Source organism: Brachycentrus maculatus, unplaced genomic scaffold, assembly GCF_059751285.1.
Source record: "Brachycentrus maculatus isolate JH-2025_06_01 unplaced genomic scaffold, ASM5975128v1 h1tg000065l, whole genome shotgun sequence".
NCBI classification, from domain to species: domain Eukaryota; kingdom Metazoa; phylum Arthropoda; class Insecta; order Trichoptera; family Brachycentridae; genus Brachycentrus; species Brachycentrus maculatus.
Window position 1 is genome coordinate 591,903 of NW_028280819.1, and position 203,788 is coordinate 795,690.

The following is a 203,788-nucleotide window of genomic DNA, read 5'->3' on the forward strand; positions in this document are numbered from 1 at the left end:
CCACATTCATGCATCTCCTCATACATGCCCGCCAATTATTCTGACTCCTGACTTGACTACTTTCAAGTATTCGAAATACTGGATCATACCAAGTTTTCCTCGGGTTATATCGATATATTCCGAATTTAACTTTTACTTGGTAATTACCACTGTTTAAAAAAAAATTTTCACACGTGTTTTGATGCATTCAACATCATTTTCAAACACTTTTCCAGTTTTAAATAAAGTAGTGTTATTTACTAAACGAAAGTTCAATGTTCTTTAATAGCTTTCTCAATAGGTTTATGAAACACGTGGCAAATTGTTACATGTGTCACGTACACCTGATGAATAAATTCAACATCAGGAAAACAATAAATGTCTGAAAAATGATAGAGCCGAGATAACAATATTAGTTTTTGGTATAAAATGTATATCTAATAAGTCATAAGTCCACACAACTAGTGGTAAAATCACATACATAATACAGCAATATACGGTCTTCTGACTAGCAAGAATTCACCATTCTTATCTTTGAAAAGTTTCCGGGTATTCAGTGACTACTGCGTTTACATCCAAACCGCAAATCATAATGAAGAATATCCTATCAAGTATTAGGAATGTATTTATTGAAGATCACAATGTAAATAAGCGTAAGTAGATCTGTTTCCCTTAGAAGTTTTATATTTATGTTCAACATTATGAACCCACATACTGGAATAATAACAAATATAATGTTTTTATGTTTTATTTTATTTATTTAATTAAATTTTTGGTGAATAGAATAATAAAAAAAAGTAATAATTTGAGATGTACATCTGCTGGACAATTATTTACGACTTTTCTTGAAAAGACAGAAACTTAAAAGAAATAATTTTTTAGAAATATTTTTTTTTAAAAGAGAAATATTTGTGTTTTTATTATTTACGCAAATATTTAAATTTCATACTATTTCTGTGAGCCTAAGCGGCTCATTATTAGAAAAAGGTATCATATTGTGGTAGAGTGGATTCGAACCGAGAAACTCTGACTTAAGAGTCCGCGACACTAACCACAGGATCACAACCCGACACATATGGAAAAGTTAACTTTATTTTATATCTTATTCTGCCATTTAATAAAAATATTAATATTAAAATTGAAAATCATATGAAGTGTTCACCGAAAATGTGAATTGTGTTATCACATGAAAATAATACGTCAATAATATTTTCATAATGTACTATTCAAAAATTTATTCATGTGGTAATCAATCATGGGTAGAATGGTGAATAAAATGTATAAAGTGACTACTTAAACCAGCGAAAGACAGACCGTAAGCCAATATTCCCAGACTTTCAAATACCCATCTTAATAAAAAACATAATTTAGAATGAGATATCAATAAAATATTGATTAAAAAATAAATATATAGTGAATACTATATCCAAATAGTGTACAAATATACTGAATACATATTTGTAATTTTACAATTATGTATTTTAAATCTTTTTTCAACACAGCTTTACCAGAAGGTCCAGTCGGTTTTGAAGATGCGATATCAGCAACAAAATTTGGTAAATTCAACATGATGTTGATAGGGTTTTCATCTCTTACGGGCATAGCATTCATATTTGACACAACAGTGATACCTTTTGTCATACCGAGTGCCGAGTGTGATCTGGAAATAAGTCTACTTAACAAAGGAGTTCTCAATGCCATGGCTCATGCAGGTAATATTTTTATATTATTAATTTTTATGTTTCATTAATTTTAAATTAATTCTCTAACTAACCATCACGCCGCTTATCCGCAGGGGTAGGCAGAGAGAATCGAACGCCACACCACTCTGTCTTTGCAAAAATTCTTTGCCTCTTCTACATTCGTGCATCTCCTCATACATACCCGACGATTATTACGACTCCTGACCTGACTAATTCTCAGTGTAATGAAATTAATTTGCTTTGAGTGATGTACAATAAGTTAATAAAAGGGACTTTGAGAAATTGTCTGTAAAAAAGACATTATTTTGATATAAGTGCTGGGAACCCCACATAACATAATTAATTATTTCTTACATGGATCATTAAATATTCTCTTTGTATTATGTAAAAACAGCGTCGGTTTTCAGTCGTATGCAGAGATATTCAGAGAGCTGAATATATGGTTGCCAATCAGGCAAAATTGGGTGCAAAATGTGTGCATATTACGTGTTTTTAAATCACAACATGACACAACACCGATGATGACTCTTCTTAACCTAACAAGAAAAGAAATACATAATGATATAACTATTGAAATCTTCGAAAGATTTTGGAATTGTTTTGACAAAGTCACAACAACCTTTAGTCAAACTGCAGATACGGAGAAGACTGGTGTGGCAAATGAGCTAGATTTTTATTAAAAAATTATTTGTCAAAATTGAAAAGCTGTCTAAACCATAGTAGTCAATCAACCCAAAAAAATTGTTAGGTAATGTATCCAAAATTAAACACGGTTATTGGATTGAATTCTACTTTTATTCACATATATATATTTGATAATATGTGACTCGTTTCGTCTTATTAAGACATTATCAAACACTCGATATTTGAAACTGTCGAGTGTTTGATAATGTCTTAATAAGACGAAACGCGTCACATGTAAATATCTCATGTAAATATGTAAATAAAAGTAGAATTCAATCCAATAACCGTGTTTAATTTTAGATATATTACCCAACAATTCAATATGGAATTCTACCAACTGTCTGCAGTTACAATAAACAAAAAAAATTGTTAAGATTTGTCTTTGGTTTTTTTGTAGCAGCATGCAGTGCTTTTCTCTGAAGTAGGTGTTGTATTTGATGTTTCCCGAAAAATGCTGACAAACTAGTTTTTATTCATTATAATTACCTAAAATCATCATAAACTATTTGATTTGTATGGGATTCTTACAAAAAATGTGACTAAAACGACATTTGGATAGTTAAATATCCTTACAAATATCCTTACAAAAAGGTTTTGATACGCCAGGTACTGGATAATAATTGAATATCTGTTTTGTCTTATATATAAAGTTTATTATTCAGTTTATGTTTATATTATCCGTCTGCTTAACATACCCATTGATTAGGGATAATTTTAAAATTACTACCATTATTTTTTCCAGTGTAATGTAGACACGTAATGTGCACTTGCAAATACTGTGTTTTTCATTATCTTTTGAATAAACAATTCTACGTGAGGAAGATAACAAATAATAAAAAGAGAAGTTTATTTTCATGTAATGATCTGCATTCTTATTTTTTTATTTTATTTATTAGTATCATTTAATATGATTTTATTTATCTTGTTATTATTATTTTTTCATAACTAAAGTAATGTGTATAATGCCATAATAACTTCCTTTCAGAATACCATAATTATTTTACAATTGAAATAATATTAACTAGAAATATTACTGCCATCTCTATTTGAGTAGTTTTACTAAAATTTATCAATGATTCAAACCGAATTGCGTACATATCATTGAATTACCATCAATATTTTAATCATACTCGAGATTTTTTGAGTTTCTTTTTGTTTTTCTTGTGTTTTACGAAACAAAAAATTACAAAAATTTTCATTATATGTGCTACTGCATGTATGTAGTGTGTTGTATTATCATATTTTTCAAATTATTTTTCATTGCAGGAATGATATGCAGCGCTATTCTTGTGGGATACCTTGCGGATACAATTGGTAGAAAGAACGTTATTTTTTGGGGACTCTTTGTCGATATGATTTGTAATATTTTGGCAACTTTCAGTCATGAATTCATTTACACCGCTATTTTAAAATTCATATCCGGATTTTTGTAAGTGCTTTGTTTTAAAAAAAAGTATTCAGGTTATATATTAGAAAAGTTTTGTAAATAATGATGTATTTTGTGTTCTCTGTTTTTAGTATGGGTGGGACGAACACTGTTCTTATTTCAATACTGGCGGAATACCATTCAGAAAAAATACGGCCGAAAGTTATAATGTTTTTGGGATTTTCTTTCTCTGTTGCCATGTTGGCAGTGCCAGCCCTCGCCATTCTGTTTCTCACAAATCCATACGACGTTTCCTTTGGAGGAGGCTACGGTGAGTTATAGCGTTATAAATTTTTTATTCATCTTTAAATGCACTCATAAATGCACTGCACTAATAACTCAACTGTTAATTATAACATCTGCATGCAGGCCTTAGGTTCCAGTCCCTTGGAATATATGTGAAGGTATACAGACGATGTATGTAACGGTACTTAATTCTATATGCGAAAAGAAATAAAGGAGGAACAGTTGATTAATTATTAAAATGAAAAAGGTTATAGCAGCATGCCTAGAGTACTCGGGGTTGCACAGCTGTACTTTCCATAAGCTTGTGTAAGGTAGACAACCTCCTCTTAATCTGTCCGAATTACTTGATATTTATATATTCTCATTCTTCTATTCCTTATCTGCACCCAATTTTACATAGGGCAATGCATTGTATGGATGCAGTGTCATCTTGATAATTGATTACATGAAAGCAAGATGATAAAGCCTTTAGGCTTCAGGTTCTAGTCCGGGATGATATCAAATAAATATTTCTGTAAACTGTCTAAAGATAACCCTGCATTGATGCAATGTAGTGCCCTATGTATCATTGGGTATGGATGAAGGTAAGAAAAAGATCCAATTTTTTAGAGACAGACTGATCATCATTATTTCTTATAAATAATAAAGTCAACATACTTTCCGATGTACCTTGTGTGAAGAAACAAATTTATCATTTTATACTACTGTTGCTTCATGCACTATTATTTTGATTTTTTTAAATAAAATACACTCGGGCTTCATATAACACCGTTATATGGTTCCACAAAAACCTCGTGTAATACAAATCCGTGTAATACAAGGTTTGAAGTTCATACAAAATTAGATTAGATTAGATGCATATTTCAATACTGTATCAATCTGTCAAAAATAATGATGGAATGTAGTCAGCAGTAGGTAACATGAAGGGTCAAACAAGAAGGGGTTACAGAAAGTGGAGATGGCATTAGAATCGTCCTCGGTGGAAGCTCCCAGGACTGCAGGCGGCAATAAATATTTTGTATTATTTTGTAGAATTCCACTCCTGGCAGACATTCATGGGAGTGTGCAGCATCCCGGCTACTCTGGCTACCGTGATGGCCTTCTTCTTACCCGAGAGTCCCAGGTTCCTCATTTCGCAAGAGCGCTTTCCCGAAGCACTCGCAGTCCTTCAGAAGGTGTATTCTGTCAATACGGGACGCCCGGCCGACACTTATCCGGTATTTCAAGCTAAATTCATTTAAATATTACTATTATATTAATATTACATTAATATCTATCCTTGTAACCCTAACTGTTCATATCATATCATATCTTTCTTGGTTCCTCTACCCCTCTCCCCTCAACTCCTTACCTAACTGTACTTCCTTTGTCCCTTTTATTTTCATCAATTTTCATCAATTTTACAGATTCATAATCATACAATATTGTTAGGAAAAGAACAGCTCTCTCTCTCTCTCTCTCTCTCTCTCTGTCTTTTCCTCATTCTTTTTCTTCTTCCTTATTTCCCCCTCCCTGGTTATGACATTCCTACTGCAATTCATTCTAATTTATTTATATTTTAAAGCTATTATTTATATTATTATATACAAGCTCTATCTGCCCACTAATTTCAAAACATATGTATATTGGACGTTGGAAGATATTGCTTCTTGCATTCTTATTAATGTAATTTTATTACAAGAGTTTATTATTAAATAAAATGAAAAATATCTTGCAAGCTAATCAAGTGTACTGAGAAATAAATACAAAATATCAACGCAACGCATGTCTGTATTGAAAACTATAGTGCATGTTGGTCTTCGGGTCGACCAAAAATCGCATGTGTTAGACAATTTGTGTAGTTTTGAGTGTGTAAATGGTGCTATGGTGGTGAAGGGTAGTATTGTTTGCATGCTGTGTTAGTGATTGTCCTGACGAAGAGACGGGTACGTCTCGAAACCGGTAGACGTAAAAATCTCGGTGAGTGGTTATATACTAATTTTATTAACATTTTTGTAAAAAAATAAATAAGTAAAAATGACTAACCACAAAGTAAATGCTTTAAATATTAATAATATTGAGAATACAAAATATCACTTAAAAGTAATAAGTAAAGGGTGGTTCTAAAAAACCCTTATTTGTTTTTAGGTCAAAGAGCTCAAACATATTCGTATTCATGAATCGGAACCAAAAATTGGATCCGAAGAACCAGCTGGGAATACAGATACACAAGAAGGGAAAACAGAAATAAAGAAAAGTACTCTTGCAGCCGTGAAGGGAGGCTTAAAGCAACTGCGTCCCCTGTTACTTCCTCCATACATCAAAATTATATTAATAATGTTCTTAGTTCACTTTTCTGTTGTATCTGGGTAATATCTTTAATTGATTTTCAATAATTATTGATTTTCTTTTAATATTGTTTAAAAGAAAATCAATGATTTAAATCAAAAACACAAATATTATATTTTAAAATTTTTCTTAAGTAATCTTGTTTGATGGTTGGAAGTTATTAAAAATACTTGCATTACTGCCATCTATATTTGAGTAGATTTAACAACGGTTATTGAAAGATCAAAATGAAAAAAATGAAATCATCATCATTTGTATTATTTTTTTACACATACTGATGTGTAAAAAAATACAAACTTCATGGTTGTATGTAATCTGGTTCTATATATATATATATATATAGACAATTTGCTACTAAATCTACTTAACAAGAGATGGCAGTACTTTAAAATTCCATAAATGAGCAGTACTACTCATCTAACGAGAAGAGATTCAAGGTTAAAAGAGATTCAAGGATTTAATTTTTTTATATCATATTTTTTAAATGTTATTAACTAATCTTGTTCGATGATTTGAAGTTATTAAAAAAATACTTGCATTACTGCCATCTATATTTGAGTAGATTTGACAATGGTTATTGAAAACTCAAATTGAAATTATCATGACATCTTTGGATGAGTAGTATACTACTCATTTATGGAATTTCATAGTGCTGCCATCTCTGGTTGAGTAGATTTAGTACCAAAGCAAATTGTCTATAAATAAAACCGGAATGCATACAACCATGAAGTTTGTGTTTTTACTTTTTTTTCTTTCATTCCCATCCACATCTGATGGTACATAGGGCACCCGCATCGGATTGACTTAGTGTTAATTTCATTACTAAATATATGTTAGGCAAGGTGATTTTAGATTCTTGAACCTAGGACTAGAATAAAATTGATGAGATGCAGGTGAGGTAAGAGAAGGAGCTTGGATATGTATTTTTCTGCTCTATATGGGGTATAAAATAAATGAAACCACCTTTAGTTTAGTAGATTTATCATTTTCAGTATTTTATGAAATATATTTAATGGGTGAATATGTAATGACATATTCACTGATTTCATTAACAAGTTTACAAGTTTTACTTAAAGAATTGTATGATGTATTTTTCCTTTTTTCACTTTTAAAGTTGCAACTCCCTGAGACTTTGGTTGCCGCAGCTCTTCAAGATGATGTCCGAGTACCCGGAAGGAGGAACTCTGTGTGAGATGATCTCTCTGGGAAATACTACTATTATACAAACACCTTCTCCAGAGAATGGAGTATGCGAACCGGTAATATATAGAAACAGTGCAAGTTCAGAAATACAACCTTGCTTACTTCAGTTATTCCTAGTAGAAAGAAAAATGTATCCAATTTTATAAAATTTCAGATCAGAGTTAACTCTCAGACATATACCAATTCTATAATAGTGGCTGCCGTTCAAGTGTCTTTCTGCGCTTTAGCGGGAGTCTTGATCAATACTATCGGGAAAAGGAGGTTACTGGGTTAGTATACCAACGATTAAGGATTGATTAAGTATTATGTTTAAGGTGTAAATTTAATTTTAAAAGATATATATTTATCCCACGCATCAAATTTTGCTTAACTGATAAAACAATCTTTGTTCTTTACAGTAACGGCTCTAATTTGTGGTGGGCTTGGGACCTTAGGGCTCTATTGGTGTGAGAATACAGTTCAAGCAACCGCACTTGCCTCAATAGCTATAGCTTTCAATGCTATTGGTATGAACACAGTTGTGAGTATAGCTGTGGACCTGTTTCCTACATCATTCAGGTATTTATAAATTCAAAATATCAAAAGCTCTAGTAATTAATTTATGAAACTTCTTATTAAATGTAAATTGACGGGTTTATTAATATGAAATAATATCTTCCCACCAAACGAAAACACGCTAGTAATATTCGTCACGGTTTGTAACTCATACAACGGTTTTGGGCCGATAATGGTTGTATACGAAGGGAATTTTGTTTTAAGTAAATTGTAAGCTGTATCAAATAATTATGATATGCAAAAAATAAACATGTCGGGAGTAGGCAGTTGAGGAGAAGAGGAACATATCTTTTGAGACTGGAGATATAATTAGCTTCCAAATTAGAAAGATATGATCAGAGGTCTCTTGAAGGTGTACAGAGAATGTGCATTTTTTACATGGTTAGGTAACTTATTCTCAGTCTACAGTTTGAACAGAGCAGGAATCACTGAGGGTTATGTGGAGGATCGGAAAGTGTTCTGTCTAGAGAAGTGGATAGACCATGATCAGAAAATTCTCAATAAGATATTTTGGCGAGGTGGATTGGAGTTGTGAGGAATATTATAAAGTAGTGGGAGAAATTGTCCCAATTTTCTTGTTTTAAAAGTTACATGACTCATCCATAAAATTGTTTATTTATTAACATTCTAGGGCGATGGCAGTATCATTAATCCTCACAGTTGGTAGAACAGGATCTATTATTGGAAGCATCACCTTTCCAGCTCTTCTGGCTGCGGGGTGTCTCCCTCCATTTCTCACGCTCTGCTGTGTTCTTGTTGGCAAGTTGACATGTTTTTTTTTTAAATAATTAATTTGCTATCGTCTAAAAGTTTTCTTTTTACTTCAACCTCTTAAAACGATGAAAAGAAACAACAATCCAGGGTAGTCAGTAGCCTGTCGGTTTTAATTTTCTCCAATTTTTATTTTGGCAGCCATGCAGTTTAAATTATTGACATCTTTTCATGTTTTGCAGGTGGTGCGATAATGGCCTTACTAATACCAACTCCAAAAAACGCAACTTGAAAGCTGATCACAAAATAAAAAATATTTTTTTATGTTCTGATTTTATTTGTTTTATTTTTAACTTCTGCTTCACTGAGACTGTGTCATAATTTATTTTATATAAATGGGTACAGCTTAACACTGAACAGGGTTTAAATAGACACAGTAATGATTTTTTAATGAAAGCAGGGACCAATTTTCTACATATTAATCTGCAAATTAAAGAGAATATATTTATTAACTTTTATAACAAGCTCGGGTAAATACTGAGCAAAAATATCATTTAAAAATTAAAACTGTTAATGCGTCATTTGTTACTTAATTTATGTTTTTATCAATTATTATAATACTTAGTCCAGTTGAACGAGTAGACATTGTCTAACCTTATAATAGAAATGTACCTATATTAAATCTGGTGAATTTCAAAATGTGTACCTACTGAAAATTTAAGAAAACTAAATTCTATACAAAATTGAAATATAGTTAAAAAAAATTCTTTAGTAACTTTGCGCATTCTGTGTCTTCAACAAGATCGGATCATCGTACTGGCCCACTTCTGGTCTGCATTTTTCTGGAACTTCTCTGCGCTGGTTTTCGAAGCAAAGACGCTGTCTTGGCTGCTTTTCTCGCTGGTGTTTCTGCTCTTCTTGTTAGGGTTCCTTCCTCACATTGTGAACTAGAGTCTACAACTTCTAACGTATGCAAATTACTTGAAGTCATTAAATACACAAACGGTAATGTTTTCGGGTACCTATACCAACTAGTGTGTTCTCATAAATCACAACTAGATAACAATGTTAACTTTACCACTATATTTTGCATATCTGACTCTAATAAGCCTCGAGTCCACAAATGTTTAGGTAAAAATACACAGATGTTTATATACTCCACAATAACAATGTGTCCCCGCCGTGCTAGTAAAAACTCATATTGCTAATTTTTTCAAAGTTCTCGGGTATTTTGTAATAACCGCATTTTATGTTTGGACCAAATCAAAATGAAACTTAATATCAAGAATTGGTTCAATTTGTCAAGTACAAAAGATGAAAATAATCAGAAATGTAAGTTGATTTAATAATTATCTGAAACGAGTATCTTCACATGCCTTTCATAAATCTATTAACAATATTTTTTACTCAACCTGCTATCTTTTTTGAAAAATTCTTTCTGCCAAGAAATAACCAAGATATAAAGGATAAAACTAATGGCTTTGTGTCATCAGGTATGATATCATAGTTGTTGCTATTACGATAATAAAAATAGCAAAACTTTCAATCCCTATTACCGCAGAGTTTACGAACCCTGTTAAAAAATTTCATACGGCACGAGGAAAACTGACACTGAAAACTAGATGGCATTGCTACTAACTTTCAAATACTGAATATGTGTGTAATGTTGGAATATGCAATATGTTGCCGACCTTCTAAAATGGTTTATTTAAGTAAGCAAATTTTGCAAATGAAGATGATAAATTAATTATTCATATTTTGGATAAATACAAAGAGAATGTAAATATGTAATCCTTTATATGTGTTAAATCCAATTCTTTTTTTTATTTAACCATTTTAGAGTAAATACTATTGATGTATTTTTTCTTTATGGCAATAAAATTGTAGATAAGACGTCCAAGAAAAATTACAGGTAGTGATGGGATTAATATGTGGAATGAATAAAAAAATAAGAATTGAGATATCAATATCGATATTAAAAAATAGATAAATTTAGTCCGCCTCCGTAGTGTAATGGTCAGCACGCTTGGCTATCGTACTGGGGGTCCTGGGTTCGATTCTCATGGGGGTTAAAAATAAAAATAAGTAATTTTTCACCCTAATATTTATTTATTATAACCACGGACTGGTTGATACCTGAGGCACGGGACAGATCACCTTTATTTAGAGTATTGACAATCAATATAACACTGCTTATATATGTTACAGTGCCCTATGCACTATTGGTTGTGAATAAGGTCAAAAGAATTTGAAACATAATACTTTTTTATGTTTTTTTATACTATTATTTAAAAAAAATTATCGGAATGGCATTTTTTCTTCTAATTTAATAATAAATAAATCATTCATCAAAGGAATGAAATAACCGAACATTTCAATTATTTATATTTTCATTTGATTCATCCCATCTCTAAAAATCAATTTATTTATTATAATCAATATTATCATCACTGAAATTAAGCTACTGCCTTAGTTATAAATGTTATCTTCATTTATAAACATGACATTTAGTTAAAACGTGGATTTTATCACATTTTAACTGTAAATGCTATTACATATTAGAGTGAATTGATATTTTGGGTCTCGTTGTTTTATATATTACATTACAAAAGAATAGCTGAATAATATTATGCATTCCTATGATATAGGTAGAGATTTTTAATTACTTATAAAATATTATTTTTTATTATTTTTTTTTACATAATTACAAATTACAGTCACTTTTAAATAATTATAAAACTTTATCTCAGATTGAATTGTATTTTAAAATTTAGCAGTATGGGGATTTTATATGATTTTTAAAATTGCTGTGTGAATAATATTTTGTGTACCGTGAGATATCAACAAAATTTCAGTAAAAAAATACAGTTAATGTGATCCTACATAGTTAAAGCATTATCTTCTCACTGTGTTTCCAGGACAGAGGTGGGAGGGATTCTATACGGACTTCATAGTGTAGATGATTTCAATTTTACTTCTGGACTTTTTTATTTCTAATTGTCATTTTGAAATCGATCAGTATTGTCAGGAATTGATGATACCGATAGTGTCGAGTTGCAGTCCCATGGTTAGTGTCGTGGACTCTTAACTCAGAGTTTCTCGGTTTGAATCCATTCTACCACAATTTGATCCCTATTTCTAATAATCTGCCAAGCGGCTCACAGCTTGAGCTTGAGCTTAAGTAAGGTCACAGAAATACATAGTATGAAATTGAAATATATTTGTGTAAATAATTCAAACACAAATGTTATTATTTTTTTATTTTTAAAAGTACCGTAGAATGGGCTACTTGAACTTTGATGTGTTACTTGAGCCCAGTACTAAAAAGAGATTTAAATTTGTATTTGGTCTACAATAATGAACGTATCGTGACAATAAGTGTCATCTGTCAGGGAAACAATGAATCATGTCGATACGTTCAATATTGTATTGTTGTTTATAAAAAAAATTGTACTGGGCTCAAGTAACACATCAAAGTTCAAGTAGCCCGGTTCTGCGGTAATGAAAATTTGCTTTCTACTAAATAAAGTAATAATAAAGCTATCAATACCATGTAGAGTTACCTCATTATCTTTACACTGTAATTACAACCCAGGTCATTCTCATAACTGTTTTATGTTTCCCTGCTTCATCTCTGTACCGTTGTATACATCAGCAGAAAAAAGCCAGTTAATACTATTTTAGGGAGAAAACATAAGTGATGAGTCGGTTAACTGACCAATTTGCTTTACAACCGATAAGCTCATAAACCTGGTTATTAGTAGGAACTGGTTGTAATATAATGCTTTTAACACAGCATTACCAGAAGGTCCGGTTAGTTTTGAAGATGCGATAGCGGCGACCAAATATGGCAAATTCAATATTATGTTGATGGGGTTCTCCTTCCTGATGTGCGTGACACAAATATTTGACTCAACAGTGATACCATATGTCATACCGAGTGCCGAGTGTGATCTGGAAATAAGTCTGCTTAACAAAGGAGTTCTCAATGCCATGGCTCATGCAGGTAACATACATTATTTTTTATAACTCTTCCCCGCACCCAAAGGTGTATAGGATATTGCATTTTTAATACACAATGTTATCTGATTTCCCCGCTATTATATAATTAATTATCAAGATAACACACCATCAATCCAATGTCGTGTCCTGTGCACTATTTGGGTACGAATAAGGATAAGTGCCTCCAAGCGAATAAGATTTTGTAAGTAAAATATGTATATATGTAGGAATGAGTATTTGTTTTGAAATTTATTTCCCTTAGTAACATGACATATCTTACAGATGTAAGTTTTCCTCTCTAAGCACAAGGGCTTAGCTTATTTTTTGAAGAGGCATATCGTAACTAGAATAAGATATTTTATAAAGAAGCAATGTATAGTTAATATATTAAAGTGTAATCATTTTTGTAACAATATTAAGATAATATTTATGTATTCAGGAATAAAGAAACAGATGAATCTTGTATGTCTATACTTTTACAGGTCAAAATTCATTCTTCATTCGTTGTAAGTTTTTTTTTCTATTTATTTTTAATGTTTCTTATTTATTCTTGCAGGGTCAATTTGCAGTGCCATTTTTGTAGGATTTCTCGCTGACACAATCGGTAGAAGAAAAGTTCTTTTTTGGGGACTCTTTATCGATACAATTTGCAATATTCTGGCCACATTTAGTCATGAATTCATCTACACGGTCGTTTTAAAGTTTATCGCTGGCTTTTTGTAAGTATCAAAATCTCCTTAGCTTATCTTTGCAATTGAAGGTTGACATAATTAACCTTTGTTTTCCATAGCAAATACGGTTGTATTATCCCTGCCTTGCCTTTACAAAACTTTCCTTTGTACCAGTTCAAGAGAGAAATGTATATAAATTTAAATATTTAAAATTACGTAAATAAATTTTATAATAATAAATATATGTTTCTTTTGCATAGTATGGGAGGGACAAACACTGTACTTATTTCGATATTGGCGGAATACCATTCAGAAAAATTGCGACCTAAAGTCATAATGTTCATGGGATTTTTTTTCTCTATCGCTATGCTGGCTGTACCGGCTCTAGCCATTCTGTTTCTCACAAACCCATACAATGTTTCATTTGGAGAAGGATACGGTGAGTTCATTATTTCGCCTGAATACTGTATAATATTTTATAAGGTTGGCAATCCGGTTTAACATTCAGTGCCCTTCGAGCCATCCTTTGGCTAAAATTGTTAATAGTAGAGACATCTGTTGGATTCTTCTCAAACATGTATCGTACTTTAGGCATCTGTCAAAAATAATGATGGACTGCAGTCAGCAGTAGGTAACATGAAAAATCAGGCAAGCTAGGGCACAGAAAGTCGAGAGGCCATTAGAATCGTCCTTGGTGGAAGCTCCCAGGACTGCAGACAGCGATAAATATTTTGTTTTGTAGAATTCCACTCCTGGCAGACATTCATGGGAGTGTGCAGTATCCCGGCTACTCTGGCTACCTTGATGGCCTTCTTCTTACCCGAGAGTCCCAGGTTCCTTATTTCGCAAGAACGCTTTCCTGAAGCACTTGCAGTCCTTCAGAAAGTGTATTCTGTCAATACGGGACGCCCGGCTGATACTTATCCGGTATTTGATTCCCTGAAATAACTTGAATAATCTACATGTTTAGTGAATGATGACTCCAAAGGGGTATATAAAGAAATTACTATTTATGTGAACTTACACCACATAACCTAACTTTTTTTTAAATATTAATGAAACATGTTTTTGAGATTATTAGACACTATAATTTTTTGTATTTCTTCTATAAACAGTACATTTTCTTTCACTGATGGAGATATCAAAATAGGCCATTTTCAGAACATCAGATATAACACACTCCGCAAATTAAATGTTCTTTTAAATTCCCTTTCCATCCGAAAAAATCCAAAACATCATCAAATTTGTTAAATGTCATCAAAATAAAGGATTTAAATAAGTTGGCAACTATTATATCATTACCGATATGCATGGTTTGGTAAGGTTGTGTACGCTTCCGTTAAAACCTGTGCATACAATTTTGCTCAGAAATTGAAACGATTAGCAAGGAAAATTCTACCCCAACACTGATGCAGTAAAACAGTTGTTATAATACTTTCTGAATCTTTTCAATTTTTAAACAATAGCAGTTCCAATTGTTTTTAAAATAACCATCAAGTTCAACTCTGATGCATAGCCGTAAGGCGATTTAACTCATATCCATATTTGGGTTTAAGAATTATAATTATCAATTCTTTATTTTCTTTCTTTAAGGTTAAAGAGCTCGAGCGTATTCAGTTTAACAAACCTGAACCAAAAGCCCAAGAAAATAAAGTTCTAGACGGAGGGAATATGGAGATCCAAGATGTGGAAACAGAGAAGAAGGGTACTCTTGCAGCTGTAAAAGGGGGGTTTAAACAGCTGCGTCCTCTGTTGCTTCCTCCATACATTAAAACCATATTAATTATGTTCTCTGTTCACTTTTCTGTAGTTTCTGGGTAATGTATTTTCAATTTCTCAATTCAATATCAATAAAGACATCATTCTATTCATAGCACTTCCACAACACCCACAACTTATGGCATAGACATTATTAGAAACAGTTGTGGCTTTCCAAGCTTTAAGGAAGTACTGAGACTTCTTAAATTTGTCAATTTGTTTTAGATCTAACTCCCTGAGACTTTGGTTGCCGCAGCTCTTCAAGATGATGTCCGAGTACCCGGAAGGAGGAACTCTGTGCGAGATGATCTCTCTGGGAAACACTACAATAATACAAACACCTTCTCCAGAGAACGGAATATGCGAACCGGTAATAAGCAAAATATTTTTATTATCTATATTTGAAGCACTGTGATTTTAAAACAAAGTTACATTTTAATAACAAAATATTTTTGTTGTATGCTAGTTTTGTTCCATTGTAATTGGATTAGATCACTTATGGGGTATCTACCCTGTCGCAGAGACTATCATTTTCTACTTCATCATATGTTATTTTTAAATTAAGTAATATTCGGGTTTGGAAATTAGCTATTTGCATAATAAAGTCCTGTCAGACTTTTTATTAGCTGTAAAGTTGGTAGTTTTCACGATGCCACTTAATTTTTTGTTGCCCAAACTGATGAAGAAGAAATATGAAGCGAAATTTGTATAATTTCAGATCAAAGTTAACTCACAAACATACATTAATTCTATGATCGTCGCGGCAGTTCAAGTCTGCTTCTGCGGTGTGGCAGGGCTCTTCATCAACACTATCGGGAAGCGGAGATTGCTGGGTAAGTTCTACATATCACTCGTGGTATTCCTTAATTTTCTTTCATTATTGATCCTTAACCGGTTAACTGCCAAGAACGCCTTAAGACGCATAATTTTCTGTGATCGGAGCGCCGCTCATACAAAAATTACATCTTAAGACACGCCGTTTTAAATGGGCTTTTAGTAAAGAAAATCAATTATTTAAAAAGTACAAATATATTGAACGCATAGTGACATCTATTGAGAATATCTTTGCATACTTTGAAACAGAATTTGTTTTTACCACTTTAAAAGTAAATTAAAGAGAGCTTTGTCATCGGAACAACTAATGGCGCTCAGGGTTGTCCAATAATCCCCGAGTTGCCGTCACTGCCGAATCTGATGACAGTGATTTTAGTGTCGATTCTGATGATTTTTAATTTTTAATTTTCTTAAATCAAAGTGTGTGTGTGTGTGTATACTTTTAATATTAAACTAATATAAACAATTACTTTTGACATATAATTTAGTTTTCATATTTTCTATGACAAATTTTGTGACAACCCTGCACCATGAACAATTAATTTTTTGATTATGGATAAATGACTGAACGACTGGCGCGCTCTTCATTTATTTGGCAAGTTTTATAAATAAACGTTAATACACTTTTCATAACAATATGTTTAGAAGGTTTTATTTTTGTGGTAAAATTCGCGGCGTGCTGGGTACCGCCATACATGTACCTGCCGGCAGTTAACCGGTTAAGGGGCCTCATAAATGTACTCTCGCAGGGTGGGTCTATGTGTATGGATTGTAATGGACTTTGTCACTCATATTATTTTGTATATTTCGAACATATCTTAATATCATATATATGAAATTAAAAAAAACCTACCCTTTTCCCAAATAAAATCTTCACTGAAACTCATCAGTCAAGGAGTTAATATTATTATGTATATTATTCTCCTCTTATGTTTTAATATTTATCTTGTCCATTCCGTTTCCTTTCCCATATAGAAGTAACATCCTCCTCACTCAAAAGTGGTTCAATAATAGGACGAAGACAAACAACAGTTTTATTATTTATGAAATATGTATGTATATGCAATTGTAGGATTCGTACTTGTTTTATGACATTGCCGACATGAAACATTTTTTTCCTTTGTAGTGTTGGCTCTACTTAGTGCTGGGCTTTGCACCTTAGGACTGTATTGGTGTATGGATGCAGTACAAGGCACCGCACTCGTTTCGATGACTATAGCATTCGGTGAAGTCTGTATGAATGCGGTCTCCAGTATAGCAGTGGATCTTTTCCCTACATCATTCAGGTATTTTATTATTCCTTTTTTCATCTGACTTCGATCCGCACCAAGTGATGCATAAGGCACCTCATCATAATGAATTAGATCTAGGAGTGGAATATTAAGTCATTAAATAACTGTATGCTATTTTAACACACATCGGATGGGAAAGGTATTTCTACCCGTTTGGTCGATTGATGCGCCGGCCTCGTTTCAAAGTCAGAAAAGAAGGAATTACCCAATGTTTCGATATAAATATTAAATAACAATCTCATTTTTAAGGTCTCAACTACGGGCCTTAACTATATGTACATAAATATAAAATACCATTGCCAGCGGTCCGCAGACGTGAAAAATATCCGTATGTGCTAAGATTAATTTGCAAACAAAAAAGGGAAGTCAATGAACTAGAGATATTAGTAAATAATGGAATATTATTACTTGAAAGATCTGATAGGAAGCTCGGATAGCTGTCGTTTAACTGGAACCTAAAGAACATGTAACCCAGGTCCTTCAATCAAGAAGACACTCAGATACGGCAGTATGCCAAAGATGTATTCTAAACAAGTGGGAGCCGCAACAGCAGTGATATAATCGCATTCTACAGATTGATGTTATGAATGTTATACAGTTTGGGATTTTAGTTTCTTTTGAACATTCTAGAGCGATGGCGGTGTCATTGATCTTGACTGTTGGAAGAGCGGGCTCCATTATTGGAAGCATCACTTTCCCGGCCCTTCTAGCTGCCGGCTGTCTCCCCCCATTCCTCACCATCTGCTGTATTCTTATTGGTGAGTTTATTTCAATTTTTTTCTCAATCAACTTCCTTTGGTGAACGTACCGTAGAATGGGGCTACTTGAGCTTTGATGTGTTACTTGAGCCCAGTACAAAAAAGAGATATAAATCTGTATTTGGTCTACAATAATGAATGTATCGTGACAATAAGTGTGACCTGTCAGGGAAACAATGAATCATGTCGATACATTCATTATTGTAGACCAAATACAGATCTAAATAATTTTTTTGTACTGGGCTCAAATAACACATCAAAGTTCAAGTTCTACGGTACTCATAAGATATCTATATGTACAAAAATCAGTGTCTTAAACAAGCCAGTTTTATTATTATTATTATTGACTTTTGACCAACTCAAATAGTCAGTTTTATTATTATTTGGTCTTTCATTATTATCTTTTGGACAACCGAAATAATCAGTTTCATTTTTAATCATATACGTAATTCAAAACTTGATTAACGACGCTACTGATTTTTCATTAATTTTGTGATGGCTGCGATTACTATTGGGAATATGAAACTGTATTGAAAAAATAGTTTCAAAAATTAAAGTTCTAATCTAAAATATGTATGTCTAAAGAATGGATTCTTATATTATGTAGAGAATGCATTTTTTAAAAATATAGATTAGAATTTTACATTTGTTCCAAATAAATTCACTTTGTAATAAAATAATGCAATTTTTTTGACTGCTTTAAACAAACTTTGCACTTAAATTTGTGTAACTGATTTTCTTTTACACAGTTTGAAAATGCCCTCACAAGGCGATACAGCTGTCATAAAAATAAATAAGATAGTCAGGATAGTCACTTTTATTTACGGTTTACACAGTTATGTTCTCCAAGTTAGCAATATGTATGTTTGAATTTTACAATGTATATTAAGACTTGAAGGCAGATGTTTTAATTTATTTTTCCATGTTGCAGGTGGCGCAATGATGGCTTTATTAATACCAGCACCAAAACAAGCATTTGATATCTAATCATTAAAATATATATATGTAATTGTATTTTCCTATTTTTATCTTGTATTTTGTTAACACACTAAGGATGGGTATTTTTTACAACTGGCGCTGGCGACGGGATTTGATAATTGTGTACATATCGCTCACTCCTTTCAACAACGTCATATATCAAAAATCAACAATTTTCAGTTGTGCATGTTTTCGGAATGCCCAGAAATTCTACTATATCCCAGCAAAAGCGGCATATTTTTAACTCAATATTTACACTCGCTACAGAGCAGAAAGTGTTGTTTTTGCATTTTGAAGAAAAGGAATTGTTTAATTATTTTTTCAGAATACTAAATATTTTTCAAATAGAGAAAAAACATTCAGATTTTACCTAAAAAGATCTGTTGCACAGTAAAAAGTTCAATTAGTAATTGCTTGTAAGTGTAATAAGCTTGATATTTATTTTTAATACAAGTTATTATATTTTTAAACTTAAAAAACATTCTCCTGAAAAATCAAGTTTTTTTTATTTATGACGTTGTTGAAAGGAGTGAGCGATATAGTTAAGACCTTAATAAAGAGATTTGTACATAATATTCCTATAAAAACATTTAAGAATTCCTTCTTTTCTGCATTTAAAACGGGGCCGGCGCAGGAGGTAAAAAAAATACCCTTCCCGTTAAGCATCAATCGACCAAACGGGTACAAATACCTTTTCCGTCTTTAGTGTGTTAAGATGCATAGTTAAAAATGTATATGTACCTAAATTATAAAAAATACAGCTAAGAATCTACAGGTTTCTACATGATTATCTCAAATTAAAAAAATGAATGAATGGAAAAATCAAATAATAGGTAAGTTAGAAACTACAAATAAATAAATAAAAATAAAAGAATTCAAGCATTACACGACCATCGAATGTTAAAAAAATAACACATATAAGAATGTTTTTAAAATTTATTTGCATCTGTTGAGATATCTAATACATTTTGAAAATTATAATGTAATAAAAACATTTAAATAATTATTTTTACCTGCAATTACTGTATTTACCATTCCACACACAAAATATATAAACACATCAAATGTACAAAAATGTATGTATGTAGGCCTTTGACTATTTCATTTCATTCAAACCTTTATCCGCATCCCAATAATGCATATGTACTATTATCTTGATCGTTAACACATAAAGGAAAGGTGATCAGCCCTCCGCTTCAGGTACCAGTCCAAGGTAATTGAATAAATATTAGAGTGAAAAAACCACTTATATTTATTTAACCCCCCTGGGAATCGAACCCGGGACCTCCAGAAGGAATGCCGAGCGTACTGACCATTACACTACGGAGGCGGATTACTATAGTATGTCTTTGACCATACTATACCTAAAGGTATGTTCCACAAGATGTTTCTTCCATAATACTGTTTAAACACTTATCTTGTAACATCACTTATAAACGTGAAGCCAACTTATCTTGTTGACTTGGAAAATATGAATGATTAATGTTATTTATTATCCATAATTACTGAATTACGGTACAGGTGTTGAGAACAATGAACAACACAACTAAATACAGTGGAACCTCTCAAAATGAGCATAATTCATTCTTGAATTTTACTTGTTACGTGGAACATTTTTTGTTTTGTCCCGGCGAATGTCGTGAAAAGGGGACTTGTATTTTTTCTGTAACTTGTTATACGAAATGTCACTCATTAAGGGAGGAACTTTTAAACATTTTTTTGCTTGTTATGGGTATTTCTCGCTATGAGAGGTTCCACTGTACAATATTTTAAGTGTGTCCGAATACTTGTTCACAAATCAGAGTTTCTCTGCTTAGGAGTTATTTTTACATTTTGACATCTCAACACCGGTGAAGAAGAATATGGAAGTCTGGGTATCTAGAAGACTTAGGACATCATAGGCTGGTTCAAGTGATCGCTTTATATACGTCTAACATTGACCATTCTATCCATGATTCACATAAAAATATTTCTTCTAGAATCTACCAAATTTCAGATAAAAATAAATTTGGACACATAAACATGAATAATGTGCAGTGTGCGGTAGAACATGAAATAATGTGCACTGTCCGCCTCCGTGGTATAATGGTTAGCGTGTTTGGCTACCGTGCTGGAGGTCCCAGGTTCGATTCCTAGGGGAAGGGGTGGGATAATAAATATTAGTGATAGTAAAAAACTAGTCCCTGAAACGCAGGAGTGATGGCCTTCATGTAAGTAATGATCAAGATAACACTGTGTCAATACGATGCAGTGCTCTATAGGTGAAGATAAGGGTTAGAAGTGCGATGGAAAGTCAGTATTTCCTTGAGGTATATGAACAGTGAATTAACTGTTCATATACCTCTGCGCATTGAAAGGAATCACATTTTTACATCATCTCATAAATATAATTGATAACATTGTTAGTTGTACTTAACCACGGTGTTATACAGATGTGCTGAAAGTTTTGTTTAATTTAATTTAATATAATTAATACTATGTTTCTTATTAAGGATAAGATCTTGGTACAGACCGTCATTTAGGAAACACGCTTTAAACCCTGCTAAATGTATGCTAATGGACAGTTGGATTTCCATACAACAAAGTTTACGCTTGATATGAAGCATTATCTTTCGGTTGAAAGATATTGTTTTATATTATATAATGCTTTGTATTTGTATTGTCCGCCTCCGTAGTGTAATGGTCAGCACGCTCGGCTACCGTTCTGGAGGACCCGAGTTCGATTCCCAGGGGGGGTAAGAATAAATATGAGTGATTTTTTCACTGTAATATTTATTCAATATTACCCTGGACTGGTACTTGAAGCGGAGGGCTGATCACCTTTCCTTCATGTGTAAACGATCAAGATAACACTGCGTTTATATGACGCAGTGCCCTATGCACCATTGGGGTGCGGATAAGGGTTTTATTATTATTATTATTTGTATTTATATAAAGGTTGTATTACGACTAACGGTACTGGAACACATGATGAGAAAGACGGAAACGCGCAAATGAAGACAATTATTTATTTATCGAAAATTACAAAAGTTATAAGGGCGAGAAGAACAAAGCGACGCCAATAAACAAAGAGCGAGCGCGACGTATAGGTATGCGTTTGAATTTTATTCTTATCTAAGCACACAAATATTGGTCCTCCACCCTTTATATACGATTTCAAAGGAGTTACATGTGGTGGGGACAATATTGTAAACAAAATAAGATGAACTGCGTCTCTTTGTTCTTCTTGCATATATTTATGAATACAATTTTAATACACAAATTCTTATAAAAAATACACAAATTTGGAAGGAACAGGTTGTGTGGTTACACAAGAGAGGAAATAAAATGCCGAACTCTTTGGAAGTGGAACGGAATGTTGGGCATTGTGTTCTGAAGCTCCATTCGTCTTCTCCTGTCGAAGTCTGTGGTTTTTACATCCCATGAATAGGCCACAGACAAAGCTCACACAAAGTATTTGGTAAAAAATTAAAAATAATAATTCTTGTACTGAAAATTATAAGCTTTGTATATGATAAGCAACAATATTTAATAAAACACTTAAACAATCGAGTGGTGCATAGGACACTAAATCGCATCAATACAGTGTTATCTTTGATTACCTGAAAGCTAGGTGATCAGTCCTGCGCTTTAGGTACTAGTCCACGGTGATTTTAAATAAATATTATAATGAAAAATCACTCATATTTATTTTGACCCCTTAGGAATCTAACCTGAGACCTCCAGTGTAGAATCAGCATTTGATGGAAGTAATTTGACTAAAAGCATGGAAGACACACGAGAATTTTTTTTTGTATTTATTAAATATAGTTTTAAGAGTTTTTTTAATAATTTGATACATTTTCGAGACATTTCTTTACAATCTTAAAATTAATTACGCTGACCTCTGCAATGGATACAATAAGCTATATAATTTGTATTTGAAGCACTAACTTTGTGATTTTTTATTTTATAATTAAAATGTTTATTTGTGTTAAAATCACAATAAATATTTTACTATTTAATTAATTATAATGTCTACCGGTTTCGAAGCTAACCGCTTCTTTATCAATCATTAGTATTAATCAAGTAATTATCAGGCTTGATAAAGAAGCGATTAGCTTCGAAACCGGTAGACATTATAATAAAATAATATAATTAAGTTATAATCAAATATTTATAGTGATTTTAAAACAAAGTTACATTTTAATTATACAATAAGCTCTTGTGCTTGGAGAGGGATTTATTATTTATTGTTTACATTTGTGGGTGATATAATTTGTGATATAATAATAAATAAATCTGTGTTTCCCAACAAACAAACAAAAAGTGTTTTCTCATTTTATTCATTTGATATGTTGGTTGTCATGGTCCACTTAAGACTGATCACCTCACTTGCTGTACATCAATATCGATATAACGCCTGCATCAGTGTAATGCGGTGCCCTATTAAAGGTATTATTTTTTAACACATTTATGAGAGCAATGTCTAGATTCTAGATAAAACTTTTTGTAAGGCCTGTAGTTATGTTAGCTGATACATACTTATTGCAGCAAATTTAAACTGTTGTATATATGTATTTATATATCATAACTGTGACCATGACTGTTGATTCATTTATCATTAGTTTATCTTCAGAGGTTTCTAGATCTTTATTTTGCTTTTAACTTTCAAATTCATCTTTGCCACAAAATGAAAAATATTTTAGCAGAGGTTAGAAATTATTTCAAAAACGATGATAACAGTGACAAGGGTAAAGTTAAACTGTTTATTAATATATTTTACGGCTCCGTGGTATGTTAAAATGCTTTTCTACCATACTGGAAGTCCCGTATTCGATTTCCAGGGGGGTCAAATTAAACTTATATGTTTTTTCACTCTAATATATATTTAATTTCACTCCGGACTACTACCTGAAGTGCGGGACTGATCGCCTTGCCTTTATTTATTATAATTAATTGTGTTGAGCAGTGCTATTGAGTGCAGATAAGGGTCAGATGAAAGAAAAAATATATTTTACAGCATATCTTGGATAATATATCATTATAAGGAAAATACACACATTTTTAATTTAAGTTTTACTTGGTAAATACCACTTTTTCTTAAAATCGATGCTTTCCGCATCATTTTCAAACGGTTCTTGAATAGGTACATCGAAACACTTGTTACAATAGATTTTAACAAAAAGTGGTATTTACCAAGTAAAACGTAAATTAAAAATGGTAAAAAATCTTGTTAAAAAGTCTACAATTGTATGTGATAATGTACGTTTCTGTGGTTTGGAGCGTTTGGGAACTTTCGAATGTAAAGGTCCACAAATTTACTGCCAAATCATTTAACAAAAAAAAAGCAACTAAAACACAATCCCAAAAATAAATGCAGTACAGTTTAAAATGCTGGCAAGATGTAAAAATTATTTATTTTTGGTATAATATCCCAGCAAAACATATTTATTACACTTTATTACACGTAATATTGTACCATTTTTTACTCATTTTAACTGACCAGTAGTTTAAAACAAAGTATTATGCAGTATAACTTCAAAAACAAATTTCAATTTAACCCTTGACCACGGGACTTGTTTTATTTTACCAAAACCTCAAATTTTACCAAAAGTGCTCCCCACAGATTGGATGCCCATCGTAAACTTTAAGAATGTCCTGTAATGATTACAAAATGGGTTAAGGAAATAATTTCAAAATATTAAATAAGTATATCTCAGAAAAAAGTAATGGGCTTCCTGGGACTCGAGCCTTAGATCTTTGGGTGTTGCGTCCGCCGATCTAACCATTTGAGCTAACCAGTTGGTCACCTTAATTAAGAAATTTATCGTTCTCTCATCAAATTTAATGACACCACAATTTATATTGTAATTTTGACCAAACTATACAAAACATCTTTATTTGGAATTAACTGGGCACATGAACCCTTCACCATGCCCATAAATGGCGGTTGAAATTTTTACTTATTCAATTTTATTACATAGTAGGTATTGTGAAACACTGCAATAGTATCAATATTCATATTTTTTTTAACATATTCATTTATTAATAATAAGTCTCAAAGGATGGAGTAACTTTTTTGTAAGGGAAATTTTTTTTTTTTTTTAAATTCTCAGATAAATAGGTAAAGAACATGAATGCTGAATTTTAGTCTTATTTTTAGTTCAGGCGGAAGGTCCGGTTGGATTTGAAGATGCCATTGCTGCAACGAAATTTGGAAAATTCAATGCAATGCTGTTGCTGTTTTCTTTATGTTCATGTTTTGGAATTATATTTAATACCACTTGGATGGCATACGTAGTGCCGAGTGCCGAGTGTGATCTTCATATGAGTCTGCTAGATAAAGGAGTTCTCAACGGCATCACTCATGCAGGTGAGCATTTATGAGTTTGATCATAATATGTAATAATAATTTTGCATAATTTATATGGCGCCATTTTTGTAAAATACTCAAGGGTGCTAATAAACTACTACTACTACGATGGAACGCCACACTGTTCTGTCCTGACATACACTCCTCGCCTCCTTCACATCCATACATCTAGTCATACATGCCCTCCGATTACGCAGACTTTTGAGACCACTAGATTTTAGATTCTGATTGATCTGATTGTGCCAAGTCTTTTTCAACCGTCCTCGTTCTGTTCTTTTGCTCACATTTGCCACATACACCGCAGGACAAAAAAACTTATGAGTCCTCAAAAAAAGAACTCTTTTTAATCTTTTCAATTATCCCTTGTTCAGCCTTACATTCCTTTCTTATATCTTTGTTTTTAACTCTGTCATACAATGATTTTCCACACATTCATCTGGGGGAGATTTCAACAGCATACACTCTGCTTTCATCCTTCCTTCATGCTTCCTAATAAAGACTTACAAAAATACAATAAAACATCGTCAAAAGCATGTTGCCCTGTTATCCGGACATGGATAATACCATCATGTACATCAGTGTTCCGCAATTTTTTTCTATTCAAGGTACACCTACCAAATTAAGAAATTTCAGAGGTACATATTTACCATATTGTGGTAGCATATTACGTTTAATGCGAAATGTGAGCCTACTTAACTGAGCACAGGCAATCAAAATTTGGAGCAATTGTTTTATTTTCATAAACTAGACTTTTTTCCGAGGCACACCAACTAATCAATAATGTACATAATTAACGTAGGATATTATGTATCCTTGTAGGAATGATGTGCAGCTCCCTCCTGGCTGGATATCTCGCAGACACGATTGGCAGGAAGAAAGTTCTCATCTGGGTACTTCTCATGGACACTATTTCTAACATTTTGGCATCATTCAGTCACAAATTTGTATATACAACCTTGTTGAGATTCAGCGCTGGCTTTTTGTAAGTTATAATATAAATACTCATTTAGACAATAATCACTAACCACTATCGCAACCTTTCTCAGCTCATTACACAAAAGTATTAATTAAACAAAAGAGATCATATCTTTTCTGCTTCTAGAATTTTCCAAGATTTGAATGAGTTGTTAATTTTACCAGAACATGGATGATATCATTTACTACATATGTTAAAAAGACATTCTTTATAATTTTTTGTAAAGGGCAGTAATGCCGTAAATAAATAAATAAATATAATCTTCTCAATTCCACACTCGTATATAAAAATTTTAACATCCCAGGAAAAACATTTTTTTTCAATTTCAACTTGGTTTACGGGGAAGATATTCTGCTCTTTAAAAAAATCTGAAATCACCTAAATTCTCTTCTTCGACCGTCCGCTTCTCTGGTGTAGTGGTTAATGCTTTTGACAACCGTGCTAAAAATCCCAGGTTAGAGCAATCTGCTTACAGTGGAGTTGAAATAAATATAATTTAAAATAAGTGATTTTTTATTCTAATAAAAAATATATTTCACATTACCCTGGACTGAGGTAGAAGACCAATCACCTTGCCTTCATATAAATAACAATGAAGATAGCAGCACTGTATGGATGCAATGCAGTACTCTATGCAAATATGGATTTGAAGTACACAAATTGAAAAAGAATTTACAGATCTGCAATGATAATATTTGATTGAATGTAAATTTTAAATTGTAGATTTATTTTTTTTTTAAATAATCTTATTTTTTTGTAGTACTGGTGGATCCAATACCATAATTGTGTCATTAATGGCTGAATACCATTCCGCTAAGATTCGTCCCACAGTTATGATGTTTATGGGTTTTGAATATTCTATAGGCATGTTGGTAATACCTCTGATGGCACTTTTGATTCTTACTGATTCATACAATATTAACTTCGGAGCAGGCTATGGTAAGTTCCAATAATAATATTTTATTATACAAAGGTGACATTCATCATTCTGCCCGTCATTGAACATCATATTGCATTATTTTTTTAAACTTGTATATGTGCAATGCTGGTGGATTCTTTATATGCTAGTTATTCTTTCATTGATTTGGAAGTATGGCTTATCATTGATTTGGATATGGATGTGTGGCGCCATCAGTAGAACATTTTGTGAAGTATATATTTATACAAAAAGCTTACTGCATTTTATTTTGTTTTGTAGATAAATAAGTGGTATGGTTATATTGATCTATTTTACTCTTTATTTCTAGAATTCCATTCGTGGCAGATGTTTATGATTGTGTGTAGTTTGCCATCTTTGTTTGCAACCATGATGGCTTACTTCATACCAGAAAGTCCTCGGTTTCTCATATCGAAGAATCGGATGCCAGAGGCACTCGCCATTCTTCAGAAAGTTTACTCTTTAAATACAGGATGTCCACCAGATACCTATCCAGTAAGAATATTTCACTAAACAACCTACAACCTTCTTATAAATACAGGATGTCCACAGATACCTATCCAGTAAGAATATTTCATTAAACAACCTACAACCTTCTTATAAATACAGGATGTCCACAGATACCTATCCAGTAAGAATATTTCATTAAACAACCTACAACCTTCTTATAAATACAGGATGTCCACAGATACCTATCCAGTAAGAATATTTCATTAAACAACCTACAACCTTCTTATAAATACAGGATGTCCACAGATACCTATCCAGTAAGAATATTTCATTAAACAACCTACAACCTTCTTATAAATACATTGTTGTCGGTTGGTTTTTTCATCAGCCCCAACCCTAATTAGTATACTTATTAGGATCGTATACTCAAGTATACGTATCACAAGTATCCGCAAACCGAACTCCGATCTGTACAATGTTTTTAAGCTTCTTGCGCTGTACCAAAAGTAAGCAAATATAACGCTTATAAGCATCTCCCGCTCTCTACCAACAGTATGGTAAAAGATGTTTTTAAGGGTTTTCCGCAAACAGTGTGTTAATTTTCACTCTAGCTGGAATGGTTTTCACATTTTTATTTTACCGGTTTTCTTCAATATACTTTCATTTCTCATTCTTCATATTCACATTTAAAGGACCGATATGGTCAGTAACGTCAATGTGCTACAAAGAGCAAGAGTAGAAAGACAGTTATGACTGACAGTCCAAAAAGTGTCTTATCTGCATTAGGCATGTGCTTAGAGGATAGAAGTACGTACTAATAGTAAAATAAAAGAAGTTACATAATCAATGCCTAATCATAAAAGTCAAAATAGAAGGTTGACGAGGTGTGGGCAAAAGACAGATCTCCTGGCTCCGGAATATACGAGATTGGACGGGAATTAGATCTGTTGAGGCACTTTTTAGAGCTGCCCAAGACAAGGACAATTACTCTAAAGTTATAGTCGATGTCGGGGGAACCTATCATGACACATAAAGTAAAACTCTATATCTTGTTTTTTTCCAGGTAAAGGCGCTCAAAAGGATTCCTGTTGATGAAACTGAGTCAAATAATAAGGGAACAGCGAGCAATGACCAAAACATACAAGAAGAGGATGAAGAGAAGAAGAAAAGTACTCTTTCTGAGATAAAGGGTGGACTTAAGCAGCTGAGACCTCTTCTACATGCTCCACATATTAAAAATTTGTTCATCATGTTTGTGGTCAATATTTGTGGAGTTGCCGGGTAAAAATTATTCAAAAATCTTTCAAATTAGTCCGAATGATAATGAATGTCACATTTCAGACACATCAGGTTTTGTTTTTCAAGTACGAGCTATTGCACCTAATCATAAAAGGCAAAATGGAAAGAAGACAGATCTCCTGTCTCCGGAATGTATGAGATTGGACGGGGATCAGGACCGTCGAGGCGCTGTTTAGAGATGCCCAAGAGAAGAACATTAACTCTTAAGTGATATTCAACGCGCGGAAGACCCTGACATGGCACATAAAAAAAAAGTGTTGTTTGGGAAAATATAATTCTGGCCAAATGAATTTATTTTCCAATCGAACTTAATTTTTAGATTTTATTGATATCTCAATAAAATCTCAAAAGTTGTCTCAAAAGTCTATATAACCGGAATGAATGTATGAGTAGATGTATGGATGTACAGGAAGCTAGGAGTGTATATCAGGACAGACAGTTTGTGAATTAAAATTTATCTGTATTTTATACGAGTGACTGTGTTAATTGTAGTAGATAAGTATATTGAAACTACTTGTTAATGTAATGATGGTTGTAGATGCAACTCCCTGAGACTTTGGTTGCCGCAGCTCTTCAAGATGATGTCCGAGTACCCGGAAGGAGGAACTCTGTGTGAGATGATCTCTCTGGGAAACACTACCATTGTACAAGTACCTTCTCCGGAAAGCGGAGTATGCGAACCGGTAATATATTAATAATTCATCATTCATTTTATATTGAATTTGTAAATACCACAATATATATAAATAAAAATGTAAATGTTACTTTGTTCAAAGTCTTAAATAATATACAAATACAAAGGCATATTTTTATCTCATTATATTAATAAAATGTAAGGTTTGTTGTTTGTTAAAAATCTTAAATCTTCTGCGTCTTTTTTTTATAAAAAAAATACATTTTTGACTGCAATGGAAGCGCCATCTGTGGATCATAAGAGCAATAGACGCAATACTAAACATTACTCATTGTGAACAGTGTGCTTCTCGACAGTTCTTATTATTCTTCAGTGGGAACATGGATAGTAGAGAGGAAGAAAAGTATTTAAATTTGGATGGATTTCTTAAGTTTAAATATAAATTTTGCTTATTTATACCAGTACGGCATTTGGTTTTGCATAGTATATTATGTTTTTAGTAATTTTCAGATCCAAGTGAATCCAGAAACCTACATCAATTCTATAATAGTGGCAGCTGTCCAAGTTAGTTTCTGTGCTTTGGCTAGCATCTTCATTAAAATTATTGGAAAACGAAGATTGTTTGGTGAGTTTAACACCAGATAGTAGATTTTTTTTTCAGTAAAACTATTCCAAATTTTGATTTATGCTTTTCAACACTAGAAAAATCTATGTCAGTATGTGTAAATTGGAAATACTATTAGTAAAATGCTTCATACATTTATTGGCCTAAGGAAAATGGAAGTAAAAAAACTATCTTCCTAAAGATTGTGCGACTTTCTACAGCGATAGGTAGAGAGAATAAAACGCCACACCACCCTATTTTTGCAAACATTCTTGGCCTCTTCCACATTCATGCATCTCGTCATACCTATCTGCCGATTATTCCGACACGTGACTTGCCCACACCCTACTATTTCAAATACATCACGGCAAATTTTCTTAAGTCGTCCACTGCTTCTATTTCTAACCTCATTTGCCTTATATATAATATTTATTAAGTCACTTAACCATTCATTCTACTTGTCCAAGTCATCCCAACGCGTCTTTCTTTAATTTTATTGATAACACTTATCTCAGCCTTAATTCTTTCCTTATTTCACCATTCCAATATGTATTATACATTGTTTCGATGCAAATTCTTCAGAATCATCTCAATAGTATAACTGGATTCGGTCTATTTTCATTCTTCTTTTACCAGTTCATTCTTTACTTCCATACATTAGAGTTGGTACCAGGACCCCATTGTGCATTAGTATACTTTTGTTTGCTTATTCTCCTCTTTGCGCTCCCGCGGGAAGAGCGGCCTGCTGGGTAGCGAGCCTCAGCGTGGTCATTGATAGGCATCTTCTGGTTACTAAAACGGTGGTAAGCTCACAGGAATAGAGAATATCTATGCATTAATTGATTTGGCAGTCACTTTGTGGTAAAATTTATCCATTTTTAATTTTAGTGTTACTTAGTAAATACCTCTATTTCAAAATCTACTGTGACACATGTTTTGATGCATTCAGCACTTTTCTTAATTTACTTTTATTTATTTATTATTTTTTTAATCCTTTTTTTCATTTTATTATCAGTGGGAACATGGACAATAGGGGGCAGGCTTTAGTCATTGCCATATTGTTAATTATGGATTTATTATTATTTATGAATATCTATTGTTTCAAAATGTTGCAGTTTATGAATTTTCATATTAATAATTTCTAAGATTTCAATGTTATTATTGTTATATTTGTTGTATCACAATAAATTTTAAGAAAAAGTGGTATTTACTAAAGTAAAACATAAATTAAAAATGGATATTTATACAATTCACATTTATTTAGTTTTGTTGTGGTACAAACTGGTGTTGTTCTCGTTCCAGTGACATCCCTGGTTTGTGGTGCATTATGTTCCCTCGGCCTGTACTGGTGCATGGATACGGTGCAGGCCACGGCGCTGGCATCAGTCGCCATTGGCTTTATGACTATCTGCATGAATTCAGTGGGGATAATTTCAGTGGATCTTTTCCCTACATCCCTCAGGTAAGGAATAGAATTTTTTATTTATCAAAACTACATGCTTTATAGTAAATATTTTGGATTACTTCTAGGTCTATTCGAAGATATTTTAAAAGAAATCTCATAAATCTACCTTGTATATAAGATGCCAAAGAATGTTTGTGTAAAGCATTTTAAATGAACCCTACTGTCTTGTTTTTCTCATTTCCTATATAAGATGTTTTTTGATTATGCAACACTGCAGAACATATGAAATAATTTCACTCTCTCTTTATGTAGTTGTATTGTATTAGCACGCATATTTACTTGGAGCCAATGAATGTTAGTTTAAAGCGGTTGAAATGCACTTTTCTGTTATAATTAATATATAATAACTTCTTGTACATACGTTTATTTTACCTTGTACGAGTGAGTATATATGGAGCCAAAGTATGGTAGATATGGCAGCCAAAATATGTATGTTCCCGATAGTTACCTAAGACAGCGTCGACATAGATTGTTTCACATTCCTATACACAGGACCAACTTGCCGATGGCTATGCCTGTAGGAAGAGCTACCGCTATGTTTACAATATCACGCCGGATAATCCGAAGCGGGATTCTTCTCTACACCTTTAGCAATAGTTCTTGCATATTTTAGATTTTTGTATGTATTTAATGTATACGCTTGAAATATTTTGTAGTTTGTAATGTATATGTTAAATGAAAATAAATAAATTGAATTGAATTGAAATTGATAGAGCGCCTGCACTGCTTTACCTCTTTTTCCATACAACATGTCTTTGAAAAGGCTGTAGTAAATATGTAAAAATCTCTTATCTGTATATTTACCTTATTTACACCTATCTATTTATAAGCAGGGTACAAACACTAAAGGAAATTTAAAAAAAACTAAAAAATTAGAGTTGATGATTATCTCTTCAGCATATATTATGTTTTCAGATTAAATACTACCCAGTTTTCATTCTAATTTGCACTGACTTTACAAAAATGATGTAACATGTGATTAGCGCATTTATCTACCGCGATGGAAGTCTCGGGTTTGATTTTCAGGGGGATAAGCTATATATTGATGAAATGTTTATTTAACATCACCTTTGGATTTCTCTAAGGTGGTATGACATGTGGAGCGAATAGATAATGAGAGAATGAACAGAATGAGGATGGCCAAAAAAGACATGATCAGATGAATCAGAACTTGAAATCTGATGGTGTCAAAAGTCTGTGTAATCAGAGGGCATGTATGACTAGATGTATTGATTTGAAGGAAGCAAGAAGTGTATATCAGGACAGAAGAATGTGACGTTCCATCCTCTCTGCCTACCCCTATGGAGAAACGTTTTGATGGTAGTAGTAATAACAGTAGTGGTAGGATTTCTACCAGAAGTGCAGGACTGATCATCTTGCCTTCATGTAATTAACAATTCACGTAATAATGCATCATTACTATGCAGTGACCCGTGTACTATTGGGTGCATATGAGGTGAGAAGAAGAAGATAGTTTATACCTTAATTACTGCTCCAGTTAGTACTTGCAATTACTGCTTAATTTCTGCTTAGTTTATGTCATAGTTAATATCTAATTAATGCTTAGGTTGTGCCATATTTACTGTCTAATTAGTGCTCAATTTGTGCCGTATTTACTGTCTAATATATGCTTAGTTTGTACCATAGATATTGCCTAATTAATGCTCAGTTTTTACTGTAGTTACTGCATAATTTATGCTCTTTTTGTAACCCAGTTACTGCCTAATAAGTGCTTAGTTTCTACCCTAGTTACTGCCTAATTATTGCTCAGTTTGTACCCTAGATATTACTTAATTAGTGCTTACTTTCCACTCTAATTGTGACCCGAATCGTAATCAATTTTCATCCTGTAAGCTGTCCAAGATGTGGTATTCTCACCTATTACAGCACTGTACAACTTGTTGATCAGATGTAAGAGCAGTCTGTATTTGGAAGATATTGTTGTTGAGTTTAATATGTATTCCAGAGCGATGGCGATATCACTGATCTTCATGGTGGGGATAACTGGATCGGTGGTGGGCAGCATCGCCTTCCCGGCCCTCCTGGCGGCGGGTTGCCTGCCCCCCTTCCTGACTATCTGCTGCATTCTTCTAGGTAACTCACTCGCTAAACGGATTCAATCATTTACCAACTAATTTCCACAGAAAAAATAATTGACAATATACAATAAGTAAATCACAGAACAAATATCTAGAACTGGAATAGAAGTTATTTTTATGATTTAATTATTTCAAATAGCGCTGATTTTCTGAATTAAAACTTCTCTATCTATTTCATTTGTCTGCCTCCATGGTGTAATGGTTATCGTGTTTGGCTACCGTGCTAGAGGTCTCGGGTTTGATTTCCAGGGGAGATGAAAATAAATATTAGTGATTTCACACTCTAATGGTGGGGACTGACCGGAGCCATTTTGTCATAACATTCGTATAGTCAGTTTCAGATGCTCGCTGATGCTCGCCGCGAGCGATGTTATGATGAAATGGTTCGGTCAGTCTCCACCATTGTATTTATTTAATATTACCCTGGACTGGTCACTGAAGAAGGAGTGATCACCTTGTCTTTATCTGTTAACGATCAAGATAACACTATGCAATACGATGCAGTGTCCTATGCACCATTAGGTGCGGATAAGGGTCAGATGAAGAATATTTTAATACGTGAATTCTAAAGGTTTTCTTTTTTTCTTCTTAATTATGAGGGAGAAAAGGTGTAAAAAAAATAATACTGTAATAGCATTCTACTACGTACAAAAAAATCCTGAATTGAATTGAACCAAAGATTGAAATTGACCAAAATAAGGAACTTATTTTGGTTTATATTAAATTATTTTTAAAAATGTAACACGGGCAGGAATCCAACTCCCCACCCAAGTATCTACCCTTCTTTCTGAACCTAATTCTAGACTTGCGGGCATAATTTCTAAAATGATAAAGCTAAACGCATTTAAATTAAAATTTTAGTATGAATTGTTATTATTATTTTCTATTATTTTTTTGTTTATAATAAAAATAATACTTGACACTGGCAGAAACATCCTTTCACTGGGTGACTGCCAAATAAATAATAAAATAAAAAAATATTATGTTGAACTATTGTCCGATATTTGCTGTTTGTTAATTGTAAATTTTCTTTTCAGGTGGAGCCATGGTTGCCTTGTTAATTCCAGCAGCAAAAATAGATTGATAAAAAAATATATGAATAAAAAAATTGGAAATTATTATATACACTTTTACATATCGCTCACTCCTTTCAAGAACGTCATAAATCAAAAAACTTGATTTTTCAGGAGAACATTTTTAAAGTTTAAAAATATAATACAATGTATTAAAAATAAATATCAAGCCATTTATTGAAGTTTTTATTGTGTAACAGATCTTTTTAGGTAAAACCTGAAGCCTTTTTCTCCATTTGAAAAATATTTAGTATATTTAAAAAAAATAATTAAACAATACCTTTTCTTCAAAATGCAAAAACAACATTTTCTGCCCTGTAGCGGGTAAATATTAAGTTAAAAATATGCCTCTTATGCTGGGATATAGTACATTTTCTGGGCATTCCGAAAACGTGCACAACAGAAAATTGTCAATTTTTTTGTTTATGACGTTCTTGAAAGGAGTGAGCGATATGGCAAAAAAGTACTCCAGGCAATATATCGAGGAAATAATTAGCAATAGTTTTTCTTTGTCCTTTCTTCAATTCAATATATCAGTACAAATGGTCAAATAAAATATAATTTGAAGGGGAAAAAAGAGCTACTAGAATTTTTTAATAAATCAGTATGAAAATATAATAAATTAATTTGAGACACTACAGATGATAGATCAATGAATATATATATATATTAATGTTTACTCAACATTTATCAGAATTTGAATAAATAAATAAAAAGAATAACACTAAATTAATATATTAAATGTGAAAATCAAACACTGATTTTGAGTCTACAAAGTTGTAGTTTATTGTTAAAAAACACAAAAAACAATTTTAGTGTCAATTTTTGACGTGTTTTTTTACCAATAAAATACACTACACAATAGTAGACTAAAATAATCAGTATTTGATTTTAACATTTAATATATAAATTAAAATAAAGTTCTACAAATTAAATGCCAAATCTATAAACAAAAACACTAAATATGAATGAGAATGCTGAGAAATCTGAGAACGGCTGCCACATTGTTTATTCTTTGGTTGGGCAATGATATAATGATATGACTAGACGATATTGTTCAACTGAGGGGTGTAAAAATAAAAGTCACAGATTTTAAAAATAATATTTCATATTAATGTTCATTATATAATAATTATTACAGTAATAATATATAATAATTAACAATGACTTGCTTGTTTTTCATTTCCTCCAACTTCACAATGTTTAGTCCCGAATCCACTTTACACGGGATGTTATTTCAATTTTATAAAATACTTCCTTTTAGTTATCCAATGTTCGACAATTTTGATATTTCCTCAAAAAATAAAAATACCCAAAACAAGAAGACTGTGTTTCGTATCACTTGTACGCACGGAAAGACTGACAATAAACCACGCAACTTTGTATGTTGAGGCTATAAAAATCAGTTTAACACGCGACAACTTTAGACAATGGCAGACAAATTAATATTTCAACACTGTCTGAAATACTGACTGTTTTCAAAATAAACCGATGACCAATGTTCCTTCTAACTTAACTGTTTACCACCGCGTGCAGAGCCATGGACCAATAAACAAACAAAAAAAAATTTAAATAAATAATAATTACACAAATTATTTTAAAAGTATTTTTTTTTAAATGTAAGTGAATAGTATTTTAAGGCATTATCTAATCTAATGTTTTAATCACACAAACACTGGAATTTGGCCTCTGAGATATTGTGATCAAGATATGTTATTAATATCTATGATATAACTTGATAGCAATCGCTCAGGGGTAAACCTAGTATTTGTGTACTTACAACAATTTGAACATACTCCATATAAAATATATGCACCTATTGCGTCATTGCATAGGCATAGGCATAGGCATACTGCCTTAGAGCAAACATTGGCAACGATTGGGCATTAATATTGTAAATAATTCGAGTATATTAAATTAAGAGTATCATATAAATTAGTCGAACATTGGATAAGACCATTTTACTGATAAACATAGCGAAAAATAGCGTATAATATAGTTCTCTATGCGAGATTAAAAGGCACTGAGTTTTAGAATAATTGTCCAAAATCATATAAAGGGACTATTGCATTTATGTACATACATATCAAATTAATGTTTGCCTTTAACAAAATATAAAAAAATTAACAAAGATTTAATGCGATAAAACTTAGTTTAGTATGAAGCTGAAGTGATTATTGCAATACACGTTTGAAAACTTGAAAGATCCATTCAAATATACAAAATAATATGTAAAAAAATATATTTATCTCGTACTAACAATATAAACCACTTTTATCAATATTACAGTTAGTTATAAAACAATCGATAATTAATATAGTAACTGTTTCAACAAAGAACTTTAACAAATTTTCTATTATAATGAAAATACGCTAATTGAATAGAAAATTCTACATTTTCCATGATCGAGCGACATATCGGTAGTCAACAGACTGCAGATCAGATCCTACCAATTTGCCCGCATTGAAAATAATAAAAAATAATAAAACAGTATCATTGCGTATCATGTAAAAATTATAGGGGAAAAAAACATACGGTCACTAATTCAATATGCATAACTCAAATAAACGTTCTTTTAAAATTTAATTTTCATAGTAAAAAAAAGATTTATTCAAGAAATAGGATTTTACTATAGTAACAAAAAAAGCTCTCATTAATTATGCATATTTTTCAACTGCAATTCAATTTTTATTTTTGCATTATTTGTCAAAATATACAAAATTAAAATCACTTTGTCTGACATACATAATATGCATAACTCAAATAAATGTTCTTTTTAAATGTAATTTCCATAGTAAAAAAAGAGTTATTCAAGAAATAGGATTTTACTATAGTAACAAAAAAAGCTCTCATCAATAACATAATTTTTTAAGCATTATTTGTCAAAATATATAAAATTAAAATCACTTTCACATGCACTTTTTCTGACACAATATACACAATGTGCATTTGAAACATTCAATAGGCTATTTTCAGTCGGGAGAAATATAGGATTTAAAATACTTTACGTATAAAAGAATTTTCAAGATTCTTTCTGCATTCGTACAAATCCAAAATATCAATGATATCATTTATCATTTTCAATTGCGAAAAATTGCTTATCAAAACACAGCAAAATTTAGTAAGTTGCATCATTTTGCACGTGCGTGGTTTTAAAAAAATTAGTAAAAATACCACTAAAACCAGTGTGCAAAACTTCCCCCGGTAGTCAGTCCCCCACTCCGGCAGGAAATAAATCAACAGGCTATAACTCCACAGTAACAAGAATCATAACTCGATGACGTCACAAACTACTAGTTTGTTTTTTGCAATCAAATAAAGATAGTAGAATTCTTTATATTTCCCTTTATTTCTTTATAGATTTCAACAAGAATAGTACTGATCATATAACGAATTTTCGTATGAATTAATTTGTCAATAAAAAAATAATGTGATAATAGCCCATTGTTTTGAGAAAGTAATCTTATATATTTTTTTAATCATTCAGTAATGGGTTTTATGGAACAAAAAAAAAAACAATAATCATTTAGAATTATATTTATAGGCAAATAAATGTCCAAATTTGGGCAGTTTTACTATAACAAAGTGTTAAAAAGAGCTATAACAAAATTGCGCAAAAGGCCTGTAAACTAGCTACCATATCTTAGAGGCTTCGTTATTGATATTCCATTTCTCTCAGCTGTCCTTTTGCGGGACTATTTGAGTGAGGAAATAAAATTACAAAACACTCGGCGAGAATAGAAAATAGGTTATTATTAAAATATAAGAAGCTTCGGATTCTGCTAGAAATTCAGGAATGTGGTTTACCGTGTTATGTGGTCGCTTTCCCGAACATGTAACGAGTACATTCTAACATACATATACATTATACACCTACACATTAGAAGGGACGTGTAAAGGTGGATACGAGGGGATGGAACACTAAACATATCCTAAGCAAGTCAAAACATTTCCAACAAAAAGGCACATGTGACAACCCGACGGACTATATTAAATATTCATTTACAGATATGTGTACATATGAACCGAGTACGTGAGTCTTCTTCTTATTTACAAGTAACGTAAAGAGTACCAAAAATAATTACAAAGGCAAGTTCAATAAATAGTTACAATTTAGAGAAACAGGAATCGGATTATAATAATACACTTCTCAGTCCGGACACTTCCTATGACTTAGGTTAAACCCAAATATACATTCATCCGCTGCTACTGTCGAGGTAAACCTTCATTCTCAAATACACAACTTAATCAAGATCATTTCTTCAATATATCAGGTATACGTTTGTTTACATCTTCACACTCCGCACTCCGCACGGCACAATGTCCTTGTTACTTCGCGGGAGTGACTATACCAAATTATACCGGCAAACTTTACTTCTGCGTCCTTTGGACTGTCCGCACGCAGACAATTCCCAATTGTTACTATTCACATCTAGCGTAATAACACGGAGGAACAACTGGGAATCACAGCGACGGCTGTCGACTTCGGTTCATGGAATTTAACATAGAGAACGCACGCAACAGTGGCTCTGCGACAACCTTTGGCTGAACATTTATGGGCCGTGAGCACGGGCAAATACCTCCACAAAATATCTGCCTGTCACTAAATTATTTCAATAAATGGCAAAGGTTGAAAGTGTTGCGTTTCGGTATCATCTATTGTATATTAAATGCAATATTTCCAAAATCTAAATTTCAATACAATCAATCTAATATTTTGGTGATGAAAACGGAATATCGAACAGCGGTACGATAGTACGACAGTCCAAAGGACGCAAAATTTGGCAAGATCCGAGAAAAAAAAAATACGGGATGACAATAATAAAATATAAAACAATACGATGGCTGCCGATAATCATTTCCGCTATTAAATTAAAAGTACGTGTCGGAAAATCTTATCTTCCGGAAATGACGAGTTCCGAAAGAGCGTCATCCCGTATTTTTTTTCCATTAAATTCGGTAATTTTAACAAAATTTCCTACATAATTTTGAAAATAAAAGAAATCTACGAATAAATACGTCGCTCGTCCGACTGTCCGAGGATCTGGCCTCGATCTAGCGATTAATCTCGAAGGTATTAAAAACTAGAATACTAAGAGAAGAGTCCGGGCTATCTGCACGGGGAGAGCAGCACCTCGAGCCAGCAGGGGCAGGCGGTGACCTCCTGGCGCGAGTACTTGGGCCCCCAGCCCTTGGCGAAGGAGATGCGCACGGAGTTGGGGTCCACGGGGCCCGCGGGGGGCGCGGGCGCGCGGGGGGCGCGGGGCGGGGCGCCGCGCGGCCGGAACACGCACAGGCAGTGGCCAGGCGGCACGCGGTACACCAGCAGCGAGCGCGTCTCCGAGTCGTCCAGCGAGGGCGAGTTCACGAACACCGGGTACTCACTGCGGTTGTACACCCACACGCCGTCCGCCTCCGTGCTCAGTGTCACGCCTGCAACACCACATCACGCCGCATTAATACCTCACCAGGTTAACTCTACCATAGCCAAACAATATACATCTTGAAGAGCGATTTTATAAAGGTGCAGTTAAGTTTACCGACACAAAGCTTGTGTATTTTAAAAAAATTAAACATTTATTTGTGAAATAGATACATGTGTACATTCATTTGAAAATTCATAAACATATTTAACATGTTATTACTTTTTGCAGAGACCCACCAAGCCACCTTACGTGTCTTGGTCAGTGGAGATCTACATACGTATGTATGTACGTAAAAAGTATTTTTTATTATTATTTTTTCTTTCTATCTAATCTATTTTAACATAAACATAAAACATAACACACAAAAAATTCAAGAAAAATATATAAAATAAAAACTATTTCACAATTTTCATAGTATTAACTCTTAATCATTTACCCATTCCTTTATTTTGCCTTTGGTCCATATTTTAGTTTAATGTGATTTCAACCTTGATATTGTTTCAGCAACATGGCCAACTTTTGGATAGAGTATGGAATCAAATTTATTCAATCATACACATATTAAAACACACTTAGGATGGGAAAGGTATTTTTACCCATTGGGTCGATTGATGCTTAAGGACGAGAAGGGTATTTTTAGCCTTCTCATTTGAAATTTAGAAAAGAAAGAATTATTTAATATTTTTATATAAATACCAATCTCTTTGTTAAGGTCAAAACTATATGTACACAATTATCAAATCCCGGTGATGATGAATAAAACACGGTGAATGTTTGATTATGTCAATGAGTTTCTGCATTTTTGATTGAAAAAAATGGAATGTGCCTTTTGCTTATAAATAAATAACAAATATGATAACACCAACTGAACTGAATGCCAAACAAGACAGCAAAATGTAATGTGTAAAGCGGAAGATACCAACCTACCTGTAATGTAGGAAATATATGGTGGTACCAAACTACTTGTCACATTGGAAAAGAGTGCTGGTACCAACCCACCTGTTACATTACAATAGAGTGAGTGGTACCGACCTATCCGTCAAATTGAAATAGAGTTGGTGGCACCAATCTACCCATCAGAATCGAATGGAGTGGATAGGCACTATCCTACTTGTCACAATAGAATAGAGTGGGTAGATGGCACTAACCTACCCGACAGAATACAATAGAGTGCGTAGATGGCACTAACCTACCAGTCACAATAGATTAGAGTGGGTGATGGCACTAACCTACCCGACAGAATATAATAAAGTGCATAGATGGCACTAACCTACCCGTCACAATAGAATAGAGTGGGTAGATGGCGCTAACCTACCCGTCACAATAGACCTATAAAATAATGGGATGGGTGGTTACCTAGGCCTATCTTGGCGCGGGTGCGCAGCACGGGTTCCGGGCAGGCGGCGGCGGCGGCCGAGTCGGCCAGCAGGCGGAGCGACAGGCCGTCGGCGGGGGCCGCCGCGCCGGGGGGCGGAGTCGCGGCGCCGTGCACGTGCAGCGCGGGCAGCTGCACGGGCTGCAGGCGCCCCACGCGCGCGCCCAGCTCCCAGTACGCGAGCCGGCACCACACCACGCCGTCCAGCTTGTCTGCAACAACACAAAAACACAATTTCCGTTAATTTGTCCATAAAGTCGTTAAATATTGAAACTAAATATAAAAGTCCTATTCATGGTCAATGGAAGTAGGCAGTTCTGAATTAGATCGCATTATTCAGCCATGACGTATTTGATTGCAAAATCAATCTTTTTTATTTTTTAAATAATTTAAATACATACATAGATATATACATTCATTTAAAAATTTATAAACATATTTAACCTTTTTTTGCAGAGACCCACCCACCAAGCCACTAAGCCACCTTGTGTGTCTCGTCGGTGGAGTTCTTTTTACATACGTTTTTTTTATTGTTAAATAGGAAGACTGAATACAGCCATATGTAAACTTAGTTATTCTCGGGGTTTCTACCCCCATTGCAGCATATACATATATGTAGCGTGCGATGTTACCCAAAATATATTCCTCTTCTTCTTCTCTTCTAACCCTTATTCGCACCCAATGGTGCATAGGGCACTGCATCGTATTGACGCAGTGTTATCTTGATCGTTACTTACATGAAGGCAAGGTGATCACTCCTGCGCTTCAGTGACCAGTCCAGGGTAATATTAAATAAGTATTAGAGTGTAAAATCATGAATATATATTTTTACCCCCCCCCCTCGGGAATCGAACCCGGGACCTCCAGCACGGTAGCTAAACACGCTAACCATTACACAAAATAGAGAAATATGGAAGAGAAATATAAAATAAAATAATATTTTTTTAAAGTAGAAAGTGAGCAAAAAGGCAATGATGTAAGGCAGGGCCTGCCAAAAACAGTGTCGTTTTTCCTATTACTAGTTGTCCCTCGAGATAAGGTCGGCAGAGATAAGAGATAAGCGCGAGATAGGGGCTCCAACGCCGCACACTGAAGGCCGTCGCTTGAGGTCGCCAGCGGGCCCAATTCTAAGAAATATCGTATTCTTTTTAAATCATTTTCACAATTCGATGAAAGCCAGATATCCCCAATAGTAGTGCATAGTATTAGATTACGCGGCGTATTACGATAACCGAAGGCGGGAGGCGACGCTAATCGCGGACAGGTGAAGTCACCGGTTGATAAGTGCGCGAGTACCTGCTCAGCGAAATGGGCGGATAGTTACAGCACATATTTAATAGCCACACAATTTAAAAAAAGAATGTTTTTAAAAAATAAAAATAAAGAACAATAAGTACCTACCTACATACCGAAACGGGCGGATACTTAGTTACAGCACATATTTAATAGCCACGAAACGTCGAAGAAAAGTAGAATGTTTTTTTTTTAATTTTTGAACAATAAGTACCTACCTACATAATGAAATTCGCAATACTGTGGCGCCAAGCTTTGAAAAGCAATGGGCTTTTTTCGCATTGTTAATATCGGATTTACAAATGAACACTACAAATTGAATGATTTTCCAAGATCTCGTCACATTTATGTTACAAAAATACGAAATATCGACGATTTCATTTGGCATTTAAATTTTAAAAGTTGGTAGCAATGTCGTTATGGGGGACGTCACGTTCGTTTTTAATGCAATCAATAGAGACAATCAATCAATGCTAGGGATATACTGGAGAGATATCTAAGAAAGAAGGCACCTACTCGCGACTATCTCGAAGAGACGCGCCAAATGGATCGGTCACGTGTTCAGACAGGAGGGTTTCCTGCACCTGAAAATGGAGGGAACAAACGCCAGAGGACTTATATACTTAAATATCTTTGCGACTTGAACGAGGATATGGGCTGTCCAACGTATGAGGAGCTGAAGAGCTGATAGACCGGAATGGCGAAAGATGTGTCATTTGAACACTCTCCCTGTGAATAAAAGTGGTATTACACAAAATAAACGATGGGAGAGGGATATATATTATATATAGGGATAAGAAGAGTGTTATATTACCATACCACAATGTTAACAATGCTTTTAATATACGAAATATACAACTTTAAATCTCCCTTATTTTTTACGCACTTTCAAGAAAAGTAATGGTTTCTAGTATTTTTTTTCTGTTCAAAAAGTGGTTCTATGATATTTTACAGATATGTAATAATTTTGCCTTTTCACACGATAAAGATATCGCAAATCAATCATATGATCAAAGTACGATATTACGCCGACAGATTTATTAAGTTCAGTATTTTGTCATTATTGAATCATGAAATTCTATGAAAATTAATAACAAAACTGACGACATGACATGACATTGATACTGTATATATTTTTTATCTTCACTTTTAACACTAGTCGTTGAATTTGCAGTTGGAGCCATGTAAAGTTGCCTCGAAAACAACATGTTGTAGCATTTTATCTTATAAGAATCTATATTTTATATTGATTCCAATATTCAGAATTACTAAAAAATAATCAATGTACTTAAATAAAACCATTCACGACACTTTTGTAGCAACATTTACACGTGACAATTTGAATGCATAGTGCATATGTAGCGATTTTTTTGTTGTTGATTTCATGTGTGTTTTTTTTTAATATTGATATGAATATATCGCTCACTTTTTTCAAGAACGTCATAAATCAAAAATCGTCAATTTTCAGTTGTGCATGTTTTCGGAATGCTCAGAAAATGTACTATATCCCAGCAAAAGAGACATATTTTAAACTTAATATTTACCCGCTACAGGGCAGAAAGTGTTGTTTTTGTATTTTGAAGAAAAGGTATTGTTAAATTATTATTTTAAATAAACTAAATATTTTTCAAATGGAGAAAAAACCTTCAGGTTTTACCTAAAAAGATCTGTTGCACAGTAAAAAGCTCATTCAGTGGCTTTATATTTATTTTTAATGCATTGTGTTATATTTTTAAACTTTAAAAACGTTCTCCTGAAAAATCAAGTTTTTTGATTTATGACGTTCTTGAAAGGAGTGAGCGATATGTATTTCAATTTTATCTCTAGCAGTACATGCGCCGAATCAAAGGTTTTTTTGGAAAATGTTTTGAAGATAAAATTGATAAAAATAACCAGTGTACTCGCATAATTCAACTGATTACGCGAATGAACCTTATAACAATGCCTCAATTTGTTTTAATATATCGAGAAAATGTGTTTATCACAGTTGGGAAGAACGTAAATAAAATCTGTAATATTAATAAATAAATCAATAAAATTTGTGATATGACTATCGTACGGATGTCATTTGACATCCAAAAAATGTACACTTGTGGTGAAGAGTTTGAGTGTTTTCACGCTCTCAAAATCGCAAATTCAAAACCGCTCGCAGCCAGATGTGGTGCGCGTAAAAAAGGATAGATATCTTTATGATACATTTAAGCTTATAATTGACGTAAGCTTTTATTTTCATTCCATGAGAATCGAACCCGGGGCCTGCACGGTAGCTAAACGAGCTAACCATTACACTACGGAGGCGGATCAATACATTATAGTCCTAGACCCAAGAATCTAGAGCAGAGGACTGATCACCTTGGCTTCATATAATTGGTGATCAAGTTAACGTCGTGTCGATTCAATGCGGTGCCCTATGCACAGTTGATTGCGAACGGGGATTAAAAGTACAATAACTACCAAAAAAATAGATTTTGTTTATTTTTTTTGTTTATTTCTGCACCCAAATACGATTTTCTTCATTTTCAACTTTATTCGACCAAAATTTGATTAGGATACCTTCTCACACTCGGGACCATAATGACGTAACGTCCGTATCAATGGTTTAAGAAATTATCGCGTTTGATAACGTAAAGCGGTGTCGTAAAAATGTTTGCCAAATTGGGTCATAAGTTCATTGGTGGCGCCATCGCTGGATGTGTGATATTGGAACATTCAGTATCTGCTAGTGTTGGGATAATGGCATTTTAATTTGTTATTACCGGACATTTCAATACGGTCAATTTAAAGCACGACCACCCTAAACTTACATCTCTTATAAATTATTACGCGAAGGATAACTACATATTTACATGATCCCGCCATCAAATTATAATAGTTATTTCAAATAAATTTATTTTTACTATTTTAAAATATCATTTTTACAGGTAAAATTCTTAGGGTCGCCATTCGATCATATCTATTAATTAAGAATAATTAATAATCTATTAATACACCTATATTCTATGATTTTTTTAAATATTGAAAAATAAATTAACCCTTAACACTTCTCGATTTCTAATAGATTATTTAACTAACTAAGTTTTTTTCTTTTCAATTATTACAATTATTTTCTTTTCTTTAATTCGGCAGTCATGTTGTGGTAACATCTATCCATTTTTAAGTTAAGTTTTACTTGTAAATTTAAAAAGTGAGTGCGAACGCGGGGTCTCTTCAATCGAATGTACGAACGAAATTTCAAATAGAAAAAGTAGTATTTACCATGTAAAATTTTAATTGAAAATTAACAATTATTTTCTACCTCCAGCATTAATTCCTTAATTGTTTTACAAAATAGTTTTTCATCCAACAATGACAGACACCAAAAGGAAGATGGAAAATGACAACCCTACAGCCGTTGTTATCAGCTGACTATAGACTGACGTTAGATGGACCCGTTCGAAAGAATTTCGTTCTTAAAAATTAGTAGTCAATAACACGTGCATATTTATTACACAAAATGAATAGGGAAAATATTCGCTAATCAAACATCATAACACCCCATTCCCATTGGATATTATGACGTTTGAAGCAGTAAGATTTGCAGTAGGCAGCTTGAATTACGTAGTTGTGACGTCAACGCATTTTAATATTACTGTTTCGAATGATGAGCGGAGCATTTCCGAGAACAACATCAAAGCGAATCCTAATGAATGGAGGAGGGATGGTTTATTCTTGTCACATTCTAAATGTCTTTGACCCTATCTTTAAAGAAAGAAAAAAAACTTATCGATTTAGCTGATTTCGTTTAAAAGCGAACTAAAAAAGTTCAAAGTATCACTCGTCCTCGAAGAAACCCGACATTGACCTTTATCAAAGGTTCTCCCGCGTATATTTTAATAGAGTTGACATCATACCATCGTTACATCAAAACATCGCGAGCTTAGCAGAACAGAATTAGCGGATGCAACGGGAAAATAACAAAACGAAATGTCTCGAGAAAGTTGGGGATTATTTTAGTAGGGAAATTACATCGTTACATTATGGTAACATTATTTATAGGCGCTGGTTGCCAATTTATCACGACACAATCGGTGATGGCAAGGAACACGAGAGATGATTGCGTTATGGCGAGATATCCGGAGGCGGCAAAAGAAGATGCAATTTACAATTTGATCGGCACGCATAAGACACTCGGCATAATAAATGTGTACGTTTTAATGATGGAAATAATCGAACGAGTATAAAATTGTGTAAGCTACCGCGATATAAATAATAACAAATTTGGCAACATTTTCATAAAATACTAAAAATCTAAAGGGCGCAACGATTTGATTTCCCAATAAATGGGGAAATGAAAATTATTAGAATAATTTGGTAAACAAATCCGTTTGATTTTTTTTCTTTTTCTACAGATCACTCACCATTTTTTTTCTAACTGGCATCGGAAGAGCATTCAATGCCTTCGGGCATGCGATAACAAATTTAGTGCACCGATAAAATCTAATACAAATGCCTAAGGTTTTTACGAGAACTCGGCCAATAAGTTGAAAAATGTGACGCAATAAAACTGGAATCAAAGAATCAATTAATCAATTTTATATTTTATCTATTTACTAAACTTTTTACGCGGGCACTTACTTAGCAGAATCAGTAAGCAAACAAATAAGAAAAGTCGCCAAGCAATATTTTCTATCGAATACGCAAGAAAAGATTTTTTGTTTCGATTATGTTTTCCGATTCGAATGCCATTAGAATGGCTACTACGAACCGTATTTACCAAAACACAACAAAATTGATGGGGTGGTGTCAATGGCGCCAATATGCCAGACGACAGTCGGGAAGAAGCGAGACGCGTTATCGCAAATCATGGGCGAAGAGGGAGACGGAACGAGAGACTTTTATCAGAACTAGAGTGTGGGAACGAGATAAACCGATCGTTTCATTCTCGATTAACGAGACGACCCGTCGAAACGCCGCAGCCAGAGTAAGCGGTCGGGACTAATTACCGGCGAGAGGGAGAGGGAAAGAAGATCGCCTAGAGATTGAAAGAGGACTATTTTACGAGGCAGAAGCGAGACAGATTCATACAACGGCATTCCATAACCGTCGGGATGCGCGTCGCGAGGAGCCAAGTAATGGAAAGGGCGGCAGTTGTCGGGTGGCGGACAGCCACGAGTCGGGGGAGTTTCGGCTCGGTGGCGCGACTGGCCGAACGCGGCGATATCGGGCGAGTGGAGTTGGCGCCATTCACTCGCGACCCGCGCTCCCGGAGACGTCGCGACCGGCGAACATTATGATGACATTTCTAAATCAGATGGACCGCCTCGGCCGGGAGGGAAATAAGATGTCAAACGAACAGACCCCGTTGACAGAAGACAATCATTTAAAAGTTATAATTAATCATGTCCAGCCGATGTCTCGGCGGCCGTAGTACGCACTGGGCACTGGGGCGTTTATCCCTAGACCACGGGACTTGTTTCAATGTACCTCAATACGGGACTACCGTAAAATGTACGATGATACGAAAAACTCACATTTTACTAAGAACATCTAAAAAAAACAGGTGTAACATGTTTTTCAAGAACTTTATATAAAATACGAACATAAAATATCGGTAAAAAAATTAAGATACATGCATTCCCCACAGATTGGATGTCCTTCGTAAATATTACGAATGTCCCGTGATCTAGAGTTAAATAAGACATATCCCTACATGGATTACACGACGATTTTCTTCCTCTATTGCATCGTCCTTTCCCTTTTACAGTAATGGAACTTAAGATTATAGGTGTCATAGCTTGAGACGAAACATCTATCTTTTTTTTATATATGAAAGAAGATGGAAGTCTAAGAAGACAACCAAATGCCACATAATAAGCTCTGGGATGCTGAGACTTCCATCTTCATTTAAATAAATAAAAAAAACATCTCAAATTGAGACACCTGTAATTGTAAGGGTGAATAATCCAGTATCTGATAAATTGCAATAAATTGTTAACCATATTAAATTTTAGTTAATTTCAGTTCAACAGGTTAACCATTAATCTTTCCGGTAGTGATTTGACTACATTCGGTCTACTTTCATCCTTTCTTTTGCCAACTCCACGCTTCACTTCCTCGTTCGTTTGCGTATTTCTAATAATTAATAATAATATTACCTACATACTAGAAAACGTCTATCGAATGCAGTGCCCACAGTTTACACGCGTAGAGCGGCGTGGGCAGGGACGTTAATTATTATTTATTCACTAAAATCTATTTCTAGTGGAATAATGCGTATGTAGGTATGCCGAGTGATTATGGCGGCGCCGTTCTTGACACGCGGTGATCAAATATGGCAACTCCTGCCGAGAGCAACACCAGTCGATGCTGGATGCTGCTCCACCCACCGGTGTGTGCCGGTAAATGTACCATTAGTGATTAACAACCCAATGTAAAGAAATTTAATTAAATGAGAAGACTTAATGCACAATCAAACAAGAAATAAGTCAGCTTTGATCAGGAAATACGTATTGTCGATTCGGATTTAACGTCACGATTTGCTAATATTAATGCGTAATTTGTATACAACATTTTTAGTGTGTCCAAATAAAAAGCTTCTTTTCATCTCACCAATAGATGTCTCAAGTGAAGTTCTAGAGATTCAAGAATAATGTTTCAAAATTGGTTCATATATATATAGCTTCCAAGAATTTGAGTAGTGTGGTTGTAAATAATGGGTAGAATTGGTGAATGTTACACTGTGTAAAGTGATCACTTAAACCAGCCTATGACGGTAAATGCCCAGACTTCCATATTCTTCTTCGTCTTTGATGAGATGTAAAAAATAATATGAGTAATTTGTAACTCGCGGGTAGGTAGATTCTCGCTCAAACGATTTCAAAGCGATGGGTTTTAAAGGGGCCGAAAGAAAGGATAGAGATGTCATAAATTGATTCGGCAGTCACTTTTTGATAATATCTATTCATTTTCAATTTTAAAGTTTTACTTGGTAAATACCATTATTTCTTAAAATATGTTGTGACACGTGTTTCTATGCATTCCGCATCATTTTCAAACACCGTATGTGAAGCTAAGTCAAAATTTTAGAGTTGTGTCCTTGGTACGTTGAAGGATATGAAGAGGGGAGTAGGAACTGTTTCTTATGTTTATTTTTATCGATGGGAATATAGACAATAGGGGGGAGGCTGTAGTCATTGTCATATTGTTAATTTTGGGTTTATTATTATTTATATATTTATGAATTTCTATAATTTCTATTCATTCAAAATGTTGCAGTTTACGACTTTTCGTATGGATAATTTTTAGGATTTCTACGTTAGAATAGAAATAGCGGTAGATACAAAGTAAAACTTTGATTAAAAATAGTAAGAGAGCCTACGTACTATATACTGCGCGTACAGGTATGGTTGTCTCGCAGAAACAGGTGTGTGGGGAGTAGAGTCACAAAACACACTCGCGTGACATTTCGCGTGGATTCTGCAATATTCCGCGAGTGTGATGTTTGCCGCCAGCGAACGGTTAGGAAATTCACAAAAATGGGTTAATGGGCACGGTGGGCAGCGGCTGATAAATCAATACCGCCATACCGCCATACCGACACGTACTGGGCTCGTATCGGCAGTCAGTCGATACCTTTTATTGCAATGGTAAATAATTTCTCGGCTCCGAAATGGGCCTAAGTGGCCCGGCTAATGGCGGGGCTCCCACGCGACACACAGACGCAGACGCTTCTCTCGAGCCGGGCGACCGCAGCGAGCCGACAAAGCCGGCAAATTGCGAGGACTGATGGTCATCGTTGCGGCGATGTGGACAAAATGCAACGCGGGTGTGAGCATTCCGAGAAATTAATTACACACAGTGACAACTCGTAGACAAACTTTCTACGGATCAACGAGTGTACCCCATGAACTGAAAATTGATAAATTTTTGAGGTAACTTAGACAATATGACATTTTCACATAAATTTTGTTATATTTCATATTCTATATCCACAACCATAAAAATATATTTTGTATTTGAAAGCATTGCGTTCTTAAGAGCAATTTGCCTTAGCTGATAAAAAAAACATGTATTTGAGTCTCAAAGAAGAGATCAGAATCAAAGAACATGCCAAGCGATTTAACAGCCGGTGAAGTGGTACTCCTTGAATTGGAAGGTGTCGTGTTTATCGTTTAGCGAATGTTTCGAGATGTTTACGGAGAGAGATGCTTACGATTCTCCAATTGAGGAATTCGTTAAAAATCGTTATCATAATCATATTACCTAGCTTTGTGAATCACGAAATAAATACAAAAAGAAGAAAAAAAAACAACGGTTGTATGTAGCACGTATATGTAGTTACTTTGTCGGACGTTTCATATCGATACTATGTAGATATCGCGGCTGCTTTTGAAGGTGCAACATTCACACGTAGACGCCGCTGTAATAACTGGACTCCGGGCAGTGGACACGTACAGGCCGTTCGGAGTACCTACACAGTACAGCACAAAGCCAGGGGCGAATAATGAATAATTCGTTTCTCCTTCACCGACGCATGACGGCGAGGCGCCAGGAGCACTTGTTCCGAAACGGATGTGCCGCATGACAACACAGGCGCTTTCCGAAAGCGGACCAGCCACCTGAGCCGCCCGGCCGCCCAGCCGCCCGGCCGCCCAGCCACCCATCGCGAAGGGAAACCCGCCGATTGAAGATCGCCGCCGCGTTATTAATAATTCATACTGCAACTTGACAATGTCGCGTTTCCAACCCTTTTTTGTATGCAGAAACGGGTTTATAAATGGCTGCGAATAAACATTAGCGAGACCTTGCGGACGCCATGATGCATTAAAGCCGTGAAAGTCTAAATTTTAGCGCGGGATGAAATACTGCGTGTTGTCCTCAAGGGACACATTATCAATGTCCAAGTAATTTAGTATGAGTACCGTTGACCATTACTGCTAATGCTTCTCCATTTCCATTCACTTCGCTACCCTTGGCGTACATCATATGTATCCCTTCAAATATATTCCACTTCTCTCTCACATCTAGCCTGCAGGACGGATCGCCTCGCCTTCTTGTAAGTAATGATCGAATTTGAAACACGGTGGTGCCCTATGCCCTATGCACCATCTGGGTGCCATCATGTGTCAGAAAAAAGAAAACTTAAGGTAATCAAAACGTGAGCTCAAATTTCGCCGATGGCCAAGTTTAAAATCAATAATGACCGGTTTCTTCAAGAGCCGTCTTCGAAAAATGGGTTAGTCCTATGTTGAACCAATATGAAATTTATGTATTAAATGTTAAATCAAACACTGATTTTTTTAAGTCTAATAAGTTGTATTTTATTGTTAAAAAAACACATCAAAAACCAATTTTGTGACAATTGTTTCGCCTGTTATGGCATTTTCAAACGAATGTACAAATTAAACGCCAAATCTATAAATAAAATAAAAATAAATGAAATCATTAAATCGCACCATAACGTAAAAAATACAAGCTAGAATTCCTGATAACTTAAAATCATTTATAATGCAAATGTAACGTTTTGGTGAGGACCTCTACAATTGTATATTATAAGTGATTTCCTAATTCATCTGTACTTGATGAAGAGACCTCTCGCCGGGCGCGCCGTCTGCGCGAGGACCTTGGGGCGGGACGGACTATACGAGATAATCATAATTATTATTATGTGCTCGCTATTATTTATCGCGGTATTATTCCTTGCAGAAGTGCAGTCTCACAAGCTAGAGCCGGCGACGTAATGGCGATCACGCCTAATAAATCACCAATAGCAATGAAAATAAATTTGTACTATAAATAACGCGAATATATCGTAATGATTCCACGTCATTTTTTTATCGTTGTTTCATACATCATAAAATCAACGATTAACATGGGAATTTTGATATGTTCTACTCGACATTGTCAGCACTGAGATCGCGTACATAGTGGCGATATGCATATCGTGGTGAGTCCCAATTTTCACATTTGTCTCGGACTTGAGCTTTGATATATCCCTTTTCGCCTTATCCTCTCTCCCGTCCGTCCCTCTTCCAGGTATTTATATTAAATTACATATGTAACATTTTGTACCTAGAGTGTTACAATACCTGTTTTTTGTTACTCATGAATGTAAATGTATTTATGTAACTGTTCTGTAGAAATTATCGTCAGGGTTAAACATGTACAGTATCTACTCAATGAATTAGGGCCACCCATTATTTTTTTGAATACTCTGAAATCTTTTGGATTATTATATTTATTTTGCATAAATACTTTAAGTTTTCTATTGACATCTAATATCATGTATATTACCTTCAATAATATGTAAAATATACCTGGATTATTTAAGCCTTTACAAAATTTCAAACCCTTTTTCTGAGAAAGGTCCCTAATTAGCACAGGTAGACAGATAGTTGAAAGTTCAAAAAATAGTCCTATCTCATTTATTAGTGAAGTTTCTTGAGTTCTGGTTGTTGTTTTGTTCAGAGAGGTTATATAGTTATCGTGTCTTGTGAAAAAAACTTAATTTTTAATTTTAGTTCATAAAGTATAATTTTTTTTTGTAAACACAAGTGTTTTTTTTGAAAAGGACAAAATGGGAAAAATTAAAGACATTTCTGAGGAAAAAAAGTCTAGTGTTATAATGCTACTGAAATTAGGAATACTATCTAATAGAGAAATTTCAAAAAAGGAAAACGTTTCTCGTCAAACAGTGGACAGAATTTCAAAATCAATAAAAAATCAGTCACCCGCCACCAGCAATCGGTGAAAGAACTGTCGTAGGATTAGAAAAACAACACCGAGGACTGATCGAAAAATCGTTCAAAGTGCCTTAGAAAACCGTAGTGCATCAGCAAAAACATTAAAAATAAAATTGGAAGAAGAGGGTATAAATATATCGGTATCAACACTGAGGCGACGTCTTTACGAAGTAAATCTGAAATGCAGGCGCCCTATAAAAGTACCAAAATTGACACCACGAATGAAAGCGGATCGATTAAAATGGGCCAGGCTATATCGAAATTACTCGGTAGATGATTGGAAAAAGGTATTTATTTAAATTGAATTTTCAACATATCATTTTAGTAAATAAACTTATATATTTGAATTAAACTTAAATTTTCATTATTTTTCAGGTCATCTTTAGTGATGAGTGCCGGTTAGAAGCCGTGACAGAGAGCCGTCGATGCGTCAGGAGAACACCAATGGAACGTTACAATGAGGCCTGTGTGGTAAAAGTTATCAAACACCCCCCTGCAACAATGATATGGTCATGTATTATTAATAATTTACCTGGGCCGTTGTTTTTCGTGGAAGGAACAATGAACCAAAATTCCTATAAGCAGGTCCTCGAACGAATTTTAATGCCCTTCTACCATACACTCGACCCAACAGAAAGTCCATACACCTTCATGCAGGATGGGGCACCTTGCCACCGGGCTAAATCAATAATAAAATTTTTGTCTAACAAAAATCTGCCTTTGCTTCCCTGGCCTGGAAATTCTCCGGATTTTAATCCTATAGAAAACGTATGGATCATGTTAAAAAATAAGGTATACTCATTTCCAAATCCGACAGTAGACTGTCTAAAAAAAATATTAAATAAATTTGGTCAGAAGACGAAGAAATAAAAAACATGATAAAACAGTGCATTTTAAGTATGCCAAAAAGAATTGAGGCAGTTATTTCTGCCAAAGGTGGAAATACTAAATACGAACTATATTTATGTGAAAATATATACATAATTTAAGCGTAATAAAGTGTTCATGTGTAAATAAAATTCAATGTTGTTTTATTCAAGGTTTTCTCTGAGTTATTCCTGTTTGAATTGAGAAATTGCGCGAAATTCTGCGTGGCCCTAATTCATTGAGTAGATACTGTACTTATTTAACACAGATGATGACAAAGTTCTTGTCGAAACCGGTTGGAGATAAAGTACTAATAAAAGGTGGTTAAAAACTAAGTAGTTTTACTTTATTAAGTTTATAAAATGTGCCAAAAAGTGTGTGCGAAGAACATTCAAGAAAAAATAATGTGTTTTTTTTCCGCTGGAGTGTTATTAGAATTGAAAAGTATGCATCTTAAATATGATAGAATAATAAACAAACGACGTCTCAAAGTAGACGGCGCCAGCGCAGATAGATGTACGGGGGCTGGTCCATCCCACCCGCCGATGATTGCAGCCAAACAAATAACGAGACGCTTCTCGTCTTCGTCTCTCTGGCGGGACGGCGCGGCGCCCTCGGGGCCTCGCGCCGGCCCTCCGGCCCTCGCGCCGCCTGGCGAGCGGCCAAGCGGGCATATCGGCCATCAAACGGTGGACCCGCGAGGGCTGTTTCCGGAACAAGACAGGAAATGGCGGACAGTCGCGTCGCCGAATTTGCAAAATCTCAAATTCAGACGATTTTTTTTGACATATATTTTCTTGATTCTTATTTTGATTACATTGAGGCACGGTGATCAGTCCTGCGTTATTAAATCGCGGATTTAGGAGTGAAATATATTCGATGTGACTATCACAAAAAAATTGTCCGACTCCGTAGTGTAATGGTCAGCACGCTCGGCTACCGTACTGGAGGTCCCGGGTTCGATTCTCAGGGAGGGTCAAATAAATACAAGTGATTTTTTCACTCTAATATTTATTCAATATTACCCTAGACTGGTATCTGAAGCGGAGGGCTGATCACCTTTCCTTCATGTTGATGATCAACATAACACTGCGTTTATATGATGCAGCGCCCTATGCACCATTGAGGTGCGGATAAGGGTTTGAATGAATATCACAAAATAGACCGGAGTGGCGAAGGAGGTGTCGTTCGTTGCTGCAGACCGATCCACAGGATTGAGACAAGATATTTAATGAGATTTCGATGACGTAAGCGAAGGAGTCAAGATGAAGGACGTTATAAAAGAAAAGAAATAGGGTTGAAATAGTAAATTCTATTTAAGTATTTATGTTTTCACTAATTGATTAGGCAGTCGCTTTGCGGTAATATCTATCCATTTTTAATTTCAGTTTCACTTGGTAAATACCACTATTGCAGTAGTGCAATTTACCAAGTAAAAATTTAATTTAAAAAATCTTAAACACTGATTTAGACTACATACAACGTTGCGCTTAAAAAATTAGAGACATCATTCTAATGTGCATGAAGCCATTTAAAAAGTATTAATGATCGTATCGCAATCCAATATTTTCTCCGTGACAGAAATAGAAATGACTGAAAGGCGTTTGAAAAGTGTAATGGAAAGTTCCATTATTCCATGGTCCGTAGTTAGAAGTTATTATTACAGACCATACTAAGTATCGAGTAAATGTCAGTCAGCAGGTAATAGCGATGACGTCTCGCTCGCTCCGCTGTACTCGGATCTAGGGAGCAGATAAAAAGCGCAATTACCGCTTTGATGGTGGCGCCAAGCAATTACTAATCGCCCATTGTTTCCTCACAAAGTCACCTTAATAGTAAAACGCATTATTTACGGCAGACATGGGCAGATGCACACTGCGCGGGTATCGTGACCGGTGACCGCCGTCCGGCGGCCGTCACCGATAAACTCAGACGGAAAAGTCACTCAATTCAACCCTAGAATAATGAACTATCGTAAAAATTACGACGGCAAAAACGACAACTCCCGGAATAAAATATGTTCGCCTCGTAAGATGTATGTTATAAAACTCACAGAGATTTTAGTCTCTTCGTCAGGACAATCACTACAACAGCATGCAAACAATACTACACGTTACTACCATAGCACTGTTCACACAAGTGTAAATATATATAAAAATAAAAATAAAACACATGTCTAAAGTTTCGATTCGTCAATAATGTTCGAAAAAAAAACAAATTGAACTAATTTTTAATGGAAAATAGAAACCCATTTTTTTGTAAAAATCAATTGTTTTCGTCCTTACAATGTCCACTAAATTTGAAATGGATCATTTTTATAAAAAAAAAACAGTCTTCAGCAATTTTAGCATACATCTAAGAAAAAATATTAGCACTAAAACAGTTCAAAATTCCAATTTACCTTTTAAGTGGAACATTTTATGGTTTTTTGTTTTTGTTTTTTTTTTCTTCTCTTTCCTACTGTTTGTTATATTGATACACGTGGACTGAATTTAAATACAACGTTTATGTAGATTTAGGATATCTAGGTGAAAATCTGAAAATAATTTGTTTAGAGATTGCGCGTTTGATCTCAACACCAATGCTAAGATTTGCATATATTTAAAAGAAAAGTTCACTTCTTACATAAATGCGTACGTGCTTAAACGTTGTCGTGTATTACTGCGGCATTGAAAAAACATTTAGATTGATTATTTTTTAATTAGACCCGGTGGTTGGATTTATTAATTACATCTGATCATTGCTAATCTACAAAGACTGAACGGACAGGCATTGAGCGAAGGCCATGCTTGAATTTTAGCCTAGGAAATGAAATCATCAGAAAAAATACACGAGCCTGCGGCGCACTGCCTACCGCAATACTTCCTTATTATTATTATTATTTGAGATTTGAATATTTTTGGGAGTGGCTGAATTCTGGAACCCGTTCTGTGAATCACCGCGATGAAGTCCGATCGAAGCGATATCTACAGAATCGCGTTAAACTAACGCTAAACTGGCGTGATACGCGATACAACGTAGGTATACGCAAAAAATTAACTTTTGAATTTTTTTCCACGTATATTTTATTTGACTAGTGACCGGGTTTCGTCGTAACCGAAATCATCGGACGGTTACTGGTCAAATAAAATATACGTGAAAAAAAATATGTACGAGTTATTTTATTATATAAAATGCAATTCCACCAAGAAATCTCAGTACAAATCCTAATTCTAATAATATATATATATATATATATATATATATATATATATATATATATATATATATATATATATATATATATATATATATATATATATATATATATATATATATATATATATATATATATATATATATATATATATATATATATATATATATATATATATATATATATATATATATATATATATATATATATATATATATATATATATATAATTATATATATATATATATATATATAATATATATATATATATATATATATATATATATATATATATATATATATATATATATATATATATATATATATATATATATATATATTGTATTTATATCTGACTATCCCTACGGGGAAGCGGCGTTTTTTAAATAAGCAATAATTTACGTATTTTAAATGGTTGTTTCAAATTAGCATCCGAATTTCAAAATCATATTACAATAATAAAAATAAATAATAAAAATAAAAAATAAAGTAAAAAAGGACGGATTATAGGAAATAAAATAAAGTTTGTTTATAGTTTGGTAATAATATACAAAGAGTTATTATCATAACAATAATAATAATAAAAAAGCACCGATTTCGGGGACACAAAAAATGACATTCGTCATTCGGCATTAATTCGACATTTGCGGGGCATAAAAAGGTCGCCGCCAAAGGATTTATACGGCGCCTACGTTTTTATTGGCGCCGTACATTGTTAACACAAATAACGATGCGACAAATAATATGTAATTGGCCAATCATTTTGGAGATGATAAATTTGACGACTAGCTTTGGGTGTAATGATAGAAAACGTGGATATCTCGATTTATGGTACAACTGACTAACTAGCCGCCACTCGGGGTAGGCAGAGGGGACAGAACGCCATCACACTAATAATACTAAGAACAATAAACATGGCCAATTTATATAGCGCTGTTTTTGTGAGAAATCACCACAAGGGGGCACTTAACAATTTACAGTAATTACTATGGATATGAGATCCGGAAAAGGTGTGTCTTGAGTTTAGATCGAAATTCGTCAGAATTCTGGATAGATCTCAGATTCGAGGGTTGTTCCCTGTTTAAAAGAAAAACAATATTTTATCATAAATGTATTTATTTTTTTAATATGTGAATGTTTTTTTTGTAATATTACGTATATTATTAAACAATATTTTTTTTTTTTTAACACACGTTTTTTTTAATTTTATTTTAGGACAGGTCAGAAGTCGGAATAATCGGCGGTTATGTAAGAGGAGATGGATGAATGTGGAAAAGGTGAAACATTTTTTTAAAGTCAGAGCGGCGTTCTATTCTCGCTGTCTACCCCTGCGGGAAAGCGGCACAATGGTTAGAAATTACGTCTACAGAAACTGAAATTCATGAAATTATGTAAAATAGTTTGAACTGTGTAATTTGCACGACCATTTCTAATGAAAAACCTCGTCAGTGTGACACACACGGATTCCGATAAAAGCCGTCATATATTCAGAATTAAAAACGATCGAGAACTTTAACGATATTACTAAAAAGGTACGATATCATACGGATTGATATATCCACGCAAATACAAAGCGATATTCAGCCTTGCGTCAACACAAACGGCGGATCGGGCATCAGAGGTAAAAGTTACAAATCATCAAAATGCATTATTTTTCACGTTCTAATCGATCGGGTATCCCTTTCGATTAAGTGCAAGGTAAATGGTTCCAGGTCGGGTCGCGTGACACCAACACAGCCGTCGGCCCGCGTCTGGCGCCAGGCTACAACTAAACGCCGGAGACACGATCCACGCGATCGGCACGCGATAGTGAACCTTGCGCGACGGCGGAATAGATACGCTTTTTCGGCGGCGGGCCGGTGGGCGTGTGCGCCGTTCCGCCGGCGGCGGGGGCGGACATAACCTTAACACAATGACTGGCGCCAAAATCAACCGGAGGTGGCTGGATAATGGATGCGGGATGATGCATCAGCCATCAGCCATCGGCCATCAGCCAGCAGCCACCGAGATAAACGCCGGAGACGAGTGACGCGACTAACATCAATAGCTACCTACTGCTATCTATCTGTGCCCGTTCAAATGCAGTACAAACAAATACAGATTATTGTTGTTTTCGTGATAATTTATTACGAACTATGCTCGACATTTATATAGTACTGTCAGCCTACAGTCTAGACTCTAGATATACAGCGTTCTAAGAACAAGATACTGATGAAGTTTCTTACATTTTCTCGGTTGATCACAGTACAAACAAATACAGATTATTGTTGTTTTCGTGATAATTTATTACGAACTATGCTCGACATTTATATAGTACTGTCAGCCTACAGTCTAGACTCTAGATATACAGCGTTCTAAGAACAAGATACTGATGAAGTTTCTTACATTTTCTCGGTTGATCACAGTACAAACAAATACAGATTATTGTTGTTTTCGTGATAATTTATTACGAACTATGCTCGACATTTATATAGTACTGTCAGCCTACAGTCTAGACTCTAGATATACAGCGTTCTAAGAACAAGATACTGATGAAGTTTCTTAGATTTTCTCGGTTGATCACAGTACAAACAAATACAGATTATTGTTGTTTTCGTGATAATTTATTACGAACTATGCTCGACATTTATATAGTACTGTCAGCCTACAGTCTAGACTCTAGATATACAGCGTTCTAAGAACAAGATACTGATGAAGTTTCTTAGATTTTCTCGGTTGATCACAGTACAAACAAATACAGATTATTGTTGTTTTCGTGATAATTTATTACGAACTATGCTCGACATTTATATAGTACTGTCAGCCTACAGTCTAGACTCTAGATATACAGCGTTCTAAGAACAAGATACTGATGAAGTTTCTTACATTTTCTCGGTTGATCACAGTACAAACAAATACAGATTATTGTTGTTTTCGTGATAATTTATTACGAACTATGCTCGACATTTATATAGTACTGTCAGCCTACAGTCTAGACTCTAGATATACAGCGTTCTAAGAACAAGATACTGATGAAGTTTCTTAGATTTTCTCGGTTGATCACAGTACAAACAAATACAGATTATTGTTGTTTTCGTGATAATTTATTACGAACTATGCTCGACATTTATATAGTACTGTCAGCCTACAGTCTAGACTCTAGATATACAGCGTTCTAAGAACAAGATACTGATGAAGTTTCTTACATTTTCTCGGTTGATCACAGGGGGTATATCTCGGTAGTGTAAAGGCAAAGGGGTATATCGCTCACTCCTTTCAAGAACGTCATAAATCAAAAATCGTCAATGTTCAGTTGTGCATGTCTTCGGAATGCACAGAAAATGTACTGTATCCCTGCAAAAGCGGCATACTTTTAACATTATATTTACCCGTTACAGGGCAGAAAATATTGTTTTTGCATTTTGAAGAAAAGTTATTGTTTAATTATTTTTTTTAAATATATTAAATATTTTTCAAATGGAGAAAAAACATTCAGGTTATACCTAAAAAGATTTGTTGCACTGTAAGAAGTTCAATAAGTGGCTTGATATTTATTTTAAATACATTGCGTTATATTTTAAAACTTTAAAAACGTTCTCCTGAAAAATCTAGTTTTTTGATTTATGACGTTCTTGAAAGGAGTGAGCGATATCTGTCTCAGACCAAATTTTATAGGAGAGCAAAAACAAACTTGTGAAATTAAATAACTCATTTTTTTTATGTACATATCGTAATAAACTAAATAAGTATTGCAACTACAGCTTTATCCTTTTGCCTGATTATTGAAAACACTATTTCACAATTTTTTTGGAACAAACTTAGAAAATGATTTTTTTACAGATATACCCCGTTGCCATTACACTACCGATCTATGCTCGTTCTATGTAACTCGAATGTGGTACAAACAAATACAGATTTATAATGAAATATTTTCGGTGAGTGGTTATATACTAATATTACTATTTTTGTAAATGTTTGTAATATTACTTTTTTGTAAAAAAAATATAAATGCAAAACATGCATTAAGAGCCGAGGTCTGACATGCACTAGGGATATTAGTTAAAATACATCGGGTTTATATACTCGTAGATTGAAAGGAGGAATGACTAAACACAAAGTAAATGCTTTAAATATTAATAATATTTAGAATAAATACAGATTATTGTTGTTTCTGTGATAATTTATTACGAACTATACTCGACATTTATACTGTAAGGCTAGAGTTTAGATATCCAGCGTTCTAAAAACAAGGTTTTGATAAAATTTCTTAGATTTTTTCGACTGCTCAGCAGTGTGATCACATGAAGTATATCTATCCGTCTTTATTTAAATTAAATTTTCACTTGGTGACGCGCGTTTCGATGCATTCCGCATCATTTTCAAACAATTCAGTAAAATTTAAATTAAAAATCTCACACAGCATATTGAATATACAATCATAATAAAATAATAAAACCCTTATCCGCACCCCAATGGTGCATAGGGCACTGCGTCATATAAACGCAGTGTTATCTTGATCGTTTACACATGAAGGAAAGGTGATCAGCCCTCCGCTTCAGGTACCAGTCCAGGGTAATATTGAATAAATATTACAGTGGAAAAATCACTAATATTTATTTGACCCCCCTGGGAATCGAATCCGGGACCTCCAGAACGGTAGCCGAGCGTGCTGACCATTACACTACGGAGGCGGACAATATTGATATTGAATATACAAACATTAAATTAAATACATAGTGTACATAACTTTAACTGTTTTTTTTTTTACATTTTTTACATCTCAACAAAGATGATAAAGAACTTCTACATTCGTCTTTATCTGCGTCGACATGTCAAAAATGTAAAAAAATAACCGTTAAGTGGAGATAATCCTGATTTGTGAACAAGTATTTCGACACACTCAAAATGTTCTACTTTTACTGTACTTATGGACTTTTAATGGTAATGGACAACATTTTTATATGTACTTATATTCTTAACGACTGATTTTTAAGGCGAGAAATAACTTTGTGGTAATATTATAGATATTACCACTAAGTGACTGCCGGATCAATCAATAAAATAAAATGGCATTTTTGCAATTGTCAGATTTTGACCAAAGATCGCACAATCGAATCTCCGGGTCCGAAATGAAATTGAAATAATGTATATATAATATTTGATCTGCCACCAAAATGGCCACAGTTCCGCCCGAGCGGCGCAGGCGACGCGGCCACGGAAAAAGTCGATAAATAATAATCCTCGTCAATATGTAACTAATAATTGGCCGATTGGCCTACTCGATACTAGACGGAGTGCCAAATATCGTAGCCACGCAACTGGAGGCCAAGTGGGTTAAGAAAAGGTTTTTCCGGCGTGGGAGCATACGCCCTACCTGGCCAATATTTATCTTCAGTTAATATCATTATTTTTTATAGGAATTTATTACATACCACCATTTCTTAAAATCAATTGTGACACGTCTTTCGATGCATTCCGCATCATTATCAAACATTGTATGTGACGCTAAGTCAAAATTTTATAGTTGTGTTACAAATTTTAGCTGTCATTTACTTCATATTTTAAAACCACAAAACTATAACACCAAAAAGTAAAAAAAAAAACAATAAACTCCTAGATATTTAAAAAAAAATAAACACTTTTATAATACGGCTGTCCAAACTTATAACACAGTAAGGGACCTTTTTTTTGTAGTAGGTACGTTTTTTTGCATTTTTGGACTAAGTAGATTCTACTTAGTCCAAAAATGCAAAAAAAAATACTACAAAAAAATGTCCCTTACTCTTAATGAGATTTATTCCATTGAACTTTTACTTTTCACCTGTAAATGAAAACATCGTTTTCGAAACTAGTCGTGTGTAATGAAATAAAACTCATTAAGTGGTTAAAATACAATTGTTATTTTTTTTAATATTCAACATGTCATTCCACAAAGTTAAAGCCGAAACAATAAATAATATTACTCTTAGATATGTTTTGTCAACATCCTGGATATTTTGTTTGTACATTTTGCTGCATTTCTCATTTGACATGTATCATTTGTTTTGAATTATTTAAATGTACACTTTATTGCGTTATTACTATCTTCATTTACAAAAGTAGACATAGTGCATACTGCTAACAGTTCCAGCTCCTGAAATTATTATAAAAAAATTAAATCGTAATGCCAGAACGTAAATTGGTCGAAAAAGTGGACAGCACTTTTTTTTTGACACCTTTTCCTCACAAAAATCGTACCTTCGCGTACATTTTTCTTAGGTAGAACGAAAACGTGGCCAGATAAATTTTGTTTGGTCACCCTTTCGTCACCAAAATCCTTCGCGAACATATTTTCCTATGTAGGTACTGCAAGACAGTGAGGTTTATAAGTTAAAAGCAACCTGTAGCGGTGTTCGGTAAGTGCCCTAAAATGATGAAGCGTTATTTTTTACAATGCGAGCTCTTACAAAACAAAGTGCTACCGTTATTTCGGGCGAAAAACAATGGAACAATGAGAAAATTCGGTCGCAAATTGGTACGTACATTACATGTACAGTTTGTACAGTGCTCGGGCAATCAAGAGGGCAAGTTTGTGCGCGGGGAAAGGTGGATGGATCACCACTCGAGTCATCAATCCCAATTATTTCCATTCCAGCGTCTTCCCAGAAATCGTAATTACAACATAATTAGTCGGCAACGGAAAAAATTCACAACCGATGGAGAAAATCAAACATTTGCTTCAAGATTTTGACATCTCAACACAGATGAAGAAGAAGAATATGGAATTGATTGATTTGGCGTTTAATTTGTAGAACTCCATTTTAATTTATGTATTTTAAATCAGACACAGATTTTTGAGTCTAATAAGTTGTTTTTTATTTAAAAACAATTGTCACAAAATTAATTTTTATGTGTTTTTTTTTTCAAAAATAAAATTCAACTTAGTAGACTCAAAAAATCTATGTTTGATTTAGTTCCAAAAGTGCAAAAAAAACGTACTAAAAAAATGTCCCTTACTGTGTTTTCAGTTTGAACAGCCGAGATTGGCGTGGCGTTGTATTTTCTCTGCCTACCCCTGCGGCAAGCGGCGGGATGATTAGTTGGTGAGTTATTTTTTACATGTTAAATCCGATATTTCTCCCTAGTGAACATTACCCATTGTCAATCATAGCATGTATATAATTACATATGTAGTTTATAAGGTTCGGCTATGGAAATTAAAAGTTCAGAGCGTTTCCATGAACCGAAGTGGGTTAAACGGCTCGCGGGTGGGGAGGGGTAGTGTGGGGAGGGGGGGGGTGAGGCGACATGGCGCCGGAGCCACCTGTTGCTACGTCTATTCATAATAAGTCGCGTCGGTGGTGAGGGGTGAAAGGAGGGGTGGAAAGGGAACGTGGAAAGCACGAGAGAGAACGATAATACGTTTTATTTGAGTTCCCGGTCGAATCACCGGGGCAACTGACGCCTTAGCGCTTCCCGCGAGTAGAACTAACTCAAAACAAAGTTACTATATTTATCGCTCATCAAAATTATTTGACATACCTGATTGTGCTAGCTTTATTAATTTAACGATTTCAAATACCATAGTTCAAAAGATTAATAAAAATCACAAGCCTTATTAATTGAACAATTTCAGATATCCTTGTTATTGTTACTGGCGTTAACTGGTTGTCCACTACACGGAACTTTACCGTCCAGCAGTCCGATTTTGAAAAATGAAAGTGACTACGACAGTTTAGCGTGATCGAATTTAAGCGCAACGTGTTCACGCACCGATCCGAAGAAAGGTGGACAAAAAAAACACAAGCCAATCATCGTTTTAAAACGCTAACTGACGTGCCGGACGGTAAAATTCCGTGTAGTGGACAAACGCCAATAGAATTGCAAAATACGGAAGGTGAAAACGCGGAGTTGATTATTGATACAGGGTGGCTAGTTGAACATATAACCCCAATAGGTAGTTGGTTGTAGCGAGATGTCTGCGTAGAGCAGACTAACGTGAGATATTGGTTTTGAATACGAGCCAAAGCAAATTGGACGTCAGCTCATGGCGCCGCTAGTGATCAAGCACTCCACATTAATAATAACCCTTTGACACCGGAATCATTGAAGTAATTATTGTAATCACCTCGCTGGAGATAAACCTCGATGGCCGCAGGTACGGCGACACAACACACCTACACATACCTAGCCACTAGCCACACACAAACACAGAATGTGAATGCAGTACGAAACAAAAATCTAAGTATTTTACACTAATGAAGATATTATGATGTAACCGCTCTAATTTAAAATAATACTGATTTCATTTTTATCATCTTGTACATTATTTTATTGCTACAAGGCAGCGGTTCTCAAATTGCAGTCAACATAAAAATAAATCTACAACGATGCTACTTTTTCTTCTTCTTTGCGTGTGATGTCAGGTCCCCTTGATGTCGACTATCACTTGAGAGTAATTGTCCTCGTCTTGGGCAACTCTTAACAGCGCCTCGACGGTCCTGATCCCCGACCAATCTCGCATATTCCGGAGCCAATAATGCTACAAAGAATTTTATCAATACAGTTTCACTGTGTATTGTTTTATACACACTGTATAAGTCAGTAGTGTATGATGTATCCAATTTTGTGTGATTTTCAATTGTAATTTAATTGTGAACAATAAAACAAGGTTCCAATGAAAAAAACATTTTGATGGTTTTTGAATGTTGACAGAAGGGCGCTTGTGCACTACACTGAATTTTACTGTCCGGTAGTCTGTTTTTTTTTAAATAAAAGAACCACAACAGTGAGCGTGATCCGAGTTCACGTGCCTGTGATCGCACACCGATCGAGCGCACCAATGCGGAGAAATACGTACAAGTGCACAAGCCAATCATCCATTTTTTCACGCTAACCGGACTGCCGGACAATAAAATTCCGTATAGTGCACAAGCGCTCAGAGGGTGCATTTTTCATTTTTCATGGCCGCTTGGTTAGGGAAAAAAATCGAAACTAACATTATGTCACCTTACTAAACACTGCAAAATAAATTAAACTGACGAAACTGACGAGTTTTTAGTGACTCGTCACTCGCTGGTCGTCTCGGGCGGGAATTGTAATTATAATTACGAGGAAAGACTATGGTATTGCGTTGGCACGCGGCGCCCCCGAGTCTGCCGGCAGCGCCGCGGTGCCGGCGGCCCCCACACCCCTACACCGCCGCGCGACACACCCCGGGAACAAATCACGGCCGGGCGAAAGCGCACGCGACCATCGATTACGCCAATCTGTTGGTCTAGCGCTTCCACTACAATGCCTGAATGCCTGAATGCCTGAATCATCCACGGTACCATCGGTTTTCCCTATATTTCTACAACACCTTATATTTCTATATTACCTCTAACCTAAAAAAAAACTTTTCATTGATTGATTCGGCAGTAATTTTGTAGAAATGTCTCATTTTTTTATTTAAGTATTAGATTTAAGTTTTGTACTGACATTTCTTGGTGGAACTGCATTTTATAGATTAAATTACCATCTATTTCTTAAAATCTATTGTATTGTACAATGGATATTAAGAAATAGTAGCGTTTACCAAGTAAAACTTAAATCAAATAGTATAACAACTATGTATTTTTTTCAACATGAATTTTATTTGACCAGCAACCAGGATCGTCGTAACCGACATCATCAGACTGGTCCTCCAGTCTGATGATGTCGGTCACGACGAAACCCGGTTGTGGGTCAAATAAAATTAATGTGGAAAAAATTACACAGTTGTTATACTATTTGATTTAAGTTTTACTTGGTGAACGCTACTATTTCTTGATTTCCATTGTACACGACAATAGATTTTAAAAAAATTGTGGGTATGAATGAAAAAAACTTACTAACCATCACGCCGCTTCCCCGCAAGGGGTGGGTACAGAGAATATAACGCCACACAAATCTGACTTTGTAAATAATCTTCGTCTCTTCCAAATGCATGCATATCCTCATACATACCCGCCGATTATCCCGAATCTTGACCTTACCAAGCTCGATTAGAAGAAGAAACTAAAAACGCATTTGTTTGCTATTATTCCACTATCTGCTATTCCAACTCAATCAAGAGGTAGTATTTTACGAAAATGGCGATACATAAATTATCCAAATTTATTATTCATTATTATTATTACTTTCTGCTTTATACAGTACTTCGATTAAATCCTTTTATTCGAGTTTAACTTAGACTATGATATCTCTAAACAACCTATACACCTTCAACAATCTTATTTTCATCTCACCAATAGATGTCTCTAGTGAAGTTCTAGTAATTCAAGAATAATGTTTCAAAATTGGTTCATATATAAAGAACTTCAAAGAATTTGAATAGTGTGGTTGTCAATAATGGGAAGAATTGGTTAATGTTACACGTGAGTATATGATCACTCTAACCAATAAATGCCCAGACTTCCATATTTTTCTTCATCTTTGATGAGATGTCAAAAAATAATATGAATCTATACACCAATCGAAATTTTGTATTATTTTTAGTATCACGACTTCTTACCTTTATCGAACGTGTTTACTATAATTAATTCATCAAAAAAATAATAGAAGAACGCCAAACAAATTGCCAAACCATCAGTTTGAAAAATACAAAAAAACTACATTGAATAAACCAATTACGTTATCGAATAATTCACAATGGCACAACACAATTAGACTGATACACAATGGAATTATTTATGCATTGTGGTCACCTCAATTACCCGAACGCCAACCAAGAAGAAACCACTCATTCAACTGCCATCAAAGGAGAAAAAAAAATCAAGGGTGACCGTAAATCATGCCGCAGTTGGATCTCTATTGTGTCTATGTTCTCGTCCAACAATAGGGGCCGAGCAGTCGGCTACCCGTCTTGAACGGAACCCTTCCCACAAAGAGCAGCACTCAAAAACACATTAAATTGATAAATGCATTTCAGCGAACGAGCCAACTCCGGGCAGAAGGCATGCACGCCGAATCGTGTAATTTATTTACAACAATAGACGCGGCATCTGACAGCTGTTAAGTTATTCGACAAATAAAACAGTTCGTAAGGATAAACACGAAACAAAATTATGGAACAGGTCGACAGCTAAACATTTTTTATTATTTACAAAAATATTTCAATTTCAAACTATTTCTGTGAGCCTAAGCGGCTCATTATTAGAAATAGGTATCAAATTGTGGTAGAGTGAGTTCGAACCGAGAAACTCTAACATGAGAGTCCGCGACACTAATCACGGGACCACAACCCGAAACCACATAGATGAAGAAGAATGTATTATACTTATATGCTCTTCATTAAAGTATGCATTTTGTTTGGCATTTTTACAGCCGCTATTAAATTTGGACGTAAACCTTATCAGCGATTCGCATCTCTTTGAAGTGCGTTATTTTTCTCGGAAAGGCGGCCTTTCCTCGGAGCGTCCACTCCGTTAACTGCACATTACCCGCTGGAATCCAGAACACATTCTACGGCGCGTACGGGTATAATAGTTTTACTGTTGAAATCAATCTCGCGAGGTTGACGGTCGCGAGTAGGCCAACCTGTCCCCGTCTGTCACCTGACCCGCCGTCATGGTATACCCACCCGACTGGCAACCTTCCTAACATCTTTTTTTTATTTATTTTAAAAAATTTTGCATTACATAACATGAATTCAAATACAAAAAAAAATGAATAAAATATAAAAATGAATACAAAAAAAGATCCCACAAAGGCATGGCCTGTGTGTGGGTATACAATATAATTTAGTCATAGTAAAGGGTATAAGGGTATGGGTTTTATAAGTAGAACTAGAATAATAGTATTAATATAAAATACAAAAAATACTTGACTCTCAGAAAACGATTTTTTTTATTAAATAAAATAAAAAAACTTAAAAACATAAAAACATGAAAAAGTAAAAAGCTAGCGAGCGTGTACTACAAGTAAAAGGAGCTTAAATCTGTCTCTTCTATAAATAATCTAAGCAAATTTTTAAATTAATACAAACTTGGAGAATTACCATCTAACAAATAGTCTTTGTGGAATAAGTTGTCGGAAAAATCAAAAAAACATCGGTGGTCGGAAAAATGTTCCGAATAAAATAATAATAAAATTATATTTTATTTATTGTTTCGGCATTAACTTTGTAGTAAGACATGTTACAATGATTAAAGAAAGCACTTGTTTTATACCACTTGAGTTTTAATAAAGACTGCTAGTTTCGGAAGCTAAACTTCCATCATTCAGGTCTAAATAATAACTAAAATATAAAAATTTTCTATAAATAAGGAGAGGGGGAAGTTAGGGGGAGGGGGTTAGGCAAGGGCGGAGTTTGAAAACAAAGGAAAAATGGAAAGCAAAGGTGAAGAATTTTGAAACAATATATTATTTAATAAATTATTATTAGAAGTAATTCATAATTCGGGCCTTTATGTGGAACAAGGTGTAATTATTTTAATTTATGAGAGTGGAATGAGTGATTTGTATCTATTATGTGATTTTCAAATTCCTAAATTTCGAAACTAGTAGTCTTTACTAAAACTCAAGTGGTATAAAACAAGTGTTTTCTTTAATCATTATAAAAATATATCACGTTTTCAGGCGTTTCAGAGTATGTAAAATAATCCGGTTAGGGTATTGCATAGGTCCAAATAAAAGGGTGGCTGCTAAAAAAAAAGCTTTCCCAATCCAACCATTGATGCTCTACTGAACTCACATGTACAGCAGCGTCATGAGATTTAAGGTGGAGACTGACCGGAGCATTTCGTCGTAACGTAACACGTTACGATGCGAGCATTCAGGCAGTCAGTACACCGAATCGAGCGCTCCATCCATAGTTTCGGATGCTCGGTGATGCTCGCGGCGAGCGATGTTACGACGAAATGCTCCGGTCAGTCTCCACCTTAATGATATACGTAGGAGTTCCCAAAAAATGAGCAGTGTGGTTGTCAATCACGGGTAGATAGGTAGGTAGGTAGGTAGGTAATGGTGAAAATCGCACGTGTGTAAAGTGATCACTTAACGACGAAACCCACTCATTGGTCAAATAAAATATATGTGGAAAAAACTTTATAGTTTTTCTTTTACTATGCAAACTATAGATACAGACGCGAACTCATACGTAAAGCGTAAATAAATAAAGTCTGTACACGACGGATTATTCAGTTCTTTGGACACTTTGCGCGAGGCAATGAGGATAGCCTGGAACGACCGGTTGTGATCGGTAGCCTGGAGGGGAAGAGAGGAAGAGGAAGATCCCCACACGATGGACCGTTAAGGCAGCAGCAGGCACCTCAGTGGTTGGAGCGCTACGTGCAGCGTAGTCAGGGGATAACTAGAGTAGAGACATTGCTTGCACAAGGGTCACAACCCTCAGTAATGAGGAATAAGACGGAGAAAAAGAAGGAGAAATAAATAATAAATAAAATAAAATAAAATAAAATAAGAGCGTATTTGCTCAGAGGCTGGATGGACTGTGTAATTATGTAAGCGGTTTAGGAATCCTATGCGATTCTAACCATTTTCAAGTAGAGTTGAAGAGCATTCGACCGTTTTATGTTACACATACGAGTGTGTGCGGGGGTTCAGTATGCATCCATTCCGGCAGAAGTGATTTTACAGTCGGTCTAACGTTACCGATCGAAAGGCTAACGCCGGTTCGACCTCCGGGCGTTGCGATCCCTAGAGAAGAGAACTCGCCGAAGTGTGCAAGGCCTGCGGTCACCGGCGAGGAAGATTCCCTCTCCAGTCGGACGAAGGATCGTGGGACGGTGCGTGGAGTGGCGTGTTTGCAGCGGCGTTCCGCAAATATCCAGTCGGCGTGTTCACGTCGCGCGGCGCCTTTGACACTTGTACACTGTACGAGTACGTAGGTAGTGCTTGCTGTACAAACTGCCGGCAATAATGCGTACCGATGTGATAGCACTAAATTATGCAGAAAGGCCGCAACATTGTGTGTATTCTACGTGATTAATGGCTCGTTGCGACAAACGCCCGAGAGCGAGAAAATACATCCGCGGCAACGGGTTAGATATTTAAAAAAATTAACCATCACGCCGTTTCCCGCAGGGTTAGGCACAGAGAATAAAACACCACACCAACAATCTTTGCCTCTTCTACATTCATGCATCTCCTCATACATACATGGACAGGCGCCGTGGCGTAGTTCGGAAGACGCTCGACTGCGAAACTGGCGTCGCAGTTTCGATACCCGCCAAGTGCAAAATAAATTCAAGATAGGTTTATTTTCAATTGGTCTGGGGGTTTGTGATGTACTTTCCACATTAACCATCCCTATCATTGCAATCCTACCTACAGACAAGTCTCTAAAAATAGAGGTTTTGCGGGTTATCCCTTTTATTAATAATGAAAAAACATACTCACCGATTATTCCGACTCCTGACCTGACCATGCCCAAGTACTTGAAATACAATACTTGATCATACCAAGTTTTCCTCACTCTTTCTCCGCTTTAATTACCAACCACATTCACCTTATAAATTTCTTTTACTTTTCTTTCTTCACATGCCCAAACCATCTCAACACACCTTTCTTAATTTTATCGATAATGCTCATCTCAGCCTTGCATTCTTTCTTCTGGTTTTCAGAAAAAGTCCATAAATACTAGATAAGTAAGAATTCAACAAATCACACTGAAGAATGCACAGAAAAGTGAGTAGGGCGATGAACATTCACGAATAAAAAACACAATGAAGTAGCGGATCGTAATAATACCGATATAAAAAATGTAATGGGTTAGCCGTAACTTTCAGCTCGATCGGAAATTCTTGGGTTTACGATGTTGTGAAGCGGGTGGTTAAAATACATTATGTCCTTCAATTTCTCGTGAATATCCCAGGTCTCGTGAGCCACCGCAGACGGTCGTAAATTACCCGAACTTTCAATAAAATGGCCGGAATTCTCGATAAAATGCCCGACAAGGAGACTGCGCCGTAACAGGCGCCGGCAGTTAAACCTCAAATCCGAGGGACGCGATATCTCGCTGTAAAGTACACGCATTATCGCGCACTTTCTCGTGGAAAACCCACATCACCCAAACACTGGACGGAGATTTGCTTCGATTTACTTATGGAAAATGTACAATTTACTTGACTTCATTTAACTTCTCACTAACAATGGAACAACATGCTTCTGGAGACATTTTTATTACACGAACACAAACATCACGTAACACTTACGTGTTTCTATAACATGGTAGATTTTATTAGAAAAGATTCCGATCAAACATTGTAGCGAACGCTTTATTGAAGCGAGTTTTTATGCAACGGCAATTATAATACGTGGAAGTCTACAACAGAAAGAAAAACATACATATTAATATGGAATACGTAATACGCACATATTTTAAGCAAAAACAATGTGTTGAATACACTAACGAGTTACAATTAGAAGCAGAACATACTCACATAAGGATTTTAAAAAACAAGTTTTTTTTGGCTTAGAGCGTGAACAGTTTTTCTCAACAATTTTATGAAAAAACAAAAACGACCAAAGCTTTTATATTTAGTTTTAAAAAAAAATCTCAATTCCACTAAGGGCAATTCAAATCATGGAAATGATTTTGTGAACAAATGCGTTTTCAGTTTTTTTCGAAAAAAATCATCTCACTCCAAAAATCATCACGCTTTGTAACAACTGCTAATGGGCGAGCATTCCATGCCATCGTGCCGGCAACAGCATAGGCGCATATTATTTCAAACATGACAGATGTTGTGGCTGATCGAAGCATTACACGTCTTTGTGCTTTTTCTTCTAGTTCGTCGGGGTGAGAATTCAAAGGGAAGTGGGTAAAAATCGGGATAATTTTTAAACAGGTTAAACTAATAAATGGGTAATAAATATAACATAAATAAAAAAAAGTACTACGATTAACAGAAAATATTTTTAGAATTACTCGAAAACATCTCTAGTCTCTAGGCCTCATCCTATTAACTGAGATAAAAACAAGATAATTAATACATTATAATGTCAATATTAACGATGTATTAAAATGATGTAGGTAGTCATTAAGCTCTCAGCGACTCTCGCACCTTGTGGGTGGGATGTTACAACGACTAATTAAATAAGTCTGTAGGTGTAGGAACACAAATATCCACTCGATACGCAACCTGAGTACCTGCAGCAAATACTCATTCTATTATAAAACCTGTCTTAATGTTGGTCAAATAAGAAAACACAGGACGACCAAAGGACATGAGAGGATTGGGCAATAGTAATGCAACACTGCGTATATCTCAATACTAGAGAGTTAAAATCTTAAAAACAAGTCTGTCAAATAATTCCAATCCGTGATGGGAGTCCTTTGTGACCCAAAAATCACAGCCAAGTTAAAGGGAAAAGTTTACCAAACAATTGTCAGACCCGGCTCCGAATGCTGGACGATGTATTACACCTGCTCTCGCCAACTACTGACACGCGAATACTTAGAGGGTCAGCTGGCGTGTCCCTTAGAGACAAAATAAAAAGTTCACGCATTCGTGGAAGCCTGGGTATAACAGACATCAATAGTAAGGTAAAGAAAAGGCAATTGAGATGGTATGGGCACATTGGACGCAGAGAACTTGATCATATTGTGAATCAGGCAATTGTTGTGGATTATCCTCGAATAACATCTGAAAGAAAACCAAAGAATTCGTAGATGCTGTAGAATGAAATAATGATTTGAAGGTATGGCCTAGATGACGTTGTCCAAGACAGAAGGACATACAACCTGAGAACGAGGAGAGCTGACCCCAACAGTGTACAAAGACGATAAGTTAGGATGGAGCCGGGAAGAAAAAGTCGAATAATCAAATGACTCGACTACAATCAGTATTACATGCGGCAACGAGACTGATTTTAAAATTTTCTAAATTCAGTCACATCCCATCACGAGCTGCACTGGTCATGCTTTTCCGAATGGGTAGAGTACGAACTATATCTGGTTTTGTATGAATCTATACATAATAGTATCGGGTTGTGGTCCCGTGATTAGTGTCGCGAACTCTCGAGTCAGAGTTTCTCGGTTCGACCCCACTCTACCACAATATGATACCTATTTCTAATAATGAGCCGCTTAGTCTCACAAAAATAGTATGAAATTGAAGTATTTTTGTAAATAGTTTAAAAAAAACACAAATATTTTCTTCATTTTTTTATATTAAAAATATAATACCGCTCCAGAGAATCTCAAAAAGCTGTCCACGCTTGAAGAATTTATTTACGTAGAAAAACAAGAAATCTAATAGGTTTACCAGAAAATAATGTAGAAAAGGCATGATATAGTATCACGACAATGTATAGGAATTAAGATAATAATTATCCTTATAGCGAGGTTTTCCAAAAGTATAAATAGAATTAATCAGGCAGAATGAAAGATGATTTTGCAAAAAAAAAAGTCAACCTAACATAATAAAAAAATAATAAGTTGTGTTCTTGCATTAATTCGCCATCAAATAACGATAATGGTAGATGATATTATTAAAATCAAAGATATGGACGCTATAGAATTCTGGCCGGTGATGGGTGACGCGCTGCTGATGGAATGCCGGGGCAATCTGACAAATTCCTCAAACAAGACGAACCGCACTCGAGTAGGGTGACCAAGTGATCGATACGCGCAAGTACAATTCGCGGGATTATTACTATAACTAGATAACTCTGTCGCTAATAATAGTCATGTTGGGAAAGCTAGGCAGCCTCTTTGTGGTAAAATCTATCCATTTGGAATTAATGTTTTAATTTAGTGAATACCACTATTTCTTAAAATCTACTGTGACACGTGTTTTGATGCATTTCGCATCATACGGTATTTGAAAATGATGCGGAATGCACCGAAACACGTGTCACGGTAGATTTTAAGAAATAGTGGTATTTGCTAAGTTAAAACATTAATTAAATAATAGCTTTGTTGGGAAATTGTAATGAAAGATGTCATTCATTGTTTCGGCATTCACTTTGTGTGTGACGTGATTAAATTAAAAATAAAACACGTGTTTTATACCACTCGAGTTTTATTTTTATTACGATTAATTTTGGAAGCTACAGATGCTTCCATCTACTCTTAATAAAAAAAAAACCATCTGCGGTAAATCACCATATACAGATCGGAAAATAAAGTTATACTTTAGTGACTAACTTGAAAACATGGATCAAACTTGCCTAATTATAGCAATAACTGCGCGAAATGAAGTTGGATAAAGTGATAATTAATCTAACCCGGTTTAGAATTGAAATCACGTCTATGTATTTGTAATACAAAAACGTATTTACTGAAAATTTATAATATCATCTACATTTTTATAGATATTTCTGAATGAAACTCCACAATAGTATATTTTAGATTATTCCATTGTCTTTATTAGCGGAATACTCTACAGTTACCGATATCGACAGTCTCCATAATTGATGCCCTGAAGACCACATAATCTATAATAAAATCCATGTTTTTTTCGTCATCTAATGATAATCACCAAAGTTTTTTTCTTCATCTAAGGAAAATCACCAGTTTAAAGATATCATTTATGAGTAACTGACTCGGTGACTATGAGAAATCACCTTGTAGAGCACATTAGACGTACCAGATATTTATATATTGGAGAGCAATAAATATAATGTTTCTATGATTTCGGAATAATACACTACATTCATTTTTGAAACCTTATACAGGTAACACAACTTTTTTTTCCGAGAATATCATATATCTGAAGTTATTTGAAAGCATGGTCGCCCTATCGCCGGCCAATCGGGCAGACGTTTTACAAGACTGCCGTATTAATATAAATATATTAGTGATAGATAATACAAAATGAAAACATATTAATTAACATTTATCATGGACAACGTAATAGCAAAGTGGTTGCGGCGATTACCCACTTATTTCACAGACTCTATATTTAGTAAATAAATTCATAGTTTGGTAAATATCGACTCCATTTCGACTCAACTAACAATATTTCCGACAACGCCATTTATAAATTTCTGCAAAGTACCTGATCAGTAAGGTTCTACTTACTAGTTCGTAACAAAAACATTTGATTTATAAGGCAATTTAATGCATAATAAATATCTCAAGAATTTACGTAAGGTGGGTATAAAATAGAATAATTATTCTAGTGAAAATAAATAAATAAAACAACGGTTAATCTAACCATTTTTGCTATACCAAGATGGAGAAAAGGACTTATATCATAATTATAATATAGTACTATACTTGTACATATTTATTTGCACGCGACATTTAAGCATCGCAACGTAACATTTTTATTTTAAATTTTACTTGGTAAATACCGCTATTTCTTAAAATCTATTGTGACACGTGTTTGGATGCATTCCGCATCATTTTCAAACACCGTGTGCTAAGCTAAGTGTTAATTTTAGAGTTGTGTGACGTTGAAGGATGAAAAGGAGCTGTTTTTTTTTTATTAGATTTTTTTATCAGTGGGAACATAGACAATATTGGGAGAGTCTTAAATCCGTAGTATTTTCATAGATATGTATTTTACCGTAAACTGTATATTTACGATTAATGTATTTATAAAAATTATATTGACAAAAATATCATTTTAATCAAATTTCATACTCTCAAATATACAGTTCAGTACGCGACCGGCTGTGCGAGAAGCCACATGTTTTATCTGCGAACATTTTAAAGAATATACATTGGAATTTGAAGAAAAAATATATTTTTTTAAAGTCAATAGCTCTTTTTTTTTAAAAAGAAATTTTTGAATCCGAGGTAACATTTAACTTAATTGTTTTTTTTTTGCTTAAAACACCGTTTTTGTGTTATAAAATAACACAAAAACGGTGTTTTAAGCAAAAAAAAAAATCAATTAAGTTAAATGTTACCTCGGATTAAAAAATTTCGGGTTATCGATTGACCCCTTCATAAGGAAAAGAAAAATGGTTTTAATAACTTTAAATTACAATGATTAAAGAAAACACTTGTTTTATACCACTTGAGTTTTTATTAAAGACTACATGTTTCAGAAGTTAAACTTCCATCATTCAGGTCTGTATAATAACATATTATTATACAGACCTGAATGATGGAAGTTTAACTTCTGAAACATGTAGTCTTTAATAAAAACTCAAGTGGTATAAAACAAGTGTTTTCTTTAATCATTGTAACATGTCTTACCACAAAGTTAATGCCGAAACAATAAATAAAATAACTTTAAATTAGTCGCACGTCAATAAAATTTGATTTGGTAGGTAATTTTTGTTCTAATTTTCTTTTTTATATATATATCATTTGCAAGCATAGAGTTTATGGCAAACGTCAGATTGAAGAATGGGGTCGTGTCGAATGGCAGTAAACACGAGCGCAGTAACAGCGTACAGCGTACAGCGTAACGAGCCCTTATCGTGTAACATGAACGAGTGCGCGTCAGCCATGACAGCTACACGAAATGTGACTTGATTACTAAACAAAACTTTAAATATTTAATTACTTTGCTCTGTTTGAAGTTTGAAGAGCGCCGGCCGGTGGAGGGGGCACCCGAGGGTCACGTGGTTATCTGTGCCCGAACACTTTGAAGACGCCGAAAGCGTGTTGTTTTAAAGAATCCACAATAATTAAAGCTCGAATTGCGAGAAGATAAACGCGACGCGTCTCCGCGTCGACCGCCCAGGCCCGCGAGGAGAATGCTCCCTAGAGCGTCGAGTTCGGATCGAGGTGTCGTCTTGTACTTGAACTTTTACTCGGAAACCATAATTGATTTGTCATTGCAAAGGTGATAATTTTGCCTAGGAATAGGAATTTATTTACGCAAAATAATCGCCGTGTATTTTCGTGTAAATCGGAAAGAGATACGCAGTTTTTCGGCAGAATTTGCGTGATAAAAATGGTCATGACACACTCGCAGGTGCTTGAACTGATTTCTTGATCCACGTCATAATTAAGGTACAGATACACATGCTACTTATTAAGCATGCTTAAAACGAGCATGTTCTCTGGTCGTATACATTTGAAATGAGCATGCTCGTATACATACATCGATACTAGCATGCTCAAAATCAAACCTGTTCAGGACATGTTCCTTCCACCCTTGCTGCAAGTAGCATGCGAAAATCGAACGACAGACGATTTTTGAGCATACTTATTTTTACCAAAGTACGTACACACAATATGCTTCTAAGTAGCAATTTCTCAATTCAACAAGCTTTTGTTATAATAATGAGCAAGTGTATTTAGACCTTTAGAACTTTAGACCTGGATTTTTATGCATACGGATGGTGACCCCTTGGCACACACAATGGTGCATCGGGCACCGCATCGAATCGACGGCGTATAGACTTGATCGTTGATCATATGAAGGCATGATGATGAGTTCTGCGGAATATATTTAATGGGATACAGTCATCTAGGACATCGCAGTGACAGAGCTTTGGGTAAGCATGTTGCCGCTTTATGGACAAGAAAATAGAAGAAGAACTGTAGTAACATTATTAGGGCCCAACATACGATAAATCTCAACACGATTTTCTATAAACCCAGGTTACATTTGAGATAATTGAATTTTTTGCTTAAATATCGTTTTGAATTGAAAAAATAAGTTTTTCTTTGAAATAAATATATGATTTTTAAAAGAAAATGGTTATTGAAAGGTAAGGAGTAAAAAAATATATGAAAATATTTTTTAATATGTACTTATGTTTAATTTGTTTTAAATAACGCACAGTCCACACGTTTAGCTTCTTGTGCAGCCGTTAGCATACTGAATTGGATGTACTCGCAAACAACCGAATACTACCTCTTGAGGCAAGCTGACCAGTCCTATGCTCCAGGTTTCAGAGGGGAGTGGAACACATTTGAAGGGATATAAATGACGTGCGTGGAGGAATAATATGGAGCCTCTCTGGGCAAAAAAAACTCGCTATCTTTCTAAAGTCATAATTTACATCAATTCAATGATTCTAAGTCAGCAATGAGATATATGATTTTAGTTCTATAATTGAAATGTAACTTTGTTTTTAAATCACTATAATTTTTTTTATTATAACTTAATTATAATGTCTACCGGATTCGAAGCAAACCGCTTCTTTATCAAGGCTGATAAATACAGTCATACATACAGTTATACATTAATCAGTCTTGATAAAGAAGCGGTTAGCTTCGAAACCGGTAGACATTATAATTAAGTAATAATAAAATATTTATAGTGATTTTAAAACAAAGTTACATTTTAATTATAGAACTAAAATCATAAATTTCATTGCTAACTTAGAATCATTGAACTGTAGTAAATCATGCCTTTAGAAAGATAGCGAGTTTTTTTTGGGTTTGTGATTTTCCATTATAAAATGGAAAATCACAAAGTTAGTGCTTCAAATATAAATTAGATTTTAATTCTATTTGACTTTTATCTGACTTCACCCCTGGTCAGGGGTGAAGTCAGAAAAAAGGTATTGTTTGTCTTGTATCGGGGGGTGCATTGAGTGCAACACAAATATTGTCACTATTATCTCGAGGGTGTGAAGTGAAGGTGAGGGGGAGAGAGGGGGGGGGCATGGCGCCTCTGGGTGGCGCCATCCATTCGGGCCACTCTCGGAGTAGATAACGCCATACGCGTACTCGTACACGCGTGGAAAGAGACAAAATAAGGGGGGTACATAATATTTATCATGTGACTGATTGCGTCTGTTCGAGATGGTTACGCTACATGTCGCGATGACACATCCTCGAGAGAGATAAATAAATATCTACATTTTGACATCTCAACATAGACGAAGAAGAAAATGGAAGTCGCCCTAACTTGCAACTTGTCATAGGGTGGTTTCAGTGATCACTTTATACACGTGTGAAATTCGGCATTCTACCCATGATACACAAACACGCCACTTAAATTTTTGGAATTCGTACACGTGATACGATTCCAAAGTTGCATCATTTGCGAGTTCACGACCAGTATCTGTGGTTGATTTCAGTAAGCTTTATTTAGCAAAGACTTTTGAACCAGCCTATGACAGGTAGTAAGCCCTGTAAATACAGTTTCTCAAAAGATGTACAAGAGTTGTTAAAAATGAATAATTCAGAGCCCTTTTTATGCATATCTAAACCTAGTGTGAATATGCCTAACTGATGGACAAAAATATATAAACTAAATCAGAAAGATTTAAACACACAGTTTGACATCTCAACATAGATGAAGAAAAATGTGGAAGTCTGGACATTTACAGCCCTGTAAATATTTAAACATCCATATTTTTCCTCACCTATGTTGAGATGTCAAACCGTAAAAATAACTCCTAATATAATATAACTAACTAACTAACCATCACGCTGCTTCCCCGCAGGGGTAGGCAGAGAGAATCGAACGCCACACCACTCCGTCTTCGCAAACATTCTTCGCCTCTTCTACATTCATGCACCTCCTCACCCGACGAAGATTACGACTTATACTTATATTATATTAATGTAGTCCGCCTCCGTAGTGTAATGGTCAGCACGCTGGGCTACCGTACTGGAGGTCCCGGGCTCGACTCCCAGTGGGAGGGTCAAATGATTTATTCAATGTTACCCTGGACTGGTACCTGAAGTGGAGGGCTGATCACCTTTCCTTCATGTGTTTACGATCAATATAGCACTGCGTTTATATGATGCAGTGCCCTATGCACCATTGCGGTGCGAATAAGGGTTGGAATATTAATATAATATAAGTATAAGTGGAGAAACCCAGATTTGCGAACAATGATTTGGACACTCCCGAAATGTTGCGATTAAATACTAGAATAAAAATGGAGATTTTTGCACGGCTCCACCCCGCTGAGCGTCGCATTACTCCGACGCAGATCTCATTCAACTGGTCGCATTCATCCCTTGCGCTGATCCATGAATGGGAGTCTGCGCTACCCCGGCCTCCTCCCTCCCTTCGTAAGGGGGACGTGCGTACTACGATACTACGGGAAGTCGCCTACTACTGCGGGATAGCGGGGGGATGAAGTCAAGACCGCGTGGGGGAATGAATCAAAATAGTCTACCATATATCGTAGTCATACAGGAGAAAGTGACCAAGTGCATTTTTTCACAAATACGTGATCATTGACTATTTGATATTTTACTAGCTTAATATTGACCTGAAAAAAATTCCAAAGGATTTTAAACTTGGAAGTATAATATATTGACTTGTTACAAATGACTGACTGCATTGATGTTTATTTTCTTGCCAAGCTAAAGTGACTTAAATGGCCTTCCTGAACATTTTACGTTATGTTAGTTGGTCACTTTCTCCTGTACGACTACGATTTGAAACTCCGACTCACGTGGATTTAAAGTTGTGTGAACTTGATACAAATAATAATAAATTCGGATAATTTATGGAGCGCCATTTTTGTAAAATACTACCTCAAGGGCGCTTCACAGTAAAGGGGATATTCGCAAACACAGAATTCATTCTACCGGAGACAGCCGAAGAGGTCACACGTCTTTTCACGCCCGATGTTTTTAAAGAATGCACATTGAATATTTTTTTGTTTTTATAATATTTATAAAGGGGTAGGCAGAGAGAATCGAACGCCACACCACGCTGTTTTTCCAAACATCCTTCGACTCTTCTACATTCATGCATCTCCTCATACATACCCGTCGATTATTATGACTCCTGACCCGGCCGCTTTCAAGTATTTGACATACCTGGTTGTGCCAAGTTTTCCTCGGTCTTCCTCTGCTTCTTTTTCCAACTAAATTCGCCTCATAAATTTGTTTAACCGTTCTCTCCTCACTCATACGTACCACATGTCTAAACCATCTCAACACACCTTTCTAAATTTTATCGATAATGCTTATCTCACTCAGCCTTGCATTCATTCCTTATTTCATCATTCGAACATCTATCAAACATCGTTTTGCCACACATTCGTCTGAGGGATCTTGTATTTATTTCTAGATGTACCGTACATTGGAAATTTCAAGTCGAATGTTCTCGTGCATACGGCAGAGGCGCCTTATCTACGAATCGATAATTGCATGTGAAAGTTAGATAAGGAGATGACATTAGTCCAGTTAGAAATCGGAATAATGTCAACTAAAATTCATACATACAAATGGCGCCATGCATAACACCGCGCACACACACACGCGCGCTTGAAATGATCGTATTACATTAGTCGGTCGGCGGTACCAATACAAGTGCAAAAGGAAATACGTCGAGACGTCTGCATTTTATTCCCCACAGAGACAGCGGAGGCGACGCCAAAAGGGGCGAACTATCACAGGAGACGCGTAAACTGTCCAGGGAAATTGTCGGTGACATGCGATGAGGTGTCTCGGTTTATTTACGTCATAGTGACTGGCGCCAGGCGCCGACGGAAAATGAATCGGTAGCAGTCAACATACTCCTGACTACTAATGCGCTGTCACTATTATATATGACCACATATACATACACACATTTATATGGATAAATTTACTTTTTATATCGTGCAATGAACACACACAATAGCTTAACGCTATTAATTGTTTTGAAGAAAAAGTAAAACTAAAAACAATAATAATTATACGCTTCTGAAATTTCAAAGAGATAAGTAAGGTTCCTATCGCATTCTCCGTTTTATCAGTCTATCCTATAAAAGTGGTAAATTATGAATTTTACATTAAGAAAAACATCATACAAAAAAATGGTTTATGTCATGTTACGGGTCTTACGGATCTGTCATTGTGCCATCGATTTTCGAAAATTTTAGCAGTCTAGTAAAGCAGTGCTCCGCAACCGGTGTGCCGTGGCACAATGGTGTGCCGTGAGCAGGATTCAGATGTGCCGCGACCAAATTCAATGTAATTGACATTTTTTAAATTTTACATTATGTAATTAAATACAAAAATAATTGGTCATTGTGTGTTAACACACAATGACAAATTATTTTTCATAACATTGTCTTTTATTTCAAAATTATAAAATAATTATGAATACATAATTTTTCAACGTATTTTATGCATTAATTGTTAAAACACAGATTTTTTGAGTCTACTAAGTTGTATTTTATTGTGAAAAAACACATAAAAATTAATATTATGACAATTGTTTCGCTTAGTTATGGCATTTTCAATCAAATGCGAGGCGAAACAATTGTCACAATATATTTTTTTTTTGTTTTTTAACAATAAAAAAACAAGTTGACTAAAAAAATCGGTGTTTGATTTAACAATTAATGCATAAATTAAAATAGAGTGCTACAAATTAAAAGCCAAATCAATAGAAATAAGGAAGAATTTTGGTGTCGCAGGTGAGAAAAGGTTGCGGAGCACTGTAGTAAAGTATCGCGTGTATTTGACATTTCTAGAGGGTAAAACAATGTTTTTATTTGGTCATTTTTCTAAAAAAAAAACAAAAATAATTACGAAAACATTGAATAGTGTAAAGCAGTGAGAAATTTTGTATTTATGTATTAAATATTATTTTTTGACATCTCATCAAAAATGAAGAAGAATATGAAAAATACTCCTATAATTGGAGATAGTCCAGATTTGTGAATAAATATTGGGACACACTCAAAATCTTGTATTAAATATTAACTCAAACACTGATTTTTGAGTCCCATAAGTTGTATTTTATTAAAAAACACATCAAAAATAATTTTTGTGACAATGTTTAGTCTAGTTATGGCATTTTCAAACGAATGTGAAGATTTAATGGACTGACGTTTCTTATATAGCTATACAATTCTAGGTACTCGGGTAAAAGTTTTAAAATGTGCAGTAATAATTTACGGGTAACAACAATAGTTAATGGGGCATGTAGGTACGGACACTTTTATTCATTTTTGGGGAAAGGAAGAATTCATTGGCACGGACATTGTGACAATAAAATACAATTCAGTAGTCTCAAAAATCAGTGTTTGATTTAACATTTAATACATAAATTAAACGGAGTTAATTCTACAAATTAAACGCCAAATCTATAAATAAAGAAATTGTGTAGTTTATCCAAATTTCTACCTTCTGTCATCAGAAATTTCGTTAATCATAACGAAATGGGCTGCGTTTCTATCGCAAGTCGCTAAGAAGCAATTGCCGAGTTCGGACTGGCCGGTGTGAAAACCTCCCCGTGTAACACCCTGTACTTTGTGAATAGCCTAGCCAAGTTGATGTTTTGATAAACAGTGTGATTTTTGTAGCTCTATTTTAACGAAACACCGGTAATCCGATATACATTCATCGGATTACGGAACCCAAGTCCCGAAATGTATTCGGGCGCCACAAGGAAAAGGCGTGCCAAAACCATAATAATAATAATATAGAAATCAAACATGGCTCCGATTTTCACCCACTCAACGCATTATCGCAACTAAACAAATATAATATACCGAGAAATAATTAGAAGTACGTACAAAATGGTATAATTACATCGCCCGAGGATATTTGATCGTTTAGACTTTGAGTATGTGTTCTCGGGTGAGTCAAATGAGCGGAGATCTAATCGCCGCCTAAATCAGATTAGCCTCCTATAATATCTCGCATCCTACTACCATAAGTATGGCAGAAAGGTTGAAATTCGCGGCTCGGTAATGAAAAATGATGTCACACCACTCGCTTTCCCGCTTATCATATTCTGATCATTTAATTGAACCACTCAATTAGCTGCGTGCGTTACAAAGGTGATTCGGTTTACATTAAATTTCAAGGCAAGGAACATAAATGGCCGCTCAGTAAATTCGTGTCTAACGATCCACAAAATTTAAATTAATTTCTAATAAATCTAGACAAAAGAAGAAATAAGAGGTTGTTATCGGGTACACTGTTTAATGGCAAACGAGTGTCGCGGACACTGAGTCAGAAACTCTATGTTCGATCCGTACTCTGGTGTTATGCGATTCCTTTTTATTATGTAAGATAATATAGAATTGAAATAAGTATGTATTTGTGCATGAAAAGACACCGCAGTAACAACAACAAAAACGCGCTCAAGAGTGTCAGAATTGAAGACTCTTAGGAGCATATCTGGCAAGAGTCTACGAGATAGAATAAGAACACCAGGATAAGAGAAATATGCGAGATCAAATATGTCGTTAGGTGGAGAGGACAACGAAGAAGACAATGGGTAGGAGATATGAGGAGAGTGGAACCATCCGACTCCCCCACATTGCATTGGACGGCCGACTGCAGAGCAGACCACCGAAAAGATGGATTGACAGCTGGGAATCGACATAGCAGGAGGCTAATCCCTCTTAAAAACAGTTCACAAGGCCTACAACAAGAAGAAAAAGAAAAACTTCATGATTATTACATAATTTTGAGTGTGTCCAAATACTTGTTCACAAAATCTGGATTATCTCCAATTACAGGAGTTATTTTCATATTATTTTTTGACATCTCATCAAAGATGAAGAAGAATATGGAAGTCTGGGCATTTACGGGGTTTAAGTGATCACTTTACACACGTGTAACATTCACCAATTCTACCCATTATTGACAACCACACTACTCAAATTCTTGGAAGTTCTATATATATGAACTATTAAATATAAAATACCATTTTCATTTTTATTATAAGCTTAATAATAAAAATGAAAATGGTATTTTCTGGCGTTTCTCATGTGTGTGATTATAATCCAGGATTCGGATCTCACATACTAATAAAAGAGTTTCTGCTTAGTAAAAAGCTTCTTTACATCTCACCAATAGATGTCTCTAGTGAAGTTCTAGTGATTCATGAACAAGGTTTCTAAATTGGTTCATATATATAGAACTTCCAAGAATTTGAGTAGTGTGGTTGTCAATAATGGGTAGAATTGGTGAATGTTACACGTGTGTAAAGTGATCACTTAAACCAGCCTATGACGGTCGTAAGCCCCGTAAATGCCCAGACTTCCATATTCTTCTTCATCTTTGATGAGATGTCAAAAAATATTATTACATAAGTTTAAGATATATCTTTGAAGCGCCAACTAGCTCGAAGAATAATATCCAAGATAGGTAACATAAAGTAAAAAATGTATAAAATACGCATTCTCATTGACGCTATTAGTTCATGTCGTGTGGGAGGACGTTCCCCCAGACCGGGGGTGACGTCACCATTCCATTCACCACGAGCGGCGCCATAAAGAAACGAGATAGGGACACTCCCAATTAAATTTACATGATCCGACGGTAATATTTAACCCTGAATGAGATTCCAATCTCACCATGAGGAAGACAGCTCCGCGATAGAAAACTGGGAACTGCGCATAACCATGGCTGGACACCTGTATTGTGAGCGAACGATAATATTTTCCATATTTATACGAAGAAGTAGTCTTAGTCGAGCGTTTTAGACACCCACATCCTAGAAGAGTTATGGAAGCGTAATAAAGATGAGAAAAATATTCTCTCACAGATTAACAACTAACCTAATGGAAAACAGAATTATGGAAGAAGCGTGCGAAGACGTTTTTAGTTAAAGTGTATTTGTATATCATTGGAAGAATGGGAAATATTACAAGACGTGTTTAAAGTGAGCACTCAAATCACCCTATGACAGGTTAGCTAAAAAGCTGAAATCTTTTAGTATTTGTTTATTTTCAAACATCTTTTCCTTCTTAGATTTCAGATATTTACATACATAATAAAAAATAATAATAATAAAAAAATAATAAAAAAACCCTTATCCGCACCCAAATGGTGCATAGGGCACTGCTTCATATAAACGCAGTGTTATCTTGATCGTTTACATATGAAGGAAAGGTGATCAGGTGACCCCCCCCCTGGGAATCGAACCCGGGACCTCCAGAACGGTAGCCGAGCGTGCTGACCATTACACTACGGAGGCGGACAAAACAAAACATGTTTAATACTTTCTTTACATAATAAAACATGTTTAATACTTTCCTTTTAAAGGAATAACCCACCCGCAAAGCCTCTACTTTAATTGGCTTGTCTGCAGGTAGCATAGTAAGGTTAACGTGAAAAACACATCGCAAACACCCCGACCAATTGAAAATAAATATTTCTTGAATATACTCTGCGATCGACGGGAATCGAACCCGCGACGCCAGTTTCGCAGTCGGGCGTCTACCCAACTACGCCACGGCGCCTGTGTAATGTATCGACAGTTTTACCAGATATAAACTATATACGGCGGGTAAGAATGTCCGATGTCGCGCATTCCTCGGCGAGTTGACAAGATCCTCGCGGTTGTGTACTCGTATCGCAACCAGGGACCCGACGCGCGGCTAATCGCCAATCTATCCAGCAGGTTTTCAGGCTGATGGATCCATTTGCAGACATGACCATACAATACCGATCACGATAGTATTATAATGGACGCGAGCCGGTGACATCAGAAACGAGTGGACGCGAAGTGGGATTAAACGACCCAGCGGCGTTGAGATAAGCAAGCGGATAACTTCTTTTCATACCTATTTTAAGAGCAACAAAGTAACAAAATATGGTGTTTTTTATATTGGCTCAATTTGTTATAAACACGTTTTTTATAATATTTTGAGTGTGTGCAAATTTTTGTTCACAAATCTGGGTTTGTCAACTAGGAGTTATATTCAGGTCTTTTTTCCATGTAACGCGGTGGAACGTCGTTCCGGCACCTTTTTTCACGGATTTTTTTTTTAATTTTCAAAATCAGTATTAGAGGAAACAATGTTTGCTCTTACGTATTTACAATATATATTTATATAATTCTTCAAAATGATAAAATATGGTATTGTAATGATTCATTTTTTTAGTAAAAAGATTGACATAAAGTGAGTTCCGGGACCTTTATTGTTTTAAAAAAGCCCTGGTTAATATTTATTTATTTCATCATATTTATAATTACACATTACAATAATGTGCCCTCACTGCGTTTTCCCGTGTCGAGTGCACAATTTTATTAAACTTATAATGTAAATGCGATCAAAAGATGTCAAATCAGAGGATGAATCTTAAATAAAACTTTCGAAATTGGGGTAGTGTGGTTGTCAATCATGGGTAGCAATTGTTAATGTTACACGTGTATAAAGCGATCAATTAGACATGCCTATGACAGGTCATAATCCCTGTAAATACCCAGGCTTTCATATTGTTCTTCTATGTAGGGATGTCAAAATGTTATGTAAATAAATTCAATAATGCATATAGTGAGAATGCAATACTTAATAATAAGTGTACTGGCTATTAGGCGATGAATGTAATATCGAATTCTAGTTTCAGATGGTGAAGGGGTGAAGGAATTACTGTTTATCACTGCGTGAATATTAATGGCTTCGATTAATGGCCTTAACGGTGTAGCGATCGCTGAACCAGTAATCAGTGTTGGATGGGACATTACGCTAAACGTTTACTATAACTTCCAATCAACAGTAACTAGGACGTAATATACAAAACATGAGTTCGCTGGGCAGGACATAACACACGAATCATGCGTTCGAATTAGCAGGACATAATACACGAAGCATGCATTCGACTAGGCAGGACATCATATACAAAACGTGCATTCGACTGGCTGCCAGTAACTCGCATGAATAAGCACTACCCCTAAAATCAATAAGAATTATGAGGACTTTTAATACTATTCGTTATGGCTAAGTATTCGTTAAGTCGCAACTTAATTTTCTCTAAATCCAGGTAACGTTTTACGATTTTTTTTTATTAAAACACCGTTTTTGCATTGAAGAAATCAGTTTTTCTTCAAAATAATTACATGGTTTTAAAAAGACAAGAGTTATTGAAAGGAAAGGAGTTTAAAAAATATATCGAATGTACATTCATTAAAAAAATCGGGCGTGAAGAGACGTGTGACATCATTTATTTTATTTTAATTTATATTTATTTTATTTTATTTGAGAATTTGACAGAACAATTCCATCAAGTTATACACAAATATACGAGAATTATAAAAATGGTACTTGATAGTTCCAATTACAAAATTCCATATTTGTAAAAATTTGTGACAATACCTGGAAGAGGGACGGGAGGGAGGAAAATGGAAAGGGGAAATTTCAAAGCTCAAGTCAAAGACAAATTGTACGAAACAAGGGTTCACACCACGATATCAATGTTGGCATACAATGTGAATGATCTCAGCACTGGTAATGTCAAGTTAAACATATCAAAATACCCATATTCATAGTTAACCAATATAGATGAGCAATAAATAAAGGAGCTTTGTTTGGAGTGTGTTCTACTCATAGGAAGCGCTAATGTGTCAGTTGCTCTGGTGATTCGAGTAGGAACATATCGCTCACTCCTTTCAAGAACGTCATAAATCAAAAATCGTCAATTTTCAGTTGTGCATGTTTTCAGAATGCATAGAAAATGTACCCAAGAAGACCGAGAAGAAAGCGCAACAATACGGCGGCTCCACTTTCCTGCCTTCAGACTCAGCCGATTGACGACGTTTTTCATTAATACATATTTTTTAAAATTTTCTCTCATTATCATTTTCATATCAAAATCCATACATGTATAAGCGCCCTTGAGGTAATTTTTTACGAAAATGCCGCTATATAAATCATCCAAAATTATTATTATTATTATTATATCTCAGCAAAAGAGGCATATTTTGAACTTAATATTTACCCCCTACAGGGCAGAAAGTGTTGTTTTTGCATTTTGAAGAAAATGTATTGTTTATTTCATTTTTAAATATACTAAATATTTTTCAAATGGAGAAAAAACCTTCAGGTTTTACCTAAAAATATCTGTTGCGCAGTAAAAAGTTCAATAAATGGCAATTTTTAATACATTGTATTATATTTTAAAACTTTAGAAACGTTCTACTAAAAAATCAAGTTTTTTTTTATTTATGACGTTCTTGAAAGGAATTCGATGGCTTTTCATCCTACAGGAGAATTTGGGCCAGTAATTAGTTCATCTCAAAGCAGGAGAATAAGAACTAACAAGTATGATGCAAAACTACATAAAAAAAACGTTAAGAAGAAATAATATTTTGAGAGTGTAATATAATTTAAAAAAAAATAGAATGAAATTTTAAACGGAGAATTTGACACAAAAAGATAGCAGACTGGATAAGTACTAGAGATAACCGCAAAAATAAGCCGAATGTAATTGACCACGATGGAGTTGACATGTCAGTTTGTGTCGCAATAAATACATATTACCGAATAATCTTTAGAATAAGGCGAGAGCGCCTTATCGAGTTTTTCACCTTTGTATCGGAGCACTAATTGCGCGGAGGTGTCGGCGTCGCGTCGGGGCGCCGGCGCCACGCGAGCGCTGACGTCACACTCGTGGTGTCCGCGGCGTAAGGGGATAGTCTGAACTCATAAAATACCCTACACAGTAGCACCGTCGGTGACTTTTCGCTTTGTCATAGTCTATTCTACTATACAATAGGCTTAGATTGGCAGTGACAGGTATATTGAAAGCTTTTAAATGTAAATTCACAGTAAAATCGGGATACAATTTTATATTGTTTCACATTTTCAATATTTCGCAACTTAGTTTAAAAAAAATGCTTGGCAAGAGCAGATCTGTCAGGAAGCCTAGATGCTTCTGTATCAGATCTGGGCATGCGGTGGGATAGCTTTCAATATACAATAGGCTATAACCAAATTAACCAGCTGTCTGACATCTATAAAATAGTACATAGTCAGAGTTTTAAAATGAATGAACTGAAATAATACTATAACCAAATTAACCAGCTGCCTGACATATATAAAATAGTACATAGTCAGAGTTTTAAAATGAATGAACTGAAATAATACTTCATGGAAAGATATTTGTGTTAGTGATTAGTTATATTTTCTCTTTTCCTTTGAACATGCTTCTCTCTAAATGTTTTTATATGCCTATTTACTGTACCTTTTATTGCTTTATATTTTACATTTTGCCCTGAGTTTTCTTGTTTCTTACTTAATAAATCTAATTTCTGTATTAGAATAAGTATTTTTTTTGTTGTTTCACTTTTTAAATTCTTCTTCGTTCAGTAACTTAAATTTAACAGTTGGTTTCGTTATGTAGCGCAAATAACTGACGCGTATTTAACTTTTCTTCGATTCCTAATATATTGTTTAATGGTCAAAGTACCACACAAAGATATGATTTTAATGCCATAACTAAAGAAACGTAAAAATATTTTGAATCAACATAGATTTTATTCGTCGATTTCGTCTAGAGTCCAGAATGTGTATTTTCCATATTAGAACTATCATACTAATATGCACTAACGAAATACCCCAATCTTAACAGGTGGCCTTTGGTATCGCGGAGAGAGAACTTTCGGATCGTATTATTTACACACAAAATATTTGTCGGCTGCAGATTTAAATAAATTCTAGCATGGAAAGATACCTTCCGATTACACTAACTAACAAATTTGGTGTCCCTTAAATCAGCTAATCTTGATAACAAAAGAAAAGAGAGAAAAATCACTATGACAATATGAATTCATTATATAACAGAAAAAATATCAACCTTTTCATTAATTGATTCGGCAGTCACTTTGTGGTAAAATGTATCCATTTTTAATTAATGTTTTACTTAGTAAATACTACTATTTCTTAAAATCTACTGTGACACGTGTTTCGGTGCATTCCGCATCATTTTCAAACACCGTAATTTGAAATTTGTTTGAAAATGATACGGAATGCATCGAAACACGTGTCACAGTAGATTTTAAGAAATAGTGGTATTTACTAAGTAAAACATTAATTAAAAAAAAAAAAAAACAACCTTTTGAGTGTGTCCAAGTACTTATTAACAAATCTGGGTTTTCGTTATATAGGTATTCGTTAATTACTCAGTTGTAATAAGTGTCTACACAGCTTGGGAGTAAAAATACCCGACCTGATATCAGAATCTAATCGTGGTGCAAAACAGATATTTTTTTCCATTTTGTTGACATCTCTACATAGATGATGAAGAAGAATATGGAAAGGTGAGTATTTACAGGGTTTATGATCAGTCGTGGGCTGGTTAAAGCCAGCTGTACAAGTCTATGACAGGTCATAGACTCATATAAGCCGATGACGAGATTTTTGCTAGTATTTCTACTATTTGTCTAACTAGAAAATGATGTAGTTAACTAGTGAATATTTGTATTGCTAGCCCGAAAAACAGTCAAATTTCCTAAATGGGAGTGTCACGACTGCTATTTTTGGTACAGTCAACATCCGTGACATTGTCGTTCAGGCGTTATATTCGGAAAAGTAAATATTTCATTCAATATATAGGTGTTTTTCTTGGGTAAAGAGTTTTAGCGAAAACCGCGATGAACGTACTGTTTATTTGGCCCGAAGCGATATGTACGGTTTGGCAGTTGACCATTGATATATTATAAGTTAGGTTAGGTTGGAAACACGTGCATACACCAGCCGTCGTCATTCTTTATTACTTTTTAAACATAAACAATGCTGCATTTAAAGGTTCGACATAGTAAAATAGTGATTCAAACTTTCATCATGCTATAAAACTGGTTGCATCTGCTATCAGCCGATTCGAAGTATATTTTGCGTTCAAACAATTTGATTCCTCAGTCAATAGTCAATAATATTTGCGATTACACTAACGCGCCCGATGAATAATGTCAAATCTGAAAAAAAACGCTGAAATAGGTTTGAACCATATTGCTTGAAACAAGTAAATCAGAAAATCTTCGACGATCGAATGGTAATCGATTGATCTAGACTTTTTAAAACTTAGCAACTTGTTAGAATCATACATTGATTAAGAGGGCGATTTAAGATTTTGTTTTTGATTTCATTAATTGATTCGGTAATCACTTTGTGGTAATACCTATCCATTTTTAATTAAAAATTTACTTGGTTAATACCACTATTTATAGCGGTAGTAACCAAGTATTTTTATAAAATCTGTACTCCGTGGTAGTTCAAAAACCAAGATTTTCAAATAGTCCATTTTTTCATCTTAGTACCTACTTAGAATGATATTATGAATACACCTTGTTGATTTAGTTCGCATTTGACAAGATTTATGAACAATTTATCTTTACGAGGGCAAAAAGTTTAAGTCAACTTTCGTTGCGGTAACGTCTTTTTGAGGGCCCAAAATAAGCTCGTCGATTGATCTAGATTGTTTTCACCGAGCAGATACGACACTGCTCGCCGGGGTGCTCGCGGTGACGTAGTCGGAGTCCGCCAGTCCCCAAGCTGATCAAACAGCGTCCACCGCAGCGGCTCGTGGGGATGCTGCATCCGCATAAACAAATGTTTTGCTAGCTGCTCAGGAATCCCGCGAGCAAACACAAGTGTTCAAACAAAAACATTACACCGGTTACCGGATTGTGTAAACCGCCGGTGCGAAAACACAATTTGTGCGTAAGGCTGGCGCAAGGTCGCTGCCGAGTATTTTTGGACACTGTCACATTGGTGCGAGAAAGCGAGCCATTCACCGACGCTGACCGAAAACTGCTACTTTAGTTGGAAACATCTACGACAGATGAAAACGCATAAAGCATTACAGCCTTTCTTTCTTACCTACTATTCTTTTCTACCCGGAAACATTACAATGAACATAATACAGTATATGTATAACATTTTTGAGATCTGAATTGTGGTTAGAAATGGTGACTGTCGCACGGGTATAAATTAATCACTTTTAACCAGACTATGACAGGTAAATACCCAGATGTGCATATTCTTCTTCATCTACGTTGAAATGTAAAAAAAGTCAATTAACCCCCCAACAAGATTTGTGAACAAGTACATATTTGGAGACTTCTCTGGATGCTATTTTTTTATAGATGGGAATTGCATTTATTATTTACCTTGATTATTATGTACAAGGTTTATAGATCATTTAGTGGATTTTTATTTCTTCTAGCTAATTAAATATGTTTTCATTTGAATCTGTGTTGGGAACAGGAGGGATAATCTAGTGTGGGCCAAACAGGAACTTGTCAGCATTTGCTCATTGCTGGGAGGAAACCACGTAAAACTCCTCAGAAGAAGGAGGACTGTTGACTGTCATCAGCAGACCTTCCGTTCCACTAGAAGAGGGTTCGGCATTTTGTGTCCCACTTTGGTTTATATTTATGTTTTGGATGCTATGGATCCTTATTAATAAGGCAGTTAAGTTTTGAATAAATAGAGAATACATTTTCGCTTCAACCTGTCCGCCACAATCGGCGAGTTTAACGGAGGACGCTAATTACACAATAGATAATGGTAGGAATAAACTGCGGCGTACTATCGGCGCGCTGAAGAGCTGGTCGCGCAGTCGCCAGTCAGCAGTCGGCAGAGCCCAAATTACAGTATAAATAAGGCGGTGACATCATCTAGCACCGGCTTCGGAAACGGGTTGCGCCGCTATCACAATATTTATCCAAACAAGAGGCCGATACATTACCATGACCAATGGGACCGGTTCGGATGGATTCTCGGCTCAATCGGCCGAGATTTGCAGCGAGTCGAGACACGCAGCGGCGGAGGCGACCGAGGCGCCTAGGAGCGACCTTGGATACGTATAATCGTACACGATGAATGATTCGGATAAGCGATACACAATGTTACCGAAATAGCGTCGTGTTTCGACAAAACGTACATACTACTCTACTACTCTTGTAAAGTAATCATATAAATATGGCCAATTTATAAAGCGTCGTTTTGTGTTCACCTCAAGGGTGTACGCGAATTTTTTTGCCTAGAATTTTCCCTCACGAATTACATGAAATTATAGTAACTTTAAACATAAAGAGTAAATCCACTCACGAGTAGGCATAGGCTATGAAACATATAAAGTTGAAGCCTGAGTAGGGACATGATAAACGGTGTTGCATAAGCCGTAGCTAGATTTCAGTCACTTGGATGTTAGGCAATTAAGAAAAAAAAAACCTCAAGGGTGCGTTACAATTTGCAGTTATTATTACGGATATGAGATCCGGAAAGGGTGGATCTTGAGTTTAGATCAAAATTCGGCAGAATTCTGGATAGTCTGAGATACTCCGATGGTCTGCCCATAGCTGGTGTGGTTACTGATCAAAAGGTTGCTAGTCTTCCTCTGACTGTCTCAGGATAACAAAGCTCCACGAATTGCCCTATACGCTGTCTAGCAAAGTTTGAAAGTATAAAAGTGATTTAACGATTGAGGCCCAGAAGTCGCAACTTAATTTTCTCTAAATCCAGATAACATTTTACGTAATAGATTTTTTTTTATCAAAATACCGTTTTTACATTAAACAAAATAAGTTTTCTTCGAAATAATTACATGGTTTTGGAAAGAAAAGAGCTAATGAAAGTTAAGTTCATTTTTTTTTCTCTATTAAAATAAAACAAGAAAATATCCAATAAACATTCTTTAAAATAATCGTCCGTGAACAGACATGTGACCTTTCCGGTGGTCTCCGGTGGAATAAATGCGACTTAACGATACTGGGCCTTAAATAATAACGCATTAGATTTTTTTATTTTAAATGGTTTATTAATTATTCGATTATATATTTATTTATATTGTAAAACGTAACGAAACGCGATGCGTTTCAATGGATTTACACTACAAAATAATATTTTCAACAGGATAAGAGTAGAGGAATGTCCAAATATATTGTTTGTAATATAATTTTTTTTTTACTTTAATTTAAATTACTTCCAACAGGGTAAATTTGACTCTATTTTGTATATTTATAAAAAAATCAATAAAAATATAATTTCAACCCAAAGAGAATAAATGGAAAAAAGTGAAACCTTTGTTAAACTGATTTCTATGAAACCTTCAAACCTCAAAACATGGTTAAGAGTACCCGACCACTTTTCTTGGGCTGACATGGGAACTGATGGTCCCCTAGTCAGCTTTTCACACGCTAATGCAAACACGATGTGATTGGTTAAATAATACAAATGAAAATGATGTTTTCTGGCGTTTCTCATGTGTGTGATTATAATTCTGGATTCGGACCTCACATACTAATAAAATAGTTTCTGCTCAATAAAAAGCTTCTTTTCATCTCACCAATAGATGTCTCTAGTGAAGTTCTAGTGATTCAAGAACAATGTTTCAAAATTGGTTCATATATATATATAGAACTTCCAAGAATTCGAGTAGTGTGGTTGTCAATAATGGGTATGATTGGTGAATGTTACACGTGTGTAAAACGATCAATTAAACCAGCCTTTGACGGCCGTCAGCCCCGTAAATGCCCAGACTTCCATATTCTTCTTCACCTTTGATGAGATGTCAAAAAAAAAAATACAAACACGATGTTTTAGGACGATTGTATTCTCTACGTCCATACCATTTTTTTTTATCGTTGTCAACTCTCTAATTCATACATTACTATTGAAGAAACTTCATGACTTGTAGACATCTCGTTCTTGCAGGATTACAAGGATGGCTCACAATTCCCCGTTCGTGCGGCATCGGCTCTTGCGTCCGCCCACTGCATCCCTGGTCCGCCGGCGAGTAACTGGTCCTAATCTCGAGCGGCCAGACTCCGCGATAATTGCAGATTGCACAATCTCCCATTCTGTCTGTGCGGACGTCGTGCGCGCGCGCCGGACACTTGTATCGCGAGACGCGAAAGGTGATTTGTTGGATGATGCCTTGTTGCGAGTCCTGATAGCTGCTAGTATTGCGTGAGGAAACTCTAATGCATCACGGTGATAGGTAAACGCGACATAAACGGATGATAAACCTTGGTTAATTTGTACAAAAACAGTTGGTAGACAAGAAATATTTTTTACAACATTTTGAGTTGGTCCAAATACTTCACAAATCTGGATAGTCTCCAATTAGGAGTTATTTTTCATATTATTTTTTGACATTTTAACTTTAAATTCTAGGAATTCAAGCATTTCGTTTCGAATTTGAACTGTACAACTCGATAGACTTGGAAGTGTGGCTAATTGTGGTGCCACCAGTTGAGAAATTTGTGAAAAATAAATAATATTATTATTGTTAGAAATTATTTTATTCTAAATTATGATCTGATTGTTATCTATTTTCAATAGCACTATGGGCAAAATTTTCAAGCTTGTTTTAGTTCAGACATTAAAATAAATTCAAACTAAAGTATGATATACGATGATGCAAAATCGGCAAATAACGCAACACGGCTGTCCAAACTCAAAACACAGTAAAGGACATTTTTTTGTAGTACTTTTTTTGCATTTTTAGACTAAGTAGATTCTACTTAGACCAAAAATGCAACAAAAAAAACGTACTAAAAAAAATCTCCCTTACTGTGTTTTGAGTTTGGACAGCCGAACAGTTGTATAAGCGGAAGCATTGAAACAATATAGGTCCTCAAGCGAATGAGAGAGGGATAAAGAAAACTTCACAGAAAGATAAATAATCGCCCATTTTGGCAAAGAAGAATGTTTATTTATTTAGTATAATTGGACATATAACAGGCGTATACTACACCTGTGCCCTGCGCCTACGTCATCACATTCTGAGTGAAATTAAAGAACCTTTTAGCTTGTAACGAAGACTATGAAGAATGTTGTCTGATGTCGAACGGTAAACAAAAACATACCTAAGAACTTTAAAAACAACTTTGTGCAATAACAATGTGGGTAGGTAGGTACCTATCCACATAGATAAAAAAAAACTTTCGTTCGTTTTTTTAGTTTGTAAACAAGAAAAACCTACTTTATTACAGCGAGAACATCCAAACACAATCTGGCCATTCTCTGGGCTCGGTAATCCATCACTGTCGGCGAGTATACCAGAGGCACTTAGTTCCACGCTGGATTTACTAAAACCGACAATTTTAATCGCCGAGAACTCGCCGCGTTAATCTGCAGCTTGAAGTTTAACCCGCGTTAAATACTCGGACGCCGACTAACGTAAATACGGAATACGGAACGCTGACCGCCACCGTAAACAAACAATACGTTTTTATATCGGGCGCCAACATTTTCATTTCGAGAAATTTACGAAAAAGATTTACAGACACGCTTCTTCGTCGGTTCAATTTTAACGCATTGCCAATAAACCACATGGAGACACTTAAGAGATGGCAGAAACGCCGTAAAACTCTAGTGTTGCTTCTTTCTTCAAACGAGCGCCTCGTTCGTAGTTTGAACTAGCGATATTATGACTGAAGGGTGCGATGTGGTTTCACTTTGCGGTTAGTGCCATGCCCGCCATACCACCACGCAAAATGAGAACATGGTCATATCGAAATAATTACTACTAACTAACTAACCATCACGCCGCTTCCCCACCACTCTGTCTTTGCAAACATTCTTCGCCTCTTCTACATTCATGCATCTCCTCATACATACTCGACGATTATTATGACTCCCTAACCCAGCCGCTTTCAAGTATTTGACATACCTGATTGTGCCAAGTTTTCCTCGGACTTCCTCTGCTTCTTTTACCAACTACATTCGCCTCGTAAATTTGTTTAACCGTTCTTTCCTCACTCATACGTTCCACATATCCAAACTATCTCAACACACCTTTCTTAATTTTATCGATAATGCTTTTCTCAGCCTTGCATTCTTTCCTTATTTCATCATTCGTACATCTATCAAACATCGTTTTGCCACACATTCGTCTGAGGGATCGCATTTCGACTGCATTCAGTCTGCTTTCATCCTTCTTTTGCCAACTCCATGCTTCGCTTCCATACATAAGGGTTGGAACCAGAACTCCGTTGTGTACTGCCAGTTTAGCTTTCGCTGATAGATTTTTATTTGATTTTAGTGCACCATTCACTCTGTTCCCGGCATTCACTCTCCTTTCTATGTCATATTGTTAAACAGAAGACATTACATAAAGTTTCTGCGGGCTAAAATATCTCGTCAAATTATGGGTCGATTGATATACCAAAAACGAACATTAGAGTCCCGGTTGAAGTGTTAATAAAACAAATTCACTTTCTTCAGTTGGAAAAGGGTTTAGAATTGTGGTTTTAAGGGTGTACTATCCTATATACCAATTCAGTACGCGACCGGCTACTCGAGAAGCCACACGAGTTATCCGCGCACAATTCTCGAATCTGATACAGAAGCATCTAAAGGGTCCGCCAAATAACTTTTTTTTTTTGAAAATGCTATAAAAAAAAAACTTCGTAGCTTCGGCTGTGTGGCACGTAGCGCCGTCCTGTTGAAACCAAATGTTGCCAATATCCTCCTCTTCAATTTTTGTGAACAAAAATCCGTTCAACATGGCCCGATAACGATCGCCATTGACTGTAACGGCCACTCCTTGCTCATTTTCAAAGAAAAATGGCCCAATTATGCCTCTGGACCAAAATCCGCACCAAACAGTGACTCGTTTTGGGTGTACCGGCTTTTCAATGTATGCGTGCGGGTTTTCTGTGCCCCAAATACGACAATTTTGCTTGTTTACATACCCGCCAAGATCAAAATGAGCTTCATCCGAAAAGATGATTTTTTTGGCAAAATCGGCATCTTCTGTAAGTCGATCGCAGGCCCACTCAGCGAAGCGAAAACGCATTGGATGGTCAGTTGGCTTCAACTCCTGAACCAATTGGACTTTGTATGGCGTCATACCAAGGTCTTTATGCAAAATTCGTCTCAATGATGTCTCCGAAATGTTCAATTGTTGAGAACGACGGTGAATTGATGTTGATGGCGCTTCACGCACACTTTCTGCCACAACATCGATATTCTCGGGTGTACGCACTGTTTTTGGCTTTTCACGCTTTGGTTTATCGATGAGGATGCCAGTTTCTTTCACTTTTTTCACAAGATAACGAACATACGGAGCTGACGGTGCTTCTCTTCTTCCAAAAACCGTACGCAATTTTCGCACACATTCTGCAACATTACCATGATTTTCAAAGTAATGTCGCAATATTTCCCAGCGTTGTTCAAGCGTATACACAACCATATTCGCTCAGCGGAAGGATAAAACTAATTATCTGTCAAATCAGACATGAGCTAAGTGTTACCATTCACGAAATAAGCACTAGTTGAAAAAAAAAACTTTAGATGGCGGACCCTATAGGTTTCCAAAAGACCAATCTCGCAAAGCAAATTTATATTACGAACTGTAATTTTTGCGAAAGTTATAGAAAATATAATATGAAACAAAATTGTATTAATTTTAAATCAAACACAGATTTTTTTGAGTCTATCAAGTTGTATTTTATTAACAAAAACACGTAAAAAATAATATTGTGACAATTGTTTCGCATAGTTATGGCATTTTCAATAAATACATAAATTGAAATGGAGTTCTATAAATTAAACGCCAAATCAATAAATATACAAAATTGTATCCCGATTTTACTGTGAATTTACATTTAACAGCTTTCAATGTCCCTGTCACTGCCAATCTAAATAAATACAAGTTTGTAAAACCACCACCAAGTTTCTAGAAGTCCCCCGGTGTAGGCAGTGAAAGGGATTAGCGGTTAGTTAGTTCAGTTAGTCAGTTAGATCCGATTCTGACCCGACGTTGGCCGGTGCACAGACGCCTGCACTACCCCGACCAGCACAGCAGACAGACATTATCATTCGGGAAATAAAAACGCAGTAATAATAAACAATTGCGGATAGCACCCTTAATTAGGTGTCAGAGTAGTAGTAGTCGGTGTACGCTATACAAATCATTTACTTGGAAACTGGTCTCTAAGTAGGCGTTGCAATGAATCTTCGTTGGCGGACATATTATTGCTTTCAATTTCCCGGAAACATTCCTAGGCCCACAAGTTTGAGATTCAGAAATAAGGTGGATCTTATTTATTTGGCCCGGTATCCCCGAAGGTGTGTTGTGATGTCGAGTGAGAGATGATCGCACTAAATAGCCCGGGACCGCGTTACAATCTTGGAAAATATTTACAGGAATCAAAATAGACATTCCCAGTGATTAAAAATAGTTTATGAAGATAGATCACTTGTAATGATGTGGGCGAATCAGAGCATTATAACGGTAAATGCGAACTTCTCAAATCCCTGTCAACTATTTGGAAAACCACACGTGTTAACGTTATACATTGAACAATCCAACTTCCATACTAGACAAAGGTTAATAGTTTTGATATAAAATAAAAGTTAACGAAGTTTTTGGCATCGTAAGGGAAGGATAATACCCGCCCACTTACTTACTATAAGTATTTCAATGTTTTAGAATTAGTACACAAACCATGATGATGATAAGGTTCTTGTCGAAACCGGTTGGAGAAAAAGTGTACCAATAAAAAAAGTGGTTAAAAACAAAGTTGTTTTATTTTATAATGTTTAAAATAAAACATTCTACGCTCTGGCTAATGTCTGCACACGACGGATTCTTCAGTTATTTGGACACGTTGCGCGTGGCAATGATGATAGGCTAAACCGACTGGTTGTGATCGGTAGCCTGAAGGGGAAGAGAGGGAGATGAAGATCCCACACGATGGACCGATCAAGTTAAGGCAGCAGCAGGCACCTCGGTGGTCGGAGCGCTCGTGCAGCGCAGTCAAGAGATAACTGGAGAAGAGTCATTGCTCCGACAAGGGTCACAACCCTCAGTAATGAGGACTATGAAAGAGAAGATAACATTTAAAACGGTTGCAAAAAAAACTAGGAAGACATCTTGTGGAAACACCTGGCTTTTTCCTACGCTGTTTTTTCCCTGTAACGCATGTTGCGAATATCGTGAACACATAATGTCTAAAAGAAGTTCATATTATTTTTTGACATCTCATCAAAGACGAAGAAGAATATAGAAGTCTGGGCATTTACGGGGCTGACGACCGTCATAGGCCGGTTTAGGTGATCACTTTACACACGTGTAACATTCACCAATTCTACCCATTATTGACAACCACACTACTCAAATTCTTGGAAGTTCTATATAAGTATATGAACCAATTTTGAAACATTGTTCTTGAATCACTAGAACTACACTAGAGACATCTATTGGTGAGATGAAAATAAGCTTTTTTGAACAGAAACTCTTTTATTAGTATGTGAGGTCCGAATCCTGGATTATAATCACATACATGAGAAACGCCAGAAAATATCATTTTAAAATTTATTATTTAAGCTAATTTTTTTACCAGATAATTTATTTACAACATTTTCAGTGTGTCCAAATACTTGTTCACAAAATCTGGATTGTCTCCAATTACAGGAGTTATTTTCATATTATTTTTTGACATCTCATCAAAGGTGAAGAAGAATATGGAAGTCTGGGCATTTAATATGCCGTAAATGCCCAGACTTTTATATTCTTCTTCATCTTTGATGAGATGTCAAAAAATAAGATTTATTATTATTTACTCAATTATTACATCTATTCAAGAGAAGTGACCGCAGTGATGGATCATTCATTTGCCGTGTGGTGATCTCGCAATCGTATATCCGAGAGTGATTTGCGTATGCGAATCGTTTGTTTTAATCTAATAAACGGTGACCGCTCCGGAGCCATGCGAAGAAGCCGATCAAGAATGATTTGTTAGATTGAATAGTGTGATGCAAGTCAAAACATACAAGACTATAATGATACTTAGCCGTGTGTATGTACATGTGTACTTAGCCTCGTATGTTTTGTTAAAATGTAAAATAATATATGGGTTCCAGATTCACCCGTTTTTGTATTGAAAAAACATGTTTTTATTCGAAATAAATTATTATTAATAATTTATTTCGAATAGTTATTTAAAGGTAAGGAGGTTAAAAACATTATATTTTTTCCTCAATATATATTCTAAAAATAAAAAAATCTAAAATACATTATAAAAAAATTGTGCTCGGACACACATAGCTTTTCGCGCAGTCGGTCACGTACCGAATTGTATATGTATTTGAGAGTACACCCTTTAAAAAAGTGGTATTTACCAAGTAAAGCTTAAATTTCCATTTAAGTTTTACTCGGCAAATACCAAAAGTCCATTTTTGGACATTATTTCTGTTTGAGCGCTGTGACGAAAGCCGAAGCGAAATTAATTGGGCAAAAATGCGTGCATTTACAGCCGTGACGTTACGCGCGGTACTCCAATGTGGATTACACATAGAGCGCTTGTGCAGTACACGGAATTTAACCGTCCGACAGTCCGGTTTTTAAAAAATAAAATACATTATCGTGATCGAATTCACGCGCACTGTGATCACGCACCGATCAAGGGCACCGATCCGAAGAAAGACGGCGAAAAGCACAAGCCAATCCAACCCAATCATCTGTTTTATCATGCTAACCGGATTGCCGGAGAGTAAAATTCCGTGTAGTGCATAAGCGCCCATAAGCCATAAGCATAATTTGTGGAATGACATGTGGATTGTATTTTTTTTTAATTTAACACTTCATGAGTTTTATTTCATTACACATAAACGGTTTCCAAAACAACTGTTTATTTCATTACACACAAAGAGCGTTTGTGCACTACACAGAATTTTACCGTCCGGCAGTCCGGTTTTGAAAAATGAAAGCGACTACGACAGTTTAGCGTGATCGAATTTACGCGCAGCGTGTTCACGCACCGATCAAGAGCACCGATCCGAAGAAAGATGGACAAAGCACAAGCCAATCATCCGTCTTATCATGCTAACCGGACAGTAAAATCCGTGTAGTGCACAAGCGCCCGTATTGCATACACCTGATACTCGGGCGCCTGTTGGCGCACCTTTCGCCTGTTGGCGCACCTTTCGCCTGCATCCTCGCATCCTCCATTGATCGCGTGGCCAAGGTCAAGATGGCCGCCGGCGAAGGCGAGGAAGAGGAACACCAAACTCGTTTGGTAATGCGCTAGCTGGCTGGACCGATAATCCACTGGCTAGCCAGCCCACCCGAAGAGCATTTGCATATCTCGCGTCCAAATGTGACAGTTCAAAGAGAATCATTTGTCGCGGGCGGCAATGCGACAATCAATTGTGAGAGCCCAAAACTCGTATGCGAACTCGTAGCTTACCAACGAAATATCCCCCATCTATTTATAAAATATCTATGATTAAAAAAAAAAAAACTAGTTATACGCGTGTTTCGAGAAATCAATCATTTTACAAATGAAAGAGTTTCTATATTATTTTGAGAAATAAAAATACTTTGTTTTTTGATCCACTCACATTTTTATTAACAACTAAATAGTTTCGGCAACAACCTGTTGCTCTCTTCAGGGTTTATATATCAGTCATAAATTAAACCCTGAAGAGGGCAACACGTTGTTGCCGAAACTAGTTGGTTGTTAGTAAAAATGTGAGTGGATCAAAAAACAAAGTATTTTTTTTCTCAAAATAATATATCAACACAAAGTTATTGCTTTCAATATTTAAAAAAAAAAAACAAACAAAAAAAGAAGGAGTTTCTGCTTAATAAAAAGCTTGCCTCAACCCACCATCGATGTCTCTCGTTAATTCTGTTGAATTAAAGAGATGTGTTTCTAGTTTATGTATGTATATCTAGAAGTTCCAAGAATTTGAATAATGTGGTTGTCAATCATAGGTAGAATTGAAAATTGTTACATTACACGTGTGTTATCGCTTGGGTAATCATTTAAACCAGCCTGTGATGGTCGTAAGCCCTGTAAATGCCCAGACTTCTATATTCTTCTTCATCTATGTTGAGATGTCAAAAAATATTTTTTTTTTAATAACTTCATTCTTATTTTAATCCTTATCTACACCCAATAGTGCACAGGGCAGTGGATCATATTGACACGGTGTTATTTTTTAAAATTAACAATTGAAGACCTATGTATGGAGTATTTTATTGTTTATTTATGTTGAGATGTCAAAAAATACTGTAAAAATTACTCCTAATTGCAGATAAACCAGATTTGTGAACAAGTATTTGGACACACTCAAAATGTTGTAAATATTCATTGACAGTTCGGTTCGTCAGAAAATCGTTGCACTTATCTCAATAGGAACGATTTTTCATTTATCACAATTTTTTACGCGGTAAAAAAGCATCATCAACTCTAAACGAACCACACATAGAGGAGAGAAAAAAACTAAACGGTGAAAAAACCTTGAATGACTTTGAATCGGACAAAACGGAGAATGCTGTTTATTGGGCAGGTGATTTCGTAATGAATCTAAAAATAATAGGTCTTGGTATAAATTACAACTGCCGCGCAAAACGGTGGGATGTACGCGAGAAAAAAGGCCTCGTATATCAATGAAAACTATCGCGAAAACGATAAATTTCTCGTAGGTGTTGTATAAAGATAAGCCCGGCGAGTGCGGCGCCTGCCGGATACATCCTCGTCACGTACAAATAGGCAAAACACAATAATTATTCCAGTATACCGTGAATGCGCCACTGCGCTCAAGGTTCTTCAGAAGTAAAAACATAGCGCCATTTGTGTCAAGACAGAGATGAAGATATATACATTGTCTATATGGATACTGTTAATCGTTTCAAATTGTGACTAAAGAGTAAAATGACTAAACATTGAAACGTCTACGTTTACGTTGTACGTACGTTATGTGGAATAAAATCCAAGGAATACTTTTATAAGGTATCAAGAATTTTATTAATATCTCAAAATAGACAAAGAAGACACCGACAAGACACACAAGGTGGCTTGGTGGGTCTCTGCAAAAAAAATGTTCTAAATATGTAAAAATTGTGATTTAAATAAATGTATAAAAATAAAAATAAAATAAAAAGTTATTGAGAAGGTAATATTGAAGTCTGTGTATTTCCAGGGCTCACGACTTGTCGTTTACAGTTTAAGTGATTACTTTATACGCTATGTGACATACTCATCATATTATTTACTGTTTCGGCATTAACTTGGTTGAATGTTAAATATTAAAAAAAAACACTTGTTTAATACCGCTTATTCAGTTTTATTTCATTACACACGACTAGTTACGAAAACTACAGTTGTTTTCATCGACAGTAAAATTACAACTATATGTGTAGTTTTTTTTAACTTTCATTTTATTTGACCAGTAACCACGTTTCGTCGTTACCGACATCCATACTGACTAGTCAGATGATGTCGGTAACGACGAAACCTGGTCACTGGCTAAATAAAATAAAAGTGGGAAAAACTGCATGTATAGTTATTGATTTATTATACATGCATACTTACTATTCGGAAGGTATCTCACCAAAGTGAACTGTTATATCGCTCATTCCTTTCAACAACGTCATATATAAAAAATCGTCAGTTTTCAGTTGTGCATGTTTTCGGAATGCCCAGAAAATGTACCTACTACATCCCACCAAAAGCGTCATATTTTTAACTTAATATTTACCCGCAACAGGGCAGAAAGTGTTGTTTTAGAATTTTGAAGAAAAGGTATTGTTTATTTTTTTTTTTTTTAATATAGGTACTAAATATTTTTCAAATGGAGAAAAAACATTCAGGTTTTACCTAAAAAGATCTGTTGCACAGTAAAAACTTCAATAAGTGGCTTGATATTTATTTTTAATAGATTTGATTACATTTTTAAACTTTAAAAACGATCTCCTGATCATTCAACGTCTTTTTGTTGCTGTTGAAAAAGCAATTTGAAAATGCTCTATATTGAAAAGGGTGGTCAAATTGTATTTGTTACCTTCTCCGTCCGTGGTGAGCGATTCCGGTTGTAGCCGCTCATGGTCCGTCCTCCTCGAGTCCTCACTAGGTGCTCGATCTAGAACAACGAATAACGAGATGATAAATAACAAGCTTCTAGATCAAGGATGGCAAACCCGCGGCCCGCCGGGTGTCTTCTTGCGGCCCGCGGAGCAAATCACACATTTTTCTTATTTATTTTTTTACAAAAATGTTAATAAAATTAGTATATAACCACTCACCGAGATTTTTACGTCTACCGGTTTCGAGACGTACCTGTCTCTTCGTCAGGACAATCACTAACACAGCATGCAAACAATACTACCCTTCACCACCATAGCACCATTTACACACTCAAAACTACACAAAATGTCTAACACATGCGATTTTTGGTCGACCCGAAGACCAACATGCACTATAGTTTTCAATACAGACATGCGTTACGAGCCGAGGTTAAACGTACATTAAAAGTGTTAGTGATTGTCCTGACGAAGAGACGGGTACGTCTCGAAACCGGTAGACGTAAAAATCTCGGTGAGTGGTTATATACTAATTTTGTTAACATTTTTGTAAAAAAATAAATAAGTAAAAATGACTAACCACAAAGTAAATGCTTTAAATATTAATAATATTGAGAATATACACATTTTTCCTTTAGTGTAAACAAAACCACCAAAAGAACATTCCATCGTGCGTAGTTCGTATAATATCCCATATATGGGAGTTTTCACTATCCTGGCAATTTCAAGACCCATAATGGCGTCAAGTAGTAAAGACATTGAACTAAAAAAGAGAAGAGTAAAAGAAGAACTGAGAAGTTTTTAAGACAGATGGACTATAAACTATTTTTTCGTGAAATTTAAAACAAAACCGACATGCCTGATATGCAATGATTCTGTTTCTATCTTGAAAATGTATAACATTAAACGGCATTACGAGGTTAAGTTGCAAAAAGTACCTTTTATCTATCTTGCTTGCTTTGAATAATAAAATAAATTTTGTTTTACGGCCCGGTAGGAAGTCTCGTATCTAAAATCTGGCCCGGCTACTGAAAATGTTGGCCACCCATGTTCTAGATCATTTTTGTAGCGCCATTTTCGCAATCAGTACCTCAAGGGCGCTTCGAAAATCTTTGATTAATTTACAGGGTAAAGGAATGCGCGCACGCCAAATAAAATGCGCTGGTAAGAACTTTATAATACGAACAGTGAACTACAAGCTGCGACGGGAACACCCAAGACGTTGGAAGGAAAACAATAGCAATGAGCCAAAAAGCAGGAATTTCCCTTCTAGCGTCTGTATCAGCGACAGGAATCTCATGTTTTGTCTTCAACGTCTTATATGGCACACACACACACACACACACTAATACATACACATAAATGATTTGGAGATAAATCTAGACTCTCCGGTTCATCTATGATCACGTCCCTCAGCCATGAAGAGTACGACGAAGAACGTTGTTACATGTGAAAAAAGTTTATTCGTAATAAGAGATGGAAAGTACATTAGTAATAATCATTTCTCGTTTGGTTTAAAAGCCAAAAATTAAATAAAACGAAAGCTCAAAATGTTCAAATTAAAGTAATAATTTCATTAGCAATTTATCTTAGGTATTGTTCACTAATAAAGTTTATTTTTCTAACCCTTATCCGCACTTAATGGTGCATATGTAGGGTACTGTATAGTATCGACGCAGTGTTATTTCGATAGTTAATTACATGAAGGTAAGTTTATTGCTACCGCACATCAGGTACCAATCCATGATAAGATTAAAATTATAATGAAAAAACTCACGCACTGGGAATCTGATCTTAGACCTCCATGATATAAGTAGAAAATGAACAATGATTTTTAAAACAACAATAAAATTGTCGCGATGTTTAATTCGTCGTGGAAAATATTAAAAGTGGCACTATAATATTGTATATTAAAAGTAGTAATTTAAAATATAACCATCGAAAAATATACCCTCATCTCCATAGATACGAAAATGCATTCTGATTTTATGTATTAGGCATGTATGCTATACGTAGAGGTGAACGGAGCCCCCCAATGATATGCACATATTTATTTAGACGTCAAGCGTAATGGCGAATAAATTGTGACCACCCCGATTACCCGAGGAGCATGTTAATAAGGCTCAAAATTCTCGTCCATAACAGGTAAATGATGGACACGATTGGAATACTAATACCGAATCCGAATGTCATATTTACATACTAGACGATGTAATTACTTGCATCGCCTGCCGACCGCACATTCAATGTCAGCCAAAGTAAATAAATATAAAAAAACACAATCAACGCCGATACTTTATTGTCAGAGAGATTTAGAATTATCCCGTGGTAACCGTATCGTTAAAACCAGCAAAATAAATGTCACTCTTAAGTTTTTTTGTCGTTAAAAAAGGCGTTGCGGGTATACCTGTATCAACCTGTATCTGTCAGTGTGTTATCAATAGCATTATTACGACCCGTTTTTTTTTTAAATTTGATACGACACGTGGTTCGTTTATGAACCACAAGATTTTTACAATCTTAAAATGCACTAAGTGACCGGATCTCAATAAATAAACCACCAGATCTCAATGATCCGTTCAGATACACCGAGTATCCGGATGTCAATAAGTGAATCTCAATATCATCAGTGATCTTAATGATCAGTTCAGATGCACTGAGTGACCGAATCTCGTTAAGTCTTCTTCTTCCTAGCTTCATCCCAACTTATCGTCTTTGTGGACTGTTGAGGTCAGCTCTCCTCGTCCTCAGATTGTAGGTCCTTCCTCTTAGTGTCCGAAGTTCAATAAGTAAACCATGAGATAGATGATCCGTTCAGATGCACTAATTGACCGAGTCTCAAAGTTATGTGAATCTCGTGCACGAAGCTGATCCATTCATCAAATGATCGATTGTATAAATGATTTGGATGTTTAGTTAAAGGCAAAAATAAGGTTTCATGATAGAAAATTTCATGAGGACCTTTAATGGTCGTGTTGGATGTCGTCGTCGTGTTTTCCATTAACGAGTTTTTTACGTAATGAAACGAATGATAGAATAACCGAAAAAAAAACTATTAGTTAAATTGATTCGGTATAATTGATCTGTGATATCACGGGATGACCCGATCACTTAGGTGTTAAGAGATCCACTGATGCGGTTCCTTTAAATGACCGGATCTTACACACCTCTACATGCAATTCATTAATATTAACAGCGGTGTTATTTATTGTAATGTGCACGCCTCGTCAACTTAAGTGAAGTTTACAATCGCATTCGATCATCTTGTTAAAACAATGTGTTGACAAGAAAATTGAATGTCTAAAAAAAATCCAAAACGACACCGATAATATTCCGCCCTTTCCCTTCGTAACAAAGCGATAGCAATCACTTGTCGCGGATATTTTTACAATGACGAACTAATTATAAGAAACGCTTTGAATACGAACAATCACGAAGGCGGAGAGTGTTGCTTTAAAAATACTTCGAGACAAACGATATTGAGGATCTTAAAAATAAAGACAGAGTTAACAGTCTGGGATACTGTTGAATTAGCATCAGAAGTGTTTTAATTTTTTTACCTTCTGACGAAAGGTCCATATAAAAAAATTAGGCCGATTCTATTATATATACTACCACTATGCGGTGAAAATCATAATATTTTCTGGTAAACGTTCAAACTAATTCAAAACAAACGTAAGCAAACGTAACCGCCTTCGTTCAACGCTTAAGTTGTTAATGTAATGCGTGGTAGTTAGTTTTAGTTTCTAGTTATTTGACCTTTTTCGATTCCTGATCAATATCATCTTCATCTACAAATCATTATCCGCACCCCAATGGTGCATAGGGCACTGCATCATACAAACGCAGTGTTATCTTGATCGTGAACACATGAAGGAAAGGTGATCAGCCATCCGCTTCAGGTAACATCGAATAAATATTAAAGTGAAAAAATTATCAATATATGTACTGTGAAAAAAAAATCACTTTATTCTCTCAATACATAGACCATCGTTTACCATATAATGAAATGATAGCTATAACAGCAAGTATTTAGATGACTAGGTCGTAGATGCGTTGAAAACATATATTTACGTATTAATGTACAAATTTTGAGAATTAACCTATTAATCCCGATTTCCTCTCTGGATGGATCCACCAAATGAGAATGAGCAAAATAGCTCCCGTTGTTATCCGTATAAGGAGCCATTGTTTCTTGTGAATTTGGCCAGGAATGACATGTATAAGAGCCCGTTTTTTTTGTTGTTGTCCAAACCGGGTTCGAAGCTGCCGACAGTCCAGACTCCAGACTCTAGACGGACCACACTGGCTGCTCGTGACTCGCGACTCGTACCGTTAGAACGGCAGCGAGCAGAAGGAAAGAATAAGAAAAAAACATATAACATGCGACATCTTCATTTGGGCATTGTTTCTCGGATGCCACTTGATTTCTTGCATTAGGAGAGACAATGCCAAAACATGCACGGTCCGCAACATAAACGTTGTTCATGCTGTGCATTTTCAATGCTATGCCGTTAAAACTGTTATAAAACGTGAGGAATAACAATACATACATATTTAAAAAATATCTCAATTTCTTATAACTTGGGTGTATTATGGAACTATTGGATTCTTGACGGATAATGGATGGATCACTGCTGTAGATCAGTGAATTCGTAAATACAAAAAAATAATTCTTTAAATAGGTACAAAATATAATTTCGTTTTTTTACTGTAAATATAATTTCATACAAGTTAATTAGTTTAAGTTGAACAAAATATAATTTCGTTTGTCCGCCTCTGTAGTGTAATGGTCAGCACGCTCGGCTACCGTTCTGGAGGTCCCGGGTTCGATTCCCAGGGGGGTCAAATAAATATAAGTGATTTTTTCACTGTAATATTTATTATTTTATTTATTGTTTCGGCATTAACTTTGTGGTAAGACATGTTACAATAATTAAAGAAAACACTTTGTTTTTTACCACTTGAGTTTTTATTTCCGTTCCTTGACTAACCCCTTCCCCTTACTTTCCCCTCTCCTTATTTATAGAAAAATTTTATATTTTATATTTTAGTTATTATACAGACCTGAATGATGGAAGTTTAACTTCTGAAACATGTAGTCTTTAATAAAAACTCAAGTGGTAAAAAACAAAGTGTTTTCTTTATTTATTGTAATATTTATTCAATATTACCCTGGACTGGTACCTGAAGCGGAGGGCTGATCACCTTTCCTTCGTGTGTAAACGATCAAGATAACACTGTGTTCATATGAAGCAGTGCCCTATGCACCATTGGGATGCGGATAAGGGTTTTATTTATTATTTTTTACTGACATTCCTTGATGGAACTGCATTTTATATGCTATAGAGTTGTGAGTTTATTGTTTTACAAAATCATTTCAAATGTGGTGAGCAAAATGTAATCGCTCAAATTAATCAACATGATGTAAATTGAAAAATGAAATCAATAATTCAATACTCACCTATTTTTTACTACAAAAATATCGTAAGAGTTATTTTATAAATATTTTAAATACTAACATTGCAATTTTCAATTTTATAACTTAAGAAAATAACTAGGAGTATTATGTTCATAAGTCAATCGATGTAATTCCCAGTCGGATCACCAGGGCAACTGACACCTTGGCGCTTCCCACGAGTAGAACGAACTCTAAACAAAGTTCCTATATTTATAGTTCATCTAAATTGGTTAATATATATATATATATATATATATATATATATATATATATATATATATATATATATATATATATATAAATTCAATTGTGTACAAAATAGAGGCGCCTCCACGATGAAAACACCTGCGAGCTTTAACTCAAAAATTGATATGAATTCTCGTAACCAGTCGCGGGTGGTTCATTCCACCATCAGTTAAACCGAAATCCTCGCTCGCTGTGCCGGAGTCGCGTGCGTTGGACTGCTCGTTCAATTTGATATTTCGTTCTGAAAAAAACGGGGCTAACAGGTCGGACCTGATTGTGATGTCATTGTTGCAGCCGATGTATTATGGATTGTATAATTTATATTGCAATTTCATGTGATTCTACTGTCCCGAGCGGAGTTCTGGGGGGGCTCCGATGGGAACTTTGAATTATCAAAAAGGATACATCAATTCATATTCTTTCGAAATATATCAACACACTTAACAACGTTAACGTTTTGAAATACAGTGGAACCTCTCATAACAAGTGACATTTCGCATAACGAGTAACAGAGAAAGGGCAAGTTCCATTTTTACGACATTCACTTGAGCCGTGACATCCGCGCCAGTCAAAACAAAAAAAAAGAATTTTTATTTGAAGCACTAACTTTGTGATTTTCCATTTTAAAATTGAAATGTAACTTTGTTTTGAAATCAATATAAATATTTTATTATATCTTAATTATAATGTCTACCGGTTTCGAAGCTAACCGCTTCTTTATCAAGACTGATTAATACTCAGTATTAATCAGTCTTGATAAAGAAGCGGTTATCTTCGAAACCGGTAGACATCATAATTAAGATATAATAAAATATTTATATTGATTTTAAAACAAAGTTACATTTTAATTACAAAACAAAAAATGTTTCGCTTAACGTGTAAGATTCTGGAACGAATTATGCCCGTTATGAGGGTCCACTGTACATACTAGGGTGGACCATAGACAGCAACAAAAGAGCCACCAATAATTTAGCAATGACATCAATATTAAAATAACACCATCGTTTCTGAGACGTCATTCATTGCCAACTTACGAAAATAACGTTTTTTCGAAGGCGAATTTTCCAAAATTAAATGATGAGTGAAAATATTAATTATATCGGCTGTTATAAACACAAAACGAGTCTAATACAATCCTTTATGGGTTGAGTATGTTAAATTAGATATTCCTCCCGTCTGACAAAGGTCCATTTGTACATCGCGTGTTCGCAATAGCCGAGGATGACTTCACAAAATTAAAATACTCATCTACGAAGGAGGTGAATTTCGAGGAAAACGAGAAAACACGATTATTCATCCGGATAAAACATTCAAATTAGTGTATCGCGCAAGGCAGAACGTAATCTCTACACTCTACACTCGTGTGGCGTACAGGCGAGCCGGTGTAATAATAATCTCCGGTCTACGGTAACTAGTCTAGGTCTAAGAGGTCTCAAGGTGCACAACTATCTGTTTTGTACATTTCCGCTTGATCATTTTTTTTAGATGAAAGCACCAGACGGTCGCGGAATCCGAACATAGCAGGCATTGAAAAAAAATCTACATACATTTTTCGCACTATATTAAATTTTGTACACTGTAAAAGAATCCACACAACCATTTTCTAATCCTGAATTGATAAAATCGTCAACAAATGCAAAGAGAGCAATCAACTGTTTCTAGAACCTAAAAAGCTTCAATTAATTATTATTTTTAGAAAAATACTACGTTTTCCCCTCCCACTCCCTCATTTCTTTCTTTCACATATTTTTTTAAAAGTTAAAGAAAAATATTTGTGTTTTTATTATTTACACAAATATTTCAATCTCATACTATTTCTGTGAGCATAAGCGGCTCATTATTAGAAATAGGTATCAAATTGTGGTAGAGTGGGTTCGAAACTCTGACTTAGGAGTCCGCGACACTAACCACGAGAAAACAACCCGACACATTTTGAAAAAAATTACAGCCATCAAGATAATTAAAAAAAAAAAACAAGCTAAAAAGTGGTTTCTTGATATGGGAAGCAAAAGCTGCCTAAAGATGGTCACCCTACTATACCCCTATCACCCTACTACCTAAATAAAGTCAGCTTATCATATTATTATTATATAATTTATATTTGAAGCACTAACTTTGTGATTTTCTACCTTAAAATTAAAATGTAACTTTGTTTTAAAATCACTATAATTTACAGTCATTTTAAAACAAAGTTACATTTTAATTATATAGGTACATATTATTATTGTTACATACTTGTCAAATTTTCACTGTGCTAAACTGTACTTATTTTGTTAAGATGACTTTATTTTATATTTTATACTTGTAATATTTGTAATGTCCGCCTCCGTAGTGTAATGGTCAGCATGCTCGGCTACCATTCTGGAGGTCCCGGGTTCGATTCCCAGGGGGGTTTAATAAATATAAGTGATTTTTTTTCACTCTAATATTTATTCAATATTACACTGGACTGGTACCTGATGTGGAGGGCTGATCACCTTTCCTTCATGTGTAAACGATCGAGATAACACTGCGTTTATATGAAGCAGTGCCCTATGCACCATTGGGGTGCGGTAAGGGTTTTTATTATTAATATTTGTAATTACAAAAAAAAAACATTTAAAAGAACGTCTCGTCACTGGTTCTGTTGTAAAAGGTAATAATAAAAAAATATATGGAAATACTGTAGTCGAGTTTTGAATAAACAAAATTGCATTTCAAGATATTGATTTTTGCATTTAGTAATAAAACGACATTGCTTGAATTATTATCACCCATTTATCATTGAAGCTTCTAAATATTGAATAATTTTAGCATGTTAACAAGGTCTAATTGCAGCGACCAAGGAGGTATTTAAGGAGGTGTCACTCGACAAGCCAGATGTCGGTGATCATTAACAGATTTCCATCGGGAGGCATGGGAAACTGGCATAGTTATGTCATCCACCGCCAAAAAAAAACTAGCCTGGCTAAATACAGTATAAATGCATATCATACCAGTTCTTATTTCTGCCTCGGAGACAGATTATGGACTCGAGAACGCGCATTTAAATTTGTATTTTATTGAAAAAAACATATGCATAAATTATGTACGTAATATTCCGAGTAATTTGAATCGATATAAGGTGAACAAATATAACAAGTAACAAAAATAGTAAGGGCATGAAAAGCAAAAATGTACAATAGGTACACAGATCAACAAAAAAAAGTGGTAATATAGCTGGCAGTCAACATCCCGAGAGCGAAAGGCGGAGGTACAGACAGATCCTGAGGGTCTATAAAAAGAATAATAAGAAGAAGAAAGATAAATAAAAAACGAAAAGTTTTACATGAGTTTTTTGGTGAATTTTCACTGCAAAGAGCAGTAAAAAAAATAGACTGGAGTATATGTGGCGAGTGCGTATCATGCGTGTATACATAAAAATCGGACTGGGGCAGTGAATAGGCCTATATAAAAGTTGAAATAATAAGAATATAGTGTCAGTAAACGTATCCTGTTCAAGGAATCTATTAGAAAATTTATCCTAGCTTCATCCTTGTGAAGATTTTAGTACCTAGTCATTTCTCAGATTAATTTGGAAGCTTTCGACTTTTTGCTTACGAGTTCCAGTCATAGTAAGGATACCAAATTAACGACGAGTGTTCAAGCCGCCTTCTTGCATATGCGAGTATCTTAATGCACTTCCTTAAAAGATCCTAGCTTCTGAAATGTTATGAAAAACATTTAATCTCCTTCAGGTCTCGATTTTTTCCATTGATTCACATTATCCACAATTTAATTCGCATGTTTTGCCATTTAATTGGTCAGATCGACCGATAACTTTTGCAACGCCAATCTCGTTTGGATGTTCGTGTACCTTGCCATATAAAGTGTGTATCGAAAAGATGCGTAGGTACCTAGGTAAAGGTACCTACCTACCTAATGACGACTCTCTGGGTAGGTAGGTGGTTGGGCCGCCGTCTGGCCGCGGCGTCTCGGTGGCGGGCGGGGGGCGAGCCCAAGCGGCGGCCCCCCGTGGCCCCCCGCGGCTAGCCCGACCGCCGGGTCCCAGTATCCGTATCACAAATAAATAATGAATAAATAAGTAAAGAAAAACCCGACCAAAGTATGTTACATGCGCGTGTACAGGCTGCATTCGAAATTGTGACGAGCGTTTTCGGCTAGATGTTTCACCCACGAATTGAAAAAAATATGTATTAAACTCCAGTCAAGAACAGGACAAGAACAAGCCTAGAACAGGACATAGAAGCGTGGGTAGGCCAAGATGGTCCGATGGCATTAAGAAAGTGGCGGGCCTGCACTGGAAGAGAGTCGCGTCCAACAGAGAAATGTGGAAGTCCAAGAGGGAGGACTTAGTTCAATACTGGATACAAGAAGAAGGCTGAAGTTAGAAGCAAGTAAGTATACCAAACTTGAAAATGATAAGAAAGTCAACAAAGTCAACTCACATAAGCGCAGCATTAAATTTAGGTCCGGATATTCGGCAACCGAAGATGATATAATCATATGATATAAAAGCACTTCTTAATGTAAAACTTTCAAATCAATAAAAAAAAAATTTTTTCATTACAAGGTAAAATTTAAACAGGATTTGTGAATACGGGTAATGGAATGATAGTTGGCAGAATAATGTTTTCACGGTGGTCAGTCACCCGCCACAAACTGAGGAACAACGGATTGGACGGGGAAAGCAACACTGTACACTAAACTCGTCTAGTTATCTGATTGACCATTTATAGAGAAGGGCTGGACTGTGAATTCCAGTGACTGGTTTTAATTATTGTACGACAGATTAAATTGCAATACCAGTTAGCGCAAGTTATTAGTTGTACGAGTATGCACACAACACTATATATCAAAATATTTTAACGCAGGTTAACTACCTCTAGGGACTGTTACAAATTCATTTTTGCTCGTATACGTACCTATATCGAAGGCAGACAAAACCACCATGTCGTATCACGGAAGGGCGGCAAAAGAGGATAAAAGCGATGTCCCGTTTGAACTGTGCTAGTCTGGAAGTTGGAATTTGGCCATTCGCAATGACGAGGAGCTCAACAAGCTGCTCTCCAACGTGACCATCACTCAGGGAGGCGTCCTGCCCAGCACCTTGGCCAATCTCATTCGCGTGAATTCGATTGCATTAAGTCTATTTTAATCTTTATTTTGCCAACTCCATGCTTCACTTCCATACTATAGGGTTGATTTAACAACAATGTGATTTAACAAGAAAATTCGAAGTGATTTAACAACCCTAATAACGATATTCACTATCTAGTTGTCACAGATACTGGTCACTGATCACTCCTAGGCGATTGCTCCGGCTGGGGTTGCGAAATTAATTAAACGCCCTCAACACTAGGCCTTGGGTGAGATCATCAGATGGCGCCGCTACCTCGAAGTAGCATGTCTAGACCACTCATTGCTGGAAGAATGTATAGTACCTCGGCATATTTATATTTCACGAGGAACACGTAATTCAAGACTGATACGTGATAAGGTTTTCAAACACCATATTAACAACGAACTCAACATATTGATCTAAGGCAGTGATCGCCACACGGTAGCTCGCCGAGGTTTTTTTCGGTGGCTCGCGTAGGATATTAAATTTGCCTAGTAAATGTTATTATTATGTTTATTTTTAATCACACCTATTTTTAATTATTATTTTCTTTACAAATAAATAGTTTAAGTATGCATTTTATGTTTTATTGTTAACCTGATATTCTTATTTATTTAAACTAATATAAAAGTATTATTTATAGCACGATAAGGGCAGATGATAAAAAAAACTATGAAGAGGGAATTAGTATAGGTAGCTCACCAGAGAAGTTCAATTTCTGAAAGTAGCTCACATCCTTTTTGAGTTTGGAGACCACTGATCTAAGGTAAGTCGTATTATTTTTTGAAATTGCATTTACTTTGTAAAATTCCATAATTTATTACTTTTAATGTAAATCACGATTTATAATTCCAATTAATTTGATCATACAGTATTTATAGTACATGGAGTTTATTAGAAATTCCGGAATATTTTTTATTTGAAAATAGTCATATTGACATCTCAACATAGATGAAGAATATGGTCGACCAGTTATAGGCTGGATTAAGCGATAATTTTATACACGTGGAAAATTCACCCTAGGAAAATACACCAATTCAGCCTGGTTTTCATGAATATTTTCTCCAATGCTTAATGATACGTCATTAGTAAATAAATATATGATAGTTAGCCGATGACATTGTCCCCGTCGCGGGTAGTAAGTTCATCGAAAGCCCAGACGAGAGAAGTCTGGAAAAAATAAAAAGAGAATATCCAGCGGTGGAAAGACGACTAGCAAAAAGAAGAAGATAGTTGATATTAGTAATGTTAGTAAATAACCACTCACCGACTACTTCTGTCTACCGGTTTCGAGACGTACCCGTCTCTTCGTCAGGACATACACTACAATTTAACAATCATGCGAACAACACTACACCACACCCACTTAGTACTATTCACATACACTATCACTACACATGCAAAACATGCAGAGCGAGTTGTTAGTCCCACCATGGGAAAGCATGGTGGGACTAACAACTCGCTCTGCATGTTTTGCATGTGTAGTGATAGTGTATGTGAATAGTACTAAGTGGGTGTGGTGTAGTGTTGTTCGCATGATTGTTAAATTGTAGTGTATGTCCTGACGAAGAGACGGGTACGTCTCGAAACCGGTAGACAGAAGTAGTCGGTGAGTGGTTATTTACTAACATTACTAATATCAATTAAAATGTTTGACCACAAAGTAAATGCTTTGAATATAAATAAGAAGAAGATAGTAGTTATATCGTAATACCGTTTTTTACTTGAAATTTTAAGAATAATTTATACAATAAATAAAAATAAATATATAAATAAATTATTATTTGATGGACCGATCAAATTAAGGCAGCAGCAGGAACCTCGGAGGTTGGATCGCTATGTACAGCGCAGTCAAGGGATAACTGGAGAAGAGTCATTGCTTCCACAAGGGTCACAACCCCCAGTAATGAGGAATAAGACGGAGAAGAAGATTATTATTTGATAAATATGTATCACGACCCATATAATTTTCCCATTCAGCAAAACACAATGCCCGAAAGCGCTGAGAATCGGAACTGCAGTGTGCGAATTTCAACGGATTTTACCTAAGGGTGTACCATATGCATACCTGGGAAAAGGGTCCATATTATCAGAAATGTATTAAGGTATAAAGCTTTAAAAATACATGACGAGGGGCCATTTGCTAATTGTGTTTACAGACGTTTCGAATAAGCCCCAACAACAATATTATAATATTTGGTGGCATCGGTCCCCTACTTAAATCGACATTGATAAAAAGAAAAATAAAAAATAATAAGCACACGAATAAAACAGTCCCGTCTCTGATATTTACGACAAAGGCAAATCGGCTAACAATATAATGTTTATACACCCAATTATAAATATGCATATATTGAAATGTAATATATTTACACACCCAATTAAATTAATAAACAAAATACATAATAAAAGTCGAGAGGAAAATATTTTTTATGGGTTATCAAGGCATAATTCACGAATGACTCGTGACATCATTTGGATTTAAAATAAATATTACTTTACAGCTAAATCGGCCACAGTGAGTAATTTTTTTTGTATTTCTCTCAGGTTATACATTTTTGGACGGTTCGCGAACAACACATCCACCCTTTAAATAACGTAAACGATTTTTGTCGGGAGCATAGCGAGTGTTTTTGCCTAGAATTTTCACTCATGAATTACACGAAATTATAGTAACTTTAAACATAAAGAGTAAATCCACTCACAAGTAGGCATAGGCTATGAAACTTATAAAGTTGAAGCCTGAGTAGGGACATGATAAACGGTGTTGCATAAGCCGTAGCTAGATTTCAGAGTCACTTGGACGTTAGGTAATTCAAAAGAAAAATCGGGAGCATTGTTATTGTCAATGTTGCTACTGATAAAAAACTACGAAATAGCTATCACGTCGTCACCCTTCAACAAGAGCCCAACTCTCAAAATTAAACAAAAAATCGCATATGATATTTGATAATGATGTTGAGTAGAAAACATCAAAACGCTTGTCACAGTATAATTGTACTTTCGTTGAAAATCCTTGCAGTTGTACAGGTATTCAATAAATAAAACAAAAGTTTGGATTGTTTGTATACACTGAAATGACAAACTTTACTTCAAATGAAGAGCTCACAATATGTCGGCGATCAGGGTTGAACAATACCTAATAATACTGAAAATAATAATTACGGATGATTATAGCATCATTTTCGTAAAATACTTTTTTGTTTAAACAAATTGTGAATTAGAAATCCGTAACTAAATTTATAAAGAAGCAACAACAGCAAAAAACTACATAAATATTTAATAAAATTAAAGATTTATGCTATGGTTTATATTTATATTTTCACTGCGTTTATATGATGCAGTACCCTATGCACCATCGGTTGCGGATGAGGGTTTGAAGAAGAAGAAGAAAGATGTATGTTTTGTATTGACCTTTGTTGGTGGAACGGCATTTTATATATAAAAACAACAACTAATAGTTTTTTCCACTTTGACCGAGTTTTTTCGTTAACGTCTCTTGTTGGTAACGACGAAACCCGGTTACTGGTAAAATAAAATAATAGTGGAAAAAAAGTCGTTGTTTTATCATATAAACTTGAAGAAACTGACAATCATCTTTACTAACAACCAATAATTTATAAAATCCAAATTAATTTTATGTAAGAAAATCAAGTATTTTATCTATCCAACGCTTGGTTTAATCTTTTTTAAAATTATTTTCAGACAAGATCATATTTAACACTACTCTCATTATCATTATCCATACCAAAAAGTTAAAATGCTTTTAAAATGAGATATTTGTTTAAAAATAAAAAATAAAGTATGGCGACCCTGCGGGAACCCACGCACGGGGCGCCAGAAGCGGAGGTGGCATTACGCGGGATTCATACATTTATTTATTGTCAAAATAAACACGACAATCCAATAAGGTCAATAATACTGTACACACAACTTTATACGCGGCCCACACATTACGGCCACATACATCAACACCGGGATAATTCATCATTAGTGATGGCTGTTTCGGTTCGTGAGACACCATTTTCACTGGCCAAGTGGCCCTCGACAGTGTGCATAGACATATTTTGTCGGTTGACAACTAAAGATGTATACATGAGTGGGAGAGGCGCTGGTGCTCTAGGACTAAGAATATCGTCAGTCCGAATACCTGGACCGCGATCACAAGTGGATGGTATTCTATTCATGTCGTTAACTCGTAAAATGAGTTTTTAACTACGCGATTTCATACTCACATTCCGGAACAACCGTAGCTTCACCCCCTACTAACTAACTAACCATCACGCCGCTTTCTTGCAGCGATAGGCAGAGATAATAGAATGCCACACCAACCTGTCTTTGCAAACAACCTTCGCCTCTTCCACACTTGATGTTTCTTATCTATGAACGTATATAGTATCTACGTACTGCCGAAGCAAGTACTTTTGTTTTCGAAAGCTAACTAGCTAACTAACCATTCTCCACGAGGGTAGGCAGAGAGAATAGAACGCCACACCAATCTGTATTTTCAAACAATATTCGGCTCTTTCATATTTACGCATCTTCTCATACATACACGCTGGGTATTCCGACTTCTTACCGGACCACTTTCAATTATTTCAAATACTTGATCATGCCAAGTTTTCCTCGGTCTTCCTCTGCTTCTATTACCAACCACATTCACCTCATAAATATGTCAAACTATCCTTTCTTCACTTATAAAAGCTTTTACGTATTTAAAATAACTAAAGAAGGTTTCGAGATTGGATTGATTTGTTTGTAAGGAGCTTAGCACGTGCCGGGGTATGCACCCCTAAGTAAGGTGAGTCTCCTTTCGTGTCCCGTCTCCGCTAGGTATTGTTGTGTAGATGACCGTGAAGGAGAAAAATGAGAAGTTGTTAGTACTTACGCGAGCCACGGGGAGATGGTACATTGTGACGCTGACAGGCGTGAAGTTACACGGTGATTTATGAATGCGGCTTGAGGTGGTTCCACAAACATTGCTAAGCTATGTATTATTTATCCACCCTGAGAGTTACATGACAAAATAAACTAAGACGTCGAACAAAAACGGTATTATTCTCAATATTATTAAAATTTAAAACATTCGCTTTTGTGGATGGTCATTTTAACTTTTACATTTTTAGTAATAGTAGTACTTATATAACCATTCACTGGTGAGTGGTTATATATTATACTAATATTACTAATATTTTTGTAAAAATATATAAATGTAAAAACGGTATTTTTTATAAAAAAATTATTGCATTATATATATTTATATTTTTTACTATTATACAGCAAATTGGACGTTTGATAAAACAAATAGGACGTTATATTTTATTTTACAAAAAAAGTTTGAATTTTTAATTATATATTCATATTACTACTACATATACCGTCAGTGTGAATACCTGCCAACATATTTTATTCTAGAAGAACAAAAAAAACTAACAAGTGCTTTGGTCGTCAAGTTGGCGCGCTGTCATAGTCTGTGCGCGCGATGTCTGTTCAAGTTTTCAGACAAGATTTTCAATACTACTTTGAATCATGAGTGTTGATAATATTTTTGTAAAAATTAAACTTTTTTATAAATACAATTTAACATCCAATTTGTTTTGTAAAACGTCCAATTTGAAGTTTAAAATCTGTATCAGATTGGGTACTTCCCGGCATACTACAGTATTACTACAAAAAATACTTAATATATCACTCATTTGGCGTAATTACGCTTTTAGAAATATTACAGGAGATGCCATTCAGACGTTGTAGAAACAGAAATGGCGCCATTTTACTCAATTCTACAATGACACTCGCGCCATCTCGCAGCATTTCACAACAAAATTAATTCTGTCCATGTTTCTCCCGATGTAAATAGTCTTTCCGCACATTTTGACATATTTAACTTGATTTAAAAATAAGTGTGATTACGACATTGTTGCACCAAATGAGCGATATGGTGAGCATTCGGTAAATTCGCTATTGTGGGTCAATAAATTATATTATACAGTATAGTGCAAGTATGTAAATGCATTCAATAATGAACAAAGGGCAGAAAGGGGCACATTAATCAAGATAAATGGACCGGAACAATATTCACAGTGTGATTTATGGCCTAAAAAGGACCACATCAGGAACAATCGCTTGGAAATAACTGAACGAAAGGAATTTATCGCATCTCCGTCTAGAAAACGAGAAAATATTTTGTTCATCTTCTTCCTCTGCTCGGTGTAGACTTTGTGGCCTGTTTTTAAAAGGGATTAGCCTCCTGCGATGTTGATTCCCAGCTGTCAATCCATCTCTTCGGTGATCGTATACCTATGGGTTGGCCTTGCAGTGCAATGTCTGGATGGTTCCATTCTCTTCATACCATGCGCATACCATTGTCTTCCCCACCTCACGACGACTTCGATCTCGCATATTTCTCTTATCCTGGTGTTCCTTATTCTGTCTCGTAGACTCTTGCCAGATATGCTCCTTAGAGTCTTCATTTCTGACAATCTTAGCTCATTTTTTGTCACTGCGGTGTCCGCTCTGCATTTGATGCCATATGTCATGATGGGTCGCACACAAGTTTTAAATATTTTAATTTTGCTGCCGGTCTTTGTGTCAGGGGTTTTTTGCTATAGAATTTTTCAGGCATCCTGAGATGACAGCAGATATTTTGTTGGCTATTCGATATTGCATAATGTAGATACTGTATATCGATTTGTGCAGCGATCACGATTGCAGTGATAAAGCACGGTTGTCAGTCGTCAGTTTATCGACGCGTTAATAGGGATGGGAAGGCGCAGAACGACTCATCCATCTATCGGTGAGTCACCGTGGGCGATGGGCCGAGATCAGGTTCCCCGGTTCCCGCCACCGTGGATAATAAAAACTGGATTTTAGTACCTACTTAATGTGCTGATTACATTCCTTAGATGGACTACAGAAGGAATACTGAAGGCAGGTAAGATGTATCTACTCACTGCTTGAACAGCGAAAAGAGGAGACATCGCTTATGAAACTATTAATTTTTACATGAATATGTACAATACGAATACATATTTATTTACAAGTAAAAAACGTATAACGTATACCTTAGAAATTGTTGTTGTATTTTTACATTTAAGTAAAATAATAATAAGTTTCACAAAATATCAAATATTTTTCCCTCCTAATTCACAACTGGTAGATAAGTATATACGTAATAAATGCAAGTATCCATACCACGACGAAAAACCGTTCGCGAAAATAATCGACATCGGACTATGTTTTTTTTTAAATAATTTAAATAGTTCATATGCATTATAACCAATCAACACCAATCCTTTTTTACTCAATCCACATTTGGCTGAGGATAAATATGCAATTTTGATTTAGTAAAATGGTATCGCGGAATACAGAAAGCATAAACATACTTGGATCTATTGCGGGTATATTGTATTACGGCGTACACCGTAATAATAATCATAAAAAAATAACTTTGGATAATATGTGTTATAAAGCGTTATTTTTGTTAAATACTACATCAAGAGAAACCGTATGAAGTTGCGAAAAAAATATACTATCGATAAATTAATAAATTGCATTTTGTATCATAATAATTTAATTATTTATTAATTAAATAATTACTACGCATCCTACAAGGGTTTCAGTAATGTACAGAGCAAATGTCAAATTAACGAGAAAAAGGAACGATAATAAAATACGTATTTATTATAGATGCAGAAGAGTAATAAATTTACTTGACCGCGATGAACTCAGATTAGATAGATATGTTATATTAAGATATTCAATAATAAACACACGGAAATACTCCCCCGACTTACGAGCCGAGTGACTCATGCGATGTAATTTAACTACATACATACATATGTTTATACTACAAGCGAATAATATAAATCTGTAGTCTGGGTTTCATCAATTCGAGACGCGTACTAAATGAACAAGTGTTTAAAAATCAGAAATACTGCTAAGTGCGCCAGAAAATACTCAGTCATACATCAAACACCACATATCGTAACGAGTTCTAAAAATAACGTAATGTTGTGTTAAAGGCCGAAATACGAATAAAATATTAATTATAGGAAGAAAATGCCTATTTATTTAAGTTGGTATAGTAAAAAAATATCTGGTACGAATTTGTCTAATTTTATTTATCGATTCGGCATTTTCAATTTTAAAATTAACTTAAACCGCTAATAACTGATGCGCTCAACATCATCATCAAATTTGACTTTTGATACGGCATATCAAAATAACTTTTAATAAAATAAATAGATTCAAAACAAAACTGGCTAAAGTTAAACGAATGACCATATTGTCGCTAAGCCCTGAATGGGCATTTGCGCAATACCAGGAGTACAGAGACCTGAGGAGATTATGATATAAGCGTGTATAAATTTGGTGGCGGCATGTCCCCTGTCACGTAGCACCGAGACAAGTTCGCGACTCGATACAATGCGGAGGATCATAAAATACCGTTTTTATGCTCATGTTATCCTGGTGACTGCATTGTATTGGCGCCTAGGATTCCTAATGTGTCGTCTGTTTATGAATTGGTTATTATTTTGTTTTATGATGTCATGGGCGGGCGAGATTCAGCTGACACCTTGGTTAATTGGACGGCTCTATTCCAACCCAAACTGGAGAGGCCATTTAATCATAACGTGAATTATGATACAATCAATTTGATTATTTTTATGCCAATGAATCGATAATGCAAAAAGCGAAAAATATATCGAACGAGTTCTACATATCGCTCACTCCTTTCAAGAACGTCATAAATAAAAAAAACTTGATTTTTCTGGGGAATGTTTTTAAAAGTTTAAAAATATAATACATTGTTTTGAAAATAAATATCAAGCCACTTATTGAACTTTTACTGTGCAACAGATCTTTTTAGGTAAAATCTGAAGGTTTTTTCTCCATTTGAAAAATATTTAGTATATTTAAAAAAATAACTAAACAATACCTTTTCTTCAAAATGCAAAAACAACACTTTCTGCCCTGTAGCGCGTAAATATTAAGTTTAAAATATGCCGCTTTTGGTGAGATATAGTACATTTTATGGGCATTCCAAAAACATGCACAACTGAAAATTTAAGATTTTTGATATATGACGTTGTTGAAAGGAGTGAGCGATATGGCAGTATAAATAAAACGCAAGTAGGAATTTCAAGAAATTCTACGGAAGAGAATGTATTTAGAAATTAGAATTTATTATTAATATTATTATTAATATCAACTCAAATGTATTTGGTTTTTTTAATGGTTTTTAAGGAATAAAACAGTAAGTTACAATATATATCATTTACGGCTCAAAACAGCATTTTTTTGCGAATTTTGCGGAAAAAAACTAAAATTAAATTTAGTAATTCTTTTTATGTAACTAACGTATTTTACTATTTTGTATATTTTATTTCATTAATATTGTCTTGAGTCAACGCAACGCACTCTGAAGAGAGAATCTCGACTCACGTACTACAGCGCAAGTAACCTAATTTAATGTGAACGCGTTTAATCAACCCACCACTAAATAAAAATTGTACTGCACAGTGTGGTTGTCTGTGGTAAAGATAAGAGTACGATAAATCAATTAAAATTAATATTGACACGAGAACATAAACATAAGCAAGTACGAACATATTATATTGATCTCTTCTTCATATCGCCTACTCCTTTCAAGAACGTCATAAATCAAAAATCGTCAATTTTCAGTTGTGCTTGTTTTCGGAATGCCCAGAAAATGTTCTATATCCTAATAAAAGAGGCATATTTTTAACTTAATATTTACCCGCTACAGGGCAGAAAGTATTGTTTTTGCATTTTGAAGAAAAGGTATTTTTTAATTATTTTTTTAACATACTAAATAATTTTCAAATGAAGAAAAAACCTTCAGGTTTAAGCTAAAAAAATCTGTTGCACAGTAAAAAAGTTCATTAAGTGGTTTGATATTTATTTTTAATAAATTGTATTTTATTTTAAAACTTTAAAAACGTTCTCCTGAAAAATCAAGTTTTTCGATTTGACGTTCTTGAGGAAGGAGTGAGCGATATGTAAAACGAATATTATAAGTAAGAATTTGAAGCCAATTGCGCAGCGATAAATGAAATTTAATAACATTTAGAGTGTGTCCAAAATGTAAATAAATTAACCGGTAAATAGAAATAAGCATAAATACAAATCTGAAATTACGTTTTCTAGCGTTTCTCAAGTATGTGAATAAAATCCAGGATTCGGACCTCACATACAAATGAAAGAGTTTCTGCTTAATAAGATCTATGCCTCTAGTAGATGCCTCTAGTGACTCTCGCACACTGTGTTTCGAGTTTGATCTATACATCTAGAAGTTTCAATAATTTGAGTAGTGTGGTTGTCAATCATGGGTGAGTGTTACACGTGTGCAAAGTGATAAGTTAAACCAGCCTATGACGGTCGTAAGCTCTGTAAGTGCCCAGACTTTTATATTCTTCTTCATCTATGTTGAGACGAAAAAAATAATGTAAGAAATTTAATTAACTTGTAATGAAATAAGTCGTATATTTAGTATCGAAAATAAAATTATCACTGCACGTGATATACATTGCGAATACAAATTAATAATGAAATATAAGAGTGACAGAACTGATACCATTATGTAGATTAATCACACTAATAATTAGCAAAAATATAATTATCTGTCTCTTCTGTCAACTATTGTTGAAAAAAAGTAGTTTTATCATGTTCTCCTGAATGCTAATCATATTAGCGCTAATTAGTTAAATGTCATGTTATTCAAAATAAACATACTTAATATTTTTTTGTGTAAACAATATCTGTGTCTTTTAAAAATCTATACAATTAATGTGAATCCTCATTCCTCATCAAAAGCTATTACAAAAATAGACCAACTAGTGTTCCGCCGCGTGTGTGCCGCGGCACACTGGTGTACCGTGGTGATTAGTTGGTGTGCCGCGGATAAGTCTAGTTTTGTGATGATAGCACACCTAGAAAAAGCTGAAAACTAAGCGACCGAGGCGCTTCGTTGAGCGAAGAGCGTGTGAATTGGGATCTTCGACTCTGACTACTATTGAATAATAAAAAAAAGAACGCCTGAGGACGATCAACTCAGAGGTGAGAGCAGCCTTATCAATAACTGCTGCAAATTTTTATCACCTGTGCTCAGTTAAGTAGGCTCACAATTCGCATTAAACATCACATTTATGTTTTCGGATTTTATTAATTTTAATAATATATTAATTTTAATTAAACTTAGTTTTTCTTTTTCTTTGGTGTACCTATAAATTTCTTGATTTGGTGGATGTACATTGAACAGAAATAGTTTGCGGAACACTGATGTATAGGGTTCTAAAATTTTCACTCATGAATTACATGAAATTATAGTAACTTTAAAGAGTAAATCCACTCACGAGTAGGCATAGGCTATAAAACTTAAAAAGTTGAAGCCTGAGTAGGGTTGCATAAGCCGTAGCTAGATTTCAGAGTCACTTGGACGTTAGGTAATTAAAAAAAGATGAATAGGGTTGTTTAGAGTCAATTGATGCAGCGCATTTTTAAAGTTGACCGCAATTATCACATACTTTGATGATATGAATGGAAATGCATATTTTAAATTTGATAAATTTAATTGAATAAACAAACCGTTATCTTCTCTCTGTCGCACGAGATAGAGTCAGTCATACGTAGAGTAGTAGCCAGTGTATATATGTAAACTAAAAATATTCATAATCTGCGATATATGTTATTACATATCGCATAATCTCTTTGGCGCCGGCACTTCAGTATCGTAGGTACCCAAATCGGGTATGCCAGCCAATTCTGAGCACATACTCTAATAAACAATCCCAAATAAAACACGTATAATTATATCTAGTCGTATATTAGTAAAGTAAAATAAAATAAACGAATAAAAATCCAGTTCGTTTTCGGGTTGTAGTGATTACAATGAATGAAAGTCAAATAAAATACTGAATGACATCAACGCACGGACAAGAACTTTAAAGAGAGATGGGACATTTGAATGAACAAATGTTCAAATAAAACTTTTTTTACGATCACAAAATATAAAGGTTTTGATAGAATTACAAACATCTGATAACTGTAAAAAATAAAATAAAAAAAAGGAAAAATTACATATTCGTTTTTATCTATATATTTTTTTAAATTTTATTTTTGTTGCTTTACTTTTCTAGATTTAAAATCTACATGAAATTATTCAGTAACCTACTTAATAAATCTAAAAAAAAAAGTTTACGTACCCTATCCCAAAACAATCTACGAACTTATACAAATTTAAGTAGTATGTTACTGTGAATTTATGAATACTAAAAACTTTAAATTTTGTTATTTGAAATAAAATGAAATATTTTTCACAATTAAAATTTTGGAGATGCCACTTTCTAGCTAAGGACGGCAGTATAAATTTGATAAGGATATAAAGCCAAGATAATTTCCATACTACACGTACAAGACATGTGTAATATTACTACACATACAACTGGGTACAGCGATATACTGGATAATCAAAACAGTAGGAGAATTCGTATTTACTCCGCGATCTCGTTATCAGCCATGACTACAGCGAGCAAATATTTGTATTATATGTTTTTAAATGAGATATTTTCGTTTATTATTAGATTAAAACCAATATTTTTAGCTTTTCCACTTTTTTATTTGACCAGCGACCGGGTTTCGTCGTTACCGACATCATCAGAGATATTTTCGAGTGTGAATTTTATATAGCTTGATTGACGTATTTCGTATTGTGGCTATCGAAATCAGATTGCACCTAGATATTGATATCCTACTCATGCATATAGTAATAATATAATGAGATAAGTTGATAATAATAGTTTGAACTTCGTTCTTCGAGCAAACATAATTTTTATATTTATTTAAAACAATTTAGTTATTTGTAACAATTTAATTTTAAAATGGCGGTGCGAAATATTAAATAAGAAAGTTAATCTCATCAATTGATTCGGCAGTCACTTTGTGGTAAAATCTATCCATTTTTAATTTAAGATTTACTTATTAAATACCACAATTTACAATACTTAGTAATTAGTGGTATTTACTAAGTTAAACTTAAATTAACAAAGTCAAGTTAACAAATAAGAATATTCTCATCTTTAATGAGATGTCAAAAAATAATATAAAAATAACTCCTGTAATTGTAGATAATCCAGATTTGTGAAGTATTTGGATACACTCAAAATGTTGTAAATAAATTAACTGGGCAAATTATAAGCTAAAATAATAAAAATGATCATGGTATTTTCTGGCGTTTCTCATGTATGTGATTAAAATCCAGGATTCCGACCTAACATACTAATAAAAGAGTTTCCGCCCACTAAAAAGAATCTTTTCATCTCACCGATAGATGTCTCTAGTGAAGTGCTAGTGATTCAAGAACAATGTTTCGAAATTGGATCATATATATAGAACTTCCAAGAATTTGAGTAGTGTGGTTGTCAATAATGGGTGGAATTGGTGAATGTTACACGTGTGTAAAGTGATCACCTAATCCAGCCTATGACGGTCGTCATCCCCGTAAATGCCCAGACTTCCATATTCTTCTTCATCTTTGATGAGATGTAAAAAAATGATATGACAAATAAGAAGTTAGATTTTCAGTGTCATTTAGGAGAGAATTTGAATATTTTTTTGATTTACAGCGATGATGCACTCGGCGGACACGCGGAATACGCCCACAGAATCATCGTACGGCGACGGCGCTAGGCTGCCCTTGGGACGGCGCTACCAGGGGCGCAGGAGGCCGCGGCGGCGCGGCCGGCGGGCGCGCGGGGAGCGCGCGGCTGGCTGTGGCGCCACCGCAGCGGTGTCTGCGAGCGCCGGATAAAAATAGAAAACAGACCGAACACGGCGGGCTCTCTTCGTCTCGCTGCGCTCCGGGTACACCGCAACTTTGACGATATGATCTAAATAAATTAATGGAATTTATGCTATGCCAAGAAGGAATTAAAATAATTCTCGGAAAGCTCATTTTAAACGTTGAAACCGAAAACTTACAAGTTGACAAATGGACTTATCTTCTCAGGTTTTTTTTTTTATTTTAGATGGTTGCAGTGGCTGCTAATTAAATAAATGAAAATGTTTCCAATTGAGTTAACAATTTGCAAAGATTTATAACACTGTTTGTTATCCGATATCAGTCTGCGCTTCAGGTGAAATTAAATAAACACTCCTGTAAAAAATGACATACATTTATTTAAACCCTCTCTGAGAATCAATCATTGTAGCTAAACGCGATTACCACTATACTACGGAGGCGGATAAAGATGATTAAATTTAAATTTTATTGTTAGCATATATAACTAACCAATCAAACAAAAGCAGCGAATTATTGAGAATAATCTTTAAACATTTTGACAAAACGGCGACAGGAGGATGAATAAATGAATTGCAATTGTTACAATCAAATAAAGAATATTTTTTCTCTCTATGTTCAAAGATTCCAAACATTTTTGTATCGGGGATAAGGACTACAAGTGTTGCTACAGAGTAGGGGATATTCCGTGGCATTCCACTAGGAACAAAAGTCCCACTTGTGCTTCTGTCTATTTATAAACCTCTCAATCAACATGGTTCCCCGTATACCATGGCGCTGCCACGGCTTACTTTTCTGCCATCTATACCTACTGGTTCCATACCAAGGGCAAACTGCCGTGGTACTTTCATACAGACTAGACAGATATCGAGCGACTTTACGCAAAAGTTTGATTATCCAACAAAATTGATTTATTATTGTCTTCAACAGGTTAGACACAAAAGTTATAGGAATAATCCGTTTTATATCCAACCCATGGCGTCCATAAGCATTCAGTGTCAATGTGTGTTAATTAATATAGCAGCATTCCACGCATACATGTAAAGTATACGTACAAGCAAAACAATATCAATTATCTCGTATGCAAGAGTTTTGCATACTGGTAATCGATATGCAGATGCGGTCAAATAATTTATGAATATAATTATTCTCGACGTTGATGAATAAATTAAATAATAATATTTCGCTATGTCAAGAATGTACATTTCATTAGCCATTACGTCACTCCCAATATGCAAACATTAAAGTTGGTATAAATCAATATAACTACACTTCGTGTGCGGCCGGAATGTAGGAAATAGTGCCTACTACATGTCGGCTGTGTGGAAGAACTACCAAATAGCTTCGCGATATAAACAAAAAATACGACCAGTTCTAATAATGAAGGTTTGTATTGCGCGTCGATCTATTTTCATCACACATCGAACGAAATGTTTAACGAAAGTGGCGCCTGGGTCAACAAAAAAATCTTGAATTTTCGAGTGTTATTTAGTATGCTAACCATGTTACGTACAAGTTCATCACTGATGACCTTACGTTCAATATAACATTGCGTCAATAGAAAACAGTGCCGTGTAAAAATATACACAAAAAAGGAAATTAAAGACCATAATCAGCGTGACACGAATTTTCAATGAGAGTTGGAAAATTTATTTAAAAATTGTGATGACTTCTATTTTCATAGTTTTCTAATTGAGTATAAATTTCTGTAAAATAGAGATAACCAAAATATTATTATATGTATTTTATTTATATATATTCTTAGGTATTTAAAATGTAATTTCAATCATTTTCGTTTTCCTAACATATATTTTTTTAAAGAATCTAAATTAAATTTCGCTTATTTCAACGTTGGTTTAGGCAAACAGATATTTTAAGACGGATGGAAAAAATGAAAAACCGATAAGTCAACAGTCACCATAGGAAATTAGCAACTTGTAAAATTGCTTGACAGTAAAAAAAACTTGGCAACAGAATATTGTACTCGAATCGTCTCTGAGATTGATTGTGTCCAAACCTACGATAGAATGAAGACATCAAAGTGTGAATTTTGAACAGGACGATATTCAATATTATGTATAAGATCAAAAACTAGATTAACTTTAAAATTCTAACTGAAATGTGTGTATCGATGCCTTAGAGCGCAAACGTACTAATTACAAAATGATGTGTTTCAAACTCATCAAATCAAAAGTTATTAAATGCACGTTCTATACCACTTAATAGCACTTATGAAAATATAAAAAATCAACATCCTAAAGAAATATAAATAAATCACCTTTTTTTTAAATTACCTAACGTCCAAGTGACTCTGAAATCTAGCTACGGCTTATGCAACACCGTTTATCATGTCCCTACTCAGGCTTCAACTTTATAAGTTTCATAGCCTATGCCTACTTGTGAGTGGATTTACTCTTTATGTTTAAAGTTTAATTTAATGTAATTCATGAGTGAAAATTCTAGGCAAAAACACTCGCCAAATAAATCACCCTAAAGTGGAATCATATTTATAGTCAGTGTCACATAACGCACTATGTCACATTGTAAAAATCTATAAGAAAAAAACTAAATACTTTTCCGTGTTTTAAAGGAAATGCGATTTACATTTTTATGCACAAAAGTATTCAATTAAAGACTATCTTTACATTTTTTATAAATATCTAAGTTTTTCGTTAGAAATACATTGTTTATTTTCAATGGTTATTAGTTTGATAAGAAATCCGTTAAATTAAAGAAGAAAAACACAATGAATTCACCCTTTTTTTACATTTAAACTTATAAATTGATGTGCTGTAAAAAATGTAATTGTTATGTTTACACTCTGAGGCACCGATTTGTTTGAAATAAAACTTCGATGAAAAGTCTAGCGTTATTTAATATTCATTAAGAGTATGAATCTACATATTATTTAATATTTTATCCTTTGGTTTTTGTGAATGTGAATATTAATAACAGTACACAACAAAGAGGTCTATAAATTTCATTCTATATTAAGTACAGTCTGCGCATGAGTGATTTCAGTGACTTCAAACATATTTATGAAAAAATGTATTAAGTGATTTTAATGCAATTCTTCAGCACGTATGTATAAATTAATGTTATATTTTTGTATGTTTGCCAATTGATCAGATTTTTGTTACGAATACGTATATTTTTCATTCCAATAGTTATTACGTTTATCAGTTACCTTTTTTAAAAAATCGATGCATAATGTAATAATAAAGAAAAATACAATGCACATATTTTACACATTTATTTTATGTTATTTTTATAAACGTTTCGAAATATCGTACGTGACTTTAATATAGATTGATAAGTGTGTGTACACTAAGAAACTACACGCAATACCTACAAATAGGCAAAGCGTAAACAAAACTACAAGGATATGTTTTTAAAGTGCTCGTAGTCTCGGAGAAGTGTCTACGGTACTTACAATGTTCACTCGCTCGAGTGAAACGAGTGGGTATCATATCATAATACTAATGGAAATAGGGAAGACTAATTATCGACAACTGATTAAATAATGGTAGGTACTTAAGTTTTAAGTATTAAGTATTGTTTGCTCACGGAACACTGCGAAGGCAGCTAAGTATTTGCCGCTTGGGCCGTTTTCTACGGAAAACTGTCGGCGTCAGACCAATGGCGGTGGTATTGGGTGGTATTTCATTATCGCGGGACGTTTGTAAAACAAAATCAAATATTCAACAAATGGTACTAAAATTATCACAACAATATTGACTCTACGACACTTCAAGGAGAGGCGCCATGAGCAATAGAAGGATCAAATTTCTAAGGTTTTCACGGCCGTTCAGATGCTTATCTGGGTTATTATGCCGCGTTGTACCGAGACCTACATGCTGACTTTCATCCATCATTCCACAGGCTATCCTGAGAACGACGTATTGCAAAAAATGTGTAACACAGCGTCCCGATGACAGCCCCTAGATGTCTTTCGAGGAAGATCCATGGCGATTGCCTGGTTCACAATGTGTTTAGGGTCTCTGCTTCCAATGGGCCCATACCATCTCAATTGCCTTTCCTCTACCTTACTATTGATATCTGTTACACCCAGGCTTCTACTTATGCGTGCTCTCTCTTTTCTCTTAAACTTAACTACTTAAGGAAGATCCATGGCGATTGCCTGGTTCACAATGTGTTTAGGGTCTCTGCTTCCAATGGGCCCATACCATCTCAATTGCCTTTCCTCTACCTTACTATTGATATCTGTTACACCCAGGCTTCTACTTATGCGTGCTCCCTCTTTTCTCTTAAACTTAACTACTTAAACTCTTTATTTTGCCTCTAAGGGACACTTCAACTGATCTAAGAAGAAATAAATCAGCATTCGTATTTCAGCTGTTTCTAGAAAAATGCTGAGACCGTTGAAATTAAAGTGAGGCTCATGAATAAAGATTTTTTTTATATTTCAGATGGGAATTGCATTTATTATTTACCTTGCTTAATTTGTACAAGGTTTATAGATTATTAGGTGGATTTTTGTTCCTTCTAACTAAATAAATATGTAAAAGTTTGAAATTAACTAAAAAAGAAATGAGTAGTGTGTTTGTCAATAATGGGTAGAATTGGTGAATGTTACACGTGTGTAAAGTGATCACTTAAACTAGCCTGTGACGGTCGTCAGTCCCGTATATGCCCAGACTTCCATATTCTTTGTTATCCTTGATAAGATGTCAAAAAATAATATGAAAAATAACTCCTATAATTGGAGATAATCCAGATTTGTGAACAAGTATTTGGACACACTCAAAATGTTGTAAATAAATATGTTTTTATTTGAATCTGTGTTGGGAACATGAGGGATAATCTAGTGTGGGCCAATCGGGAACTTCTCAGCATTTTGCTCATTGGTAACCACTTAAGTAGAACCGTACCGTGGAATGTCTTACGACCAAATTATTACTGTATAGGCTGATTTATTTGTACTTCATTCTCAAAAGTACGTTTGACACCTATCGATGGCTACTCGCGGCCAGTGTCGGATTGTCGGCGCCCTGGCGGTGGAACAGCGCCGGGGAGGCGCGTCAAATGCCTTCATAAAACATTAAATGGAAACAAACGGAGAATATTAAGCACTCGCGTATTGTGTCGCATACTATTAGCATTCAATTAGACGTGTTACTCGCATTCCCCGCGGAGGCGTGGGAGGTCGAAGACGAACTCTACAGACCGAACATCGCGATAAAGGAACATTCGTATTATAGCACCAGAAAGGATGTAATATGTACCGAGTACTGACCGTCTTCCTGGTGCGTCAATTGTCATTTGTGATTCATTTCCTCGTCACCGGCGCCAAGTTGTCCGTTGACGCTAGCAAATTTAGTGCATAACAATTTTGGAAGAAATACTGCCTAATATATTATATCGCATGTATTTAAAAAAATGTATCGATAAAATTAAGAAGGGTGTGTTGAGATGGTTTGGACATGTGGAACGTATGAGTGAGGAAAGAACGGTTAAACAAATTTATGAGGCGAACGTAGTTGGAAAAAGAAGCAGAGGAAGACCGAGGAAAACTTGGCACAATCAGGTATGTCAAATACTTGAAAGCGGCCGGGTCAGGAGTCGTAATAATCGTCGAGTATGTCTGAGGAGATGCATGAATGTAGAAGAGGCGAAGAATGTTTGCAAAGACAGAGTGGTGTGGCGTTCGATTCTCTCTGCCTACCCCTGCGGGGAAGCGGCGTGATGGTTAGTTAGTCAGTTTTATTTAGAAAAAAAACCGTAACCTTCGACATAATTTTTTTTACTAAGTTTTAAGCTACATTATAAAAAAATACGAAAGTGATAATTGAATACCTTGATACCTTGGAGTATTTTTTTATAGGAAATGGCGCTATATAAATTATGCAAAATTGTTATTATTATTATCATAGTATCCATTTATTCTTCAGATGTAGTGTTTTTTGTTTGTTAGATTGACCATCATCAATAAATAGGATGTAGAAAGTGTTTTTTGTTCCCCTGAAAATTTGGGTTAGTGAGGGTTGCATCATTTTTCTACACACAATCTTCATTTTGCATTGGTCCATCACCTTTGATGACCAATGCAAAATCATCATTTGATTGGAAAAAGGTTCAGATTATAATAAAATGGCAAACTAAAAATATCAGTAGCAGAATCATATGGCGAACTGGGGTTTGATTCTAACTGATATATATATATATATATATATATATATATATATATATATATATATATATATATATATATATATATATATATATATATATATATATATATATATATATATATATATATATATATATATATATAGGGTCCGCCATCTAAAGTTTTTTTTTCAACTAGTGCTTATTTCGTGAATGGTAACACTTAGCTCATGTCTGATTTGACAGATAATTAGTTTTATCCTTCCGCTGAGCGAATATGGTTGTGTATACGCTTGAACAACGCTGGGAAATATTGCGACATTCGACTTACAGAAGATGCCGATTTTGCCAAAAAAATCATCTTTTCGGATGAAGCTCATTTTGATCTTGGCGGGTATGTAAACAAGCAAAATTGTCGTATTTGGGGCACAGAAAACCCGCACGCATACATTGAAAAGCCGGTACACCCAAAACGAGTCACTGTTTGGTGCGGATTTTGGTCCAGAGGCATAATTTGGCCATTTTTCTTTGAAAATGAGCAAGGAGTGGCCGTTAGTCAATGGCGATCGTTATCGGGCCATGTTGAACGGATTTTTGTTCACAAAAATTGAAGAGGAGGATATTGGCAACATTTGGTTTCAACAGGACGGCGCTACGTGCCACACAGCCGAAGCTACACTCGATGTTTTGCGCCCCATTTTCAAAAAAAAAATGTTATTTGGCGGACCCTATATATATATATATATATATATATATATATATATATATATATATTTAATATCTAACTTGAACTATGACCCCAAGCGCCCGTAGGAGCAGGGCGGAGTGTACGCGGGGAATGTTTAGGTTATATCCTTTTGAGATTGATGCAGGGGAGACTGCACACACTTATCCTTGTACTGTTATAGCGACCTGTTGAATAAACCGATTGCATCCTAATTACGAGTTATTATGACCGATACCCGAGCCCCGAAATAATATATACTCGTAGTCTATTAGATTTAAGTTTTGTAGCGACATTTCTTGGTGGAACTGCATACTACATAAGTATTTAGTTTTTTTCCACATACATTGTCGGTAATGACATCAGCCGACTGGCCTAATGATTTTTTTTTAATTATGCCTTCTTGTAACACTGAAGCGATGTTTCACTCGTAAATCGTTTCCCCGTTGGCTCATTATTGCCTAGGCGTTTTGAATCTCACCACCTCTATAGTGTAGTCGATCAGAACTCCTCGCACGACATATCGATCGAGACAGTCAAGGTGTCGATTGGGTATTAATATTCACGGGTCGGCCGCGTACGGTGTGGAGCCGCGTTCCGCGAATCGCTTTCGGTTTGTCCGGCCCGAATGCGGACGGGGATCACGATCACGCGTACCGGCCAACTGCGCGGACGTGTTGCGAGAAAGGAAGGGCGCAGGATCGGTGGCTAGAATTCGTGAGTCTTCTCTCTTTGACTCCTGTTCGGAGACAATTGTATGGAGGCAAGGTGATCAACTACATTCGCCTCACTTATCGTAGTAGTACAGGAGAAAGTGACCAACTACCAAAAGGTAAAATCCTCAGGAGGGCCATTTAAGTCACTTTTGCTTGGCAAGAAAATAAACACCAATGCAGTTAGTCATTTTTAACGAGTCAATATATTATACTTTCAAGTTTAAAATCCTTTGGGATTTTTTCAGGGCAATATTAAGCTAGTAAGATATCAAATAGTAAATTTTCACGTCTTTGTAAAACAATGCACTTGGTCACTTTCTCCTGTATGACTACGATATTGCTCCTATATAAAGTTGTGCCTTAGAACGATATTATTGTAAATATAAAATATATTATTATATATAAAATGTCCGCTTCCGTTGTGTAATGGTCGGCATGCTTGGCTACCGTACCAGAGGTCCCGGGTTTAATTCCCAGGGGGTGTCAAATAAATATAAGTATTTTTTCCACTCTAATATTTATTCATTACTACCCTGGATTGGTACCCGAAACAAAGGGCTTTCCTTCGTGTGTTAACAACGATCGAGATAACACCGCTTTTATATTATGCAGTGCCCTATGCACCATCGGGTACGGATAAGGGTATGAAGATGAAAACATGAAATGTATAGTGTTAAATAAATGTACCAAAATTATAATGTTCCTACCATACCTATGGCATTTTGGCTTGCTTACCCACACTCCCTCTATCTTATTTATTTATTTAATCACATACATAATTACAAATAACAATAATGTGTCCTTACTAAGTTTTCCCGTGCCGAGGGCACTAAATTTATCTAAAAACTATAATGAAAGAAAAGAAAGAAAGAAAATTGTTCATGCAATCAAATACGTCATGGTTAAATGACTTTTAAAAACCAATTAATTATTTGAGAATTTTACAGAATAGTGACGAAAATCCAGTCATTCACATAAAATGAGTTGTACAAAGTGCTTGTACTATTCCAGTTACAAAATTTCACGATTGCAAATTTGAAAAAAAATATCCGAAAAAGGGACGGGAGGGAGGGAAGGGGAAAAGGGAAAGATCAAAGACAAATTGTATGAAACTAGGGACACATCACGATGATATCGCTTCAGATATCGCTCACTCCTTTCATTAACGTCATATATCAACAAACTTGAATAACAATAACGTCATATATCAAAAGTTTAAAAATATAATAGAATGTATTATTTATTGATTCGGCATTAACTTTGTGGAATGACATGATTACTTTAATTAAATTAAACACTTGAATAATCCACTGAATTGAGTTTTATTTTTATTTACGACTAGTTTCGAAAACGACAATTGTTTTTATCTTCTGGTACAAATTAAAACTTAATTTGTACCAGAAGACGAAAACAATTGTCGTTTTCGAAACTAGTCGTAAATAAAAATAAAACTCAATTCAGTGGATTATTCAAGTGTTTAATTTAATTAAAATAATAGAATGTATTGTAAATAAATATCAAGCCACTCATTGAACTTTTTACTATGCAACAGATCTTTTTAGATAAAACCTGAATGTTTTTTCTGCATTTGAAAAATATTTAGTTTATTTAAAAAAATAATTAAACAATACCTTTTCTTCAAAATGCAAAAAAACAACACTTTCTGCCCTGTAGCGGGTAAATATTAAGTTAAAAATATGCCGCTTTTGCTGGCATATAGTACATTTTCTGGGCATTCCGAAAACATGCACAACTGAAAATTGACGATTTTTTTAAATATGACGTTGTTGAAAGGAGTGAGCCATTTGCCTAATTCTATTATCCACTATGTAACTTGTCCACTTATCCACTATGTTCTATCTACCCACTGATTGCAAACGGCTATATATGGTATCAAACGTTTTGATCAATATCACTAGTCCGTCTTTGGTCGGTTGGAAGATATTGCTTTTTAGCAATAAGCCCGCCAATGTACTTTTTATTTTCTGTACATGAAGTTTAAATAAATAAATAAATAACTTGTAAATGGAAGTGGATAGTTGTTAAACTGATAACATGGACGAGTCCCTCGAGGAATGTATTATGTTTGTACAATTCAGAATTGAGATGAACGGGATCACAGAGCGATTCCCCGTCCGAGCGATGTCCGCTGTTGTTTTCCACAATACACGTTCTTATTCCCTGCCGCCAGAGATCGAGGTGTAAAACGTCAAGCAACACGTTAGCATGTCCGCCATCTATTTGCGGAGATGAACGAATTTCAGATTACAATATCGCGAACGGCGTTATTCGCGGAATTCTCAGCGCTAACGCGGACAATTTGTTTTGTCCGCTGTTTCTTTCGTTTGTGAATGCGCCTTTGGGCGACCGAATCCACGAATAATAGAGGAGCGATCGATAATCGAGTGACTATCCGCAAACCGGCGCGTTCATCGATGTCATCAAACCTGCACTGGCCGTCAGAGGCGTGCATTCTATGTAGGTTAAAAAAGTGCCTACCGTGGATTACTCGCTTTCCATATAGAAACACGACCAGTGCCTACTATGCCTTATCCTTACCCAACCTTACTGCCTACCCTAATAAAAACTCTGTGCACGTCACTGCTGATTGTGTGATTGATTGTGAATCGTTCGCTGCAGACGGCCAACGTCTGCAGCGAACGATTCACAATAAATTATTATCAATTATTTTTTTTAATAATCTAATGCCTGCATTCTTGAATCAAGTTTATATACTGATTTTTAGAACTATTTTTAATAAATGTTTTACTTACTAAATACCACTATTTCTTAAAATCTACTGTGACACGTGTTTCGATGTATTTCGCATCATTTTCAAACACCGCATGTAAGTGAAAATGATGCAGAATGCATCGGAACACGCGTCAAGGTAGATTTTAAGAAATAGTGGTATTTACTAAGTAAAACATTAATTAAAAATGGATAGATTTTACCACAAAGTGACTGCCGAATCAATTGATGAAACTACTAGTATTATTTTAACATGCGCTCGTGGCAATTTCGGATAAGTCATGTCCTTGTCTAGTTACAAAATAAGTCAGAAATGAACTTACCTTCTTGTTTAAGCTTATCGTCCATCGGAGTGCGACAATAAGGGGGAGGGGGCGTTTCTGAAAAAACATAAATAAATCAATTAATAAACATGCTTAGTAAAGAAGAAAACATAGCACATTAATAGCAGGGACTGCAACGGAAGGGCACAAATAGTGAATAATGAATTTTGTAAATTAAATGCATTTTTGTTCAACTTTGTGGTATGGTATGGTATCCATATAACACTCTCCTAATAATTCATCGTTCACTTCGTATAATTAAAAAAAAACCTTATCCCCACCCGATGGTGTATAGGGCACACTCATATAAACACAGTGCTATCTTGATCGTTAACACATGAAGGAAAGGTGATCAGCCCTCCGCTTCAGGTACCAGCCCAAGGTAGTATTGAATAAATATTACAGTGAAAAATCACTTATATTTATTTGACCCCCCCATAGGAATCGAAACCGCAATCTCCAGTACGGTAGCCGAGCATGCTGACCATTACAGTACGGAGGCGGACTTTGTATAATACTATTTAAAATTAATACAGCATGATTACCGGTTTCGACATTACCATCATCAGGTCAAACGTAGACTACAGACTGTAGTCTTATTACCTTATGACCTTATTAGTATGTAGTCTACATTCGGCCTGATGATGGGATGCTTATTTCGAATCCGGCAGTCACAAAGAAGTGTTTTTAAGTGGTATTACACAAAGTGACCGATGAATGATTAGGAGAATGTAATAATGACTTTCCCGAACATGATTCAACGAGGAAAGTCAACTAAATATTCAGCAAAACGGAACATGAGCATTCCGTTCAAATGAAGCTAGACAGTCTCATAAATCAGTAAGCATTTATGGGATTTTAGCAGAGGGTGGTGTTAAATTCGTGTCGAATGCAGGGAAAAACAAGAAATGAGAGAAATATCGATTTAAAAATAGTTACTTAACAGCAACGTTTCTCAATCTGGAGGTCGCGACCACTCAGAGAAGTTATACAGAGGGTCGCAGTCGGCACGAAAAATAAAACAATCTTATCTACATTATTGTCACGTTAGCATGTTTTTTTTCTTCTTTAGTGTTTGTACCTTGCTTATAAATACAAAGTAAATTACAAATAAGAGATTATTACATATTTACTACAATGTTTTCAAAGACATATTGTATTGTAAAAAACCCTAGCAAGTTATTCTAACCTTTATCCGCACCTAATGATGCAAAGGGAAATGCATCCTGTTGATGAAGAGTGTAATCTTGGTAATTGATTGCACAGTCCTGCGCTTCAGATACAAGTGCAAAGTGATATAACATCGATATCTCAGTTAAATAATCTCAAAAATATATGTGCTATTACGACCCCCCTTAAAATGAAACCACGGTCCTATTATACTAAATCAATAACACTTTACAAACAGCTTGAGTTGAGGATCATTGAATTTCTTACAAATTTAGTTATATCATTAACTGGTAATGCAACTAGATATAAGTACCGAAAATCTTCATTTAAACTGCCAATAACAATTGTAAAAGAAAACTGCAATGCTGAGATAGGTACCGCGTTATCGGAGGGGACGTTATAGGAAAGTTAATGTTTTTTAATTGCATTTAAATTTTAAATGACTCATTTTAGTCATTTCCGCTAGTTAAAATGTAAAAATAAAATTTAAAACAATAACCCCATTTAAAATTCCATAAGATAAGGGGTACCTATATCAACGTTGTAGGGGTGTTTCCTGTATATCTAAATACATTTTTTCTGTTTTTTAAATAAAGTTTATTTATTTATTTTAAACATGTTTTATATAACGGACGTTCGGCCTTAACAGACACCCCCTACCCCCACCAATCAGTCCGTTATATCGGGGTTTTACTGCACTGTTACTTTTTTCTACAACAATTATCAAAACAAATTCATTTGAATTATTTTACTATCCGAACGGAGCAGGAGAACAGAACGTAACAGAAGGCTAGGGATCTCTTTAAATCTGTCGGCATCGATGGTGGGTTACTGGGCACGTATATGCAAGTGTGCTCGTAGTATGTGTGGGGGAGTCTTTTGCATATCAAGCGACATGTGGCGGCCAGATCACAAGGCGGCATGGCGTTTGGGGACAGATGACAATATTATTGGAATAACTGCGTTACCAGGAAACAGTTCTTGGGACCTGCCTCTCGTGCTGGCCCGGTTATTAGGAGGCGGATATGCCGTGATTCGACGTACACGCCTTCGAGCATACAAATCAAAATGCACCAAAAAATTAAATAATAATAAAATAAAAATTTTAATATATTTTGTATATTAAACGCATTGTAAACTTTGTGGTATAGTAATAAAACACTATTCTTATCATTCATCGTTCAATTTGTGCGAAGAAGATAAACTGAATTATTCTGGAGTTAATAAATTAATTTGGAAAAACATCGTTTTAACCACATTTTTATTATTAGTACACTTTAACCTACCGGTTTCGACAAGAACCTTGTCATCATCAGGGTTTATTATGTTTTCAATATTTTAGAATTTAATAAACCCTGATGATGACAAGGACAATTCTTGTCGAAACCGGTAGGTTAAAGTTAATAATAAAAAAGCGGTTAAAACAAAGTTGTTTAATTTTATAAAGTTTATAAAATGTGCCACAAAGTATCTGCGAAAAACATTCAAGAAAATCAATAAAGAATATAAAAATAATTTTTCTAAATTTGCCAATCACCATACATACATCTGAAGACCATTAATCTGGATAAATCAATGGGCATAAATATTCGTTTAGACTATCTTGAAAGATAAGAAATTAGCAAAGCAATTAATAAAGACTTACCCATAATAAATAAAAATAATAATAAAACCCCTATCCGCACCCCAATGGTGCATAGGGCACTGCTTCATATGAACGCAGTGTTATCTCGATCGTTTACACATGAAGGAAAGGTGACCAGCCCTCCGCTTCAGGTACCAGTCCAGGGTAATATTGTAATAAATAACCCATAATAAATAACTTATTATTACAAATTTAACTTAAAGTCCGCTTTTGAAAATAGGTATTCCCATTGTGATTTCTTTACCTTCTTTCTCTCTATCAAATAATAATACCAATTTTTTGTTTCATAAAAATAGAAGATAAGTGGTATGACACATAGTGTACGATGAATGATAAGGAGAGTGTTAACTATAGATAGTTTTTTGTTGCGATTATTTTCTATTTGAGTGATTAAATCACAGTAAAATTAATTAAAAATGATTCCGATAAATGAGAATTATTACGAGAAAACCTAGTTGCATGAAATGGTTCGTTCGGACGAGTGATAAACCTGTTACCGTATCCCAGTGTGCGTTAACAGACTAAAGCTTAGAGTACGTATTATGTCCGCCTCCGTAGTGTAATGGTCAGCATGCTCGGCTACCGTTCTGGAGGTCCCGGGTTCGATTCCCAAGGGGGGTAAAATAAATATAAGTAATTTTTTCACTGTAATATTTATTCAATATTACCCTGGACTGGTACCTGAAGCGGAGGGCTGATCAACTTTCCTTCGTGTGTAAAAGATCAAGATAACACTCCGTTTATATAACGCAGTGCCCTATGCACCATTGGGGTGCGGATAAGGGTTTTAAAAAAAAGTACATATTAACAACGTATATAACATCCAACATAATAATCCCGTAAAATTGGAAATCTATTGCGGTTGAATTATTAGTTGAGTCTCATTACTAATTTAGAATCAGTATATCAAACATAAATAATCGCAGACCATTGATATTTGGTTGACCGATCAACTGGGGGTCAAAAATGTTTGATTATAAAGGAAAATAAAACTAATATTCACAACGTTTTGTCGAGTGTGTCCAAATACTTGTTCACAAATCTGAGTTTTCTCCACTTAAGTTTAGTTATTTTTACATTTTGACATCCCAACCAAAGACCGAGGAAAACTTAGCAAGATCAAGTATTGCAAATACTTGAATGTGGTCAGGCCGGGAGTCGGAATAATCGGCGTGTATGTATGAGAAAATGTATGAATGTTTTTTTTGTTGCTGTTTTTTTTTTAGATGGAAACTGCATTTATTATTTACCTTGCTCGGCTGTCCAAACTCAAAACACAGTAAGGGTCATTTTTTTGTAGATTCTAATTAGTCCAAAAATGCAAAAAAACGTACTACAAAAAAAATGTCCCTTACTGTGTTTTAAGTTTGGACAGCCGTGCTTATTATGTACAAGGTTTATAGATCATTTTGTGGATTTTTGTTTCTTCTAGCTAATTCAATATGTTTTTATTTGAATCTGTGTTGGGAACAGGAGGGATAATCTAGTGTGGGCCAATCAGGAACATCTCAGCATTTGCTCATTGCTGGGAGGAAACCACGTAAAACTCCTCAGGAGAAGGCGGACTGTTGACTGTAATGTATGAATGCGGAAGAGGCAAAGATTGTGTGCAAAGACAGATTAGTGTGGCGTTACATCTGCGGGGAAGCGGCGCGATGGTAAGTTAGTGATTATTAAAATTTGCAAAATCTGGGACCATACTACGGCTTTCCCGAAGTCCTGTCCGAGCCCGGACCACCCGGTAAGGAACCTCGTCCCGAATCAAGACGCCGAGTCCGCCAGTCGACTACCGGCGACTACCAGTCAAACCATTCTTGGCGCCGTGCGTAGGTACAGAATCACCTGTATTTCCTTCCCGTCTGCTGAATGCGCCGGTAAAATACTGACAAGGAGACGAAAGGGCAAACCGTTAGTATGAAAATACGGCCAACACCGCACAGTGCGTTATTGTGTCAATCTAGGGGTAGGCACTTTATTATTACGCTTAAAATATACCGGTTTTAGTAGGTTTTTGGATACTATCACTAATAAAATACATAATTGAGTGAACATCTTGTATTTATCTGACACGTGTTTCGATGCATTCCGCATTATGTTCGGTGTTTGAAAATGATGCGGAATGCATCGAAACACGTGTCATAGTAGATTTTAAGAAATAGTGGTATTTACCAAGTAAAACATTAATTAAAAATTTCAAATTGTTTTAAGCTAGAAGTTACCAAAATCCACGCATTGATCTATAAACCTTGTACACAATGAGCAATGTAAGTAATAAATGCAACTCCCATTAAAAAAAAATATACAGTAGTAGTAATGACCATACATGCGGTTCCCGTTTATATCCACGGCGATTTGCATAGTGAATTATTATAATGCATTAGGGATTAAATAGCCCCATAGGTTTCCAGTTGACATGGCGCTGATGTCTGCCAGTTGGCGGGATTCTTGGGAAGGAGAAAAAAGTGAATATAAATGACTGCGGGACATTCCCGCTCCGCCGCGGCCGGAACGGTAAAAGAAAGAAGCGAGGAAACCAAGACGCATCAATCTAATGCAGGGGTCCACAACCATTCGTTGGCCCGAAGGGATCACCTCTATTGGCCCGAATGGCACATCGGCTGGCCAAACTCAAAACACAGTAAGGGACATTTTTTTGTACTACGTTTTTTTTTTTACATTTTTGGACTAAGTAGATTCTACTTAGTCCAAAAATGCAAAAAAAAACGTACTACAAAAAAAATGTCCCTTACTGTGTTTTAAGTTTGGACAGCCGACATCTCTGTTGGCTTGAAGGACTCTTATTGCTTTTGTTTTTATTTTGTTAGAAAAGATCTTACTACACACACGCTAATTAAAAATGCAATGAAGCAAAAATGTCGTATCAAAATTTTATTGATATGAGTTATTGCGATGTAAATCTGGGGATTTACATGGCTTACGAGCTGTCATTACTTGGTTTGAGTGATCATTTTATACATTGGTAAATAAACATCTTCTTCTTCTTCAAACCCTTATCCGCACCCCGATGGTGCATAGGGCACCGCATCATATAAACGCAGTGTGATATTGATCGTTAAGACATGAAGAAAGAGCAATCAGCCCTCCGCTTCAGGTACCAGTCCAGGGTAATATTGAATAAATATTAAAGTGACAGAATCGTTTATATTTATCTGTCCCCCCGCAAGGAATCAAACCCGGGCGAGATGACTATTATACGCTACGGAGGCGGATAATATTAAACGCTAAAATATTTCCTAGTTTCTTATTTCCGGCAGTTGGTGATCCCTGATATGCATAGTGAGTGTGGGGACCCAGAAATGCCGCAGACGGGAAATGACAGTACGTATTAAATCGTCTGGGCATGGATGTTTAACAAACTTGGAAAATGCCGAGTGGGCCATAACGAATACTGAACCATTCCAGGACGAGATACTATCTGTGTACATAGCGCATAATACAAGACAAGACGGTGATATCTCTAAATGGATAACCACAGGAAAAGATGCAAAGGGCACCCAGCGAAAATGCCACTAATCATTGTATTTGATTCTTTATTGATTGATTCGGTAGTCATTTTTTCGAAATATCTATTTTAAATTTATATTCTCGATATAAGTAACTCCTACGTGGACAAATCCAAGTTTGTAAACAAAGAATTGGACACACTCAAAATATTATTAATAAAATAAAGTGTGTCTAAATCCTTCACTCCAAAATGCAACACCAAGCAATTTCAGCAAAACTTCAAATATTTGGCAATCAAGCATTTCAATAAACTCCCTAAAGAAATTTTAAAAAATACATGATATAAAAATACTTAAGAAAAAAATTTATGCTCTATACATTTAAATCTTGAAAAAATATACAAAAAAAATACTATCATATCTTTTATTATATAACATTAAACCACGAGTACAGTCTCTTTTATGGAGAGGCACAGCGAATCGAAATATAAAAGTTCTCCAAATGTATAAATGATTAAAATGTATTATGTTATAAATAAAAATGTAAATATATTAAATGAATAAAAAAATTCAAAATTAAAAAATAACAGGCGAAATTATGAAGTTTAATAAAAAGTGAAATAACCACATTACTCAAATTTCGCAAGCTGTATAATATCTCTTATCCTATCATTAAAAATCACGTTTTCAGGCGACTCCTAGTATGTAAAATAACTCGGGAAGCTTCTTACAAACTTTTGAAGGATGGAGGTCATGAAGGTCTCTGGTAAATAAAAAAATATATACTCAACTCAGCCTTAGATCGTGCTAAGAACTCGCATATGAAAGAAGGTGTAAATTAAAGAATATATACAGCGTCTGTAATTTGAGTAGTGTGGTTGCCAATCATGGGTAGAACGTTGAATATTACACATGTTATAAGTGATCACTTAAAAACGGCCTAGAACAGGTCGCAAGCCCTATAAATACTCAGACTTCTATATTCTTCTTCATCTATGTTGAGATGTCAATAAAAAATAACTAACAATCGTTTAACAATTCAACAATATATTTATGCTAATTCTTGTTACTATTTATTATATAACTATTTTTACGTTTTCATATTGTAAAAGATTCCTTTAAGAAAAATATTTACATTTACTTATCAGGACAATATGGCGTATGAGGTTTTATTTAGAAATCAGGTTGATTTTATACTTTTTAGTGGTCAGGTCAGGAGTCGAATAATCGGCGGGTATGTATGAAGAGATGCATGAATGTGGAAGAGGCGAAGATTGTCTGCAAAGACAGATTGGTGTGGCGTTCTATTCTCTCTGCCTACCCCTGCGTGATGGTTAGTTAGTTTTGTTAGTGCCATATGATAAATTTGTCAACGAGACACTGGGAATGTTTCGCTGGCAGTCGCACAATGTGCCATCGTGATGTCACTTCCATAAAATGAAATAATAGCCCAATAGGTGAATTCTGCCAGGTTTCAGAAAAAAAATGTGTTAAGTGCTAAGTACTTTTCCATGTTTTCCGCAATAACAAACACAACTTCACACGTGCGTAGATCTGGACGGGATGTTAATTGTTAAAGACAAACTCTGTTGACCCTATCCGAGGAAAAATTTAATGCATAACACAATAAAAAATTCTTCTTCTTTATGATATAATGAAAACGATGCTGAAGAGCTGGAGGACTTATATTGGCGATTAGTACTGAGCGTAAAAAAAACTTATTTTAAACGTATTTATTTTCAACACCCTGGGAATCGAACTCCGGACCTCCAGAGCGGTAGCCAATGCTGATCACTAGACTACAGAGGCGGATAATTGAAAGTTGACAGCTAATTGCAGCTTATGCATTTTTAAAAGATAAATTTCGACCGGTGTTTGGACGGTTGATGTTTTTTTTTATATTCCCTAATGTCACCTAAAGTGACTAGAATATACAATGTTACGGATTATCCAGCACCGTTTATCTTGTGCCTAATGGGATGTGACAGCATTCTAGTTCACAAATGTCAAATATGATTTGCCATTTGCAAAATATATAACATCTTCCGATAGGGTGATTATTTTTGTACCACCCTGTATATATGTATATCCATACGTATCTACTTTTGTGATCTAGAAAGAAATGTTAAAGTTACTAAAATTGATGAAATGTGTAATTGAAAAATTGTGGCAATAACATCACACTCTATTTGGAGAGCGATAATAGAATTAAATACACGATATGTGTTTCCATCAATAATACACAAACGTAATCGGCAAATTATTAAACAAGTGACGACTTTCAAATCGCCGGAATGTAGTAAACAATGGGTGCTGATAAATATTCACACACACGAGTGTGTATTCGCGTGTGCGAGTACAGCGCTATACAATCCACACACGGGCGGGTATTTATAGGCGCCGGTGTTAGGCGCCACGTTAGCGCGCGCGGCGGCCCGAGGTAAAAATAGAGTTTACGATTTGTTTGTATGTTTGGCGACCGGCGTACGCGACTAGGTACCCACTCTATCACCTATATTGGCACATGATAATAGTCATATCATGTGCAGTGTGGCGCTCAGCGTAGTACACAGGAATGTCGATGGTTAACTAGCACATACGGTGGCCAGTAGTCCCTCACTACACCAGGATGCAAGCACCACTACACCACTGCCTTTGGCACATGATAATAGTAATATCGTGTGCAGTGTGTGGCGCTCAGCGTACTACACAGGAACGTAGACGTTTAACTAGCATATATGGTAGCCAGTAGACTACCATATAACCAAAGGGAGTTAGTTAGTTGTAGCAAAACGTTGGCTACAACTAGGACAATCACTACACCAGCATGCGAGCACCGATACACCACTACCATTGGCACATGATAGTAGTAATATCATGTGCAGTGTGGCGCTCAGCGTACTGTACTGTCGACGATAAACTAGCATAATTCTATTATCTCTGCCTACCTCGCAGGGGTAGGCAGAGGGGATAGAACGCCATACTACTCTGCCTTTGCAAACATTCTTCGCCTCTTCCACGTTCATGCATCTCTTCATACATATCCGCCGATTATTTCGACTCCTAACCTCTGGCCGCGTATTTCAAGTATTTGACTTACCTGATCGTGCCAAGTTTTTCTCGTTCTTTCTCTAGTATTTTTTCCAACTACTTACGCCGCATATATTTGTTTTACCGTTCTTTCCTCACTCACAAAGTAAAAAGAACCTAGTCCTGAAGAAGTCGGACATCAATTGTTGAACTCCCGGAAAGGTTAAAAGGGAAGGATGCAGCGACGGCACACTCCGCTCGGTTTTCCTATAGTAGGTACCATCGTCCGCGGCCGATAAATCAAAACCTCCGTCTCGCGGCGCCTCCCACGGCCGATCGTATTCCCGATCAGAAATGGGGCCCGATAAACAAACACGGCAAGACAATACCCGGAGTGGCCGGGCCCCATTATCCCCGGGTAATCACGCCGGGTAGGTACCCAACCGAAATTCCTGACGTAATGACCGACATCCCATCCCCGCCGGCTGGAAAGGGAGAGATCCCCAAACATAGCGAGTGTTTTTGCCTAGAATTTTCACTCATGAATTACATGAAATTATAGTAACTTTAAACATAAAGAGTAAATCCACTCACAAGTAGGCATAGGCCATGAAACTTATAAAGTCAAAGCCTGAGTAGGGACATGATAAACGGTGTTGCATAAGCCGTAGCTAGATTTCAGAGTCACTTGGACGTTAGTTAATTAAAAAAAAATCCCCAAACATTTATTTTATGCAGCGCTAGGAGCCTTTAACACGTTCACTGCGTTCAATATATCGCGAACAATCACGAGATGCTGGTAAATAAGCAAATTTCAAAACGCTATTGCTACCTATATAAAAAATATTAAATAATATGAAGAAAAAAAATGTAGATGCTAGTATACTCGTACACTGTTTATAAAACAAATTTATGAGACGAATGTAGTAGCAAAAAATTGGCATGATCAGGTATGTCAAATACTTGAAAGCGGTCATGTAAGGAGTCGAAATAATCTGAGAGCATGTATGAGGAGATGATGCACGGGGCCCCATGTGATATTTTCAATTAAAAAGAAAACCAAATATATATATATATATATATATATATATATATATATATATATATATATATATATATATATATATATATATATATATATATATATATATATATATATATATATATTTATATATATTTTAATTTGTAATTCTATTTAATGTTAAAACCCATTAGGCATATAAACGCTAAATAAATATATATACTTACGTATTTTTTTTTTAAATATGGCCATCACGTCACGAACGCTATACGCATTTTGCATACGAATAAAGATAATTTAACGGTGACCAAAATGCAGCAAAAGGTAATAATATTTTACAATCCGGACATAAAAATTAACATACCGCAGTAAAATTTGACTCTATCAAGTGGAAAATACTCGTCTGAAGTAATAAATAACTCACAGATTTTTCTCACGAAAGGCGAATTAGCATAAGACGAATATAAATTTTAGTAGACCGACGACCGTATTCTTAGAATAGGTTAAAAGTTTAAAACAAAATTATATACAAAAAATATTAAAAAAATCATAATTTTCTTTGGAAAATTAACGTGATAACCCATGTGCTTAAAACGTGAAGTATACGCATTTTTTCAACATATCTACTTTATATTCCAAATCATTCGTTTTGTTTAAATAGGATTGAAAACCATCAATTGTCTATCTATTGGTCGTTTGCTGATAATCTTTGACAAAAAAAAACATATTTTTACAAAATCTCAAAATATGTTAAAAATTTATAGTTTAACAGATATTAAGAATACAACCCACGTGTATTTATGAGGACATGTGGAGAAAACATTGGGAACCGTCGAGAAGGCATTCCGACCGCGCAAAACAGAGACGGCCTTATTTGGGGTCCGGCTTCTCGGAAAGGGACGGGGATAAGAAAATCGGTCACCGCTCACTCGTCGATAAGGTAAGATGCAATTTATGTACTGACGAAAGCTCAAATTTGATGTTAAAAGATGTAAGAACCTTAATGCCGACGACTCAAAGTTAAGATTGAGTGCTGATCGAAATAATTCAAATATTGAATACTGAAAAACAAATGAAAAAATTATTTCAAAAGACAATCGATCAAGTACCTATCTCTGAAATGTTACAACTCATTACCATTCTGATTGGATTTTTAAAATATTCTAAAATAATTACTTGTAATATTGGTTCTAATTGCCCTTTTTAATAGATTTTACTTTTTTTGCATTTTTCAACATAATATAAATACAAATACAAAAAATATATAATATAAATACAAAAAAGATCCCACAAAGGCATGGCCTGTGTGTGGGTATACAATATATTTTAGGTCATAGTATAGGGCACCGGCAAGAATACAATATATATTATAAGAAGTAAAATTATAATAAAAGTGTTAATATAAACTACAAATGCTTGACTAACAGAAAAAAAAAAAAAAAAACAAAAAAAAAGATGAAAAAGAAAAAAGTTAGCAAACATGTACTACATGAGTGATACGTCTAAAACATAAGGAATTTAAATCTGTTCTTTCATTAATATGCATTTAGGCAAATGCAGCCATTAAAATATGTAATTTCACACGAATATATTCATTATAAAATTTCAGGTTAACATGGTTAAATAAAAATTTCAAAATGTTCAATAATACCAACAATTTACAACATTTTTAATGTGTCCGAATACTTGACCAAATAATGAAAATAATACAATAATTATAAATTGTTACTTTTTACGACACGCGTTTCGATGTACTGAACATAGCTAACACTATCAAACACCATGAACCATAAACAAACATGTTGAGTGCATCGAAACACGTGTCACAATATAGAAAATTAAAAAGTAGAATTTACCTAGTGAATTTTAAATTTAAAATGATAAGATTTTACCACAAAGTGACTGTCGAATCAACCAATCTATGACTAGCAGATAACAGTCGGTTATCGTGACGCTAAGTACAATAAAATATTAAACTTGTAAAATAAGTTCCCATCGAATTGTATTACTATAATAGCTACACCTGTATTTATAAATGGCGGTTCGGATAGAAAATTTGCGATAATTGAATATAAAAAGGCGGTAAAAGGAGTATCCATAAATAGTTTTAAATAAATAAATAAAATTGCGAGTGTAGCACTGTACGTGTGATAGAAGTGAAACTACTTAAAAAATAAATAAAAAATAAGAGATTTTGTGTGGGAGATATAGGGCATTATAGAGAGCATCTTAAAAGAAATACAACGATAAAGAATTTACATTAAAAAATTACGTTTAATATTTACACTGTCATTGATTGGTGTTTCAATTGGTAATAATGCTGATTGAAATGGTTTGTGATAAATAAAATATGATATATATTTCCGTAATTCAATGTTTTCGAGACAATGAGAAATAATCACAAAACACAATGATAAATACATATTACTTAAAAAAAAGCGTGGTACCTCATTTGTTCATATATAGCGTCTGACGTGTACATCAACGATTTATTATTCTAACACTTTGTATCGTTGTGTATACGTCGCTCTGTTTTGGTCCACTTCCGTGGCGAAGGAATGTAAAGTTCTCTTTCTCCTACGTTATATCTTTCTTATTTTTCGTGTAACGAAATGTGCCTAATAAACGTGACGCACCCTTGAAATTTGACTCTCAATTATCGATTATCGAATCGCCGCTTAAGTTAAGAAGTTTCAGTTCAAAAGTAAAAAAGGGGTTTCGTTACATTTCTCTTTCATTTTGTAAGTGAATTTGTGAACATCCAGCGGAATGCGTTGGACCAGCGAAACCGGGTCACCACGAATTCCTTTCCATTTTGTTTTACGATTCACATAAATCATTGAAAAGAGATAATTCGTCGATGGTTAGTGATGTTTGCATCACACCTGGCACCCACCTCCGCGCATCACCGTTTTAATGAGCTTTTACCATGTAGCGTACATAACTAAAATACATAACTCGCTTTTTAGAAAACATAAAAAATGATTCACGATGCATGAGAAAATATTTGTAACATTCTTAGTGATAAAAACTTTTACATTATGTCTATAAAATTTTACAAGACGTTAGTTTCTGAAGGCTTACTTTACTATTTCGAAGGTATTTTACTTCTTTTAACTCTTATCCGCACACAAAGGTGCATAGGGCACTGCATCGTATGGACGCAGTCCAGATCTTGATCGTTTCCTTTATGAAGGCAAGGTGATCACTCCTGCGCGTACGGGACCAGTCCAGGATAATATCTAATAAATATTAGGGTGTAAAATCACTAATATTTATTTTCACCCTCCCTGGGAATCGAACCCGGGACCTCCAGCATGGAAGCTAAACATGCTAACCATTACACCGCGGAGGTAGGCAAAAGAAAGGAGTTATCGACATATAAATATGTTTTATTAATTTTACATGGAAGTATAGGTTCAAAGTTTATGCTGCTCCAATTATCAATATAAATAGTATTAATAATAATAAATTTGGATAATTTACATAGCGCCATTTTCGCAAAATACTACCCCAAGGGGGCTTCACTGTGATTGAATTGGGGTGGAATCCTCTTCCATCAAAAGTTAGAAACAGTGGGAGAGATGATCTTTAGAAGAAAAAAAAACGCATTTGTTTGCTTAATCATTTCCACTATCTCCTTTTCCCAAATTCGATCACAAGCCCTGGAGCACTGTGGTAGTATTTTACAAAAATGACGCTTTATAAATCATCCAATTTTATTGTCATTTTTATTAAAGTATAAGTATTTACAATTTGCAGATTTAATTTATTATTAGATTAAAACCAATATTTTTAGCTTTTCCACTTTTTTATTTGACCAGCGACCGGGTTTCGTCGTTACCGACATCATCAGACTGGTGAGAGGCTATACAAATTGTTATGTTATATATAAAAAGAAGGCAGGAGTTGATAACCATGATTTGATATAATTTTATGAGAAATTAATTTAATGTGAGTGAATTTAAGTATTGTATGATATTTAAAATATTTTTTATAAAGGTTTTTTTGTATTGAAAGCTAAAAATTGAAAGCCAAAAGCTAAAAATATTGGTTTTAATCTAATAATATATTAAAAATGCAATTCCATCACGAAGTGTCAGTGGATAATATAAATCTATTAATTTGCAGATTTTTTTACACGACACTTTTCAGGGGAAGAGTCCGGAATCCTCAAGCTCCGACAGTGATTAAAAACCAACTATTTCTTAATTGCTCGGACATTTTCAAAATAAATTATTTTTGGAATTAACTTCGGAACGATGGACCACACACGGCGTACTGCATACCCAGACTACACACTACATACAAAAAGTGATTAACTAACCTGCATTCATTATGGGATGCATGTAAACACATATGTGTATAGCGTAAAGCAGGTAGATGCACCTCATGCGCCCGACAGAGTACATACAATATACATCTGCCTACGTTTATAAGTAATTTATCTTTTCATTTAAATTATTCATTAGAATACACAAAAAATGTCAAAAATTATACAGGTCATAACGTCTTTTGATCATGATGCTGATCGTAATGCTTTGTTCGACATTAAAATAAAAACATATGAAAACAAACCAATTAGAAAACAAACCAATTAATGAGCACAAATCATAAGTGGTGAGTCTAGTTTAAAAAAAATACGTCTGTTTAAGGGTGTACTCGCAAATATACAATTTAGTACGCGACAACATTGTAGTGATGACGATTTTCAGGGATTTTAAATGATATTTCGGTTTTATAAACTAAGATTTTTTAATTTCATTAATTTATTCGGCAGTCACTTTTAAATAGTGGTATTTATAAATTTTAATTTTAATTAAAAATGTAAACATTTTTTTACCCTGGCTCTACAATGTATATGGTATATAAAAAAATATAAAAATGTTATTTTGTCAAATTTGCTAAACAATTAAGGTGCGTCTTATAGTCCGTAGAATACGGTATGTATTGATGTATATCGCAGTCGTACAGGAGAAAGTGACCAAGTAACATAACGTAAAATGTTCAGGAGGGCCATTTAAGTCACTTTTGCTTGGCAAGAAAATAAACATCAATGCAGTCAGTCATTTTTAACAAGTCAATATAATATACTTCCAAGTTTAAAATCCTTTGGATTTTTTTTCATTAAACTAGTAAAATATCAAATAGTCAATGATCACGTTTTTGTGAAAAAATGCACTTGGTCACTTTCTCCTGTATGACTACGATATTAGAGTTCATAGTCTACCCTTTCGGAAAAGTTAAACCAGTGCAGTTCGTGAAGTAGTGATGTGATATTACTGAATTTAAAAACTCAGCAAGCAGCCAGTCCTATCACGATATATGGCATCTCGCGTACGCCAAGTCTCAGATAGCGAAGGAAGGCCTGCATCGTGTCGTGACGGAATTATCCCCTCGCGGGAAGGCCCGGCGGTGTGGCGGTGTGGTGATGTGGGCATGTGGGGATGTGGTGGTGTTGTGGTGTGGGGTGTGGGGTGTGGGGTGGGGGGGCGAGGCGCAGGCGCCGGCCTGTCATCGGCCGTAATGACCGCGGGCGCATTGCTCGACCGGTCGGGACTGCGGCCGGGACGGGCGCGCCGCGGGAGTCCTGCGACGGGCAGTAACGGCGAGCCCAGAGAGCCCTGCGACGACCGACGAGACCATTTACAGTAGGTACCTATAGGCCAATACACTCTTTGGTAACGTACTCCTAGGTAACACACATCTTGTCACATTGTAAGACCTTGCGAACGCACGTTAACTCGCTCCACATCGCCTACGTCTACGCGAGCCATACATATGGTAAAATGTATATCGCTCACTCCTTTCAAGAACGTCATAAATAAAAAAAACTAGATTTTTCGGGAGAACGTTTTTAAAGTTTTAAAATATAACACAATGTATTTAAAAATAAATATCCAGCCACTTATTGAACTTCTAACTGTGCAACAAATCTTTTTAGGTAAAACCTGAAGGTTTTTTCTCCATTTGAAAAATATTTAATATTTTAAAAAAAATAATTAAACAATAACTTTTCTTACAAATTAAAAAACAACATTTTCTGCCCTGTAGCGGGTAAATATTAAGTTAAAATATGCCGCTTTTGCAGGGATACAGTACATTTTCTGGGCATTCCGAAGACATGCACAACTAAACATTGACGATTTTTGATTTATGACGTTCTTGAAAGGAGTGAGTGATATGTAGACGCACGTAGACTCCTGACCTGTTAACTTGCGAGCACACGTTCCGTGGTTCGCTTCGCCCGGAGTAAAGGCGGAAACCGTTCACGGAATTAATTATTATATAATATACTTATAATCTATCGGTACAAGTGACGGCCGCATAAAAAAACAAGTCGGATATTTGCACTAGGGAGTTTTTTCACCGCGCGGGACAGAAATAGACAATTTCCTAGAAGCGACTTCGCAACGCGAACCCACGGTCGGCAAATAAATCAGATCTCAAATAATAATCGCTTCCGAGAACACCTTATTCAGACTATTATCATTTATGTGTATGTTAAATGCGTTCTCTCGGACGAATGTGCGACTCGGGATACATGTTCGAATGGTGATTTAAAGATCGAATGCAAGGCTGAGATAAGCATTATCGATAAAATTACGAACGGTGTATTAAGACGTTGTGGGCATGTGAATCGAATTAGTGAAGAATTGAGATGGTTTAGGGGGAATGGGACGCATGAGTGAAGAAAAAATAAAGAAAACACCATGGAGTTGGCAAAAGAATGATGAAAGTAGACTGAATGCAATCGAAATGCGTTCTCTCAGAGAAATGAACGCCAAAACGATATATGATAGATGTTCGAATGCTGAGATAAGCATTATCGATAAAATTAAGAAAGGTGTGTTGAGATGGTGTGAGCATGTGAATCGAACGAGTGAAAAAAGAAGAGTAAAACAAATTTATGAGGTGAATGTGGTTGGTAATACAAGCAAAGGAAGGCCGAGTAAAACTCGATTGGAAATACTCGATTGGAATAATCGAGTATTTCCAATAGTTTAATGTGGTCAGGTCAGGAGTTGGAATAATCGGCGGGTATGTATGACGAGATGCATGAATGTGGAAGAGGCAAAGATTGTCTGCAAAGACAGACTGGTGTGGCGCTCAATTCTCTCAGCGTATAATGTATGCATAACTTAGTGTGAAATATAAAATTTTTACCACCGAGTTGGTTAACAATACCTACTTGAATATATATGTATGTATACGAAAAACGCGAATTGTATCCTTTATTTCATATTGACTGAAAATTCTTAAGAAAAAACACGATGTATAACATAACACGTGTGCCTGGGAGAATGAACATATATCCTAGAAGGGATTACATTCACTGTTTGAGTGCTATCATGGCTCTTTAAAATTAACGAGTAAATATAATTTATGTTGTGAAAAACTAAAAAGCGTGTTACGTTATTTAAACAAAAATGATATAAGGAGACTTTTTTCAGAGTACACAACAAATCATAATCGTTTGTAAGCTTAGGTTGTAAAAACTAGAGAAACGTGATTTATTGTGGGCTAACAAGTATTCGCAGAAGAGCCTCGATGACATATGGTTGCTACTTGTGTTTACTAAGGTAAGTTCTGGGAGAAAACTCCTTATCATACAATACTAAAGATGAAAAATAAAATTATTTACTAACTAACAAAGCCCAATGAGACAATTTAAAGGTGTATCACGGCATGATAACTTACATTGTGGTAAAATTCTAATTTTTAATTTAAGTTTAGCTTTATTTATTGTTTCGGCATTTACATTGTGGTAAGACATGTTACAATGATTAAGGAAACACTTATTTTTATACCACTTGAGTTTTATTGAAGACTACTGATTTCGGAAGCTAAACTTCCATCGTCAGGTCTGAATAATTGACTAATCCGCTCCCCCTAACATTCCCCTCTCCTTATTTATAGGACAATTTTATATTTTAGTTATTATTCAGACCTGACGATGGAAGTTTAGCTTCCAAAACTAGTAGTCTTTAATAAAACTCAAGTGGTATATAAAATGTTCTTATTATCAAATTGAATTTAATATTTATTTAAGATTTTCTTGAATGTTTCCCGAAGTTACTTTGGGGCACATTTTATAAACTTTATAAAATTAATTAACTTTGTTTTCATCACTTTTTTTACTCATACAATTTAACCTACCGGTTTCGACAAGAGCCTTGTCATCATCAGGGTTTATTTTAATTCAAAAACATTAAAATACTCGCACTAAAAACTTCCACACTCCGTAAAAATCGTAAACGTTATTTATGGAGTGTGTGGAAGTTTTTGGTGAAAGTATTTTAATGTTTTTGAATTAAAATAAACCCTGATGAAGACAAGGTTCTTGTCAAAACCGGTAGGTTAAATTGTATTAGTAAAAAAAGTGGTGAAAACAAAGTTAATTAATTTTATAAAATTTATTTAATAGTTTATTATTACCTTTAAATAAGCAAGAAGTTAATATATGCAAGTAATTGCTTTTTCAAAAAATAACCGATTTCGGTATCAGTGTGCAAGATTGTTTACAAACGATAGCGGCAAAAAAATATAAAAATAACTTGTTATTTTTTGTTTATCAAATTGATGTTCAATTATACTGGAGTCAAATTCATAATAATGTCATGCCTTATCAGTCGTATTTACGTTTCAGTCGCACCGACTGTTGCCAACCGAGCGACAAAAGGGCGATGACAAATCGCTAACTTCTTTCAACAACGTCATACATCAAAAATCGTCAATTTTCAGTTGTGCATGTTTTCGGAATGCCCAAAAATTTTTCTACATCACAGCAAAAGCGGCATATTTTTAACTTAATATTTACCCGCTACAGGGCAGAAAGTGTTTTTGCATTTTAAAGAAAAGATATTGTTTAATTATTTATTTAAATATACTAAATATTTTTCAAATGGAGAAAAAAACATTCAGGTTTTACATAAAAAGATCTGTTGCACACTAAAAAGTTCAATAAGTGGGTTGATATTTATTTTACAACATTGTATTATATTTTTAAACTTTAAAAACGATCTCCTGAAAAATCAAGTTTATTGATATATGACGTTGTTGAAAGGAGTGAGCGAAATGGCTACTATTCAGGACACCAATCTGAAGCGCTGCAACAAGTTCTCCCTTAGTTTTTCCCTCTACCTCCCCCCCTAAACTCCCCTTTTCCATTGCCTTGTATGGTAGCTATGTATGGTATCAAACGTTTTGACCAATATCACTAGTCTGTTTTTGATTGGTTGAAATATTGCTTTTAAGCAATGAGCCCGGAAATGTACTTATTACTCTTTAAAAGAGAGCTGGCTCAAGCTCCTGTCATTTTACCCCTTAGTAAAAGAAAGCATGGATATAAGAAATACCTCCCATAAGAAAAAAAAATGTCCCAGTCTCTTGGGGTCACCACTTATAACGAGGTTCGACTGTAGTTATGTTGATATACGACTTTATAAAAATTATATGGAATGTAGTCTTGGAAATGCGTTAATGTTTATCGACTACTTAACTCATTTATACTTACCGTTTACAATGCGTTTCCTGAAATGTAGATATTTATGACTCTCGTTCTATCAGTTGTTAAAAGTCGATATACAATGCGTTTCCTGAAATGTAGATATTTATGACTCTCGTTCTATCAGTTGTTAAAAGTCGATATAATTACATTGAAATGCTAAAAGACAAAGTATTTTTTTTTTCAACGATTTTCCATTAAAAAAATGTTGTCTTTTACGACAATCCGACGACATAGCCGCTGTGGGGGTAGGAACTGGCTGCAAACAGCAACCGACAGAAGGGAATGGAAGGGTACGGAAGAGGCCTATATCCGGCAGTAGAGAACAGAAGGCTAGAGAAGAAGAAGAAGAAAAGACAAGATCAAGACTTAATGTTTGCTTATTAATTTTTACAATATATTTCACCAATAAACCTTTCATTGAATTGTTGGTAATTTCTCTTCCAGCATATTTTGATCCATCTTTCAAAGTATACGAACAGATAGATTGAGGTGTGAATATTAAAATCGTGAAATGGTCACATGGATCATACACAACTTTTAAAATCTAAGTAATTGGTTGTCGATCTTGGGTAGAAGCATCAGTGCATAAAGTGATTACTCTAAACTAGCCAATGACAGTTCGTAAGCCATGTACATCTCCAGAATTACATCGCAATAACTCATATCAATAAAATCTTGATACTACCTTTTCGCGGCGTCAAATCGAGTATTCCCACATATGCGGAGATTTGAACAGATTCAAAATATTGTACGTAAATAATTTTGTGTCTTAATTTATTATACACCAAAATAATAAGATCCGTTCAACTAGAATTCGCTATATTTGATGCGAAAATGCCACAAGGATATCGCATGCACATTGTGTACGGTACACAAGTATGTAAATACGCCAGAAAACAAAACACCGCAATAAATAAAACGGTCGTTACGTTTTCAATACGAGCCGCAAAACAATATTGTGTCATCTACAAATATAAGTTACATCAGGTGTTTGTGTATAGCGCAAACATCTGTCTAAATGAATGTACCGAATTCTTGCGCGTTTCAACTAAGGTATTATTTCTAAGAACGGATTCTAATTTTAGCAGTGTCGGATAATAATAATTAGCGTTCGCGTTCATTAATATCGTATAGTGTGTAGCGGCGAGGCGGGAATCGGGCACACGGGCTTTCTCGTCGAACCATCCGGGCTCGTCTGAACGAATGTAAATACGGCCACCGAGATACATTATAGATTATAGGCACGGCCCGCATGCACCTTTTGTAATTGTTTTTCTTCCGTCGGTTTTGTGTGGATTGTCTAAGGTGGGTCGGCGCCAAACCGGTTTGTGGAGATATTCGGATGGCCGCGCGGCGTGCACCCACCGCGCACCGGACTCCCAGACTCGCTCTACGCGCTCGTCTATCCGCGCTATATTTGCGCACACTATCGCGCGACCACTCGCATTATCCGACCGGAGGACGTTTACCTCGATATTAATTCGGGAAATAACCGAAAATCTCTCCGAAATGTCAGCCGGTTTCCGTAATATCGCGGAATTTCCGAAATTCGATTCGCACCTGTCCGCTTTCGAGAGTCTCGCGCTAAGACAATGTTATTTTAGTAAACTTTACGATCGTTCTAAAAATAGACAATGACGCCGTCTAAAGAGATAATCGAGTCATGAATGACAAAAATGTCCGACACCGACGTACGTCGAATCGTCATTGTAACAGGAGCGCATAATGGGCGCGTGGGTGACGGGCCGTAGTGGCGCCGAGAGCCGAGAGCCGCCAGTAAACTGTATCGGCAAGGTGCACGGCGCGCGGCGCGGCGCATCCCGCCGCAAATACCCGAGTACTCGGCACTTTACGCTACCGCGTCCGACTACCTATCGGGAGCTCATAAATACACGTGGAACGAAACGAAATAACGGCTCATACTACATCGGATGCTGATCTCACGCCAAAGGACGAGATGTCTAATGGTCGTACATTATATCTCGATGCGTTACTATCGGCCGAGATTGTGACGGACCATTAAGGCGGATTTATCCATTGCGGCCAAAGTGACCGAGGAGTGGACGGGAGATAAGCGGCGAGGAGGAGGTATCGGGTCCATATAAGGAGGTAAGGTCGCGTGGTTCTCACAGAAACTCGCGTTTTATCAAAGGGTTTGTGAATGAGAATGTATAATCCGACGCGACGGATCCATTAGCCGGCGACACGAGAAGGGAAAAACAACAGAGGCGACCGAATCACCGCGATGGCGATGTTTGAAATATGTTTCCGTTCTGAGAGATAGCGACTAGCTTGGCCCAAAGGAAAACAAAAAATGACGGTGATTCGAAACAATTTTAGTTTATACGTCATCGAGCGCGCTTTGAATATTTTCCATGCAAACCAATGAAAAAATAAGTTAACTTCCTATGTGGGCAAAAACGTGAAAGATAAAAACGTGGTTTTAGACAGAGATCGATGAAGCTGCTGTACAAATAATAGTTTAGTTCCCACATATACTATATATATTTCAAACAATATTTAGACTATTTTTAAATTGGTAAATATAACTATTTCTTAAAATCTATTGTGATACGTCATTCGATGAATTACGCATTATTTTTAAATACGAAAATAAGAAACAGCTACAACCCTCTCTTCATCCTTCAACGTACCAAGGACGCAACTCTAAAATTTAGACTGAGCTTCACATACGGCGTTTGAAAATTATACAGAATGCATCGAAACACGTATCCCAATAGATTTTAAGAAATAATGGCATTTAACAAGTAAAATTCAAATAAAAAATGGATAGAAAGACATTTATGAGGCGAATGTAATTGGAAAAAGGAGCAGAGGAGGACCGAGAAAAACTTGGTACGGCCAAATACTTGAAAGTGGTCAGGTTAGGAGTCGAAACAATCTGCGGGTATGTATAAGGAGATGCATGAACGTGGAAGAGGCGAAGAATGTTTGCAAGGACAGAGTGGTGTGGCGTTCTATTCTCTCTGCCTATCCCTGCGGGGAAGCGGCGTGATGGTTAGTTAGTTAGTTGAAAATGGAAAGACATTATACCACGAAGTGACTGCCGAATCAATTGATGAAAATATTTAAACTGTCAATTTTCAATTTCGAATGATTCTATGATCGGAAAATTTTGAGAGAATCACTCGCTTTCGAAAGACGGAAGATCCCAAGCCATTATAAATATTTGTTTTGGGCTCACTATTGTAGCTCACAACAGCGTTGACATTGACTGACAGATAGCGCCGTACAAACCGTACACTGTTGACAGCCGGCTTGTTGTTAAACGATAATTGGACGATCCTAAAAAAATGGGTTCGGGTGTACTAGTTACTTCGGGTGGGAGCGTGTAACGGTGGACGGTGGACGGCGGACAGTGGGAAGTATTGTCTTCCGTTGATATTGAATCCCAAATCTCCCGGTAAAAATCGTGGTGAGTCCCAATTTTAACATAATTTGTCTTGGACTTGAACTTATATCTTTCCCTTTTCCCCTTTTCCTTCCTCCCGCCCCTCTTCCAGGTATTTATATTCAACGACATATCGCTCACTCCTTTCAAGAACGCCATAAATAAAAAATCGTCCATTTTCAGTTGTGCATGTTTTCGGAATGCCCATAAAATGTACTATATCTTAGCAAAAGCGGCATATTTTTAACTTAATATTTACCCGCTACAGGGCAGAAAAGGCTGTTTTTGCATTTTGAAGAAAAGGTATTTTTAAATTATTTTTTAAAATATACTTAATATTTTTCAAATGGAGAAAAAACCTTCAGATTTTACCTAAAAATATCTGTTGCACAGTAAAAAGTTCAATAAGTGGCTTGATATTTATTTTTAATACATTGTATTATATTTTTAAACTTTAAAAACGTTCTCCTGAAAAATCAAGTTTTTTGATTTATGACGTTCTTGAAAGGAGTGAGCGATATGTGAAATTTTGTATTTAAAAAAAATACTTGAATATACCACTTTAATAAGTTTTATTTACTGAGAAGTAACGTTGCTGAGAAGTTCCTGTTTGGCCCACACTTTATCCTCCCTTATTATCCCTCCTGCTCCTGACACAGATTCAAATAAAAACATATTTAATTAGCTAGAAGAAATAAAAATCCACTAAATGATCTATAAACCTTGTACATAATAAGCAAGGTAAATAATAAATGCAATTCCCATCTAAAAAAAGAGTTTTATTTATATATACGACTAGTTTGTTTCAATTTTTACCAGAAGATGAAAACATCTGCATGTTTTCGAAACTAGTCGTATATTTAAATAAAACTCATTAAAGTGGTATGTATATTCAAGTATTTAATTTTAAAAAATATATCAACATGTCATTACACAAAGTTAATGCCTAATCAATAAATAATATGAAATTTTGTATATGGAATCTTATAATTACCTGTTTTTTTTATTCATGTCAATGTATTTATGAAACTGTTCTGTTAAATTTCCAAATAAATAAATAAATGTGGTTTCTGTCAGTCTTGGTAGTTTTTGGGAGAGCAAATTAAAATGGAAAAACATTATTATAGAATGACCGATGAAGTTACTAACTCCGCTATGATACGAGTATTTTCATGAATTCATTCGGCTTTTTAATTTGAGTCACATTGTAAGGAAATCTATCCATTTTTAATTTAAGTTTTACTAAGTAAATACCACTATTTCTTTGAATCTATTGTGAAACGTGTTTCGATGCATTCCGCATAATTTTCAAACACCGTATGTGAAGCTAAGTCTAAATATTAGAGTTGTGTCCTTGGGACGTTGAAGGATGAAGAGGGGGCAGGAGTCGTTTCTTATTTTTATTTATTTATTTATTATCTCTTCATTTTACTTGAAATGATCATTTACAAGATTATCGAAAAACAATATTCCTACTATTTACAGCCACATTCGTCTCTTAATTGGTTTGTTTTACCATTCTTTCCCCGCTTATTCAAACGCGTCCACACGTCCAAACCATCTCAAAAAACACCTTTCTTAATTTCATCGATAATACTTATCTCAGCCTTGCATTTTTTCCCATTTCACCATTCGAACACCATTCGGCATAAAAAGCATATTTTAAAGAAATAAATAAATGAGAATAACATAAGGTAAGAAGCATATTTAAAATAAACAAATGAGAAAATATTTAAAAAAAAAGAGAAAATATAAAAATATTAGGGTTGGCACCAGGACTCCAATAGCATACTGCCAGTTTAGCTCGCACAAGTTGTACCACCCATTATATAACTCGTTATAAAGCCAAAGAGTGTATTGTGTACATTTTTTCAACGACTATATTCTGTCTTTGCCGTGGCTTCCTACATGTACTCGTACAGTGGCCGACCTCGACTTCATCTTCCACCCACTTTCAGCCACAAAAAACACTTCTAACGCTATCTCCAATACAAGGCGTGGGAGAAAAACTCGCCCAAGATAACATAAGTCGTATAGGGTGTAACAAAAAAATCTGCGTACAGACCAAAATTAAGGCTATAGGTAGTCGCAATAATAAAATTCAGTTACCTTCCGGCAATGCATAGAATCGGACTTCAGGTCAATTTTTTTCAGAATATATTTTGGATTTTTTGTTTTGTTTTTTAGAATATGTATTGAAAAAAAAATTTAACTCCTTTCTTTTCAAAATATTTCGAAAAAAAATTCAATATAAAACGGTGTTAAAAAATCGTCAAATGTGGAGGTCCTCACCAAAACGTTAAATTTCCATATACCTGAATGATTTTAAGTAATAGGGAATTCTAGCTTGTAAAATTGTTACGTTTTGGTGCGATTTAATGGTTTCATATTGGTTTAACACAGGATTGGTCACGTTTTGTCGTAACTTTAATCAAGATTCCTATAGAATACGGTAAACAGAATAGATTTCCATTTAAAGGATTTTTGTGCAATGTTGGAAATGTAACTTTTCGGTCAGGACCTCCACAAATGTTACCAGGGTTTAAAGAAAATTAATTTGCTATTTAACGAACTAGGTCTTAATACATGCGTTATGCAGTAGATGGCTGCCCGTCTGAACGACCAATCAGACACCGACAAACGTCTGCACGCATTTCTGAATAACACGACCGGCAAATATCTCGTAATAATATAATAGCGCGGCAAAACGCATTAGGAGTGGGGGTCGGATGGCGGTAGGTTCTGAATTTTAGAATCCTGAAAAGTGAAAATAATTCGGACCAACAAACAACCTACCCGCTGACGATTTTTTGTTATTTCGCAAACGATCCTACTTAAATGGATAGTAAAATAACTTGGCAGTCATAATTTGTAATATATCTTTGTATACTAATAATGTAACAGGTCTGGAGTTGGTTGAAAGATGAATTGTTGCATTTAACGTGATGAAAAAGTCGTGGATTACTCAAATGTCAACTTATCGCCCTATAAACCTATTGGTTCAGTTACACTACATTTTATCCCTACCCGTACTGATCACCTTCATGTATAGAACTACACGGATATTCGTTAATTGTATCCTTCATATTCGAGTAGAGGACGCACACCATAGCGGATGGATGGATGGATGGAGTGGACGTTTTGTGGTAGGAGGTACGAGGTGGTTCGGCCGGGCGCAGGGCGCTCCTACCTGGCTTGCACAGCCGGCTCCAGTGCCAGGGGTTGCAGCACGGGCGCAGGCGGCACGAGGGCAGCGCGCGCAGCTCGTGCGCGGCGCGCAGCTCGGGCCAGCGCCACGCGCGGCACGCCGTGAGCGCGGCGGAGGGGGCGGCGGCCGGCGCGGCCACGCAGGCGCCGGCGGCCCCCGCGGCCAGCGCGCGCAGCTGCGGCTCGCTCAGCCGCTCCAGCAGCGCGCCCGGCTCGGCGCCCTCGCCGGCCGCCTTGAGCAGCTGACGCAGCAGCTGCCGCCTTCTGCCGAGCTGGAACATCTGGCCGCATCTCCCGCCCTCCACCGCGCGCACGGCCCTACCCAGACGGCCTCCTATCTCTGCCGCCGATCCCGCTGGCCCGCGCGCGCCTCGCCGCTCCAGGTCACCATATCACTCCGCACTGCACCGGACCACTGCCGTCACCGTCACCACCGGCACCACCGGCACCACCGTCACCGCGATGTCCGACGACGATATGTACAGATACTAGCGCGCGCCGACGAGATATGAACAATATTATTATTCCGAACTGACGTAAACTCGCGCGGCGGCGGAAACAATCCGCGAGGCGCCGCGAACGGAGGTTACGATTACGAAACTTGGGACGGAACGAGTAGAAACACAGGCACTTTATTGAATATGTACGATTTATTCTACGACTATAAGGCCACAAGTGGGAAACACGCCACCGGTAGGGAGCTAAACAATATCGCTGACACTCCGCACGTACCCTCTCCGGCCGACATTGCGCTTAAACTGACGTGAAGTACGCGAGAACGTCGCGACAACTGAACAACTGGTTTGTGTTTCTCGTGATCGTCGCTAGAGCGCGATACCACATTGGGACACCATTCATAACTCCCATCGTCATTTTGGAATTATAAATATTCTATTCTGAAATAATTTTAGTTTTTTTTATTAACTTTTTTTTAAATTAAAAACAATTTGATTGAATACCTGCTTATCAAATTCTTATACTAAAAAAATATTTATGTATTCGTAGTCTAAACAAAAAATATTTTTTTAAGTGAATTCGTTATGGGAAATGTTGAATATATTCAGAACAGACCATTAATAAAATATTTTTTAAAAACTATGAAGAAATTATTTTAACAATTTTATTGTTTGTTTTGACCTTAATATCTGCAAATTGTCAATACAAATTATTAGATTACTTTTTTCATGATGTTTTTTTTTATAATGATAACGCTTCAGGCGCCGCGGCGCGCCGTCTTCGTCAAAAATTCACCTCAATACCGTTTTACAATTTATGTGTATTCTTACTATATATTTTTTAACCACAATATTATGATAATGAGAGTTTTTTATATTAAAAAATGTGATCGTTTTACTTTGTGCCGACATTTTCCATTTGTACTATTATAATTTCATGACATTTTTTGTGATTTATATTTTATACGTAAGAGATAACAAAATAATTTTGTTATTGGGTGAAAAAAATGGAATCTCATTTTGAATTCAATATCATATTTAAAATTGTTATTTTTATTTATTATTTTTACGTCTAGTGCCAAATGCAGTGAGTTAACATCGCCATTACGTAGAGATAAGGAGCCAATAGCAGCTGTGCTAGAGCGGTCGCCAGTCTTGCCGGCCGACTGGCGCCGCACGCTATGTTCAATGTTCGTCGTTCCTTTGAACAGTAACGGCGTATACAAAAAGGTCACCCCACCTCCAAGGTGTCTGCGCTGCCGTATAGCAACACTTGTACCTTTTTACTTACACTTTTATTTTACAAGGTGTTTCTATTGAGCTGTGGATGGCACTTAAGTACTGGCGCTCGGACGGATTTATGCGCTTAATTAGCTGCACTGCGTTTAGTTTTCAAGTAAAATATGATCACGGCGCACTGAAGGAATTTCATTTCAAGTAAATGTATTTATTTCAGTTGTTTAAATAAATATGATCGTTATTTATAGTATACCCACACAATACATATAATTGTAAGAAATTATGTTTATACTCGCTCATACATACGAAACTACACGTGTTAATTGAAAAATTTACTAAGACAAACTATTTTTTTAAATATAATATTTTTTACATCTCAACAAAGATGAAGAAGAATATGGGAGTCTGGGCATTTACGGGGCTTACGACCGTCATAGGCTGGTTAAGCGATCACTTTACACACGTGTAACATTCAACATGGGTAGAATGGTGAATGGTACATGTGTGTAAAGTGATCACTTAAACCAGCCCATGACGGTCGCAGGCCTCGTATTTATGGGACATTTGTCCAGACTTCCATATTCTTCTTCATCTATCTTGAGATGTCAAAAAATAATATGAAGTAACTCCTATAATTGAAGATAATCCAGATTTGTGAACAAGTATTTGGACACACTCAAAATAATGTTATTTTTTAAAATTTAAGTTATACTTGGTAAATGCCACTATTACACTATTTGTACTTACTTTACTTTTCATGTGGCCAGGTAAAAAATGGATAGATTTTACCACAAAGTGACTGCCGAATCAATTCATGATAAAATAAACTATCTAAACAAAACGCCGCTTTTAAAGAGGTAGACAAGCAGAATTTAAAGCCACACCAATCTGACTTTGCAAACAATATTCGCCTCTTCCTCATTCATGCATCTCCTCATTCATACCCGCCGATTATTCCGACTACTTTCGAGTACATTTTTGAAATACTTTATCATTGGTCTTTTACCTTGGTCTTCCTTGGAATTTTATAAATTTGGCGAGCGTGCCTTTACTGTTGCGGATGGTCTTCCACCAGTAGTTAGAAACAGCGAGAGTGGGATGATCTTTAGAAAAAAACTAATCTTTGGAAACGCATTTCTTTGCCAAATCATTTCCACTATCTCCTTTTCCCTAATTCAATCTCAGTGAAGCGCCCTTGAGGTAGTATTTTACGAAAATGGCGCTTTATCAATTATCCAAATTTATTATTATTATTAATTAATATGTGGTAAAGAAAAATACCCGCAAAGCTAGAACACTGGGGGTTGCAATACCTATGCTCGTACAAGCTTGTGGAACCTACCGCGAAGGTGGATACACACATATACACACACACACACATATATATATATATATATATAACGTGGTAATATTTTCCTTTTGAAAATTAAGTGTAAATAATATGTAAAGTGGGTGTATAATAATAAAATAAACAATGTGTTGCTTTGTAATTAAAGTTTATTCTCAATTTATCTTTATAATAATTTTTATATCTATCTATCTATCTATCTATCTGATTCTGACAGTTAATAATATTATCGGAAGTCTTTTGTTTAATTCTGAGCTGGAACTGTTTTGTGTAGGTACTATTTGTAAGTACTTAATAAAATGTATAGGTAGGTACCTAGTTATTTTATTACATCTCCCCCCTTGGGGATGAAAATTCATAGTAAAATTTAGTGATATGATAATTTTTTTTTTTTTCTTTCTTTCTTTTTTCCTTCTTTTTTTCTTTCTTTTTTTTCTTTCTTGTTTTTTTTTCTTTCTTTCTTTTTTTTTCTTTTTTCCGTTCTTTTTTTTTTTTTTTTGTATTTTTTTTCTTCTTCTTGACCCTTTTAAAGTAGACACAGTTTTTTTTCAATCCATTTGTTTTTTTCTTTTGAATTCCTTCATTTTTATTCCGATCTCTTAAAGTATCTTCTAATTTAACCAAATTTATAACTTTTAATTGTTCATCTGCATTTTCATTCGATTTTAATACTGGATTCCTGCTTAGACAATCTACTTCTAAATTCTTCTTTCCTGGAGTGTATTTTATTTTATCTTTCGTAGAAGTTTTTTCTACTTTATTTTTATTTTTATTTTTCAAGCACTGTTTCTGTGTTATTTGTATGTCTTCATTTTTATTCTGATATTTTAAAATATCTTCTAATTTAACCAAATTTACAACTTTTAATTGTTCATTTGCATTTTCCTTCGATTCTAATACTGGATTCCTGCTCACACAATCTGCTTCGAAATTCTTCTTTTCTGGAGTATATTTTATTTTATATTTTGTAGAAATTTTTTCCACATTATTTTTATTTTCATTCTTCAAGCACTGTTTCTGTGTAATTTGTAAATCTTCATTTTTATTATTAATCTTATCATCCTCCTTTGTTTTAAACCAGCACGTTGCTTCAGAGTGATATCGAGTTCCCTTATTTAAATTTTCACAAATCTTACATGGACTTTTATCTTTAATTTTATCACTAGTTCTTAGATTTCCACGTCTTCTTTGATTATCTTCTAATCGTTTTCTTTGATCATCTTCTAATTTTTCTCTCTCACTCCGAACATATTGTAGTAATTGTTTTAATACATCTAATGTTTCATAATCCATTTCCATTTAACAAAATTGTCGTTTTATAACGTGGTAATATTTTCCTTTTGAAAATTAAGTGTAAATAATATGTAAAGTGGGTGTATAATAATAAAATAAACAATGTGTTGCTTTGTAATTAAAGTTTATTCTTAATTTATCTTTATAATAATTTTTATATCTATCTATCTATCTATCTATCTGATTCTGACAGTTAATAATATTATCGGAAGTCTTTTGTTTAATTCTGAGCTGGAACTGTTTTGTGTAGGTACTATTTGTAAGTACTTAATAAAATGTATAGGTAGGTACCTAGTTATTTTATTACATATATATATATATATATATATATATATATATATATATATATATATATATATATATATATATATATATATATATATATATATATATATATATATATATATATATATATATATATATATATATATATATATATATATATATATATATATATATATATATATATATATATATATATATATATACGTTGTGTGTACTTTAATATAGAGATGTATTAATTAGATTTTACAACAACATAATCAACAAACAAACAGATAAAAACCATTGCGCCATTTCAAAGGTCATTTTTTGCCTTTGACAGCTAAAAAAAATGACTATGAAGTGAGACTCACCTCATGTTCATTTTTTATTAGTTTTTGTGGGTTCTGATTTAAAAAATATATTCTAATTTTATCACATGTGTCTAAAGTCAAGCTAAAATTTCGTTACGCATCCTTGAATAAGATTGAATCGAAATCCATCAATGTTTCCAACATTATTTTATGATAACAGAAAGGCGATTCCTTTGTATGATTATATAAAATTTGTGACAGCTGTTTTATTTTCATTAATTCCCAGAAAGTTTACATATTTTCCAATAAACGGTTTAGAGGAATTTGATAATTGAAATCTACTACCGTTGCAACGCATTGAATTAATAAAAAAAATCGTACAGTACAAGTACATATTTAAAAATAAACCATCATACATAAATGTAAAATAAGGTACAAATGTTACTTTTTTAATTTAAGTTTTACTCAGTATTAACTAAGTAAAACTTAAATTAAAAATGGATAGATTTTACCACAAAGTGACTGCGGAATCAATTTATGAAATTATAAATGTTACTACTACTACTACATTTCTACTCTATTATACATTATACTTAATACTTGCATTGTATAAAAAATCTTATTTTTTTATTTATCCAATAAAAAATCTTACAATACAAGTATTTAAATACACATAATGTAATATTTTTATTAAAGTATGTAAGTATAAAATGTAATAATTGAATACAAGCACATATTTAAATATAATGTTTTTTGTGGTAAATTTGAATTCCCAAAACAAAAGAAAGTTCGTATGTATCCAAATATGCATATTTAAAAATCAAGAGGATAAATGCAAGTAATTTTTAAAAATTATATCTGTAAATTATATACCTATTGCAAATCTCAAAGTTTTTTTTTAACAACAGTTAGAATAAGTTTTTTTCAACACTATTATATTTATTTCGTAGATACGAGTACATACATTTTATTTTTTATACTATATGTATTACGGTTCTTTAGGCATTTAAAATGTTCGTTAATTATACTACCCATAATGTAGGCTAAGCATTTAATTAACTGGTGAAAAAACGTCAATTCTAACTATATTTTTCTTACCTTAATACTAAAAATTTAAATATTCATTTACACAAAAAATATAGCCTATAAAAACATTTTGGATTTTGTTTCTTGAGAGGTTGCAATAAGTATTAGATTTTAGTATACTGGTAAGCCCGTTATTTACCTTATAAATTTGCACTGTAACATTGACAAAGTCAACACTTTATCAAAACACTTTTCTTTTCATTATTATTATAATATCAACAATTTATATCAAAGTTTGTTATTTTATTCACAACACTAAAATTATGTTTTTATCTCGTAAAATATTTTTGTTTTTATTTATACATTTTTAGCATTTTATTTTAAAATTAGTCTGATATAAATATCTGTCTTGAGTATCTAAAGGAAATTAATGTTAATATTTTTATTTTCATTCGAAAAGATAAGTTTAGTTTGACGAAAGTTTTCCCGGGCAGCTGTGGGTTTGAACAAAGGTGCTTTCCCTCCAGGATTCGGAGACGGTATAACCCTCTTTGTGGAGCGGCCGACGCTTTTATCCGACGCCTGGCGTCAGTATCCATGGCTACGCCGACGTCTCGATGGCGGGAATCGTAGCCAAAAACAAAGACAAGAAAACTACGATGCTCTACGACATTTTTAACAGTTCATCGGCTCGCGTATTAAGTGACTACGTAACATGTATAACCACTGTTCGCTGTTTGACGCAAACAAGTTCCGTCGTAAAATTGTTTGAGTACCTACACAAGAATTTATGAACATTCATAATTTATGGCAAATGGCCACCTTCGATATATTCCGCTTCATAGAAAATTCACTCGTCGCCTAGTATTTACCGACATTATTTTTTAAACGTTTAATTATTATATGTAGTTTTACGTGTGTAAATAGTGTTATGGTAGTGAGGGGTAGTATTTTTTTGCATGCTGTTGTAGTGATTGTCCTGACGAAGAAACGGATACGTCTCGAAATCGGTAGACATAAAAATTTCGATGCGTGGTTATTTACTAATATAACTAACATTTTTGTAAAAAAATAAATAAGTTTAATTATCGTTTATACTTAGGGATGCTACCGAATTTAAGAATTGTGCAGTAATTGTGAATCAGTAATCGAGACATTAAAAAATGGATAAATCGAATATTTAAATTATTATTATTAAATCGATTATTTAAATTATTATTATTAAATCTAATATATTTTTTTTAAATAAGTATATTAAATTCACTACTGACCCTTATCCGAACCCAATGGTGCATAGGACACAGCATAAAATTGATGCAATATTAATTTTATCGTTTATCATATGAAGGCAAGGTGACCAGTCCTGCGCTTCATGTACCAGTCCAGGGTAATATTAAGTAAGTATTACGGAAAAAAAATCACTTTAATTTATTATGACAAATCCTTTTTGTCAATGTCTATTTGAATTCAATAAACAGTGACGTACAAAAAACATTGTACATTGTATTTTTCATTTCTCTTTTTGTATTATTTTGCATTACTTTTATTGTATTTTCATTCATTTACTGATTTTGTAATATTTCCACATTTCTTCGTCCATTAAAAATGCGTTTTTGAGAAAACTGAGATGTTCCGAAATCGATTCGGGGCTGACGACCGTCATAGGTTGGTTTAAGTGATCACTTTACACACGTGTAACATTCACCAATTTTTCTCATGATTGACAACCACACTACTCAAATTCATGGAAGATCTATAAATATAAACCAATTTTGAAACATTGTTCTTGAATCACTAGAACTTCACTAGAGACATCTATTGGTGAGATGAGAATTGGAGATAATCCAGCTTTTGTGAACAAGTATTTGGACACAGTTAAAATGCTGTAATTAGAACAGTATATACATCATGTCATCTCATGTAATTTTTATTATATTTTTAATGTAATAATTTTCAAAAAGCTTAGATTTTCATAAAAAGTAATATTTATAATAATAATAAATAATAATAAAACCCTTATCTGGACCTCAATGGTGTTTAGGGCACTGCGTCATATAAACGCAGTGTTATCTTGATCGTTTACACATGAACGAAAGGTGATCAGCCCTCCGCTTCAGGTACCAGTCCAGGGTAATATTGAATAAATATTACAGTGAAAAAATCATCAATATTTATAATTCAGGAAAATAAGGGTGATTACCAGTTTGCTTACAACTTACAACCCCACGAGCCGGAAGCATGGCGACCGAGTGGCCGAGGAAACTGCCAACTCTGGGGACTGCTTTGTATACATAATACCACACAATACATTATCGTATTTTGACATAACAGCGTTATGTGTATTTTGTAAGATTCCTCACACTAGAGTGTTTTTATTATTCATTATTTTATTTTATTTAATACGAACTTGTTCTAAGCAATTGAAGAGACTTTAAGAAAGGATACCGCCACAAAAATTTAAATCGTCTCACCCCTTTATTGTATGACTTTATTACCATTTGAATATTTTACTTTTTTGCACTAGTAAAGGTGAATTGTTCAAAAATAATCCCAAACGCAAGCTAACTCAACTAAAGTATTCTTACAACATTTTGAGTGTGTCCAAATACTTGTTCACAAAATCTGGATTATGTCAAATTACAGGAGTTATTTTCATATTATTTTTTGACATCTCATCAAAGATGAAGAAGAATATGGAAGTCTTGGCATTTACGGGGCTGACGACCGTCATAGGCTGGTTTAAGTGATCACTTTACACACGTGTAATATTCACCAATTTTACCCATTATTGACAACCACACTACTCAAATTCTTGGAAGTTCTATATATATGAACCAATTTTGAAACATTATTCTTGCATCAATAGAACTTTACTAGAGACATCTATTGGTGAGATGTAAGTACTAAGTACTAAGTTTTCAAAAATTGCTTAAGAATTATATATTATAAATCATAGTAAACTACCACGGATCACTGATTCGAAATAAAAAGGAAAACGAAATCTATATATGATTCTAAGTAGGTACTGAGGTTTTAAAAATTCGCCTCATAATTATTAAAATCATGGCTTATGTATCGCCACTTAGTATCATTAAATAAAAACAAAAATCATTCTCCTTGTAATAAAAAAAAATCCTTGTAATTTCGGGTAGTGGACAAACGCCCTTTGGGCGCTTGTGCACTACATGGAATTTTACCATCCGGCACGTCAGTTAGCATATAAAACGGATGATTGGCTTGGATTGGCTTGTGCTTTTGTCCACCTTTCTTCGGATCGGTGCGTGAACACGTTGCGCGTAAATTCGATCGCGCTAAACTGTCGTAGTCGCTTACATTTTTCAAAACCGGACTGCCGGACGGTCAAATTCCGGGTAGAGCACAAACGCCCTTTGAGTATGTCCAAAAATCTGTTTCCACATGTGAAATATTTCCAATGTGAAACAACTCCACTTAGGAGTTATTTCACATTTTTAACATCTCAACATAGATGAAGAAGAATATGGATGTCTGGGTATTTACAGGGCTTATCAGCCTAAATAAGTCGTTAGCCCTGTACATAAATGCCCAGATTTCCATATTCTTCTTCATATGTTAAGATATCAAAAATGCTAGATTTCAGGCGTTTCTTGAAAGTCATTAGAGATTGTATATTAATTCATTTCATAGTCTGGCCGCTTGGTTAGACGAGGGATTACAGAAGAATTATGTGAATGTCGAGGAATGGTATCGCTCAATCCTTTCAAGAACGTCATAAATCAAAAAACTTGATTTCTCAGGAGAACGTTTTTAAAGTTCTAAAATATTATACAATATATCAAAAATAAATATCAATCACGTATCGAACTTTTCACTGTACAACAGATCTTTTTAGGTAAAACCTGAAGGTTTTTTCTCCATTTGAAAAATATTTAGTATACTTACAAAAATAATTAAACAATACCTTTTCTTCAAAATGCAAAAACAACACTTTCTGCCCTGTGGCGGGTAAATATTAAGTTAAAAATACGCCGCTTTTGCTGGGATATAGTACATTTTCTGGGCATTTCGAAAACATGCACAACTGAAAATTGACGATTTTTGATTTATGACGTTCTTGAAAGGAGTGAGCGAAATGTGTTATCTCTTAAGAAGTGGATAGAACATGATCAGAAAAATACATAATGATTTCAACGAGATATTTAGGTGCGTTTCTAATGCCTAAATATATTCCGATGTTGAGCGATGGCCATTGAATCTGCTTATGTAAATGAACTACTATATTCTTATTGTATTCAGTAAATGGCGGACAGAATAAAAGAACTTTGTTACTGAATTATCGGCAACAAATAGTAAGCTGTGCGGTGACTTTATTATTCCTCAACATGAATTTCATATACGAGAAATATATCACATCACAACTTCTTCGTCTTCTTATTTTATGTATACTAATTCAACCCACATATTCCGGCCGACTTACATTAATAAAGATACAAGCAAATTAAGAATACAAAAAAAACAATAAAAAGTATTACATCACTCATAAGCATAAACAACAAATTAATGAGTGTAAGTCCCTCTCCAAGCACAAGAGCTTACTTTCTTTAATAGATAGAAATGAAAATCATATTTTCAGGCGTCACCTAGTATGTTAAATAATTCGGGAAGAATCTTACAAACATTTCATGAAGGCAAAATAAAATATAACTTAAAGAACTAAAAAATCACTTAACCTTATATCCGTATAACACTCATATGAATGTCAAACGTGTATAAAGTGATCACTTAAACCAGTCTATGATAGGTCGTAGGCCCTGTTAATACTCAGACTTTGATGTTCTTCTTCACATGTGTTGTGATGTCAATTATTATTATTTTTTAAAGAAAATTGTTTGGAGAGCACGCTAACAAATGCCGGCGTTACACCCGCGAAGGCTACGTTCAGACGAGGCCAGACGAAGGGGCTCTCGGGGCGCCAATGAAAAGTGACACATATTTAATATGTTTACTGGCTGAAGCGCCTCCGAGACGTGGCGCCCGGCGCTCGGCGCCCGATGGTGAGCCATCAGGCGCCGACTGACCAAGCATGGCTGACGGATCTCCCGCGGCTCCCGGAGTCACCCCCATTAACTTCCTATCCATCCCACGCTTTCATCCCCTAATAACTCTCTGGATGATCGCAGAAAATCAGCAGAGGTGATCTTCTTTTATAGATTGTTAGACTAACTCACACATTGATTCGCCGGAATTACTGGAACATATCACTCACTCCTTTCAAGAACGTCATATATCAAAAATCGTCAATTTTCAGTTTCCCAGAAAATGTACTATATCCCAGCGAAAGCGGCATATTTTTAACTAAATATTTACCCGCTACAGGGCAGATAGTGTTGTTTTTCCATTTTGAAGAAAACATATTGTTTAATAATTTTTTTTTAAATAAACTAAATGTTTTTGAAATGGAGAAAAAACCATCAGGTTTTACCTAAAAAGATCTGTTGCACAGTAAAATGTTCAATAAGTGGCTTGATATTTATTTTTAATACATTTTATTTTATTTTTAAACTTTAAAAACGATCTCCTGAAAAATATTTTTTTTATATATATGACGTTGTTGAAAGGAGTGAGCGATATAAGTTTAAGAGTTACCCCGGTCGGATCACCAGGAAAACTCTAAACAAGGTTCCTAAATTTATCGATCATCAAAATTGGTCAACGATGAATATGTGAATTTTGGTATGTTTTACTCGACTTGTCAGCACTGCGATCGCGTACATAGTAGGTCGATATTTATACCGTGGTGTCTCCCAATTTTAACATAATTTGTCTTGGACTTGAGCTTTGATCTTTCCCTTTTACCCTTTTCCTCCCTTCCGCCCCTCTTCCAGGTATTTATATTTAATGACATATCGCTCACTCCTTTCAAGAACGTCATAAATCAAAAAACTTGATTTTTCAGGAGAACGTTTTTAAAGTTTAAAAATATAATACAATGTATTAAAAATAAATATCAAGCCACTTATTGAACTTTTTACTGTGCAACGGATCTTTTTAGGTAAAACCTAAAGGTTCTTTCTCCATTTAAAAAATATTTAGGATATTAAAAAAAATACATTAAACAATACCTTTACTTCGAAAAGCAAAAACAACACCTTCTGCCCTGAAGCGGGTAAATATTAAGTTAAAAATATGCCGCTTTTGCTGGGATGTACTACATTTTCTGGGCATTCCGAAAACATACACAACTGAAAATTGACAATTTTTGATTTATGACGTTCTTGAAAGGAGTGAGCGATATGTGAAATTTTGTAAATGGAATGTTACAAATACCTGTTTTTTTTGTTACTCATTGTAAAAGTATTTATGTAACATAATGCCTGTTAAATTGCATTATAACTAGGGCTTTTTTAAACAAACAAGGTCCCGGAACTCACTTCATGTCAAGGTTTTTACTAAAAAAAATACCATTTCAATATTCATTACAATACTATATTTTATCGTTTTGACGAATTACATAATCACAAACATTGCATTGGTTCGATTAATTGATTTTGAAAATTAAGAAAAATAAAATATCCGTGAATAAAGGTGCCGGAACACCGTTCCACCGAATTACATGAAAAAAAATGCGCTGCCTACAAATATTATAATAAATCAACAATAAAATGTAATAAATTGCATTATGACCATAAATTTCGTCGAGTTGTGGTCCCGTGGTTAGTGACACGGATCGACCTACTATATTTTATTTGTATGGACATTAAAGGCAATTGTGAATACACGCATATGTTTATATGTTTGGACATTAAACAAACAAATTTGGGACGTTATCCCCGAATTTTGAAAATACCATATTTTACATCCAAGCCCTACTCTTACGATACGTAAAATTATTGTATTCGTTAAAGAATATTGACTTCCTAATGATACGTTTGATCGATTAGAAAGGGGTACATCAATTACAAAAAATCTTCAAGGACAAGACTTGAATGTTACATTTTGTTCATGATGCTTATACAACCATTAAAATACATTTATATCTCGTACGACGCCTTCCGAAAGGAAAAAAACACAATAAATAGAATATTGGATACGTAAACACGTTATCTCAATGCCTGAATGTCTAATGAGTTCCCGCTGAATCTAGACGCCATATTCGGATTTATACTTGACAGTTGGCGCCCGCGAAGAGACGGGAGTAGGTACCCAGTACCTACCCACCCACCCGTTGGCGGGAAAATAGAACAACGGGGCGATAATTCAAAATCGAAATCGTCAATAATTAAGATGGAAGCGTCTATATAATACGTTTATGGCGCGTATGTTCCTTCTCGGCACATCAATCATTACTTTTGGCAATAGCTTTGTTATAAATCAAATTTCTTTGGGTGGATTCACTGTTATTACAATATGTACAAATCCCGCAGATGAGGGCTGTACTGGGCTTGCGTCATCTGCAAAAGATAATCCGGATTTTAAAAAAAAAACTGTAATGTGCATTTTGTCTTTAATTGAAGACTCGTCGTAAACGCCATACTTATAAGACACAGTAAGTCGCAACTTAATTTTCTCTAAATCCGGGTAGAATTTTATGAAATTGATTTTTTTAAACACCGTTTTTGCATTGAAAAAATAAGTTTTTCTTTGAAATAATTACCCGGTTTTGAAAAGAAAAGAGTTATGGAAAGGTTGGAATAAAAATATGAATTCTACATTTATTCTAAAAAACAAAAAATACCCATTTTACATTCTTTAAACAAATCGGGCGTGGAAAGACGCCCTCTACGGTTACCTCTACGGCGGTCGGCCGTGTTTGAGTCTGTGTTGCGTTGTATCCTCTTAAAGGACAATCCACCTCAAGGTTTCGAGTAAATGATAAAATAAAAAAATCCTCTTAGATAATTACCACATCCGAACTACAGAAGAATGTTAAATAAACCATCGGTCTACATGCCAAAGTCATTAGATAAAAAATTGAGAAGTAGAGTTGAAGTTATCTATTTTAACTAACCAACTAACTATCCATTACACCGCTTCTCTGCAAGGGTAGGCAGAGAGAATAGAACGCCACACCAATCTGTATTTGCAAACGATCTTCGCTTCTTCCGCACTCATGCATCTCCTTATACATACTCGTCGATTATTCCGACTCCTGACTAATTTGATGTATTTCCATACGAAAGTCAACGTAGAGTAGGTAGAATGTATTAAGTAATAGAAGCAGAGGAAGACCGAGGAAAACTTGGCATGATCGAGTATTTCAAATACTTGAAAGCGGCCGGGTCAGGAGTCGAAATAATCGGCGGGTTTGTATGAGAAAATTCATGAATGTGGAAGAGGCGAAGAATGTTTGTAAAGGCAGAGTGATATGGCGTTATTTTCTCTCTGCCCACCCCTGCGGAGAAGCGGCGTGTTGGTTAGTTGTTTTTTAAGAAAATTTTCTGATCTGGATTCAACCCTGGATAATACTCCAATCGAGCAAACTAAATTGATATTAAGAAAGATGGATGAAAATTTCCATTTTTTCTTGTGGCGTCAGATATTTCAGACAATTCCATTAAAAAATATGAAAAAGTGATCAGAATAAATTGAATAGCGTCTTAGAAAAGTGGGGTAGGTTTAATTATTCCACAAGGGATGATTATTATTATGATATTTTTATGAAGATGGTGTCATTACTTAAAAAAGAAACAGGGCTAATGGGGTCAGTGCACTATCAACAAAGGATTGTCAATGCATTTTCGTGATTGATAGTTAATTGAAGCCTGAACGTGAAACGACAATGCGACTCGTCATATTTTGAATGAGGGTAATTATTTTGTTTGAGAATCATTTTCCGTCAACGATAAATTGAAAACCACTTATTCACTTAAACCAGCCTATGACTGTCGTCAGCCCCGTAAATGCCCAGACTTCCATATTCTTCTTCATCTTTGATGAGATGTCAAAAAATTATATAAATTGAAAACATATATTTTAATTAATGGCTTGACTCTGGCCAATGTCTGTACATGAAGGATTCTTCAGTTCTTTGGACATGTTGCGCGTGGCAATGAGGATAGTCTGGAATGACTGGTTGTGATCGGTAGCTTGAGCTTGGAGGGGAAGAGAGGGAGAGGAAGATCCCCACACGATGGACCGATCAAGATAAGACAGCAGCAGGCACCTCGGTGGTTGGAGCGCTACGTGCAGCGCAGTCAAGGGATAACTGGAGAAGACTCATTGATTCGACAAAGGACAACCCTCAGTAATGAGGACGGAGAAGAAGAAGGTTATTATATTTTGAAATTATTTTCATAAATTTGTTTTACTATTATTTCTTCCGCCTCCGTAGTGTAATCGTCAGCACGCTTGACTACCTGATACCTGACTACCTGACAACGCATAAGGGCTGATCACTTTTCCTTTGAGTGTTAACGATCGAGTTAACGCTGCGTTTATATAATGCAGTGTTCTATGCACCATTGGGGTGCAGATAAGGGTTTGATGATGTCATCATCATTTATTATTTCTTCACTCATTTTATTCATATGCTGAATTATTACACATTCTAGAAAACGCATTAAAATGATGTTAATTTGGCAATATTTTAATTGTGTCCAAATCTTTTTTCGAGCTGGATTTGATCTACTTATTATAGCTATTTATGTTATATGTTCATTAAGTGTCGTAAAAAAATTCCTCAATCAAACCCTAATCTGCACCCGATGGTGCATAGGGCACTGCATCACATAAACGCAGTGTTATCTTGATCGTTAACACATGAAGGAAAGGTGATCAGCCCTCCGCTTCAGGCACCAGTCCAGGGTAATATTGAATAAATATTACGGTGAAAAAATCACTTATTTTTATTTGCCCCCCCCCCCCCCTGGGAATTGAACCCGGGACCTCCAGCACGGTAGCTAAACGCGCTAACCATTACACCACGGAGGCGGACAAAATAAATGTAGGATTAATTTAATGATAGTATTGTTCGGTTATTGTTGAGAGTTGAGCGAGATGCCGTGGTACCGGCCAGGCTAGACGGTCCGCCGATATACAGCGCGCTGCAGACGGGAGACTGGAGGCGTCTGGCGGCCGCCGGGCCGTGCGCCAGTGCGTCCGGCGCCGCGACGCGCCACGACGCCCGAACCTCCCGGCGCTGGCTGCTCTCCTAGTACCCAATACCTACCCACCTAGCGCGTATACTGCTCATAATTCCACTTTTATTATATTGATTGGAATCACTTTTGTCATAAATGCCAAGCATTTATTTTTTAAACTTATAAAATAAAACTAGAGCTTTATTTTTATTTAACCACTTTCTTATTGGTTTTCTCCGGCCGGTTTCGATAAGAAACTTGTTTTCGATAAATCATGGATTAACATATAATTTATGTAACACCTTTCAAATGCTCTCTGATAAAAGCCAGATGTTTCTTTATTTTTATTGATACCTTTGTTTAATCGATTTCGATAAGAACCTTGTCATCGTCAGGGATAAACATGTACTTTATGTAACGCCTTTAAACACCTTTCAATTCTCTCTGAACGAAGCCAGATTTTTCGACCCTTTATCATTCTTCCTTTTGATTCTCCACAAAGCTCCTTCACTCTTCGTCTTCTTCTCTTCCCTTCTATTTCCCTTCTATTACGGTAGTAATAATGTCATGTCTTCTGTTTGTTTTTTTTCTAATGTATATTTTTTATTATTTCAATATTTTAAAAACCTTTTGGTTTTTCACTCTTTCCGTCCAGTCGATTCTATCCATCCTTCTCTAACGCCGCAACTCTAATGCTTCTAATCTCTTTCTATCGTTGTCTAAACTTTGCTAATATATACGCGCATTCACAATTTAACCCTGTAACGAAATGTCTACAAAGAAAAATATTAGCCCGTTCCCCACCCCCCGCATCCTACTATTTAAATCATCGTATTATCTAGTAAATTACCAGCGCTCTAGATACATGTATCTAAAACCTCAAAGTGAACGCAGCCGCCTTCGTCAAATATGATAATTTATATCTGTACCTACTTTCCTATGCAATATTTTATGGTATGCCTCTGATGTTGCTTTTCTATTGATCGGTTAAATTTTATGCATGAAAAGACCTTTATTTCATTTGAATTTGAACTAACTTTCAAAATGTAAGGTTATGATTTTCTAAATCATATAAAAGTACGTTTCACGCTAATAGTTATGACACTGCTGTGATAATGACATGTTTTTCGACTTATGAGGAGCTGAAGAGTTTTTTCGGAAAATATACTAGAATGGCGAAGGAGATGTCATCTTTTGCTGCAGACCAATCCGCAGGATTGAGACCAGAGAGAGAGAGATTCGGTTAAAAAAATATTCTCTCAATTCTATCGATCATTGACAGGATCTATACATTATGTGAAGAATTACAACTCTACAGTCATTGTCTTCAGCTGACTATAAAATGATGGGAGAAGGTTGCGCTTGAAAGAATTGCGTTACTAGCAAACAAAAAATAACAGAACGTGATTCGAGAAGACAAGGAATGGAAGGTAATTCTAGACATGGTTTGCAAATGAATTATTTTATACCCTTTCTGTTATTCGGGCAGTGAAAAGTGTTATTTCTTATAAAATCCAGTTTTTATGTCGGAATCCTTCTTGATTTTGCTTCTTACGCACTTTGAAATTTTTACATACATCGCAAAAAAAATATATTTTTTTTAGAATTTTCCCCAGTTTTCTTTGGAGCCGAAGCTTCTTCGCCTTTTTCTATAGCGTTTTTCGTCTTTCATCAATAATAAAATAATCAACCGTCCGTAGGATGAAATAGCATATGAAAGAAAATAATGGCGCTAAAACATGTTAAATTCGTAAAGTGTAGCAAATTCGATTAGTGATAAAACCAAGATAATATTTTTTGACGTTCAATATACAATTTTAAATTACCCGCTTCGTATTCTAAATAGTATCTACCTGAAGTAGGTACATAATAATACCTACGCACAATAAGGAAATCTAAGCACAAGTATCGGAATTCGGAACATATAATCTTTGTTCGGAACTAATGGCAACACTGATAGTCGCCATGTTCGTTAATCGTTCGGAGTGTTTACGCATCGCGTTTGTGTGAAATTCACTAATTATATTCTATATATCTAGCAAAAACAATCTCGTCAATAAAGAAAAACATAATTGAAATATTATTTCCTATTTATTTCAAGTTAAAAAGTGCGTGAAAAGCAATTTCCTCGATTTAGATACCCACGCAAAATAATAACAAAAATGCATTATGGAAGTATTGGACAACATGTTTTACTATTTTTGGCTATCAAAAGTGACCTAGCTTGGTAAACAGTTTCTGAAAAGTGATTTTACAATGATTTGTGTTTTCGTTGTTGGATAAAATTGATAATCTTACAAAATTTTGCAGATGAGCGATATATAAATGTGTTCCAAAGACCATAATGTGACAGCGCCGAGATGAGATCTATTTAAAGAAAATTCTTCACTTATTTATAGATATGAAGACTTGAAGATAATAAACCCAATAAAGGGGCTTTATGTGTTTATTTGTAAAATTATTAAACGAGTTCATTCGAAAATGGCAAAGTCGCAATTGTTTGCTTTTACAGCTTCGTGTGTCACATTATTCTTCATAGGTTTGTGGTTTATTTATTCATATTCTAACACCATATACGGATATTATGCAAAAAAGAGATCGATTTTTATAAGGATTACATCGTATAATTTTAGTTTCGCTTATAGTATAAACGTTAGAATCAGCTACCAACAGTGTAGCAATATTGTAGTGATTACAAAGTAGTGCATAAGCACTGCATTATCTAAAAGTAAAGACATTATATTCCAATTATTTCTTTTACCATAATGTGGGTAAGGTCTTGCCCATTGCTGCTATTATTCTTTTCCTATGTTAAAATGACAGGATATATTAAAAAATAATAATAATAAAAAATAATGAATGTATTTATTTATTATTACTGTTATATCAGACAGAATCATGAGTGTTTAGATTCACCTTTTTAAAATTATGTAGATATCTTCTAACCCTTATCTGCACTCACTGGTGCATAGGGCACTGCGTTTCACGGCATTTTGATCAATCCTGCGCTTCAGGTACCATTCAGGGGTGATATTAAATCAATATAAGAGTGGGAAATTACAAATCAAATAGTTATTTTTACCCCCCTGGAAATCGAACCCAGGACCTGTATGGAACTCAAGTGCGTTACCACTATATTACGCAGAGGCAGAGGAGGATGTAAACATTAGGAAATTTATATTTTGTATACTAACCACCCTACCATCGGGTTATTTTCAGGCATATTTCTTTAAAAAGGAGCGTAAAAATCAAAACTTTTGTTGTCACAAAATATTGTCAGGTATGAAACCGGACAAAAATTTGTCAGTGTATCCGGTACGCATTGTAAATTTTTGGAACAGATATCTTTTCTCGCGTAGGTCATACGGGTTAGCGCGGAATGGTGAAGAAAAACCGCTCGTATCACATATATTCATATGTGTATGGCAGTTAAAAGTAACTTTGTGGTATGGTAATATAACACTCTCCTTACACAAAGTGAATGATGAATGGTAAGGAGAGTGTTTTATTAGAAAATTGCAAAAAAATCTCCCCTTAAAAAAAAGGGCATGTGAATAATTTTATAAAGATGATAATGCTCAATCTGCACTGTATTTATGTCGCAATATGACAATAGAATTTGCTTATTCTGAGTACTTCAGGGCCTGTTAGATTTAATAAAAAGAAAACTGGCTGATAGCATTGAGAAGAAGAAATAATAAAATATGCCCTTAAACGTGGTTGATTTCTTTTGCAAATAATTTATTTAAATAATTCACAATGACACATATTTAAGTATCTGCAAATCTGGGATTAGGATTCCCAACTACTTTGTATCACCTTTCAATATTGTTTTAATATAACTTATTTCCTCTTCTCGGTAGTAACCCTCATGACTGAGGATTGTCACCTCTTAGCAACCTCGGGTCGGTCACTTCTCTTAGACCTGCCCTGTCCTGAGCCATCTTTTATTTTTTATTATAATAAGTCAAGGGATCTACATCCCTTGTGTTAATACGACCATATTAGGTTTATTGTGACCTCTCTCTGCGTCAAATCTCACTCTCAAGACCTAGTCTCGGTGTTAGGAGCTTCACCATTTCGGAGTCCAGTAGTGGCCATCTGAGGATGCGACGACGATCGCGTCACAATTATAGAGAGTGCGGATGGGTGTTTCACTATCCTCCGTACAAAATCTGCAGACTGGGGAATCATACAGTCCAACTTTTGGCATGTGCTTCTTATCTGTATCGCTTCTTTTGTGTGTTATTTCAGGAACCTCGTTGTCATCGGCGGCCATCGCCCAGAGCGTGGAGGTGGGGGTGTCGCGGGGCCCGGCGGGGCGCACGCAGTACTGCGAGTACTATAACGCCACCTCCTGCCCCTCCAACTCCAGCTCCTGCTACGACCGCGAGGAGTGCGAGAGCCACGACCCCGACAAGCGCAACCACTGCTTCGTGCTCTGGGCCAAGAACCGCACCACCGGCCAGACCGTGGTCAGCCTCAAGGGTTGCTTCCTTGACACCAAGGAGTGCTACGACAAGGCCGAGTGCGTGGAGGAGTCCTACCGCCCCAAGGACATGAACTTCTGCTGCTGCGAAGGCGACATGTGCAACCGCAACTTCACCTGGAGCCCCGCGCCCACCGAAGCGACCATCGTCAAAGTTGGAACCAAACCGGTAGAAGACAACTCTCTTCCTGTTATAATCTTTTGCGTCGTACTCTCGACAGTCGCCGTTTTAGCCGGAATAGCTGTTCACATACGTCGCAGGAAAATGAACCTGTTCAACGAGCTCCCGACGGTGGAGCCGTCGTGCCCCCCGTCCCCGGAAGGCTCGGACCCGAGCCGGCACCTGCCGATAGCCCTGTGCGAGGTGAGGGCGCGGGGGCGCTTCGGGGCCGTGTGGCGCGCGCTGCTCGGGAGCCGGGAGGTGGCCGTGAAGATATTCCCCGTGCAGGACAAGCAGTCGTGGCTCGCAGAGCAGGAGATCTTCAAGCTGCCGAGGATGAACCACATGGACGTGCTGCAGTTCATCGGGGTGGAGAAGCGAGGGGACAACCTGCAGGCCGAGTACTGGCTCATCACCGCCTACCACGAGAAGGTACAAATTTAAGATCAACCATAATATATAGATTTAAGTTTTGTTCTGACTTTTCTTGGTGGATTCGCATTTCATATAATAAAATAACTTTTTTCTACATAAATTTTATTTGACCAGCAACCAGGATTCGTTGTACGAAACCCAGTTATTTTTATTAAACTACCATTATAACTTTGGAACATAATTAATCATTCTTTTTAATTTGTAAAAAATGAATTTAATTGGTAATAAAGACACTTATTACTACTGGAAACAAGAAAAAAAAATGTAATTTTTTAAAGAAATCGCATTTCTTATGGCAGCGAATGTGTTAAATACCAATTAAAATATTATGAAATACATTGAAAACCTTCTATCGTTGTTATATTCTCAAATAATCATTTTCCAGGATGTGTCTTGTATTTCTTCTACCCAAATTCATATCATACAAAAGATCACATCGGTATTTGTATTTTTGTACAACAGCTTTGTATTTTTTTTATTAAATAAATACATTTATTTACATGCTTAACTTGTATTCTTTTTAAAATTTTAACCTATCAATGGTTATGCAGATTGGGAGGACGGTATCTTTACACGATCATATCTCCTTGTGCATTGACTTCTTAATCCCGCATTCATAGTTTATTTCAATAGATCCCTTTAGAAACGATAGATAGAGATTTCACTGTACATAGTTTTTGCCAAGTTTGAGTGTGTATGTTGATATGTGTGTATGCTTTGGGTATCCAGGGCTCGCTGTGCGACTACCTGAAGGCCAACACGGTGTCGTGGAGCGAGGTGCACCGCATCGCGTACAGCATGGCGCGCGGGCTCACGCACCTGCATGACGAGGTGGGCGGCAGCGCGCGCGAGAAGAAGCCCGCCATCGCGCACCGCGACTTCAAGAGCAAGAACGTGCTGCTCAAGGCCGACATGTCCGCCTGCATCGCCGACTTCGGCCTCGCGCTCGTCTTCCACCCGGGCCGCCCTTGCGGCGACACCCACGGACAGGTATGCACACCCAAACTATCAACTTGGTACTCATACCAATATTTTAGGATGTGCTCTAGAGTACAAAAAGGTTGGGAACCCCTGGATTATTAGATTCTTCTGTTTGTGTCATGTCAGGTCCCCCTAAAATTGATGAATCACATAAGAGTAACTGTCCTTGTCTTGGGCAGCTCTAAACAGCGCCTCGACGGTCCTGATCCCCGTCCAATCTTGTATATTCCGGATCCAGGAGATCTGTCTTCTGCCCACGCCAAAAAAAGCTCGTACTACTTTCCTCTTAGCACATGCCCTGCATAGGACAATTTCCGGACCTTTATATCAGTCGGCAACTGTCTCCCTGCTCTTGCTCTTTGGAGAACATTTGCGTTGCTGACTATATCGGTCCACGGAATGCATAGCATTCTACGATGATGTCTCTAATCAGTTCATGGTGATGATATTGAGGGTCCCAAATTCAACTCCGTATAGTACTATTATTAGATTTTAAACAATAAATAATAATTACGGCCGTACTTATGAAACACATATTCATGTTTCAAATTTATAAAGATATGTCCACAATGGGATTTTTTAGAATTGCAGAAGACACATTAAGGCAAATAAATAATGGCGATTTTTGGCAAATGTGGCTGGCTAAAGCAAAGCCATTAAATATGAAAAAGAAGAGTGATTTGTTGATTTTGTCTCGGCAGGTTGGGACCCGGCGCTACATGGCCCCCGAGGTGTTGGAAGGAGCCATCAACTTCACCCGCGACGCTTTCCTCCGGATAGACATGTACGCTTGTGGACTCGTTCTCTGGGAAATCGCTTCCAGGTAAACACTCATTATTCCCATTCCAATCAGTATTTGTCATTTTTAACCTCATGTCCGCCTCCGTAGTGTAATGACTGGAGCGTTTGGCCACCACGTTAGGTGGCCAAACGCTATAGGTCCCGGGTCCGATTCCCAGGAGGGTCAAAATAAATAGTGATTTTTCATTTCAATAATACACTCCTTATCGTGAATTGTTAACTTTGTGTAGTGCCACTTTTAAGCGATATCACACAAAGTGAATGATGAATGACAAGTAGAGTGTTATATTACCACACCACAAAGTTAACAGTGCTATGTTTAACTTAATGTGTAAAATATGTTTCATTTTAATGTTTCTTTAATATCACATCACCCTGAACTGGTATCTGAAGCGCAGGACTGATCACCTTGCTTTCAAACTAAACTAAACATTTAACTCTGGATGATCGCAGAAAAACAGCAGATGTTATATTGATTCGCCAAAATTGCCGTAACGTATATGCTTTAGAGTTTCCAGTTGAATCACCAGGACAATTGACACCTTAGCGCTACCCGCGAGTGGAACAAACTCTAAAAAAAGTTCCTATAATTATCGTTCATCTAAATTGGTTAACGATTTGATAATTATGTAAATATTGTTTAGTCCAGAGATGTCAAACTCAAAAGGCATCAAGGGCCGCATAAGGTATTTTGGGTACGCCGGCGGGCCACATCGAAAAATCTCATTTTCATTTTTATCTAACTTTAAGTGAATAATTTACTATCAAAGACAGTCACATGAGGTAAAGTAGATCCAACTTAATGATTTTGTAAAAGAATATCATATGTTCCCGTACAATTTTTTTTTATTTCAATGAAGAATTAAAATAAATGAAAAATATAACCGCAGGTATCCGCGGGCCGCAAAAAAAATACTCCTCGGGCCGTGAGTTTGACATGCCTGGCTTAGACTATAGCAAAGAAATTGATACATAATATTCATATTCTTTCTAACCCTTATCCGCGCCCGATGGTGCATAGGGCACTGCATCATATAAATGCAGTGTTATCTTGATCGTTAACACATGAAGAAAAGGTGATCATCCCTCCGCTTCAGGTATCAGTCCAGGGTAATATTAAATAAATATTATTTATTTGACCCCCCCTTGAGAATCGAACCCGGGACCTCCAGTACGGTAGTTGAGCGTGCTGACCAAATATTCATATAAAAATGTTAAATAATTCCTTCTTTTCTGACTTTGAAATGAGGCTGGAGCAGAAGGTAAAAATACCCTTCCCCCGTCCTCAAGAATCAATCGACCGAACGGGTAGAAATACCTTTCCGTCCTAAGTTCGTTAACATTGCATGGGTTTGAACCATTGGGTCAGCGGTAGTAGCGTTGAGCTCGGCGGCGGGTTAGTGACCTTGTCCGGTTGTGTGTTGAGGTGCTCGGCCCTGGGCAGCCTGGGGGAGTACTCGCTGCCGCTGGAGGAGGAGGTGGGCGCGCACCCGTCCCTGGAGGAGATGCAGGACGCCGTGGTGCACAGGAAGCTGCGCCCCAACATCCCGCAGTCCTGGAGGGAACACAACGTGAGTCCATCACATATTCCGCTTTACCAAACAATAGAATCATTAGACTATATCTTCTTCTTCTCTTCTCCGTCTTATTCCTCATTGCCGAGGGTTGTGACTTTTGCAGAAGCAATGACTCTTCTCCAATTATCCCTTGACTACGCTGCACGTAGCGCTCCAACCACTGAGACTATATTAGTGTTCCGCAAACTTTTTCTTTTCAAGGTACACCTACCAAATTAAGAAATTTCAGAGAGGCATTTTTACCATATTGTGGTAACATCTTTAACATTTTATGTATAAGGTAAAATGTGAGCCTATTTAACTGAGCACAGGCCATCAATATTTGGAGCAATTGTGTTGTTTTCACAAAACTAGACTTTTTTCCGCAGCACACCAGTGTGCTATATCGTGGGTATACTGGCAAAAATCGTCAACTCTAAAATCCCTGTTTGAATAATCTCTGTTATTTAAAGCTTTCAGCCTAACTAAAATACCCGCTATTAAACTTAAAGTTGAATTTACTTTTAAAACCACATATATATGACATTTCAAAATACTTATATTTTCCCAGTTTATAAAATGTTGAAAACTTTATAATCTGCACCATTAAGTCAAAATTGCATATTTTCGAGTTAACGTTTTTTGTCAGTACACCCATGATATAATTCAGTCACATTACTTCACTAATTCGCTTACTGCACTGATTACTCTTTAAGGCTGAAATCTCAAACGTTCAAATTCAGAACGCAAATGGCTGCGCTAGGGGTCAAACGTGTTTCACATGCAATTCTTATTTTAGAATATACAGGGTACCAAAAGATCCCAGTTCATACATGTATGGAAATCGTAGTACGCAGCTTGTAACTCGCCGCCAGCTGAGTTTAAAAATTTGAAAACTTAATTGTTTTTAAGAGCTGGATCACACAGAGAACTCTTGTCCAATATGTATCAAGGTTCGGAAGATTTCCTATCTGGGTCACGTATTTCGTGCAGAAAAATACTACATTCTGCAAATTATAAAGATGGGGATTATGGAAAGACGCCGAGGACCTGGCTGAAAACGAACATCGTGGCTTGGCAACATTCACGACTGGACCGGGATGAGAGGAGTGGAGGAGTCGTTCCGGATGGCGCAGGATAGTGAATCCTTTGCCATAATGATCGCCAACGTTGGGGGAACCTAACACGGCACACGAAAAAGAAGAATTCGCTCACTCCTTTCAAGAACGTCATAAATAAAAAATTTACAATTTTCAGTTGTGCATGTTTTCGGAATGCCCAGAAAATGTACTATATCCCAGCGAAAGCGGCATATTTTTAACTTAATCTTTACCCACTACAGGGCAGAAAATGTTGTTTTTGCATTTTGAAGAAAAGGTATTGTTAAATAATTTTTTTAAATAATCTAAATATTTTTCAAATGGAGAAAAAACCTTCAGGTTTTATCTAAAAAGTTCTGTTGCACAGTGAAAAGTACAATAAGTGACTTGATATTTATTTTTAATACATTGTATTATATTTTTAAACTTTAAAAACGTTCTTCTGAAAAATCAAGTTTTTTGATTTATGACGTTCTTGAAAGGAGTGAGCGAATTGTTTTCAGCTAAAAATGTTCTGATGCATTGTGGGATTCCCCAGGTGGCCCTGGCGGTGCTGTGCGACACTATGGAGGAGTGCTGGGACCACGATGCGGAGGCGCGGCTCTCGGCTTCGTGCGTCATGGAGAGGGTCCGCAGCCTGGACCAGGTGGGGCGCCGCCCGCCGCTGCTCATCGAGAACGCCCGCCCGCTATGAGGACACACGCCGACAGAGATTGGCTTCTGGGAAAGCATGCCTGACTTCTAGTACAAGAACCCACCATAAGGTTGACCGATAACATTTTCCTAGGTCTTGAAAGTGACAACACTCTGAGTGACTCGTGTATCGAATAGCCACAATAGATAGGCCAGAAAAATGTTATCGGCATTCTAACGGAAGTGGAAATCTACTAAGCCTGTTTTGATTTGTCACGCCTTGTTTTGGTTTGTCTGGGAAAGTACGCCGTGACTTCTAGTACAAGAACACACTACAAGGTTGATTGATAACATTTTCCTAGGTCCTAAAAGGGAAAATACTCCGAATGACCTGGGTATTGCATAGCCACAAAAGATAGGCCAGAAAAATGTTATCAGCATTCTAACAGAAGTGGAAATCTAAGAAGCCTTTGTCGCGTTGTCGGTAGTTTATATGCATGTTTCTCACTATATGACCGTATGACTGAGTGAGAAATATAGAGAAAAATAAACACTAATTGTTACTAGTACAAAAATCACACATCGTGATTTATTTTGATTATTTGTATATAACTAATATTACCATGCAATTAAGTCACTAAATGAAATGCGGCCTCTAATGGAAATGTGTCAAAAGATAGCGTTTAAATAGAAAATTGAGGGAATTCTACTTTTTCACTAGGTCAGTGTGCTTTCTTTTACATATCAAACGCTTAATACTAAAGTAACCTAATCAAGAAAATTATGTTGCCAAGCAATGTCAATTTTGTTGTATATAATAAATATCCATAGATGCGAGGTCAACAATTGTTAATCCAAAATGTCAAATGTTCAAGAGAGACTAGAAATTGAATAAAAAGTAAATATAAAATTTCTTCCTAGAAACTGACAGCGAAATATTTGAAAATTGCCAAATTCGTTTCACCTGAACCTTTGTTTTGGATTTACAATTATTTACCTCGTACCCACTGATCTTATGTGCAGAACACTCTGAAATACCTACCTAGCTTAAAAATGTATGTGCGTATGTGATATGACGGTAGTTGTTATTTTAATTTTAGCCAAACTTTCATGAAAAACTGACATCTTGTTTCAAAATGGCGAATTTCTTCAAATTGTTATAATATTGGTTAGCTATAATCAATTGCCTTAGTGATTGTTATCTGGATTTGTAATATAATATAGAATTCCGCTATTATTGGTAAATCTATCGGCCGACGCATTTCTGTCTGAGCCCGTGTGTTGTTTAGTGATGTTTTTAAATATAATTTTATTAAAAATGTGATTTGTATCTAAGTGTTCATTTGATATGTGAATGGTGCAGTATTTTATTTGTCGTCAGCAAGTTCTCTGGTGATATGATTTTTTTTCTATTTTTATGTCTAACAATTGAAACAGTTTTTTGTTATTAAATAATTGTTATAATACGGCTTCATCACATTGACTACCGTCTTCGTTTTTATATTGCAAAATAATTTAATTTTTTCAGTTCGTGAACCATGAACCGCTTTGAATATAAATTATGTTCCAATATTGTACGAGATATACTCACCACCCGTAGATCGATCCTGCATTTCCATATCTATGTCGTTTTCAACCGCATATTGTTATTTACTAAATGTCAACAATTTAGCAATCTATATGACTGTCAAAATTTAACAACATCAGCGACTAACTTTGCCGATTGCAATCACCATTACTCATGACTCAACCTTCTTTCAAACGAAATTTAATCTCCAATCTTTGACGTTTGACATTAGCAAGGCGTGATGACCTTTACACTGGAAAGTTTTTTGTTATGTCCATATTGGCAACCATGCATGCCGCCTCTATGGCGGCACTCCAGCGCTAAGGGTCAAGATACTACAGCAACCAATTACAAATAAATATTCTTTAAAAGTCAACAAATCGCATATATTCAAATTGACGTTTCAATAGGGACATGTGCATATAGATGCTATGGCGTTATCCACATTCTTGAGTGCGTTGTTTTTAGAATATGCTTATTTTACAATATAAACCACATAGATATAGACCTGTAATCGAGCTCTCGAGTGTTTGTCCATCTCATAGATCATTTTTTAAAAGTATGTTTAACTATTTTAAATCTTAAAAATAAGTAGTCTTCGGGATAAACGAGCGACTTAAGTCTTTTCAATTATCGACACAAATAAAATGTGCATAAAACAAGGATGAGTTTTAGACACCGTTAGTTATGTGCGGCTTATTGAGCTTGCCGATTTATTCTTTATTCAGACTGTATTTGGAGGACTCGCTCGCGTTGAATGATCACAAAACTCCGCACAAGTCTGTAGAAAGATACACATTATTTGTACAATCTATAACTCCCTTCCTCGAAAGCAGTGCCAATAATATTTCTAGTGAAACCACACATAAAATTATAAGAAGCATTTTATTAGTACACGTATGTATTATTTTACTACTAGTTTAAGGACCAAACAAATATATTTTTCACCGTTAGACAATATTCCTTGTACTCATTTACGAGCCGCAGAAATATAGTTCCCGTGAAATTATACTATATAGCAAACCTGAAGTGCAAATCCATCTCTTGTAAATACTGTGTACATAATTTATTCCTATTGATTTGTACACGGAGTCTAATATGGACAGAATATGTAGTTAGAATTAGGCTAAAAAGGTTATGAAATACGGATAATAATCTTTTAGTTGAGTAATACCTCGAAATAACGTCGCCAACTCATATTATGATCCTCTTAGATTTGTCATCTGCAAACTTATCCTTGTAAAATGTAAAAATAGTGCGGAATTCAATAATTGCTGGCACTCTCCAAGCATAGTTTCGAACCTCTTCGAAAACTGCTTGGATGCTATTTGGATGAAAAAAAAACGCAGACGGAATGTAGCGTACAAGATGTAAGCAAACTAGGTGAGGCTAACAAACTATAAACAAATTAACAGTTTCACAACATTTTGAGTGTGTCCATATACTTGTTCACAAATCTGGGTTTCTCCACTTATTTACATTATGAGCTGCACAAAAAATTATGTTTTGAGGCATTTCCCAGTATGTTAAATAATCCAAAGCTTTCCCGAGCCAGCCATAGATGGCTCTAATGAAGTCAGTGTCGTGAGATTAATTATTAAAAGTGTGGTAAGAATAAACTTCGAGGTATTACTTTAGACATTGTTTCTATTAAAAGTCTAAATTTTTCCTCATTAATGTCGTCTCATAAAAAGTTACATAGTATTTTGATTAATTATAAAAATAGAAATAAACGTTTATGAATGTGAAAATTACGGCAGGGTTGCATTAGTGCGAATATTTCATATCCGCTTCGTTATAAAGGCATATTGATGTGATCGAAAGCTGTGACATTCAAAATGAAGTCGTGTATTTTATTAAATCTCTTCTTAAAAATGTGAAAAAATATATATATCTTTATTACGAAGTGACAAGGAGAAGTGACGTCATCGGTTTTATTAACTTTTTGCGGTTAAGTGTGTGAATACTTGTCAAAAGGGATATGTTGACTGTGAGAATAATTGTCATGAGGGATATGTTGATTGTGACATATCACTGTAAAAATTGTATCAACTAAAACAAGTTTGTATTCTAATTCTTTTTTAAATATTTGACGTTTAAAATGGCAGCAGTTTTTATTTTAAAAAATTTATAAGCTTTGATACCACATGCATTGACTCAACAAAATATTTTTAAATGTTAATATGCTTCCTTATCTGGGTATTCCTCTTTATCCAGTTTCATATTAAAGTTCAGAGTAACTCCTGTAGACAGCCATCGGGCACTAAGTGGCTAAATACTATCAAAATCACACCCAATGGTGCATAGGGCACTGCATCGTATTGACATAGTGTTAGCATTAGCATTGCATGCAGGCAAGGTGGTCAGCCCTGCATTTCAGGTACCATTCCAGGTACCATTCAGGTGTTATTAAATAAATAAGAGAGAGAAAATCACTTACATTTATTTTATCCCCTCTGGGAATCGAACCCGGGACATCCAGCGCAGTAGCCAAACAGGCTAACCATTACGCTATGGAGACGGACCTTACAATACAAAGAAAAGCACAGCCTTCAAAAGGTTCTACACTTTAGTACAGAACATAATAAAATGACAATGACACGCCGCAGACAAAGATGGCTACCATGAGTAGTTGCTACTTCGGCCCACAGATGTCACGCAAAAGTGCAAGAAAGTTTTGCGTACAAACATATTTTTTGCTTATCTTGGTGTAAAAATATTTGTATACATTTGAAATAATTTAAATAATGTTTAACTTCTGCCAGTATTACTTTTATACTGTTTTTTTATTTAAATTTTCAAATAATTCAATGTTTTTAAATTAAAGATTTCTCCAACATCTATCCAAGAAAGCTTCGGAGTCTGCTATAATACATATTTATTTTTAGATTCGTCCTATCCTCGGGATTCTTATTAATATGACATGCCATTGTTGACGCTCGGTCGATTCAATACCTAGACTTAGTAATTGTGTACTATGTATAATTCTGTAAATAGTGAATATATTTTCTTTTTAATATTGCCTTTGTTTTCATCACAATTGGTTACGTTGTATTGTACATTGGTATGTGCCTAACATGTATATCTATGAAATATAAAAGATAAATCTGAATTGAGTTTACGAAGAATATGTTATGTATGTATATAACTTACATTGTGAATTAATTTAAGTGTATTTACTCGTATGTCCAAAAAAAGACTGATTTTTAATGTAAGTTTGCCAACACCTGCGCACATCTATCACTCGCTCTGCTGACAGGCTAAATTTTAAGAACAATTATTATATTTTTTTAATTTTTAAAGGAATAACCCCCTTCCAATTCAAGATTCTAATAATATAGCAGACAAACGCTACACACTTGAATGGTTTGAAGTTTTTTTTAAATATGTTTTCTTTTAAATGCAATAAAAAAGCAGAAAATAGCTTTCTTTTGGCCAACTATACATAGTAAATTTGGCTTTTCAATTGTTTTTAAATTGACTTCAAACCGTAATTTAAACACCATAGGTAAATATTTAAAGATATCCTGCATTCCTCTTATTTTGGTCTTTATCTTCATGCAAGTAATGCATAGGGCACGACATCGGATTGACGCAGTATTAACACAAACGTTAATCAGTCCTGCCCTCCAAATTTTTGGATCCAGGAATGGAATATATTTGACGGGATACAGATAATGTAAGTCAGGAGCTCAGGGTAAAGGGTAATACTGTCATGTGTGAAAGGAAATGGGGGAGGAATAGTAGATAGGAATAGAATAACAGCAGGAATGGCTGGGGCAATCGGGGTTGCATACACATAGAAATTTTGTGTGCGCCATGTGTCATTTTCACATATCCAAAGGAAAAAAGTTGCGGTTTATTCTTATCAGGATGTCTGGATGATTATAAAATATTTTACTGTTGCGGAAATAACAACATCTATTAATACACATTGTAATAACACATTGTTTGCGAGAAATGCTTAAAAGCGTCCTTTACATACAGTTAGTAGAGAGCGGGAGACGCTTAAAAACATTAACTTAGAACTATTTGCTTACTTTTGGCATAGCCTGAGAGATCCCAAAAAAGATTGTAAATATTGGAATTGGGTTTGCGGCTACTTTTGATAGAGGGTCGGGTGGCACACTGTCTGAGTATAATCAGGGTCGAGGTTGATGAAAAAACTGTCCAACAACAATGTGTTAAATAAAGATCTTGTTTTTGTGATATCCATATACAAATGTTCTCTCATGAACCTACAGCTAATTGTGTAAAATTGGATTTTGTTTTAGAATTGGTTACTAGCACTGGTAGTATGTAGACACATTCTACTTTTTATTACTAGTAAAACCTATTCAATTTCAGATTTTAATAGTGATGTCATTCTATCAAAAGCAAGTAGCGGTGAATGTGTTATAAATATACAAGGCCACACTATCTATTTGCAAAATTTTCTATTTTTTGTTCCTGATTTTCTCTGATCAAGACTGTGGTATGTACAATACATTTGTTTAAAACACTATCAAATTTATTTTGTATGTTAAACGCATTGTTAACTTTGTGGTATGGTAATATAACATTTTCCTTATTCATCATTCACTTTTTAAAGTGGTATTACACAATCGAACCCGGGACCTCCAGAACGGTAGCCGAGCGTGCTGACCATTACACTACGGAGGCGGAGATGTAAAGAAGCTTTTTACTAAGCAGAAACTCTTATATTAGCATGTGAGGTCCATTCTTCTTCTGTAAGTGATTTTTTCACTGTAATATTTATTCAATACATATTACCCTGGACTGGTACCTGAAGCGGAGGGCTGATCACCCTTCCTTCATGTGTAAACGATCAAGATAACACTGCGTTTATATGACACAGTGCCCTATGCACCATTGGGGTGCGGATAACGGTTATATATTACACAAAGCGAACGATGAATGATAAGGAGAGTGTTATTTAATTTTCAAATTCATTATTAATTGTAATATGCCACCTTTGTTGATCGAAGCCTTAAAGTTAAGCAGAGAATGTGATGGATGTCGTTATGTGTTAGATCCTGTTTTAATTTATGATTGTATTTTAAAATGAAAAAAAAATATAATTATAAAATGCTTCTTTATGAATTAAATCTATAAAAAAGGAATTAATATTTTCAAAAGAAATGTATATGTGCATAAAATAACATCGAACTTAGAAATTACATATTATTTAGGAATTATAACCTAATTTAATTGCTATGATCATTTTAATTTATTCAAAATGTGTGGAATCTATATTTAAAAAAGAAAATATCAATATTATTTAATATACTAATATTTTTTAATTCAGTAAAAAAAACAGTGTTTCAGAAAAACAATGAGTAATACAGCATTTTAAAACATTTTATTTTTACTATTTCGGTGAACATAGCAAAACAAAAAAAATAATATTCCAATTCTCTCGATCTAAAAGTTTTATCTTCGGCATTTTTAATTTTGTCCTATAAAATGGGGAGTAAATATTGATATCCCTAGCTAATTTGCTGTACCTATGAAAATTTTACAAAAAAATATTCAATAAATTGTAATTTTAGTTTTAGCATTATGGTAAAAGCTCCTTAATTCAAATTTAGGTATTATTTGACGAATTTTCATATAAATTATATGAAATTCAATAAAATCCCAATCATTCTTCTATTATTTTTTTGACATCTCATCAAAGATGAAGAAGAATATGGAAGTCTGGGCATTTACGGGGCTGACGACCGTCATAGGCTGGTTTAAGTGGTCACTTTACACACGTGTAACATTCACCAATTCTACCCATTATTGACAACCACATTACTCAAATTCTTGGAAGTTCTGTATATATGAACCAATTTAGAAACCTTGTTCTTGAATCACTAGAACTTCACTAGAGACATCTATTGGTGAGATGTAAAGAAGCTTTTTATCAAGCAGAAACTCTTATATTAGCATGTGAGGTCCATTCTTCTTCTGTTTGTGCCTTGTCAGGCCCCCCTCCCCAATGTTAGCGACAGCGACAGCGGAATGCTTAGACGCAAACAACAAGGTCAACGCACCTATTTACAGCCATATCTTCAACATAAATATGTTGCCTGAACAGTGGCGAGCGCAGAGTTTTTAATCAGGGTAGGAAGTAATGTTGGGTAAGGACAAGGCATAGTAGGCACTGGTTGTGTTTCTATATGGAACAGGAGTAATCCAGGGTATGCGCTGCTTTTCTGCCTATATAGAATGCACGCCTCTGGTTGCCGATCACTTTGCCGCTGGAACAAATTATCTTCCACCTTTCCCATCATAATCAATTGATTGTAGAAGAAGAGTGATGAAAATTAAACCTGAATCAAATTACCGATTTCATTCACTGTTCTTATTATGTTGATAAAAATATTCTTGTTATTATTTATTGTAACTGCAGACAGTTGGTAGAATTCCATATTGAATTGTTGGGTAATATATCCAAAATAAAACAAGGTTTGTTGGATTGAATTCTACATTTATTTATGTAAATGTTAATACATAAATAAATGTAGAATTCAATCCAACAAACCTTGTTTATTTTGGATATATTACCAAACAATTATTGTTATTGTTATTTCTAATTTACAAATTTGAATATGAGCTTTTACTGTATCTCCAAAAACTTTTAAAAATATATGTTGATATAATAGACGGTTAAGCTTGTTTGAAACCCTTGTTTTGCCACCTGAAACGTCTATTTTGAATTATAAATTTTCATACTGGTTGAAATCGATTGATAAATAATAAGATTGTTGGTGTTTTGTAAGTATATTTTCCTCAAAGTAGGCACTAAGTATTGTCAAGTTACATAAAATGATTCTATTTTTAGGTGTTTTTAGTGTACTTTATGATTGTCCGATTGATCCCATATAAAAAGGTTATCGAGTGGATTGTTAAATTAAATTGGTATCAAATCGATTCATCACGAAATGTCAATGCATTTCAAATTCTAACTTTGATTAGAGTTTTACAAATTTCATGTTTAAATTAAGATATTTTTAATATTTACATCTCGCAGGATAAAAATTCACAACTTGGATTGTAATCCCGCAGTTAGTAACGCTGAACCCACTCTATAACAACTTCGTACCTATTTTTAATATCGGGCCTCTTGTAAAAATACTAAGAAATTGAAATATTTGTGTATATAATAAGAACATAAATGTTTCTCTTT

At 35.2% G+C, this 203,788-nt stretch overlaps 5 protein-coding genes across 7 annotated transcripts; 4 read left to right on the forward strand and 1 right to left on the reverse strand.

The window, feature by feature from the left end:
* Positions 1-472: 472 nt before the first annotated feature.
* Positions 473-9,167, forward strand: LOC148311387 (synaptic vesicle glycoprotein 2A-like). The gene is made up of 11 exons (XM_088256630.1): positions 473-632; positions 1,482-1,691; positions 3,633-3,795; positions 3,885-4,063; positions 5,071-5,255; positions 6,166-6,386; positions 7,481-7,625; positions 7,724-7,838; positions 7,968-8,127; positions 8,756-8,883; positions 9,078-9,167. The coding sequence occupies exons 1-11, from the start codon at positions 572-574 to the stop codon at positions 9,125-9,127; spliced, it is 1,617 nt and encodes a 538-aa protein (XP_088112756.1). The 5' UTR covers positions 473-571; the 3' UTR covers positions 9,128-9,167.
* Positions 9,168-11,349: 2,182 nt separating this feature from the next.
* Positions 11,350-25,351, forward strand: LOC148311388 (synaptic vesicle glycoprotein 2B-like). Its single transcript, XM_088256659.1, has 12 exons — positions 11,350-11,483; positions 12,632-12,841; positions 13,394-13,556; positions 13,769-13,947; positions 14,251-14,435; positions 15,102-15,325; positions 15,492-15,636; positions 15,985-16,099; positions 17,227-17,386; positions 18,023-18,150; positions 19,082-19,155; positions 25,279-25,351. Exons 1-11 carry the CDS (start codon positions 11,465-11,467, stop codon positions 19,135-19,137), a joined length of 1,584 nt encoding a protein of 527 aa, XP_088112785.1. The 5' UTR covers positions 11,350-11,464; the 3' UTR covers positions 19,138-19,155; positions 25,279-25,351.
* On the forward strand, positions 23,492-35,149 carry LOC148311389 (uncharacterized). Of its 2 annotated transcripts, none has more exons than XM_088256657.1 (11): positions 23,492-23,562; positions 25,274-25,483; positions 26,303-26,465; positions 27,220-27,398; positions 27,707-27,891; positions 28,910-29,127; positions 29,684-29,828; positions 30,290-30,404; positions 31,686-31,845; positions 33,815-33,942; positions 34,985-35,149. In XM_088256657.1, exons 1-11 carry the CDS (start codon positions 23,544-23,546, stop codon positions 35,029-35,031), a joined length of 1,569 nt encoding a protein of 522 aa, XP_088112783.1. In that variant the 5' UTR covers positions 23,492-23,543; the 3' UTR covers positions 35,032-35,149. The 2 variants fall into 2 exon arrangements, with proteins under 2 accessions (XP_088112783.1, XP_088112782.1); XM_088256656.1 differs by lacking the exon at positions 23,492-23,562 and adding an exon at positions 23,704-23,861.
* Positions 35,150-39,959: 4,810 nt separating this feature from the next.
* On the reverse strand, positions 39,960-169,702 carry Dad (Daughters against dpp). Its single transcript, XM_088256660.1, has 5 exons — positions 168,879-169,702; positions 142,436-142,492; positions 107,150-107,227; positions 41,803-42,033; positions 39,960-40,453 (listed from the first exon to the last, which is right to left on the reverse strand). The coding sequence occupies exons 1-5, from the start codon at positions 169,174-169,176 to the stop codon at positions 40,131-40,133; spliced, it is 987 nt and encodes a 328-aa protein (XP_088112786.1). The 5' UTR covers positions 169,177-169,702; the 3' UTR covers positions 39,960-40,130.
* Positions 169,703-186,844: 17,142 nt separating this feature from the next.
* On the forward strand, positions 186,845-198,505 carry LOC148311391 (receptor protein serine/threonine kinase put-like). 2 transcript variants are annotated; one of them, XM_088256662.1, is made up of 7 exons: positions 186,861-187,116; positions 187,200-187,428; positions 189,144-189,970; positions 190,703-190,963; positions 191,656-191,777; positions 193,182-193,326; positions 194,950-198,505. In XM_088256662.1, the coding sequence occupies exons 2-7, from the start codon at positions 187,371-187,373 to the stop codon at positions 195,103-195,105; spliced, it is 1,569 nt and encodes a 522-aa protein (XP_088112788.1). In that variant the 5' UTR covers positions 186,861-187,116; positions 187,200-187,370; the 3' UTR covers positions 195,106-198,505. The 2 variants fall into 2 exon arrangements, with proteins under 2 accessions (XP_088112787.1, XP_088112788.1); XM_088256661.1 differs by having other exon boundaries at positions 186,845-187,428.
* Positions 198,506-203,788: the final 5,283 nt, after the last annotated feature.

What these genes read in the sequence shown, in the direction of transcription:
- LOC148311387 (XM_088256630.1), top strand. Translation starts at nt 572, where the DNA reads ATGAAGAATATCCTATCAAGTATTAGGAATGTATTTATTGAAGATCAC. An exon ending in CAATGCCATGGCTCATGCAG is followed by an intron (nt 1,692 to 3,632) that starts GTAATATTTTTA and finishes TTTTCATTGCAG; the next exon opens with GAATGATATGCAGCGCTATT. An exon ending in TTCCTTTGGAGGAGGCTACG is followed by an intron (nt 4,064 to 5,070) that starts GTGAGTTATAGC and finishes ATTATTTTGTAG; the next exon opens with AATTCCACTCCTGGCAGACA.
- LOC148311388 (XM_088256659.1), top strand. An exon ending in AAGTTTATCGCTGGCTTTTT is followed by an intron (nt 13,557 to 13,768) that starts GTAAGTATCAAA and finishes TCTTTTGCATAG; the next exon opens with TATGGGAGGGACAAACACTG. An exon ending in AGAACGGAATATGCGAACCG is followed by an intron (nt 15,637 to 15,984) that starts GTAATAAGCAAA and finishes GTATAATTTCAG; the next exon opens with ATCAAAGTTAACTCACAAAC.
- LOC148311389 (XM_088256656.1), top strand. Translation starts at nt 23,801, where the DNA reads ATGAAAAATATTTTAGCAGAGGTTAGAAATTATTTCAAAAACGATGAT. An exon ending in AGATTCAGCGCTGGCTTTTT is followed by an intron (nt 26,466 to 27,219) that starts GTAAGTTATAAT and finishes ATTTTTTTGTAG; the next exon opens with TACTGGTGGATCCAATACCA. An exon ending in TATCTGCTGCATTCTTCTAG is followed by an intron (nt 33,943 to 34,984) that starts GTAACTCACTCG and finishes TTTTCTTTTCAG; the next exon opens with GTGGAGCCATGGTTGCCTTG.
- Dad (XM_088256660.1), bottom strand. Translation starts at nt 169,176, where the DNA reads ATGTTCCAGCTCGGCAGAAGGCGGCAGCTGCTGCGTCAGCTGCTCAAG. An exon ending in GAGCCGGCTGTGCAAGCCAG is followed by an intron (nt 142,493 to 168,878) that starts GTAGGAGCGCCC and finishes ATGTTTTTTCAG; the next exon opens with AAACGCCCCCTCCCCCTTAT. An exon ending in GCTCACCACGGACGGAGAAG is followed by an intron (nt 42,034 to 107,149) that starts GTAACAAATACA and finishes GTGTTGTTGCAG; the next exon opens with ACAAGCTGGACGGCGTGGTG.
- LOC148311391 (XM_088256661.1), top strand. Translation starts at nt 187,371, where the DNA reads ATGGCAAAGTCGCAATTGTTTGCTTTTACAGCTTCGTGTGTCACATTA. An exon ending in TGTCACATTATTCTTCATAG is followed by an intron (nt 187,429 to 189,143) that starts GTTTGTGGTTTA and finishes GTGTTATTTCAG; the next exon opens with GAACCTCGTTGTCATCGGCG. An exon ending in TCACCGCCTACCACGAGAAG is followed by an intron (nt 189,971 to 190,702) that starts GTACAAATTTAA and finishes TTGGGTATCCAG; the next exon opens with GGCTCGCTGTGCGACTACCT.